We start from the raw sequence: 259,934 nt of genomic DNA, 5'->3' as shown, positions 1-259,934 counted from the left end.
AAGGATTTAAAATTACATATTTAATTTCAAAAAATTGAAAAGTTGAATGATTATGTAATCGGAATTTTCATTAATTGGAATTTTCATGAATCAGAATTTTTAGGCAAAAGTTTATGAATTGGAATTTTCAGGCAAAATTCTATTACAGCTCAAGTTACTTTTTTGTGTTTATATTCTAAATCAAACCAAACGACTAAAAAAGTTTTCTAGGAAGGGACTGAAACCCTTTCTCTCCCTCTTTTAACAAGGCCCAACTGTTAACACTGAGCTGTTTTTTGGAGAGGTAGTCTTGCTCTGTCACCCAGGCTGGAGTACAGTGGTGTGATCTCGGCTCACTACAACCACCGCCTCCCGGGTTCAAGTGATTCTCCTGCCTCAGCCTCCCAAGTAGCTGGGATTAAGGCACCTGCCATCATGCCCGGCTAATTTTTGTATTTTTGTATTTTTGTAGAGACAGAGTTTCATCATGTTGGCCAGGCTGGTCTTGAACTCCTGACCTCAGGTGATCCGCCCATCTCGGCCTCCCAGAGTGCTGGGATTACAGGCATAAGCTACCACGCCTGGCCAACACTGAACTATTAATGCTGAACTCAGCCTGCAGTGTAAACATTCTGTATACATTACTGCCCTTTTGTCAAGGTCAAGAACACGCTACACGCTGTTCAAGGGTGTATCTGTAAAGAAAACGTGCTTATAATTAGTAAAATGAACATTATTTCCTAGGCAAAAATACAAGTGTTTTCTGGTCTAAACTGATATTCAGTGGTCTTGGGTAATGACGCATTTTAGAAGTCTAATAAATCACTCCCAGAACTATGTATCCACTGTAAATCAACAAGTCAACAAGCCTTTCTTTAAAAATTTTAAACACGGCCGGGCGCGGTGGCTCATGCCTGTAATCCTAGCACTTTGGGAGGCCGAGATGGGCGGATCACGAGGTCAGGAGATCGAGACCATCTTGGCTAACACGGTGAAACCCCGTTTCTACTAAAAATACAAAAAATTAGCCGGGCGTGTTGGCGGGCGCCTGTAGTCCCAGCTACTCGGGAGGCTGAGGCAGGAGAATGGCGTGAACCTGGGAGGCGGAGCTTGCAGTGAGCTGAGATCGTGCCACTGCACTCCAACCTGGGGGACACGGCGAGACTCCGTCTCAAAAAAAAAAAAAAAAAAAAAAAAATTTAAACAATTTTAGAGTAGAATAATATACTTCCTTGTAATGTATTCATACTTACACAAAGCCACGGTTATTTGAGGAAATCTCTTGCTCTTTGCAATTCTCCTCTCATACTTCTTTTTATACCAAATTTTTGGAGTGGCTCTGTTCTGACGGATGGATCTCTTACAAACCTATTCTGTTTCCTAACCATTCAGTTCACTAAATAAAGGTTTGAAAAAAATAAATGAATAAAATAAAGGTTTGAACCCCTATTGGTCAACATGCTTTTACCTCCTGTTATAAATACACCAAGTAGTCAGGGCCCTCTCTTTCACAGATGACCATTGTTTCTCACTGACCAGCCCCCAACCTCTGCATCCAGAATTTAGGGCCAACGGTGTCAGAACTGTACTTGCTAGTAGTTACCTAGGTAATTTCAAGATGCCCATCTTTCAGAATGTTTAAAAATGAAAGTTCTTAAGGTGACAGTCTCTCAAATAACAGATAAAGAAATTAGGCAAGATACTGCTGTCTCCATCTCTGTAAAATAAAACCTAGGCACTTTCACTGATAATAGACTGGCACCAACATGCAGTCAGTAACACGGGACACTAAAAACAAGCCATTTGGATCACACAAAGAAGAATATTGACTCGTGCCACTTTAAAGCATGTGATATTATTTGGCATTCACAATTCTTTCCCTATTTGTTGTCTGTATTGAATTTTTCCTTTGACCTAGTGCACTTGCTCATGTATCTTGCCCTCTTTTAAACCTTAGTTGGTGACGGTTCTTTGCACAATTGCGGAGGTCTTTTGCTACTCCAATTGCATAAATAACTGAAGTAAGGCTGCAAAAGTCAACCGAGCTTGGGCATCAAGGACAATGAAGTTGCTGAGTATCTCTTGTGCTTCATTGACTCCTTTCCAGTCAGGAGACGGTAAGTGCTTCGCACTAAGTGATTGTGCTCCAGGAAACTCCAGTGTGTTAGGAGCAGGCCATTGGCTGTGCCATGCGTCACAGCCCTGGGCAATCGCAAAGTCTAGGGCAAACAATATGAATAGCGAGATTGTTGCTCCCCTGTTTTTTATGGGAGAGATAAACCTGAAGTGGCTCAGGCTAGAGAAGCTGCTGAGAATAAGGGGGGTCCCCAGCAGCCATGTTCAGTCACCTCCTGGCTCCTACACATGACAACTTGCGCAGATGCAAAGAAGTGGGTCTGGAGCTTTCCATCACGTCTCAATACCCTAAGACCAAAGATCCTTCCAGGCTAAGGACTCAATACAAATACACAAAGCTGGATGCTGTGCAACATATGCCTCTATTTTGAAATATGGCTATGGAGGGATGGGAATATCATTTATTGTCTATTGTGTCTCAGGCTCTGTGCACATTGCATTTCAAGCTCACAAGAACTCTGTGAGGAGGTACTATCTCTGACAAAAGAAAATTGATGAGACAAACTGAGTTGCAGAGTTAGCTAGCAAGAGTCAGAACTAAGTTCTCACCTAGATCTGTCTGATTGTGAGGCCTTTGCTAGCTTTTTTTCTTTTCTTTTTTTTTTTTTTTTGAGACAGAGTCTGGCTCTGTCACACAGGCTGGAGTGCAGTGGTGTGATCTCGGCTCATTGCAACCTCTGCCTCCCGGGTTCAAGTGATTCTCCTGCCTCAGCCTCCCAAGCAGCTGGGATTACAAACATGTGCCACCACGCCCAGCTAATTTTTGTATTTTAGTAGAGACAGGGTTTCACCATGTTGGCCAGGCTGGTCTCGAACTCCTGACCTCATGTGATCAGCCTGCCTCAGCTTCCCAAAGTGCTGGGATTACAGGCGTGAGCCACCATGCCCGGCTGGCCTTTGCTAGCTTTAATCACTAGGAGCATGACTAGAGTAATGGAAGAGGAAGACTTGCAATGCATGGAGTTTAGCCAGAGCTTCAGTTCCCTTGCTCATCCTCCTCCCTTCATCTCTATCTCCTCCTTCTCCCTCTAGCACTGACAGTGTTCAAACAAGACCTCAAGCTACCTAGGCCTGACTTTCCTCATCTGCAAACTTAGGGGTTGGCCTGGTAACAAGACAGTGGCACCGACCCAAATATGAGCCTGTTGTGACAGAGCCTATGCACAGCCTTGCTGGGTCCGGACAAACTATACACTCCCGCTGTCCCTGTGGCACTGACTTGGGGTTTCTTGTTCTGATTTGATTTCCAGGGACCCTCCCTGGGTCACAAAATCTGTAACCCCTGGAATATTGTGTAATGCAAACTGAACTGGATAGTTGTTTATCTAGCTCTTACCTTGTTTTGAAAAACGTATGGAATTTCTTTCTTTTTAAACAAGTACCATTTTGCTTCAGACCAGTTTGAAGCAGAAGAACGTCCTGATAATGGCATAGAGCCAAAGCGATTCCATCCTCATGAATGAGCTGTGTGGTGTCCCCGTCCTCATACCTATTCCAGAACCACACTGGTCCCTGCCCTCGTCTCCGAACTGTCGGAGGACGGACCTACTTTTGCAAGGACCTGAACTCCCTGTGTTGTTGCTTAAGATTTTTACCCAGGCATGAAAAGGAAATGAATTCTGCCAACTCATCGCCATGTCTGTGGGAACAGAAACTCAGGGCACCTATTCCCTGCAAGAAAAACATCAATTCCCTGTAAGAAAAGTTTCCCACCTGAGACAATGACACAGACCAACATAAATGCTCTTTTGGTTTTATGATTTTTGATATTAGATTTTACTTGATTTTTTTTATTTTTAATTTTTTAAATTTCATTTTGAGAGTTAAAAGGGTTACTTCTTTTATTTCCAGCGGTTCAAGGAATTTCAGCGCAATCTTGGTCCAGAGTTGGTAATAAAGATATTTAAATGAGACAGGAATATTGTCTGTTATGCTGACCAGTACTAAATCTCCCGTAGTTCATTTTTCCTGAGAATAAATGCCTGTCTGATACATCAAGACCTATTTATGCTTAGTAATTGTGTGATTCTACATACTCTAAAGCACCTCCACCTGAAGATCAGTCATTCAGCCAGCCAACATTTGCTTAGCTCTTACTCTGGGCAAATCTTGATGTTCATCATCATGGAGTATACAAAAAATAGAGACCATGATTTCTCCCTAAGAAGCTAAACTTCTTCTTGGGGAAAAAGTGAACAAAACAAGAGCTGACATAGGGAATGTGTCACATATTTAATAATTAACTGCTAGAGGAAAGAGGCAAATAAGTGATTTAGAAGTTCAGAAGAGAGATGGACCCCTAACAGATTTCATTCATTCAAGCACCAATTCCTTCACTCATTCAGCCAGACGGTATTTCTGGACTCCTGTGTTTGGGTGCTAAGGGGATTTCAGGATGAGTAAGAAAGGGACCTGCCCCTGGGACTTATGTAAAGTAGACAAGCTAAGTCATGTCCACAAATAACTATAAATCTAGGTTGTAGGTGATACGTGCCACAGAGAGGTAGAGAGACGTGTGCTTGGACTTCAGGACACAAGGGTAGGACTCAGCTCAGAGACAATCCTGGGAGGCCTCCTCAGGCAGATAGTTAGTCTGGCTTTGAAGAATGGGCAGAATCTGTACCTGTGGGGTTGCTTAAAACCACTTTCATCAATGATGCCCGGACAATTTCTTTTGGGATTGACCATTGGTATTTGGAACATATTTCTCATGGAAACAATATTGTGGTCTTTGGTCTCCTGGTATGCCCACAAATCTACAATGTACCTGAGAACTATTATAAATACATTCTTTCAACTATAGTCATGTGCTGCATATACAACAGTGGTCCCATAAGATTATAATATCGTATTTTTACTGTACCTCTTCTATGTTGAGATATGTTTCAATACACAATTGTGTTACAATTGCCTACAGCTGTAATTCAGGACTGTAACCCGCTGTACAGCTTTGCAGCCTAGCTGCAATAGGCTACACCGAACAGCCCCAGTGTGTATTAGGCTCTGCCATCCAGGTTTGTGTTAGTGCGCTCAATGATGTTCACAGAATGGCAACATCTCCCAGGACACATTTGTTAGAACACATTTCTTAGAATCCCCATCATTAAGTGATGCCTGACTGTACGCATAAATAATGTGTCAGGGTTCCTGTGGGAAAATTCAGGCTGTTTTCTCACGTTTGGAGCCATGCACACAGCTTCCTGCTGCTCAGGCTCAGGGGCAGGGGTCCCCACTCCCCGGGCGGGGGTCCCCACTCCCCAGCTTTCCTCCCTGGCTGCAGCCCCCTTGGGTCTCAGCCAAGGCACAAGGATAGTGAAGGTTTCTGTGATGGGTGAGATTGGCGAGGGAAGATCTGGGTCGTGGGGCCTGTAGCTGACACAAATTGGGGGTGGGGGGGCTTTTCAGAAGAGGAATTGAAAAATCCCTTGCTTTTACCAGTGTTTTTTTTTTTTTTTTTTTTTTTGGGACAAAGTCTTGCTCTGTCGCCCAGGCTGGAGTGCAGTGGTGCGATCTCGGCTCACTGCAACCTCCGCCTCCCGGGTTTAAGGGATTCTCCTGCCTCAGCCTCCCGTGTAGCTGGGACTACAGGCGCCTGCCACCATGCCTGGCTAATTTTTTGTAGCTTTTGCCAGTTTTATAGAAATATAAGTCTGTGTGAACATATTGCTAGGGCTCCTCCCAGGGCCCCACAAAAGTCTCAGCAAGTGAGAGACTCTTGTCAGTTAAGCTTCATTAACTTTCTAGAAAATCCACATCTGGAGCTCCAAAATTTGAAATGCTTGGAGACCAGACATCTATTTATTCTTTGTCCTTCACTAAAATATGATGACTCCCAAGTGTTTTGCATTAGGGAGAAAAGGGACTAGGTTCCGACAGCCAACTCCTTTGCCGTCCCTGGGGTAGAGGGAAAAGGGGAGGAGAGAGGAGGAGGAAGGGAGACTGGGGTGAGCATGAGGCCTGGTGTAGTCAATCATAGCACAGGTGTAGGAGCCAAAGGGACCTGGGCTGGTATTCCAGAATTTTCCAGAATTGATCTAGGACAAGTGACTCCACCTTTTCAAGCCTGGGATTTCTCATTTATAAAAAGTGATAATGCCAACTTCAGGGTGCAGTTTCAATAAAAGAACATGTCTAAAACACCTAGCATAGGCTGGGTGCAGTAGCTCATACCTGTAATCCCAGCACTTTGGGAGGCCAAGGTAGGCGAGGCGGATCACCTGAGGTCAGGAGTTCAAGACCAGCCTGGCCAACATGGTGAAATCCCGTCTCTACTAAAAATACAAAAATTAGCTGAACGTGGTAGTGCATGCCTATAATCCCAGCTGCTCAGGAGGCTGAGGCAGGAGAATCACTTGAACCTGGGAAGTGGAGGTTGCAGTGAGCCAAGATTGTGCCACTGCACTCCAGCCTGGGTGACAGAGTGAGACTCCATCTCCAAAACAATCAAAATAAAATAAAATACCTAGCACAGTCCCCTGCTCCCTGCAAATGTTTAACGATGCGCAGGGACAAGACGTCTGGAGACTGTGATGCTACCTATGGAAAACAGCTTTGCAAAACTTCACTTTCCTGCTTGTAACTTTAGTTCATTTATCTCTACACCCGAAAAGAAGAAGAGACCGCAAGAAATTTTGGTGTTGGAAAGGACATCAAGCATTATGGAGAGGACAGATATAAGTCTGCGTAAGTCTTTTGTTAAGTGGTAAAATTCAATGCAAATGGGAATTCGTGTTGGTGTCAGCTTGACTGTAGAGATGGTGCATAGGTTTTCAGCTGCTAGCCAGGTACAGTGTTTCCAAAGGATAAAGGTAATCAGATTGCTGGAGAACAGGGACTAGGAAAGCAGGTCAGCTGAAATAACTTAGTGTGGGTATTTTTACTAAAAATTGGTCAGATAGAATCCTTTTAGAGACAAATACTGAAATATTTACAGGTGAAGTGATGTGCTGGGATTTGTTTCCCCAGGGGGCAAGTGGTTGAGGGTACTGACAAAAGTGGCCATCTCACTTCTTTGGTATATGTCTGGAATTTTTCAAAGTAAAGTTTTAAAAATGATCAGATAAATAAAATCATTTATTCTATCATCAAGCAAACATCAAGATGCATTCTTTTCTGTGACCCTCACCCACCCTCCTGCGAAACTAACCTCACTGGCATTCCCTAATCCCTCTGACGCAGTCCTGCCTCTGTGCCCTAGGAACGCTGTTGACTCAGCAGGAGGCATCTTGGCTGATGTAGAGGTTCCCTTACTTTGAAGGTGTACTTGTTGGGGTGCCCTTGTCTGCTGTCATTATCCTCTTCTAGTTCCTGCCCCTGCCTTGAGCTTCAGGACTCCTGTATGACCTGGTTCTTTTTTCTTTTTTGAGACAGAGTCTTGCTCTGTTGCCCAGGCTGGAGTGCAGTGGCACGATCTCGGCTCACTGCAACCTCCACCTCCTAGGTTCAAGCAATTCTCCTGCCTTGGCCTCCCCAGTAGCTTGGACTACAGGTGCCCGCCACCACGCCTAGGTAATTTTTTGTATTTTTAGTAGAGACAGGGTTTCACTGTGTTAGCCAGGATGGTCTCGATCTCCTGACCTCGTGATCTGCCCACGTCAGCCTCCCAAGGTGCTGGGATTACAGGCGTGAGCCACCGTGCTGGCCTGACCTGGTTCTTGACTCACAGTCTTCATCCGACCTCCCATATCTGCTTGGCCAGATGCATTGCAGAGGACTTACTACCCATGTGCTTCTGGTCTTCTGACTTCTCCCTTGAATATGGAATCTGGCAATTAAGCAACTCCCAGGTTGAACCCAATTTCATGCTTGGTGCGTAATTCCCATCCTCCCCTGACCAGTCTCCATGATTAACAGGGGCTCACAGTTCACAGTGACTCTGAAGGAAAAAAAAAACAATTGTGCATTTTCAACTCACGAGAATAACGTGCATTTCATTTCTTTGTAGTTTTATTCTGGAATTTTTAATGTACTATTTCTTTTGCTTTGAATGTATCAATTTCCAGTCATCTTAATGAATTCATTATTGTAAATCTCTGAAGCATTTTATTGTATTTCACTTTTAAAAATTTGTATATTTATCCTTTTGTTTGTATTTTTTATTATTATATGTAATCTAGACTCTGACATTAGAATACATGTATCTATTAGTTTCCTATTGCTGCTGTTAAAAATTACCAAAAATATAGTGGCTTAAAGTAAAATGCATTTATCCTCTTACAGTTCTGGAGGCCAGAAGTCTGGAATGGGTCTCTCTGAGCTAAAGCCAAGGTGTGGGCAGGGCTGAGCTCACTCTAGAGGCTCAGGGGAGAATCTGTCTCCCTGCCTTTTTCTGGAGGCCACCTGCATCCCTTGGTTAGTGGTCCCTTCCTCCATCTTCAAAATCAGCAGTGCAGCATCTTCCAGTCTCCCTCTGCCTCTGACCTGTTTCATCCGCCCACCTTCCACTTTAAAAGACTCTTGAGATTCCACTGGGCCAACATAGTCCAGGATAATCTCCTATTTTACAGTCAGCTGATTAGCAACCTTAATTTCGTCTGTGACTTTAATGCTCCCTTGCCATGCAACATACACACAGTTTCCAGGGATTAGCATGTGGACATTTCTGGAGGCCATTATTCTACCTGCCACACACCATATTAGAGATTGAATGTCACTTTTAAGAATATCCAGGGTGAAATATATCCCAAGCATGAAGTGGTTGATTTAATAAGAACCATACAAGGGACTGGATGCTGTTCAGTGAAATTTGTCTAAGCAAACTGGTGACTGAAGCACTCATGCTCTTAGCACTATCAGTTTACAGCCTAGCTTTTCCACAGGCTCCAAATTTCTGGCTACCCAGGAAGCGCTCTTGCTGATCTGGGGTAGACTCCTGATCTTTGTGATGCTGCCTCTCGGGTAACAGACTCAATGTTATACACTTAGAAGTCACTGCTGTTGACCCGGCACAACCCTGGCCTTGTTCTCCACTCAGCCCCAGGGCACCAGCTGTGCCACAGAAGACCATGTGTCCAAGGGACGTGGCCTTAGCGTCCAACACAAACATGGCCACTGGCATTGTGCCAGGTGCAGGAGATGGACAGCAGAGACAAGAATTCTAATGCTGGAAGGGAATTTAGAAATTATCCTTTTTTTTTTGCAGTTTATCTTACAGATGAAGAAAATGAGGCCTCATGATGCTGAGTAATTTTTAAAAGACATATAGGTAGTGTCAGAGACCAGATTGGAAGCAGATTTTTTTTTTTTTTTTGAGACAAGTTTTGGCCCTGTTGCCCAGGCTGGAGTGCAGTGGTGCAATCTTGGCTCAAGTGATTCTGCCACTTCAGCCTCCTGAGTAGCTGGGACTACAGGTGCGCACCACCGCACCTGGCTAATTTTTTTTTTTGTAGAGACGGGGTTTTCACCACGTTGGCCAGGCTGGTCTCAAACTCCTGACCTCAAGTGATTCAACCACCTCGACCTCCCAAAGGGCTGGGATTACCGGTGTGAGCCACTGCACCTGGCTCAGAAGCAGATCTTTGAGGGGCCAAATGGAACCTACCCTGCTTTCTTTCCAAATTGTCACTGGTAACATTTATAATTCTTTTGCAACAATAGTTTTTTGTTTTTTTTTTTCTGAGACTGAGTCTCGCTCCATCGCCCAGGCTGGAGTGCAGTGGTGCGATCTCGGCTCACTGCAACCTCCGCCCCACCGGGTTTAAGCAATTCTCCTGGCTCAGCCTCTGGAGTAGCTGGGATTACAGGCGCATGCCACCACGTCCGGCTAATTTTTGTATTTTTAGTAGAGACGGGGTTTTGCCATGTTGGCCAGGCTGGTCTTGAACTCCTGAACCTTGTGACCCGCCCACCTCAGCCTCCCAAAGTGCTGGGATTACAGGTGTGAGCCATTGTGCCTGGCCAACAGTAGTTGTTTTCAACAAGGTCAGTGTCTCTTACGTGTTGCAAGGCTAGAGCCCCATGATAATAAAGAATGAAAGTCCTTTGTTTCAAAAGTATAAGCAAGATAAGATGTAGTAAAATAAAATAAAGTAACACGGTGAAGATAATGGTTAAGGCTGCATTCAGAATAAACCACTATCCTGTACTCAGCGAAGCTCAGGTAGTGCCATGTCCTAATTGCTCTCAGATAAGGTAGTAGGGGCAAACAGGGGTGCATCCCTCTCCCTAGATCCCAGGATGAGGTACGAAACTCACTGCTTCCAGCCTACCAGTCCCAGAACCCAGTGACATGCAGGCCCCTTGCTTGAGGAAGGACTGTACAAGCACTTTTCCCAGGCCCTTGTTCTTCCCAAATCGCAACAAAAGGGGAAAAAAATGATGTGCTTCCTTTGTGACATTTCTGAAGGAACAATTAGTGTTACAACTCATCTTCTAAAATCTTGTATTTAACTGGGAGGCATTCTCCCTATTGGGGAATGACAGTTTGACTCAGCAACATTTTGTCAGTCGTTTCTCCCATGATCAGACATCTGTGTAAGCTGCACATCATATAAAGAGAAATGTTTCCTGAATAAAGGACATTCAGTTGATTTATGCATTTTTAATTCATAAAAATGATGCCTGGTTGAACAATGATTCATTTTCTGTATTAAATAATACAAAAATGAATTCTGACAAATGGGTGTCAGATGGAGAAATTATGTGGGCTGTTTAATTCAGTTTTACATTGTTTGACCTTGATATTCTAATTCATTGCCACATAACAGGAGCTTTCATGGGAGGTACTGATTTATTACTATTATTTTTCTTCCTATTTCCTCTTTTTTTCCTTTCTTTCTTTATAGAAGTCCTGAAACAATACTAGAGAGTTATTTTTAAAACATAGCTCTTTATGTATGTCTGATCAACAGCAAAGTAATTTAGAATTTTAAATAAAGTAAATTTGAGGGTCCTTATAAACCTCACCATGGAAACCAGAGAGTGAATTGTTGCCATGGAGACATTTGTAAGTCCACTATGCCTGGAGTTATTATTACCATATACAGTTGGCCCTTTGTATCTGTGGGTTCTACATCTGTGAATTCAACCAACCATAGATTGAAAATATTTAAGAAAAATCATCCAAAAATTTCCAGAAAGCAAAACTTGAATTTGCCACACCAAATACTATGTTAACTCCATGAGAATGAAGTGATGTCTAGGCGTTGCATTAGGTATTATAAGTAATCTAGAGATGGCGTAAAGTGTACAGGAGGTTATAAAGTGTACATAGGTTATATGCAAATACTACGACATTTTATATCAGAGACTTGAGCATCCTCAGATTTTGGGTTACCTGCTGGAATCAATCCCCCATGGATACTGAGAGACAATTGTATTCACATACTAGCATGAATCAGGTACGTTATGTAAAGCATTTTAAGTTCCTCACTGAAAGCATGGTGATGAATGAAATTAACATGAAAACCTTCAAAGCACCAACATCTCCTCATCCTTGGTACAGAAGAAGAAGAACCCCACAGTTCCCAGGCTTCATCCCCAGATCCTTGATCCCTGATTCAGTTTGGAGTGGAGGCGGGGTGTCTATATATGTATATATATATATATATATATTTTTTTTTTTTTTTTTTTTTTTTTTTTTTTGAGACAGAGTCTGGCTCTGTCGCCCAGGCTGGAGTGAAGTGGCATGATCTTGGCTCACTGCAACCTCTGCCTCCTAGGTTCAAGATATGAGAATTGAACTTAAATGCTTAAGAAATAACTAGGTTTTTATGAATTTTAATTAATTGCATGTTAATTTTTAAAGTCAAAGGAAATCCCTGACAGATCAACAAGAATTCTGATTTAACCGAGACAAGGCTGGGACACAATTCCTGACAACCAATTGCCCAGAAATTCTTGTTTGTAGGTCAGGGGAGAGACTCACACTGCACAGGCCTCAGAGTCACCTGAGAAGCCCGTTTAAAATATAGACACCCATCCTGGATAACATAGTGAAACCCTGTCTCTACTAAAAATACAAAAAATTGGCTGGGCGTGGTGTCAGGCGCCTGTAGTCCCAGCTACTCGGGAGGCTGAGGCAGGAGAATGGTGTGAACCCGGGAGGCGGAGGTTGCAGTGAGCCGAGATCATGCCACCGCACTCCAGCCTGGGCGACAGAGCAAGACTCCATCTCAAAAAAAAAATATATATATATATATACACACACACATATATATACACATATATACGTATATATGTATATATATATATAGACACCCAGGGCCAGGCACAGGGGCTCACACCTGTAATCCCAGCACTTTGGGAGGCCAAGTCGGGTGGATCTCTTTGAGGCCAGGAGTTCGAGACCAGCCTGGGCAACATGGTGAAACCCCATCTCTACTAAAAAATACAAAAATTAGCCAGGTGTGGTGGCGCACACTTGTAATCCCAGTTACTTGGGAGGCTGAGGCAGGAGAATCACTTGAACCTGGGAGGCGGAGGTCGCTGTGAGTCAAGATCACACCATTGCACTCCAGCCTGGGCGACAAAAATGAGAATCCGTCTGAAAAAAAAAAAAGAAAACATACAACGCGTATGCTTTTGTGTTGGTTTCTTTCACTCCACATAATTCCTGTGAGATGCACTCAAGTTTTTGTGTATTGGCAATTGATTCCCTTTTATTGTTTGTAGTATTCCATTTTGTGAATAGACACAATTTATTTGTCTATTCTTCCATTGGTGGACATATGGATAGTTTCCTGTTTCCATTTTTTTTTTTTATTTTTAAAAAGTAGAGATGGGGTCTCACTATGTTGCCCAGGCTAGTCTTGAACTCATGGACTCAAATGATCCTCCTGCCTTGGCCTCCCAAAGTGCTGGAATTACAGGCGTGAGCCACCACACCTGGCCGTTTCCTGTTTTTATTATTATAAACAAAGCCTCTGTGGACATTCTTTTATATTTATAAAACATGTATTACATATAATACATACATTATATATATTATATTACATATATAACATATTGCATTATATATGTCATATATTACGTATATGACATATATATATATTCCACACACACACACATATATATACACACGCACACACACATCTTTGGCATACGCATGCATGCATTTCCCTTGGGTATAAAGCTGTGGCTGGGATTGCTGGGTCACAGGGTAGCCATATGTTTAGCTTTAGTAGAGACCGCCAAGCTATTTTTCAAGTTGGTTGAGTGAGGCTATACTCTTACCAGCATGCAATGTATGACTTCCAGTTGTCCCACATTGTCACTAATACCAGAGATTATCAGTCTTTCAAACTTTGTCTGCTCTAGTGGATGTTTTGTGGTGTATTTTATTTTATGCACTTAAAAACAGTTTTCTGAGAAGGGATTCATAGGTTTCACTAGACACTGTAAGCAGTTCATGGCACAAAAGGCTCTAAGACCCCTGCGTTAGATCATGGTCTTCACAGGCCTGGTCAAAACTGGGCACTTCCGCTTTCCAACCAAGAGAAGGACAAACAGCAGAAGTCCAGAAGCAATTTCCTTTTAAGCAATAAGACGGAAGTTGTTCATTCCTCAGGCATGCAGCAACTTAGTCACCTGGCCACACCTGGCCTCAAGGGTGTCTGGGAAATGTTGTCTCTTCCTGAGCAGCCCATGTTCAGTTTACACTCTATTAATACAGAAGAAGGGGCAATTGACTGCTAGCAGTCTCCACCACATGAAGCTATTGACCAGGCCTGGTAGATTTTGGGAGGGGAGACTTTCACGGCCCCGTAAGTGGACTGGCACCCAGGGTGAGGAGTGACTGAGTCAGCCAAGCCGATCCCTCTTGCCTTTAGTTGCCCGGGCCTGGGGCAGTTTCCTGCCGTTTGCTCAGCCTGTCCCCCAGGCAAGCACATGAGGTGATCAGGTCTGCGAGGTTTTCCAACAATGGATTTATAGGATAATCCTTTCCATGCTGTCAGTAAATAACTGCACGACCGGAAGGTGAGTAGGGTAGTTTTATTTGGGTCTTGGAGAAGAATGCTGAAGGTATGGGTGTACTGATGGCTGAGTCATGCCTGTATCAAATACTGTGGGTGGCACTTTACTCTTTAACACCACTGCCAATATGGTGCTGAAACTTTTCTAGTAAGTTGCCGTAGTGTTTCAACAAGGCCTCTTTGGTCCCCCATGAACAAGCTTTTCCCCACTTCTCTGACGGGGCATAGCGGCTACCCAAGGACATCTGTAGGCCACAGAGACGGTGCTCCAATTTCTCCGCTCCACACACTTACACGACAGTTAGAGAAGGGAGCAAGCGATGAGGTGGGAAGAAGTGATAACATGTCTCCCAGTAGAATTATGTAGATGGGATCTAAAATATATGGTTGTATTATTCAGGAATTAGAGCATAGTACTTTGGCATGGATCCTACCAACACCCAGTGGTTGGAAGAAGCTTTGTTATGTAACTCAAGGTCAGAGTGGAACTAATGCTCTTTTATAATAGTGAACTCATGCTTCCACCAGCTGGGTTTGGGGTTTTGGGTCCAAATGAAGACTCAATGATAAAGAGATTAAATCTCGAAGTGTGAGCCATGTCTAATTAAAAAATATATGTACTTGAAAGCAACCAAAGAAAAGCAAAACCCTAACTACCTGTGGGGAATGGAGAATCACCGCAAACTCCTTCCTCCCCACCGCTCTCATCTTGGGCGTCTGAGTTTGTACTTCTCTTCCTGGCAGCAGATGTAGGCAGAGAGGAGAAAGAGCCTCGATGTACAGATCAAGGAAGGGGCTGGGAAAATGTCGCCAGAGAAGCTTCGAGACCTACTAACCTTTGGGAGAGAGGGTGATGCGAAGCTTTCAGGACATGGGGGAGGCAGGAACTCTGGGAGAAGAAAAGGAATTAAAAGGACAGATGGTACTGGGGGAGGAAACAGGTGGGGCCCATGTGGAGAAAAGGGGTTTACCCGTGAACTGTTACTGAGGGAAGTTGGGGCAGCAAAGCAGGCTCTCTAGTAGGACACACAGGGGTGCACTTGTGAGAAGAGAAAGCCCAGACCGCTGGCCTCATCACCCTCTCTTAATGCCTCCAACTCATGGGCTGCAGCGCTGGGGACCCTGAGATGAAGAGGTGAGTGTGGCGTGCAGGAGTGCACTCGGGGTCCGGAAGAGCCGGAGTCGGGAAGTGCTTCCACCTTTCTGTCCGCATGCTGGGGGAGACCCCTTCAGAGTGGGCCAAAACAGTACTGTATCCACTCACTGGAGACACTGTAAAGACGAGACCCCACACTCCAGTGCACTGCACCATCAGAGCCCGGAGCCCCAGCCCAGGAGGAGGATGGGCTGCGCAGGCGTGCACGGCTCCTAGAGCATGGAGGAGCTTTGCGGACACCAAGGTCTTTGAGTTTTACGGCCCCTTGCTTGGTTACGCGGGCTGTTCACACCGCACCTAAGGTTTAAATGTGTGAATTCCACCCAAATCTGTTTAAAAATTCTAGTTTGGGAAAAGTTATAAATAGATTTCTCATGTACACTTATGGGGAAAAAATGCGCACATGTAAAGGTACTCATTGGCTAAGGCTGTGAAGACAGACCTGAATAAAAAATTCTTGTTGGCACCAAATACACTGGGAGGTTTTGAAGTAAGCCTCCTGCCTGCCTGGCAAAACGGAAGTGCTGACTGAACTAAGAGTGTATTATTCACACAAAAAGCGTGCTTATTGGACAAGGAAACACTGACCTTAACTTAACACTCTTTTTTTCTATTTTTCATTTATAATATTTGATTTAATTAAGAAGTCTAAGCCAGGCATGGTGGCTCGAGTCTGTAGTCCCAACATTTTGGGAGGCTGAGGCAGCAGGATTGCTTGAGGCCAGGAGTTCGTGACCAGCCTGGGCAGCATAGTGAGGCTTTGTCTCTATAAAAACATTTTTTTAAAAATTAGCCAGGCATGGTGGCACATGCCTGTAGTCCCAGCTACTCAGGAGGCTGAGGTGGGAGGATTGCTGGAGCCTGGAAGGTCAAGGCTGCAGTGAGCCCGTGATTGTGCCAATGCACTCCAGCCTGGGCGACTGAGCAGACCCTGTCTCAAAATAAAAACGAAGGAAGGAAGGAAGGAGAGAAGGAAGGAAGGAAGGAAGGTAGGTAATTGTGAATGTTTTCTTGGCAATTTGGCTATCCATGTGGACATCAATGTTGACTATAAAGATCCATTTGGTATTGGGGACAAAGTTACCAGCTCACTAATGTATGGGCGATTTTCCTAGGAAATCAGTGAGGTTCATTCAGTGTTGGGATCCAGGCTTTGTCTTAAACATGGTGATGTGCTGGGCTGTGCTGACCAGGAAGAGAGGCCAGAGCTTGGCCCAAAGTCTCCACTGCCTGGGCAGGAATATTTGAAAAGCCCACACACATGGAGGAGATTGTGGATAGCTTCAGAAATCATTTCGAAGCAGCGGTTCCTCAGCTGTCTACTTACAGCTGCAGAATATGGTGAGAACATTGCCTCCATTTAATATATAATGAAGGATAGGCATTGCAAATGAACGATGGGAGAGAGACATAGTCAACAAATGGCATTTACTCATTTGCTTCAAATCCTTCACTAAAATGAATTTCATTAGAATTAGAAGCCAATAATAAAATGGCAACAACCATAGAAAAGCCAGAAGAATCTGAGAAAAAAAAAAAGAAAAAGACAAAAACGGAAAGCTAGAAGAGAATACAACTAAGTATTAGTGAAACCGCTGGTATGTGTGTTGGGGGTGGCATCTTTTAAGTTTAGAAGAAATCACATAGAAATAGTATAGATGTGTTTGCATGATATTTTGAAATTCAATATTTGCAAAAAAAAAAAAATGGCTGGGAAGTAATGAAAAGTCAATGAGAAACAAATGATCAATTGTCTGAGATCAGGTTCCCTGGAAACCACCTCAGAGGAAGCTTTGCACACAAGAAGTTTATTAGGGAGGGTTCTAGAAACAGTGTCTGTGAGGCAGTGAGGGCTGCAGGACTGAGCAGAGAGCAAAGCTGGCCTAGGATGCAAGAGTGACTGAGGCTTCAGCTTGTCTTTCAGGATCATTCCAAACTGAGGCAAGGGGGTCGGTGTCCACTGGATGGATCTTTGGGTGGCCCCTGATTGGGAGCCTAACCATGGGCAAGGCAGCACCTTTTCCTGAAGGCATCTGGAAGCAGCTGCAAAAGTCAGCAGCTCATCCTCCTGGCAGCTGTGGGAAGGACAGCATCCATCTTCAAGGGGGGTCTGGGTGGCTTACCCTAGAATTCACTGTAATTATCTAAAGGGCTCATAAAATTAACAGAAAAAATGATGACTGTAGTAATACACACATTAATAAAGGAGGCAAATAGATAATTCTTAATTTATAAATAGGAAAATGCCCAACATCACTAGTAATGAAAGAAGTACAAGTCAAACAAAAATAATGAAATATAATTGTTTGCTAACTCAAATACACAAAACATAATAGGGAGTCCTAGAGACACTGTGGGTCTGCCTGTGCACATTCCTGGTGGGGTCAATAAATAGTTATAACCATTTGGCATTGTGTATTACACCATTAAAAGTGCTCTTGCTCTTTGACCCAGTGATTTCCACCTCAAGAAAGTCTCCCCAGAGAGACAATACATTATTTGAAAAGGTTATATGCATGAAGATACGTGTTATAGCACTATTATTATTATTATTATTGTAAACAACAGAAGTTTATTTCTCACAGTGCTGAACGCTGGACGTCTGTGATCAGGGTGCCAGCATGGTCAGGTTTTGGTGAGAGCCCTCTTTCAGGAGGCAGACAGCTGACTTCTCGTTGTATCCTCATGTGGAGGAAAGAAGAGGGCCAGCTCCAGGTGCGGTGGCTCATGCCTGTAATCCAAGCACTTTGGGAGACTGAGGCAGGCGGATCACCTGAGGTAGGGTGTTCGAGATCAGCTTTGACAACATGGTGAAACCCGTCTCTACTAAACATACAAAAATTAGCTGGGCATGGTGGCAGGTGCCTGTAGTCCCAGCTACTCAGGAAGCTGAGGCATGAGAATTGATTGAACCCGGAAGGTGGAGGTTGCAGTAAGCTGAGATTGTGCCACTACACTCCAGCCTGGGAGACACAGCAAGACTCCATCACAAGAAAGGAAGAAAGGAAGAAAGGAAGAAAGAAAGAAAGAAAGAAAGGAAGGAAGGAAGGAAGGAAAGAAAGAGAAAGAAAGAAAGAGAAAGAAGAGGGTCAGCTCTCTGTCTTCTTCTAATCCTATCATGAGGGCTCCACCCTCATGATCTAAATACTTCCCAAAGGCTCCACTTCCTAGTACCATCCTACTAGGAGTTAAGTTTCAACTTATGAATTTTGGGGGTACACAAATATGCATTATTGTAAAATGGCATGGTACTATTTATAATTGTGAAAAAATGCTACAACTTAAATGTCCAATAATAGAGACAAAATTTAAGTAAATACAATTATGAAGTTATATAGCTATGTAGAAAAAAGTTTTAAATATGCTATTTAAAAGATAATACAGGCCGGGCGCGGTGGCTCACGCCTGTAATCCCAGCACTTTGGGAGGCCGAGGAGAGCGGATCACGAGGTCAGGAGATCGAGACCATCCTGGCTAACACGGTGAAAACCCGTCTCTACTAAAAATACAAAAAATTAGCCAGGCGTGGTGGCGGGCGCCTGTAGTCCCAGCTACTCGGGAGGCTGTGGCAGGAGAATGGCATGAACCCGGGAGGCGGAGATTGCAGTGAGCCGAGATCATGCCACTGCACTCCAGCCTGGGTGACAGAGCAAGACTCCATCTCAAAAAAAAAAAAAAAAAGATAATACAATTCTATATAGACATGGTCACATGTATGTTAATAGATTCCAAGAAAGAAATCGGAACGTAGTAGGAATGTGACCAAAAAAATCTGAAATTCGCAGGAAGAATAAATAGATGCAAATAGTAATGTCAATTCTGAAAAAAACAAAGAAGCAGGACTACTCTAAAACATGTTATAAAGGGTTCTGGCGATTATTGCTGCATAATAAATCACTCCAAATGCAGTAGCGTAAGTAACAATAGTGATTTTACGTCCCATGTCTTATGAATCTGGAGGGTGACTGGGCTGGGCTAGGTGGCTCTTCCTTGAGGTTCTGCATGTGGGGGCAGTGAGGTGGGAGCTGGGCTGGGATGGCTAAAGACTTGCTCCCTCCCAGGCTGGGCAGCTGTGTCCGCTGGGAAGACTCAAACGGCTGAGGCTGGACCTGCTGGGCCCCGGGCCGCCCCTGCCTCTGTGTGGTTCCAACATGGCAGTTTCAGGGCTGCTGCGCTTCTTAAATGTGGCTCCTGCTCAAACGCCCATGTCTCAAGGGAGCCTAGAATAAGCTTTGTGACCTTCTCTAGGCTAGTCTCAAAAGTCACATGAGTCACCTGCACTGCAAAGTACTCCTGAGGCAGTCAAAAGGGCCTGCCCAGTTTGAAGGGGAGGGAACACAGCCTCTCCATCTTTTTGGAGGAATGTGAAGGTTTTAGAAGGCTCATGTGGGATGGGAAATATTATTGCAGCCACTTTTGCAAAAGACAGTCAGCCACATAAAACTAAAATAATTAAATAGCATTATAGTAATGAAAAATGAAGCTGATCAATGACACAAGAAAAGCCAAAAAACTGGACCGAATATATTTACATTTTAATATGTGATTAAAATCACATCAATCTCAACTTAATGAGATAGAAAAATTATTCAATTAATTATGTTATGACAATAGATGCATCAAGGAATTCAATGTTAAAAAAAATAAATCGAGACCAGGTGCAGTGGCTCATGCCTGTAATCCCAGCACTTTGGGAGTCTGAGGTCCAGGAGTTTGAGACCAGCCTGGGTAATGTAGTGAGATCCTGTTGCTACAAAAAATAAAAAATTTAAAAATTTAAAACCATGTAAAAGACTTAAAAAAATTAAAACATGGAGAGGGGTAGGCCACTTCAGAAGCTTAAATGTTGTGGGAGAAATCCTACAGGAATATTTTAAACAATTACATAATTATGATAAATGTTTAAGTCCAAAAAAACCCATATTTTTGAAACAACAAAGGAAATAAATTACAAATTCAGAGCTATATTCTAAGTAAATATGAAAGAAAAATAGTTCATATTTTATTCAGAATTCATTCACATGAAACAAGAATAGACAATTTGCAATAGAGGACATTTTAAAAAGCCTTTTAAAAAATTGTTCTAAAATACATAATACATAAACTACATAATATAAAATTTACCTTTTTAACCATTTCCAAGTGCACAGTTGAATGGCATTATGTACATTGACACTGTTGTGCAACCATCACCACCATCCACCTCCAGAACTTTCTATGTTTCTAAATTGAAACTCTGCACCCATTAAACAATAACTGCCATCCCCTCTGCCCCAGCCCCTGACAACCACCTTCCTACTCTCTGTCTCCGTGAATTTGACTACTCATATACCTCGTATAAGTGGAATCACAAAATATTTGTCCTTTTGATGTCTGGCTGATTTCACTTAGCGTAATGTCTTCAATGTCCATCCACATTGTAGCATGTGTCGGAATTCCCTTCTTTTGAAGGCTGAATAATATTTCTCTGTATACGAATCCACCACATTGAGTTTATCCATGCATCCATCAAAGGACACCTGAGTCGTCTCCACCTTTTGCTACTGTGAATAATGCTGTGGAAAAATAAATGGAATGCTTCCATCGCTATCTTATTGCCAGTGGGAGCTAATTGCTACCCTTTTCCCTTTTTTTAAAGATGTGATTATAGTTTGTCTTTTTTCCTTTCTTCTTTTTGATATTGGATGTGATCTTGTTGGCTGATGTACTAATGTCTCTAAGGTGCAGAACAGTGAAACGGGATCTCAGCAGAGCTGGAGGAGCATGGGCCAGGCCTGTGATCTGGCTTTGGGGGCTATGGCTTCGCGACGTGACTTTCACAGGCAGCTGCCGAGTCTAACTTGCTGTTATGTTTTTTGAGAGAGTGAGGGGTGCATAGGAGTTTAGGTCAGTTGTGTTAGGGGCATATCTAAACAGCTGGAGAAAGGGGTGTGTATGTAAAATATAGAAGGCTCTTTCTCAAGATCTTTCTCCAGGGTCCATGTCTGAACTGATTTTGTATAAACTGGACCAATTAGTCTTTGTTTCTTTTGTAATTTTAAACTTGGAATGAAGAGACCCAGTGTGCAGTGAAGAATGAACCTTACTCAAAGAGAAGACTGGCCTTTGCCCTCAGCTACTGGGAGGTGGTTTCTAGGCCGCTGGAATGTCCTGCCTTTGTCTGGCTGGAGGTTTTCACCACCAGACAGTCTAACAATGTGATTTATGATGGGGGACATGGGCTACATAGGATGGATTCTGTCTCCAGAAGGGACTGGAGACTAAAGTTACCAGACTGATCTCCAGGAGGGGGTAGAGACTACAGGCCAGCCAGTGGTCAGTATTCTATGCTATGGAGCACCAATGGAAACAGTAGGCACCCAGGCTCTGGCGAGCTTCCCTGGTTGGCCATACTCCATGTGCATTATCCCATCATGGCTGGGAGGAGCTCACAGTGCTCATAACAACGCAGAGAGGATGGTCAGAAGCTCCACGGATGGACCCCTTTCTGGACTCCACCCCACGAATCTCTGCCCTTGGCAGATCTTAATCCATTTCCTTTCTCTGTAACAAATCATACCATGAGTATAACAGCTTTTGGTGAGCACTGTGAGTCCTTCTAGCTAGTGAATTATCAAAACTGAGGGTGGTTTTGGGAACACCCCCCCAAACTTTCAACTGGTGTCAGAGTAAGGACAGTCTCTTGTGGGGACTGTCCTCTCTAATTGCAGTGGTTAAGCATACACCCTGCTTCTGGAAGTCAATGTTGTTGAGTTGCACAGAGGTCGACTCTAGGGAGAAGCCCACGAAGCCTGCTGCTGGGGTGCTCAGAGCTGCCCTCACGTCTCCACTTTCTGCTTCTCTCTTCCTTTGATTCTGTACTTATCAAGAGCTTCCCAATAAATTACATGTTTTCTTAAGCTGTCCCAAATTGGGGTCTGTTATCTGCAACTAAAATATCTTTAACTGCTCTGGATACATAAAGGGACAGAAATGATATGTAAACGGACAGCACCAAGCATTTATCCTGCCTCTTTAATTAGCTGTATTTCAGAGTAAACAGTTGATGGGAGAAGTGCTTCTTTTTAAAACAAAATTATTTATGATTTTAATAACAGAGACAGGGTCTCAATATGTTGCTCAGGTTAGTCTTAAACCCTGGGATAAAGCAATCCTCCAGCCTCAGCCTCCCAAAGTACTGGGATTACAGGCGTGAGACACCACACCTGGCCAAAGAAGTTCTTCTTTATAGAAGAATCAAAGTTAATCATTGCAGGGGATGTGAGGCAGATAGAATTTGAAAATTACCACGTTACCTCTGCTAATGAAATAATGGATAGAGGCAATGATGAAGCCCGTCTTCTAAAGCTGGTAGGTGAACAGGCGGTGGGGAACAGGTCAGGCTAACAACAATGAACCACTAATTGTCAGACAGACAAGAAGGCACTTCCTCATGAGATGCAATAGGAACTACAAGCACTATCTTTGAAGTATTTTTGTCCCCAACCAAAATGAACCTGAATAGAGTACCAACAAACCTCTGAATCCAACCATCCATTTCCAGGAAACATGGAGCATATTAAACAATCTACAAGAATATAATCAACCAAATCCCGACTGGGAGAAATTCTACAGAAAAATTGTCCAGATGTCTTCAACAAATGGCAGGTATAAAAAGGAGAGGAGAGGAAAATTGTTAAAGACTACAGGAGTCTTGAGACCATTCATCAGCTGCATTGTCTGGACCCAGTTTGAGTCCTGATTTGAACAAACTGATTAATAAAAGACATTTATAAGACAATCAGGGATATTTACACACTGGCTCTATATTCAATATTATTAAATAACCTCTTTAAAAAGAGAAGACTATGCATGGTGGTTAGGTTTTTTTTTAAAAAGAATTCTTATTTCTTAGAGATACATACCAAAGTATTTCTGATGAAATGCTATGTTTTCTGGCCCGGGACAGTGGCTCATGCCTATAATTCCAGCACTTTGGAAGGCTGAGACAGGCAGATCACTTGAGGTCAGGAGTTTGAGACCAGCCTGGCCAACATGGTGAAACCCCGTCTCAACTAAAAATACAAAATTAGCCAGCGTGGTACTGCGTGTTTGTAATCCCAGCTACTTGGGAGGCTGAGGCAGGAGAATAACTTGAACCCAGGAGGCGGATGTTGCAGTGAGCCGATATTGCGCCACCGCACTCCAGCCTGGACAACAGAGTGAGACTCCGTCTCAAGAAAAAAAAAAGAAAGAAAGAAATGCTATCTTTTCTGGAGTGACTGAAATATTTGAATTGAAGGGGAGGGATGTGCTTGATGGGTGGTATAGATAAAATAAGATTGGTCAAATATTGATGTAATTGTTAAAGCTGAGTGACAAGAAGTCATCATTCTTCTCCACATGCAAAATCTACTTTTGTGTATGTTTGAACATTTTCACAATAAAGAATAGTATTGAGAAGAAAAGGTATATATCTCACCCTATTCTGGGATAAGGAAGCCTTAATTGTAAAAACTGAAACCAGAAAAGGAAGAAACCATGGGAAAATTGTTTTTGTAATTTCTTTTTCTTTTTTTTTTTTGAGACGGAGTTTCACTCTTGTCGCCCAGGCTGGAGTGCAGTGGTGCGATCTCGGCTCACCGCAACCTCCACCTCCTGGATTCAAGTGATTCTCCTGCCTCAGCCTCCCGAGTAGCTGGGATTACGGGCACCTGCATTATGTCCGGCTAATTTTTGTATTTTTAGTAGAGACGGGGTTTCACCATTGTTGCCCAGGCTGGTCTTGAACTCTTGACCTCAGGTGATCCACCCGTCTCAGCCTCCCAAAGTGCTGGTGAGAGGTGAAGCCAGCTGGGCTTCCTGGGTCAAGTGGGGACTTGGAGAACTTTTCTGTCTTACAAGAGGTTTGTAAAACGCACCAATCAGCACTCTGTAGCTAGCTAGAGGTTTGTAAAATGCACCAATCAGTGCTCTGTGAAAACACACCAATCAGTGCTCTGTAGCTAGCTAGAGGTTTGTAAAATGGACCAATCGGCACTCTGTAAAATGGACCATCAGCAGGACATGGGCAGGGACAAATAAGGGAATAAAAGCTGGCCACTCCAGCCAGCTCTGGCAACTCCCTCAGGTCCCATTCCATGCTGTGGAAGTTTTGTTCTTTTGCTCTTCTCAATAAATCTTGCTGCTGTTCATTCTTTGGGTCCATGCCACCTTTAAGAGCTGTAATACTCACCGCAAAGGTCCACGGCTTCATTCTCGAAGTCAGCGAGACCACGAACCCACTGGAAGGATCCAACTCCAGACACACTGGGATTACAGCAATGAGCCACTATGCCTGGCCTGTTTTTGTAATTTCAAACTATGTCAGGGTTCTCTCAGAATGACTGACTTTGTATTAGTCTTCTAACGTAACTATCTTCCATTGGTTAATGTTTTATTAATACTTCACTGCTATCATACATGACAGGTGTCAGTTTACTTTTCTGTGTTTTTGTCAGGTTTTATGTTAGTGTTAGGGTATCTTTTCATGAAATGAATTGTTTCATTTTCCATTTTTTCCTTTTTTTGGGGAGAGTTCTCTTATTAGTCAGGGTTCTCCAGAGAAATGGAACCAATAGAATACGTAGAGCCCAAGAATTGGGTCTTGTGATTATGGAGGTCCTAAATTCCCCTGATCTACCATCTGCAGGCAGAGAACCAGGAAGACCCGTGGTGTATTTCAGGGGAGCCAGTCATGTAAGCCCCAGTCCAACTCTGAAGGCTCAAGAACCATGAGTGCAGATGGCTGAAGGCAGCAGGAGATGGAGGTTCCAGCTCAAACAGGAAGCAAATCCACCTTCCTTCTTCTGCCCTTCTTGTTCTATTCAGGCCTTCAATGGATTGAACAATGCCCCCTCATGCTGGGGAGGGCCAACTGCTCTACTCAGTGTAGTTCACATGGTACCCTCCTCCAGAACACTCTCACAGACACCCAGAAGTCATGTTTCACCAGCTATCCAGGCAACATTCAGCACAGTCAAACTGACGCAGAAAATTAACAGCACATCCTCCAACGACTTGTTCATTTTTGTTTCTAGCAGTGTTGTTGAGGTTTTTTTACCCCGTTTTTCTCGTTTACTACGATGATAAACTGACGAGTTTTTACTCAATATGCTTCAATCTTCTCTTCAAGCTAGTTCCTGTGTCCTTTGGCGTTAACCTTGCAGTCTCAGAGATTTCTTGCTTTCTGATATAAGAGATTCAGGGTTGGGCACAGTGGCTCACATCTGTAATTCCAGCACTTTGGGTGGCTGAGGTAGGAGGATTGCTTCAGCCCAGGAATTTGAGACCAGCCTAGACAAGATGGCAAGACCCTGTCTCTACAAAAAATTTAAAAATTAGCTGAGTGCAGTGGCATGTACCTGTAGTCCTAGCTACTTGGGAGGCTGAGGCTCAAGGGGATCACTTGAGCCCAGAAATTGGAGGTGGCAGTGAACTATGATCATTCCACTGCACCCCAGGCTGGGTGACAAAGTGAGACTCCCATTTCTTTCTTTTCTTTTTCTTTTTTCTTTTTTTTTTTCAGACGGAGTCTCACTCTGTCGCCTAGGCTGGAGTGCAGTGGCACGATCTTGGCTCACTGCAACCTCCACCTCCTGGGTTCAAGCAATTCTCCTGCCTCAGCCTCCCGAGTAGCTGGGATTACAGGTGTGTGCCACCACACCCAGCTGATTTTTGTATTTTTAGTAGGGACGGAGTTTCACCCTGTTGATCAGGCTGGTCTTGAACTACTGACCTCAAGTGATCCACCCACCTCGGCCTCCCGAAGTGCTGGGATTACAGCATGAGCCACTGCGCCTGGCTGAGACCCCCATTTTTAAAAAAAGAAAAAAAAAAGACATTCAATATTTCTGCATGCCTGTAGTCCCAGCACTTTGAGAACAGTCTGGGCAACATAATGAAACTCTGTCTCTACAAAAAATATAAAAATTAAACAGGTGTGGAGGCACAAGCCTGTAGTTCCAGCTACTTGGGAGGCTGAGTGGGGAGGATCGCTTGAGCCTGGGAGGTAGAGGCTGTAGTGAGCCAAGATCGTTCCACTGCAATCCAGCCTGAGTGAAAGAGTGAGACAGTGTCTCAAAATAAAAATAAATAAATAAATAAAAGAGTATTTCTCCAAGAAGCCCTGGTTCCTTTCAATGGAAAATGGTGTTTAGAGACCACAAAATGAATGCTAGGTATACTTACTGCTACAGCATTGTCATGGCTTCTAGGCCTCTCAAGCTTCCAGAGCTGGGAAAAGCCTATTAATGTTTTTTTTTTTCAAAAGAGATATACATCGTGAGTTCATACTTACTTTTTTTTTCTTTTTGAGAGGGAATTTCACTCTTGTCACCCAGGCTGGAGTGCAATGGCACAATATTAGCTCACTGCAACCTCTGCCTCTTGGTTTCAAGTGATTCTCCTGCCTCAGCCTCCTGAGTGGCTGGAAATACAGGCGCCCACCACCATGCCCAGCTAATTTTTTTGTATTTTCAGTAGAGATGGAGTCTTGCTGTGTTGCCAAGGGCTGGTCTCAGACTCCTGGGCTCAAGTGATCCTCCTGCCTTGGTCTCCCACAGTGCTGGGATTGCAAGCATGAGCCACCACACCGAGCCCATACTTACTTTTCAATTCAAATAAAATATCTCATGGTTTTTATTTTGTAATTTTATATTTATATCTTTTTCTTCTTACATCATATAGCTTGGTTTCTAATAAAATTAACTTATTTCATACGTAGAGATAAATAGATTATGTGTGTGTGTTTGTGTGTGAGTACACATGAATGTATATAATGGTGGTTTAATAATACGTCAATTTGGTTAAACAGAACTACATTTTCCAGAATTCCCTTCCTGGTAGACGTTCGGTTAGAGTTGGACACAGGGAAATTTGTGAGATTTGAAAGGTAGCAGTCAAGAAGTAGCAGTGCTCACCCTCTGAATGTTGGGCTGGGCTAGGCTGTGCCCTGTTGGAACTCATGGCATGTGCAGGCCTGCCGGCTCCTCTGTTGTGCAGACAGCGTCCGGAGGCGGAATCCTCCAGGCCCCATGTGATCTCTTCCTGTAGCTTCTCCAAGTTCTGGGCCAGGTGTGAAGACGGGAGAGGTAGCAGTGGGGTGAGGCAAGGGAATTTCTGCTCGGCCCCATTTCACATGCATTTTTCCTTCCGGACCACTTCCTTATGACTTCAGGCTCAGTGTCAGGCATAAAGAGCCAAACGGAGGCTGTCTAGCCAGATCCCACAACTGTGCAAGGTCAAATCCCTTTAGGAATCCTTCATGCTCTATTATTTCTAGCAATTCTGCTTCTCCGATTGCATCCTGGCTAGTATTTATGTATATACATCATACATACAATGTGTATATCTTTCTGTGTGTATGAAATAATTTTAAAATATCAATACTAACATTAGTACTAATATCAACATAATTTAAGATTTCTTTGTGATTCTTTTTGTCTCCAACACAATATATTTAGATAAAACATCTTTCCTCCCTGACTTGAAATGTTGCTTATGTCTTATACTAAATTTCTATATTTCTTTTGGTCTAGTCTGGACATGATGTTCCAGATGATCTTCTTTTTATTCATTTTTTTTTTTAAAGGCAGCATCTCACTCTGTTGCCCAGGTTGGAGTGTGGTAGCACAGTCATGGTTCGCTGCAGCCTTGAACTCCTGGACTCAAGTGATACTCCCTCCTTAGCCTCCCAGGTAGCTGGGACTACAGGTGCATGCCACCGTGTTTGGCTGATTTTTGTATTCAAGTGTCAGTACCACACCATTTTAATCACTGTAGCTTTAAAATATATTAAAATATCTGATAGGGCCACTCTCCTCTTTTAGATTTTGTCTGACCTTTATTGTTTGTTTGTCCTTCCTATGAAATTTAGAATTCATCAGTTTACTTTTAAAAATCCTGTTGATAGTTTTATCGGTAACATCAGTTTTGATCACTTATATTTTCTTAGAAAATTATCTATTCCACACACAGTAAATGTTTTTTTCACCAAAATCTCACTTATTAACTTACTGTTTAACAACAAATGTATGTTGACTCTCCTCTTGTTTTCTTGGTAACATTTGTACACAAATTGTCTATTTTCTTCAGAGAATCAGCTCTTGGATTTGTCTACAAATGTGTTGTTTTATGTTTTCTAATTTATCCATTTTTTGCTCTTGACTTTATTATTTTTTCCCTTTGTTCCTTTTAGGAAAAAATAAATTAGAAGAAAAAAATGATTGTATATAAGAAATACCTGTTTTCAATGTAAATGAAGGGTTTTTTCTTTCATTTATTCACTGAATAATTTTTAAAGCCTCTACGTTCTGAATTTGGTACTAGCCAGTAGGAAAATAAAAAGATCCTTTATATAGGGTAATAGAAATCATTCCAGCATATAAATGCTATCGGAGTCTCAGGAATGCTTTTCTGGAACATTCCAAAGCTGAATTGGCAGGTTCTGGCTTTTCTCTGGCTTGCATCCTCACCACCTGGATGGTTTCCCTAGTTATGATCTCCCTACCCATAATGGAACAAGAGTTCTTAGAACTGGGGTCGGCTGGGCGCAGTGGCTCACGCCTGTAATCCCAGCACTTTGGGTGGCCGAGGCAGGGGGATCATGAGGTCAAGAGATGGAGACCATCCTGGCCAACATGGTGAAACCCCATCTCTACTAAAAATACAAAAATCAGCCAGGCGTGGTGGCACGCGCCTGTAGTTCCAGCTACTTGGGAGGCTGAGGCAGGAGAATTGCTTGAACCCGGGAGGCGAAGGTTGCAGTGAGCCGAGATCGTGCCGCTGCACTTCAGCCTGGTGACAGAGTAAGACTCTGTCTCAAAAAAAAAAAAAAAAAAAGAGCTGGGGTTAATCATTCACGTGCATTGACCTGAGATGCCTTAGTCATAGTTAGTTCTCTCACACTTGTTCTTCAGAAACCTCTGAAACCACACCCTTGTGAGGTAGGAGGCCTTACAGTCAACAAGTCATGCAGTTCTCTAGCTACCAGGGAAACCTGATTAGATACTAATAACAGGAACCTCTTGGCCAGATGGCATCCACTCACCTCTGTGCAGGGGTCAGGCATTTTAGTGTGCACTTCCTCAAACAGTCTAACCATTTCTCTTACGTGTTGCACATGATGTCAACCAGAACGAAAACTTCCTACTCTACAAGTGTATAAGGCAGTAAAAGATGCTGCTTTCACCTGTGAGTTTCTGTAGCACACATGCTTCCTCTTCACGGCTTGATACCAGCACAGTGGATCCCACAAGGGCGCTTTAGCTTAGAGTCACTGCCCTCTAATGTTAGAGGTTAGAAATCACCCAGAGGCTGGTCCAACCTCTTTGCAAAGAGCAGATTGCTCAAGGGCACAGGCATCTGGGAGAAGAGGGTGGTGACACACCCTTATTCCCAACACTTGCCATTCCCGTCATGCCCCATATTCCTCATCTGTCCAAACAGGAAGCATTGGCATTATTGAATACTATTAGTGTGAGTACTAAAGAAGAAAATATATAATGTGCTTAGTGCAGTCACTATACAAAATTTAGGAAGTGTAGGCTTAAAAAATATTTTATTAAAAATGAGGTTTCACTGTGTTGCTCAGGTTGCACTAGAATTTCTGGGCTCAAGGGATCCTCCCACCTCAGCCTCCCACGTAGCTGGGACTCCAGGCACACCACCATGCCCTGCAGTGTAGGCTTACATTTTAAAAAACGTTTAATCTGGGATCTTCAACACTTCAATAGTCATGGTGTCCCTGTGTTCCTAGAACCAGATGGTAAAGAAAATAGAACAGTCTTGGGTTGCAAAAATTTAGGTATTTATCTCAGAAAACCAATGAGCTGGCTACATTTTTTCTACCTAAGAAATATTCAGAGGTAGCAATCTGGCTGTAATCACAGATGTATTTCATAGCAAACTCAGAGTTTTTACTTGGATATCATGTTAACTTACATAGCATCTAAAACAGCACAGATTTTTATTCAATTTGCATTATATTGAGAAAAAGGTCAACTTTCCATACAAAAAATATCATTTTTGTGGATTACTGCTGGGAGGTGCTATGAGGTAACAGGGTAGTTAAAGCCCTCTCAGTGGAATTCTTTTCTTCCACTACTGAACATCTTTGTGGTTTCTCTTAAAACAATTCAAAGCAGCAAACATTTTTAACCAAAGCTTTAAATAAATTAAGCCCTGGGCCATTTTACAACTTATTTTCTACTCTCCCGCCTTCCAACATCAGTTTAACAAGAAAATTTCAGTATCGAGTTCATAGGGTTTTCACCCTGGTGTATCCTCTGGTGATCTTTCAATATTCATCTGACATTAAGCAACTGAAAGCCCTTGTCTGAACCAAGGATCAGTGGACTTTTTGGCACCAGGAGTTTTCCTCTTCAAAAATAATAGATGGGGCCACGGTCTATTGAAGATACATGGGGAAAAATGAAGTCCCCCTAAAAATGAGAACGTTAGATGCTAAAAAGAGATACAAAAACCTATCCAGATATGACAGGAAGTAGAATACTGGCTAAGGAGGACTTGAAATAGCTTTTGACTACCGTCTTCTGCTCCTTAAACTGGTTACCCAGTGTGGCTCACCCCGAAGTCATTTGAATATCCTCTTTTTCCACATAGATGAGACTCCAAAAGAATGTGCAGTGAATGGACAATGCCTGTGCCTCTGCTTATGTCGAGACAATGACCAATCTTGGTTGCTTGTATTTGGAGCACAGTGAGGAGTGGGCAGTGGATTTGGCAGACATAGCGCAATTTGTTTATCCATTCACCTGTTGAATTTGGGTTGTTTCCCATTCGGGGCAATTAGAAATAGGGTGCTCTGAGCATGTGTGTTTGTTTCTCTTGATAAATACCTAGGAGTGTAGTGTCTGTCTCATATGGAAGGTGAATGTTTAAGATTTTAAGAAAATGCCAAACTCTTTTCCAAAAGGGTTGTAGCATTTTACATTCCCACCAGCAGTGTATGAGGGTTCCAGTTGCTCTATATCTTCACCAGTACTTGGAATGATCAGTCGTTTTTTTTTTTGTTTTGTTTTGTTTAGTTTTTGAGATGGAGTTTCGCTCTTGTTGCTCAGGCTGGCGTGTGATGGCGCAATCTCAGCTCACCACAACCTCCGCCTCCCAGGTTCAAGCAATTCTCCTGCTTCAGCCTCCCGAGTAGCCGGGATTACAGGCATGTGCCACCACGCCCGGCTAATTTTGTATTTTTAGTAGAAATGGGGTTTCTCCATGTTGGTCAGGTTGGTCTCGAACTCCCGCCTCAGGTCATCTGCCCGCCTCAGCCTCCCAAAGTGCTGGGATTACAGGCGTGAGCCACCGTGCCCAGCCGGAATGATCAGTCGTGACTTTAGTCATTCTAATAAGTGGGTAGTGGAATCTTACTGGGGTTTTAATTTGCATTACTTTAATGTGTAGTGATGTTGAACATCTTTTCTATTGAATATTTGTTTGCTATTGTTTTTTTTTAGTGAATCTTTGTTCAGATCTTTTGTCCATTTTTAAATGTTTTTTCCTGAGTTCTGAAAGTTTTTATATATTCTGCATACAAGCTATTTGTCAGATATGACTTGCAAATATTTTCTCTGAGTCTGTAGCTTGGCTTTTCATTCACTTAACACTGTCTTTTGAAGAGCAGAAACTTTAAATGTTAATAAAGTCTAATTTATCAGTTTTTTTTTAATAGGTCATGCTTTTGGTGTTGTATCTCAAAATCCTTTGATTAACCCAAGATCAGATAGATTTTCTTCTATTGTTTTTCTAGAAGTTTAATACTTTTAGGTTTTGCATTTACATCTGATTCACTTTGAGTAATGTTTTGATTATGGTGTCAGGTATGGAACAAAATTCTTTTTTTCCCATGTGGATATCCAGTTGTTTCTTAGGGGGAAAGAATTTAGTCTTTCACTATTAAGTATGATGTTAGCTGTCGGTTTTTGAAGATGCCCTTTATCAGGTTGAGGACATTTCCTTCTATTCCTAGTTTGCCAAGAGTTTTTATCAAGAGTGGCCGTGATATATTACTACTTGAAAGTGGACTGTGATGGGTTAAATATGTCAAATTAGTTGATTGTGTTTTTCAAGTATTCTATACACTTACTTTCTGTTTACTTGTTCTCCCAATTATAGAGAGAGGGTTGTAGAAATCTCTAACTATAATTGTAGATTTGTGTATTTCTCCCTGCAATTTTAAAAATATTTTTTGATACAGGGTCTCCCTCTGTTGCCCAGATTGTAGTGCAGTAGTGCAATCTCAGCTTACTGCAACCTCCACCTCCCAGGCTCAAGCGATTCTCCTGCCTCAGCCTCCTGAGTAGCTGGGATTACAGGTGCTCACCACTACTGCCTGGCTAATTTTTGTATTTTTAGTAGAGACAGGGTTTCACCACGTTGGCCAGGCTGGTCTTGAACTCTTGACCTCAGGTGATCCGCCCACCTTGGCCTTCCAAAGTGCTGGGATTACAGGCGTGAGCCACTGTGCCTGGCCCTCCCTGAAATTATCTCAGTTTTCATTTCATATGTTTTTAAGCTCTGTTACTGTGTGCCTAAACATTTAGCATTATTCTGTCCTTTTATGAATTGATGCTTTTATCATTATGAAATGATCTTCTTTTTCCCTGGTAATATTTTCTCTGAAATCTGCTTTATCTGGTACTAATATAGCCAATTCATCTTTCTTTTGACTTTCATGGTGTATCTTTCTCCATTATTTTACTTTTAACTCCTTGTGTTTATATATATAAAGTACTGTCTCTTATAGGCAGCATATAGTTGAATCTTATTTATTTTTTATTTTTTGAGATGGAGTCTTGCTCTGTCACCCAGGCTGGGGTGCAGTAGCTCCATCTCGGCTCACTGCAGCCTCTGCCTCCTGGGTTCAAATGATTCTCCTGCCTCAGCCTCCCCAGAAGCTGGGATTACAGGCATGTGCCACCAAGCCCAGCTAATTTTTGAATTTTTGGTAGAGATGTGGTTTTGCCATGTTGGCCAGGCTGGTCTCGGACTCCCAACCTCAGGTGATCTGCCCACTTCGGCCTCTCAAAATGCTGGGATTACAGGCGTAAGCCATGGTGAAGGGCCCTGAATCTTAGTTTTTAATCCAATCTGAAAATCTTTGCTTTTGATTTAGGGTGTTTAGACCATTTACATTTAAAGTAATTGCTGAAATGATTTTATTAACTCTATCATCTTGCCCTCTGGTATTTGACCCATGTTTCTTTATTCCTTTTTTCTTCTCTTCTGTCTTCCTTTGGTTTAATTGAATACTTTTTATGATTCTATTTTGCCTTCTTTGTTGGCTTATTAGCTATAACTCTTTGTTGTGGTATTTAAGTGATAAACTCTAAATTTTATTTATTTATTTATTTATTTATTTATTTATTGAGACAGGGTCTTACTCTGTCACCCAGGCTGGAGTGCAGTGGCGCTATCTAGGCTCACTGCAACCTCTGTCTCCCAGGCTCAAGCTATTCTCATGCCTCAGCCTCTTGAGTAGCTGGGATTACAGGCACCTACCACTATGCCCGGCTAATTTTTGTATTTTTAGTAAACATGAGGTTTCACCTTGTTGGCCAGGCTCAAACTCCTGACCTCAAGTGATCCACCTGCCTTAGCCTCCCAAAGTACTGGGATTATAGGCCTGTGTCACTGTGCCTGGCCAACTCTAAATGTTAGGGTTTATGGTATACATCTTTAACTTATCACTATCTACCTTTAAGTAATATTATACTATTCATGTATAGTATTACAATAGTATACTTTCATTTCTTCCTTCTTAGGCTTTTTTTTTTTTTTTTTAACTCTGAACTTTTTATTGGCCTTGTGCTCCCCAAAGGGTACCCTGCTGCTGCTGGCTTAATGCCTCAGAACTTTGGTGTCGTTGGTCTCAGACACCACTTTGCCATCCACTATCCGGCGGCTGGTGGTCTTTTGGAAGGTTTGTGTGGAGTTGCAGCTGTCCAGGGCATCACAAAGATTGAAGTCCTCGCCATCTTCCAGCAGGCAGCAGTAGGTGGTGATCTCAGCCTCTAGCTTGCCCTTGATGTTCAGCAGGGCCTCCTACTCCTGGGCCTGGCGCTGTCCCTCTGCCCAGGTCTGTGCCAGCTCTGACTCCAGGTGCAGCAGGATCCCGTTGCGCTGTTCTATCTGTAGGGTGTAACGGGCCTCCACCTCCCTCAGGCTGTTCTCCAAGCTGGCCTTCAGATTTCTCATGGAGTCTAGGTCAATCTCCAAGGACTGGACTGTACGTCTCAGCTCCGTGAGTGTCATCTCAGCAGCTCCAACCTTGGCAGACTGCATGGTGACCACTGTGGTGCTCTCCTCAATCTGCTGAGACCAGTACTTGTCCAACTCCTCTCGGTTCTTCGGAGCCAGCTTGTCATATTGAGCCCGGATGTCTGCCATGATCTTGGCGAAGTCCTGAGATTTGGGGGCATCTACCTCCACGGTCAACCCAGAGCTGGCAATCTGGGCTTGTAGGCCTTTTACTTCCTCTTCATGGTTCTTCTTCATGAAGAGCAGCTCCTCCTTGAGAGCCTCGATCTCTGTTTCCAGCTGCTGATGTCATCAATGACCTTGCAGGGCCCATGGATGTCACTCTCCACAGACTGGCGCATGGCCAGCTCTGTCTCATACTTGACTCTAAAGTCATCAGCAGCAAGACGGGCATTGTCAATCTGCAGAACGATGCAGGCATTGTCTACGGTATTTGCAAAGATCTGAGCCCTCAGGTCCTCGATATTCTTGAAGTAATGGCTCCAGTCTCTTGACCTGGGGTCCCTTCTTCTCCAAGTTCTCCTGGATTTTGCTCTCTAGCCTCTGGTTCTCAGTCTCCAGGCTCCTCACTCTGTCCAGGTAGTAGGCCAGACAGTCGTTCAGGCTTTGCAAGTTCTTCTTCTCGTTCTGGATGCCTCCCATTCCTGCCAGACCCCCGGCCATCCCTGCGGCCAGGCCCCCGGACCCCATGCCACCCCGGAAGCTGGTGGAGCGGGACATGGAGATCTGGGAACCAGAGCCCCCAGCACCTGCATAGACGTTGGTCGTGCCTGGGCAGAGCCCAGAGACTGGTAGTTGGTGGAGATGGTGGAGCAAGTGGTGAAGCTCATGCTGTTCGGGGAGGAGGGTGAGAGGACAGGACTCAGGCTTTGCTGACGACCCCTTCTTAGTCTTAATCTACTATTGTCAAACATTTTGTTTTTATATATGTTATATATAATGCATTTTTAAATAGTCATTTATCTTTAAAATATATTTGTATATATATTAAAATAATAACATATTATAAATTTACTCATTTAATGAACCATACATGGTGGTCTTTATTCCTTTGTGTAGATCTGAATTTCTGCCTGTTATCAGGTTTGTTTTTTTTTTTAAGTCAAAAGAACTTTTTATTATGGAAAATTTCAGAGTAGATAAAAGTAGAGAGAACAGTATAGTGAACCATGTATCTATTACCTGCTTCCAGTGATTACGAATACTTTTGTACTTTTTATATTTTCTGGCATGTGTATGTTTTATATATTAAAATAAATAGAAAAAAATTATGAAAATAAAATACCATGTGCCTAAGCCCTACTGCAGAACTATAGAGATAAATCCTTGGGGTCTGAGCCCAGGAATCTGCATTTTAACAAACTTCTGCTCCAGTTGATATAATTTTACTTCTGCCTGAGGACTTTCTTTAATATTTCTTGTGTTGCATATGTGCTAGTGAAGATGTCTTTCAGCTTTTGTGCATCTGGAAAGTCTTTATTTCATCCTTATTTTAAAAAGATAACTATCACTGTGTATAGAATTTTAGGTTAATACATTTTTAACTTCAATTTGTTAAACATGTTACTCAACTTTCTTCTGGCTTGCATTGTTTATCACAAATAATCTGCTGTTCTTATCTTTGTTGCTCTGTAGACATGTCTTTTTTTTTCCTCTGGCTGTTTTTACCTTTTGCTCTTTATCTCTGGTTCTGATCAATTTTATTATGATGTGCATTGATGGAGAAACCCTAGGTCACAAAGGTTTAGTCCTTTATATTTTCTTCTAAGAGTTTTATAATTTTAACTCTTACATTTTGGTCTATGATATATTTTGAGTACATTTTTGTGTATTATGTGAAGAAAGGTCTAATTTCATCCTTTTGCATATGGATATGCAATTGTCTCAGCACCATTTGTTGAAAAGACTATTCTTTCACCCTTGTGGAAAATCAGTTGACTGTAAATAAGGGTTTATTTTTTGACTTTGAATTCTAATCCATTTATATATATACATGTGTCTATCCCTATGCCAGTGCCACACTGTCTTAATTGTATCATTGTAGTAAGTTTTAAAATAAGGAAGTGAAATTCCTCCAAATTTGTTCTTTTATTCAAGATTGTTTTGGTTATTCTGGGGAACTTTAAATTTCCATATGAATTTTATCACCTTGTCAATTTCTGCAAAGAAGTCAGCTAGGATTTTAATAGAGATTACGTTGAATCTATAGATCAATTTTAAAATATATATTCTATCTTTTTATTTACTTTACATGAGGAGACATTGTCATCATATCTTCCTTCATTTCTTTAGTCATGGTTTTCTTTAGTTTTTAAAATATATTTATAATGGCTGCTTTGAAATCAGTTAAATCTGACACCTGTACCTTCTCAAAGGTAATTTCTGTTGTCTTCCTTTTTTTTACTTGTATATGGTTTATACTTTACTGATGGTTGTTGTTTGGCAAGAGTTACCATTTTTGTTAAAAAAACAAACTTTTGGATATTGTAGCAATTTTGCATACTGATTTTTCCCTTCCCTTCTTCATTCCTAGGCTTGTTGCTATTTGTTTGTTTATTTATTTATTTAGTAAGTTGGCTGTACTATTTTAGTGAAGTCTTTTTCCCTCATAGCATAAAGCTTCTGATGTCATTCTTCAGAGGACACAGACTTGGTCACATGCACAGTCACCCTGGGATGACAGTAGTTTAGCAGGGCACTTTCAACTGTCTTTTTCCTTAATCTTTCTGTTAAGCTATCTGCCTTTGTTTGAATCACAACCAGCTCTTAGGCTGTACTAATTACCAATCGAATTCTTTATTGTGTTCAATAGTACCCTGTGGATTAATTGCTCCACTGGTTGATCCTATTAAATTCAGACACATTTGCAGGGATAGTTTTTGAAGCCAGTCTTTGAGGTTTGTTCTGATTCTAGGAGGGTTCTTCTTAGCTATCTCTTTTTTCAGTCCTCTCTGGTAAACTAGCTGGTCTATAATTTAGCTTGCTGCTCTCATGGAGCTACTGCTTCTTCTTAATTGCTTATCACCAAACTCTCCATTGTTTTTGAGAGTGGTCTTAGGCTTGAACTCCCTGACACTGTGCTCTAAATAAAGTCAGTTTCTTTGGGGAGAGTTTCAGAGTTCTCTGTCCTTATGGCCTGACTCTCCCACTAGGAAAAATCTCTGAGTACCTGCTTCAGACCTAAGGGTAGGGACAATGGGCCACTTTTCTTGGAGTAGCATCCTTGCTTTATGAGTGAGTTGGTGGATATGGGTGGTAGTCTCTGGTCTTCTCACCTTCTCTCTCCCAACTTAAAACTACTACCATGTGAGCAAATGAGGGTCAGGACATTAAGGGGCCCAATATCAGATTGCCATGACTGTGGTAGCACCACCTTCCTATGAATAAGAAGTGATGAAAGAAGAGAGCCTCTAACTTTTTGGGTGGATTAACCTATAATTTAGCCTCTGTAACAAAGAACATGGAGAAAGAGGATGAGAGATGCTGGCAAACTTTCTCTCCCAGAAAGATACCCTAGCCCTTGACTGGGAGCTTTGAGGAAAAGGAGCCTCATCTTTTTGGCCATGCCTACCTAGGGCCAGGCTTCCATCATGCTGGGCTGATGGGAAGGGAGGGAACAGGTTATGCCTGAGTGCCACAGAGTCTTGCTGTCTATAGTGAGATTAGGTAGATTTTCTTGAATGTTTGTTTGTTTGCTGTATGACTTAGGACAAGTTTCAGAGACTTTTAGTGGTCATTGTTTTATAACTTTCACCAGTTTTGGTTGTTTTGCCAGGGGATGAATCCATGGAGTGGTGGCCTCATATCATCATTCTGGGTGTCATCTGACTGTTCATTTTTATGTACTTACTTATTTGAGACAGGGTCTCACTCTGTGATCCAGGCTGGAGTGCAGTGGCAATCATAGCTCACTGTAGCCTCAAATACCTGGGCTTAAGCTATCATCCCATCTCAGCCTCCTAAGTAGCTGGAACTATAGGCACATGCTACCATGCCTGGATTTAAAAAAATTTTTTGTGTTTGGAAATGGGATCTTGCTATGTTGCCCCGGCTGGTTTCAAGTTCCTAGCCTCTAGTGGTCCTCCCACCTCAGCCTCCCAAAGTGCTGGGATTATAAGCAGGAGCCACTGTGCCCAGCCTGTTCATATTTTAAAATTCTCTTGCTCCTCTGGGTTTCATTATTGATAATTCCTATTTTTATGTCTTCAAGTTCAGTGATCTTTTCTTATGTAATGTCTAGCTAGTCTTTATTTTATTTTTTAAATTTGTTTTTATTAGCAGGACCAACCAGGTAATTAATCTGCCTTTAATTCTAGCCAGTGAATTTTTCATATTGAACATTGCAGTTTTCATCTATAGAAGCTTGCTTTGAGTCTTTTTGATATTTTCGTTGTCTCTACTTACCTTTTGAACATATGTAATACAGTTTAGTGCCTTGTCTTCTAATTCTAACATCTGTGTCAGTTATGGATCAAATTTAGTTTGTTTTTCTCATTATAGGTTTTATTCTCAGGGATCTTTGCTTAACTGGTAATTTTTGATTGGATGCCAGACTTTATGAACTTTACTTGGTAGGGTGATGGACATTTTTATGTTTATATAAATATTTGTTCTAGAACACAATTGTGTTACTTGTAAACAATTTGATCTTTTCAGGTCTTTCTTTTTGAATTAGTTCGGCAGGACCGATTAGCACTTAGTCTAATTATTCCCTTTTACTATGTACCATCCTGTTAAAAGGAAAACTTTAGGCAAATTAAATTGAACAGAGTTTAATTGAGCAAAGAATGATTCATGAATTGGGCATCCCCAGAACCAGCAGCGCAACTCCAGGGCCACCATGTGGCCGGATAACATTTATGGACAGTAAAAGGGCAGTGACTTACAGAAAATGGAGGTGAAGCACAGACAGCTGGCTGGCGACGGTTTGGCACTTAGTCAAACATGGTTTCAACAGTTGTCTGCCTTTGAGTGGCCAAAATTCGGCTGCTATAATTCGGCTGAGACTTGACTACTTGTTACAGGAGTGCCTTACAATCTGGTCACATGTTCAGTTAGGTTACAGTTCTCTGTGTATGGAAAAACATTTAGCCTGAACTTAAAATATGTAAGGAGGTAGCTTTAGGCTTAACTTAGTTTAACACTACTAATATCAATGAACTATGAGGTTTTCTGGTCTGGCTGGTGGGAATAAGCACGATTCCTTGCTCTGAGTGAGCACTGTAAACCTCCAATCCTTTCAAGTGGTTCTCTCCCTTGTCTCTGATGACTCCTACGCGTGAAGGTCCTCTGATGAATATTCAAGGATCCTCTGCAGATCTCCCAAGTCCTCTCTTTACGGAGCTCTCTCTTCTCTCGTGCTGATTCCCATGAACTCTAGCTGCCTTGATCTCCCGACTCTCACCTCTGTCTCTGCAAGTCAGGGATCTACCAGGCTCTGCCTCTGTTCTCCACTCTGCACCACAGCCTGGAAACTGTCTCAAGGCCACAAGATGGGGCAGTAGCTTAGGGATCACTCATTGACCTTCGTTGCCTAAATCCATGTTTTGAAACTTTTTTTTTTTAAGTCTCATCTTTTGTTGTTGTTACTGTTTCGGGCAAGAACACAAATCTGGCCCCTGTTACTGCATTTTGGCCAGAGGAAGGAGTCTAGAGTCCCCCTTTCAATGTCTATATTTCTCTCAGAATCCAGTAAATGGAACTACATTAGATCTACATGCTAGTAAGAAAGCAAAAAGCATAGATAGTAAGATTATTTATGTATAAATAAGAAAAGCACTTAGACGAACACATTACTTCAAGATGTCAAAAACCAAGTGCAAATAGCTGCTCTGGATAAATTCTAACTTCTCCTGGTGGGCTGCATTTTCTGGAAAGATCTCCCCAGCTGAAGGAAGAAAAGGGATATAGGAATCACCCAAAACATTCAATAAGAACAGGCACAACTGTCTCAAACTTCCTTTTTATCTGTGGTGTGTCCTTCCTCTCTCTCTCCCTCCTTCTCTCCTAAAATTGCCGAATCTCGAACTGGCTTTCGGGCAACAAGGAAGACTAAAGTGTTTATGTTAGTAGCTGAGAATTCGGTTTTACTTCAAGCGTATCTCTTTCAGTAAAATAATACTATGAAAGCAAAACATATCAGTATTTCAAAATGTTTCTGTTTCAAAACCCAAACAACAATCTTTGAATACTTAACTTTCATAATTCTGTTTTTACCAGATGCTGGAAAACATTGAAACCAAACCAATCCCCCAGAAATGTGTTCCTAACCACAACTCCGTGTAGGCAGACAGACAGAAGTTATGTCAGTTCCTGGAAAAGAAAGGCTTAGGCGCCACATTTAACCATTTCACCTTTTTGGTTCGTTTGTTCTTGGTCTGTCTCTCTTCGGAGGTAGTGAAGTCCAGGTGTTAGACACGTCAGTCCTCTTTCTGCCTCAGTTTGGACTGGGCTTCTGGATTCTTACTGGTCTGCCCTGGGTTTCCTGGAGGCCTTTCTCTGGCTCCTAATCTCTTCTTAGCTGTGCCCAGGAAGAGTGGGTGTCCCTGGGTTCTTTCCATGTTGGCCTGACCCCAGCAGAGCCGGAGGCTTAGCTGCAGTGTGCACTGTGACGTGGTGAAGCACTCCCTTTGTGTCCTGTTTTGAGACTCCTCTCTCATGGTCCCCGGTTCTGGGTGGCCTCTGTTGTAAGTGTCCCACTCCAAGGGACTCCTTCTCTCTGCACGGTCCACATGCACTGCAGGAGATGCCCAGATCCAGCCTCTTCGTTTGCATGTGGCTACAACTGTGGTAGGTAGATCTCAGGAGTGGTGTCCTGGTCAGGTCCTGCAGTGGAGACAGGAGAGGCAGAGAAGGCCAGCCTGTAGACAGAAAGAACAGAAGCGAAAAAGGAGGAGGACTTTGCACTTCTAAAGCAAGCCCCTTCCTGACACCCAGATGTTTCATCTCCTTGACGTTAGGAGATATCATTGAAGCTGCTCGATAACTGTCTCCTCTCAGCTACCATTTTTTTCTGGCCTAATCTAGCTCTCTAGTTGGTTCCTATTACATGGCAGTTATTATTTTTAAAAAATCAATTCTAATTGCTTGGGGGAAGTTAATGAAGTAATATTTTCTAGGTTTTGAAAGTTATGTGCTAGGCCGGGCGGGGTGGCTCACGCCTGTAATCCTAGCACTTTAGGAGGCTGAGGCAGGTGGATCACCTGAGGTCAGGAGTTCAAGACCAGCCTGACAAATATGGTGAAACCCTGTCTCTACTAAAAACACAAAAATTAGCCGGGCATGGTGGTGCAGATCTGGAACTGTAGCTACTCGTGAGGCTGAGGCTGAAGAATCACTTGAACCTGGGGGGCGGAGGTTGCAATGAGCCGAGATCGTGCCACTGCACTCCAGCCTGGGTGACAGAACAAGACTCCGTCTCAAAAAAGAAAAAAAGTTATGTGCTAGAAAAGTGCTGTCCAATAAGAATACAATGTGAATCATATGTTACTTTAAATTATCTAGTAGCCACATTTGAAAAAGTAAAATTAAGCAGGTTAAACTCATCTTAATAATATATTTTACTTAACCCAATATATCCAAGATGAGAAAAGAACATCTGGGCCTTCAAACTGTGTTCTATTATCAGTTCTTTTTTTAGAGACAGTTCTTACTCTCGCCCAGGCTGGAGTGCAGTGGCACAATCACGGCTCACTGTAGCCCCGACCTCCCAGGCTCAATCGATCCTCCCACCTCAGCCTCCTGAGTAGTTGGGATCACAGGCGCCTCTCACTGTGCCTGGCTAGGTTTGTTTGTTTGTTTGTTTTTTTTTTTTTGTAGTGACAGAATCTCCCTATGTTGTCCAGGCTGGTCTCAATTTCCTGGGCTCACATGATTCTCCTGCCGCGGCCTCCCAAAGTGCTGGGATTACTGGTGTGAGCCACCATACAGAGCCCTACAATTAGTTCTTGTCAATGTAAACTTTTGTATCCAAGACACTTAGTTATGACATGCAAATAAAATGATTTATTAGCCTGAACCCTTATTCTGGTTTTTGTAAATACATTGTTGCTGATGAATATTAAAGAAACTCATGAATAGCTCTTAGCAGAACTTTAGGCGATTGCTTAGAAGTGCTGTGATAGTTTCCACCACGGAAATAAGGGTGAAGGAGAAGAGTTGTTCATAGCGGCTGGTGAGTGTCTCACCAGCTCTTTCTTCACTCCCTGGCTAGAAGCCACTAGGTGAATATTAGTGCCTTGAATTATGGAATTGGGGTCAAACAATACAATCCTACACTAGGAAGAAGGAATTTAGTGTAGTAAAAAGAACACCAGAGGCTGGGCACGGTGGCTCGCGTCTGTAACCCCAGCACTTTGGGAGGCCAAGGTAAGCAGAAGTAAGGAGTTCGAGACCAGCCTGGCCAACATGGTGAAACCCCATCTCTACTAAAAATACAAAAATTAGCCGGGTGTGGTGGTGGGCGCCTGTAATCCCAGCTACTCCAGAGGCTGAGGCAGGAGAATTGCTTAAACCTGGGAGGCGGAGGTTGCAGTGAGCCGAGATTGTGCCATTGCACTCCAGCCTGGGCTACAAGAGCGAAACTCTGTCTCAAACAAAACAAAACAAACAAACAAACAACAACAACAAAAAACACCACCAGAATTTTAGTCAGAAGAAATTGTATGCCAGTCCTGTTTCTGTGTGACCAAAGGTAATTACTAATTGCACCCTCGAACTTCTGCGTCCTCAACTAAAACATGTGGATGCCAGACTGGGTAACATGGCAAAACTCCGTCTCTACAAAAAATTACAAAAATTAGCCGGGTGTGGTGGTGCGTGCCTGTAGTCCCAGCTACTCGGGAGGCTGAGGTGGGAGGATCACTTGAGCCCGGGAGGTGGAGGCTGCAGTGAGCAGAGACTGCGCCACTACAGTCCAGTCTGGGTGATAGAGTGAGACCAAGTCTCAAAATAGTACTAATAATAAAAACAAATACAACAAGTGGATGCTTCACTGGCTTGCTGGAGGGGATAATGACCTCACAGATTCAAAAGCAGTTGACATGTAGTGGATGTTCAATAAACATTCTCCTTGTCCCTTTCATAACTGAGACACGAGGATAATACACATTACAATCTACATTTTTCCAGGTATAAATTTTTGTTCACAGAGTTGTTGAATATATAGTATCTTCAATGGCATATTCTAATGAGATGTGATACATCATCGGAGGACCTTGATTCAAATCCTATCTGCCATTTGCAAAATATTTGTCCTTGAATGAGTTCCTTGAGGTATCTGAAATTTGGTTTCTTATCTCCAAACGGCAAGATATTACTAGCTTCCCCACGGGGTTATTGTGAGGGTTAAAAATGATGCACGTGCGCGTCAGGGGCTTCGTTTGCAAGTGAAAAGCTCAACCTCAACAAGCCTAAGCTCCGAGGGGGAATTTATTGGCACGTGCTGAGGCAAGGCAGAGGTGATCTGGTCCTGGGGAACAGCTGCAACCTTGGACTTAGACACTCCATTCCCTCTGTCTCTCGGATCCGTAACCAGGTGTTGGCACTTCTGTTCTGCCGAAACAGTTACCAAGAAAAGGGCCAGACCCGGGGTTCCCCAGACTTAAAACTCTCCCGTATGAATGCTGTCTCCTCTTGAGTTTTCACAGCCCCGACCATGCTCCCTGAAGCAGCTTTCACGCGCATGCGCCATCCCTCTCTCCTCCCATGCGGGATGTGGGTGTGGTCACCACAGACCTTCCCACCTCTCTGAAATGGGGAAACGGAAGCGACACTGAGCTCTCCTGGATTGACTTGGATATATCAATTCTTTCTCTCCTCAGCTGCACTCTTTCTCAACAGATGCGTCGCTGAGAGGCCAACCGGGAGGTTCAGTCCCACTGAGTCATCGACTCAGTGTGTTCAGTCATGCCCTTGCCTTTATGCAGATAAATCCAAGTCAGCCTGTTCAGTTTTTCCTATGCATAAGAGAAAAAAATATACAGTCATGCATTGCTTCCCAATGGGAATATGATCTGGGAAATGTGTCCTTAGGCGATTTTATCATTGTGCGAACATCATAGAGTGTACTTAGGCAAACCTAGATAGTGCTATCTGGTATAGCCTACTGCTCCTAAAGTACAAACCTGCAGCAGATTACTGTCCTGAATACTGTGGGCAGTTGTAACACAATGGTAAGTATTTGTGCATCTAAGCATATCTCAACATAGGAAAAATGCAGTAAAAATACAGTATTATAATTTTGGGAGCACCGTCATTTATGCAGCCCATTGTTGACTAAAATGTTATGCGGTGCATGACTATACACATGCATATGTTTATCTATTATTTATAAATGCATAGTGAATGGTTTTTCTTCTGACTCATTGAAATCCCTGAAACTCATTTTTTAAAAAATTTAACTTCAAGTTCCGGGATACATGTGCAGAACGTGCAGGTTTTTTACATAGGTATACATGTGCCATGGTGGTTTGCTGCACCTATCAACCCGTCACCTAGGTTTTAAGCCCCAAATGCATTAGCTATTTGTCCCGATGCTCTCCCTCCCCTAGGCCCTCCCCCAACAGGCCCCGGTGTGTGCTGTTCCCCTCCTCAAGTCTATGTGTTCTCAATGTTCAGCTCCCACTTATAAGTGAGAACATGCGGTGTTTGGTTTTCTACTCCTGTGTTAGTATGCCAAGGATGATGGCTTCCAGCTTGATCCGTGTCCCTGCAAAGGACATGATCTCATTCCTTTTTATGGCTGCATAGTATTCCTGGCATATATACACCACATTTTCTTTATCCAGTCTATCACTGATGAATCACTGAAATTGTTATTCTTATTAATATTAAATTAAGTTTAGCCTAAAGCTGCCTCCTTATTTATTTTAAGTTAGGCCTGAAGGTTTCTCCATACATAGTGACCTATGAGTAAACAAGACTCTAACCTATTTTGGTAACAATTGGCCAAGTTTCTGCCAATCACAGGCAGCCAACTGTTCAAACTGTGTTCAAATAAAGCAAACTCCAAGCTGGGACCAATCTGCCTATTTCTGTACCTCCCTTCCATTTTCTGTATGTCACCTTGATTTTTCTGTCTATATGTGTTATCCAGTCATGTGGCAGCCCTGGAGTTGCTCTGAGGGTTCTGGGGGCTGCCTGATTCATGAATCATTCTTTGCTCAGTTAAACACTATTCGATTTAATTTGTCTAAAGTTTCTCTTTAAACATTAATTTTTTTTTTTTTTTGAGGCAAGGTCTCATTCTGTCACCCAGGCTGGAGTGCAGTGGTGCAATCTCAACTCACTGCAACCTCTGCCTCCCGGGTTCAAGCGATTCTCCTGCCTCAGCCTCCCCAGTAGCTGGGATTACAGGTGTCCACCACCATGCCTGGCTAATTTTTTGTATTTTTAGTAGAGACGGGGTTTCACCATGTTGGCTAGGCTGGTCTCAAACTCCAGACCTCAGGTGATCCGCCCGCCTCGGCCTCCCAAAGTGCTGGGATTACAGGCGTGAGCTGCTGTGCCTGGTCTTTTTAACATTAATTTTTTTATTCTTTTTTTTTTGAGATGGAGTCTTGCTCTGTTGCCCAGGCTGGAGTCCAATGGTGCAATCTTGGCTCACTGCAACCTCTGCCTCCTGGGTTCAAGCAATTCTCCTGCCTCAGCCTCCCAAGTAGCTGAAACTACAGGCACATGCCACCACGCCTGGCTAATTTTTTGTATTTTAGTAGAGACGAGGTTTCATTGTGTTGCCCAGGCTGGTCGTGAACTCCTTAGCTCAGGCAATCCACCCGCCTCAGCCTCCCAAAGTGCTGAGATTACAGGTATGAGCCACTGTGCCCGGCCTCTATTTTTATTTTTCAAGACAAGGTCTCATTCTGTTGACCAGGCTGGAGTGTGGTGGCACAATCACAGCTCACTGCAGCCTTGACCTCCCTGGGATCAGGTGATCCTCCCACCTCAGCCTCAGCTGGGACCACAGGCCCATGCCACCATGCCCCGCTACTTTTCTGGGTTTTTTTTTTTTTTTTTTTGTAGTGATAGAGTTTCACCATGTTGCCCAGGCCGGATGAATAACTTTGGTTATTTCTTGCATATATCATGGTATTTAAAGTCACAAGCTTTGGATCTAGGACAAACGTGACTTTCAATCCTGGTTTCATTGCTGCCTCACTGACATTTCAGGTTAACCTCTCCCTTCAGGCTTGGTTTCCCTACTGAATTACCTCACATATGATCTGATTTGCTCCTACAGTCCTGTGAAGTATTAATAACCACAATTTATGCAGAGACATCTGGAGCACATATGCTTGCTGATTGGTTTCATTATTTATTTGTATGTTCATTCTGGCCATGACCCCGGTCTTCCAGAAAAGCCAAAATCCCTGACTCCTATAAGAAATCAATAATATGTAAAGGAACAAAGCAAAACAAAGACACCTAAAACTGAATATAAACAGAAACAAATAAATCTAACTGTACATCAAATGATTACATCACCACACAGAAATAATAAATAACTAAATTAGCCTCTGAACCCCGTGCTCTGATTTACAGCCTTGGTAGATAGAAAGAAAAAAAGACTGTGGAGAAATTTTGAATTTACTTGGTAGTTTCATTGTTGGAAGCGGCATTGGTTGAGTGATACTGAAATTATTTTCTGTATATTGAGGAATAGATAAGTTACATATCGTAGGGAGCCAGGGTTCTCCCTGAGGGGAGAGGGAAATACCAGTAGGTCATGGGGAAAGGTGAGAAAGAAGAGCTGTGGTTGTATTAGTGTGGACTCATGATTGTCGTTTCAATCTTATCCATTGAAAGGGCCTATATACCCTCTCCAATATCATCGACATACCTAGCACAAAAATCTTGATGTCTAAATACCATTTCCCATTAAGAGGAATCACAGGTCCTTAGAGAAATAGCTGACAGCTATAGCTGACAGGTAAAGTAAAAGGTGATCTGAAACCTTTTTTTTTTTTTTATTGAGACAGAATCTCAATCTGTCACCCAGGCTGGAGTGCAATGGTGAGATCTTGGCTCATTGCAATCTCCGCCTCCTGGGTTCAAGCGATTCTGCCGCCTCAGCCTCCCAAGTAGCTGGGATTACAGGCACCCACCATCATGCCTGGCTAATTTTTGTATTTTTGCAGAGACAGTTTTTCACCATGTTGGCCAGGCTGGTCTTGAACTCCTGACCTCAGGAGATCCGCCTACCTCAGCCACCCGAAGTGCTGGGATTACAGGTGTGAGCCACCACACCTGGCCCTGAAACCTTTACTATGTCAGATACATATTAAATACCAAGGGAAAAGGGACCTTTACAATGAGAAATCTAGCAGACATACCTTAACCCAGTCAGCTTCACCAACAATGGGATAAATTTACCTCTGTGCTCTCTGCTATGATACAATGGGAAGGATACAATATTACCTTTGCAGTATTCTTGCCAAAATGTTAACCTGAATCTTATTAGAAGGAAACAAGCAGTCAAATACAGATTGTGTGACACTCTATAAGACAACTAGCTCTTTAAACATGTTAAAAATCTTGGACGATAATACAAGCCATGAAATTCTTCAAGATTAAAAGAGATTCAGGCTGGATGCGTTGGCTCAGGCCTGTAATCCCAGCACTTTGGGAGGTCGAGCAGATGGATCACCTGAGGTCAGGAGTTCAAGACCAGCCTGGCCAATATGGAGAAACCCCACCTCTACTAAAAATACAAAAAATTAGCCGGGTGTGGTGGCGGGCTCCTGTAATCCTAGCTACTTGGGAGACTGAGGCAGGAGAATTGCTTGAGCCTGGGAGGTGGAGGTTGCAGTGAGCCGAGATCGTGCCACTGGGCAGCCCAGCACGCTCCAGTCTGGGCGCAACAGAGCGAGACTCTGTCTCAAATAAACAAACAAACAAACAAATACATAAAATGAGATTCAAAGAGACATGATAAATGCTAGATCCTTGATTGGATCTTGGCTCAACCATAACAACAAAAAAAATTTTAAAGACTATTATTTTATTTATTTATTTATTTATTCTTTTTTTATTTTAATTTTTTTATTATTATACTTTAAGTTCTAGGGTACATGTGCACAACGTGCAGGTTAGTTACATACGTATACATGTGCCATGTTGGTGTGCTGCACCCATTAACTCGTCATTTACATTAGGTATATCTCCTAATGCTATCCCTTCCCCCTCCCCCAACCCACAAAAGGCGCCGGTGTGTGATGTCCCCCTTCCTGTGTCCAAGTGTTCTCATTGTTCATTTCCCACCTATGAGTGAGAACATTCGATGTTTGGTTTTTTGTCCTTGCGATAGTTTACTGAGAATGATGGTTTCCAGCTTCATCCATGTCCCTACAAAGGACATGAACTCATCATTTTTATGGCTGCATAGTATTCCATGGTGTATATGTGCCACATTTTCTTAATCCAGTCTATCATTGTTGGACGTTTGGGTTGGTTCCAGGTTTTAAAGACTATTATTAGGATAGATGGAGAAATGTGACTGTAGAGTGTCTATTAGATGACATTAATTAATGTATTAATATCAACGTGAAATATCTTGGGAGTGATAATGTTATTATAGTTTTATAAGAGAATGTTTATGTTTATGGCACATACATGCTGAAGTACTTAGGGGTGAAATGTGATGAGAACTCTAATTTATTTGTAAAAGGTTCAACCAAAAATGTATGTGTGGTTTAGCCATATATCTATATCTATACAGAGAGAAAGAGAAAGCAAAGGTGGCAAATGCGATCAATTGGTGAATGGAAGTGAAGGGTATCTGAATGATTTGTTCTATTTTTTCCATTCCTCTGTAGCTTTGAAAAATTTCAAAATAAAAAGTTGGGGCAAAACTCCAAGGTGACTTGTGGTATAATACTGCCAATACCACCAGTCTCCTTTCTGGCAGCAGCCGCCTGGCTAGAACATTAGAGTGAGTCCAGAGAGCCTCTAGAGAGAAACCATATTGCTTTTCCCTGCTTGTTCACATAAAGTTTTAAGACAGACTGTAAAGTTTGTTGGAAATAAAGTTCATTCCTACAGTCCAGAATCCAGAGTTGGAAAGGGGCTTAAAGTCATATAGTTCAGTGGTTCCAGACTCTTGGATTTTATACACTAATATAAGTTTAAAAGATATGTATATATACACACACAGAACAAAATAAAACAAAAAATGAAGGGACTGACATCAAGTTGCTAATCCATTTTGTCTAGTAATGACTGACATAAAAATTAAAAAAACCCATATATCATTCTGTTTTCATACTTATGTCATTAAAAATGTCATTTTTACCACAAAAAGGCAATCTATTATTCTCAGAGTTAAGTTTTTAAAAAATTGGCAACATTCAGCCCCGTGAACACACACCTTGTCCTTCCTCCCTTCCTTCTTTCCTTCCCTTATTGACAAATAAAAACTGTATATAGTTATGGTGTACAACATGATGTTTTGATATATGTATACATTGTGGAATGGTGAAATCAAGCTAATGTATCCTTTACTTTATATGCCTATCATTTTTGGGGGGTGAGACTATTCAAGATCTATTCCAAGCAGTGTTTAAGCATAAGATCCATTGCTGTTAACTATGTAGTCAGCACGTTGCCCAGCAGGTCTCTAGCTCACTCATGGGTCAGGCTGGACAGGAAAGGGGTGGCAGGCTGCTGAGTCGCCACATAGGTTCTGGGGAGCAGTTCCTCCTATGGGGGTCATGTGGCTGACGTCCTGACAGGTGGCAAGTCGGCCCCTAGAGGAGAAGGACAGCTAACTCTTTTCCCCAGAAGCTCTTCTACCTGGACATCTCTGTCAAGAGTGAGTCGGCTGGGCATGGTGGCTCACACCTGTAATCACAGCACTTTGGGAGGCTGAGGCGGGAGGATCACTTGAGGTCAGGAGTTCAAAACCAGCCTGGACAACATGGTGAAACCCTGTCTCTACTAAAAATATAAAAAATTAGTGGGGCGTGGTGGTGGGCACCTATAATCCCAGCTACTCGGGAGGCTGAGGCAGAAGAATTGCTTGAACCTGAATGGTGGAGGTTGCAGTGAGCTGAGATTGTGCCACTGCACTCCAGCCTGGGCAACGAAGTGAGATTGTCTCAAAAAAAAAAAAAAAAAAAAGAGAGAGAGAGAGTGAGCCACTCCTTTAGATGAGTTGGGATGAGTTGCTCTGTTGCGTCCACACTTTGTTACTCTGCCATATGGAGCATCTCAGAATTTAGAGGCACCTCAATTTTGCTTCCCAAGTAAGGTCAGGTATGAATATGAAAAGAAGTAAGCCAGGAGCTGATCTTTCTCTTCTTTGATGAGTATGCTTGCACTATTTGAAGGTTGCTGTTATGCTTTTCTTAATCCTCTCCAGATGGAACATACCAGTCTTTCAAAGATTCTTCTTAGTCTGGTGACTGGTGATTTGTTACATATTTCTTGGTCAACCACAAGGTGCCAGGACTAGCATGGTGCTAGGCTACCTGTGGGGCCCTGTGGTGTCTCCACGGCATTGTACTGACATGCTCAGTGAAGGGGACCTGTTAGGCATTTCATGGGTGGCTCAGAGATCCTCAGTGAGGGGATGTGGCTGTCTTCACGAGAGGCACCAATGACAGCTGTGTCCTCAGACTCTTGCTCCCACAGGGTCACACATCTGTTTCTCTCTCTGCACATTGGCTCCAGGCCCTCTCTCACCTCATGTCTGAAACCCACCCCACAGCACCTGAGTCTACATCACCTTAGTTCCAGTTGCACATAGAAGCCAAGTGGACCCTCAGGACCTCAGGTCCAAATTCCTGCAAGAGAATTTCACTGGTCTGCCTTGGATCAGACATTTACCCATGCCTACCTGTGGCCAAGCAGTTGGGGTGGTATTAAAGCAGTATCGGCCAGGTCTCCCGCCCCACCCTCCCCCGGTTTTTTTTTCAGAAGGAGCATTCTTCGGAGGAAAGAGTTTTTCTGAACTGGGCAGAGTCTTCATGAAAGCATCTGCTATAAGATTCTTTAACTTATGACTCTGTAAATATAGAAAAAGGAATAAATAGGAAAAATTGGACTCACTTTGGAATGGTACACTCAGCGTATCAAACAATTAAACAGAAACACCACACACAGTCTGTGGCTGGCCCCGACGGCGGCTGGGAGGATGACAGCTGTCCCGCCCTTCCTGCTAAGCCTATCTTTCCTTTTGCTTAATCTCTGGTGGGGTCCCACATGCTGATCTCTGCTGGAATGGGCCCAGGCGTTAGGATTAAAACAAATTTCAGGGATTTCTGCAGACACTTTGTCTGTAAATTCTCAAAAAGCACTCAAAAGTTGTCTCCTTAGTTCTAGTTGGCGCATGTGTGAGTTATGTTGCAAGGCTGGAAGGAAGGAGGTTTGCATGCTTTCAAAATGCCCTGCGTGTGCATGTGGCAGGTCCTCATTATTCCTGTTAGTCCAAACTGCACCATTTTGTAAGCTCCATGCTATTTTGCAGACCTTGGTCAAAATGAAACATTTCACGAGGGTTTGGGCCACAAGAAACATCCTGCCTAACCACCTGACCACAAGGCAGACAGGCAAAGGCCCAACTAAAGAAACACCCCTATCATATTCTGCTGGGAGAAAGGGCAAGGAACACCACATTCTGCCAGAACAAGGGCCAAAACCGCCTCATCATGGGAACATTTTATCAGTATCCTGCCAGGTAGCAAGCCATACTGCCCAGACACCTTCCACCCATACTTATAAGTACCCCCAGCCTGTAAGCAGCGGTGGGCTCTGGTGTTAAGCTGGTCCCCACTTCTGCAGGTGTCTGTTTAAGCTGCCCTCTCCCTCTGTGTGTGTCTTTCTTTCACCCTCGCCTTCCCTTCAAAACCTAACAGTCCCGGTGGTGGGCCTTCTCTGTGCTGTGTTTTCTCTTTTTCTCTGACCTTCTCTGAGCTGTGGCTCTGAGACAGTTTACAACAGGCACCTGCCTCAACCTCCCAAACTGCTGGGATTACAGACGTAAGCTACCGCTGCTGGCCTAGAAAGGACATTTTCATACCCACAAGTAGGAAAGTCATACTCTCAGAATAATATAATTGGATACATTTCCTGCCAAGAAAAGTTTATCACATTACTTGTCCCCCCTCTCATTTTGCTGCAGATTGGTGGCAGTTTGTCATCGGCAACTTGGGAGCCATGTTTTAGGCGTGATGTGCAATGGGAGATAGGAGAAAGGCCAGGCCTGCCCTCCGCGAGCTCATCCCCAGGATCTCAGCTGGAGGCAATCTTGAATGGCATCTTGTCCAAGCTCCTTCTCAGTGTCTAGATGAAAGAAATGACACAGCTGAGGTCTAATAATGGAGCCACAACCATGACACAGTGTAAAATGTGGAAATCCTCTCAAGGAGGAATGGAAATGTCCAATAGGAATACTCTGAACTGGGCAGAGGAAAGAGAAAGCAGGGAGGCTTGAAGAAGCCGCATATAAACTAGACATTGAGGAGTGCTGTGATTTAGGCCAATGCTTCTCCAACTTTACTGTATGTCAGAATTACCTGGAGGGCTTGTGAACACACAGAATCCAGTTTCCAAATCAGTAGTCTAAGGAGGAGCCTGCATATTTGAACTTGTAACCATTTCTCAGCGAGCAGTATGACTTGCTGCCCAGCAGGATATTGATAAAATGTTCCCAAACCATTTCTGCCGAGCCTGGTTTGGAGACTATGCTTTGAGAATCACCAATTTAGATGTCCAGAGATTTGGGACTTCAGCAAAGGTACAGAGGCCAAAAGGTAGGGTGGGTTGGTGCAAGGAAGGTGGGTAGGTGGGATTCTGTAGAATAGTGAATGCTATGCTAAAGAGTTTAGACTTTACTTGGATGGGCAATGGGAAGGTGTACAAGAGTTTTGAACAGAAGAATAGAATTTAAAATCTTCTCTTTTTTTTGAGATGGAGTTTTCCTCTGTAGCCCAGGCTTGAGGGCAGTGGTACAATCTTGGCTCACTGCAACCTCTGCCTCCTGGGTTCAAACAATCCTCCCAAGTAGCTGGCATTACAGGCACACGGCCACCACGTCCAACTAATTTTTGTATTCTTAGTAGAGATGGGGTTTCACCATGTTGGCCAGGCTGGTTTCGAACTCCTGACCTCAAATGATCCACCCACCTTGGCCTCCCAAAGTGCTAGGATTACAGTGTGAGCCATCTCGTCCGACCAAGAGTAGAGTTTAAACCAGTATCACATAAGAAGGAGTGAAGTGTGAGTATATTCTAGAACATAGATGAACCTTGGAAACATTATGTTAAGTGAATGAAACCAGACACAAAAAGACACATATTGTATGATTCCATTCATTTTTCTCAACAAATATTTTCTGAGCATCTAGGGTACATCCTGGTGCAAGCACGTCTTGTTATCGTGGCCAGCTGGGGCTGGTTTAACACACCAGATGCTTATATTGTTTCTTTTTCATTTTCTAGATACACCTGTTTTCTATTCCTGGTCTGAGCTACAGCCCTCCTTCTCAAATCTCTTGGATAGTAAGGAAGTAATGCCTTTTTCATTTCTTTTCTCTGGATCATGCCCTGGGGTTAGGCTAGATAATACAGTCCAGACAAGGACCTGGACGGGTGATAGCACGGTCAGTGAAATCTCCCCAGTGTGTGGCCTTCTCCCCCTCGGGCCCACAGCCCCACTCAGTGGCCTTGCTATTTTGTTCTGAACCATTGTCTTCAGCTCTGACTTAACTCTGCCTCTCCACCGGGCCCTTCTTTCTGGTTCTGCCACTTCATGGACACTAGGTTAACCTTATGGACCACAGCTTTTCTGCTTTGGACCTGGATCTGTCTTCTCACATTTTTATTTTTATTTTTTAATCATTACTGCCCTTTCCTCATAACATTAATGGGACCAAATCCGTGTTTATACACATGAATTCTCACACTGGGGCCACAGCAACAGAAGTCTGGGAAACAGCCTATTTCCTAAAAGGGTCAGGGTGCAGAGGTGAGCTCAGACTGCAGGCTTCCTGAGGCCAGGACTCCTCGATGATCTTTTGCCATCTCTAGCTCCTGGCTGCATGTCTGGCACATAGCAGTACCTAATTCATATTTGGGAGAGCAAAGTCAGAACCAGTATGTGTGCATCCTGAGTGGGGGAGTCAGGACAAAAAATATTAGCTGAATATTATATTAATTGGGGTTCTCTAGAGAAGCATGAACTAATAGGAGATGAATAGATAGATGACAGATAGATAGATAGATAGATAGGTAGATAGATAGATTGATTTTAGGGAATTGGCTCATGCTATTATGGAGGTTGGCAAATCCAAAATCTGCAGGGCAGGCTGCAGGCTGGAAGCTCTTGGGAGAGTTGCTGCTGCAGCTTGAGTCTGAAGGCCCTCCGCTGGCAGAATTCCCTTTTCCTCTAAGGAGGTCAGTCTTTTTCTCTTAAGACCTTCAACTGATAGCCGGGTATGGTGGCAGGCACCTGTAGTCCCAGCTACTCAGGAGGCTGAGGCAGGAGAATGGCGTGAACCTGGGAGGCGGAGCTTGCAGTGAGCTGAGATAGCGCCACTGCACTCCAGCCTCGGTGACAGAGTGAGACTCCGTCTCAAAAAAAAAAAAAAGACTTTCAACTGATTGGATGAGGCCCACCTACATTAGCAGAATACCCTGGTTTACTACAAGTCCACTGATTTAAATGTTAGTCTCATGTAAGCTATCTTCACAGAAGCATTTAGAATAATGTTTGATGAAATGTCTATGGCCTAGCCAAGTTGATACATAAAAGTAACCATCACAGGCTGGGTGCGGTGGCTCACGCCAGTAATCCCAGCACTTTGGGAAGCTGAGGCAGGCAGATCACAAGGTCAAGAGATCGAAACCATCCTGGCCAAAATGGTGAAACCCTGTCTCTACTAAAAAATACAAAAATTAGCTAGGTGTGGTGGCGTGTGCCTGTAGTCCCAGCTACTTGGGAGGCTGAGGCAGGAGAATCCCTTGAACCCGGGAGGCGAAGGTTGCAGTGAGCCAAGATCGTGTCATTGCACTCTGGCCTGGGCAACAGAGCGAGACTCCATCTCTCTCTCTCTCTATATATATATAAAATTGTTGGGTTTACTGTTTACTCTTTAGGTAAGAACTGTACGGCACGAAAAATAACCTAGTTGAGAGGGAAATGTGTTTCACAGACGTGATCTCACATGTTCTACAAATATTTATTATTTTTACTCTTTGGGAGAAATTCCTCAGCCCTGCAGAGAAAATACCAAAATGTATTTTCTGAATCCCCTCCAGTCACCAGGGAGCAATAGGACCAGTGTGTGTGTGATTATGCCAGCCAGCACTGACCCGCTCATCTTTGCAGCTGATTCTCTATGTCAAGCTTTGATATTTTATTTCCCAGTCTGTTCAACATTTTTTTCCTGCATATCCCCACTAAGGCCTCAAGCTAAAAACTGAACGCATGGGATGGTAATTTACATGTTTACTGAAGTGCATGGGCTTAAATCCTGTCTGCAGCCCATCAAGGCAGACCTTTGCAGGGACTCTGCCTCAGTTTCAAGAACAATGGCACCTTCCTTTGGCAGGGGACAGTGACATCACTGACATAAGAAGCCTGGCAGGGCCCATGGGTACCTGGAACCTAGCTAGTAATTAACACTGAGTAAGTGTTGCTGTGGTTACTTGCATCATGCTCCCTTCCAGACGTTCACAGTCAAAAGAGAAGAGTACTCCTAGATAATCCTTAAACCTTCTAAGTTTCCTTTTCTTCCCTTCCTTATCCTCTATATGCAAATATACATTTGGCAACCAGCAGGGAGCTTTCAGATTCCTTATCTCTCACACCCACCAGAACCTAATTTTGTTCATGGAGAGTAAAAAATAAAATAAATATTGCATTGGGGGAAGGACATGTGAAGGCACCCACGTGACAGAGAATGTCTGTAAGGATATGAACATACATAAAGTCAGAAAGTATGATTCTAAAAGAGCAGTTTATTATTGTTTGAGCAGCCTGACCGGGCCTTCTCCTTTCTGTTCCACTCTAACCAGCACGGAGCTCTAGGTTTTACAACTTTGATAAGTTGATAAGTGAAAAATTCTTTTTTTTTTTTTTTTTCGTGACAGAGTCTTGTTCTGTTGCTCAGGCTGGAGTGCAGTGGTGCAATCTCAGCTCACTGCAGTCTCTGCCTCCCAGGTTCAAGCGATTCTCCTGCCTCAGCCTCCCGAGTAGGTGGGATTACAGGCATGCACTACCACGCCCGGCTAATTTTTGTGTTTTTAGTAGAGATGGGGTTTCACCATGTTGGCCAGGCTGGTCTCAAACTCCTGGCTTCAAGTGATCCGCCCACCTTGGCCTCCCAAAGTGCTGGGATTACAGGTGTGAACCACTGCACCCAGCCCAAAATTATTTCTTGATGCTTTAATCTGCATGTTTACTTACTTGTGAAATTGAACACCTTCTTCATACACACATTTCCTACTTGTGAACTCCCTGATTGCATCTGCTCATTTTTCCTAGTGGACCTTGGTGGTTTTGTGAAAAATAATAATGATAAATAATAATCTATTAGTTCTTTCTATATTGATTATTAACCGAGTCATATTTATGCCAAATATTTTCCCAGATTGCAGTTTTAAAAATTGTGTCTATGATATTTCTTCCATTAAGCAAGTGTTAACTTTTACTGAAGTGCATGGGCATGTCAGTCTTTCTCCCTGTGATTTTTGAGAGTAAATCTGCATTTCCTTCTCCCCGCTTCCTCCCCCATTTAGGAGAAATGGAGCCAGGGCCTCTCTGTCCTCGGGCTAACCACAGTAAACCCTCAGCTAATCTTTTTTTTTTTTTTGAGACGGAGTCTCACTCTATCGCCCAAGCTGGAGTGCAATGGCGTGATTTTGGCTCTGTGCAACCTCCGCCTCCTGAGTTCAAGCGATTCTCCTGCCTCAGCCTCCTGAGTAGCTGCGATTACAGATGCCCACCACCACGCCTGGCTAATTTTTGTATTTTTAGTAGAGATGGTGTTTCACCATGTTGCGCAGGCTGGTCTTGAACTCCTGACCTCAGGTGATCTACCCGCCTCTGCCTCCCAAAGTGCTGAGATTACAGGTGTGAGTCACCGCGCCCGGCCTGCCACTGGCTAATCTTGATGCCCCACTTTTGAACATCTGCTGACAGTAGAACCAGGGGAGGTTCCATAGCCTGAAACTCAGGAACCGCATGTGGGCTAGGGGAAGAACCATCTGGAGGAAGGCCAGCTTCCCACAAATCTTTACCCAAGGGAGGGTTCTGCCTTAAAGTCCTTAAAATGCCCTCTACCAGAGCTACTGAGGGTTGATTCTTAGGGTAAGGTTCAGTTCAGTAGAAGAATATGACATTGAACACAAGTGTGCAGGAGGGGGAAGGGCGGGGAGTTAGGAGAGAGCCACAAAAGGGGCTGGGGCCCCACCAGGAGACTGGGAAACCAAGCGCTCTTTTCTTATTTCCTATTTTTGTTCCTTTTTTAGACCCAGTATGTCTTTCAATAAAACAATGGTTATTTAGCTGAAGTTAGAATTTGCACATTTAAGCCTCCCACGTGAACTGAGTATAAGATGGAGAATCATAAGTAATTTAGATGTGCATAGCTATGCATGAAGTAGTTACGCTGTTTTCTAAATCTGGAGTCGTTTTTACATTCAGAAAAACTGAGGAAGGAAGTGAGGATGTTTGGAAGTCAGCACTTCCTTTTTAATGGATAGTAACAACCCAAAACAGTTTTATGGGCTTAGGGAAGGGGACAAGGTGACAACAATTGCAGTTTACATGTGAGTGAAGTTTCCCAGAATGCGGGACAATCAGGGCTAAAACCTGGACAGTCCCATGCAAACTGGGACGTTTTGTCATCTGGACTTGCTGTTCACACACACACACACACACACACACTCTAAACGAATGTGTGTAACCCTCCCCCAAAATAATGCAACAGCCTTTCAATATCCATCTTTGACAGAGGATGGAACTACAGGTTGAAGAGACTCCCTTAAATTCACACAGACTGGGCATAAAGGAGCCTGCATGTAAACCTGGTTCCATCTGATGTCAGAGGGCCCTTTCTGCCCTCCATGCTTGGGATTTATCGGTCGGGTCGGTGAACTCACTCTCTCACCCACCCACTCACCACATATTTTCAGAGTGCAGAATATGTGCTATGCGAAGGATTGGATTATGGATGATTCAGAACAGGCTCTGCTATATTGGTCATTGGGAAAGCCCATGAATAGCAAGGAGAATAGTAGTTCAAGAATAATCTTAAATAAAATTTATGGGAGGACTGAACTCTTACACTAGGCCCAACGGACCAGACCAAACCAGAATGGAGTCACTCCTGCTAGGTGCCAGGCTGTCCGATGGAACTTTGAAAAGGGCAGCTTTCCATAAAAATAGGAGATGCACAGCAGCTAATCAGAAGGGGCCCAGTTTACCTGAGCAGGTTTGATGAGGAAGTCCCCCATGCTTTAACCCTACAAGGGAAGTAACTCTGAAATGCCAATCTGCCTTTCGTTCCCCGTTTCTGCTTCTTCAGCCTTTCCTGCCTATAAAGACAAGTCCTTTGCCTAGCTCATTGGAGCACATTTTCTCAATTTTTGGATGGGATGCTGCCTGATTCATTAATCAGTAATAAAAGCCAATTAAATCTTTAACGTTGTTGAAATTTTGTTTTTTTAACAATAATAACCTCAGTAGAAATAAAATTTGCAAGAGTTCTAATGTAATTGGAGCCTTAAGGCAACTCAGTTAACCATTAAATACTTAGTACAGTAGTTCAGTACTCTTAGTACAGGTTAAGCATCCCTAATTTGAAATCCAAAATGCTCCAAAATTCGAAACTTTTTGACTGCTGACACAATGCTCAAAAGAAATGCTCATTGGAGCATTTTGGATTCGGGATTTTTGGATTAGAGGTGCTCCACTGGTAAGTATAATGCAAATATTCCAAAATCGGAAAAATGCTCCTGGTCCCAAGCATTTTGGATGACAGATACTCAACTTGTACGCAGATATTCTTAGAGGCACTTCAGATTAGGAAGAGTCTGCATTAGGTTCTTCCTCATCTAGGGCAGTCTTGGGAATTCAAACAAAACAAAGATCTATTTTTCCCCCATCACAAACACACACACTCACCTACCAGTTGACTAGGTTCAAACTCCAGCCATCCTGATCATCTTCTCCTTTACTTGGGGGTTGATTTCCATTGAATTTAAGGTTTGGCATCTCTGGAATTTATACCCATTTCTTGAATAAGAAGAGTTACAAAAATGAAGCAACTACACCAAGCCTCAGACATTTCACATCATACAATAGTCTCCTGTGTATATGTTTGTCTCTTTCCTTTATAGCTCGACGTCAATGTGGGTCCTCTTGCTCCATTCTTCCAGTGTCTAGCACAGTGTCTGCTATTTGCCGAATGGGTGGGTAAACAGCTAAACACAGAAATCCCTGCGATATGAGAATCGTTGCCAACATCTAAAATTAAACCAATTTTTAGTTTGATAGCAAATAATATTAAGGTACAAAAAAGTGAAGCACAACTCCTTTTAAGAAAAAGAAATCCTAAACTCCGTGTATTACTCTGAGCTTGCAGGAAAACTTACGTGACTCGCCAGAAGGAACAACCCAAGACAGTCTATGAAACAAAACTGGGGTTGTGGTGACTTTGATCTGCATCATTGTAGTTTAATTTCTCAGTTTTACAAGTAAGCAATGAAAATGAACAGGACTGACTGAACTACATGTTACTTAGGGCTTTCGGGAGGTGGTCACAGCTGAATTAATCCGTTTACCTTCCATGGGAGGTGTTAATATATATCTTATTGCTTATTTTCTTTTAACCCAACACTTTAAGCTCAGCCAGAGATCCAAGGGACAGTGGAGGTTGCTGGGCAGGAGTGTCAGTAAAGAGGCCAGTTGGATGTTGAGGATGGCTTAAGCTGCCCAGTGCTGGCTCTCAGGAATCTGGAAAATTTAAACATTATCACCTGACACCAATCCTTTGTGAGGTCCCAACAGAGCCTTCCTTGTCTTCAGTGAGAGCTGTCTACTTATTCTGGAACACTTCTGAGCACTCCCTTTGAGGCGATGGAGACGAGGAGGAGGCGAGCCCCCACCCTCCCCATCTCCCATCTAAGATGTCACCACACTTTCCACATGAAGACATCTGGAGTTGCAAAGGAGGCTGTGCAGTTTCTATCCGCTTACCTAATAGCCCCTACACCGAGCAGCCACCTTCCTTGGGGTTCTCAGGGACACTCCCTTTCCCACAGACAGGTTCCTTCAGTTTCCCGCCTCCCCCTGCCAGCTACTATCTCCTTTTTCAAGTCTGTGGGTGAATTGTGGGGTCCACTCACCTCTGTTTTTCTAAATCCCTCAAATCCCTTTCCTACCCTGGTATGTCCAGGATTCATCTCCTCAAAATTTGTTTAAAGGGCATGAGTTACAAATAAGGTTAGGTAGCACATGCTATTTAGACAGTTTCAGAAAGAGAACGAAAGAAGGAAGGAAAGAGGGAAGGAAGGAGTTGTTACGTAAATGAGAAATACTAAAAGGCTGTTTAACTGATATTGCAGACACTATAGTTCCATAAAAAAGATAAAATTATGAAAAACAAGGTTTGTAAACATTTTTATTTTTCCTTAATTGGCCCTTGAGCAGACCAGATGACTCAGTACTGGTCTCCAGGGATCAGCCTGCACTCCAGGGTGTTGTAACACATTTATATTGCTTATCCTATTTAACATTTTGAGTCATATTATTTTCACAGAACCTTATTTACTATAAACATCTCTACAAATCTACATAGTATACACATTTCATTTAATATCTAAGTAACATATACTATTGCACACCATTAAATACACCCAGTAAAGACCCCTGGCTTGCTTAATCATTCCTCAAATGTTAAGAGGTTTGAGTTACAATTAATGCAACAATCCTCCCTTTACCTCCATGGATATAATTTTTTTGTTGTTGTTTCTCTAACCCATTTATTTGTTTCTTTGTCTGCATATGTGTTTATATTCAAACAGGCAGCTTTGTTTACTTTTCGTCTTTGTATGTTATTGTTCAAAAAAGGATTTCCTGAATCAAAAAACATGATCAGTTTTATGACTGGCTTTTTCTGTTGGAGACTTTATAGCAGCAGAGAAGTGGAGGTCTGAATTAGCACAATGACCATTTATGTTACAAAATTCTCATAAGAAAAACTTGCATGTTCTATTTCTTAATCTGATAAATTGTCAGTTATGTACCATTGAATTTTTATCCCTGCTGAAGTTACACCAGAACTCCATATTTGCAGAAAATTCCAGAGGAGTCAGGATGGGCCTCATTAGTACAGTAATCATAGAGTGTAACAATAGAGAACATGGCACTTTTTTAAAAAGTCGAGAGCTGCCTCTGACCTGTCACTCTTAAAATATGTCTCCTAGCAGTCATCTTCCTGCCTTCCTGGGCTAGAGCTTTATAGGTTACCTTAGGGTGATCCTGGGGACCTGGTTTTCATGAGGCCATGGTTAAGCTCAGGGGTGACCTGGCTGGGGAGAGGGTATAAACCCATGAACACGAGTCAGTTGACAGACTAGGATTGCCACTTTGTAAAGAAGAGCCCAAGGCCTGATCAGAATGAGACACAAATGAGGTCATTTTTAACAGAACTAGGAGAGGAGAGAAAGACAAATAGACTGGGGCGATTCTCAGGGAGGGAAGGGCTAGATAGGGGACTCTTTTGGGAGAGCCTAGAAACAACACAAGCGTCCCAGACACCCGGGCTAGTGGAGAAGAGAGCAGAATGAGAGCAGTCATGAAAAAGAGTAAGGGAACACAAGAGAAATTCGGTTTGCCTATTTCTGTCTGGACACAGTTCTGCCCTTGGCAATCTAAGGCAACTTCACAAAGCTCCACTCACTGCACAGGATGTAGAACACAGCGGAGGCTTCCATTCTGGTTTGACTGGCTTTTGGGAATCAAGCTGGAAAGCCAAAAGGACACGTTCCAGTGTGGAGATCCAAGTCTTAGTAGGTGCCCTGACGGCCGGCGAAGGCCTTGGGGGAGGTGTCTTTGCAACTGTGTAGGGGTGGTTTTCTGATTAGCAAATCTGAGGGCAGGGAGATATTGTGATCAAGACTGTTTGATTCTGGGCAAGCCTCTTTTTACCCTTCCCACATAGAAGACTCTGCTTTGGATACAAAGTCAAGGACGGATACTGATACAATGGACCTGTAACTTGCCCATGGCTGCCTTTTGAACAATTTAGTCCATTTGAGTAACCTCCACAAGCCTGCACCTCCAGGGCAAAGTTCCTGCTCTTCTGGGGAATTTAACTGTGAATTGTCTGTTTCTGGGCCCATTTTGACTCCAGTATTCCAGGACTTATCTCTTTGGAGGCCTTGATTTGGAATTTCCCATTGGATGGGGCTACTTGCATACTGGGTAGCTTCAACCTGGCTTCTATAAGAACAAAGCCAGATGATCACGGTGGGTGGTCTGCTAGGAGAATGGAAATGCCATTGATTAAAATTGGAAGGTTAGGAGAGAGGCCTGAGAGTTTGGGATAGGAGATGAAGTTTTAAAAAATCAGTTTTTAAAAAAACATTTCCCATCTGAAATGCCAGTGAATTGTTCAGATAGATTACACTGAAAAGGCTGACATTTCTGTAGCAGCAACGAATGAAGTCATCTGAGTGGATGAGGTGCTCTAGGCCATACATGGAGAAGAGAACACAGTTACCCAAGCCTCCCCTGACTGTGTGCGGCCACAGACTCTGCTCATTTCCCAGTTAGGAAGGATGCAGGGGTCTGCTGGGATCTCCATGTTTCTACCTGTACTTCTGAGGACTGGGTTTCTGCCCACACAAGTTGCAGGATTTGCTCTACTGAGAAAAAGAGTTTTGCTCCAGCAAGCAAGTTTCCTGTTTCAGACACGGACAGCGAGTTTTGCTTCTAGAATCATTTTCAGCTACATACAGAAAAATGAACTTGGCTGAGCTGAAGAGCCACACATGTTCAACGGAAGCTCGGGTATTAGGAACGTCGAGAAAGGCAGGCCGAAAAGTTAGCCCCCTTCTCCTCACCCCTGTCCTCACAGCGGCCCCTTCAGTGGCCTGACTTTTTCTGCTTGGGACCCAGAATGTCGCTTGAGGATGGGACGACCCGCAGACCTCCACGCGCTGCCATGCAAACGGCCTCGGCCGAGAGCATCCGCTTTCCAGATGAGAATGGCATCTTCAGGGACCCGCTGGTAGTGGGGCCAGGTCTCCACAGGGCCGGTCCAGTCCTTGCTACCCACCCGGGCCCTGCGGCCAGGCGGGGCCGGGAGGGGCGGATGCCGGAGGGCGCTGGGGGAGGCCGACCCGCGCGGGGCTGGTCCGAGGGCGGAGGCAACCCGCCGGCGACGCCGCAGGTCCCGGGTGGCTGACGCCGTCCGGGGGCGTTCCTGGGAGCTGGGGGCCGGCGAGGCTGGACCCGACGCGCCCGGGAGGAGCCGGCCGGCGGCCACGTGATCCACCGCGGCGGGGCCGGCGGCCCAGAAATAGCAGCGGCGGCGGTTCCGCCCGCGGGCGGCGCGAGCGAGTGGCCGAGGCGGGAGACGCCGGCGGGGCGCGGGCGCGGCGGCCCCGGAGGATGCTGCTGAGCCCCGGCACTGCCTGGCCGCGAGCACATGATGGCGATACGGGAGCTCAAAGTGTGCCTTCTCGGGGTGAGTCCTGGCCGCCACCCGCCGGCGGACCCCGGCCCGCGCTCTCGCTCCGCTTCGCTCCCCTATTCCCTGCGCGCTCAGTCCCCGTGATCCCCTCGCTCTCCGCACCCCTCTCGTAGCCCCCGTCCCCCTCGTCCGTGCGCCCCCTGGTTCCCCGGGTCCCCCTCGCTCGCCTAGTCCGTGCACCCCTCGCTCTCCGCACCCCTCTTGTTCCCCGCCTCCCCCACGTCCGTGCGCCCCTCTGGTCCGCCCCCGCTCTCACCCTGCCGGGGTCCGGGTCCGAGCCTGCCTCGGGCTTTCTCCGCTCTTTCCTCCCGGCCCGCGAGTCCCCGGATCCGCGGCGACCTCGCGGGGACCCCCGGCGGGGACGGGGCAGTGGCGGCGAGTCTGGGGCCCCGAGGGCTTTCTCCTCCGCTTTTGATAGTTTCCTTCCGGCAGAAAGTTTAAGTTGCTCAGCCAAGTCGCTGAGTGCTCTTTTGCCTCCTGGGGGCAATTGATTTATTCACTTAAAACAGAAAAATAAAACCAAAAGCGAACCCAGCCAAGGGGGTGAAAGCCGAGGGCGCGGCCGGGGTGGAAGGTGAGGCAGTGACCTGTGCGGAGCGCGCCCAGCAAACTTCCCTGCTGCGGGTGAAAGAAGCAGCCTGGGAAAGTCCTCCCCACCACCACTCCCCTAAAGTGGGGTTTTCTCCTCCCGAACAAGCCTTAAAGCAGCCAGAAACAAAGAAGCAGTCAATCTGTGCGGCCCGGGGACTGCAGACAGAGGACCCAGCGAGGACGCAGGGACCCGCTGGCGAACCGCCCCTGGGAATTCAGATAAACGTAGGGTCGCTTCCTTTCGGGGGCCCACATCGCATTCCAGAATTCCTTCTTCTAAAAGAAGAGCCGGTTCTAAGGGCGTTTTCAGCAGCCTTTGGCATCTGGTGTACCCGCCCGTGTCATTGGCAAAGGTGGTCTCATGAAAACCATTTCCTAAAAAAGGGCAGCGAAAGGGTCGCATTCTTGTGCGAACTGATCTGTCAAGATGGGGGTACAAGAACTGTAGAAAGAGGAAATGATTTCGGTGAGGACTGAATTGTGCCAGCGTCTCTAGGCTTCCTCTAGGCTCTTCTGGAACCTCCGGCAGGCTCCCATCACCGGCTCCCATCACCGGCCTCTTCCAAAACCATCCCTTACCCTAACTCGATTGTCCGGTTGGCTTATAATTCCAGAGGATCTGGGAAGGCCCTGCCCTCCCTGGTAGCCCCTGGCACAGACCGTACAGATCCCCACCTCCCCCGACTTGCTTAGCCACAGCCAGGATCTAGTCTGGTGTTTCTCTGTTGACTTTTTTGTATGGCAGGAGTGGGTTTTCCTGTTCCCCAGGCCCTCTAATATTTCCAGACATAAATTCCAGGAATCCCATGCTTCCCTCTTGAGGGGCCATTTCAGCCTCAGGAAAGGCCTTCAGAGACTGAGAAGGAATGTCGTGTTCCAAGGAATGAAGCCTTGATGTGCGGTGTTTGTCAAGACTGGCCTTGGGAAAGGTGAAATAGGACATATTTTTGCCTTTTTTTCTTAATCTCTTTCTCTTGACTTTTACTGACGTGGTCCAAGCCCTGCCCTATCGCAGGACCCCTTATTTTCAATTTCGGTGTTTAGGGACAGGTCTCTATATCCTCCTACCAGGACACTGATCAGGTGGCAAGAACCCTGTGTCAAGAGGCAGGAAACCTAGGCTCTCATTCTTCCCCACCAACGAGCTGTGTCGTTTTAGCAAAGCAACTCAGTGGCCTCATCTATGAAATGGGCATAATAACATGTTCCCCCTTAAGGCAGAGGACTATACCAGATGATCTCTTAAGATACATGTTACCATTTCCTGCTAATGTATGAGTTCAGGGTGCCAATTAGCAAACTTGGGAGAGGAGGAAGCTGGAGGAAATCTCTTCTTTTATCTCCAAGAATGACACACACTCTTTGAGTGGCTTCCTGCAGACAGTGCTTTACCTTTGCCAATTCTGTGTGTAGGAATTTGAACTTGGAGTTGGAAGAACCATGCCAAAGCAGAGAAGGAAGAGGTTTCTGGGCAGACAGAGGCTTTGAAACATCAATCGTGGCCGGTCGCGGTGGCTCACACCTGTCATCCCAGCACTTTGGGAGGCTGAGGCGGGGGGATCATTTGAGGTCAGGAGTTCAAGACCAGCCTGGCCAACATGGTGAAACCCCGTCTCTACTAAAAATACAAAAAAAAGTTAGCTAGGCGGTAGCAGCGCATGCTTGTAATCCCAGCTACTCGGGAGGCTGAGGCAGGAGAATCACTTGAGCCTGGGAGGTGGAGGTTGCAGTGAGCTGAAATCACGCCACTGCACTCCAGTCCGGGCAACAGAGTGAGACTCTATCTCAAAAAAAAAAAAAAGAAAAGAAAAGAAAAGAAACATCGATCATATCACACCACATCTGTGGCTTCCCTTTTTTTTTTTTTTTTTTTTTGAGGGTGGCTGTAAGTTTCAGTTTTATTGAAATCAGAGGACATTTTATTTGAAAGACCAAATGACCTTATTGTCCACACTGAGTAAGATTTGCCACATCCCCTCGTTTGGCTGGCTCTTTCCTGGGTGAGATGTGTGCAGCAGGCTGTGTTTTAGCTGCTCATCCAATTAGGCTGATTCTCTGGGTGGGATAACATTTGAGGGAGATCAAAACCATTTGACTGTCTTCGGTTTACTCTCTTCTGTCTCTCTCTCTCTCTTTTGTTTTGAGACAAGGTCACGTTCTGTCATCCAGGCTGGAGTGCAGTGGTGCCATCATAGCTCACCGCACCCTCCAACTCCTGGGCTCAGTGGATCCTTCTGCATCAGCCTAGGCTTATTCTCTTGATTTGAGAGACCCTGTGGATCAGCCAGTGCTAAGTCCAAAAGTCCTTTAAAAAAATATACATTTTTGAGATAGGGTCTCACTCTGTCACCCAGGCTGGAGTGCAATGGTGCCATCATGGCTCACTGCAGCCTCAGCCTCCCAAGCTTAGGTGATCCTCCCACCTCAGCCTGCCGAGTAGCTGGGACCACAGGTGTGCACCACCCAGCCCAGCTAATACTTTTTATTATTTTTGTAGAGATGGGGTCTCCCTATGTTGCCCAGCCTCTTTCAACATTTTAACAGGAACCTTGGGCTCATTTGTGCTTTGCGTAGGGAGGTCTGTCTTTTCTGGGTGAAGTTTTGTGTGTGGCTGGCACTCAGCTTCCTGTTTTTTAGCCATGAGACACCTCCCTGAAGTCTTGGTATGACCAAGACCCTGACAGCCACACCTTCTTTCTCCCTGTTACAATCACTTTCTGTTGGGTTTCCCTTATAAGGTGATAGAGAACATAGACTTCATAACAAAATCTCACTCTCACTGGGAAGGCTGAGGGGTTGGTCTTTTTGTGCCTGGTCCTGTGCTCAGTGAGGACTTGGGGACATGCTTCCCATTTAAGGTATAGGTTGTTTTAGGCATGGGCAGTAGGCACTTTCAGCACAGGCTCCCTGCTGGTCACTCTTTGCTGTAGTTTCCTGCTCCATCCATGGGGTCGGAGGTCTTACCTCCTGACGTTAGAGTCATTTGCAGCAGGTGGGAGTGAAAGTGGGCCGGGTGCCAGGTCTTCTTTACCTGAACTTCTCCTGTCCTCCTGGCATGTTAGGAATGTCCAAGCTTATTTCTTTGGTGAATGCTCCCACATGGGATGGACAATGGCCTGTGGAACATTCTCTGAATGCTTTGTGTTCTTGGAAACCAAGGACTGAAGAGCACTGGGTTTGTTTAGGTTACCTGTTATAAATTCTTGGCTCACATTTCATATGTGGACTTTCTTGGGTTTATTCCACATGGGGACAGCCCAGCAAGCCTTTGTGAACGCCCTTTCCTGGCCTGAGCCGAGTCACCTGTGGAAGTCAGCCATGCAGGAGGGTGTGCTTGATGGGGGGAAGCACCCTGGGCAGGACCCCGTGAGTTTCCTTCTTACCAGGAAAGTGTCATTCGTCCCACTTTGTGATCTGAACTGGTATTATGAAACATGAAGCTTAAAGGCAACAAAGTACGTTAACAACAACAACAACAAAAAAACTTAACAAAAACAACACTGAGGCAGCAGCTGCTTCAGCCCCAAAGGTGGAAAAGTTTCCCAGTATGCATTTTTAACAAACATCACCATGTGGCAAGAAGCAAGAGGAAGGGAGAGAGTGGGGAGGAGGAGAAAGAGAAGGAGGGGACCTTTGTTTTGTTATTTCCTTGGGGTATTTGTGTGCGTGCACTTAAAAACTGCTTCCTGATGGAATCCCAAAGAGATTTATATTTGGACTTTGGTTGTCTTGACAACAATTTAGAAATTCCTACCACTTCCTCAATAGCTGAGTGATCAGTTAGAAGAGCCGATGGCTTCCCTGCTTCTGGTAAGGAGCTTGTTGAAGCGTCTTTGTTGGGATCTATAGGGTGGCTCATCAAAGAGCAGTCAAATACCTGGGATTTGGTGAGACATCTGGGTAATGGGGACTTCACCTGTGTCCAGGGCCTTCGCCTGGAAGGCCTCTTGTCTCCCCAGAGACACTAGGACGCAAGAGTAGAACAGATTTATACTCACAGTAAGGCAGATCATCAGAACTGTGCAACCTCACATGAGCTGCTTTGAGCACTGTATGACAGAGTATCCAATAAGGTGATAAGAATTTGTTAGTGTTATTGTGGAAGGAAGTAATGCATAGGATAGTGGGTTGGGCTAGGTAATGATCACATTTGCTTTCCAAGTCTGAGATTCTAGTAACTTACTATTTTTTGCCCCCCGAGACTGGCATTTCTTGGGGAAAGGGGATGGTGGGGAGGGTTGAGTGGCTAGGCACAGCATTTATTTCTTGGCACAACTGATTCCTCTACTAAATTGAACCATTTGTGGAAAGTATGTTCAGCATTGGTGACTCTGGGTACCTTCTATGTTACACGAGAATAAATATGATATAGTGGGCTATCTTCCCAGCAGTGCCTGGCATGTGGTAACACTGTGTCTTATGCACCCATCCCAGGCTGATGGAATCCATCAGGGTCCCTTTGTTCCTCTTTTGTTCAGGGTCAACATTGCTGCTTTCATTCTCCCTCAGCTTTCAGAGCTCAGTGCATCTCTGGAGTGTGTATCAGAATCATTTGAGGAGCATTTTCAAGCTTCTCATGGTCCCTTCCCCCATCCCTTATGCCTTAATTTGAGCTGCTGTCACAAAAATACCATAGGCTGGAGGGTTTAAACAATAGACATTTAATTCTCACAGTTCTGGAGGTTGGGAAGTCTAAGACCAAGGTGCTGGCAGATCTAGTGCCTGGTGAGGGCTCGATTTCTGGTTTGCAGACAGCTGCCTTCTTGCTGTAACTTCACATGAACGAGAGAGTACTCGGTCTCTTTCTCTTCTTATAAGGACGCCAACCCCATTCATGAAGGCTCTACCCTCACAACCTAAGCACCTCCCAAAGGCCCACCTCCTAATATCCTCACATTGGAGGTTAGGCTTCAAAATGTGAATTTTGTTGGAGGGACACAAATATTAATTCCATAGTACCTTGTCAATAGTTTCAGGCATGTGGCCTCTATTTTTGCCCTGGCCCAATGACGCTGTTTTAGTGAGTGTGATATATCCCTTAGGTCTGCTCTAAGGCCATGGCCATGAGAAAATAGGAAACTTTACATTTTAAGATGCTAGGACAGTGGTCCCCAACCTTTTTGGCACCAGGGATCAGTTTCATGGAAGACGATTTTTCCACAGATGGGAGCAGAAGGCGGGAGATGGTTTTAGGATGAAACTGTTCCACGTCAGATCATCAGGCATTAGTTAGATTCTCACAAGGAGCATGCAACCTAGATCCCTCACATGCGCAGTTCACAACAGGGTTTGCGCTCCTGTGAGAATCTAATGCCACCATTGATTTGACAGGAGGCAGAGTTCAGCTGGTAATGCTCACTCACTGTTCACCTCCCGCTGTGCAACCTGGTTCCTAACAAGCCATGGGTCAGTACCGCCCCAGGGGTTGGGGACCTCTGTGCTAGAACGCAAAAGATTTTGAGTTCACTAATTGGAAAAGACCTTTAAAATTTAATTAAGCCTGGTAGATAACACTTATTTGGTGTTTGCATGCCTGTGCAGATTTTACACTTTCATTTATCTTAGTTTTTATCATTTATGACATGTGTTTGAAAATGGAATAGGTATTCATTCATTCAGCCATTCACCATTTGTGGAGTGTTTCTTTTATGCTGGGAGCTGTAGGTGGCTGCGTGTAGACAGGATGGCAGTGATTGCTGCCTTCCCAAGGACACGAACACACCAGCAGTGAGCTCTGTGGCACTGACTGGATTCTTATTATGGTGCTTACCATGGCCCACCATGCAGAACAGAAGTAGTGTGTGTGATGATGAGAAATACTGACTGTCATCCCGCTTAGTAGACTTGATGGCATGGGAGGGACAGAAAGTTCTTGCTCCAGGTCTGTCTTGGGTACCTGCTGTTGCACAGTGCTGTGCTAACTCTGCTAGAGACAGAAAGTAGGTCAGGCAGGGATCTGGTCCCTGCCTGGGATGGAGAGGGCTTCTGGTTGGTTCCTGTGCCACACACACAGGAACACGGCCCTTGCTGATGGGTGTGATGCAGGAGGTGTTGCATGTACAGTGGGATATGGTGGGAGTCATATACAGTGGGGGCTGTGAAGTGGGGAGCTGGGAAGGTTTCTTGGAGTAGGAAGGATTTGAACAGTGCCTAAATGGACAGGGAAGGAAAGGTGGGTGTGCACTCCAGGCCCTGGCAGGGGGCTTGGATCTCACTGTATTTTCTGGCACAGTCCCTCCTCTCCCAGCCTGCCCACTCTTCCATTGACACCCCCTACTCCCTGTCTCTGTAGCACTGGGTCTTTTATTTTTAATTCCCTTTGCCCCATTTTTTTTTTTAAATTTAAGACTTAGACAACAGTTGAAAGGACTATGAATGTCCCCTAGATTCAGCAGGAATAACATTTTATCACTTGTCCTTTGTCTCTCTCTCTCTTTTTTTTTTGACATGGAGTCTCACTCTGTCAACCATCCTGGGGTGCAGTGGCACAATCTCGGCTCACTGCAACCTCCACCTCCTGGGTTCAAGCAATTCTCTTGCCTCAGTCTCCTGAGCAGCTGGGATCACAAGTGTGCAACACCATGCCCAGCTAATTTTTGTATTTTTTTTAGTAGAGATGGCGTTTCACCATGTTGGCCAGCTGGTCTCGAACTCCTGGCCTCAAGCAATCTGCCTGCCTTGACCTCCCAAAGTGTTGGGATTACAGGCGTGAGCCACCGCGCCCAGCCTGTCTTTCTGTTTATAAATAATACTAAATATTTTTTTTGAACCATTTAAAAGTAAGTTGCAGACATGATGGCACTTTACCCCCAAATACTTCGGTATGTGTCTTTTAGGAAAAAGGGCATTCTCCTATGTAACCACAATACTATGCTCCCATCCCCTAAATTGAACACAGGTACAATAATAGTATCAAACATATGGTCCATGTTCGGATGTTTCCAGTTGCCCCCAAATGTCCTTTCCAGCTGTTTAAAGGGTCCAGTTAGAGATCATGTATTTCATTTGGTTGTCCTGTCTCTTTAGTCACTGTGCATCTAAAACAGTTCCCCTTCTTTTTTCCCCATGACTCTGGCATTTTTGAGGAATCCAGGCCAGTTGTCTTGTAGGCGGTCCCAAGATCTGGAAGTGTCTGATTGTTTCCTCATTACTTCTTTCAGGTTCATTGTTTTGGTGAGAATACAACGCAGGCGATCTTGAGTGGTCTTATTTTTTAACGTGATCATGTATAATATTAAAATACTTTTTCCCACTTATCTCTGTGGCATTTATTTAAAAAAATTTCTTAGCTTCTGCAAGTGTCAGGCACTGGTGTGTCTGACACAGGACTTTGACCTCTTGGAGCCTACATTTTAGTAGGAAAGTGGGGAAAATAAATCATATAGTCTGTTAGGAGGTGGTATGTGCTTTATGGGAAAAGAAGGCAAGAGGTGGGAGTGGGCTGGCGGGGGTGACAATTGAGTGTGCTCAGTGTCTTCAGAGCCCAGGGTGGAGGCTTCTGCCTCTTGTTTACCCGGAGATTGACGCTGGTCCTACAGCTTCCTCCTGTGGTAAGCTGCTGAGCTGTGGAGAGGAGAGTATGTCCTAAGGAGCCAGAGTGGTCTTTCTTGTTGCCTAACTTTGTCAGCAGAAATGAGGAAAAGAAAAGTGGAATTTTTGAGACGGAGTCTTGCTCTGTCACCCAGGCTGGAATGCAGTGGTGTGATCGTAACTCATTATAGCCTTGAACTCCTGGGCTCAAGTGATCCTCCTGCCTCAGCTTCCTGAGTAGCTGGGACTACAGGCGTGCCACCACACTTGGCTGATTTTCTTTCTTTCTTTCTTTCTTTTCTTTCTTTTCTTTCTTTCTTTTTTTTTTGGTAGAGATGGGGTCTTGCTGTGTTGTCCAGGCTAGTCTTGAATTCATGGGCTCAAGCAATCCTCCCACCTCAGCCTCCCCCAAAATATTGGGATTACAGGTGTGAGTCACTTTGCCCAGCCAAAAAGTGGGCTTCTTTTTTGTTTTTATTTTTGAGACAGGATCTCACTCTGTCACCCAGGCTGGAGTGCAATGGTACAATCACAGCTCACTGCAGCCTCAACCTCCCAGTCTCAAGTGATCCTCCTGCTTCCGAAAAGTGGGATTTAACATCAGGTCACCAAATGGGTTTTTCACTGTGGGATCTTTTGATGAGTTTTTTTCGAATACATTTCTTTGGTTTAGATGTCTCAGACCTGCTTGAATTCTCTAGAAGTCATGAATGTGGCTTCTGTTTGCACCATATTTAACCCAGAAGATCTCTTAGGCTACTTTCAGTTCCCCCAGACGTGCCTAGGAGACTCGAGTTATCAGAAAATTGAAGGGGCCTGCAGGACAGCAAACAGAACACAGGGAGGTCGTTTCCCTTCTATTTTCTCTTCTTTGAACAGGATGTCACAGAGAGTTAGATGCCTTTATATCAATGTATTTTTTTTGAAGAAAAAGATACTTGCATTCTCCAGGACTACTCTCTGCCCTCATGGAATCACTTTCCTAACTAGGATCTGCAAATATAATGTGTAGCTCTGGGAGGGAAGGACAGAGGGAGAAAGTGGGAGAGACGAAGAGAGAAAGAAGAGAAACGAAGGAGAAAGACAGACGCGCATGTACACATACAGACACACGCACACACAGTATGTGGAGTATCACATAAAATTTGCCCTCTGCTGGCAAGGAGAAAGAGCAAGGTGTTCTTGTTTGTTTGTTTGTTTGTTTTTTAAATAATCAGATTATTGGCCAGAGCATTTACATTTATGGTAAAGTTAATTAAGAAAGTTTTATTTATTTACTTTTTATTTATTTTATTTACTTTTTTTGAGACAGGGTCTTGCCCAGGCTGGAGTGCAGTGGTGCAATCACAGCTCACTGCAGCCTCGACCTCCCGGGTTCAAGCAATCCTCCTACCTCAGCCTCCCGAGTAGCTGGGACTATAGGTGCCCACCACCACACTTGGATAATTTTTTTGGTTTCTTTTGTAGAGACGGGGCTTGCCACGTTGCCCAGGCTGGTCTTGAACTCCTGGGCTCAAGTGATCCACCTGCCTCAGCCTCCCAAAGTGCTGGGATTAGAAAGTGTTTTTTAAAGTTCATCTCATGGCATAAATACTACATAGTTAATTTATACTTCATTTTAGCAGCTAAAATATTTTCTGAATTTTTTTTTTGTTTGAGATGGAGTTTTGCTTTTGTTACCAAGGCTGGAGTGCAATGGTGTGATCTCGACTCACTGCAACCTCTGCCTCCTGGGTTCAAGCAGTTCTCTTGCGTCAGCCTCCCAGGTAGCTGGGATTACAGGCATGCGCCACCATGCCTGGCTAATTTTGTATTTTTAGTAGAGATGGGGTTTCACTGTGTTGGTCAGGCTGGTCTTGAACTCCTGACCTCAGGTGACCCACCTGCCTCAGCCTCCCAAAGTGCTGGGATTACAGGCATGAGCCACTGCAACCAGCCTTATTTTCTGAACTTTCATAATAAACTTCTAAAGAGCTAATTTTTTAAATTATCAAGTAGTTTAGTCTTTTTGGGCTGTTATAGTAAAGCACCATAGACTGGGGGCTGAAAAACAAGAGAAGTGTATTTCCTGCAGTTCTGGAGGCTGGAAGTCCACCATCAGGGTGCCAATACGGGCAGGTTCTGATGAGGGCTCTCTAAGGGGTTGCAGACTGAGTCTTCCCTTTGGGTAAGGGAGCTCCCTGGGGCCTCTTCCATAAGGGCACTAATCCCATTCACGAGAGCTCTAGCCTTCTGACCTAATCACCTTCCAAAGGCTCTACCTCCTAGTATTATCACTTTGGAGGTCAGGATTTCAACATACGAATTTTGGGGACCACAAATATTCAGACCATAACATAAAGTGATGCATGCTGATTACAATTTGAAGGCCAGGCATGGTGACTCACCTGTAATGCCAGCACTTTGGAAAGCCAAGGATGGTGGATCACTTGAGGTCAGGAGTTCAAGACCAGCCTGGCCAACATGGTGAAACCCACTCTCTGCTAAAAATATAAAAATTAGCTGAGCGTGGTGGCGTGTGCCTATAATCCCAGCTACTAGGGAGGCTGGAGCATGAGAATCGCTTGAACCTAGGAGGTGGAGGTTGCAGGGAGCCGAGATTGTGCCACTGTACTCCAGCCCGGGCGACAGAGCAAGACTCTGTCTCAAAAAAAAAAAAAAAAAAAAAAATATATATATATATATAAAATAAAATTTGATCTAATTACGAGGGAGGGGAATGAGCAAGTAGTGAAATGATACGTGCTGATTGTAGTTTTAGACTGCAGAGGTGAGGAATACAGGATGATGGCTTTAATCCCATTTCTTAATAATGACACATCATTGTACTAGCTGGCAATATCCTATTTGTTCTCCTCTTTAGTTTGTTTGCAATCCCACAGCCAAAGAGAAGTCATCCTGCTTGCCCTCCTTTTCTGTAACACTCACCTCCTCATTTAACTTCTTTTTTTTCTGTCTTTTGTTTCATGTTCAGAGGAAGGTTTTATATTTTAGGACCAATGTCAACCTCACCATCCTGCCCTGTATTTCTTCTGTTATGTCGCTGCTTTTTTCTGCCCCTGCGGGATCATTTTCTTCCATCATTTTAATTTATTTTCTTATTCTCTCCACTTCACACGATGAGTCATCAGCCCGACCTCTTTGAAAGAGGCATCCAAGGCTTCGCTTTTACAGGAAAGTGTTTATAACCCTGCTTTTCACTTGCTCCCACCCTTTCAGTGGGAGTGTGCCAAACTCCTTCCCGCCGTGCCACAGCAGGCACTCAGCAAGCCGCGGGGCACAGCAGGGTGCTGCCAGGGTTGCCGTCAAGCCTGGTCAGGCTCACCTTTTTTTTTTAGATGGAGTCTTGCTCTGTCACCCAGGCTGGAGTGCGGTGGCACAGTCTCGGCTCACTGCAACTTCTGCCTCCTGGGTTCAAGCAATTCTCATGCCTCAGCCTCCCAAGTAGTTGGAATTACAGGCATGCACCACCATGCCCTGCTAATTTTTCTGTTTTTAGTAGAGATGGGGTTTCGCCATGTTGGCCAGGCTGGTCTCGAACTCCTGACTTCAAGTGATCCGCCCGCCTCGACCTCCCAAAGTGCTAGGATTACAGGCGTGAGCCACCACACCCAGCCTGAAATCTTTAGTTATCAGAGTTGTATTACATGGGTGCTATGCGGTAATTTCTGTCCTTGAGGTTTACAGTCTAGCAATGCCCTTGGCCTGCTAGGGTGTACATGGGAAAAGTTAGGTAACAACACCAGATATCCCAGTGGGATATTGCCAGATGCTTAGTTGCCAGATGTTCAGAAGGTGAGGGCTGGTGGAGTTTGGGGTGACCAGGGAGAGCGTATGGTGTCTGCTAATGAACCAGAAGAAGGGCTGATGTCAGGTGAGGTGCGGAAGGGGCGTGTCTGGGAGCCAGTGGGAGTGGCTTCACTTACATGAGACATACACACACAGGGAGAAGGTTCCCCAAGACTTGGTGTCAGAGTGGTTACCTGCCTGGTGCGGGGGGTAGATTTGGGCCTATAAGTAATTTGTTCTTTTTTTTTTTTTTTTTTTTTTGTGCTTCTCTGTATTGGTTTATTTAGTGAGCATGTATTACTTTGTGTAATTACGTTAAAACCTGCAAAATGTGTTGCAGGGGACAAGGAGATGCTTGACAGGGCGAGATCCCTTTGGTTCTTACTGGAAATAAGTGGTACACTGGTAATGAAATTGGAAAGTAACTCTGGGTCCGATTATAAAGGGGCCTTGCAGTTTGAGTTTATAGCTTCGGTGAAATGACAGGTCTGGCATCAACAGGATGCAGATTTGGCTTATCAGGTAGTGCTGTGCTTTCACTTGTGCAGGCCATTCTCTGGGGTCCGTGGTCCATCGTGGGAGGGCAGCCACCTCCTTTTGGGGAATGGTGACCTCTTCATGGGGTGATATTTGGGCTTTTTCACCATTCTCTAATTTCCTATTCCTCAAAATGGGGTCTAGGAAAGTTATGAGCCTATCTGTTCTTAGGGTTCTACAGGTTTTCTGTGTGTGGCATATCTGTTTTCTGTGTGCTGTTATTTGAAAAATAAATAAAATTATATCCTGGATCTTCCAGGTCATCATCCTGTCACAGAACTCTGTGTGACAACGTTAACGTCATTAATACTGGCTAAGGAGAAAATAACCGATGTAGAGTTAGTATAGAAATAACTAGGGTCGACTGGGGACAGTGGCTCATGCCTGTAGTAATCCCAGCACTTCGGGAGGCCAAGGCAGGCAGATCACCTGAGGTCAGGAGTTCCAGACCAGCCTGGCCAACATGGTGAAACCCTATCTCTACCAAAAAATATAAAAAATTAGCTGGGTGTGGTGGTGCATGCTTGTAATCCCAGCTACTCAGGAGGCTGAGGCAGGAGAATTGTTTTAACATGGGAGGTGGAGGTTGCAGTGAGCTGAGATTGCACCACTGCACTCCAACCTGGCTGACAGAGCGAGACTCCATCTAAAAAAAAAAAAAAAAAAAAAAAAGAAATAACTGGGGCCATGTGAAGACCATGTGATTCTGCAGCACATGCAGCAGGTGTTTACTGAGTGCCTGCTGTATACCAGGCAGTTTCTAGGGGTTGGGGGAATAGCAGGTAACAACATGGACTGTCCCTGACCTCATGGAGCTGATATTCTAGTAGGGGTGACAGGCGGCGCACAAATACCGAGTGTGGCAGATGGTGAGGGGTGCTATGGAGAAAAGGAAAGTGAGGAAGGGCCCTGGGCATGCTGGTTGGGAGGAGTGTGGTTTCAGGTAGGGGCTTGAGAAGGCATCTCTGAAAGGAGGCATCTGAGTGAAGACTAAAGTGACAGTACTCAGGGCAGCCATGTGTGCCACCAGACAGAGGGGTCTGTGAGGCTGGAGTAGGGTGGGTGTGCCTGGTGAGTCTGAGGAACAGCAGGTGAGCAGTGTGACTGGGGCAGGAAAGAGAAGAGAGGGAGAGGAGGGTGTAGAAGGGGGTTAGGTCAGGGAGGTTTGGGGCCGGATCAGGTGGGGTCTTGCAGGCTGGTGTAGGAACTTTGGCATTTCCTTGGAATCAAGTGAGAGAGCTTGCTAAGGTTTTGGTACAGGGCAAGGACATGATCTGACTTAGCTTTTATGAGATTGCCCTGGTAGCTGTGTGAGGGCTGACCACAGGAGGATGCAGAAGAAACATGGGAGACGGTGGTGACTTCCAGAGTGTAGCAGCAAGGTGGTGCACATGATCCCATGTGAGCTGTGTTTTGAAGGTAGAGCTGACAAACGTTGCTGATGGACTGTGTATGGAGCACAAGGGAATTAAACCATGACATGGTGCATGATGCGTACCTCGGAATCCAGCCACAGTGGAGCAACACTGTCCATCATGTGAAACTAATGTCAAGTGGAAGGTCATTGGCTTTATAGTTTCATTTGTATTTAATCAATGTATCTGTGTCTATTTTGTAGTTTCAGAATAGCACAGTTTATGTGTACCCTTATTGTTTGTGTATATTTACACAGTGTAGAATAGTTAATGACTACCTCAGGGTTCATGAGATTGTGTTTCCCCTTATGAAAGTATGTGGAATCTTAAAGGGGCCTGAGAAATCCTGCTCTAACCACTGCGATTAGCCAGGGACTGATGGAACCGATCTGTTCCCTTACGAAGTGTCACAGTATTGGCAGGACTCTGGACAAGGACAAGGAAGGCTGCGTTCCTGCGGCACCACCAGGTGGAAGATGGAGGTATGTTCTCAGGTATGGCCAGTGTCTGCCGAGATGCTATTCCTCAGCTCTACAGTTTTACTACTTTTTCTGGTATGACACAACTAATAGATAACCTTGCAAATCCTAGCTACTCCCATGACTAGATGCAGATACTATTGAAACCTCAGAAGTCTGTGTTGCAAAATAAAGCAAAGAATGCATTAGGCTTTGTTCATAAAAGCATTTTTTTTGAGACCAAGTCTCGTTCTGCCACCCAGGCTGGAGTGCAGTGGTGTGGTCTTGGCTCACTGCAACCTCTGCCTCCCAGGTTCAAGCAATTCTCATGCCTCATCCTCCCGAGTAGCTGGGATTACAGGCGTGCGGCACCACGCCCGGCTGATTTTTGTGTTTTTGGTAGAGATGGGGTTTCACCATGTTGGCCAGGCTGGTCTCAAACTCCTGACCTCAGGTGATCTCCCTGCCTCAGCCTCCCAAAGTGCTGGGATTACAGGCGTGAGCCACCGTGCCTGGCCCGTAAAAGCATTTTTATGAGCATGTGAATAATGAACTCAGTCATTTCAAGATCTTCCAAAACAATTCATTTGTTAGGGAATTGTTAGTAAATATGGCAAATAAAAAATTTTTTAAATACCTCTATTTAAAAAGATGAGTTATATATATTATTTTTCATAGATTAATCTTAGCAAGACAGTTTTCTTAGTCCATTTTGTGTTTGGTAACAGAACACCTGTGACTGGGTAATATATAAAGAAATTGGCTCACGATTCTGGTGGCTGGAAAGTCCAGGATTGGGCAGCTGCATCTGGTGAGAGCCTCAGACTGCTTCCACTCATGGCAGAAAGTGGAAGCGAACTGGGTGTGTGCAAAGAGATCACATGGTGAGAGAGGATACAAGAGAGCAAAACCAAATAAGCCAGACTCTTTTTACCAACCAATTGTTTCTGGAACTAATCCATTCCTGCTAGAGTCAGAACTCACCCACCCCAGTGGAACGGCATTAGTGTATTCATAATGATCCATCCCTATAACCCAAACACCTCCCACTAGGCCCACCTCCCAACACTGTTACACTGGTGATCAAATTTCAACACGAGTTTTGATGGGGACAAACAGACTACATCTAAAGCATAGCAAGAACCTAGTGTGTAATATTGTATAATCAAAATATAAGTAAAAAACATTATTGAAATGATACTTCACATGATGTACTGATTTACACATGTTGCTACTGTTAATGAGAATTGCATGACTGGATACTTCACTTGCATCAGCGCTTTGCTTCTGACTTGTTAATCTTAACTGTTGTGTCACAAATAACCAGATAAGCACATTCTTATTTGTGCTTATGAACAAAGTAGTTACACTCTACTTGTGCCTTCTTTATATGCCCTTGGCTTCTTCCTTATTAAAAATATCCATGGGTGAAAGAAAAACAGTAATTGTAGACTCACAGGCACTATAATAATTTGTAATTGCTTCTGCTGTGAATCTCGGCAACATCAGGAATGGTTGAGAAGGATTGGTACATAGCCCTGGAATGCACGCCTTTCTTTTAAGGAAGCGCTTCAGAATGCCTTTGATTAAGAAGGATGTCATTATGCAGATGAGCTTGTAATTGTTCTAGTGTTTGAAAAAGGTAATAGCCCCATAATCCTAAGCACGTAGACTTGTACTGAGTATAACTCATGTGCCAGGGACTGTGCTCAGTGTTTGCTACCTATTGCCGCATAACAAACTGCCCCAACCTCAGTGGCTCCAAATAACAACTTGTTAATATTTCTCACAGTTCTGTGGGTTGACTGGGCTCAGATGAGCAGTTGTTAGTTATCTGAAGGCTTTGTCGCTTACCCGTCTGGTGAGTGGGCCGGGCAGGCTGGGTCAGTTGGGTGCTAATCAAGCATCTCTCTCCAAGCGGCCCCTCTACCTGGGTAGCTTGGGCTTCCTCATAGCATGGAGTCTCAGGGTGGCCAGTCTTGTCACATGGTGGCTGGCTGAGTTCACAGCAAGTGTTCCAGAGCCTTGGGAGGTGGGTGCTAAAAGACTTCTTCTGACCTAGCCTCACAGATCCCAGAATGCCATTTCTACCACATTTTATTGATCAAGCATTTTACCAAGGTCAGCCCAGAAGCAAAGAGAGGAGAATTAGACTCCACCTCTTGACGGGAGGAATAGCAAGAATTTGTGGTCATCCTTAATCTACCCTACTGAATAAGTGCTTTACATACATTATGACATTAATAGGCTTATAAGGGCAAGTTCTATTCTTATCTTTATCTTGCTAATGAGGAGACTGCAGCGCAGGGATTTAAGTAACATGCTCAAGGACTGACTGCTAATAAATGATGCTTCCAGCAATAGAACTAGCTTTGTATGATTCTAAATCCCAATGCACATCATGACTTAACTGTGCCACAAACCAGTTATTATTGTTATTGTTATATGTTACAAATTATTTGTTCAAAACTGGCATGTAGTAGGGAGAGCACCACTGGTCTGATAGAACGGACTTTTTAAAAATAAGGGGTCTTGTATTAAAAACATAATTTAATAATTTTATTGAATAATTTGAACCAGGTTTGAAGCATTTCCATGGAAGGAAAACATGCAAATTCCCACAATGTTAGGGTCCTGGTCAGGTTCTTTGGAGTTACAGATAACTGTTTGTCATTTCTGGGAATGTATGAGATGTGCAGAGGCAAAGTCCAGTATCAGAGATGGTCTCACCTTGATGGCAGTAAAAGGCTCAAATGTATTTATAATAACACCAACAGCAGCAGTGACAACAACCTGTTTGTTTAGCACTTTACAGTTTACAGTGAACTGTCCTCATGTTATTTCATTTAGTCCTCAAATAACTCTATGTGGTTGGCTTTTTGTCTTCGATCTGCAGGTGTGAAGTACAGAGGCTTAGTCATGTGAAATGTTTTTGCTCAATGTCATAAAGGCCATGCGGGAAGTGGACCCTAAGCCAGGCAGTGTGACTGCTCCAGGGTTCCCAGCTCCAGAGTGCAGGAGGCAACCGTTTCCAGTTCTTTTCTTCCTTTACTTTCTCATAGGATACTTTTTAAGCACTATAAATTGGGTTCAGGAATTGTCAGTTTGTGAAATGTGATCAATCCAGAAGGCCAACCTGCTGGACTGCAGGGGCCTGTTAGATATCAGAGGGTCCCAGGTCAGCTATTACAGCTGTTGGGTCACTGTGCAAGCGCTGCTGCCAGGGTGGCACAGTGGAGGGTAGATGAGCCCTGGCAGCAGGTGCACTTGGGCACGTATTCGCTGTGGCAAATCATGTAATCTCTGGGGCTCAGTTTTCTCATTGCAAAATACTGACAGTTTGCGTAGATAACGCCTCTAACAGGGAACCTTGCCTGGCATGTCATATTCAAAATATTAACCTTACCAGCCTCTTCTCCCAGATTGTTTTACATCCTCATAACTTTAAGGCTTAAGGGAGTTTAAGTAGATTCTTTCCACAAGAGGAGCTCTGGCTGAGCTGTTTTCTTTATGTACTTTGCTACGGGGTCTGGCAAGTAAAAGGTGCTGAGTAATAGCTTTCAATTCACCAAATGAATACTGTAGAACATCATTATTTTCATTCATTTGACTAAATTTATAACATCCTCTAAATTTTTATATTGAAGTATAACATACAAAGTGCACTAATCTTCAGTTTAATGCATGATGGACTTTCACAAATGGAACAGACCTATGTAAACACCTGGGGCAAGAAATAATATTACCAGCTGTCCAGAAGCCCACCCTGTTCCCCCTTCCAAGCATTACCTTAAAAAAAAAAGTAACTAGTTGTCTTGACTTCTAACACTGTAACATTTATTTTTGCTTGTTTTTAAGTTGTAGCATATGCTTACTGTAGGATCTTTGTTTTTTTTAGGTACTTATACTGAGATGGCATTAATAGACGTTCTTAGGACAGAAGTTTCCCCGCCAAAGGGCTGGGGCAGAATGTGCTGCCATTGGGCCACAAGTGTGCAGAGACACGGATGCTGGCCTGGGGAGATGGGCTGGGTAGGCTGGGGCCTCTTGGCTTCTTCCAGCTGTAGCCACGTGTGCCCATATGCCCTGGTGCTATGTAGATAATAGCACTTTCTCTCTTTGCTGGGATGTGAATAAGGTTGGAAAGCAGTGTCTTCAGAGGCCTTGTAAAATCAATTAAAATGAGAAGCGTATTACTTTTATTTTGTTTTGTTTTGTTTAGAGACAGGGTCTGTCTCTGTCATCTAGGCAAGGGTGCAGTGGTGTAATCATAGCTCACTGCAGTCTCGAACTCCTGGGCTCACACGATCCTCCTACCTCAGTGTCCTGAGCAGCTGGGACCACAGGTCCTCCAGCACGCTTGGCTAATTTTTAAATTTTTTGTAGAGACAGTGTTCTCGCTATGTTGTCGAGGCTGGTCTCGAACTCCTGGCCTCAAGGGATCCTTTTGCCTTGGCCTCCCAAAGTGCTGGGATTATAGGCATGAACCACTGTGTCCAGCCTGAGAAGCATGTTAATTGTGTATAATTAAGCCATTTTAAAGTGCTCAAGGGTGTTTGAAAACAGTTCTCTCAAATATTAAAAAGTATTGTTTCCATTTTTAATGAACAAAACCTTTCTATGAAGAAAATCTTTGCTAAGATTAGTCTTTCCTTTTACCCCAGCTTTACTGAGGTATAGTTGACAAGTAAAAATTGAATGTCCACTTTTAAGGTGTGCAATATGATGTTTTGATTGTATACATTATGAAATGATTACCACAGTTAAGCTAATTAACACATTCATTCTCTCACATAGTTATCTTTTTTGTGGTAAGAATACTTCGAGATCTACTCTCTTAGTAAATAGATCCGTCTTTTTAAAGTTGTTTTTAATGACTAGAGTTAATGTATACTTGTAAAGAATAAAAAAGGTACACATAGGTGTAAAATGAAAAGTAAAAAAGACCACCTTTCTCTACTAATGTCTTCTATTTCTTGTGTATTTTTTAAGCTGTGGTCTATGCATATGCAAACATTATTTTCTTGCCTTTTTCCTCTAAAGGTAAACCTTGGCACCATGTATAGAGCACTCCCATTTATTTTAAAAGTCACATAGTGTTCTGTCACCACAGTATATCATGATTTACTTAACTGGTGCCCTAATGATAAATGTTGAGGTAGTTTTCATTTTTTGGCTTTACAAACAATTCTGCAATAAAAATCTTTGTACCTGAATCTTAATGTACATGAATGAAATGTATTTCTGAGATTTTCTAGAAATAGAACGCTGGGTCAGAGAATAGGAGATTGATATCTAAAAAGATATTGCAAAACCAACCTCAAATATTGCACCAATTTACACTCCCTTTAAATGTTTGATATGATTTCCTACATCCTTACAACACAGAATATAACCTAATTTTTTGTTTGTTTGTTTGTTTGTTTGTTTTGAGACAGGGGCTCATTCCATCACCTAGGCAGGGGTGCAGTGGTGCAATCTCGGCTCACTACAACCTCCGCCTCCCAGGTTCTAGCGATTCTCATGCCTCAGCCTACCGAGTAGCTGGGATTACAGGCGTTTGCCACCACACCTGGCTAATTTTTGTATTTTTAGTAGAAATGGGGTTTCACCATGTTGGCCAGGCTGGTCTCGAACTCCTGGCCTCACGTGATCCACCCGCCTTGGCCTCCCTAAGTGCTGGGATTACAGGCGTGAGCCGCCCCGCCTGGCCATGAATATAATCAAATTTTTTATTTTTGCTAATATTGTAGATTAAAAATGATAATCTATTTTAATTTGCAGTTCTTTATAATGACAATGGATATTTAAAAAATTTGTTTATTGACTGACTATATTTTTCTGTTACCTGCCTCTTCACATCGTTTACCCATTTTCAATTGGGTTGTTTTTGTTACTGATTTGTGAGAAATCTTTGTATATTAAGAAGCTAAACTCTCTTGTTATTCGTATTGCATATGTTTTTCCTCAGTTTGTTGTTTCGTGTTTCACTTTGTTTACTGTCTTTTAAAAAAATCATACCGATATTTAGAAATCTTCATTTAGTTAACTATATCAGTCTTTTGTGATTTTGATGTTTTATGTCTTGCTTAGAAAATCCTTTTCCACTCTAATATTATAAAAGTATTTAGTGGCGGGGTGTGAAGGCTCATGTCTGTAATCCCAGCACTTTGGAAGTTTGAGGTGGGTGGATCACGAGGTCAGGAGATCGAGACCATCCTGTCTAACATGGTGAAACCTCGTCTCTACTAAAAATACAAAAAATTAGCTAGGCATGGTGGCGGGCACCTGTAGTCCCAGCTACTTGGGAGGCTGAGGCAGGAGAATGGCGTGAACCAGGGAGGTGGAGCTTTCAGCGAGCCGAGATCGCACCACTGCACTCCAGCCTGGACGACACACACACACACACAAAAAGTATTTAGCTGTATTTTGTCCTAGTACTTTCATATTTTCTTTTTTACATTTTAAATTATTTGAGCACGTGGATTTTGGGATAAAGAACCAGCTAGGGATTTAGTCTCCCCTCCCCCATCCCCCTCTAAATGCCTAGCTGGTTGTTTTAATACCATGTATTGATTAATTCATAATCATCATCTACTGGTCTGACATGTTATCTTTGTCATAAATGAAATTTCCATGTGTATGTGCGTCTGTTTTTGGACTCTATGTTCTATTAAAATTTTAATTAATTTCTGAATTTAAGAAAAATCAGAGCCAGTACTTTCTGAATTATGAATTTACCCCTGGTTGTTTTTTCACTCGTCTCTTGACGTACTTCTCATACAGTGCATTCTGTTGCATGAAAGGAATAACATGGTGTTGAATGACAGATCTAAAGATGGGCATTTGTCTATGTGGTAAATATGTGGTAGATTCTGGGTGATTTTTCATATGCTTCACATAAAAAATGATCGTACATAAAATAACTTTTTTGGAAGGAACATAATCTGAGCCATTCAGATGCACCGAAATCCAGCTCCTCTCTACAGCATCGCTGTGGGTGTAGCTAAAATATGAGATTTTAAGTTTAAAAACAACTTCTGCATGTTATTTGGAAATATTTTTTACTAATTTCTCATGCAGCCCAAAACTTAATGGGCAAATTTAAAATACGCATTTAGTGTCTTAGTATTTTACAAAGTCCTTTGAACCTCCCCTTATTTATTTATTTATTTTTTTTGACACGGAGTCTTGCTCTGTTGCCCAGGCTGGAGTGCAGTGGCATGATCTTGGCTCACTGCAGCCTCTGCCTCTCGGGCTCAGACAATTCTCCCGCCTCAGCCTCCCAGGTAGCTGGAATTACAGGCATGTGCCACCATGCCCAGCTAATTTTTGTATTTTTTTTAGTAGAGACAGGGTTTCACCATGTTAGCCACGCTGGTCTTGTACTCCTGACCTCACGTGTTCCCCCACGTTGGCCTCCCAAAGTGCTGGGATTACAGGCATGAGCCACCACACCCGGCCCTCACTGTATTTTTGAAAACATGGTTACAGAGTTAGTTGCATGTGGAGAAGCTGAAATGCTATATGTAAATCCTGTTTCCTGATTACCAGCGTTCTCCTAATGCAAAGTGTATGAAGTGACAGCAGAGAAGATGTCAAAGGGTTTGGTGCTCAGGACATTCTGTTTTGTCAATGTGAGATGCCCAGTGAGATGGAAGTTCTGCACAGAGTGGCTGCGCGGCAGGCATTCATTTCCATAAGCCTCTCTCTTTCCTCCTGTATGGTATGTGATGAGTTTGGGGGAAGGCACCTGCATTTAAGCTCTGTTCTGGTGGAGAGAGGGAAGAGGTCTCAGTGTTTATCATCTCCCATGAGTTGAATGTGCAGGATCTGTAGCCAACAACTCTGAGTTTTGAGAGTTCCATGTGAGCCTCACTAGATACTAAGTCAGAACCACAGGGTGAGCGAATGCTCTTTCTCCACTCCATCTGGCTTCTGTCTTCTTAACAGCATATCTGCTGTTTCACATAGCTGCATATCAAGCCAGTTTTTTGTTTTTGAGATGGGGGTTCTCACTGTGTTGATCAGGCTGTTCTCGAACTCCTGGACTCAAGTGATCCTCCCGCCTTAGCTTCCCGAGTAGTTGGGACTACAGATATGTGCCACTGTGCCCAGCTACAAGCTGGCTCTTTTGTTTTTGGGGCAGTTTAACCACTTGGCATTGTCAGGTCTTCCCTAAGCTTCCCTTGGTCTTTTCTTCCATTTTGCTGTTTTTTTGGACGTTAAATAATTTATTACCTCTACCAGGTGCTTGGACAGAATAAAGTAAAAGAGAGAATCATTATGTTAGAAAATTAACTTGTGCAAGGTGACGTGAAATTCTCTCTGCTGTTGATTCATCCAGTGGTCATGAGGGTAACTAGTGATTCAACTGTATGGGAGGGAATCTGCCCTTTCTGAGTGGATCTCACAAGGTGTTCCTGTGTGATGATATAAAGATGAGAACCTTTCTGGGAATTTGCTTTTTTTTTTTTGAGGCAGAGTCTTGCTCTGTCACCCTGGCTGGAGTGCAGTGGTGTGATCTTGGCTCACTGCAGCCTCTGCCTTCCGGATTCACAATTCTCCTGCCTCAGCCTCCTGAGTAGCTGGGATTACAGGCGTGTGGCATCACGCCCAGCTGATTTTTGTATTTTTAGTAGAGACAGGGTTTTGCCATGTTGGCCAGGCTGGTCTCGAACTCCTGGCCTCAAGTGATCTGCCTGCCTCAGCTCCCAAAGTGCTGGGATTACAGGCAGGAGCCACCATACCTGGCCTAAATTTGCTTTTTAATCTATGATACTAAGCTCCTCCCCCAAACAGATGGGAATTGAACTCAGACAAATTTTAATGTGCACACATTTGCAAAGGTAGGCTTGCATTTTTCATTCACTTTCTCTTTTATATATTTACGTGCGCAGAGGACAAAATGCAGAAGACACACAGGATGAGCAGCGAGAAACAATGCCCTGCCTCCATCTCCCTCAGCTCTGCCACTCCTCTCCCCAGGAGCACCAGTCACTAGTAATGCCCTCAGAGCTCTTGGGTTCATCCAGCATGGGCTCTGCCCTGCCTATGCAGGTACCAGACCATCTGCGTTCAGGGGGACGTGGAGCCACATACATGCAGGCAACAAGGAGAGGGCTGGTCACTGGATGAGGCTGGGCCCCTGGGGCAGGGGTTTCATCAGAGCCCTCGGTCTGCTCTGTCTCCAGAGAAACCTCCCTAGTGGCAGAGGCCCAAGTCCTGCACCCACTGCAGCAGGGCAGGGCTGCAGCCAGGTGAGCAGAGGGCAGAATCCTCTCCTGGAATACATTAGACCCAGTGGTGACATTAGTTCATGCTCAGTGCTCTGTTCACAGTCTCTGGTCCTCACAACGGCCCTGTTAGCGGGTTAGGTGCGGGCATGCAGTGAGAAGGTGGGTCCTGGAACTTGTACCCAGGCTTGTCTGACACCAGAGCCCATGCTCTCCACCACAGCCGTGTCTCCAACTTCTCCCTATTTCCATGCTGTAAATCTTTATTTTTTCCACTTTGGTGTGAGTGGGATCACTTCCATTGGAGCTAATCCAGAAATTGCTAAGTCAGTGGGAATTGTGAGTCTACAAGTTAGGAATAAATTGAGCTTAACATGCAATATATTGGAAATGATCCTAGATCCTGGATCCTTCCTCTTTCCAAACAGTGAGCTGTGAGGGAGTCACTCCTCCCACCAGGTTAGAACCATCCGACGTGTGCAGATGTGGCACATATGGTGTATGCTCTGAGGGACAAAATGACGACCCCTGACTGCAGTGTGGCTCCAGCATTGCTTGCTGCCAGGCCGACCAGGGGCAGGTGTCCTGGAAGATGGCTCTTCCTGTTCCCAGAGCTGTCCCACCCTTCAGTGTCCACAGGCATTCTGGAAGCCCAGGTTCTCCTTCATTCTGCTTAATAGCTCGGCCTAGAATTCTCATTCCTATTCTGTGCCTGGAGACCCAGTCCAAACTCCAAGCCTCATTCCATTTTCCTGGGCTCTGGTTCCCTCCAGGATTCGGTCCACAGGTGGGTGTGGACAAGACTGCTGGGACCACAGCCTTGGTTCCCTGCTCTGTTGATGAGGTTCTTGGGCTCAGACACCATCTGCAGCCCTTCTGCAGCCAGCCTCTCCGTTGCCTGCAAACCCTTGCTCATCCTTCCCTCAAGACTCCCTCAGAGACATTGTACCATTGTTTTCTAGTGATCCTTGAAATTTGAGGCAGTAGCTGTTAGAAAGAAGAGACTAGAAAAAAATAGGAGGCATGGTTACTGGGGGGGGGGGGGTTGGTTGGTAAAAATAAGTGAATTTTGCTGGCGTGGGTCAAATTCCTCCTAACTAAAAAGAGGGGAGTATCTATTAATACAAATGTAAAGGGGGGAGAAAATGTGTTCTGTTATATGGGAGAGGCATGCCCTGTAGTCAGGAATCTGTGCCCAGTTATGTGAGATGGAAGCTGGGGGGCAGGGTGGCAGGGAGGAGGGAGGGAGGGAGGGAGGAAGGAAGGAAGGAAGGCTAAACTAAGGTCATGCACTCAGGTCCTCAGGTACATAAGAGCTAGTATCTATCGCACTCTATATACTGACACTGGATGAACTCCTTCCCTGCACTGTCACAGCCCTGTGAGGTGTTGCTCTTCCTGTCACTATTGTGCAATTGAGACGGAAGCCTGGAGAAGTGAAATACTTGCTCAGGGCCCCGCAGCCAGTAAGTGGCAGGACCTGTGCTTACCTCCTGGCCTGCGGACTCCAGCAATTGTGTTGTGAAGCCACCACACCCGCTGCCTTTCCTCAACACGGACAGGAAGTGTTACATACCTAACGAGGAGAACATGGGCAAAAACTTGCGAGTTTAAGTTGTGAGTGAGCTAAGGGTGAGCCGAGAGGATGATTGTAGCCAAGGCTGGCAGCCTGGGGAGCCTATCTGCAGGTGTGGAGGGGTGAATTGTCAGTGAAGGTGAGGAACAGCAGAAAGGAAAGGCAGGAAGGGTGCAGAAAGGACCCCGGATACAATGAACAAAGCGGGGCCCAAGCCCCTGCGGGGAAGCAGTGGGGTGGGGAAGGACTCGAGTCTCTGGCGCCTCAGCACTGTGTGCCAGATGAGAGACAAGTTGTGTGTGGTTTGATTCTCTCCATATCCATTTCTTTTTGTTTTGTTTTGTTTTTAAAAAGTATTTAGCATTTAATTAACCTCCTTCCATGCGGCTTCAAGCCACCGGGACACAGGCCCCCCAGCATTCTTAATCTTCTCATCTCATCAGAATTGGGCCTTCACGATGACAGACTGCTTTGGGAGCTTTCCCTTTCCCAGAACTTTATAGTAAACCAGTTGCCCCACAGCAGTGATGGGAGTAGCCTCTTGGTGGTGGCGGTGGTTTTTTTTTGTTGTTGTTGTTGTTTTGTTTTTTTTTGAGATGGAGTCTCGCTCTGTCGCCCAGGCTGGAGTGCAGTGGCGCGATCTCGGCTCACTGCAACCTCTGCCTCCTGGGTTCAAGTGATTCTTCTGCCTCAGCCTCTCAAGTAGCTGGGATTATAGGCGCCTGCCACCATGCCTGCCTAATATTTGTATTTTTAGTAGAGACATAGTTTCACCATGTTGGCCAGGCTGGTCTCGAACTCCTGACCTCAAGTGATCCGCCTGCCTTGGCCTCCCAAAGTGTAGGGATTATAGGTGTAAGCCACCGCACCCGGCCCTCAGTCTTGTTTTTAGCAGCATTTACCTGTGTCTGCTCACGGATCATAGTCCACAGTTGGTCAAAGTTGACAGTTGGGCTGAAGCTCTGTTTCCTCTTTAAGTGGTAATGCCTCACACCAAGTTTCCCACATAACCTGGGTGACATTTGTCAAAGTTGATCCTGTGGTGATGCACACCACCTGCGTTACCACAGCCTCCACGGTGCTTCCGCACTTGGTGATGTGGCCATGGCCGTGGCTCGCGTGGCCCTGAAGTTTCCGGCTCTTCCTCAGTCTGGATGGCATGCCAGACGAAAGAGGAAGGTTTCTACAAAGTCTCTTAAGGTATTGATCACCTATTTCTCCTTTTAAAAACGGGCAAGCTGAGCACAGTTGTGCATGCCCATAATCCCAGCTACTTGGGAGGCTGAGGTGGGAGGATCGCTTGAGCCCAGGAGTTTGAGATCAGCTTGGGCAAAGGGCAATTTTTCTTTCATTATCATTTTGATGTAGAAAATCAGTAACATCTTCTTTGCCAATATGAAAACATGTTTTTCTTTAAGCAGAGTCTTGCTGTCAGCCAGATTGGAGTGCAGTGGTGAGATCATAGCTTACGGCAGCCTTGAACTCCTGAGCGCAAGGGATCCTCCTGCCTCATCCTCCTGAGTAGGTGGGACTACAGACATGCACCACCAAGCCTGGCTAATTTTTAAAATTTTTGCAGAGGTGGGGTCTCACTAGGTTGTCCCAGCTGGTCTGGAACTCCTGGGCTCACACAACCCTCATGCCTCAGCCTCCTGAGTAGTTGGGATCACAGGTGCACACCACCATGCCTGGCTAATTTTTTATTAAAAAATTTTTTCAGAGGGTCTTTCTAGGTTGCCCAGACTGGTCTTGAACTACTTGCCTCAAGTGATCCTCTCCCCTCAGCTTCCCAAAGTGATGGGATTACAGATGTGAACCACCATGCCTAGCCTGAAAACATTTCCTTTTGATTCTAGCATTTAGGTCCTAAACCTAAAACTGTTGCCCTAGAATTGCACTGCCCACTTTTGCTGCTAACCTTATTCCCTGTCCAGACCTTTGAGGACCAGAGTTGGCTGGGCCTCCCTCACAGATGATGCTCAGGATGCTGGATGCTGGAACGCAGGGACTTTCTCTGGTGACTGTGGGGAAGCCCCTGCCCTCCCACCTCCCCTTTTTTTCATTTGTTGATTGGCAGAGCTGAGATTTCCCAGTGTATGTGAATTTGGTTTTGTTCATTTGTAAACCCCTTGACAACTCTGTACATCAAAATAATGGCATTCCTCTTGGGAGTATTTTGTAATTATTTGCTCAGTGTGTAATATCACATTAAATATCCAAAGTCAATTCAGCAAATGTTTATTAATAATAAGATTTGCCAAAAGCAAGAGAAGTCTTAAGTGGGTTATGCCTACAGTTTCTAAAAAGCCTTCAGATTGTGGTGGTAAAAAAACTTGCTTTGTAAATTTTGTGTGATTTGTATTAGAAGATGCTAATTTATTTTAAAAGCACAGTACTCTTTTGTGGTAAATTTCCAAGTTTGCCCCTGTCATTTGAAAAGCTTTTGGTGCGAGTGTTCTCAGATGTTATTGGGTGGTAGGGGCAAGGACTCATTATTTTTGTTTTCAGATATGTATTATCTCTTTCAAATAGCTATTAAAATTTATTATGTATTTGCACTTATAAATGTTTTATGTACCAATTTAAAAAATGGATCAATAGATTTCTGTGTCTAGCAGAGAATCGGTTAATGAGTTTGGAATAGCGTGCCAAGGTGACTCAGCTTTATGACTTTCCATGGATGACAGATTCTGCCCCTGCGACAAGGTCAAGCCCATAAAAATTCCAATCAGATAACATAAAAAGCACAGTTTCATAGGTCAGCTTAATTCTATAGCAGTCTTTTTTGTCAGCATAGCTGGCGACTCCATCTGTTTTAATTTAAGATTCACTCACCCCAGCCATGCCTCTGTAGCAGGTGACACGCACACACACGTGCACACACATGTGCACACACACCCACACCCACTCACAGTTTCCTTATGTAACATACATGATGTAAATATGTAATATAAATATATAGTTATATAGAATATAAATATATTTACATTGTAGTAGAGGCTGAGTCGGTGGTATAATAGAGCATCTGCAATTCAATATTTACAGTATAAAGCTGTTTTTCCTTTGTGAAACCATTTGTTTTCCATACACTGCTTGGTTTTGGGTGGGGAAATAATGCAGTTACTTATCTGCTACACTAATGAGCAGATGACTGTCCTCCTCTCCTGCAGCTCTTCTGCAGAAATGAGTCGCCACAGTGAATTGCTTGTGTTTATTATTCTGGTCATGGGTTAGCACCAGGTGTCACAGTGAATCAATCTTGGATTGGTAATAGGTTGTCACGAAGGCAGAAAATTGCAGGCTAGAGCAAATTGTCCTATGCCCATTATAGAATCTCAAGTAATGATGGTTGGTTTTGCACGGAGGGGCTGAAATAGTCCATAGCATAAGGAAACCAAGCAGGGGTCTCTAAATAGGTCAGAGGGTTCTAACAGATACCCCACCCCCTTCTGCTTCTTTTAAAAGCTCTTGTTACTGAATGGTCATAAAGAGAGTTTTGTCTGCCCCCCACGCTAACCAACAAGACAGGCTTACCAACAACGTGGTCCTGGCAGGCAGCCAGCCGGCCGGCATTTAAATGATGCTTGCTGCTGTGGCAACCCCACGGGCCTTTAATGGGTGAGCGTGGATGCAGCAGCTGAAGGCCAAGTGCAACATGGAAGGCAGCGGTGCAAGCACAGCCCTGGTTCCGATGACTTAACGCCGCCTGGGCCACTGCAAGACCAGCGTGGCAGACAGACCCCCTGGCGAGGGGCTAACTGTGGGGTGTGTGGTGGGATATTGTGAAGTGTATATTTGGTCTTCGTCCCTGTTTCCTAAAACCCTTAGAATCTCTGGAGTGAGAGCATTTTTTGCCTGCCCATGACTGACTGATAGCTGGCAGCCCCCAGGTAGCTTTAGGATGGGGCTGGTTACAGGAAAGACCAAGGCAAGATGGGAGGGTTGGGACTTTTAGCCCCACCACCAACCTCCAGGAAGAGACCTCCAGGGAAGGGAAGGGGCTAAAGGTTGAGTTGATCACCAGTGGCCATTGGTTTAATCAGGCATGCCTGCATGATGAAGTTTCCATAAAAACCCAAAAGGGTGAGTTTGGAGAGCTTCTGGATAGCTGAACATGTGGAGGCTCCTGGAGGGTGGTGCAGGGGCACACTGGGGAGGGCAGGGAAGTCCCACACCCCTTCCCACATGCCTTGCCCTACAAGTCTCTTCATCTGCATCCTGTGTAACATCCTTTATAATAAACTGGTGAATGTCAGTAAGCGTTTCCCGGGGTTCCGTGAGCCACTCTAGCAAATTAATCAAACCTGAGGAAGGGGTCATGGGAACCCTGATTTGCAGCTGATCAGTCAGAAGCACAGGACACCTTCCTCCTTGTGCTAGGCCTCTGGAGTAGGAGGAGGCAGCCTTGTAGGACTCAGCCTCCCGCTGTGGGATATGACATTATCTCCAGGTAGGTAGCTTCACAATTGAGTTGAACTAGAGAACACTCAGAGAACTAGAGAACGCTGGTGTCCGCTGAAGAATCAGTGGCTTGCTCGGTGTGTGGGGAAAACCTCCTGTACATTTGGTCACAGAAGCATTTTGTGTTGTCAGAGTAGAGTAGGAGAAAAAACATTTTGTTTTTCTACTCAGGTGGCATGTTCCAAATAAAAACACTGGAAAGAATATGAGTTTAAAGAAACGGATTGTAATGCATGATATGGTTGCATACTATATTAATAAATCTCATAAATTTGGATTTCACTGCCTTAGAATTTGTAAGAATTCGGCCGGGCGCGGTGGCTCACACCTGTAATCCCAGCACTTTGGGAGGCCAAGGCAGGCGGATCATGAGGTCAGGAGATCGAGACCATCCTGGCTAACACAGTGAAACTCCGTCTCTACTAAAAATAAAAAATTAGCTGGGTGTGGTGGCGGGCACCTGTAGTTCCAGCTACTCAGGAGGCTGAAGCAGGAGAATGGTGTGAACCCGGGAGGCAGAGCTTGCAGTGGGCTGAGATCGTGCCACTGCACTCCAGCCTTGGCAACAGAGGGAGACTCCGTCTCAAAAAAAAGAATTTGTAAGAATTCAGACTCGGGGTACAGGATGAATTTACTGCTTAGGAAGATGTAATGTGCTAAAAAAAAAAAAAGAAAGTAAATCAAACAAACTATTCAGATGATTCTTAGCTTATGGAGAGTAAAGCACAGGTTTTTAAGTTTCTTAGACACACTGTATTGATGAGGATACAGACTAAGCTGCTGAAACAGGAGATCCCAGATTACAGTGGCTTCAGCTTTTTCAGTCCTCCTGGTGGCTGGTTCAGGTCTTGTTTGGCGGCTTATGGGGTCATCACATTGTATACTCTCCTGTCCTGTGTGCCAGCACCTGGTCACATGGCCACCCCTGACTGCAAGGAGGATGGGAAAATGTCATCGTTAGCTAGGTAACCAAGGGCCCAGCTAAAACTCAGCGTTCTTTTTCTAATAGTTGAAAGGGACAGTGAGTATCACAGAGCCCCAGCAGTTTCTCTCCTAAGCATCTTTTATTTTCCAATGAAGACACTGCCAGGCCAGTTGTGTCTTCCTTGGCTAGAGCTTTGATCTGCAAACTTGGAGCTGATTCTGACCTCAGACCCTGGGGTGACGAGAGGAGCTCTATGATTCTAGTTAGACCAGCCTAATGGATGAATCCTGACTCCCTCACTTGCTGTTTGTGTGGCCTTCAGTTGGGCTGTTGAGCCTCTCTGACATTCCGATTCACTGGTAATGATAACTGTCTCACACAGTCATTGTAACAAGTATTTTGAGAACATCCAGGATAATGCCAGTTATATGATGAGTTTTCAGTAAAAGTTCCTTTGTTCCTTCCTCTATAGGATGAATCATAGAAATCATCTACTTACCTAACGCTTCCAGTGAGACAGGTTAATTTGCTCAGAACCTGATTTAATTTGCATTATTGCATCAGGATGACACCTCTTTACAGTAAAGTTATTTATACTTCTCCAAATGCAAAATTTAAAATTATTTTGGCTGGATGTGGTGGCTCACGCCTGTAATCCCAGCACTTTGGGAGGCCGAAGAGGGCGGATCACTTGAGGTCAGGAGTTCGAGACCAGCCTGGCAACATGGTGAAACCCTGTCTCTACTAAAAATGCAAAAATTAGCTGGGCGTGGTGGCACACACCTGTAATCCCAGCTACTCAGGAGGCTGAGGCAGGAGAATTGCTTGAATCTGGGAGGTGGAGGTTGCAGTGAGCCGAGATTGCACCACTGCACTCCAGCCTGGGCAACAGAGTGAGACTCCGTCTCAAAAAACAAAAAAAATTCTTTTGGTGGGTTGATGTTACCCAGAAGCAGATCATACTGTGCTCACACATCTTCTGTCCACATCATACCAATGCTAGAATAAAGGGGGTAAACAGAAAAACAGGTTTTCTTGGAAAATGACATATGGAAGTTGCTGCATAGGGGTCTCTAATGGCAGAGGTGCCTCCAGGGGGCTTTGATATGGTCAGCAGTAGCAGCACACACTGCAGTGCCTTCTTTGCTTGTAGTAAGTGGCCTCTGGGTTCTTAAAACAAGACCCTATTGTGTAAGATGCTGGACTTGGGAAAACCTCTGGCAGGGGCTGCATTGAGGCTGGTGACTCCTGCGGGGGCATTGTGTGCTGCACAGTGTAAGAGGCAGCCGCTCTAGGCTCAGCATGGTGGCTCACGCCTGTAATCCCAGCACTTTGGAAGGCCGAGGTGGGCGGATCACTTGAGGTCAGGAGTTCGAGACCAGCCCGGCCAACATGGTGAAACTCCGTCTCCACTAAAAGCACAAAAATTAGCCGGGTGTGGTGGCGGGCGCCTGTAATCCCGTCTATTCGGGAGGCTGAGGCAGGAGAATTGCTTGAACCTGGTGGGGCAGAGGTTGCAGTGAGCCGAGATAACGCTACTGCACTCCAGCCTGGGCAACAGAGTAAAACCCCGTCTCAAAAAAAAAAAAAAAAAAAAAAGAGGCAGCTGCTCTGGGCACCCCTGGATTGTGGCAAACTTCAGAATTGGGTGTCAGTGCTAAGTGACCAAGACAAAACCACCGTGGATGGATCACAAGGGCTGGAGTTGCAGAGTCAGAGCTGATGGAGCTTTCCTGCCAGCCATGCACCGTCTGTCCAGTGGGAAGTCCTTTCTGTGCTGGGAGGAAGGGGCCGGCAGGACCCCTTGTCCTGCGCCAGTGCCAGCCTCTCTCAGCCTGTGTGCAGCACGTACATGTCCATGGCAGCCCTCGGCTGGATCTCAGGGCTGTGGGCAGGGGTGGAGGCCACTGCTAGGCTGTGCTGCTGCTCCAGCAGCCCCCTCAGGGGCACTTGACTTTTCCCATGAACCCAGGCCTGCCATCGAGGGTGGAGATTTCATTTGGAAATGCTCGCCTCACTTCCCATGCGGTTCCTCTGTCTCCTTTATGAGCGGGACATACCCCTCATCCACTGCCTCATCCAGGTTTCCTGGTGTGGCAGGGTCCCCAGGGACCTAGAGGGAGCCAGGGAATGTGAGTCAGTGGCTTCCCAAAGTGGCTGCCTGGCCTGTGGTGTCATAGGGCTGCTGCTGTCTGCCTTTTGTCCTGTCTCACGCTGTCCCCAGCCCTCCCAGCACAGGCCGTTGAGAAGACAGAGTTGAGTTGACTGTCACTGTGGTCTCGGGGAAGACCACCCGGCAAAGCACTGACAGGTCTCAAAGTGGGAAGGCAAGGTCAGACTGGATTGAGAGTTGCAACTTTGATTGAAGGTGGTCTTTCAAAGCAGGCTCTTGGTGAGGATTGGGTAAGAATTGTGATACTGCAGCACAGAGTTGGTGGAAATAGCAAGCAAGGGTTTCGAGGACTTCAAAGACTCCTGGGGGCAAACTTCTACTGCTTACCACTGAAGAGTGGATGGGCCTTCAGGGAAGTTCCTGGCAGGAACAGTCCTCCCATTTGTCTGGGCGGATGGTCCGGAAGAGCAAAGACATGCTAATGAGACAGAGGAATAGCAAGTCCCGTTCAAGCCCACAGGAAGGGGCCTCAGTTCTCAGCGCCAGCCTGAGTGTGGGGGCTGCTTGGCTCGGCCTGTTTCCACGCTAGGGATGTTCTACGTGTTTTCTTCTTCATGGCTTTTTATTTTCTAATAAAAGATGTTTCTATTCATAAGTGTTGTAGATGAAGATAATGTCTATTTGTTTTATTTTGGAGGGCAGGGATGGGGAAGGCTGAGGAAGGGGGCAGTCTGATTGCTGGCTCATGCCCAATTACAGTTTATTTCCTCCCTGAGTGCCCTCTTTGATGTGGGAAGGAAAGGGAATGAAATCCGTCTCTTTTACTCATGAGCAGTGCAGACGGCCTTCTCCGGACAGTTTGGCTTGACCTGTGCAGAGTGCTTTTTCCCCAGCGAAATGGAACAGGAAAGCTCATGGCAGCAAGTGGCAGAGGGGTGGAGCCACAACTTGGCTCTTTTTCCTTCTTCTTTTTTAAAAAAAGTCCAGTCCACTAAAGCATGAATGTTTTTCAGAGTCGCAAATGAAATATAGTAGGATTTTAAAAAACCAAAGCTGTCTTTCAACATGTTGATATTCTCGGACTGTAGCAAACAAGGTTTGGACTTATCCATTTAGAAAGCAGTGTAAACAGGCTCTGAAATGCCATTGTACCAAGGGAAATGAGGACATGTGGCAAAGCTTTAAGAATTCAGCCCCTAGACCTACTTTTGATAGAAATAGTTTTGCTTGAAATCATTTATTTTCCTTGAGTTTTTTGATTTTTATTTCTTCAGTTCTGTCTGGTCACCTTCCCTGTATAGGCATGACCAGCACCTGAGGAAGAATGATTAACAGATGTACAAATAACTTAAATGTACTTGAAAACTATAAAACAATATGTGTGTTACTGAAAATAAGCAGATAGTGTAATACCTGGATTATAAACATCTTGATCCCTTGAAAATAAAGTATTGCCTTAATTCAAATAATAATACCTCAATGTTTATATAGTGCCTATCTGAAAAGTATTTAAAGTTACTGTTATTTTCTAGATTTCCTAGCGGGTTGATTCACTGGAGGGCTAGTTGGTTAGGGAGGTAGCACCCGAGCTGCCACCCTCTCACAGCTCCCAGATGGACATGGAGTTGGGCGCTGGGTGGGTTTGGGAAAGCTCCTGGGTCTGGCCCTCCCAGATATGCTTCCTGCCCCAGGGCTTCAGGGGATCTGTGTTCTCAGGCCACATGCAAAACCAGTTGTTAGTCATCCCTGACACACTCTGAGTCACCACCACCCTCTGGGAAGCCACAGGGAGACCTTGGCTGAAGCCACCGCAGCACCATGTTTCGCCATCTTGCAGCCAAGTCTGTTTATTTGTCTGCCTTTGGCACCTCCAGGACCTCTCTCTTTTGATTGTTGGTCTCAGTTTGCAGACAGATCTAACTGTGGACTCCCGGGTGCGGTCTGTGCCTGTTGGGAAGGTGGGCAGCTGACTCACTTCACTGCCATCCCCTCACCCATCTTCTGTGGTCCCAGGCTCCACTTACCTCCTCTATATGACCCTGTAGGCGCAGTGGGTGCTTTAATCATGGTGCACAGTGAGTGCATTAGTCTTTCCTCATTTTAGTTTGCATTTTTATTTAGCGGTGGAGTTGCCTCCATGAATTTGTTTTCTCAGCCACACCTTTAGTTTTTCTCTTTTTATTTTCCATGTCATAGTAGGAGGAAATTTGGAATTAGCAGAAAACATTACTGAATATTTCCAGTGGAAAACTATGCATTGTGTAGAGCATACCCTTCCAAGGTATCTGATTGTAGCCTTTGATCCATTTCATACCTCTGTAAGTTGTAGATAATTGGTAGCAATGCAAAACAACTATTGCCTGTAGACATGCAAAAATGTCTGTTGGCATGGCTAAAATGACCCCCTCCAAGCCGTAGGAAAAGCCAAGTTCATATTTGTAAATTCATTTCAACATTCCTTTACTCCATATATACTTATGCTTCTCTGACTTCTCCTTTTAACTGGTTGTAACATCTTATTAATTCCCTAATTAACAGTGAAGTCAATAAAATCTTTAACATGTTCATTTTGTATCTGTATGAGAGTTGATTTTACCTTTGATCATTATTTTTAACGTAATATTTTATGGTCCCTATTAAAAATAACAAAGGTACTGTGCTTCCTGGTTAACCAGTGACAAGAATGGGCCCTAACAAGAGGAACTTGGATGCAAAAAGCAGAATGAATTAATCCTGAGGGCTTAAGACATTGGAAGTTTTTCTCTTAATATTGTAAAAACGAGTAGACTCATAAACAACCAATAGTCAAAGAAGAAATTACAATGGAAATTGGAAATTAACCTTGAGATGAATGAAGACAAAAGCACAACATTCCAAAACTTCAGAGCAGTGCTCAGAGGGAAACTTAACAGCCATAAACACCTACATTAAAAAAAGAGAAAGACTTCAAATCAATAACCCAGTTTTACAACATAGGGAACTAGAAGAAGAAGAGCAAAATAAACTCAAAGTTACAAATGGTAGGAAATACAGAGTGAAGAGAAATGAAGTACAGAATAGAAAAATAATAGGGAAAATCAGTGAAACCAAAAGTTGGTTCTTTGAAGATCAACAAAATCAACATATCTTAAAGCTATATTACTAAGAAAAAAAGAGAAAAGAAGTAAATCACTAAAATTAAAAAAATGGGACATTACTACTGACCTTACAGAAATGAAAAAGATTTTAAGAGAATACTATGATCACTTGTAAGCCAACAGGTTAGATAACCTAGAAGAAATAGACAAATTCCTAGACACACAACTACCAAACTGTCTCAAGAAGAAACAGAAAATCTGAATAGACTTAAAACAAGTAAGGAGAATCAGTAATCAAAAACCTCCCAAAAGAAAGGCTCAGGACCAGATCACTCTACTGGTAAATTCTACCAAACATTTAAAGAAGCATAACGTCAGTCGCTCTTAATCTCTTCCAAATATAGAAGAGGAGGGAATACATCTAATTTATTTTATGAGGCCAGCATTATACTGATTAAGCCTGACAAAGATATTACAAGAACACTATAGACTAATATCCATTACGATATAGAAGCAAAAATCCTGAATGAAATACTGGCAAACTGAACCCAGAAGTATATTAAAAGGATTATACACCATGACCAGATGGGGTTTATCCCAGGAGTGCAGGGTGGTTTGACATACTAAAATGGATCAGTGTAATACACCATATTAATAGAATGAGGGAAAAACACCACCTGATCCTTTCAATTGATGCTGAAAAAGTATTGACACATTCCAACACTCTTTCATGATAAAACCACTCAGGAAACTAGAGAAAGAGGGGAACTGCCTCAACATGTTAAAGGACATTTGTGAAAAACCCACAGCTAGCATCCTGTTCAATGGCAAAAGACTTGAAAGCATTTCCTCAAAGATCAGGAACAAGACAAGGATGCCCACTTTCACCATGGCTATTCAACATAGGAAGTCTTAGCCAGAGCAATTACGCAGGTAAAAGAAGTAAATGGCATCTGAATAGAGAAGAAAGAAGTAAAACTATCTCTGTTGCAGGTGATATGGTCCTAGATATAGAAAATTTCAAAGAATTCACGAAAAACAACTACTAGAACTAATACATTCAGTGAAGTCACAGGATACAAGTTAAACATGCAAAAATAAGTTGTATGTTTTTACACCAGCAATGAACAATTTGAAATTACCAAAATGATTCCATTTATAATAGCAATTAGAAGAATAACATACCTAGGAATACATTTAACCAAAGAGGTGAAAAACATATACAATGAAAACTAAAAAACATTTCGCATTGCTGAAAGAAATCAAAGAAGACATAAGTAAATTGAAATAAATCCCTATTCATGGATTGGAAGACTTCTTATGGGTAAGATGGCAATACTACCCAAAGCGATCAACAGATTCAATGCAATATCTATCAAAATTCCAAATGGGTTTCTTGCAGAAATGGAAATGCTGACTCTCAAATACATTCAGAATTGCAAACGGCCCCAAATAGCCAAAACAATCTTGATAAAGAACAAAGTTGAAGGACTCAACACTTCCTGATTTCAAAACTTACTACAAAACTATGGTAATCAAAATAGTGTGGTACTGACATAAAGATAAGCCATACAGACCAAGGAAATAGAATTGAGATTTCAGAAATAAATTCATACGTTTATGGCGACTGATTTTCAATAAGAGTACTAAGATCAGTCAATAGGGAAAAAATAGTCTGTTCAACCAATGGTGTTGGGACAACCAGATATCCACATGTTTAAGTTTAATCCCTACTTACACATTTGCATACCCTTTATACAAAAATCAATTCAAAATGCTCAATGACCTAAATATAGGAGCTAAGTCTATAAAACTTCTAATGGAAAACATAGAGTGAAATCTCCATGACTTTGTTTTTGACAATGGATTCTTAGACATGAAAGCAAAAGCATAAGTAACAAAAGAAAATGCATAAATTGGACTTCATCAAAATTAAAAACGTGCATCAAAGGACAGTATTAAGAAAGTGAAAAGACAGCCTACAGAATGGGAGAAAATATTTACAAGTCAAATATCTGTTAAGGGCCTACTATCCAGATATAAAGTACTTTTACAATTCAACATAAAAAGAAAAACTACTCAGTTAAGCAATGAGCAAAGGATTTGAATAGACCTTCTCCAGAGAAGACATACAGATGGCCAAGAAGCACATGAAAAGCTGCTTAACATCATTAGTCATTAGGTAAATGCAGATTAAAACCACAGTAAAATATCACTTTATAACCACCAGGATGGCTATTTAAAAAAATGTTGGTGAGGATGTGCAGAGATTGGAACACTGGTGGGGATGTAAAATGGTCCAGTCTCTGTGGAAAACAGTGCTTTGGTGGTTCCTCAAGAAGTTAAACATAGAGTTACTATATGACCCAGCAATTCTACTCCTAGGTATATGCCACGAAGAACTGAAAAGAGGTACTCAAATACTTGTACATTCATAATAGCCAAAAGGTGGTAGCAACCCAAATGTCTGTGATGAATGGATGAGCAAATTGTGATATATACATACAATGAAAAATTATTCAGCTATAAAAATGAATAAAATACCGACACACGGTACAATGTGGATGAACCTTGAAAACATTATACTAAATGAAAGAAACCAGACACAAAAGGTCACATATTGTGTGATTCCATTCATAGGGCTTGTGCAGGGTAAGTCAGTACATGGAGATTAAGTAGATTTGTGATTGCCAGGGGTGGAGAAGGGGCAATGGGGAATAACTGCTTAATGAATATGGAGTGATTTGGGGATGAAGAAAGCGTTTTGGAGTTAGATAAGGGTGGCGGTTGCCACCATTGTGGATGTACTAAATGCCACTGAGTTGTTCACTTTAAAATGGTAAATTTTATGTTATGTGAATTGCAGCACATACAAAAATTGATATGGTTTATATGTGAGTAATTAGTTCCTAGCAGGAAGAGGGTTTAGATCAACAGTATTAAATAAATACTCTCCCACTGAAAACACATGGCACATATAACACCTACAGTCAACGGCATCCACACAGGAAACATAGTCCCAGGAACTCCCAGGATTATGCACAATTTCCATGAGTTTCCTGAATACCACTTTGTTATGTTAACTCTGTTTAATTACAAGTTACTGGTGGCGTATCTCGAAGAAGCAAGGTGAGGTGATTAGGTGATGGTCATTCTAACTTTTGATAATTTTGAGGGACAGCAGTGTGGGGAGAAAATACTAGTGTAAAACGTTACATTTATCTGGGTGCAGTGGCTCAAGCCTGTAATCTCAGCACCTTAGGAGGCCAAAGCAGGAGGATCGCTTGAGCACAGGAGTTTGAGACCAGCCTGGACAACACAGTGAGACCCTATCTCTACCCCCTACCCCAAAATAATAATAATTACCCAGGCGTGGAGGCATGCACCGGTAGTCCCAGCTACTCAGGAGGCTGAGGTGGGAGGAATGCTTGCTTGAGCCCAGAAGGTTGAGGCTACAGTAAGCCATGATTGCACCACTGCACTCCAGCCTAGGTGACAGAGCAAGACCCTGTCTCAAAAACAAAAAACTATATTTATATAGATTAGCCTAAAGAACATAAAATTTGTACCCTAATTCCTCTACTTAGATCACATCTGTTGACATTTAAAAATAAATATAAGGGGGCCAGATGCGGTGGCTCATGCCTGTAATCCCAGCACTTTGGGAGGTCGAGGCGGGTGGATCACGAGGTCAGGAGTTAGAGACCAGTCTGGCCAATATGGTGAAACCCCGTTTTTAATAAAAATACAAAAATTAGCTGGGTGTGGTGGCATGCACCTGTAATCCCAGCTACTCAGGAGGCTGAGGCAAGAGAATCACTTGAACCCGGGAGGTGGAGGTTGCAGTGAGCCGAGATTGCACCATTGCACTCCAGCCTGGGCGACAGAGTGAGACTCTGTCTCAAACAAATAATAATAATAAAAATAAATATAAGAAATATATTGTATAGAATTACAAGATTCAAATAGTATAGAAAGGTACAGACTGGAAAGTGAAGGCTTCTCTACTTAGTACAGTTGCTGTTAATGTGTTCTTGTGATTTCTGTTTGTTTTCTTCAAAGAACCATTTTATGGTTATGTGCATATGCTTACATAATTAAAAAAAATAGAGGCGTCATTACATATTTGCCTACGGCTTTTTTCACTTGATATACCTTGAAGCCTTTTCCACACGTATCAGCACCTAAGGATGTACTTTATTCATTTAAGTGGCTGCATCATCACGATAATAATCAGGGCTTATTGAACATTTGCTATGTGCCAGCACTGTTTTAAGTGCTGTGGACACATCGTTGTCGTTAATCTTCACCACAGCCCTCTAAGGGAGGTGCTACCATTGCCCCATTTTACGGAACGGAGGGAACAGAAGTGCAGGGACACCCAGGAAGAGATTTAAGTTCTGTGCGTCTGATTCCAGAGCCCAGGCTCTCATCAACACAAAATTCTACTCCTCTACACAGTTAGTTTGTGGCAGAGCTGGGATTTATTGTAATTTATAGTTTACACAGCTTCTATGTTTTGCTGTTTTCTGGCCCAGTTCCCTAAGGTGTGTGTGCCCTAGGTTTCACATTTCAGTCTCCCAGGGGCTCTACGTTACTGGGTTTTCTTGATTTTGTCTTCCTTAAATTAGAAAAGAAAAGGAAGAACCAAGAAGACTAAAACAGTTATGATTGAGGTTTGCAGAATTGTTCCCAAGAATGGCTACTAGCTCTTGATATATTAGTCCAGAGCACAGAAAATCTATACTTGTAATAGCTTGGACTGCACACAACAGTAAGTCTTTATAGACGGTTCTGTCCTGTAGGGGAGAAAAGTCCTCGTTGTTCCTCTGGGATGCAACATGAAAGAGCAGCACACTGAGGCTTTATGGGTGGCCCTGCCACGAGTGAACAGGTCCCAGCGTGAAAGTGGGGACAAGAAAGTTGAGCTTGTGACCTCCGTCCAGTGGGCCCTTTGGTTCATTCTTTCTTTTCTTCTCACTGTGTCATCACATCTCCCTGAACTCAGCTCCAGATTGAAACGTAGCTGTTACCCCAGCTAACAAACAGGCTTCCCTTGAACAGGTCGAAAGGTACAGGGTGAGTCTATTTTGTGACTCTGTGGAGGCGTGGGCAGCGAGATGGTTGTCTACCGGGATCTGTGTTCTGGCTTTTGTGAATAAGGGAAGAAATGGGAAACACGCTGGTGCCAGCCTTGCTGCGACTGGTTTGCGGGAGTGTAAACAACTAGCTGGTTTGGATCTAGGATCAAGATGAAGCGTAATAGAAAACCTGGGCTGCCTTTATCCTTAGGTCAGCAAAACGGCAGGATACTGCTGTCTGCGTCCCGGCTGACCCTGGTGTTCTTGGCCACTGCCAATACAGTTTGCCATTTAGATCCATTTAGCAGAAAAGGACATTCGTCTAGAAGGATCCTGCCTTGTAAAAATGCAGGCTTGGCATGCACTGGGGCCCTGGGAAGTCATTCTTAAATATATGAATCCTTTTCTGGGGGAGAGGTGCCGGCAGTTGCATGCAAAACTGGGCACTGCTCTGGCGGATTGGCCAGTGCATTCTTACGTGTGGCGGGCACTGTGGAAAGGCGCCTTTGTGCCAGTTTGGATAAGACAACAGATTCATGGGTAGGAAACCAGTGTTTGAAATTAGGTGCTGAGGTTGTAGAGTCAGATCACAGCAGAGCAGAAGTTGAAGCTATGAGTTCGGAGAAGGTCTGCAATATTTTTCCTGACCTCTGAAGTTGTCCAAACCACTAAGTGAAGAAACATACTTCCTTTGGTTCATCTGACCAAATTGTCATCTGCAAACTTTTGGCCTTGTTGCCTCAATCTAACTGCAATCTTCCTGCCTGCTTGAGAGAGAACTGGGTGTCAGGGGAGTGGGGGCAATGTACTGTTGCTCCCCAGGGTCAAAACGTGAACAGACCAAAGTGTCCAGATGGAAACCAGAATGACTTCACTCCTGGAACGAGGCATCATCTTTCCTAGCACATGTATTTTTCTTTCATGCCTCTTTTCTTTTTTCGTTTTTTAATTTTAGTCTTTTTGAGTCTCGCATGGTCCCCCGGGCTGGAGTGCAGTGGTGTGATCATAGCTCACTGCAACCTTGAACTTCTGGCTCAAGTAGTCCTCCTGCCTCAGCCTCCCAAGTAGCTGGGACTATAGGCATGCACCACCATGCCCGTCTAATTTATTTATTTTTTATTTTTTGTAGTGATGAGGTCTTGCTGTGTTGCCCAGGCTGGCCTTGAATTCCTGGGCCTAAGTGATCCTCCCGCCTCAGCCCTGCAAGTTCATTTTTCTTTTTAAAATAAAGTCAGTCAGTTATGAAGCTCGAATGTAAAAACAAACATTTTCTGATGGATTAGAGGATACACACAGCTTTCTGTAACTGAAATGCTGAGTGCATGTGCAACAGTGCCTTTAAACAATGACCTTGGCCCGCGGTGCAGATTTGATACACTGAGCACAACCGTGGCTGAATGAGTGCTCCTGGTGCTTCGGCTAGAGGCAGGACTTGGATGTTGGCAAGGCCCTGACATCGGGCCACAGCGATCTTTCCCAGACTCTGCATGTCCATGTTTTTCTAGGTAGCAGACATCATTCTTTTGATGTATTGCTCTCCAACCGCAATGGTAGAGCAGCACATGATTACGTCATGGTTAGACATATAAACAATACTTGTAGCAGAAACTTGAGCTGGTGCACGTAAAAGAGTGGTTCATTTAATGATGTAATGGCAAAGTGAAGGGACCAAATGGAAAGGGGTGTGCCCAGGGCTCATCTACAAAATCTTTGGGACATTTCCTCCTGGGGGTCAAGCTTTAGATGCCTGCTTCCCAGCCACGAGAGAACATCAGAGGGTCACAGCATACCCCCAGGTTCCATTAACAGAGCAAAACAGCATCCCTTGCAACCCAAAGGCAGGAACACAGCTGGGCCCCAGGAAGACAGAGATTGTACTAGAATCCCTTGCAGTCCTGAGAGTGCTGTCTTCTGGCTGCTTGGCTTAGCTCCTCTCTGCACCCCACCTTCCTCTCGCCTTGCCGACTCTCCTGTAGGGAGTAAAAGAGGCTGCCTCCAGCTTCCACTCACACAGCTTTGTTTCTGCGTGTTTCCCAGCCTCTGCGTGGAAGGACATGCTGAGAGCCCTTTCTCCACCGTGCTTGCATTGACTGATTACATGTCTGCCTGTGACACCAGCTTGGCCGTTTTATTTTTTATTTTTTATTTTTTTTTTGAGACGGAGTCTTGCTCTGTCGCACAGGCTGGAGTGCAGTGGTGTGATCTTGGCTCAATACAACCTGTGCCTCCCGGGATCAAGTGATTCTCCTGTCTCAGCCTCCTGAGTAGCTGGGATAACAGGTGCCTGCCACCACGCCTGGCTAAGTTTTGTATTTTTAGTAGGGACGGGGTTTCGCCATGTTGGCCAGGCTGGTCTCGAACTTATGACCTCAGGTGATCTACCCGCCTCGGCCACCCAAAGTGCTGGGATTACAGGCGTGAGCCACCGCACCTGGCCCAGCTCGGCCCTTTAAATGGACAAAACGGTGCAACCTGGAGGTCTGAGGGCAGCTGCAGCTTTCATCAGCTCCAGCATCCCATTGACATCTGTGTCGGGTGGCTCAGTATTGAGCAGATCCTGACCGATATAACATCATTCTTCTAAAGTTTCTATTTCTGTATGTTTTATATATTCTATGACACTTTAGTAGTACATGTATGCAATTTATAAATGAATACACACATATTTGAGGATGCACACAAACCCTTTTACAACTAGGGATGTGCAATCAAAGAAGTTTGGAGACTTTTACTTTATGAAATGTCTACACTACGTATAGGATGTTTATCCAGAATATCTGTGGGAATATGCAGTGGTTCATACAAGGGACAGATCATATCTTGATAAACACATACTACACATTTTCTTTCTTGACTCCAAAAAAACTTAAAGACATTTGTGTCCGTAGATCTTCAGATATGTACAGTGGAATTTCATGTTTCAAACATTTACTGATATTCTCACATTATCATGAGAAAGAAGGCTGGGATTGTGCTGTGGAATTGTTATTAAGTTGTCTATACTTATTTGCATAAAATGATTTTTAATATAAAATTAACCAAAGTTGCTCAATTGTAAGAAATGAGTGGCTTTATTTGTGATACTGCTATGATTTGAATGTTTGTCCCCTCTAAAACTCACGTTGAAACTTAATTCCCAGTATATTGAGAAGTGGGGCCTGTAGGAGGTAATTGGGTCATGAGGGCTCTACTGTCATGAATGGGTTAATCTGTGACAGGAGTGGTATTAATGGGATTAATGGGTTATCACAGGAGTGGCATTAATGGCTTTATAAGGGGAGAAAGAAAGACCTGAGCTAACTTATCCCCTTTGCCATGTGATGCCCTGCTCCACCTTAGGACTCTACAGAGTCCTCACCAGCAGGAAGGCCCTCACCAGATGCAGCTCCTCAACCTTGGACTCTCAGTCTCCATAGCCGTAAGAAATAAATTACTTTTCTTTATAAATTACTCAGTTTCAGGTATTATAAATAACAGAAAATGGATGGAGACAGATACCTTGGCTCTGAACTTTTTTCTTCCTTGGCTTTTGAAGGCCTCTCCTGGTCCTGTGTGGATTCTATAAAGCTTTTTTGACTTCTTTAAGACTCAAGAGCTGGAATGAAGGTCTTTTAGCATTGAAGAAAGTATGTACTAGGAGAGGAAGGCATGGGAATTGGCTCTAACCCCATTTCTACAAGTAGCGTGACTGTGAATTGTGGTGGGGCTCAAGTTCTCAATGTGTAAAATGGGAACAATGATACCTCCCAGCGTCATCATGAAGATCAAATACAACCATGAACGTGTTTGTGCTCTATGAGCTGTAATTCCTAAAAGATAGGTAGCTTAAGATGAAGAAAAGCCATTGTTGAGTTTCTCATGAACTTCTGATGCAGGGCGTGTTCTAGTGTATCATGCGTAAGGAATCCTTTCCAAGCCCGAGAAAAACTATGCAGTGCCAAGTGCATCACCACTGGCCATGAGCAGTCCCACCCAAGACCGGAGGGGCACAGGGCTCCTGCCTCTCTGCATCATGAAGAGGAATTGAAAACAAAACTCCATCCCATTGAAACCTTGAGGTCTAGCAATATATCTTGTCCCTGTTTGTGCATCTTACGTGCTTATGCGATAAGGTACTCTCAGCCCTCAGTATCTGTGGGTTCCATGTTTGTGGACTTAACAACCTTGGATTTAAAATACTGGGAAAAAAATTGTGTCTGTACTGAACAAGTACAGACTTTTTTCTTTTTTTTTGAGATGGAGTCTCACTCTGTTGCCCAGGCTGGAGTGCAATGGTGCTATCTTGGCTCACTGCAACCTCTGCCTCCTGGGTTCAAGAGATTCTCCTGCCTTAGCCTCCTGAGTAGCTGGGATTACAGGTGCCCGCCACCACGCCCGGCTAATTTTTGTATTTTTAGTAGAGACGGGGTTTCACCATGTTGGTCAGGCTGGTCTCGAACTTCTGACCTCAAGTGATCCACCTGCCTAGGCCTCCCAAAGTGCTGAGATTACAGGTGTGAGTCACTGCACCCAGCCCAGACTTTTTTCTTGTCATTATTCCTTAAGCAATATGGCATAACAACTATTTACATAGCATTTATGTTGTATAGGTATTATAAGTAATCCAGAGATGATTTAAAGTGTACAGGAGGAGGCGCATGGGTTATATGCAAATACTGTAACATTTTATATCAGGACTTGAACATTCTCAGATTTTGGTATCTGCAGGAGGTCCTGGAACCAATGCTCCAGGGATACCAAGGGACATCTGTATGTACTGTTGAACCTCCATTGTCTAACACAGTGCCTGGTGTGGCCTAGACATGGAATATGTGTTTAGTGAGTGGAAGAATTACCATACCTGCTTGTCTCTCTGGCACTTGTCACAGGATTGCAAACCCAGTTGGTGTTTGTGAAGAGGCAGGAGTAGGTACAGTATGGAGGTCTAGAGCTTGGGTTTCTGAGGCACAGACCAGATTCAATTGTATCACCTCCCTAAGCCTGTTTTCCCAACTGTAAGGCGTCACACTAGTACGTCTGTCATAGAATTGGATTGAAGATTAAATGAGGTGATGCAAATTAACAGAGTCTAGCATACAGGAAAGCTTAACAGAATGTTAACTATCATCACCATCATTACTAATAACATGATTAATGGTCTTAATAATTCATAGATATTCATGATGTGGAACTTGGAATCTCATTAGCTCCATTTTGTCTTGATATCTGTGACTGCCTTCTCTTGAATTTTCCCTTAGTCACCATCTTTTACTGCATTTTCAACCCAACCGGCCACATGTACCTGCTTTGTAGTCCAGGTTCCCATCAGTGCCCTTGGCCTTACCCTCTGTGAGCAGGAGCTTCCTACTCTCTAGCAAGGTTTCAGATTAGTTTTCTGTGCTGGAGGAGTTGGAGGCATTTTTGGTAAGCTAGGGCTGTACTTGAGGACTAATGACACGCTGTCAATTTTAGCTCATTGCTGTGATATCCAGCATAGCAGTAAGGAGCTGATCTGCAGTCACTTGCTCTCCTCTTTGAGCTTCAGCTCTTCTTGGGCTGGGGAACAGTTGAGGACACTGTCCAGGAACCAGAGACTGAATTTCCATGGCCTCATGGCAGCAGTCCGTGGATTTAGGTTGTTATCAGGAGGTTTGTCCACATCTGAGGCTGTCTCTGTTTTCATTGTCAGTCCCAGCCATCACACCCCCTCTCTCCTTTGAATGAATGAAAGACGCTAGCGTGCCTCATCTCTGACCTCAGGAGGCCTGGACAATAGAAGAGGAAGTGGGGGCTTTTGCTGCCCTCTGCTCAGAGGCTGCAATGTGGCATGGATTCTTCTGGCAGCTGTGGTTTAGGCTGCCTTGTGTTTCCTGGTAAAATTTCTTAAACTAAGAGTAATATTTTAGCACTTTTCTCCAAAGAGCATAGATGGAAGATGAGGGCTTAGTAATTTCCCTTGAGTTGGAAATTCATTGATGACTTTTATTTATATTTTGTAATGTCTGTTAAATACTTGCAGAAGTGCTGGATGATTGGAGAAGCTTTAAACCATGAGAAAGTCATATGAGCACGGTAGTTGTGGGGATGCGGTAGACAGGGAGTGAGGGTTTTCTCAAACTCCGTACTCCCTCCCTTGCTTCCACATTCCTTTCCTCATGCAGTGTGATCAAGTCTAGACCCTGATATAGTTAACCTTCATAAGTATAAGACAATTCCTAATACATCGTGGGTCAAAAACCATTATTATTTAACTAGAACAGTGATAGAGTCAGGAAAGCAGGTAAGTTGTGGGCAGACTGTAATATCCCCAGCTTATAAATAATGTGGAAGTGTATTGACTGCTTGCTCTTCTCTGTACGGTTTGCAAGTATGCATATATCTCATTTGATTAAATCACATCTGCTGTAATCTAGTGCCCTGATTAAGGGATTACGGCAGTTAACTGTATTGCACAGGACCTTGGCTTGGCAGTCGGCAAAGCCTTGAGCATTAATTCATATTTGTGAGTGGTCTGAGGATGCTGACTTTTCAGATTTATTATGGTTGGGATTTATGAACTGTTTCTTTTGTCTGCTCTATAGAAGTGAGCGTGGAATGTAGGCCAAGCTGTCACTGTAGAGTCTTAGCGTTGATACTATAGACTCTGGTACTTTAAATCAGGCCACTGTCATCTGTGATAATGCTTGGCACATAGTAGGTGCTCAATAAAAATGCAGCAAATGAGTGAACAGCTCCTGAATGGCCTGTTTCCAGTTTTGCTTTCCTCTTAAAATTCCACCACTGTGTGGTCTCATTGGCTCCCATTGCCCTCAGAACAAAGTCCAAACTCCCTAACGAAGTGACCGATGGTGCCCTCGGCTCCAGTTGTGTAAGTTTAGGAGTCTGTTCTGATTGATTGGTGCCTTTCTGCGCTATGGGTTTAGCTGACATGCTCCTACCAGAGTTTACGTCTTAGCCTGCAGCACATTCAGGCTACCCTCTGACATGCTCCTACCAGAGTTTACGTCTTAGCCTGCAGCACATTCATTCCTCTCTTGTTTCTGGGTTATTTCTCCTTGGTGGGCATGTCGGTATGAGTTGGGGTTCAGTCAGGAAGCAGAGCTACTCTGAGTGTTATGGGAAAAGGAATTTATTACAGTAATCCCACTTGATACCAGTGTGGGTGGCTGGGGAAGGGGATGCCTGGGAGTCAGAGCCGGAAGATCAGAGAAACATCTCAAAACAGCAGCAGCCGGCATGGTGGACGGTTGTGGCTCTCAAGGAAGCTCTGAGAAGCCAGAGGTGCCCAGCAGGGAAGCTGGCCTGCAGTGGGGACATGGAGCAGGTGCCTGCGGGCAGCCACTGCTCTGTGTAGCTCCTGCCTCTACACCCTACATTGGGAGGGCCGCTGTTGGGAGAAGAGTCAGACACAGAAGAGAGGAGTGGGAACAAGTGGGGCTCTGCTGGGAACCTCGTCATCTCTGTGTGCTAAAGACCTTCAGAGAATAATGCCCAGTCTTTACTTCCTGCAAATTCCTTTTTTGGTCAACTCTAGTCCAGAACTCTATGGAGAAGGGGCTTCTGGGAAGTGAGTGGTGTTCCTAGCTTTAGCCACATTGAACCTAGGATGATCCAGGACATTGCATGCTGGGTCTGTGTAACAGTGTCTCTATGGGCTGTGTGGGCATGTGTGTGCACATGTATGCATGTGCATGTATGTGTGTGTTCATGTGTGTGCTTCAGATCCCCTTTGGGGAATGTGCAGGAATGTCAGAAGTAGGGAGGTAGAGCCACTGGGTTAGGGCAGAGGGTGAGAGGCCCTCTTTGAGGCCACCTGTGTGGGGCTAAGATGACTCCATCCTGGATGCTAATCCATCATGTCGGCTTCTGATTAACTCCAGTTCTGGCAATGCCTCCAAGATTTCTATTTCATCCTGTTCGTTGTGTAAGAGCATGTACTTACCATAAATCTTGTCCTTAGGTCAAAACAACCTTGATGTTATCGTACTTACCGTAAATCTTGCTGTAAAGCAATTGTTCCGCATATCCCTTCTGAAGCACGGACACTGTCCCCCTGTGGTGCATAAGCCCTGGGCCTGGGGATGGTAGCGCAGGGATCCCCCATTTCATCTGTGGGCCACCCGAGACGCGGCTCCTGTTCATACGTCCCATTAAATGTTGCTCTCTGAGAAACTGGATTTGTTGCCTCTTTCTTCGACCTCTCAGTTTCCTTGGCTTTTGGCAGTAGGTTTGCAAAATGACCTGCTCACCACGGAACCAGCTCATTCCAGTCAGAGTGGGATCGGCAGGATGGGGGAGTGGAAAGCATAACCCAGGCCCCTCCATCCACATGTTCATGGGGAGGTGCTGGCTTCTTTGCCTCCTGGGGGGAAAAGCTTCAAATGTCTGACCACGCTGACTCACTCGGACAGCCTTCCTTCTCTGTGGCCTCTGCTTGTGTTCTCCTCCCTCCTCCTCCCTTCTCCATTCACCAGTCCTGCCTGTCTCTTTGCTTGGCTAGTGCATCCTTTTGGTTTCAGATTTAGCGCCCCTGCCTCCATGAAGCCTTTCCTGATTGTCAAATGTGGGCAGGTGTCCCTGTGCATCCCCATCACAGCACTTGTCATAGTTGATGCCACTTCCCAGTTTACTTGTCTGTGTTCCTCACTGAACCAGGAGCCTGTGAGGGTAGACACATGGGATCTTACTGGGACTTACAGCAATAGCCGTGTGCTTCCCTTCCCAATGTCACACAAGTGAGACATGGTCTGGTGCATCTGATTCTGAGTCTCAGCTGTGTGCGAGTGTGGCATGACCTTTCATCCATCCCCCTCTCTATCTCCCCATGAGGACAAAAGCAAGGGTGACTACAAAAATGACCACCGCTGCTGAGGCCTTTGCTCTGAAAGTGCAGCACGGTGGGTGGGACCGCAAGACAGTGTAACCGATGACGTCTGCAGAATTCAACCAGTGTGCTCTGTCGGGTGGGACAGGAAGTAGGGCAGTAGAAGATTAGACAGAATTGATAATCTTTGAGATCAAGCAGTGTGCGGCTTTGAGATGGAGAAGCAGTAGTAGCTTTGTCCTTCCCAGCGTTTGAACCCAGGGCTGCCTTGGGAATAGACGTTCAGACATGAGGAAGGTGGCCTGAAACATGGCGGCTCGGCTATGTAGAGTGGAGGGCACTTAGAGGACATTTATCTATCCAGCGGGTCTTTTTGTTTTTGTCTTTGTTTTTGTTTGAGACAAAGTCTTGTTCTGTCACTAAGGCTTGAGTGTAGTGCAGCCTCAACCTCCTGGGCTCAAGCAATCCTCCTGTCTCAGCCTCCCATGTACCTTGGACACCAGGCACACGCCACCATGCCTGGCTAATTTTTTGATTTTTCGTAAAGACAGTGTCTCACTATGTTGTCCAGGCTGTTCTCAACCTCCTGGCTTCAAGTAAAGCTCCCACCTCAGCCTCCCAAAGTATTGGGATTATAAGAGTAAGCCACAGCACCTGTCCTATCTAGCAGATCTTAAAACTATTTAGGTCATAGATTGCTTTGCGAATCTCATGAGGGACCCTCTCACCAAAAAAAAAATTACCTGCTCACAAAGGTTTCCATATGATTTAGGGGGATATTAGATGTCTGAGGTCTATGATCTGTTTCTAAGCCTCATCCCAGAGGTGTGGTGATGAGGACCAACAAGGCATATGCTTGCCTGAGGTCAAGACGGAGACAAGGAGGGGTGACAAGGGCAAGGCTATCTCGAGACCTGTTTCCATACATGGTCGGGCCTCTCAACTTGAATGGAAAGTTTAATTTTGCCTCAGTAAGGTGGTAGAAATAGTGTCAGTGACATCAAGTTTTTATAAGGGGAAAGCACCACAGAGGATCCTGGGGTGCTGGGGGATCTGACAGATGATGCATGAGTTATCAGGATTGTGTCCGCTTCAGAGGGGACAACATGGTGAGAAAAGGGGGCACCAGACTAAGGTGGTCCCCGTGAGCACATTCTCGGGAAGTGTGAGGGTGGGTAAATGGTCCCTGTTTCTTGCCTTGCATTGAAGACTTTGCTATTCCACATTTCCATTTTTTTAAAAAAAGATTATTTTAATTTTATTTTTTTAACCTGGGTTAAAAATATGCATCTTCCACATTTTCTCTGGTGCTTTAGAATTCATTTAATGAAATGAGCTTTTTCTTTCTTTCTTTCTTTCTTTTTTTTTGTTTTTGTTTTTGAGATAAAGTCTCACTCTGTCACCCAGGCTGGAGTGTAATGGCACAATCACAGCTCACTGCAGCCACGACCTCCCAGCCTCAAGCGATCCTCCTACCCCAGCCTCCCAAGTAGCTGGGACTACAGGCGTGCACCAGCTAATTTTTTATTTTTTGTAGAGACAAGGTCTTGCCATGTAGTGCAGGCTGGTCTCGAACTTCTGAGCTCAAGCAGTCCTCCCACGTAAGCCTCCCAAAGTGCTGGGATTACAGACCTGAAGCCACCATGCTGGGCCATCAGCTGTTCTTCAGAACAATTTTTTTTTCATTCTTTTTAAAGAAATTCTTTTTTCATTTAATCTTCCCTGCATTTCAAATAGAACGATCTTATGAGAAGGGTCAGTAGGATTATTTAAAGTCGAGAGATGAGGCAGTGAGCTCCGGGAGGTGTTCATGCTTCCCTTCTCCCTCTGTCTGTTGGGTCCCAGGACTAAGGATCCTGGCTGTGGGCAATCTGCAGGGTGGAAGAACAATCCTGTTTCCCCTAACATGTCTTGTCACAGTTCCCAAGGCCCCCACTAAGGACACGTGGAATGGGGAGGTGAGATGGGAGGAACTGAAACAGCCCCATCCTGGTGTTAGGTTCCCTGTTGAGTCACAGTGTGTGGAAATGATATCAAATGAAGGAGAGTTTTTCTACTGAGATGAAAAGGCACTTAATAAAATGACATAACACTTCACAGGGAGCTGTTTTAATGGTTACTGAAAGCAACTCTGAAATGTCTATAATGAGATCCTAAAAGCAAGTTCTGAAATCCCCAATTCTCTTCTTTCTGATCTTGGATGCTGTGATATCTTCCCCAGAGATTTACTCTTAGACGGAATGACTGTATTTCATGGTAGCTCTGTAGCCATGCTAACTTCATTCGCTGATTGCAGCTTTATCACTAGTGCTTAAATCACTCTAAATAGGTTTTGTCAGTTAAAGCGATGTCATATCTGTCCTTTCTTACAGCCCAGAGAGTACACTCCTGTAGGAATATTGGAATATTCAGAATCACTACTTGCAGAGCAGAACCTCGTAATGCTCTCATCAACCCCTCACACTGCTGACCTACCCTAAACCTTAATGTCCTGATTTGCAAAATGAGGATAACCCTACCTCAGTAGGGTTGTTGAAAGATTAAACATGTAACAAGCCTGGAGAGTCAGTGCTTACTAAACGCCTTCCATTATGTCTGTATTAGTTGCCCATTGCTGTTGTCCCAAAACCTAACAGCTTAAAACAACATGCACTGATTATGTCATGGTTTTTGTGGGTCAGGAATTGGGCATGGCTTAGTAGGTCCTCGGGCTGGGGGATCTCTTACAAGGCTACAACAGGTGTTAGCTGGGGCTGCAGTCATCTCATGATGGAACCGGGGCAAGGTCTGCTTTCAAGCTCCCTTGGTGGTTGTCACCAGGATGCAGTTCCTGGTGCCCTGAGGCCTCTCTCAGCTCCCTGCCTTGCATCCTCTTCATGCATGGCAGCTTGCAAGAGCAAGCAGACAAGAGGGAGAGAGGGGGTATGAAAAAAGAGGGCCGCAAGCATCTTTCATTTGTTTATTTATTTATTTATTTAAGACAGAGTCTCGCTCTGTTGCCCAGGCTGGAGTGCAGTGGTGTGATCTTGGCTCACTGCAACCTCTGCCTCTTGGGTTCAAAAGATTCTCGTGCCTCAGCCTCCCAAGTAGCTAGGATTACAGGTGCACACCACCATGCCTGGTTAATTTTTAATATTTTTAGTAGAGATGGGGTTTCACCATGTTGGCCAGGGTGGTCTCAAACTCCTGAGCTCGGGTGATCCACCTGCCTCGGCCTCCAAAAGTGCTAGGATTACACGTGTGAGCCACCGTGCCCGGCCACCAGTACCTTTTATAACCTCCCCCTTGGAAGTGACATCTGCCGCTTTTGCTGCATTCCATTTCTTAGGAGCAAGTCATTGGGTCCAGGCCATAAGGGAGTGAATACTGGGAGGTGGGGATTATTGGGAGCCATTTTAGAAGCTGCCTACTGCAATTGTCATGACTCTTCATCCTTTTTTGCTAGATATGCAACTCAGGAACAGTAAAGATTGTCCTGTAAAAAATTGCAGAATGTAGCAATAAAAAATCCAAAGTTTGGAGCGTGGTGCCTTGCTTGGTAAGCCAGGTTATTCCATATGATCTGCGAATGCTCCCTCCAGGAGGTGGGTGCCTGTATCACTCATCAGTGACCCATCTTGCCCAGTGAGGAGCTCACACATGTGTTGCTTGTGAAGAAAGGTGGCAAAAAACCAGGTGTTTCTATGGATAGGAAGTATGATTTAAGTGAGAAACTGTGTTAATTATTATTTTTTTAACAGTTAAGGCCACATTCTCTATTTCTGCTTAGCTGCACAGAGTTTGTACATCGGGACAAACTGCTTTCTGGAAACGCCAAGAAGCAGTGGGGCTATTATAAGAAAAACGGAACTGAAGGAGTTATGGAACTTGCTCTTCTTCTCCATTTAAAAGTCGTCTTCCTTCTTTAACTGATCTGAAGAGTAGGGGAGGAGGAGAGAGTGGTGGTGCAGTCTTCCTTAAGAGCTGGGCTAGAAGAGACATGGAGCCTCTGGCACTTTGGTTTTTCGCTCCTGATAACGTCAGTGGCCTGGCTTTCCTAGAACTTGGCAGCAGGAATTTCCTTTGTCACCAGCAGGGGAGGGGAGCTACCACCATTGAGGCCAGAACGCTCAGTGGCTGAAAGATTGCTGAACTTGGGAATCCACCAAATAGGCCAGCTCTGCGAGAATGAGAGAAAAATAAATTTAACAATAGCAGAAAGGGACAGTATTTTTAAATATTACAAATATTTTCTTATTAGGAACAGTTTCTTTAGGGTGGATGAGGTCCCAGCACCAAGACCATCTGTTCTTTTTAAACCTTCATCTCAGAGTCTGAAAAGATCTGGAAAGTGTCCTGGCCTTAACATGTGTCTTGGACAAGTTGCTTTAATTTCTTCCTTTAAACTTATGCTAAGGCCTAATCAAACATGATCAGAGAGATGAGGAGACAAGGCAACTCAAACGAAAACCTTTCAACAGACAATAGAAGCAGACCCACAGAGAATCTAAAGAATGAGATTATCAGACATGGACTTTAAAAGATGAATGTTTAATATGTTCAAGGAAATAAAAATCAAGATTTAAAAATTCATCAAGGAATTGAAAACTAGAAAATGAATAAAACGAAATATTTATAACTGAAAACTATAATAATTGATATTAGGAAATCAATAAATAGGGTTATCATATATGATACATCTGTAGAAAGAACTGGAAGAAAATCTCCAAACTCAGAGAAACTCAGAGAGATCGAAAATAAAGAAAAAAAATTATATATATATATATATATATATATATATGGTGAAAAAGTTTAACGTAGGCATAATTGGAGTTCCAGTAGGATAGAAGAGACTTAATGGAGCAGAAACAATATCTAACATTGTTAGATCGGATAATAGCTGATACTTTTCTATAGGAAGTGCTTAGCTTGGTGCCTAGAACTTTTTATATGGTTAGTAAATGTCAGCTTTTCTCATCATCAATATTATTATTTTGCTCATCTTTGCTCCTGTGGAAGATTTACACTGATGGCAGTTTTATGAGAGTCCAAATCCACTAGGCCTTTTGTTCACCAAAGGTCTTACAGTCCTGGAGCTTCTGCTTCTACTAAAGGCCTGGAGTTGGGGTCACACTGGTTGAAATCTGATATGAAATTAGAATAAGTTTTCCTATGGAAACAATGTTGTCAGTGAATGTGGGTGTCCACTGTAGAGTGCTGTAGCTCAGCAGCAAGCTTGGGAAATAATCATTCTTTATTTACAGCATCAGTTCAATGGAAAAACGCATATTTCAGTTTCACATGTGTAGCCAACAAATGCTCACTTGGAACTCAGCCATCAGCAATCCAGTTGATGGAGTGGGGATTGCCTGTACAATTAGTTCGGTCACTGTCACCCTAACCTCCTGCCTTTGATTCCTTTGTAAAGTTTAAGTCTCATTTGTAAGCGTCCTCACTGCAGGAATCAGGACATAATCTTTTTATCCCCTGTCCTTGGGTACTGCTGACTGCACGGACGGTGAATCAGTGGATGAATTCGTGCATGCATTTGTGTGTGCCTCCTGGAGAGATGGTTTGGCTGGTGAACAGTGCACTGCATATGGGGAATGGGAAGTCTGAGTCTTGACTCTGCCCTTGCTAGTTACAGGCCCACTAGGAGAAATCCATGTTTTCCTTATGCAGGAATTGAGGATGAAGCCATCTCTCCTCCCCTTGACAAAGGGCTGCTGTGAGGACCAAGTGAGATAAGTGTGTGAACATGGGTGCACGGGCTCCCATTTGCACCATCGAATCATCTTGTTTTTGTGGCTTCCATGCCTTTCCTTTCTGCTTATTTTTTCATATTCTCTGGTAGGATGTTTTACCTCTCTCCTGGCCATTTTTTTGTATCTCAAATGTGGCACCTTATTCTCTGTATGTGGGCTTCTGATTCTTTCATGGAGGGAACTGTGGACATTTCCAAGCTATGCTCATTAATGTCCACGGGACATTAATCTAAATACTTGAGTTCACTTATGCCATGTATTAGTTTAAATTTACTTCTGTAAGGAATATTTTCCCTCATGAGGTAGATAGATAAAACGAAGTCTAGTGACTCAGACCCAGTGCAGAACCCACCTTTTTCTTTCTTTCTTTCTTTTTTTTGGAGACAGAGTCTCACTCCGTTACCCAGGCTGGAGTGCAATGCCGATCTTGGCTCACTGCAACCTACGCCTCCTGGGTTCAAGCAATTCTCTTGCCTCAGCCTCCCATGTAGCTGGGATTACAGGCTCTCGCCACCAAGCCTGGCTAATTTTTGTATTTTTAGTAGAGACAGGGTTTCGCCATGTAGGCCAGGCTGGTCTTGAACTCCTGGCCTCAAATGATCTGACCCCCTTGGTCTCCTAAAGTGCTGGGAATTACAGGTGTGAGCCACTACACCTGGCTGCCCAGAGCTTTTTATTGATACTGTGTTTTCCTCAAATAATTTTGTGGCATGGTTTTCTCACTACAGTAACAGGCCTGGAGTTGCATTTTCTTGCAGTGCTAGCTCAGTTTTTCCTAGAACAGAGTGTGAAGACTGAGATTTACTCTGCTTGAGTGAGATCTGCTCTCTCCACCACCAAAAGGAATCTTATAGAATGGGTGGTAATAACAACAGCACAGGATGGACTTGAGTTTCATAATGTTTTCTGCTTTTATGGTACCTTATTTTTGGTAGTGGTTACTGTGACTTGTAAAAATCAGACCTTTTTCTCTTCAGTGCATAATTGTCCCTCTGGTGAAAAGTGCTTGAGGTGAAGAGGAATTATTTTATACCACCATCATAGTATTTAGGGCCCAGAGCAAACAGGCCCAGTAAGTCCGTAATCTGATAAGCCCTGGAATGGGATCCAGGTGCAAAGTACTTCTGTTCTCTTTGACGCAAAGGGAGGCCTAGACACAGACTCAAGTGAGGAATGAACTGGAACTCTCCAGGGAGTTTACTGGTAGTTTTAGGAGTGATGTTCATTGTTCTAACCTCCAGTCTTTGGTCCAGTCAACTGATAGAATACTTCACTTTGGGGACCTGAGACTCTTGTTGGATATATACGACTGGGGTTTTCTGTTGATTGCTTTGTAACAAACCTAGTGCAGGGGGCTGGGTGTAGGGGGTAGGGGAGAGTGGGTGGGAGGAGTATATTCTCTTCCCCTTAGGCAAAGCTTCAAAATAGTGCTTTGTGAGTTAATATGGAATTTGTGCCATACTTCTGTGGGGTTTCTTTGAAATCAAAAAGGGCAGGTCCAGCGCTTCCTGGATTGAGCTTCCTGAGCCGGTTTGTCTTCTGCTCTGAGTTGACCCTGGTTTTGGGGCTGTAGAAAGGGAAGGAGTAGCCATCCAGTAACCCTGGCCTGGATTGCTAAGGCCGGGGCCCAGGAGCTGGGCTCTCACTCTTTCCAGACAGGGCTGAGGCACCCTCCTGCTCCAAGATGTGGAGGCGCCTTCCTGCATGACCTCATCTCTGCATCTGCGAGCTCCATCTGCCCCCGCAGTGGGTGAGCCAGGCAAGCGTGGCACTGCCCTCATTACTCTGCACTGCCTTTGCTTGCAGGCATCTCCACACAAGGCCACCTGCCTGGCAGGCGGGGCAGGCTGAGGCGGGGCGGGTGGGGTGTGTATGCTGGTGTCCAAGGTGCCTGATGGGACCTTTACTTCTTTTGGTCACCTTTGGAGTCAGAACAATCCAAACTGTTAACCATGCAAACTTCTGCCTGTTTCTCTCTTTATGTTATTTCTTTATGCCCACAAGGTCTGCTGCCCTGTACAGGTCTCCTGAATTCCCTAACTTAACTCCTTGTCAATGCTGAAGATGCTGAAGACGTTTTAGAAGCATGTGGCTGGGCGCATGGCTCACGCTGGTAATCTCAGCACTTTGGGAGGCTGAGGTGGGGATCGCTTGAGGCCAGGAGTTTGAGACCAGCCTGGGCAATATAGTGAGACCTCATCTCTACCAAAATAAAAATGAAAAATTAGCCTAGCATGGTGGTGTGCACCTGTAGTCTTAGCTACTTGGGAGGCTGAGACAGGAGGATTTCTTGAGCCTGGAACCAGTAGGTTGCAGTGAGCCGATGTTGTGCCACTGTACTCCAGCCTGGGTGACAGAGTGAGATCTTATCTCAAAACAAACAAAACCCCAAGCCAAAACAAACAAAAAGAAGTATGTAAGCCTTAAAGTCTAAACATTCAACTAAATGGATGACTGAATAAGATAAAAATGCAAAAATCCTTGTCATACAGATTATCTCTGATTCCAAGACCAGAAAGAGATGCTGGAATTATCAGTGACCCCCCAATGGGATGTGACGCACAGGGTCAGTTCTGTAGTGTACATTATAGGCAAATCATATTCTCTCTCTTTCTGAACATTCTGAGAAGAATGAACTCAAGGTTTGAAAGACTATCATGTATGCCATAATTTTTGTGCTTAGTTTTTTTTCTTATTTAACTACATTCTGAGGAATGGAATCCCTGAGTTTATGGGTCTTGTTCGTTGTTATTTCCTGTCCATAAGAATCACGTTGATTTATAATGTTATCAGCAATGTATATTCCTTACCAGTTTACTAAAACACCTCATCACCTGAAGATTTCTGAAAGTCTGCGGAGCAGTGCTTAGTGAGTTTGTAGTAAAGGAGTCAGTAGGAGTATGGTGGATGTCGTGAAGAGAGACCAGCGAGGACAGCCTTTTCTTCTCAGTGCCCACTTTGATCGAGTCACAATTATTCCCTGCAGGGCTGGGTTGAAAAGATTTTAAGGCCCTTTTCAGGTTCAATAAGATAATGTGTCTTGAATTGATTACTGATGTCTGCCATGAGAGCAGGATTAAGTAGTCACGATCTATTTGCCTGGGAGGTATCATTCTTTTTTTAAATTATTATTTTTATTATTATTATTATACTTTAAGTTCTGGGACACATGTGCAGAACGTGCAGGTTTGTTGCATAGGTATACACGTGCCATGGTGGTTTGCCGCACCCATCAATCCGTCATCTACATTAGGTATTTCTCCTAATGCTATCCCTCCCCTAGCCCCCCACCCTCCAACAGGCCCCAGTGTGTGATGCTCCCCTCCCTGTGTCTATGTGTTCTCATTGTTCAAATCCCATTTATGAGTGACAACATGCAGTGTTTGGTTTTCTGTTCCTGTGTTAGTTTGCTGAGAATGATGGTTTCCAGCTTCATCGGTGTCCCTGCAAAGGACATGAACTCATCCTTTTTTATGGCTTCATAGTATTCCATGGTGTATATGTGCCACATTTTCTTTATCAAGTCTATCATTGATGGGCAAGTCTTTGCTATTGTGAACAGTGCTGCAATAAACATACGTGTGCATTTGTCTTTATAGTAGAATGATTTATAATCCTTTGTGTATATACCCAGTCATGGGATTGCTGGATCAAATGGTATTTCTGGTTCTAGATCCTTTAGGAATCGCCACACTGTCTTCCACAATGTTTGAACTTACACTCCCACCAACAGTGTAAAAGTGTTCCTATTTCTCCACATGCTCTTCAGCATCTGTTGTTTCCTGACTTTTTAATGATCGCATTCTAACTGGTGTGAGATGGCAATTCATTGTGGTTTTGATTTGCATTTCTCTAATGACCAGTGATAATGAACTGTTTTTCATATGTTTTTTGGCCACATAAATGTCTTTTTTTTGAGAAGTGTCTGTTCATATCCTTTGCCCACTTTTTGATGGGGTTGTTTTTTTCTTTTTTTTATCATTGTTTTATTACCAACATCACTTATGATTGATTTAAGTAACATTAATTACTGATATCATTATTTTATGATTAATAGTGATATTGCTATTAATTATTAATAGTAATCATTAACATTTTTACATTAACATTTTAGATTAACAACCTAAAAAAAATTATGACTCCTAATAAACATCAGTCTTATTAATAATTATCAGTGGTGATATTAATTAATAGTATAACCTTATTAATCATTAATAATTTTTTAAAGATATGATTCTGCATGATTAAAATTAATTATTACTATTAATGTCATTTTTAATAATATTAGTTATTAATTTTTTTTTATTATTATACTTTAAGTTTTAGGTTACATGTGCACAACGTGCAGGTTAGTTACATATGTATACATGTGCCATGCTGGTGTGCTGCACCCATTAACTCGCCATTTAGCATTAGGTATGTCTCCTAATGCTATCCCTCCCCCCTCCCCCCACCCCACAACAGTCCCCAGAGTGTGATGTTCCCCTTCCTGTGTCCATGTGTTCTCATTGTTCAATTCCCACCTATGAGTGAGAACATGTGGTGTTTGGTTTTTTGTCCTTGTGATAGTTTACTGAGAATGATGATTTCCAATTTCATCCATGTCCCTACAAAGGACATGAACTCATCCTTTTTTATGGCTGCATAGTATTCCATGGTGTATATGTGCCACATTTTCTTAATCCAGTCTATCATTGTTGGACATTTGGGTTGGTTCCAAGTCTTTGCTATTGTGAATAGTGCCACAATAAACATACCTGTGCATGTGTCTTTATAGCAGCATGATTTACAGTCCTTTGGGTATATACCCAGTAATGGGATGGCCGGGTCAAATGGTATTTCTAGTTCTAGATCCCTGAGGAATCGCCACACTGACTTCCACAATGGTTGAACTAGTTTACAGTCCCACCAACAGTGTAAAAGTGTTCCTATTTCTCCACATCCTCTCCAGCACCTGTTGTTTCCTGACTTTTTAATGATTGCCATTCTAACTGGTGTGAAATGGTATCTCATTGTGGTTTTGATTTGCATTTCTCTGATGACCAGTGATGATGAGCATTTTTTCATGTGTCTTTTGGCTGCATAAATGTCTTCTTTTGAGAAGTGTCTGTTCATATCCTTTGCCCACTTTTTGATGGGGTTGTTTGTTTTTTTCTTGTAAATTTGTTTGAGTTCATTGTAGATTCTGGATATTAGCCCTTTGTCAGATGAGTAGGTTGCGAAAATTTTCTTCCATTCTGTAGGTTGCCTGTTCACTCTGATGGTAGTTTATTTTGCTGTGCAGAAGCTCTTTAGTTTAATTAGATCCCATTTGTCAATTTTGGCTTTTGTTACCATTGCTTTTGGTGTTTTAGACATGAAGTCCTTGCCCATGCCCATGTCCTGAATGGTAATGCCTAGGTTTTCTTCTAGGGTTTTTATGGTTTTAGGTCTAACATTTAAGTCTTTAATCCATCTTGAATTAATTTTTGTATAAGGTGTAAGGAAGGGATTCAGTTTCAGCTTTCTACATATGTCTAGCCAGTTTTCCCAGCACCATTTATTAAATAGGGAATCCTTTCCCCATTGCTTGTTTTTCTCTGGTTTGTCAAAGATCAGATAGTTGTAGATGTGTGGCATTATTTCTGAGGCCTCTGTTCTGTTCCATTGGTCTATATATCTGTTTTCATACCAGTACCATACTGTTTTGGTTACTGTAGCCTTGTAGTATAGTTTGAAGTCAGGTAGCGTGATGCCTCCAGCTTTGTTCCTTTTGCTTAGGATTGTCTTGGCTATACGGGCCCTTTTTTTGTTCCATATGAAATTTAAAGTAGTTTTTTCTAATTCTGTGAAGAAAGTCATTGGTAGCTTGATGGGGATGGCATTGAATCTATAAATTACTTTGGGCAGTATGGCCATTTTCACGATATTGATTCTTCCTATCCATGAGCATGGAATGTTTTTCCATTTGTATGTGTCCTCTCTTATTTTGTTGAGTGGTGGTTTGTAGTTCTCTTTGAAGAGGTCCTTCACATCCCTTGTAAGTTGTATTTCTAGGTATTTTATTCTCTTTGGAGCAATTGTGAATGGGAGTTCACTCATGATTTGGCTGTTTGTTTATTATTGGTGTATAAAAATGCTTGTGATTTTTGCACACTGATTTTGTATCCTGAGACTTTGCTGAAGTTGCTTATCAGCTTAAGGAGATTTTGGGCTGAGACAATGGGGTTTTCTAAATATGCAATCATGTCATCTGCAAACAGAGACAATTTGACTTCCTCTTTTCCTAATTGAATACCCTTTATTTCTTTCTCTTGCCTGGTTGCCCTGGCTAGAACTTCCAATACTATGTTGAATAGGAGTGGTGAGAGAGGGCATCCTTGTCTTGTGCCAGTTTTCAAAGGGAATGCTTCCAGCTTTTGCCCATTCAGTGTGATACTGGCTGTGGGTTTGTCATAAATAGCTCTTATTATTTTGAGATACATTCCATCAATACCTAGTTTATTGAGAGTTTTTAGCATGAAGTCGTGTTGAATTTTATTGAAGGCCTTTTCTGCATCTATTGAGATAATCATATCATGTAGTTTTGGTGATTGGTTCTGTTTATGTGATGGATTACGATTATTGATTTGCATATGTTGAACCAGCCTTGCGTCCCGGGGATAAAGCCGACTTGATTGTGGTGGATAAGCTTTTTGATATGCTGCTGGATACAGTTTGCCAGTATTTTATTGAGGATTTTTGCATTGGTGTTCATCAGGGATATGGGCCTGAAATTTTCTTTTTTTGTTGTGTCTCTGCCAGGTTTTGGTATCAGGATGATGCTGGCCTCATAAAATGAGTTAGGGAGGAGTCCCTCTTTTTCTGTTGTTTGGAATAGTTTCAAAAGGAATGTTAGCAGCTCCTCTTTGTACTGGGAGGTATCATTCTTAATCCGGAGGGGTAGGAAGCTTGAAGGCCATTGTAGGAGTCCAGGAATGAATCAAGTATTAGTGCTTGGTTTTCACGGATTGGTGGTGCCTAGCGTTTTGTGTGGCAGCAGCCAAACGTTTGTGGTTCCTGATTTCATAATTATAGATTTACATGTGATTAATAAGTGTGACAATTCCAACAGCAGAGGTTGTCATTTCACAATAAGTGGTTGCTCTCAGAGAGGAATCTCACATGAGGGATCCATTTCCCAGGAAGTAGATGGAACTAATTGCTGGCCATGAGCACCTCTCTGATATCAACTATACAAATGAATATACAATGAAACACTATTAGGCCCACAGGTAGGGTTTTACTGTACTTTATTTCAGGTTCTGGAGTCAGAATCGGGTTTATTCTAATGTCTCCCCAGCAGTCAATAATTTGAGCCCCTTTCATTACTGTTAAGGCTGCAGCGGCTATCTTCAGAGCCTGTCAGGCTATGAGTAACTTGAGCTATGCAACGTGAAACCAGAAAGCACTAATAAAGTACTTGTGAGTTCTAGAAGTTTGACCTTTTTTTTTTTTTTTGAGAAATTTAGGCCGGTGTGGTGACTCAAGCCTGTAATTGCAGCACTTTGGGAGGCTGAGGCCGGAGGATCATTTGAGCCTGGGAGTTTGCGTTAGCCTGGCCCACATAGCAAGACCTTGTCTCTGCAAAAAAACCCCTAACATTTAAAAATAGCTGGGTGTGGTGGTGCACACCTGTAGTCTCGGCTACCGGAGAGGCTGAAGCGAGAGGATCACTTGAGCTCAGGAGTTCGAGGCTGCAGTGAGCTATTGCACCACTGCATTCCAGCCTGGGTGACAGAGCAAGACCCTCTCTCTTAAAAAAATAAAGGAAAAATGTACACTTAGCAGGGAAGTTGATTTAACCTAGTAAGAGCCTTAAGAGGTTTTGACTAGGACCCAAAAGAGTTTAGTTCTGACTCTAAGAACCAGCTACGTGACCTTGAGGAAGTCACACTGTTTCCTCTTTACCAAAACGAGGGGACTGGACAAGATGGCCTGTGGTATTCTCAGAATCTTATGAAATGGAAAAATATATACATAGATGGGTTTCCATCAATGTGGCCCTAAAGACAGGCCTCTCTGGTTCTGTCTCTCTCTTCCAAGGCTCCTTCTTCACCCAGTAGGCTTCATTCTCTTTTCTGAGTCCTACCTCTGTGTCTTCACATGCGACAGCCACTATTCCCCTGGCACTTTCCTTGTGTGTGTGTCACAGCCCTAGCGAGGTTCCTGCGGGGAAGGGCAGTCCCAGCGCGGAGTGACTCCTTAGCCTGGCTCCTGGCTTGTCCTCAGCAAACCGCGGGTAGGGTGTGCCCCTGGTGGCCAGCCGAGGAACAGCAGTCGCCCCTGGAGGTCGGGAACTGCGTCCACTTGAGCGGTCCCAAGCCACGGGTCAGAGAGGATTCGATGGTGTTGTTCTTTGCAGAAATGTTTCCCTTTCTGAGACAAACTAAAACTTTGTCTATCCTTTCGTCCTGTTATTTCTTTCCTATCAAGTGTGTAAGAGTGTACCTTTGACAGTGTGTTATAAAAGAGGTGAGGGTTAAAATGTTTTAAAATAAAGAAACAGTGACTTGGTTGTTTGAAAAATCAGTGCTTATATCTAAATTTGAGCAGACTTGCTGCTGTAACTCTTCAGACAAGTTGGCGTTGACGCTTGAGCCCTTTGTAGAGGATGATGAGTAGAGCTGAACATTGAGCATTGTCAAGCGACTTTTTCCTTTTCCACCTTCAAGGGCATTTTGGGGCTGGCCTTGCAGGATTTGTTTGTTGGCTGCTTTGAGACTTGTGTCCATTGTTTTGAGCACATCCCTTGGGAGAGTAAATGATAGATTCCAAAGGGATGCTTTCCAGACCAGTGCCCCCACCGAGAAGATGTACCCTCAGCCCTGTGCCCCAAGGGCACGTGAGGGAACTGAGCAAGCACCTGCAGCCTAAGGAGGAAGGCCCCGGGGCAGAGAGAAACCAGGCGAGGTTTCTCGCTGGGTGATAGGGTGAGCCTGGGTATCAAGGAAGGAACAAAGGAGCAAATCGAGGAGTTGTCTCCTGAGCTCAGAGGGGCCACAGGTGGGGCAGCCCCATCACCACTGTGTGCTGGTCCTCCTGCCGTGTGCCTGGCCCTGCTTAAGAACTCCTGGAGGCCAGGGAGGGTGGAATGGTATCTCCCCGCCAATGGGGTCTAACCTGCTGTTGGCATGGGAAAGGGAGGGTTTGGGGAATGCCTGTTGGGCGAGTGAAGAATGAGTGAATGAACGAATGAATGGAAGAGCCCTGAGAAAGAGAATTCCTCAACTGTGATGGAGAAAGGTAGAAATGAGCGTGGTCGGTGTTGGGGAGAGGTCCCCACCCTGCCTCCTTGGCAGTTTGTAGGAATCAGTTGGCCTCATGAAAGTGTGCTGCCTGCTGCAAGGGGCATTTTCCTAATCTTCAAGGGCAGGGCAGGGCAGGCCGTCACAGTTCCTCAGTGTCCAGTTTCTTGGGGGCTACGTGGGCTAAAGTCTGGCAAGGATTTGCTCCTCCACAGGGGGTCTTAAGAACAATTGAGATGAGAAGAGTTGTGGTTTGGGGGACTGCGAGGGAACATGAGCCAGAATCCATACTTGAGGTGCAGCTCAGAAATAGCAGCGGCATCGATTGGCATCTCAGGAGCTGCTGTTTTGATTCTGCCGTCACCTCTTTGAACTCTATGCATTGATTTGCACGATGCAGATAAACAGCAGCTTTGGTGCTGTGTTTGTTAGGGCTCAGAGTCAGTGCAGGCTGCTCTCCTTGGGAGGCGAGACCTTCTGGAGGGGGGTTTTCTGATGAGTATTAAAAGCCAAGTCCCCTGTTGCCCCAGGTTTGCTGGAATTGTCCCCCAAACACAGGGCTGAGAAGGAGTAAAAATAATTCAGATTGCCAACTGGTATTTCAAATCCCACTTCATATTTCAGTGTCTGAAGAAAACCACATTTCTCTGAATTTCAACATTTCATCCTTGATCTTTTGGCTTTAAATTTATACCTTTAATGTAAGAGAACCGAATCAACTATTTTTTCATTCTGTCGATAAATCACTTGTTCCCGTTTTGTTTATAGTTTTCAGAACGCCTCCATGATCCTTTCAGTAGGAACATGTTGGCGATGGCGATCTGTGTTGATAAAGCCTCGGATCCTGTGTCCTCTGCCCTTCCTGCCTCTCTCAGAACAGCAGCAATTAGCAACTGAGGGCAGATTTTTTTTCTACTTTCTTCTACTTTTTGGGCAACTTCCTGACTTTATTTTCTAACTCCTCCATGAAATTTTAATTTCTACCGTCGTATTTTTAATATATATATTTTTTGAGACAGAATCTCACTCTGTCACCCAGGCTGAGTGCAGTGGCACAATCATAGCTCACTGCACCCTTGAACTCCCGGGCTCAAGCCATCTTCCTGCCTCAGCCTCCCAAGTAGCTGGGACTACAGGCCCATGTCGCCACACCCGGCTAATTTTTACATTTTTTTGTAGAGTCAGGGGTCTTGCTATGTTGCCCAGGCTGGTCTTGAACTCCTGGCCTCAAGTGTTCAACCTGCTTTGGCCTCCCAAAGTGCTGGGATTACTGGTGTGAGCCACTACTCCTAGCCATATTTTAAATTTCTAAGAGGTTGGTTGTATTCTCTGAACGATCTTTTAAAATAACATCCTGCTGTTTTGTGTGGGTGTGTGTGTGTGGAGGGGAGCATATAAATGTCTGGTATTTCTTAGTGAGTGTTTATATTGAAAAAGTTAAAAATGTAAGTTGAAAGCTCTGTTTGTATTGGGGCTTGTCAACTGCTGCACACATGGCCTTTAGTTAGGGGATCCCAAATATCAGGAACTCTGGAGCTTTTTTTCCTCTTACCTAAAGGGGAGTCTTCACTGCTTCTGTGTGGGCTTATCCAGCTTAGGGTGAACAGCACCTGGCCCCTCACCTGTGCCTGATGTCCCCAAGCCCAGCTCCGTCTGATGCAGGCTTCCTGGAGAGTAAAGCTCTGAGTAAAGGTTATGTGGCCTGGGGTTCCAAGGTTATGTTGTTGTGTGGCCTTTCAACTGATCTGTTTTCAGCCATACCCTCCAATGCTTGATGTTTTCTGAGATTCTGCGGCATGAATTGACTTGCTTCTTTATTGGCTTGTCTCCCTGCCAGCAGTTTGGTTTCAGCTTCTTCATTCTCAGGGACTGCTTGTCCTCCTGGATTTTGTTGATATCACTTGTCTGGTGTTGTCTCTTCTCCTATCTCTTTGACCTTGTGAATTTGTGTCTTTTATTTCTTAAACCACTTTACAAGGGCTTTGGAAGGGAGTGGATATAAATGTGTGCATTGAATTCCCAGTGTGTAACTGGACCCTCGTCCTAATCAGCTTTAAAGATTTATTTAAGAGAGAAAGAACTAAGACAAGACCATTATATAATTAAGCAAAATTTGGAAGTTATTACCCAACCATCAGATTCTAAAGAGAAAATGCTAGAAACATACAAACTAGAATTAATGGTTCTTAAAGGGTGACACCTAGGGAAACAGATTACGTGTCTTTTGAATGCAAGGTTTTGAACAGAATGAATTCTGTTTGTGCCCAAACAATGTGATATGTTCACATACTTCTTCTCTAGATCCCTCCCAAGATTTCAAAATTTCTGAAAATACATCCATAGTGAACATGTTCATTTTTGGTTAAATATTATATACATGTCAGACATGTTTCTGAAACTTATTTTTACCATACTTCTTTTATTTCTGTGAAAGCAATACAATTTTATTATAGAAAATATTGGTAAGAAATAGAAGAAAATATCCCCCCACTCCCTCTCCCAGTCTCATCAACCGGAAATAGCCAGTCTTGTCCTCCGGTTATCTGTGAGGTCAGAGTTGCCGCCCTTCATCTTCATGGTTGTATCCTCATTCTTTCCTAGGACACTGGGGTTGGGAAATCAAGCATCGTGTGTCGATTTGTCCAGGATCACTTTGACCACAACATCAGCCCTACTATTGGGTAAGTTCCTATATGTCGTTCTCCTTCGCGTTGCTTCCTTTCACAGCATCAGAATGGCCACTCTGTCTGTGCCTGAGCCTTCAGGCAGGGCCACAGTTTTCATCCCAGCCCGTGAGAATCAATCCTAGCTGTAGACCGACAGAAATTCAGGGGCTTCTGAGTATGTGTCCAGGCTTACTGTCCCTGTCAGTCATTTTTTTTTCCTAGTCATCCTTCCTCATGCTACCTCCTAAGGTCATTTCCTTGATCTCTGAGAGCATTATTCTGCAAATCTTGGCATTATTTCAAGATGGAAGACGATACGCAGAGCAAATCCCAATAGTTCTGCTCTAAGTTGCCTGCTAGTAAACCCTGAAAATGCCATCCACCCGTACCTCAGCACTGTCTGCAAAGTCTGTGGAGCAGATTGACTTTCCTTTTCTGGAATTATCTTTTTTTTTTTTTTTCTTGAGACTGAGTGTTGCTCTGTCATGTTGCCCAGGCTGGAGCGCAGTGGGGTGATCTTGGCTCACTGCAACCTCCACCTCCGGGGTGGATTCTCTTGCCTCAGCCTCCTGAGTAGCTGGGATTACAGGTGCACGCCACCACACCTGGCTATTTTTTTTGTATTTTTAGTAGAGATGGGGTTTCACCATGTTGGTCAGGCTGGTCTTGAATTTCTGACTGAAAGTAGTCCACCTGCCTCAGCTTCCCAAAGTGTTGAAATTACAGGCATGGGTCACTGCGCCCGGCCCCTTTTCTGGAATTATCTAATGCCAGCGTTTCCACTGTCATGTGTGGGGAGGGGTGGAAGTGCATTGTTCAATTCTCCTGAGCTTGGGATGCAAAATTCTTTTCCTGTTCATCTCCCCTTTCCAGTGGGCTCCTTGGCCGCGTGTGCTTTGGCTCTGCTGTTCGGGAAGTGCCTGCTTTTTCACTCTTAGAACTTGGCCTCTGCTTACTTTTCACCCTGAAGATTTCAAGTTTTTGTAGGCGATGTATGTCTTTGTCTGTATGTTTTGGGAAACCTGTAAGATTGTTGAGAATGGGAGACTGTATCAGAAGTGGAGAAAAATCATGGCGGGGAATAAATAGATGCTCAAGAGTACTTGGCTGATAGGCCAGGGGTTGGAACTGTGTAGCTGAGAAAACCCACATTTTGTAGTTTAAAAATGACTTAAAGAAACATACTCATGAAAATCTCAAGAATTAGGAAAGGTCTGAGATTTTACCCTAATTGCAGCCTGCAACTTGTTAACAAGTTAGCAGTTGTGACTTGTCAGCCTGACTCAGTTTCAGGGATGCTGGCAGAAGACAGAAGACCCCCGAGTCAGAGACAGAGGCAATAGCAATAGCCAGAGTATTCGCAAAATAGGGTCACATTAGAGTCAGACACCTCACATGCAGGGGGCTGTGTTACGGGAGCGGAACCCCAAGCTGAGGGAACGCAAGTCTTCTACATGGGGCAGTGAGTATGTCTGTCCTCGGCTACAGAGAGAGACTCCCCCCTCCAAGGATGCTTGCTGTGCAGGTTGAGCATCCCTAATCCAAAAACCTGAAATCCAGAATGCTCCCAAATCTGAAACTTTTGAGTGCCAACGTGACGCTCAAAGGTAATACTCAAAATGCTCATTGGGATATTTCAGATTTTGGAATTTCAGCTTTGGGATGCTCAACTGGGTAAGTATAATGCAATTACTGCAAAATTAAAAAAAATGTATATCCAGCGGTGGTTCACGCCTGTAATTCTAGCTCTTTGGGAGGCTTAGGTGGGCAGATCACATGAGGTCAGGAGTTCAAACCAGCCTGGCCAACATGGTGAAACCCCGTCTCTACTAAAATTATAAAAATTAACCAGATGTGGTGGCACGCGCCTATAGTCCCAGCTACTCGGGAGGCTGAGGCAAGAGAAGGTGATGGTTGCAGTGAGCTGAGATTGTATCACTGCACTCCAGCCTGGGCAACAGAGCAAAACTCCATCTCAAATAAATAAATAAATCCAAAATTCGAAATACTTGTGGTACCAGACATTTTGGATAAGGGATACTCAACATGTACAGGCATCCTTGAAAACGCTATCCAGAAAAAAGTGTTTACTTGCAAGATGTGCACGTTGTGAGAGACCATAAAGAATTGGCTCCCAACATAGGCACTTGTATGATAGGTATACTTTTTATGGAAGAAATTGGTTTCACTCTGCTCTGGAATGTACTCTTTTCTCTCTTATTTTTCACTTTGTGTGTGTTTTTTATAATAAAGAGCAGAACTGATAAGAGTGATTAACTGTGAAGTACGGTTCCAGAAGATGGAGGAGAGATTTGTGCTTTCTACTTTCTAAACTTTTGTTTAAAAAATTTTTTAAAATAAATTCCTTTTGTAATGAGCTTTTTTTTTTTTTTTTTTTTTTCTGAGATGGCGTCTCGCTCTGTCGCCCAGGCTGGAGTGCAATGGCGCGATCTCAGCTCACTGTAACCTCCGCCTCCCGGGTTCAAGCGATTCTCCTGCCTCAGCCTCCCGAGTAGCTGGGACTACAGGTGCCCGCCACCACGCCCAGCTAATTTTTATACTTTTAATAGAGACAGGGTTTCACCATGTTGGCCAGGATGGTCTCAATCTCTTGACCTTGTGATCCACCCGCCTCAGCCTCCCAAAGTGCTGGGAGCCACCGCGCCCGGCCTGTAATGACCTTTTTTAAAGTAAAAAGACAGTGCATACTTATACCACAAATTATGGGCAGTCCATAAAAATGACAAGCGTAAGTGTTAAGCATAGGTATAGGCATCATAAATAGGGTAGTTACATAATTTTGGTCACAATCTGTTGGTCAAAGAAAGTTGCTGTGCCAGCCCAGATTAAAGGGGGAGGAGACACAGGCTGCCTTGTGGTGGGAGGAGCCGTGTGTGCGTGGACTGAGGGTCGGGGATGGGTTGCTGGTACCATTTTGGAGACAAACACAGTTGACAGTGTTTTGTCTAGTAAATGCATTTCGGTGGTTTGGAGTTTTAAAAACTTATGTATTACAATTGACCCTTGAACAACTCAGGGATTAAGGGTGCTGACCCCCGAACGGTTGAAAAACCACCTGTAACTTTTTTTTTTTGAAACAGTACTTGGCTCAAAAGTCTTGCTCTGTCACTCAGGCTGGAGTGCAGTGCCAAGGTCTCAGCTCACTGCAACCTCCGCCTCCCGAGTTCAAGCGATTCTCCTGCCTCAGCCTCACAGGTAGCTGGGATTACAGGTGCATGCCACCATGCCCAGCTAATTTTTGTATTTTTAGTAGGGACAGGGTTTCACCATGTTGGCCAGGCTGGTCTTGAACTCCTGACCTCAGGTGATCCACCCGCCTTGGCCTCCCAAAGTGCTGGGATTATAGACGTGAGCCACTGTGCCCGGCCCCACGTATAACTTTTGACTCTCTCAGAACTTACCTGCTAATACCTGACCATTGACCTGAAGCCTTATGGAGAGCATAGTCAATTCACACATATTTTGTAAGTGATGTGTATTATATACTGTATTCTTACAATAAAGTAAGCTAGATAAAAGAAAACATTACTAAGAACATCATAAGGAAGAGAAAATGTATTTACTATTCATTACGTGGAAATGGACCATCATAGAGGTCTTCATCCTCATTGTCTTCACATTGAGTAGGCGGAGGAGGAGCAGGAAGAGGAGGAGTTGGTCTTGCTGTCTTGAGGGTGGGAGAGGCAGAAGAGATCGAATTAGAAGTGGGCCCGTGCCATTCAAACCCATGTTCAAGGGTCAACGGTCTATGGAAACTCTCTGCACTTTCTTCTCAGTTTTTCCTGTAAACTAAAAGTGCTCTAAAAAACTGTTATTAGTTTAAAAATTATGTCTTAGTTTTTAAAATTATGAAAAAATTTATACTATGCAGCAATATATAAAATAAAAAGTGACGTCAGAGGATTTTGCTAGCTCTTCAATCCCATATTCTTCAATTTACATATTTAGAGTCCAAAGTGCATGTTTAACATATTTCTTATAAGTACTTTCTGTGGACATGCAGGTATACAAGCTAAAAATGAAAACGTATCACACTTTACCTAACAAGCCACAACATACATTCCCAGCCCATTTAGGTCCTCCTTATTCTTTTTCACTGCTGGTTGCCAGCCTCTGGGAAACTGAGTCAGGCTGCCAAGTGATGACTGTTAACTTGTTATTAAGTTGCAGGCTGCAATTAGGATATAATACAAGTATGCCCCGTGCAATATTTGGGACATGTGTATACTAAAAATTTATTAGTTCTTTATCTGAAATTCAAATTGAACTAGCATCCTGTATTTGTATTTGCTGAATGTCACAACCCTTACCTCACCCCTCCTTTGGCTTAAGCCAAGCTGGTTGTAATAGAAGCAGGCAGTTGTGCAATAGGGGCTTAGACAGGTGACTCAACTTTAATTGTGACACAGGCAAGATTAAAGTCTAATTGTTTTGATTATAAAAGTTCATGTTCGACTGGGCGTGGTGGCTCCTGCCTATAATCCCAGCACTGTGGGAGGCTGAGGCAGGTCGATCATTTGAGCCCAGGAGTTTGAGACCAGCCTGGGCAACAGGGCGAAACTTGGTCTCTACAAAAAAATACAAAAATTAACTGGGTGTAGTGGCATGTGCCTGGAGTCCTAGCTACTTGGGAGGCTGAGGTAGGAGGATCACCTGAGACCTGGAGGTTGAGGCTGCAGTGAGCTATGATTGTGCCACTCTACTCCAGCCAGGGCAATAGAGTGAAATACTGTTCCAAAAAAAAAAAAAGTTCGTGTTCACTCTAAAAAAACCCAAAGAACACAGAATTCGTGAAACTAGGAATCTTAGTGTACATACAGTTTTTTTTTTTACTCTGTGTTTTCTACTTAATATATTTTGAACATTTTTTACAGTGGCACATAATCTTCAAAAACATGTTGAAAGTATTTTTTCTGATTATAAAAGTATTATATACTCATCACAAACAACTGAAAATGAAAAAAAATCATGAGGAAAAATATGTTAAAAACCCATAATCTACCTCTTAGAGGTAATTACTGTAAACATTTTGTTATTTTCTTCCAGTCCTTTTCCTGTATAAGTGTGTGTATGTGTTATTTATTCAACATCATTTTGTGAATTTCATGCCATTAAATAGTCTTTAAAAACAATTTTTAATGGTTGTATTTTTCACTTCAGGCATTTAGGTTGTTTAAACACTTTTGTACTTTTATAAATAATGTTATGAGGCTAGACACGGTGGCTCACGCCTGTAATCCCAGCACTTTGGGAGGCCAAGGCAAATGGATCACCTGAAGTCAGGAGTTCAAGACCAGCCTGGCCAACATGGTGAAACCCCATCTCTACTAAAAATGCAAAATTAGCCAGGCATGGTGGTGTACGCCTGTAATCCCAGCTATCTTGGGAGGCTGAGGCAAGAGAATCGCTTGAACCCGGGAGGCAAAGGTTGCAGTGAGACGAGATTGTGCCACCGCACTCCAGCCTGGGTGACAGAGTGAGACTCTTGTCTCAAAAAACAAAACAAAACATAAATAAATAATGTTACGATGTACCTCGTTGGGCATAGATACCCGTGTATACTGCTGATTATTTCTTTAGGGTAAACTCTTAGCAATGGAATAGAGAATAAAAATATATTTAAGGCTCTCAATGGATATTGCCAAATTGTTTTTCAGAAAGGTTATCTCTGTACCAGCTTTAGGTATATATATATATTTTTTTTACAATTTTTAACTTTATAAAATTGTAAAAGTTTGTATGATTTTGAATTCTATTCTTTTCCTCTAACTTCAAATGTTCGCATTTTCTCATGGCTTAATGTTTCTTTGTTAACACAATTTTACATGATGGCAGCATGGTATTGTGTGCTGTTCTTTTTTCTTTTTTTTTCTTTTTTTTGAGACAGAGTCTTCTCTGTTGCCCATGCTGGAGCACAGTGACGCGATCTTGGCTCACTGCAACCTTTACCTCCCAGGTTCAAGCAATTCTCATGCCTCGGCCTCCCAAGTAGCTGGGATTACAGGCACGTGCCACCACACCTGGCTGATGTATTTTTAGTAGAGACAGGGTTTCACCATGTTGGCCAGGCTGGTCTCGAGCTCCTTACCTCAGGTGATCCGCCCACCTCGGCCTCCCAAAGGAGTTTACAGGCGTGAGCCACCGCGCCCGGCCCTGTTCGCTTTCTAGCTCGTCCCTTGCTTTTTCTCTGGAGTCAATGTTAGGCTCAGCCCTTCCACCCTTATGTATTGTCTTCTTGATATAATTTAACTTCTTGATTTAAAAATTGATGAAAATTTTCCCTCTGAAATTTTGAGAAAATGTTTTCAAACACCAGTTACAGAAAAATAAAGCTAGTGGGAACACTTTCTAAGTGACACATGCAGTTTTCCTGGAAGGTGGCATAAATGGAACACTTTTAAAACATTTGAGTGATTTTCCAAAAGCTGGTAGATTCGGTGGGCTGAGGAACTGGCTTATATTAATATATTTGTTTTGTTCAGCCTTCACAGTGCTGTAAAGACTTTAAGCCAATAGAGAATCAGGAGACTTGCGCGTAATAAACTTGCATTCCTGGTTTCTCTTGAAAAATCAGTGGATTTGCAGCCCTGGTGCCCATTCCTGTGTGGTGGGAGCCAGCAGGTGCCGCTCCGCATGGGTGGCCAGGCCTCTCGGCTTCATGCCATTCCCGCTAGGTATTGTTACTATTATGTTCATCAGTATTAACGTTCACACCTAGCCCGCTTCACTCATTTATATGTCCTGCCTGGTCCGTAGACATTTTAGTTCCTGGCCCTGGCACTGCCTTCTTGGCGGTAACCCTGCTGGCCGCCCCCAGGCCCAGGGCGGTTAGGGGACTTGCCTAGGTGCATGCAGCCCGTGAGCAGCCCACTCATGGCTCACACCAGTGAGTCCACTCTCAAAGCCCACCCTTGTTCTTCCCACTGGAATCACACGACCATTGGTAAAATGCCATGGGCTGTAAAATGCCATTGCTTCAGCATTAAAAGAGTTAATTCTTATGGCCTGTCTGACTCACACTGAAAAACCTTGGCTCTGCTATTCAAGCAGATTGCATTAACATCTTGAGTGTGTGTGTATGTGTGTGTCTCCCTTTTTATTTCAACTTTTGTAAGGAAATTATGTAACTTCTCTGCCAGATTTTGGTTTCCACAGATAATGAAGTCAGTTTAGTAGGGCCAGTGCGCCTCCTCCACCACTTCGGAGGGTGATCTACACAGAAGAAAAGATGCCTGAGGTTCTTATTTGTTTTGTTTGTTTGAGACAGGGTCTTGCTGTGTCACCCAGGCTGGAGTGCAGTGGCGCAATCATGACTCACTGCAGCCTCCACCTCCCAGGCTCAAGCGATCCTCCCACCTTAGCCTCCTGAGTAGCTGGGACCACAGGTGTGAGCCACCACACCTGGCTATTTTTAAATTTTTGTTTTTAATTAAATCTTTTTATTTTTGTGGAGATGAGGTCTCACTGTGTTGTTGCCTAGGCTGGATAAGGTTCTTAAGATCAAAAGCTAGCAAAGACTTAAAAACCAACAACAAATCTCAGTCAACCAAACAAAGCAATGCCTTCCTACTATTACTAAAGTTCCTCCTCACAGCTCACTGTGAACCAAGGGGAATTTCACAGGTATCCATTTCCCTACTTGTCCCTACAAACACCTTCTGTTTAATGCAGAGTAGGTATTGGCCCCATTTCACAGAACAGGAAACCAAGGGGCTTTACGGGCTGTTTAATTGAGTCTGGCAGCGAGGGCCTCTGCCTCCTCTTCCTGGTTAGGCCACTACACTCTTCTTTCACCAGGAACCAGGCAGTCTTCTGGGATTTGGGTTTTCCCCCCCTTACCTGCCCTGTGGAGGGGTTGGACTGGATATTTTATATTTTTTCCAAGATTTTAAAGGCATGAACTTTGTTTTCTAACCCTGAGGAGAACTTTTTAAGGGTAGTAGGGTTGCTGTATTATTTATCCCAGCACCTAGAGTATACTGAAGAATAAATGAAAATCTGACTAACATCAAAAGTGAAAACAAAAACAAAATTTTGATAGAGTTGTCTAATAAAATTTTTAAATGAGTTTATGGAAAAAAATCTAGAACAAAGTTAAAGGGCAAATGTTAAACTGGAAAAATATTTAAAATATACTACTACAAAAGTTTAGTGGAAAATACTCAAAAAACGAGTAAGAAAAGGATGAATACCTCAGTTGAAAAGTGGGCCACGGTCATGAACTCGAGAAAAATTCCTTTACAAAGAAAAATGCAAGTGAACAACAAATGTTAAAATGATGTTTAAGCTTGCGATAAGCATAATGAATATAAGAATAAGATATTTTCTACCTAATACATTGAAAGAGATTTGAAAGATTAATAATGGTTGAGGAAAAGGCCATCTCATACACCACTAGGGACATGTAGGTTGGTACAAACTAAGTTTGGCACATGTAGCGAAAGTGGAGTGTATCTATTTTTGTTTTATTTGTTTATTTATATATTTTTATATATTTATATATTTTTAGAGACAGAGCATTGCTGTGTCACCCAAGCTGGAGTGCAGTGGCACAATCATGCCTCACTGTACCCTTGACCTCCTGGGCTCAAGGGATCCTCCTGCATCAGCTTCCTGAGTAGCTGGGACTACATGCACAAGCCACTGTGCCTGGCTGTTTTTTTTTTTCTTTTGTAGAGCCAGGGGTCTTGCTATGTTGCCAAGGCTGGTCTTGAACTCCTGGCCTCAAGTGATCCTGCCACCTTGGCCTCCCAAAGTGCTGGGATTACAGGTGTCAGCCACCATGCTCGGCTCTACTTTCTAAAAATTAAGTCTAAGGATATAGTTGTACAGGGACACAAAGATGTAATTATAAGGATATTCACTGAATCATTGTCGTAATAGTGAACAATAGATAACCAAAATGTCCATCGTTAGGGTATTGAATAATTCCATAACATAATGTATGATCTTCAGTCATTTTAGATGATATTGATGTATATTCATAGAAATGGAAAGATTTTAGGTGATTTTTTTTTTTTTTTTGAGACAGAGTCTTGCTCTGTCACCCAGGCTGGAGTGTAGTGGTGTGATCTTAGCTCACTGCAACCTCGGACTCCTAGGCTCAAGTGATTCTCCTGCCTCAGTCCCCGACGTAGCTGGGATTACAGGCACACGCCACCACACCTGGGTAATTTTTGTATTTTTAGTAGAGACGTGGTTTTGCCATGTTGGCCAGGCTGGTTTCGAACTCCTGACCTCAAGTGATCCGCCCCCATCAACCTCCCAAAGTGCTGGGATTACAGGTGTGAGCCACTGCGCCCAGCCGATTTTAGATGATATTGATCTATATTCATAGAAAAGGAAAGATTTCCAGGATATATAAAGTTGAGGAAAAGCAAAATTCAGATAGAGTATGATCAATTTTCAGAGCAAAACTTATGTTAAAATAGAGCGTCCTGCAAACTCGGAAGCAGATCACAAGGGGTGGTCACACTGCATGCAGTGTGATTGACATAAAGACTGATGTTACTTGGGAAGAAGCCTGGAAGAGGAGGAAGAGGAAAGAAAAAGAGTCGGGAACAGCTCTTACTCAGGGATGCTGGACTTTCAGGGATGTGGCTGTAAAATGCTCTGAGGATGAGTGGGAATGCTTGGACCCTGCACAGCATCGTCTATATAGGGACCTGATGTTGGAGAGCTGCAGGAACCTGGTCTCCATGGCAGGAAATTCTCTTCCTGACCCGAATATTATCTTCATGGTGGAGCAAGGGAAAGACCACTGGTCAGTGGAGAGTCACGTGAAAATAGCAAGAAAGCCAAAAGAATGGGAACATATCAAAGGTGTGATCAGAGTGGTGCTGCGGCTCAAACAGAAACACATGCAAAGATCTTATCATGGTGGACAGCTTTCATCTGGTAGGGTGTCATGATACATATATCATATTTGCATATATATAGGTTTTCACCTACGGTTCCTGGCTCCTAACTCCCAAACCCTTGTTATAATCTTGGGGCACTTTAGGCCTCAGAAAACAGAATCACTATCTGACCTTCTCCTGTCCTCCTTTTACCTGCCCAAGGCAGGACTCTAATCTGATCGCAGGTCCTTCCAGAGAGAGTCCTGCCCCATCTTCTAGAGGAAGGATGCTACTCAGAGAGGCCAAGAAGAACCTGAACACACAGGCCTTGCTGGGTTTTGATCATGCACTTTTTGTCCAATCACATTTTTACAAGATGGTTAAGAATGCTTGTGTAGGTCGGGCACAGTGGCTCACGCCTGTTATCCCATCACTTTGGGAGGCCGAGGTGGGTGGATCACCTGAAGTCAGGGGTTCGAGGCCAGCCTGACCAACATGGTGAAACCCCTTCTCTACTAAAATTACAAAAATTAGCCAGGTGTGGTGGTGCATCCCTGTAATCCCAGCTACTCAGGAGGCTGAGGCAGGAGAATTGCTTGAACCCAGTTGCAGTGAGCCGAAATCATGTGACTGCACTCTAGCCTGGGTGACAGAGTCAGACTCTGAGAAAGAAAGAAAGAAAGAGAGAAAGAGAGAAAAGAAAGAAAAGAGAATGCCTGTGTAATGAAGCCTCTGTCAAAAAAAGAAAAGGAAAGAAAGAAAGAAAGAGAAAGAAAAGAAAGAAAAGAGAATGCCTATGTAATGAAGCCTCCATAAAAACTTAAAAGAAAAGTGTTCAGGGCGCTTCTGGAGAGCTGAGGTTCCTGGAGAGTGGCGTCCAGGGAGGTCGTGGCAGCTCTGTGCCTCTGTCTGCTTACCTTGCCCTAAGCGTCTCTTCGTCTGAATCCTTTGCAGTATCCTTTATGAGAAACTGGTCAGTATAAGTAAGTGTTTCCTTGGGTTCTGTGAGCCGCTGTAGCAAATTAATCGAACCCAAAGAGGGGTCGGTGGGAACCCCAACCTGAAGCCTGTCGATCAGAAGTTCTAGAGGCCCGGACTTGGGACTGGTGTCTGTGGAGGAGCACTCTTGGGTACTGAGCCCTCAACCTGTGAGACCTGACAGCATCTCCAGGGAGAGAGTGTCAGAATTGAATTGGAGGACACCTAGCTGGTATCTGCTGCTGGTGGTGGGAGAACCCCCAACAGATTTGGTCATAGAAGTTCTCTTCTGTGTTGATGGTTGTGGTGTGAGAGCAGAGGAAAAACATGATTCTAGAGAGTTATCCCCTACACATCTGGCTTCTGGGAACTCTGCTTCCTTCTCTCGGAGGGATATCTTTCCTGTATGTGCAATCAAGGAATTATCCCCCAAAGGGAAAAGTAATACAGGAGAAATATTCCACACAGTGTCATTGGAAAGACGTGAAGCCATGAAGTTGAAGACTTGCTTCAGGGAAATCCGGAAAAATAGACACTACTTTGAGTGTCAGTGGAGAAGTGATGAAAGCAGTTACGAGAGTGCCTCAAAAAAAATCTCACTGTTAGAAGAGACCGACATGATAGAAGGGATGCAGGCAACAAGCCTATTAAAAATCAGCTTGGATTAAGTTTTCAGTCATATCTGCCTGAACTACAGCTATTTCAAGCTAAAGGGAAAATTTATGAATGTCATCAAGTTGAAAAGTCTATCAGCAATGGTTCCTCAGTTTCACCACCCCAAATAATTCCTTCTAAGCCCAAATCCATATTTCTAACAAGTATGGGGCTTACTTAATCTATTCTTCCTTACACAAAACAGAAAGCACACATTAGGGAAAAACCTTACAAATGAAATGAGTGTGGCAAAACCTTTAATCATGACTCACTCTATGCTGTATATTAGATAATCCATCCCAGAGAGAAATGACATAAATGTGATTTTTGTAGCAGGGTTATTAGTCAAAAGTAAAACCTTGCACATCATTGGAGAGAGTTTATACTGGAGAGAAACTCTACAAATGTAATGAATGTGACAAGGTTTTCTGTCGCAATTCACAACTTGCAAGACATTGGAGAATTCACACTGGAGAAGAACCTTACAAGTGTAATGAGTGTGGCAAAGCCTTCAGTGTGCAGTCAGCACTTACCATCAGGTGGTCTGTACTGGAGAGAAGCCTTCCAAATGAAATGAGTGTGGCAAAGGTCTTCATGCACAATTCACTTCTCCCACAGCATCCAATAATTCATTCTTGGGAGAATCCTTACAAACACAATGATTATGGCAAACCCTTCATCGTGAGTTCAAGCATTAATTGACATCAGAGAGTCCATACTAAAGAAAAACCATAGAACCATAATGTATGTAGGAGAGGCTTTATCCAGATTTCACACTCACTAGACATCGAAATAAGCATTTTTGATGAAACCACAGAAATGTAATGTGCCTGCTGAGGCTGTCGCCCAAAGATCAAAACTGTAGAACAACAGAGGAGTCAGATGAGGAATGACTCAGTCTTTAGTTCTCCAAGATTAACTTTCGACATTCCATACTGCAGAACAATTACAAGTCAAAATGTGTTAAAACTCATGACATGATATCTATCAAAGGTACCAGGATGTTGGGCAGTGGCCAGTTACCTTCAGGTTATAAAATATTTTATTCAATTATTTGAAGATTCTTGAAAGGCTACTTTACTACTTATGACTTTCAACTTGAACTTTGAAATAAAAGGGACAAAAATCCAGAATATACAAGCAACTCAACTCAACAGCAAAGAAAACCCAAATAAAATGATTTAAATTGGGCAAGGAATCTGAGTAGACATTTCTAAAAAGAAGACATACAAATGGCCAACAAGTTTATGGAAAAATGCTCAACATCACTATCATCAGGGAAATGCAAATTAAAAACCACAGGAAGATATCATCTCTCTCCAGTTAGAATGGCTATCATTAAAAATACAAAAAATAACGAATGCTAGCAAGGGTGAAGAGAAAAGGGAATTCTTGTACTCTGTTGGTAAATTAAGCACTGTGTACGTTAGTACAGACATTATAGAAGACAGCATGGAGGTTTCTCAAAAAAGCTAAAAATAGAACTGCCATACAATCCAGCAGTTCTACTACTGGGTATTTATGCAAAGGAGAGTGAATCAGTATATCAAAGGGATACCTGCACTCACAGATTTATTGCTGCACTATCCACAACAGCCAAGCTATGAAATCAACCCAAGTGTCCATCAACAAATGAATGGAGGCTGGCGTGGTGGCTCACACCTGTAATCCCAGCACTTTGGGAGGCCAAGGAGGGTGAGGTCAGGAGTTTGAGACCAGCCTGGCCAACATGGTGAAACCCTATCTCTACTAAAGTAAATTACAAAAATTAGCTGGGCATGGTGGCACATGCCTGTAATCCCAGCTACTTGGGAGGCTGGGGCAGGAGAATCACGTGAACCTGGGATACGGAGGTTGCAGTGAGCTGAGACTGCGCCACTGCACTCCAGCCTGGTTGGCAGAGTAAGACCCCATCTCAAAAAAACAAAACAAAGTAAAATGAATTAATGGGTAAAGAAAATGTGGTATATATACACACCGGAATACTATTCAGCCATAAAAAAGAATGAAATCCTGTCGTTCATGGCAACATGGATGAACCTGGTGGACATTTCGTTAAGTGAAATAATCCAGACACAGAAAGAGAAATACTACATGTTCTCACTCATATGCGAGAGCTAAAAAAAGAGCTCATAGAAGTAGAGTAGAATTGTAGTTATTAGAAGCTGGGAAGGGTTGGGGGAAGGAAGGGTAGGGAGAGGTTGGTCAACAGTCACAAAGTTATAGCTAGATGGGAGGAAAATATTCTAGTGTCCTGTAGCACTGTAGGATGAATAAGGCTAACAATAATTTAGTGTATATTTTCGAAAAGCTTGAAGAGAGAATTTTGGATGTTCACAACACCAAGAAATGATAAATGTTCAAGATGATGAATATGCCAATTACCCTGATTTGATAATTACACATTGCATACATGTATGTACTTATCACTCTGTATCCCATAAGATGCATAATTATTGTGTATCAGCTAAAAATAAAAGGAAACAAAGAACTGAATGGATAATCCCATTTTAAAAGTCATATACAAATAATTGGGGAGGACATATACCAATTTATTAGCAGTGACTATGGCTGGGTGGTGAAATACGATTGGTTTTGATTTCCTTTTTGTTTTTTTGAATTTCTTTTTTATGAAATACATATGTTGCTTTTAAAATGGGAAAAGTAATAAAGATATTAACATTTTTGGAATATATTAGGTCTTCCCAGTAGTCTGAATATACATTTTAAACACTTTTAAAGAAATAAAAGAATAGATGTGATTTTGATAATACTGGATTTGTCACTTAGAATACTTAGAATTTTCATTTAGTGCAATTGTAGGTTGGTAATTAGAACTCTCTAACTATTATTAGCCTTTGGTTTTTGTGGAGATAGTGTGGGAATTGCAGTAGACTTTTCTACTTGGGACTTCTGTAATTGGCTCTTATTCTTAGAAGATTTAGAGGCTGAGGAAATATTACTATGATGAATGCTAGTGGACCAGGCTGGACTATATGAAAGTAAGGTAAAGAACCCCTGACTCTTTACCCCGAAAACCCCAGGGTCCATCTCCTAATAAGAACATAATGAGGACACCATGATCATACCTACAAAATTAATTTGAATCAGTGATAATATCTTGCATATAGTGTGAATTTAAAATTTTTGAGTTGTTTTTAAAATATCTTCTTGTGGGGGTTAGGGGGTACAGGGTCTCACTATGTCATCTAGACTGCAGTGCACTAGGGCAATCTTGGCGCTTCACTACCAGCCTCAAACTCCTGGGTTCAAGCTGTCCTTCTGCCTCAGTCTTCCGAGCTGCCAGAACTACAGGCTGTGCCATAATGCTCAGCCGATTTAAAAAAAATTTTTTTTTTTTTGTAAAGAAGGAGTCTTACTCTGTTGCCCAAGCTGGTCTCGAAATCCTGGCCTCAAGCCATCCTCCTGCTTCAGCTTCCCAAAGGGGTAGGATTACAGAAAAAAGAGCCACCACACCTGGCCAAATATATTTTAAAGCTGTTTTCCCCCTAATCTGGGATCCAGCCAAGATTCATATATTGCATTTGGTTGTTTTGTCTCTTTCCTCTCAATCTAGATTCTAGAAGAATCTCCCTGTATTTTTCTGGTTTGCTTCTCATGACATTGACTTATTTGAAGCATTCAGGCCAGCTTGTCTTACAGAATGTTTCACATTCTACATTTGCCTGATTGTTTTCTTACAATTAAATTCAGACTAAACATTTGTGGCCAGAATGCTGTATAGGTGATGTATCTACTTCTTATTCCATCACTTCAGGAGGCTCTCATACCAGGTTGTCCCACTACTGGGGATGCTTGCTATTTTTTAATGAATAGGAAACTTTCTGTCATAAAAGTCAAGGCTGTTGAACATTCCTGGTATTTTTATACCGTTCATGAGCACAAAGAAAATGCTTTTTAAAAGGAAATATGCAAAAAATAAAATAGTGTTTCATGATCTACTGAGGCTTTAAAATCCTTTCTTTTTGGACTTAAAAGGGAGGAAAAAAGAATCCTTCCTTTTTTATAGAGAAAACATAAATATGTGTTAAGCTGCCAATCTTCGTCCTTGCATTTATGCAAGCAGGTTGGGACTTAGATGTAGTATTCTATTAGTTGCTACTAGTGTTGGATTCATATTAGCATAGTAAATATGTAAGGCAACTTTTTCTTTATGCCATTGTAAGACCAAAAACATTACATGCCAACATACCAGCTGCCATTTTCACTCTTAATTATTTTAAGTTTTTAAAATCCGAGGTTGTATTCTTTCCTGAGATCTGGGGGTATTTTAATAATTGAAGCTAACTGGTTTTAGAAACATGATCTTTTTTTTTTTTTGAGATGGAGTCTTGCTCTGTCACCCAGGCTGGAGTGCAGTGGTGCGATTTTGGCTCACTGCAGCCTCTGCCTCCCGGGTTCAAGTGATTCTCCTACCTCAGCCTCCCAAGTAGCTGGGACTACAGGCACCCACCACCATGCCCGGCTAGTTTTTGTATTATTTTTATTTTATTTTATTATTATATACATATTTTTTGAGATGAAGTCTCATACTGTCACCTAGGCTGGAGTGCCATGGTGCGATCTTGGCTCACTGCAAGGGACTGCAGGTGCCTGCCACCACTGCAAGGGACTGCAGGTGCCTGCCACCACGCCGCCACCAGGCCTGGCTAATTTTTTGTATTTTTAGTAGAGATGGGGTTTCACCATATTGGCCAGGCTGGTCTTGAACTCCTGACCTTGTAATCTGCTCACCTTGGCCTCCCAAAGTGCTGGGATTACAGGCATGAACCACCGCGCCCGGCCGGAAACAGTCTTTTGAATGCCTCCTTTGTTTTGTTTTGTTTTGTTTCAAAACCCCCAGTTGAACTAACAGAAAATGAGAAATATTTTCTTTTGGGTGTCATGAGTCTTCTAGCCCTTTTCTCGTCTTAGTGGTTCCCAAGGACCAGGGCTTTTTGGGGTCCTGCTGAGGTGTAGCATTTAACTTGTTTGATTTGTGAATCTTTGTGAAGAAACAATGCAGTAATGTGGAGATGCTGACTCTCTTTTTTCAGGGCATCTTTTATGACCAAAACTGTGCCTTGTGGAAATGAACTTCACAAGTTCCTCATCTGGGACACTGCTGGTCAGGAACGGGTGAGTATATGCTGTTTTTTGGTGAAAACAAGATCCAGTGAAAATAAGATCAGCTTCTGAAGGTTTGTTTGCATTAGACAAGACTCTTGGTTGCAGGTGGCAGAAACCTAGCTTGAAATGATGTAAGCAAAAAGAAAATGTACTCATTAGCTATGTGAAAAGTCTAAGTGGGTACCTAGGGTGAGGCGGGGCTGAGTTCAGGTCCCCAAACGTGTTGTGAGAGGAGCCCATCTCTCTTTATTTCTGTTTCTTTCCATTTAGTGCAATTGTGGTTGCACTGTCGATTTGGTTCATTTTTAGGCAGACTCACCCTCCCTCCTTACCTCAAGGGTGGTAAGGATGGCCCCAAAAGCATCTCTACACCTACCTTCAGCCTTTTTAGCAACTACTGGGTGAGCATGCACCTCTTCTGCAAGTGGGAACATACATCTTAATGCCTCTGAGTTCTCATTGGCCTGCCTTAGGCCCCGTGCTCACTCCTGAACTTCAGGTGGTACCTTGTTCTGGAGGGTTTGGTGCCCCTACTGGTGGGACCCGGCAGTACATTGACCCCTAGAGGCAAGGGCTGGTGTCAGCCCCACCTGAACCACGTTGTCTGGAAGTCAGGTAGGCTTAGCGCCCCAAGGAAAATCTGAGGTCTCTTACTGGAAAAATGGGTCAATTAAAACAGCTGGGTTATCAAAACAGTGGATGACTTCTCTTTTACTCCTAATTCTCTTTATTTGCTGAAAATACTTATGGAGAAGACTATATATTTTAGAAGGTCATGGCTTTAGATTCAGAAAAGGGAAATGACGAATACTAACACAGTGTCTATTGCTGGATACTTGCATAATAACTAGAGCGTATATTATAAAAGTTGCTGTGTCTTGCTGTGTCTCCCAAGCCAGAGTGCAGTGGCACAATCATGGCTCACTGCACGCTTGACCTCCTGGGCTCAAGAGACCCTCCTGCCTCAGCTTCCTGAGTAGCTGGGCTACAGGCACAAGCCACTGCACCTGGCTGATTTTTTTTTTCTTTTGTAGAGCCGGGGGTCTCGCTATGTTGCCCAAGCTGGTCTTGAACTCCTGGCCTCAAGTAATCCTCCCACCTTGGCCTCCCAAAGTGCTGGGATTGCAGGTGTCAGTCATAATATAAAAGTTGAGGCCGGACGCGGTGGCTCACGCCTGTAATCCCAACACTTTGGGAGGCCAAGGTGGGCAGATCATGAGGTCAGGAAATCGAGACCATTCTGGCTAACACAGTGAAACCCCGTCTCTACTAAAAATACAAAAAATTAGCCGGGTGTGGTGGTGGGCGTCTGTAGTCCCAGCTACTCGGGAGGCTGAGGCAGGAGAATGGCGTGAACCCAGGAGGCGGAGGTTGCAGTGAGCCAAGATCACGCCACTGCACTCCAGCCTGGGCGACAGAGCGAGATTCCAGCTCAAAAAAAAAAAAAAGTTGAAACGGATAGCCAAGCAGAGATAACCAATACCTTGTCTTAGCCAAGAGCTGTTAGCTTGATTGAAATTATCAGAGTTGATGACTATGGAGTAAATTGGTAGAATTTTCCCTTGTCTGATCCAAACTCAAATGTCACCTTCTCTACCTCCCTGTTTAAAATGTCACCACCTCATTTTCTTGCCCTACTCCACTCACTTCCTGCTTCATTTTTCTCCACAGTTCTTATCATCTTCCAATATATTATTTAATTCACTTTATTTTGAGACAGGGTCTTGCTCTGTCACCCAGGCTGGAGTGCAGTGGTGCAATCACAGCTCACCTCAGCCTCCCGAGTAGCAGGGACCACAGGTGCTCACCACCACTCTAGGGTAATTTTTAAATTTTTTTTGTAGAGACAAGGTCTTGCTGTGTTGCCCAGGCTGGTCTTGAATTCCTGGGCTCAAGCAGTCCTCCTGCCTTGGCCTTCCAAAGTGCTGGAATTACAGGTGTGAGCTACTGTTTGGGGCCTTAATTCAATTATTGATCTGTTTATTGTCTTTCTAAAAGGAAGAATCCAGGATTCAGGATAATCTATAATTTTCATTATCATCTCCTAACTAATCAAGTGGTAATTTATATAATTTTCATTTTACCTAAATTCCCTTTTAAAACAAAAGTTCCCATATTTGTAGATTAAAACATTTTTAAAACACTGCTGAAAGAAATCATAGACATAGACACGAACAAATGGAAACACATCCTATGCTCATGGATGATTAGAATCAATATTGTGAAAATGATCATACTGCCAAGAGCAATCTACAAATTCAGTGCAATTCCCATCAAAATACCACCATCATTCAGGCCGGGCGCGGTGGCTCATGCCTGTACTCCCAGCACTTTGGGAGGCCAACGGGAGTGGATCATGAGGTCAGGAGTTCGAGACCAGCCTGGCCAATATGGTGAAACCTTGTCTCTACTAAAAATACAAAAATCAGTCGGGTGTGGTGGCATGCGCCTGTAGTCCCAACTACTTGGGAGGCTGAGGCAGAAGAATCACTTGAACCCGGGAGGCGGAGGTTGCAGTGAGCTGAGATCATGCCACTGCACTCCAGCCTGGGTGACAGAGAGAGACTCTGTCTCAAAAAAAACAAAAAACAAAAAAACAAAAAAAGCAACCACCGTCATTCTTCACAGAACCAGAAAAAAAAATCCTAAAATTCATATGGAACCAAAGAAGAGCCTGCATAGCCAAAGCAAGACTAAGCAAAAAGAACAAATCTGGAGGCATCACATTACCTGACCTCAAACTATACTATTACGGCATAGTCATCAAAACAGCATGGTACTGGTATAAAAATAGGCATATAGACAAATGGAACAGAATAGAGAACCCAGAAATAAGCCAAATGCTTACAGTCAACTGATCTTTGACAAAACAAACAAAAACATAAAGTGGGAAATGGACATCCTATTCAACAAATGGTGCTGGGATAATTGGCAAGCCACATGTAGAAGAATGAAACTGGATTCTCATCTCCCACCCTATGCAAAAATCAGTGCAAGATGGATCAAAGACTTAAATCTAAGGCCTGAAGTCATAAAATTCTAGAAGATAACATTGGAGAAGCCCTTCAAGACATTGACTTAGGCAAAGGAATCATGACCAAAAACCCAAAAGTGAATGCAACAAAGAAAAAGATAAATAGATGGGACTTAATTAAACTAAAAAGCTTCTGCACAGCGAAAGAAATAATCTGCAGAGTAAACAGACAATCCAGAGTGGGAGAAAATCTTCACAATCCATACATGTGACAAAGTACTAATATCCAGATCTACATGGAACTCAACAAAATCAGCAAGAACAAAACAAACAATCCCATCAAAATGTGGTATAAGGACATGAATAGACATTTCTCAAAAGAATTTATACAAATGACCAATGAACATGAAAAAATGCTCAACATCACTAATTATCAGGGAAATGAAAATCAAAACCACAATACGATATGGCCTTACTCTTGCGAGAATGACCATAATCATAAAATCAAAATATAATAGATGTTGGCATGGATGTGGTGAAAAGGGAACAGTTTTACACTCTTGATGGGATTGTAAACTAGTATAACCACTGTGGAAAACAGTATGGAGATTCCTTAAAGAACTAAAAGTAGATCTACCATTTGATTCAGTAACCCCACTCCTGCGTATCAACACAGAGGAAAAGAAGTCATTACACAGAAAAGATACTTGCACATGCATGTTTATTGCAGCACAATCTGCAATTGTAAAAATATGGAACCAGCCCAAATGCCCATCAATCAATGAGTGAATAAAGAAAATGTGGTGTATATACATATATATATACACACACACCATACAATACTACTGAATACTACTCAGCCATAAAAAGGAACTAAATAATGACATTCACAGCAACCTGGATGCGACTGGAGACCATTATTCTAAATGAAGTAACTGAGGAATAGAAAACTAAACATCGTATGTTCTCACTCATAAGTGGGAGCTAAGCTATGAGGATGCAGTAGCCTAAGAATGATGCAATGGACTTCGGTGACTTGCAGGAAAGGGTGGGAGTGGGGGTGAGGGATAAAAACTACACACTGGGTACAGTGTACACTGCTTGGGTGATGGGTGCACCAAAATCTCAGAAATTACCACTAGAGAATTTACTCTTGTAAGCAAACACCACCTGTTCCCCAAAAACCTACTGAAATTTAAAAAATAATAATAAAATAAAGCTAAAAGAAGCGTGCTAAAATAAGCACCTAATCTTAATCTAAAATTATAGATGTGGAATTGCTAGTTCAGAGTCTCTGATACATACTGTAAAATCCACCTGTTATTTGGACCCACAGTGTTTCACTGTTATGTTCTTTCACTTGTACCCAAACTAAGTATTATATTAAAATGAGAAAGAAAAAATAATCCTTTAAAAAATATATATTTGCTTTCTAATGACTTTAAACTTTTTTCATATTTTTTAGCCATTTCATTTCTTATCTTAATAATTGAATGATTATAGCTTTACCCACTTTTTTCTTGGGTAATTTGTAAGAATCTCTTAACATTAAATTATATATAATGTCTCCATTTGTTATTTATATTTTAATTTCTATTTTAGGTTTCTAATGGTCAAACTTGTTTTTTAGGGTCAAATCAATAATCTTGTCTTTTATGAATTCTGCTTTAGAATACATGCTTTAAAACACCTTCAGAATGCTAAAGTAAATGTTAATTAAAGTTATATTAAATATTTAAATCAAACACATTTTCTTAAAAAATACATTTTAAACAGTTTTAAGAAATAAATTAGGATGAATATTCTGGCCTACAAATGCTAACCTCATTAGAAAGTCTTCTATTTTTCTGCTAAATTGAGAACACAGACTTCTGTGCACGGGAAGCAGCTGCCTGGGGCACCTCTTTAACTCCATCAGCTGTGCCTGCCTATTCCTCAAATGAGGTGACCCATTCAAGGAAAAATGTCGACTTAAGAGACCTCACTTCTTGATATACGTGTGTGTTACTTGTAGTTGATCTGCTGGTTTTTTGTTTGTATTGTTATGTAAACTTAAGAAGAGAGAGTTTCTTGATTCCCTTTTTACCTCTGGCTATGAAATAGTTGCTTTTGCAGCTGCCTTTAATGAACACAATAAGTCAATTTTGCTAATCGCTGGCTTAATGTCAGCGATGCTTCTGCTTCTCCTCCTGGCTGATGTTCCCTGATGACTTGCTGTGTTCCATGTACTGTTCTGAGTGCCTGTGTGTACTGATGCATTCAGCCCTCCTTGCAAAAGCACTTTGAGGTAGAAACTGTCGTTATTCCCATTTGCAGGTGAGGTCATTGAGACACAGAGACATCAAGTAACTTGCACAATGTCGCAGAGCTAATAAGGTGTAAAGCTGAAAATTGAATCCAGCAGTCTGGGTCCTGAGCTTTGTAGTTTTATTTTGATTGAAAAATCACACAAAAAACCATATGGTTGAAAGTAAAACTATCCAAACTCCCACTACCCAGATATTTCCACTATGGATATTAGATGATCATTCTTCAGATATCTGTACGTGATTGATAATTTTATATCAATGGGATTGTGATTCTTTATAACCTGCTGTTTTCATTTGATATTACAGTGTCACAAAGGAAAGATTTCTGTGTGATCAAAACAGAATGTTTAACACTTATCTCTAACAGGCTATTCAGGGAATAGTCTTTTGATGAAACTTGAAATCTGCGAAAATGACTATTGCAGTTTGTAGTTTGTTCCATTTACCATCACAAAGAAAAATACCAGTGGGAAGTTTTCAGATGACGATATTTCTAATTATTGTGATTGCTTTTCCTAAAATTTGACTTTTAGAGGTTGTAGACATCTGACTCCATTGATACATCCGTAATTTTAAAGAAACCACTAGTATTATACGTGCAAGGCATGACTCCACAGTAGGGATATTCTTTCTCTATACTTCGAGGAAGACGGATTTAGTTTGGGATAACGATTTCAAAGTGAACATTTTTAGAGTCTAGATTTGTGGAGAGTGTGTGACTGATATCCATATGGCTATGTGGTCATCTGATCTCCCCAGCCCTCGACGGCCTGATTTCGTTATCCTTGGGCTGTCCTTGTCTGGTGTCCCCTGGTGGAGTCTTGCATCTCTCCAGTAATGGCAATTTTTCAATTGTTTTGGCAGCTTGTTGCTGGCTTTAATTGTGCTTGTAATGATGTTGCCTAATGTTTGAGCTAAAAATAAATTCCCTGCTGTTGCTTGTGCCTATTGCTATTTGTTCTGTCTCATTAATTATTGGAGTCCAGTGAATTTTATTACCCCTCTTTATCATCATAGAAATGTTATTGTTCTTTTAGTTTTCATAATTTTAAACAAACAATCACTTTGGGTTTATGATTTGACAATATAAAGACAGATTTCTTTTTTTCTTTCTTATTTTATTTTATTTTATCTTTTTAAGACAGGGTCACACTCTGTCACCCAGGCTGGAGTACAGTGATGCAATCATAGCTCACTGCAACCTCAAACTCCCAGGCCTAGTCAATCCTCCTGCTCCAGCCTCCTGAGTAGCTGAGACTACCAGTGTATGCCACCATGCGCAGCTAATTTAAAAAAAAAACAACAAAAACTTGGGCCAGGCACGGTTGCTCACGCCTGTAATCCCAGCACTTTGGGAGTCCGAGGCGGGCAGATCACGAGGTCAGGAGTACGAGAGCCTGGCCAACATGGTGAAACCCCATTTCTACTAAAAATAGAAAAAGTAGCTGGGCGTGGTGGCACATGTAGTCCCAGTTACTTGGGAGGCTGAGGTGAGAGAATCACTTGAACCCAGAAGGTGAAGGTTGCAGTGAGCTGAGATTACACCACTGTACCCCAATCTGGGTGAAAGAGCAAGACTCCATCTCAAAAAAAAAATTTGGTAGAGATGAGGTCTTGCTATGTTGTGCAGGCTGGTCTTGAACTCCTGGCCTCAAGCAATCCATTTCACTTGGCTTCCCAAAGTGTTGGGATTATAGGCGTGAGCCACCAAGCCTGGCCAAAGACATAGATTTCTGTGTCCTTAAAGGAAGAAAGCTCCACTCAGTGCTTTGCTTGTGTTCATGATTCAATATTTATTTATTTGTGGAATGATTGCACCAAGTTCTGCCTAACATACACAGAATTCTGGTTAATGCCCTACTTACTGCCCAGTAATAATTCTGTCTTATATTTGTGGTACAAATTTGTACTCTTGGAAAATTGTTTTTTCTTCTCCTGAGCACGGGAATCTCAAAGGATCCTCCTTCTCTTTGTATAAGAGAGTATTCGTTCTATTTATTTTTATTTATTTATTTTAGAGACAGGGTCTCACTCTGTCACCCAGGCTGGAGTGCCATGGCATGGTCATAGCTCACTGTAGTCTTGAATTCCTAGGCTCAAGCGATTCTCCTGCCTCAGCCTCCAGAGTAGCTGGGACTACAGGCACGCCACCGTGCCCAGCCTATTCATTCTTGATACTCTGTCTGAATGTTGCTTTTTAAATCCAACTGTGTGTCATGGGCATCCTATCTCATTCATTCAGTGGCGATATGGTAATTCATAGGGTGCGTCTATTAACAAAAATGTTTTTTGAAAAATTTAACCATTTCCCAGTTGAATCCCATTTGTTGGAAGCTTGACATTAGTAAGATTTGTGCATGGTGTGTTGGTACCACCAAAGGCTATGAAGAGGGGAAGAGTGCCATTGGGCTCCCTCTGTTGTACCATCAGTGTAGCCTTTGGGAAGTTTTTATCCTGTCCTCTTGGAATGGGTTATTGTGCTGGTTTCTGCTTCACACCAAGCTGTGAACAGTACAGAGTAGCAGGTCAGCAGGCACCTTTGCAAGGATGTACACAGGAGCCGTGCCTAGAGCGGTCCACAGCCGACAGAAGGTAATTTACCTGCCCAGCTCCCTGCAGGAGCCTAGAGTCAACACATAGAGTGGCTTTTAGCGAGAGGAACTGAAAAGCAACATTGGCATAAATAAGGCATGGGTTCATGGAGAGGTAAAGAGCTGGGGATAATACTTTAATCTGCCAGAGGCCCCTCCTGGGTTCTCTTTCTCTATATACCGTGGAGGACTGACTTCTTCCAACCTGAAACTTTCTTTAGCCATCTCCCTTCCATTTTTTTGCACCGTGCTATACTTTTACATAGTTCATGACATTCCAACACAAATTTCCCATTAAAAAACCTGAAGCTGTAGAGCTAATGTTTGACTTTCCATGGCTCTGAAGATATATTTATTCCTTCCTCTGGGCTCAGACGGCCCCTCCCCATGTTGGAAAATGGTTTCTAAAAAGAGCCCAGTGAAGCAGCAGTAGTGGAATTCTCTGTACTTTTTCCTTGGCAGGGAGTTCTTTCCCTGACCCCCTTCTTACCTGTTCTAGACCCACTCAAGCTTCTGTCTCTGTGCTTTCTGTCCTCATTCTCTGTCGGCCTTGGAAGCAGATGAGCCAACTTTCATCTTTTCTGGATAACCCACTCTGGAGCTTTAGCAGTTAGAAATCACATTCACTGAAAATTGCTTTTGTCCACATTTGTTTCTGTGTTGACTATCAGTATGTGGAGTATTACCAGCCTCTTTTCTTTATTTAAAAACAGCTTTACTGAGATCTGATTCACGTACCATACAATTCATCCATCTAAAGTACGCACCTTGGTGGGTTCTGATGTGTTCCGAATTGTTCAACCATCAGCACAATCCATTTTAGAGCATTTTTATCAGTCCAGAAAGAAATGCTTATGAATTAGCAGTCACTCCCAGTTCTCCCTCTACATCCCCCAGCCCTGGGATACTTTCTGTCTCTAGATTTGCCTAATCTGGACATTTCATACAAATGGAATCATACAACCTGTGGTTGTTTGTGACTGGATCCTTTCACTTAGGATAAGATTATCAAGGTTCACATTGTGGTGTGGGTCATAAAAGTATTTCCTTTTTATGGCAGAATAATATTCCATTGTATGGATAGACCACATTTTGTTTAGCCACTCATCAGTTGATGGATATCCACTTTCCCCCAACTTTTTGGCTACTATGAATAGCTGTGAACATTCATGTACAATTCTTTGTGTAGATGTATTTTTTTTTTTTTTCTGAGATGGAGTCTTCTCTGTCGCCTAGGCTGGAGTACAGTGGCATGATCTTGGCTCACTGCATCCTCCACCTCCTGCTTTCAAGCGATTCTCCTGCCTCAGCCTCCCCAGTAGCTGGGATTACAGCCAGCTGCCACCATGCCCGGCTAATTTTTTGTATTTTTAGTAGAGACAGGGTTTTACCATGTTGGCCAGACTGGTCTCAAACTCCTGACCTCAGGTGGTCCACCTGCCTCGGCCTCCCAAAGTGTTGGGATTACAGGCGTAAGCCACCGTGCCCGTCCAGATGTATGTTTTTAAAAATCTCTTAGGTATGTATCTAGAAGTGAAATTGATGGGTCATATGGTAACTCTATGATTAGCATTTAGAGGAACTGCCAAACTGTTTTCCAAAGTGGAAAACCAGCTGTGTATAACGCTTTAGTTTCTCCATATTCTCACCAACACTTGTCTTAGCCTAACCTAAGGTCGTAAAGGTTTACTCCTGCATTTTCTTCTGAGAGTTTTATAGTCTTAGCTCTCACTTTTATCCCTGTGATGCATTTGGAGTTAATTTCTGTGCATGTTGTAAGGACAGGATCCAGCTTCATTCCTTGCAGGCAGCTGTCCAGTTGTCCCAACACAGTTTATTGAAAAGACTATTCTTCGCCCGATTGTCTTGGCACCTTTATTGAAAATCACCTGACCATAAATTTGAGGCTCTGATTCTGGACTCCTAGTTCTATTCCTTTGATATACATTTTTTCTCCTTATGCCAATACCACATTGTCTTGATTACTGTAGCTTTGTAGTAAGCTTTCAAATTGGAAAATGTGAGTTCTCCAAATTTGTTCTTTTTCAAAATTGTTTTAGCTATTCTGTGTATGTTGCATTTCCAAATGAATTTTAGGATCAGCTTGTAAATATTTATCAAAAGAATCCAACTGGGATTTTGGTCAGGATTATGTTGACTTTGTAGATGACTTTGGGGTTACCTGCTCCTTAAACCTGTAAATTATCAACGATAAGCAAGTTGCCAGCTGTCTTTCAACTCTTTGGAATTTACATGTAGGTTAGAAATGCTGACCTCAGAGAAAAAATTTTGAATAAAGAGTTAGGTCAGGCACAGTGAATCATACCTTTAATCCCAGTACATTGGGAGGCCAAGGTAGAAGGACAGCTTGAGCCCAGGAGTTCAAGATAAGCCTGGGCAGCATAGTGAGACCCTCTCTCTACAAAAAATAAAAAACTACCTGGGTGTGGTGGTGCATGCCTGTAAGAGGGAGCCACACTCACATCCTCCAGGAGCCCACGGCTTAATGCATGCAGTCAGGAGATCTGGCCACCCCAGGCTGTTCAGCCATACCACTTGTTCACCTCCTTCAGATTAATTTTGCAAGTGACTGCCAGTCTGCATGGTTTGAAAGGTTAGGTGTTTGGAGATCATGTGCCCAGAGGGCTGGGATGCACTGGCGCAAAGCTGTGTGGAATCGCTGGGTCTGAATGGGTCCTTGAGAAAGCAAAGGAACTGGAAGCAGCAGATAGCTGAGGTCAAATTCAGGCTTTACAGACATCCAAAGAAACTCTTTTGCTGTCTTTCCTGCTTTCTTCAGGGCCCCAGCATCTATGGTCAAAAAAGTGGTTCACTATTCATAGGCCATTAGTAAAGTCAGAGGAAATTTTGACCTTTGGAAGTTCTTGAAGAATGGAGCCTCTCACAAGCTCAGAATGAGCAGCTCCTTTCTTTCTCCTGCAGGCATTGGAAATACAGTCCCAGCTGCAACACCAGCCAGCAGCACAGCCCGGAATCCTGCTCCTGACCTGCACCATCCCCACCAGCCTACGATAGAACGTTTTTGTAGGCATTCCTCCTCATGGGAGAGGATAGAGTATATACGAGTTTTTGCTCTCCTCCCACCCCTTTCACAAGAGCACTGTGCTTTCTTTTCTTCTCTTTTTCCTTTCATTTTTTTTTTTTTTTTTTTTTTTTAAGACAGGGTCTTGCTGTGTCACCCAGGCTGGAATGCAGTGGTACGATCATAGCTCACTGCAGCCTTGACCTCCTGGACTCAAGCAATCCTCCTGCCTTAACCTCCCGAGTAGCTGGGACTATAGGCACCAGCCACTATGCCTGGCTAATATTTTTTGCTTGTTTTTTGTTCAGAGACGAGGTCTCACTATACTGTCCAGGCTGGGATGACTGTGCTTTCAACCAATGCAAACTGAGATCCCGGCATTGGAAATATTCCCTTCCTCCATGCCCCTAGTAACTCTCTTGAAAGAGAAAACTGAGTGACGATTGTGTGGGGAGGAGGCAGGCCTGGAGCTTGAAGATAGGGTTTATGCTGTTAAAGTGAGATAAACAGCTGTGGTGAGGGCCATGCCTGCTGAGCTCCTTTAAGGAGAAGCCCCAGGAATCCTTCATTAAGCGCTTTACAGCTGAAGAGTTTCATTGATATTTGAAAATTGGTGCTGGAAACTACAAAAGCGAAGTATGAGCAGAGGTATTGGAGAGGGGCATGAGGGGACCCTGACGGCAGCTGTGCAGGTGGAGCAGGGACTGCCTCGGTCCACAGACGTGGCCCCCAGAACTGTCGTGCCATTTGTGGGGGTTGTGTCCTGTAAGAAAATAGGAATCTAGGTGCAGAACAGCCCTCCTGGGTGTCAGAATGCCAGTGACAGGAGAGAAGGAGGAAGGACATGTTCATATACGAAGATATCTTTCGGGAGTTCTTAGGGAAACACTGTAAACAACTCTGCCCTGAGCCCGGGAGGTGGCCATGCTGGCAGTGAGGGATGTGGCCATACTGGCAGTGAGGGATGTGGCCATGCTGGCAGTGAGGGAGTTGGCCATGCTGGCAGTGAGGGAGGTGGCCTGGGCTGTGGGGACACAGAGGTGGGCAGAGGGGAAAGCCTCAGAGCTGCGTGGACAGGCTTCTTCTGCTTACACACAGGCTCCCGCCCTGCTCTTGCCCCTCGGGGGTTCTTTTGTCACTGGAGACCCTGCTGTTGCCCTTTACTCTCCAGTGCGTGTCCCCTTCTTCCATATGCCCCCTCCTTGGTGGGGACAGGCTGCTCTGGGAGGTACAGTGACTGCGCTAGATGAACACCCTCCCAGGTCAGGCAATGACATTTTGCTGGCGTGTGTTTTAGTCTGGGATGCCCCGAGTAGCTTCTAATTATGAGGCACTGTCTGTGCCTCTTGGGTGGAGGCCAAGTTTCCGTTCTGCCAACTCTCAGAGGACGTGGGGCCAAGACACAGCACCGCTGAGACAGGAGTTTCAGGGGGTCCGGAGGTGGATTTGCCGAGAATCTAAGAAGCACTTCAACTAATTTTGTTTCCTCTCCTCCCTTCCCCTCCCTTTCCCTTCTGTCCTCTTCTTTTCTTTTACGGAGCTAATTTCCTAAGTCTGGCTAAAATACAGTAGAAAAGCCCCATAAAGCCTATGAGCGTCATTCTTGAATAGGAAATTAGCAAATAGACTTTGGTAACAGAAGAACCTGCTTCTGAGGCGCTGACAGCCTGTCCTAACAGAGGCAGCTGGGCTGCAGTGAGCACGGACCTGCTGTAGGAAGACCTCTGCATCCAGAGTGGCCCCGTGGAAGGTGCCAGACTCCCCCTCACTCCAAGAAAAGAGGACGCTTTTTGAGGGCAGGGACCTTGTTACCGTCTTCACTTTCTCTTTTTGTTTCCAGTTGTTGCTGTAACAGATTGCCACACACTCGGTGGCTTAAAACAACACAGATAGACTCCCTTAGAGCTATGAAGGTCGGAAGTCAGAAGTGGGTCTCATGCCTGTGGTCCCAGCTACTTGGAGGCTGAGATGGGAGGATCACTTGAGCCCAGGAGTTCAAGACCAGCCTGGGCAACATAATGAGACTCCCATCTCTACAAAAAGTTTTTTAAAAATTAGCCAGGTGTGGTGACATGCAGCTGTAGTCCCAGCTACTCAGGAGACCGAGACAGGAGGATCACTGGAGCCCAGGAGGTTGAGGCTGCAGTGAGCTGAGATTGCACCACTGCACTCCAGCCTGGGCAACAGAATGAGACCTTGTCTCAAAACAAAAACAAAAACATAAAAAGATTGAAAAAAAAAGAAATAGGTATCACTGGAATAAGATTAAAATATCTGCAGGCCTTAATCCTTCCTGGAGATACAAGGGCAGAATCTTGTTTCCTTGCCTTTTTCAGAGAACACTCGCATTCCTTGGCTTGTAGCCCCTTCCTTTGTCTTCAGAGCCAGCAGAGTAGCATTTTAAATCTCTCTCCCACTCCCCTGCCTCTCTCTTTCACTGTTGAGGAGCCTTGTGAGGACACTGGGCCCACCCAAAGAATGCAAGATAATGTCCTCATATGAAGGTCAGCTGATGAGCCCTATTCCCCTTCCCATGTACCCTAACATAGTCACAGGTGATGGGGATTAGGACATGGACCTCTTTGGGGGACACTATTCTGCCCACCACACTCCAGTTTCTCTGCTGCTCAGAACAGTGCCTGCCACCTACTGAGTGTTCAAACAGCAAGATACTGTTTGTTGAATGAATGAATACATTTGATGTAAACCTGTGTCTTAATTATATCAACTGAAGCAATGTTTCATTTCAGAGAAGCAACACAGGAATGGAAAATGCGTGGAATTTGGAGTCAAGACCCGTGTTCAAAGTCTTTTCCACCATTTAAGAGCTGTGTGTCGACTGGGCACGGTGGCTCACGCCTGTAATCCCAGCACTTTGGGAGGCCAAGGCGGGCAGATCACGAGGTCAGGAGACTGGGACCATCCTGGCTAACACGGTGAAACCCCATCTCTACTAAAAAAATATAAAAAAAGTAGCCAGGCGTGGTGGCAGGTGTCTGTAGTCCCAGCTACTTGGGAGGCTGAGGCAGGAGAACGGCGTGAACCTGGGAGGCGGAGCTTGCAGTGAGCCCAGATCACGCCACTGCACTCCAGCCTGGGCAACACAGAGAGACTCCAACTCAAAAAAAAAAAAAAAAAAAAAAAGAGCTGTGTGTCTTTGGGCAATTCATTTAACCATGCTGAGCCTCAGTTTTCTCATCTGAATAACAGGAACAACTCTGTCTTCTCTCCCTGGTTTCACAGGGTTATTGACTTTTATTACATGCATTCAGTCATTAAATATTTGTTGAGTCCTTGCTATGGTCCAGATAGGGATTCAGGGAAGGATTCTCAGGGAAGGTGGCAGTTGATTAAAGGTGTTACAGAAGTGAGGGAGGGGCCTTCAGGATGCTGGTGGAGGAGGGTCCAGGCTGCTAGAAGGCATCAGGGAAGGTGCGGAGGCTCGGTGGGCCTGCCCCTGTGTTTAGGGAGCAGCAAGAAGGCAGGGGCTGGAGACAAGCGGTGGGGGCCCGAGAAGGGACCAAGGCCCACCCAAGACGCTACAGAATGGAGCTTGGCTTTTATACTAAGTTTGAAGGATTCTGAACAGGGAAGTGAAACAATTGGATTTCTGTAGGAAGAAATCAATCACTCTGATGTTCAGTTAACATAAGATGATGTCAAGTATTTGCTTCAAAAGACTCCAGGGGTAGGAATGGAGCGGGAGGTGAGACGAGGTGGAAAGGAAGCCAGTGGTCCATGTGTTATTGGTGATCTTGAAGTCAGGGAATGAGAAGATGGAAGTCCATTATTCTAGTCTCTCTGCTTGTGGATATGCTTGAAAATTTCCACAGTGAAAGTTAAAAATAAATACATTCTGTGGTCAGTGTAAATAAATATCGTAATCCAGCACTTCAAAACAGGATCTCTCTGGTGGCTGTGTGGCCAGTTTGGAGCTCACTGGATATCTGAAGGCTCTTGTGGAAACTTTGGACGTCCAGTCAAGGCAAGACGAACTTTGCTTGGACAGGAGGGAGGTGCGGCTGCGTGAGAGCTGGGGCTGGGTCTGAAGGCCGTGCTAGCTAGCCTGGGTTGGCACACAGCAAAGTGCAGAGTCTGGGGCTCTAGGCACATTGGGGTAGATGACACTGTATGTTTTTGAGTGCATCTGGTGTGATGGGGCCTGTTTGGAGGCCTCCTCAGGGCTGTGCAGCGAAGATACTGTCCCACACAGTGGGGTCTTGTCTTGAACATGGTACGCTTACTGTGACCCTGAGGCTAAGGATGGGAGAGACCAAACCAACCTGGGCAGAGCGGAGAGAAGGCAAGATGAGACTAACTTTCTATGATCGTCGTGGCCATCCTGGCTTTCGCCGCAAATGCATAGCATGGTAGCTGTGTATGATGTGAATAGACATACCTAGGAGTGGGTTGGGGCATAGTTCTGGAGTTTTAGGGAATTCCACTTGTTTGCCAACATGCAGGTATATGAGCTGAGATTCACTGCCCTTGGACAATTTCATGGGTGGGAAAAAATGCATTTCTACAGCATATTAAATCATTGATTTCTTTTTTATACATTATTCTAGGGATTGGAATATTCCAGTTCATTACATTATCTTTTAAAAAAACACTAATCCAGCGGGGTGCAGTGGCTCATGCCTTTAATTCCAGCACTTTGGGAGGCCAAGGCAAAAAGATCACTTGAGCCTCGGAGTTTGAAGCCAGCCTGGGCAACATAGCGTGAACTTGTCTCTATAAAAACTTTTTAAAAAAATTAACTGGATATGGTGGCACACACCTGTAGTCTCAGGTACCTGAGATGAGAGGATTACTTGAGCCCAGGAGGTTGAGGCTGCAGTGAGCCGTAGTGGCACCACTGCACTCCATCCTGGATGACAGAGCGAGACCCTGTCCCAGTCAATCAATAAAAGTAATCCATGCCTTCCTCCCAACATCATTTTTGTGGAAAGATGTTTGGATTTGTGTTGTGTCATTTTCTGCTAAATAAGGCTTGCAGCACATTTGTCAGAAAGGAGTCAGGTGCTCATCAGGTCTCTTCTAAAACCCAGCTTCCTCCTGATACTGTTGCTTCAACCCTTGGATCTCTGAATGCTGAGAAGGCTTTTTGGCTCTAACAACACATTCAAAGAAAAATGAAAGAAAGGGAAAAAAAGAAAAAGATAACCCTGTCATTGCAGAAGTAATGTATCATGATATAATAGAAACGTTTTTTGAATAATTCAGAAACAGCAAAGCAAGAGGTGGTTTGTCTGTACTGCCATTATTTAGAGAGAACATCTTAACAGTTCGATGTATTGTCTCCCAGTCCCGTTTCATTCAACTCTGCATACACTCGGGTTTTAGGACATCTGAGTAGGCATATTAACTAGGCCTCTGCTTTTCTGTGGAGAGAGAGGGTCTATGTAAAAGTCGGAAGCGTTCTTCTGAATGGCACAGAAAGAACATTCAGTAATGTGTTTTTCCATTCAACTTTTGCCAGCTGAGAATGTTGAGAATTTCAGGAATTTTCTTCTACCCCTTCTCTCTTTGTTTGAATCCCAGTGGACCTTGGGCTCTTTTTGGCATCTGCCCTTGACTCTCCCTTATGGTGGCCTTGCACCTGACCCGCCACAGAGCAGCATAGGCGCCCAGGCTGAGCCTGAGCGACTCAACAGGGACAGAGCGTCCTCTGGAAATCATAATACAAAGCCCATCACTCCGAGTTCCTGGACCTGATGCCAGAGCATTCTGGCTTGGATAATTCTCATCTGGAAGGCAGAGCCCAGCTGGAGCTGTGCTTGTTGGGAAACTTCATGTATTTTCCACCACTGCTCATTCCCACCTTGCAGGATTTTGCTGCTGTAGAATTTATGATGCCACAAACCTGCATTTAAGGAATGTTGCGTTTGGCAGAGTAGGTGGCCTAAAGGATTAGGAGATTTCCTGGAATAAGACTTTCCACTGTGCTGCTGAGGTGTATGTGTGTGTGTGTGTGTGTGTGCGTGCGCGCGCACACATAGGGCAGTACAGGATGGGAAAACAAGAGGTGTGCGCTACAGGGAAGGCGAGAGCCTCCATCCTGAGCCTGTTTTCACCTTGGCCGTGAACTCTGGAGGGTTGTCACAGAGCTGGAAAAACCTCAGCTTTGTCTCTGACCCCACCCACTGCACCAGTTTCACAAAATAAGAAAAGTAGGATAGAGCCAAGCCAAGCCTCAGGACTCTCTTTGAGTCCAGTTCTCTTCACTTCCCCTAAGGTGATTCTTGATCACGCTTAGTCCCTAGATGTTAATAAATACTACTTGAAAAAGAGATTTTAAAAATGAGTGGGAATTCTGAACTAAAACCAAAATAAATAGGTTTCTTTACTGTAGAAAATTTTCAGAGCCTTTAAGGCACTAATTATGCTTTGTAAACCTCCAGGGAAGCATTATTATATGTGGTGTTTCTCAAACTTATTTGGCCAGGAAACCTTTTTTCCTAGCCACCTCTACGTGGCCTAGTGCTCTGCAGAAGACCCTCAGGAAAATACCACACTAGGCTGTCTTGCCTCATGTGCCATTTAATATTTTACAAACACCTAAGTCTAATTGCTGCTGGATATTCCATCATATGGCTAAGCCAAAATTTATGTGTCCATTCCTTAATTGTCAAACATTGAGATTGCTTACAATTTTTCAGCATCATTGATAATTCTCAAATGAATTCTGGTTACTTTGTAACCATCTCTGATTATTCCCTTAAGAGATGGAATTGTCAAATCAAAGTATCTGAACATTTGCAAGATTCTTGAAACACATTGTCCAGCCGCTTTCCAGAAAGGTCATGCTCGTTTATTTTCTACCAGCTGCGGGCAGGGTTAATGTCCATCTGTGAAAGCTGAGCAGCCTGAGAAGCTCCAAGAGCCTGAAGAAGGCCATTCCCGTCTCCCCTACCACAGGGACCTCCAGCAATTAGAAAACAAATAATCACACACACTAAGGACATAAACAGCTATTTCTTTTGAGGAGACACACTGGGTTTTCACAGTTCCCTGTGCCGTGTCTAAATAATTGAATGACATCTGAAAAATTTCTCAACATTTTAATTTGGTCTTCTAGATGTTTTTCTGGGTAGTCAGAGAAGAAGGGATTTTGAATTGGCATCTGGTGTGCTAATTTTCAAATAACCTCTCAAGGTAAGATGTAAAAATAAAGTTTTATCAGCCTCCCGTGACTGTAAACTTTATTTCTAGAAGAATCTTTTTATGTGAGCATTCCATCAGTCTTAATTCTGACCCCACAGGAATTGAATTATGTCATGTAGAGGACTGAGGCTGATTGTGGTGCTTTTGTTTTCTATTTGTAAGGGGGAAAAGCATAAACGTTGTAGACTAGAAGTGATTTATCTTTTTGTCCTCCACGAAGATCACCCTTTGTTCAATGCATTATTGGGTTTGGAACTGAGATGTGAACTTCTAACTCATTAAAACCGTCAAGTCCCCAGCAATAAAGTCATTTAAGTGGCTTCACCAACAGAGATTTATTTCAAAGTGATTCCATTTGGAGGAAGGAAAGAATGAGTAATGCATTATATACCAAGATCTCTTCAATAATTCATGAGACCTCCACGCCAGTGACCATTTTAGATTCAGTTCATGGTGTTTTAGCCTAAAATGAACTCTCTCTGTCTTAGAAGACACCCGCAGTTTGCTCCTCTTTGAGCTTGAGTCCATGAATATCTTTACTTTTGGGAAATAAAGTTTGTATTGACTGCTACTTTGTGTGTTTACGTGAACCACTCTTATATGGAGGCTATTTTGAAAAAAATGGGCATTTTGTATAATTGGGGTAAAAGGAGACTTTATCTGCGGTCCTTACCCTTTGAAAAGTAGGAATGTTTCAAAAAAATTATTGCTTTTTCCTTCCTTTGGAAAGGAATTCTGATTTTGTTTTTTAAGTGTAAGGAGTAGATTGCCAAATGGTGGGTTAAAAATAGATTTATGGATGCCTAATAATTATGCCAAACACAGTGTTGGGCAGTCAGTGAGTACGGAAAGGCATGCATGCCAAATGTCGCTGTCCCCAAGTGTGTTCTGGAATGGGGGCAGTGGGTGGCGCCGGCCCTTCAGCATCTTCGGCCACTGCACAGTTCAGCTGTGAACTCCTTGGTTCACCCTGAGCTTTGTCCAACCTTCTCCCTTTTCTGAAACCCGCAGAGGCTCCAGAGTCCTTTCTCTTCAGGATGGAGACCTGCATGGAGGGACTGGAGGCAGGGAGGGTGGCCCACTTCCTTTCCACACTGTCGTGAGTGCCTCACTGGCATTCCTCAGTGCAGTAACAGGGAAACCTGGGGACTCAGATTTCCAAATACCATCATTTCAGTTTGGCAAGCATTGATCCAATGATGAGTATCGTGGGAAAGAAAATAATGAGTTAGGGTTTTGTCGCTTGCCAGAAAAGCTTCAGGATCCACTTCTCCTTCCTCCCTGCTCTCTCCCCGCTGCCCAATAAAAACAGCTGCTTTGTTCAAAACTTAAAAACCATATTATTTAAAACTCATTGTAAAAATTTATGCTATACAGATGCTTATAAGGAAAATGTAAAAATCGCTGGAAATCCCACGTGTTACGATTTAGAGGAACCTCCTGTTATTCCTGCTCACAGAGACACACTCCCACATACATTTTACCGTACATTATATTATCATATAATGATAAATTAACCACATAATAAATGATAAATTATATGCTATATGTGCTGTTTTGAGACTATTTTTCATCTAACGGTATGTCAAAGATCTCTTTTCCTATAAATAAAAATCATCATTTTAATGGCTATAGAATATCATTACATACATATATGTATTAATCTGTGCACAAAATAACATAGACTGGGTGGCTTAAACAACACACGTTGATTTCTTACCATTTGGGAGCTGGGAAGTCCAAGATCAAGGTGCTGGCAGATTCAGTGCCTGTGAAGGCCCCCTTTCTGGTATGCAGATGCTCGCCTTCTTGCTGTATCTCCCATAAGGGCAGGGCAGGGAGAGAAGAGAGATCTGGTCTCCTTCTCTCCTTATAAGGGACTAATCCCATCTGTGACCTCATCTAACCCTAATTACCTCCTAAAGGCCCCACCTCCTAATACCACCACGTTGGGAGTTAGGGTTTCAATACATGGATTTTAGGGGAGACACAAACATTCAGTTCATAACATTATACCATGAGTCAATTCCCGTTTGCTCCCATAAACAGCACAGGGATGTGTCTTCCTGTGTGTGATGGTCACTCCAGTATATATTCCTCTAAGTGGAATTGCTGGGTCAAATGGGACGCACATTTCAACTTTTGATTATATTACCAACAGTTGCTTTGAAAGAAGATATTCAGCACATTCCATGTAGAGTATGTGTGCCTCCCTTCCCAAACCTACACCAACACTGAACAGCACAAATCTTTTTACAATTTAATAATTTATAAGTGTCTCCTCATTTTTATTGGTGTTCTTCCAATTCTAATTGAACATGTTTTAAAATATTTGTTGGCAATTTATATGTCTTCTGTGATTTACCTTTATATATATCTTTGTCCATTTTTCTATTAAGCCATCTTTTTCTTATTGACTTTCAAAACCCCTCCAGGATACTATTTTTTTTTTTTTTTTTTTTTTGAGATGGAGTCTCACTCTGTCTTCCAGGCAGGAGTGCAGTTTTGCAATCTTAGCTCACTGCAACCTCTGCCTCCCGGGTTCTAGCGTTTCTCCTGCCTCAGCCTCCCGAGTAGCTGGGATTACAGGCGCCTGCCACCATGCGCAGCTAATTTTTGTATTTTTAGTAGAGACGGGTGTCACCATATTGGCCAGGCTGTTCTCAAACTCCTGACCTCAGGTGATCCTGCCTGCCTCAGCCTCCCAAGTGTTGGGATTACAGGCGTGAGCCACCACACTCGGCCCCTCCAGGATACTTTTTAATTTAAAAAAGTATGCAGATTAAGACTGGACCCTTCTCCAAAATATACATAAAATGTATGCGTTCTGAGACTAATGAGCTCTCCTGTCTGGGGATGAACGATGCTAGTGACCAGCGGCACTTGCTTTGTTGACATTTTGGAATGGAGCTCCTCTGCTGTCTTGTCATTTGTGGACCTTAGGTAGGTGAGGAAGCCCCGCATTGGAGAGGTGGCAGCCCCTCCAGACCTGAGGCAGCTGCTGCCAAGGCTGCCCTTGCTGACTGGTCCTCATTAATGGCTCAGCAAGGGTCCTGTGATCTTTGCCAGTGTTCCCTTTCCCTCTCCTTGCCATACATCTCTCCTTTACTGCTGCATAATTCTAATGAGATTGCCCTGGGTCGGTCAGTCATATTAGAGAAATGATGAGCAGCAGAGAAAAGAAAATTCACAAGATGGTAACATTTAAAATAAAATTTGTTTTTGGCCTTTACCCAAGAGTAGATTTCATGGTCAATAAACCACAAGCATATATATGTGTTGATGAGGAGGAAAATTTATTATTTAATATGAACTCTGGGGCTGGGTGCAGTGGCTCACACCTGTAATACCAGCACTTTGGGAGGCTGAGGCAGGTGGATCACCTGAGGTCAGGAGTTTGAGACCAGCCTAGCCAGCATGGTGAAACTCTGTCTCTAATAAAAATGCAAAAATGATCCAGATGTGGTGGTGCATGCCTGTAATCCTGGCTACTCAGGAAGCCAAGGCATGAGAATCGCTTGAACCCAGGAGGTGGAGGTTGCAGTGAGCCAAGATTATGCCATTGCACTCTAGCCTGGGTGACAAGAGTGAAACTCCATCTCAAATAAATAAATAAATAAATAAATAAATAATATGAACCATGGAAAAATTTTATAGGGAAGGAATTTAGGGATCCTATAAGGATGATGTAGGATAAAACGTTTATGTTTAATTTGGGATTGAATAAAGTCTGTTCACTTTGGCCTAAAACTGTTCATTGTTCTTAAACAGTTTCATTCATTGGCTCCCATGTACTATCGAGGCTCAGCTGCAGCTGTTATCGTGTATGATATTACCAAGCAGGTAAGAATGTCTCCTTCAGAATTTAGATGTCATTTATGGTGGTTCTCTCACTTAGAGAGACTGGAGCAGAGACGTCACTGCTTGCATCTTGCCAGTAGCGTGCCACTATATATTGAGTTTATTTTATGTATATGTAACAAAGCATCCCATATTTATCTGCTAAATTAAACAATAATGACCATTCATTCTTAAAATTGACTGTAGAGGCAAAGTCATGCCTGCTAGTACTATTCTGCAGAATGTCAGCTTTTAAAGAAAAGGAAAATCATTTTTAATTTCTGCATGCTTTATAATTACAGAATACTTATTTTTGTTACTGTTTCAATCATACTACATACTTAAAATGCCAAGCATAACATTCGTGTGTATGTAAGTAAATCTGTGTGTGTGTATATATAATATAAGTATATTTTTAGTTATCACGTTGAAGGTCTTAGACTTCCATCAACAAATAACTGCAGTAGTTTGATGACATTTTTTCCCACTCCTGCAAATTGAATTATTTACTTTTTTTCTCTGGAGTGTTGACTCAGCACATAAGACTGTTAGTTTAATGACCCATCACTGTTACTTTCCACAAGTTCCTGACCACTTCTACCTCAATGTGGTGTGTTGCCCTTGGCCTGTTTTCTAGAGGACAATTGTGAGTGAAGGGCCAACAAGAAGACAGGACTCTAAATATATATGTTTCTTTCTTGGTGTAAGCATGAGCATTTACTTAGTCCTGTTATTCTTATTCATGTGGAGCCCAGGCTATCATTTTAAATTAATGTTATTTATAGGAGAAAAATCACTGATATGATTTTCTTAACTAGATCGTTTTAATTTTAGAAAACTTTATATGGTCTATTTAAGTATATTTCAGCTAACATTAACTTTTGTGCCTAGGCAGAGGTAGTATGTTAATCTGCATGAGTCACCTAAAAATATTTTTTTCCATTAAATTGTACTGGGCTTGTATTTCTGCTTAGTTGAAATATTATATTGAGGGGTCTTTCTAATGATTCGTGTATACTGTTGGTTTAGGATTCATTTTATACCTTGAAGAAATGGGTCAAGGAGCTGAAAGAACATGGTCCAGAAAACATTGTAATGGCCATCGCTGGAAACAAGTGCGACCTCTCAGATATTAGGTAAGATGCATTTAAATCTCTTTTGTGTAGATATTATCCTCCATCCCTGAATGTCATCCCTGAGTGTACAAAGGTATCACGCCTTTGTTGTGTCTGCCCTCAGTGTAATAACTTAATTAATGGCCTTTCACTTGTGGTAGTCAATGTGGCATTGATTCAACCAGAGAAGAAATAAGGGAAAATGATAGGGAAATACAGATCTGATGTATCATACAATGATAAATGTTAAAATTATAACTCCTGTACATAACACAGTTACATCCCTGACTCTACATATCTTTAGGCTAGATGGTTTTATTATTTCTGTTGTTACTTTTTCCATTATTATTATCATTATGACTACTAGCTCAATTTTAGTAACACTTTCCTATGGTAATGACCATTAGAATTCTTAATATTTTTCATAGCATACCTGTTTGTTTTAGTTCTAGATTTTATCTTAAGGATAGAGTCAAGTACATAATCTCACTATTTCGTTCTAAAATCAGAATACGACACATTGTATGTGAGTACCTTGACTTCCCCCAGTGGTATTGGGTTATTGAACTTCTTGTATCTGGAAGGAGGTTGTGGGGATCCAGTACACATGAATTAAGAGATTTGATGATAGCTTTACCTAGCCTGGTAAGCTAGCTGTTTTACTAAATAAATACATTATTTAAAAAAGGAAATAGTGAATTTGTGGTATCTCCATTCCCTTGGTTAATTTAATTCTCAGGAATTCTAGTAGTTGATTTTCATAAAGACAACTACATCATGCTTCTGGTTTTGCTAATCAAAATGTGATTAAACCAAAGCAAAATAAATAATGGATGGAAGTGGATCTTGCAAAAGCTCTTAACGTAGCATTTAACAAATTGTTCTGTTTCTTTAGGATTTCAAAAGTTTATATCAACTTGCATCTGGTTGGTTTATAATAACAGCCATAAACACCACTTAATCGTTTGTTTTTCTGGGATTTGGACAAATCTTCAAACTTCCCAGACTTAGTTCAGATATCTCCCTTCTTTACTGTAATTCTCAAACAGCTTACTCATCTAGTGTTCCCAGCAGAATCACCTTAACCTTTGTCATGGGAAGGGTGAGGTGGGTGGGTAGAGACGACCTTTGCTGAGAGAAGGTGCTATCTCTAAAACCCCCTAATTATGGGACTAATGTGCGCCTCTAAGGAGAACCAAGTCTTATGTATTGTGGGAATGCTGGTGGACTAGAATTTAAGCAGAAAACGCTTTAAACTTGAATAGTATCACTTAGGATTCTTGGTTATGTGGAACCAAAGCACAACTGAAATTCAGAAGAAAGGGGAATTTATTGGAAGGTACTGGTATCCACATGGTAAAAACAGAACTGCCCTCAGCTCTGGCATTTGACATGTTCCAGAGTTAGTCTCTGGAGAGATACTGGCCTGGCATTCTCTTCGTTTCCAGTCTAAAATGCCAGGGAGGAATTCCCCACGTTAAGAACAGGCGTGTGTGGCCAAGAGGGGATTGGTAGTACGAGATGATATTTCCCAACATTACTATTAGAATGGGAAGGCAGGTGGTCTTGAAGAGGGACAGTTCCTAGAAAAGTGTAGCCTGGCCAGATAAAACATATCTGTGACATATAGATGTGGCTACCAGCACCCAAAGATATGCTGTGTTTCGGGGTGGAATTTGCCTTTTATGCACAGGTACGGCATTCTTCTTGATGGGTGTCCTGATTTGTGCTCAGCTGATTCTTATATGTGCAATTTTCATAGTGCCCCAGCTAACACAATCTATTCATCTCACTTCCAACTGTGAATTTACTCACAGCCTCTCTATCCCCAGTGGGAGAAAATGCAGGGCCATCCAGCTGCTACCTCTAGTGGTAGTGTCATGGGGCCACTGTCCCATATGCATCCAGCCTCCCTGGTAGTATCTTTTCTCCTCTTGTTTGGCCTTGGTGAGGTCTGAATGTGGCTCCTCAAGATCCTGCAGTTGTGTTTTAAAGTGTGGCATGTGTATCTTTTGTTATACACAGTTATTTTAGATGGTACTTGTTATTGAATCAGGCAACTAGAAGCTGACTGCCTTTAAAACTCTGATTAGGTCAATGAGGAAGACTAGTTGTACACTAATTCATTTTTAATTTTTAAACATTTAATATGTTGTATTGAGGTAAATTACAAAACATCACGATCACCTGTTTTAAGTGTATACAGTTCAACGACTGTTAGTATATTTTTAGAGTTGTACAATCATCTCATATCTAATTTTAGAACATTTCTATCACTCTGTGAAGAACATCTGCCCATTTATACTTGCTCTCAATTTCCACCTCCTTCCAGCCCTGGTAGTCACTAATCTACCTTTTTTTTCCTCTAAATTTGCTTTTTCTGGACATTTTGCATAAATGGAATCGTACAATATGTGGTCTTTTGTGACCATCTTCTTTCAGTTAAGCAAATGTCAGTGATGCATTCATTTTTATGGCTGAATAATATTTCATTGTATGGATATGCCACATTTTATTTATTCATTAACACATTAACATTTGAATTATTTCTACTTTTTTCTATTATGAAAAATGTTCCTATGAACAATCATGTACAAATTTTGTGTGGATGTATGTTTTCATCTCTCTAGGATATGTACTTAGGAGTGGAATTTCTGTGTCATATGATAACTCTTTTTAATAATTTTGGGAACTCACAGACTGTTTTCCAAAGTAACTGCAAGATATCTACATCCTCACCAACATTTATTGCCTGTCTTTTTGATTATAGGCATCCTAGTGGGTGTGAGATTGTGTCATTGTGGTTTTCCTAATGACTAATGATGTTAATAAATATCTTTTCATATGTTTATTGGCCATTTGTATATCTTCTTTGGAGAAATGTCTCTTCAAATCTTTTGCCTAATTTTTAGTTGGATTGTCTTTTTATTATCGAGTTTTAAGAGTTCTTTATGTATTCTGAATAAAAGTCTCTTATCAAACATATAATTCGCAAATATTTCCTCTCATTCTGTGGATTATCTTTTCACAATTTTTACCGTGTGCAAAAGTTTATGTCCAGCTTATCATGCTTTTCTTTTATCTCTTGTTCACAAGTGATTGGCTAATTGAACATCACAAATATTTATTAATGTTTTCTTAGTGCTTACATTTAGGTCTGCCATCCATTTTGAGTTACTTTTTGTATGTAATGTAAGATACGGGTCCAAATTCATCTTTTTCCATGTGGATATCTAATTACCCCTGCACCAGTTGTTGAAGAGATGGTTTCTTTCCCATTGAATCTTTTGGGGGCACTTTTGCCCAAAAGTAGTCAACCATAAATGGGGTCTTATTTTTGTGCTCTTAACTTTATTAGTTGATCTACACGTCTGTCCTGACACCAGTGTTATACTATTTTGATTGCTGTAGCTTTGTAGTAAGTTTGAAATTTAAAATTGTGAGTCCTTCAACTTTGTTCTTTTTTTCAAGATTGTTTGACTATTCTGGACCCTTAACATTTTCATATGAATTTTAGGATCTATTTCTTAATTTCTGAAAAACAAAAGGCAACTTTGATTTTAATAGAAATTGTGTTGAATCTTTAGGCCAATTCAGGTATTATTCCCATCTTAACAATTTTAAGTCTTCCGATCCATCAATGTGAAATGTCTTTTCATTTTATTAGGTCTTCTTTAATTTCTTTTAGCAATGTTTTATAGCTTTCAGTTTACAAGTCTTGCATTTGTTTTATTTATTCTTCAGTATTTGATTTTTTTGATGGTATTGTGAATGGGATTGTTTTCTTATTTATGGCATTGCTTGTTGTTAGTGTGTAGAAATGCAATTGACTTTTGTATGTTTATCTTGTATCCTATAACTTTCCTGAACTCATTTATTAGTTGATCTACACATCTGTCCTGACACCAGTGTTATACTATTAGTTGTTTTTTAGTAAATTATCCGGAGTTTTCTATATACAAAATTATATTATCTGAGAATAAAGACTATTTTACTTCTTCCTTTCCAATATGGGTGCCTTTTAGTTCTTTTTCTTGACGAATTTCTCTGGCTGGAATCTCTAAAACAGCCTGGAATAAAAGTAATGAGAGTGCACATTCTTGTTTCTTCCTGATCTTAAGGATAAAGCATTTAGTCTTGCTCCAGTAAATATCACACTAACTGGTTTTACATATATCCTTTTTATTCTGTTGAAGAAGTTCCCTTCTGCTCCTAGTTTGTTGAAGGTTTTTTGTCATGACCGAATGTTGGATTTTTTCAAAAAAATTTTTGCATATGTAATTATATGTTAATTGATTTTTGGATGTTAAACTAGTCTTGCATTGCTGGGATAAATCACAGTTGGTCATGATGCATAATCCTTTTTATACATTGCTGGGTTTAGTTTGCTAGTGTTTTGTTAAGGATTTTTATGTCTATATTCATAAAGGGTATTAGTCTGTAGTTTCCATTTCTTAGAATATCTTTGTCTGGCATTGGTATCAGGGCAATAACAGTCTTGTAGAATGAGTTGGTAAGTGTTCCCACCTCCTCTGTTTTCTAGAAGAGTTTGTGAAGGATTGGTGTGATTTCTCTTTGTTTTTCTACGTCAACTTGATCTCCATGATGTCAGTTCTATAAGTGTTATCTAATTTGCTGTGTAGTTCATAGTATTATCTTATAATCTTTTTTTCTTAATCCCATGACCAATTAAATAATACTTCTAATTTGTGTAAGGTCAGTAGTGATGTCTCCTTTTCCATTCCTAATTTTAGAAATTTGAAACTTTTCTCTTTTTTCTCATTCAGTCTAGTCGATAGTTTGTCAGTTTTGCTGACCTTTTCAAAGAACCAGTGTTTTTGGTTTATTTCTTTTCATTGTTTTTCTCTTTCATTTATTTATCCTCTAATTGTTATTTCCTTCCTCCTGTTTGCTTTGGATTTGCTTTGTTCCTCTTTTTCTAATTCGCTAAGGAGAAAGGTTAGCATATTTATTCGAGATCTCTTTAAATGTAGGCATTTATAATTATAAATTTTCCTGTAAGCACTGCTCTAGCTGCATCTCCTAGGTTTTGATATGTTGTTTTTAACTAGCCTCAAAATATTTTCTAATTTGTGTTCTAACCGATTATTTATTTAATAGCATATGCAATTCCCAAATTTTGACTTTTGATCATTTCTAATTTAATTCCATTGTAATCTGAAACATACTTTGTATGATTTTAATTATTTTACATTTATTGAGGCTTGTTGTATGGCTTAGTATATGGTCTGTCTGGGGAATGTTCCAAGTGAGCCCGATGACACTAAGTTTTTAACACCTATTTTTATACTTGCTATTCTCCCTTAGAGAGAGAGAAAGTCTAAGGTTGAGGGCCCTCTGCAGACAACTGTATCTAACTAGAGTTTAATTATATTTTGTCTTTGTCATATTTATTTTTTAGGATTACGTTCTTTTTATGATAGTTGACACTAGTGTTGCATTTATGACAGTGATATCAAATTTCTTTTAAAATGTTAAAAAAGTTGATTTATGCACATGACATGATTATCTACACAGAAAAGCCCAAAGAATATACCAAAAAAGTTCTAAAAATACCAAGTGGGTTCAGCAAAGTTGTGGGATACAAAAGCAACGTGGAAAAATCAATCAGATATCTATATATTAATACTAACAATAAATATGCAGAAACTGAAATTTAAAACACAATATTCTTTACAATTGCTCCAAAGAAAATGAAATACTTGGGCATATATTTAACAAAACATATATAGGAGCTGTATGCTGAAAAGTACAAAATGTTCGTGAAAGAAGTCATGTAAGAGTTGAATAAATGGAGAGACATATTATGTTTATGAATTGAAAGTCTCAACATAGTAAAGATGTTCATTCTCTTCAAATTGAATTATAGGTTTAAATGAAATTTTTGTCAGATCTTAGCAAGGTTTTTTGTAAACATAAATAAGCCTATTGTAAAATTTATATGGAAAATCACAGACACTGAATAGCTAAAACGATATTGACAAAGAAGAATATAATGGAAAGAATCACTCTGTTCTATATGAAGGCTTACTATATAGCTACAGTAATCGAGACAGTATGGTATTGGCAGTGAGATGGGTGCATACATAGATCAATGGAACAGAATAGAGAACCCAGAAATAAATCTACACAAATATGCTCAATTGATTTTTTGACAGAGATGCAAAGGTAGTTCAACGGAAGAAGCAATTCAACCAATGACCTTTTCAACAAAGAGAGTAATCGGACATCAATAGGCAAAACAAAAACAAACCTCAACCTTATATAAAATTAGTCTAAAATGAATCACAGGCTTTAATGTAAAATGTTAACCCATAAAACTTTTAGAAAAACTTTTAAAAGAAAATAAATTTAAAGATCTGGGGTTAGGCAAAGAGTTCTTAGACTTATCATTAAAAGCACGATTCATATAAGGAAATACTGATAAATTGGACACCCTTAAAATTTAAAAACTTAAAAATATTTGCTCTGTGAAATATTGATGTGTGAAGAGGATGAAAGACAAGCTACAGACTAGGAGGAAATATTTGCAAACTATATATCTATAAGGGACTAGTATGCAGACTATATAAAGAACTCACAAAATTTACATGAAAAAAATTTGAAAATGGCAAAAGACATAAACAGACATTTCACCTGAGAGAATAGGAAGATGGTGAGGAAGGATATAAAACGACATTCAATATCATCATCAAACCTATCAGAATGGCTAAAATAAAAATCAGCGACAACACCTAATGCTGGTGAGGATATAGAAAAACTGAGTCATCCATACGTTGCCGGTGTGAATGCAAAATGGCACAGCCGCTCTGGAAAACAGTTTGGCAGTTTCTTATAAAACTAAACATGCAGTTACCATATGGCCTAGCAATCACATTCACGGGCATTTATCCTGGAGAAATGAAAACTTGTGTTCACACAAAACCTGCACATGAATATTCATAGACACGTTATTTGTAATGGTCCTAAACTGGGATCAGCCCAGATGTCCTTCAGCTACGAATGGCTAAACAAACTGTGGTGCACCCATACCGTGGACTACTACTCAGCGCTAAAAGGAAGCACAGCTCGGATGCATCTTCAGGGGAATCATGCTGAGTGAATGAAGCCAGTCCCAAAGGTTTCACATTGCATGGTTCCATTTATATAACATTTTAGAAATAGAGGATAGATTACTGATTGCCAGGGCCTATCGTAAGGGGAAGTAGGGGTGGGGGACGGGGAGGAAAGTGAGCATGGATTTGAAAGAGCAACATAAGGGACCCTGTGGTGTCGGCACTGCTTGGTATCTTCTCTGTGGTGGTGGACACAGGAACCTACACAGGTGATAAAATTGTATAGAGCTTAACTCACATGCATAAGTGCATACAAGTAAAACTGGAGAAATCTGAATAAGATAGAATGCATCAATGACAATGTCCTCTTTGTGATATTATACTATAGTTTTTCAAGATGTGACCATTTAGGGAAACTGGGCGAAGTGTATGAGGAGTCGCTTGGTACCGTTTCTTACAACTGCATGTAAACGAATCTACGGTTATCTCAGTAAAAAATCTGATTAACAAAAAGTTGATTTAGATAAAAATAATAAATATTAGAACAGTGAGGTGAGGGTATGTGTAATATATATGCATTATATATATTATATACATATGGCAAAAATTACCAAGGGGGATGTATTTGACAAAAGTTTTGTAAACACACTGGGCCAAATGATTAAATTAACCATCTCCAGCACACCCAAGGTACAAAAGATAAACAGGGTAACAGCATTAAAAATTCCCATTTAGGAAAGAGGGAAAGGGAAGCCTGCTGCCTGGGTCTCTGCCCAGAGTGTCTGTCTCCTGTGAGACAGGAATAGTCGGTAAGTGATAGGGCCTGGGAACCTAGTGGGCACTGGCTTGTTGACACGTTTTTATGGTGGGGGAATTGGTTCTTGGTCAGCAATCTGGCTGCTCCAGATTCTGCCTGCTGATAAAATTTTTCTGGGGAGTTAGCCAAACCTCTAAACCCCAGACCTTATTCAGAGCTTGACCTTCTTTTACTCTAATCCCAAAGTACTTTGCTCGCCTGTAATTCCCAGAAAACTGTATTTGATTTTTAACTGGTTAACTGGGGGTTGTAGCAGGACAGTATGTAGATATGTGTGTGTAGATATGTGTGGGTGTAGATGTATGTGTATGTGAGTGTGTGTATGTGTGTGTGTAGATGTATGTGTGTATGAGTGTGTGTGTAGATGTATGTGTGTATGAGTGTGTGTGTAGATGTGTATGTGTGTATGTAGATGTGTGTGTATGTGTGTGTGTAGATGTGTATGTGTGTGTAGATGTGTGTGTGTATGAATGTGTGTGTAGATGTGTGTGTGTGTAGATGTATGTGTGTATGAGTGTGTGTGTAGGTGTGTGTGTATGAGTGTGTGTGTAGGGGTGTGTGTGTGTTGGTGGAACTGATCTCATCCAACACACTTTGGTTGTGTAAGCTTGTCAATTCTTGGAAGGAGCTCTGCCTGGCCTATTTTGAGAATGTGCTGGATGGAAATGGAATTAGCCCTCCAACCTTGGCTCAGCCCACTTAAGGCATTTGAGTGCAGAAGTACTTGGCATAGATGCCTGTTCAGTGTGTTTCATCTTCTTGCATGTTCCAGAAGATGGTATAAAGGTCCGCCCCACTCCCAGAGTGGAAGGCATTCAGAGGCATCCGGTCAGGTACACTCAGGATTTTTAGCTTGGATTTTTTTCTAGGTTCCTGATCTTGGTGAGAGATTTTCCTGTCTTGAACAACCCTAAACAAAATCTCCCTCTGCTCAAATTATTGTGAAACTGAAGTAATGTATGGTCCCTCTGAATTCAAGGCATGAAAGCAAAGTGGAATGTGAGAAGACTGTCCTGGACTTGCACAGAGTAGGTGCTCAGGGGTGTAACCCCCCATCCTTCCTGCCGCTCTTCTCCCTCCCCATGAATGTTCTGGTCACAGCTCCCAGGGGTGGAGACTGTGCAGTTCCTGATGGGGCAGGCCATTCTGTTCTCTCCACCATCTGCTGATGCTGGAGTTAGGCTTGCAAAGTTGGGGACATTTAAGGGATTGACAGAGTTGCAAGAAAATAAGAACCTCAAATGGATTGAATCCACAGGATCTGGGGTACCAGCTGACTTGCCTGGTCAAGATGGCAGGAGAACCTAGTCTGTGTGCTGAGCTGGGGCTGGCAGCAAGTTTCTGAACAAGTAGCACATGGCATGGGGCTAATTCAAGGTCTGTGCTATTCTAGGAGAGCAGATTGGCCTAGGGTCTAAATAGAAAAGAAAGCTTTGTCTCAGAAAGTCTGGGGAGCCCAGCAGGACACTGCACAGCCTTTTCCTGGGTCTGGCGGAAAAAACAGGGCAGTTGAGTCTTGCAAAGAAAAAAAGAGAAATAGGTTGTAACCTTGCCTCAGTGGTTTTAAAAGTTTCATGAATTCAAGAAACCATAGTGCACTTGTTAAAAATTCCAGTTCTAGGAACCAGGTCCAGAGATTCTGATTCAATAGGAAGAGGGAGGCGAGGGTATGTGCATTTTAAAAAGTGATCCTTTTACAAGTGGTCCAAGGGTCATTCTCGGAAAAGCATTGCTTTCAGCAGTAGGAGTTTATGGTAGAGAAGAATGAGGAAGTCCCAGAATCTATCCTGGCATCTGTCCAGGTCTCTAACTGCAGGCTGCACTGTTTGGGCTTCTCTCTTGCCCTTCAGGCCTCCTGGAGAATGAAAACAATGACTCATCATCTTTCAGGATTCAAAAGTGTCACCCATTATCCTAAGCAAATTAATCCAGGAACAGAAAATCAAATACTGTATGTTCTTACTTATAAGGGGAAGTAAGCATTGGGCACTCATGGACATAAAGATGGGAACAGACACTGGGGGCTTCAGAGGCAGGAAGGAGTGGGGGACGGTTGCAAAACTTCCTCTTGTGCTCAGTACGTGGGTGACAGAATCAATTGTACCCCAAACCTCAGCGTCACCCAACATACCCATGTAACAAACCTGCACACGTACCCCTCTGAATCTAAAATAAAAGTCGAAATTATTGGCTGGGCAGGGTGGCTCACACCTATAATCCCAAAATGTTGGGAGGCTGAGGTGGGCAGCTTACTTGAGGTTGGGAGTTACGGACCAGCCTGGCCAACATGGCAAAACCCCCTCTCTACTAAAAATACAAAAATTAGCCGGGTGTGGTGGCACATGCCTGTAATCCCAGCTACTTGGGAGGCTGACACAAGAATTGCTTGAACCCAGGAGGCAGAGGTTGCAGTGAGCTGAGATCGCACCACTGCATTCCAGCCTGGGTGACAGAGCGAGACTCTGTCTCAAAATACAAACAAACAAACAAACAAAAAAGTTGAAATTATTTAAAAAAACAAACACACAAAACACAAAAGTGACACCATTGGCCCTTCGTTTTTAATCTCTTCCAAACATTTCTAGGGCTTCTCTGCCCCGACCTCTTCACACCACACATTCATAATCACCAGGAGAAGAGATGTGATTGGGTTCAAATTAATATGAGGCTACCCTATTTAGCTTGGATCTTTTTCTAGGTTCCTGATCTTGGTGAAAGATTTTCCTATTTTGAACAACCCTAAACAAAATCTTCCTCTACTCAAATTATTGTGAAACTGAAGTAATGTATGATCCCCCTTCTGGATGGTTCGACTCCCTTATATCCAGCCTGTGCTTGGTTGCCTTTGGCTTGGGTAAGGGGTTAAGGTCACCTGGCTTTGGCACCTCTGTGAGAGGACCTGCAGGTATTTCAGGAGCCATCTGCTTTAGGGCCATGTGGCCAGGATCCTCCGAGAAGGAGGGAAGGTCAGAGGAATAAGAGCATATCCTATCCCACCCTGGCCCTTAAGCAAGAATCACTCCCTCACACTTCCTCTGACAAGCATGGGCAACCTATAGCTGCCATAATAAGTCATTTCTTGGGAGAAATTACTCCAACCCCATACATTCCACATAGCAGGTTCTAGTTCTACATTTCTTCTGCTTGATCTTGTTTTCCTGATTTTGAATTCTTGGCTCTACACAAATCCCCTTTGACTCTTCCCAATTTGAAACTCTTTCAGGCTTTCCTGGTCATTTTTGGACATTGGCCTTCATTTCATGGCTTCTGATGGAACTGCTTTTCAAGCTCAGGAGTCTCCTGTTGGCATTTCCTTGAAATTCCACCTCTCACTGGTGTATTTAGGGCCACGAATGAATCAGAAGGATGAGGGAGGGATCAGGAAGTGCCGATGGGAGAAGACCCCTCAGACCTAGTTTATTTTATCTTACAAGTGGTAGCAGTGGGAAGTTACCCAACAATAGTGACGACGGGGGCTGGGTTGGGAAGTGGGAGAACTTTCTTCTCATAGGTGGTGGATAATGACCTTGAGATGGCTCTGCTGTCACTGGCTGCCTCTGCCCAAGATTCCTCCTACCCTCCCCATAAATATAACCCAGGAGATGATCAGGGGCTGTTCTCATGCACTCTCGCCTCTTCTGAGGGATGGAATCATGGTCTCTAACATCTTACGGAAGCACTCTTCTGAGGGATGGAATCGTGGTCTCTAACATCTTACGGAAGCACTCTGGTGCCTCTTACAGAAACACTGGGAGGGATGGGTGGGACTGCTGCCAGGGAGTCCAGAATTCCTTCCTGGAGTAGAGGTTGTACACCAAGACAAAGGGCATCTAGGGTTAGAAGTGAAAATAGAGTAGGGTAGGAGGAAGGAAATTAGTCCTATCAGCTCTCAGTCATTCGATTAGCAAATACGTTTTGATGGTTCTTTTGTGGCAGCAAAGTGCTGTGAGAATAGAAAAGAGACAATCTTTTCCTTTGAGCTATTAATGTTTACTTCTATTTGGGCAGCCAAGAAAGGGGGTGGGGAAATATCTGATGAGCAATATAAGACTGTATTTAATGAAGTTCCAGTTGGTCTGATGCAGTCCAGAAAGGACAGAGGAGTTCAGGAAAGGGAGAGGTCAGAATCATCTGTTGTGACTAGGAAAGGCATGGAATGACATGTGTCCCAGGTGAGGTATGTGCCACAGGCAGTTACGGATGTGTTGGAGGAGGAAATTCCAGGAAGGGGGAAGATCTGGGACAAAGGCCTGGAGGTGGGAGTAAGCTTGGCACGTGTTGGCAGGGAGGGGCCTTCAAGAATATCTACCCTGTGCCTGCCCTGGGGAATAGTGGGAAAGACGGAGGGATGGTGTGGGTCTCAAAAGCATGCAGAGTGGGTGGGCTTGATGTGCTGGCCAGGATGGCGCCTGCCTCGGCTTCCCCGTTGCCAGGCAGTCAGAACACTGTTTTCTTCTGAGCCTGTTGTGGCCCCAGGCTCCTCCTTAATGCAATGCCTCAGGTAGCCACTACCAGTTAAAGAGATCAAACCTATTGGCCATCCTCCAGGGAGGCTGTGGGAGCTGTTCTAGTGCCTTGAGTAAGTGCTTGATTCATGCAATTTCCTGTGCAATCTATAGCTGGAAACCAGGGCGGGCCTGTACTTCCACAGTGTACAAAGTCAAGTTAGAAACACCACCAGCCATCTCCTCACTTGTTTTACATTTTTGGATAAAGTTGTGGTTTTTAGCAGATTAAAAATATATTTGGAAATAAATACTTTTTACTAAGAATAATAAATTACATTGCTTTCATCTCTTACATGTGACTCTCAAACTCATTCCAGTCCTGATAGTGAGCCGCAGTTGAGTAGGGGAGTTTCTTAGAAATTATACAAACCAAATAACAGAATTTGAAATGCTGGACCTTAAAAATCCAATTTATTCCAAATACTGAAAGCACTAAAGCCAGTGAACATCAAAAGGCCTAAAAAATCATGGCAAGTGTTAAATGCACAATGCGTTTTCCTTATGTGAGATAACGAGGAAGAATAGAGTCTGTGCTGTTAAAATGTGTGTGCTCTGAGATGTGCTTGTCCGTGTTCTGCGACTGATGTGGTGCGGGTGGCCCCGCCCATTTACCTGCTACTATCACAGGAGGAGGGAGGGAGCTGAAGACTCAGCTGCCCAGAGAGCCCATCAAAGGCATCTGGAATCTCTCTTTCTTAATTAAAAACATTCTTAAAGAAGAATATATAAAACATGCATATCGTAAGGAATATTGTGGTAATAAAATGAACAGCCGTGTAACTGTGCCACAGAGCACCCTTCCCCAATCATATCCCCTTTTCTCCACCCAGAAGTAACCACCCTGCTGACTTTGGTGATAACCACTTGTTTTTGTTATGCTTTACACCTACGTTTGCATTTCCCAAGCAGTAGATTTGCCCGTTTTTGAACTTTGTAAGCGGAATGAGACTGTATGTGTCATGTGATGACGTGTCTTTCACTCAGCATGCCTGTCAGATTCACCTGATAGGGGTTAGCTGTGGTTTCTACATATTCATTGCTGTCTACTGTTCTGTTTTATGAGTGGAACACAGTTTATCTATTCATTCTATTGGTCGATATTTGAGTTATTTCTGGCATGGTGTTATTATGAACATTGCTGCTTGAACGTTCTTGCACGTGTGTAAGCATTTCTCTGGACTGGGGTAGGTAAGAGTTGAATTGCTGAGTTACAGGGTGTGCACACCCTCAGTCTTACTAGGAAATGCCAATGTCTTTCACGGTGGCATGGAATATGCCAATCGTTTGTGAGACTTCTGTGGCTCTGCACCCTTGCCAGGCTTCAGAATTGTGATCCTTCAGGGCATATAGTGCTATCTGACAGTCATTTCAATGTGCATTTTCCTAATTACCTATAAAGTTGTCATCTTTTTATATATTTATTGGCCATTTAAGTTTCCTCTTCTGTGAAGTGCCTGCTCAAATCTTTGCCATTTTTTTCTATTGGATTGTTTACTGTAATGTTGTTTATTTTTAGGATTTTTAAAAATATATACTTGATGCTATTTTTTGTTATCTCTATGTGTTGAAGCTATCATCTTCAAATTTAGGTCTTATCTTTTCATTTTCTTTATGTTGTCTTTTGCTTTTAAAAAATATTATTATTATCATTATTATTTTAGAGATAGGGTCTTACGTAGTTGCCCAGCTGGACTGCATAGCTCACTGCAGCCTTGAACTCCTGGGCTCAAGCGATCCTCCTGCCTCAGCCTCTCAAGTAGCTAGGACTATAGGTGTGCACCACCATACCCAGCCAATTTTTTAAAAAAATTTTATGTGTTTGTAGAGATGGGGATGTTGCTATGTTGCCAAGGCTGGTCTCAAACTTCTGGCCTCAAGGGATCCTCGCACCTTGACCTCCTAAAGCTCTGGGATTATAGGCATGAACCACTGCACTCAGTTCTTTTTTTCATTTTTTAAGAGATAGGGTCTTGCCATGTTGCCCAGGCTGGAGTGCAGTGGCTATTCACAGGCCTAATCCCACCACTGATCAGCACTGAAGTTTCGACCTTCTCTATTTCCTACCTGGGCCAGTTCACCCCTCCTTAGGCAACCTGATTGTCCATCACCGCTTGGAGGTCACTATATTGCCATGAAACTTAGTGCAGACACCCAATTGACATAGTGCACTACAGCCCAGAACTCTAAGGCTAAGTGATTCTCCTGCCTCAGCCTCCCGAGTAGCTAAGACTACGGGTGCATGCCACCATGCCTGGCTGTGTTGTTTTTTCATCATCAGAAGTCCTTAATTTTTATGTAACATGATTTATCAGTTTTTTTCTTTATGGTTTATTTTGGGGGGAAGAGCCTAATTTTAAGAAATCTTATTTTAAAAATATTTCCATACCTCCAAGATCAGGAAGTTATTCCCCTAATATTAACTTACTCCCCTAATATTAACTATCTTTCATAAGCTTTACAGTTTTGGTTTTCCTATCTGTCTTCAAATCACTTGAAATGGATTTTGATATGTATGCTGCTTAATTTTTCCCATGTAGACACCCAGTTGTCTCAGTATTATTGGATGTGAAGTCCACTGTTTTCCTACTGACCTGTAGTATTAGCTGTCGTACGTCGCGTGTCATGTGCACAGTGTTTCTTGGGCTGTCTCTTCGTTTCCATCGGCTGACTTAGCCATCCTTAAATCAACACTGCACTAACTTAATTATGACACCTTTATTGTGAGTCTTGATAAACAGTCTGGACTTACGCTCTGGGATCTTTAATCAATACTTGTGGGCCCCAGAAAAGATTTTATGAGCACATAGAAGTGTGGGTGTGGACATGTTATGGTCTGGTGGAGACTGGGCTTATGTTGTACTTTGGGTTATGACGCAGAACTATGTTATCTATTTCATTGCTCAAATGGTTCCAACTTTGGCCACTGGGGTTTCTTTCTGTTGGCTCGTCTGTTCCTTTGACATATGCCTATCATTTTGGTTTTTGAGCACTTCCTTACTTTCTGCCACAACAAGCTGTTTCAGATTTATCTTGAATATTTTTGGCTCTGGCCCTATAGTCAGCCTGACTCCTTTTCCCTAATTAGGACTCCACAGGAAACACAGTCCCTTCTTCAAGGAGCTCAGCCTAGCAGTAGACAGCTTCTTTGTAGGCAGGACCAGGCTTCCCTGCAGCAGAAGGGAACTTGAAATCAGGGTAATGAGCCTCAGCAGGGACGGGCCACCACGCTGCCCTGAGAGGATCGTGTGTGGGCACAGCGCTGTGGCATGGCCCTGCTTTGACCCTCTAGCTATGCTGTAGGGCCAGGTGGAGCCTGGAGTGGCCTGAGCTGGGGACTGCCGTGAACTCTTTTCACTCCCCAGGGCATTGCATAAGTAATGTCACTTTCTACTTGCACAGCAAAATCAGGGACACAGTTTTCTAGAACACGGGGTGCCTCCCCTCCCTGCAGCCCATGATGGTCTACCCTGGGTGGTGGGCCCTTGTTTGTGTTAGAGACAGAACGCTCTGCAGGATTCTGAGTGGTCAGTTGTGGCCCACAGTCCACTGGCAAGTGGAGGCAGAGCTGTGGAGCCCTCAGGAGCCATAGAGGGCCTGCCATCCGTCACAAAATGCCTACTCTGCTGTTACTGGCCCCCTGTGGACAGCAGTGCTAGTGATGTACAGAATCCTGGGACTAGTGCCAATGACTCTATGGATACGCTGACTGATCTAGGTGTGCACTGCTGTGGTGGCCTTTATGGTCAGGAGGCGACATGCGGTGAGAAGAAGGGAAGAACTGGCCCAAAGGGATTCAGCCCAGGGTGAGGTCCACGGAAAGGCCAGGGCCAAGATGCAGCCAGCACCCCAGGCCGGTGGTGGCCTCACATCACCTATGCCAGAGGTCAGTCCTCGATTGCTCCAAACCCTCTGCTCAAGGGTTCAAAAGGAAATGAGCAGGTCTTCCCATCAGGGCCCAGATGAGCTTCTGAAAAAAAGCATGACAAAACAACCTCCCGAACATCCTGGAATGACCGATGCAAAGTACACCCCACACGGTTCACAGCACAAAGATCATCGGGGCAAACCGCGGACGATCTGATTGATGGCACGGACCGTCAGCCACCTGCAGAGCTGCCTGGCCAAGAAATTACCAGACGGAAGCAACGCTTGCAGGCAAAGGAGAAAAAGAAGGAAAGGCCGGAGCAGGCAGGGGCAGGAGTGGAACAGGCCGCAAATGTTAGAGTGAAGTGCAGACCTTCCTGGCCCACACCCCTCCGAACATCTGCTCGAGGGCAGTAGGGACCACATGGAGGACAAGGACTTGGCAATGGTGGGGAACAGGGAATCAGGACATGGCAGTCCCTCAGCATCCCGGCCAGAAGTCCCTCTGAAGAGTGAATGATGATGGTGACTTAGGTGTGTCTTTTGAATATCCTGAGGGGGAGATCGGAAAAGCAGACATGCAATCCTGGGAAGAAATCCAAAGGTGTAAAGAACTCACAGCGGAAGTCCAAAGTCTGCCCAGCGGGCAGGCCTCTCTGCAGGGCACAAGGGCTCTGCTGGAGAGGGAGCTCCCAAAACCGCAGCTGAGGGTTCCTGCTGCCTACACTGCACCGAGAACCCATGGTGGGGTCTCACGGAAGTCCACGGAGGAGGACGCCTACTGCCTGGACCTCGATCAGAGACTTCGAAAGGTGCACGAAAACGTGAACCGCGCGTGTCAGACTTGCAACCACTGCAAGAAGATGGCCCAAGACTTGGCCCAGGAATCAAAAAAAGACACTTCCAATTTTCAGAGGGAGATCTTCTTCTGTGAGAAAATGGCCTAGGAAAGCTGGATGGTCGCTGTGTCCACTGAGACACCGCTCCAGGCGCTCTGGGAAGAAAACGACCACAGCAGGCAGAAGCCGGCTGATTTTGAGGCCAAGTTCCAGCCTCTCTGGGGTGGTGCTTTGGCTCCTGGGGTTCTGCACGCAGCCCACAAGGGCCCAGAAGTGTCAGGGGGACCATGGGCCGACAGGGCCTCCAGAAGGGAGGCAGGTCACAATGTGAGGGTTTGGGTCCAGAGTACCTGCTGGTTTGATTCTGTTTTCCCTGTAACCAGGTCCTGAACGCCCAGAGCCTCAGCAGAACATCAGCCAGTGCTGCTCCCTTTAAGGCACTTTTGATTGATCTCTTGTTAGTTTAGTTCATTGGTTGATGCTGAAGTTGCTTATATTGATGTTTGATAGATGGCATTAGGATTGTAAGGTACTATTTTTCAGATAAAGATTGTTTAATATAATTCTTGCCAATACACAATTTCCACATCTCTGGACCCTCCATAAGTACGCAGGATAAGTATTTCATTTTCATTTAGAAAAAGGGCCTCTTTTACCTCAACATCATTGTGTTTGTTATGGATAGGAAGACATAGGCCATATCTGATCTATGAGCTGTTATTAGAAAATAGTACAGTAAATTGGCTGGAATAAACTTTGGTTTTAAAACAGTGCCAAAAGTGTCATAAAATTCTTTGTCTCTGACCCAGAATTCTTGGGTCTTCTGTCAGCATCCATTGACTATATCAGATGATTTTATTGACTTATAAATAGGGTAAAGTCAATCCTTTCATGCTTTTTATGAGACAGATGGGATACTGATAGAGATATGACCGTCTGGAATAGAGCCAATTAATGAGGTTTAAGGGAAGTTCTTGAGATTCAGTGGTAGATACGTTGAACAAATAATATAGTCTTTTGTCCAACAAATAGTTCTCCACTATGCAGCCTTTTTTTTTTTTTTTTTGAGATGTAGTTTCACTCTTGTTGCCCAGGCTAGAGTACAATGGTGTAATCTTGGCTCACTGCAACCTGCGCCTCCCAAGTTCAAGCAAAACTCTTGCCTCAGCCTCCCTAGTAGCTGGGACTACAGGCGCCCGCCACCACGCCTAGCTAATTTTTGTATTTTTAGTAGAGATGGGGTTTTGCCATGTTGGCCAGGCTGGTCTTGAACTCCTGACCTCAGGTGATCCACCCACCTCAGCCTCCCAAAGTGCTGGGATTACAGGTTTGAGCCACTGTGCCCAGCCCACTATGCAGCCTTTTAATAAGGGGACAAACCTGAACAGCAGGTGGTAGGCTCAAAAACACCTTTCCTATAGTCATGTGGATGTCCTCACTAATTCAGCTGTCAGTCCTATTGTGACAATTAGCAATAAATTTCTTCTGGGGTTGAAGGGGAAGCTTCTACCAACTTCAGACAATATTTACAGAGACATAAAAAAAGCAGTCATAAAGAAATATTCAAAGTTCAAAAAAAGAATGAACATAAGTTCTTATTGATGCCTCTAACTCTAATCCAGAATCACAGGCCCTATTCTAACCTTCTTTGGCGGTGGGGAAAGGATGTTAAAAGCCATCAACTACTGAATCATTAAACAGAATGGTAAGCTTCTGTTCCTGGGGATTTTCTTCCAAGACAGAGTAATCTCTTTTGCCTTCACTTCACATACTGCCCGGAAGTTTCAGCATTTCATAATGTAACTTATATTAAGATTAAGAACTACAACTATCTTAGTGATTACTTTCAAATGGCACAATTTTTACTTATAGTTGATCTGTCTCCTGTTTACTTAGGAAGTGGGTTGTAAACAAGTTAATTATTATCACTGCCAACCCTAACTGAGTGCCTACTGTGTACATGTGTGTAGTTCATGTCAATCCTCCCATCCCATGAAGTTACTATCCTTTTCCTATCTTATCAGTAAGGAAACCGAGACACAGGTGGGTCAAGGAGTCCATCCTAGGTCCTGTAGCTAAGATGGTGTAGGGTCCAGCTTCTGACGTAAGTGGTCTATCCCAGAGCCTGTGTTCTTGACCGTCATGTTATCTTGCATCTGCTGAGAAGTACAAACAGGACCCACAGTACAAACAGGAACACTCCCAAACTGCCCCAAGAGAAAACGGCAGCTGATGTGATCCTGCTCAGAGGATTTGGAGCCGACAACTCTTTCCAGTGGTTCTTTCTCTGGCCTCTTCAGGACTAGGCTGAATTTCGGGAGAAGGGGATTAAGAGGCAAAGGAATGACCAAGTCCCGTAGAGAACCTGTTTTCTGCCCAGTCCCTGTTGGATTCCAAATTCTGATATGTTTTCCATGAGAAACAACCCATTTAAATCTGTGGCGAGAACCTGACACTGCTCGTTTGAACTTGACACCAGGAATTTAGCCCCAGGTGAATAGCAGTTAAGGACATGTGTTATTAAGTAGGTGAGGCCCCTTGGGAGCAGAAATTCTTCCCAGGTACACGGTTGTCAAGTGCTTTAGCTGTAAGTGCTTAGATCATTGCAATGTGTTATTGTCTCAGATATTTGCTGTGAAGGGAGTGGCTATTCTTTGTTTTTTTCAAAGAAGTTTATTTTCTTTCAAAGAAGTTTTTTCCATCTCACAGGTAAAAATCCAAGTGTCTGTAACAACTAGCATTTTAAACAGAGATTTTACTGCTTTAATTATTGTTAAAATGGTTGCCTCATCTGTGTGTTACATAGACATCTTGGGTATTTAGAGAAAATATGAGCTAGGGGGAGCATAACAAACTCTGATTATTCGTTTCAGTGGGTGCTTGCCGGAACGGGGCCTGCTGTGAGAATGCGTCAGAGCACACACAGCCCTGCAGCCCTCCTCTGCTTGATTTTGATGAAATGTTGTGAATGATTTCCCTTGCTTTTGGCTGCAATACCTTAAACATGTGGGATGGTTTTGACAGAAAATAATTCTATCACACAGTTAACAGCCATCTCCCGCTCACCGCTGCTGTGCTGCTCGTGGCCGGCTTAGTTGGTCTTTTATGCTTGACCTTGGAAGGGGGCTGTGGATCGGGTACAGAGTAAAAAGATAATGCAAAAAAAATTTAATGAGATGTTAAATGTTACATTCCAGGAGTCTGGCAGAATATAACATACTTAGTTTTTTCTGTTACAGTATTTTAGAACTATAATATGCATGCTGGAACACATATGAACCACCAGAGAATTTGTTTTAGGAAGCGCTAATGAGTCCACTCTTCTTTTTATTTTTATTTTTATTTTTTAACTGTAAAATGGTGCCTGAGCAGTGTATATTTTATTGTGTCCTAGGTATAGTCATCTTGATACAGATTTCCAAACTACTGGCTTCATAGTGTCAGATTATGAATTGGATAGAGTGAAAAAATATCAGACTTGAATTTTATAGTCCCCCCTACAAGAATTGTTCTCCATCTTTAGCAGGCTTGAGAGCTGTTGGGAGGCTTGCTACAATGTAGATTTCTGGGGCTTGCCCAGTAGACATTCCGATTCTGTAGGTCTGGGGAGATTTAGTATATGAAGAATGGAGTGGAACACATGGGGAGAGTCAGTGTGTGAGGAACGGGGTGAAACACAACGGGAGACTCTGTGTGAGAAATGGAGTGAAACACACGGGAAGAGTCAGTGTGTGAGGAACGGGGTGAAACACACGGGGAGAGTCAGTGTGTGAGGAACGGGGTGAAACATGGGGAGATTCAGTCTGTGAGAAATGGGGTGAGACACACAGGGAGAGTCAGTGTGAGGAACGGTGAAGCACATGGGTAGAGTCAGTGTGTGAGGAACGGGGTGCAATAGATGGGGAGAGTCAGTGTGAGGAACGGGGTGAAACACAACGGGAGACTCTGTGTGAGAAATGGAGTGAAACACACGGGAAGAGTCAGTGTGTGAGGAACAGGGTGAAACATGGGGAGATTCAGTGTGTGAGGAACGGGGTGAAACACACGGGGAGAGTCAGTGTGTGAGGAACGGGGTGAACACACGGGGAGAGTCAGTGTGTGAGGAACGGGGTGAAACACACGGGGAGAGTCAGTGTGTGAGGAACGGGGTGAAACACACGGGGAGAGTCAGTGTGTGAGGAACGGGGTGAAACACACGGGGAGAGTCAGTGTGTGAGGAACGGGGTGAAACACACGGGGAGAGTCAGTGTGTGAGGAACGGGGTGAAACACACGGGGAGAGTCAGTGTGTGAGGAACGGGGTGAAGCACATGGGGAGAGTCAGCAGGAGGAATGGGGTGAAATAGACGGGAAGAGTCAGTGTGTGAGGAACAGGGTGAAACATGGGGAGATTCAGTGTGTGAGGAACGGGGTGAAACACACGGGGAGAGTCAGTGTGTGAGGAACAGGGTGAAACATGGGGAGATTCAGTGTGTGAGGAGCGGGGGGAAACACAGGGAGAGTCAGTGTGTGAGGAACAGGGTGAAGCATGGGGAGATTCAGTGTGTGAGGAACGGGGTGAAACACATGGGGAGAGTCAGCAGGAGGAATGGGGTGAAATAGACGGGAAGAGTCAGTGTGTGAGGAACGGGGTGAAACACGAAGTGGAGAGTCTGTGTGTGGAATGGGGTGAAACACATGGGGAGATTCAGTGTGTGAGGAACAGGGGGAAACATGGGGAAGATTCAGTGTGTGAGAAACGGGGTGAGACACACGGGGAGAGTCAGTGTGAGGAATGGGGTGAGACACCTGTGGAGAGTCAGTGTGAGGAACGGGGTGAGACACACAGGGAGATTCAGTATGTGAGGAACGGGGAAAACATGAAGAGAGTCAGTTTGAGGAACGGTGTGAAATACATAGGGAGATTTAGTGTATATAAAAATATTTGAAATCTGTGCAAAAAAGAGGTAATTCAGTAAATAGTGGTGGAATAAATACAAGAAGGAAAAATAAGAGAAGATAAATTCAAAATGGAACAAGGATTTAAATGTAAAACAATGAAATCATGAGACTTACAGAAGATGAATAATTTTTTAAATAATCTTCAAAATGGAATGAATTATTTAATCATGATACAAAACTCAGAAGCCATGGCTGAAAATGATGAATAAGCCTGACTATATGAAAACTTCTGAGTGGCATAAATGCCATAAACAGGAATCAAATACAAATAGCAGGTTGAAAAAAATTCGGAAAATGTATTACAAGGGGCTAGGTTCCATAATATGCAAAGAACAGTTACAAATAAATAAGAGGAAAAAACCCTCAAATAATCCAAAACCAACCTGGGCAGAGAACATGTACAAGAATGTCATGGAACAAGAAACACTCATGGCTTCTAAAAAGTTATTCACCATCCTTGAATAAAAGTTTCTCAGGATTAATGTCAGATTTTTTTCATTGAGAAAGGACTTCAAAGTACGATGCAGTTCTACTCTTGGGGTGACTTATGAACATTAATATACTTGTCAAGTTGGCTGATCTGGCCTGTGCTCCCCTCATGCTTCTGTGGAATGTTGATAATTGGACTGGGAGCTCTCCTGGGCATAAAATGAAGGGATTGAGTCGGATAACACTATGAAGGGCCTTTACTTGTTTCTTCTACTCGCATCATTTCCTCAGTCTTTTTGGCATTCTGTAAGAAAATAGTGCCATGCTGTCATCCTCGCTGAGACGGCTTTGCAAAGATTCATTTAAGAAACATTGATATAACACTTATGGTGTGCCCGGCATTATTCTGAGCACTTTATAATATCAACCTCCTTTTCCCTTACGTAAACACTGAGCATTGCTGTAAAATGTCCACCCAGCCTCGTGGAATGCATGGATGACATAGACCTGAGGGAGGTGAGCACTGAAGGGTATTTACTGGTGGAGACGATCGCTTTCTTTCTGTGAGCAGTGCACTTGGGCTGCCGCCTGTATTTACCCTCTCATGTGAGGTGCTCATCTGGGCCACCTGGGAACGACTCTGAGCCAAAACCCACGGCCAGGATGCCTGAGTGTACTCAGGCAGATGGGAGTGGAGGTGGAGCTCATCTCTCTCCAAAGGAACCTTCCCAGCAAACCTCCATAGAGAAAAGCATTCTTCTACCCTTAGCCTGTGGATTTGATTCCCTTCCCTCACAGGCAGGGCTTCAGGATTCCTTCTGGTGTACCTGTCTTCCTTTCCCCCAGCCATCAGTGAAGGAGGACCACAAAGAATTTAACCAGCCCTGAAATTAGATCGAGGCAGCTGCCATGTTGCCAGGTTACTTCCACAAACAACAAAACAAGCACCCCTATTGGGTAGCACAGGCCTGTTGGAAATGCTGGAGCCCACAAGAATGTTGTTTCCTGATCCCCTCCCCTGCTGAGAAGCCTCTGAGTGCCAGGGACCAGCTCAGGGCTCCTCCTGTGTCCAAGAGACACGACAGGGCACTGCCTGGACCTCGCTGGAATACAGGCTGGTTAACATCAGAGCCTGGGACTTGGAGGAGGCTTCCTTTCATGTTGTTTTCACCCTTGAAGCCTCCCTCTCAGCCCACTTGGAAGGCTGGGTGAGCCTCTAGTGCCTCTAGTCCCAGATCTTTTCCAGTTTACTGTCTCAGCACTCACCACACTTCCCACTAAGTCCATAGGTCCCTCCACTACCCACTCCTCTTTTCTGCTGAAGGCGACTTGGGGTGATTTTTGTCATCTAGTCGTTCAGCAGATGCTTACTGATTGCCTCCCGAGAGCCAGGTAGTGAGGATCCCTGGACGTGAAAACAAAAGCCATGGTCCTGGTCCGAAGACATCCACAGCCTGTTTGAACAGAGAGACAGCTTCACAAGGAGATGGTATGATGATAGGAGTATGACAGGAAGAGGGGAAGAGCATCTAGCCTGGTGGAGGGGTTGCCAGACTGAGCTCTCTAGGAGGCTGTGTGAGATGTTGCCACCTGAACAGGGAGAAGTGGGTGCAAGAACCCAAAGTTCCACCACCAGCAGCTGATTTAAAATGGCTGTGGCTTCGGGGGTGAACAGGGGAAGAGTAAGGCATGAAGCCCCGTCCTGCTAAGGCGTTGGTTTGATTCTCCAGCAATCAGAAGATGTTGGAGAATCCTATTCATAGGAATACTTGGTAGATTCGCAGTTTGAAGAGTCCCCACCGTGGGCACATGGATTGCGGGAGGCTAGAGGACCAGGAAAGGCAACTGCGGGAGTCCCTGTGAGAAGCGAAGAGGGGGTGACTGCAGCAGAGGCAGCAGGTTGGCAGTGAGGCTGGAGGGAGGATAAGCAGGCTTTATCACAGAGCACTGAGGTGTTCTAGAGGAGAAGCTGTGCGGGGGAACTCAGTGGTTTCTGGCCTGGGAAGCAGCAGGTTTGCGAGAAGAGTGGCAGATCCGTGGGTGAGAGGTGGTTGGTGCGGCTTTGACAAGTTGCATTTGTGAAGTCCATTTGCCATGAGCAGCAGCTAGCTAGCTCAATGGGCAGATGTGTCCAGACGTGGAAGAGAAAGGGTGGAGTCTGTGGCCCCCAAGCCTGTAACCACACAGCATGAACAGCAGGTCCCTAAGATGCTCTGCAGGACAGTGTCCACCGTGGGAGGCAGTCACCCATCCTTCATCCTGACTCAGTGCTTTCATCCCCATCACCTGAGCCTGATTGGTCTCTTTTGTGGTCCCGCAGCTGTTCCTGCGGTCTCCAGCTTTCCCAGTTCTCCCGCTCACCCCATCCTGCAGTGGCTCAGGAGGGACTCCAGCTGGGTTCTGGACTCCACCCTCCATCCTGACCACTCGGCCTGCCTGGAGCTGGCCGCCGCTGCTGCTTTGGGATGGGGGTGGGCTTCAGATAGTCAGGGAGTTTCGAAACCCTGAGTAATGCTGATATTGATGGGCCACGCAGACTATGATCAGCTCCGGGAATGTCTGTGAAGGAGCAGCCAGGGGCCGGGGCTGGCCTGAGGGGATCTGCATCCACACTTCCCGCAGTCGCAGTAATTCTCAGTGATTTCTGCATATAGGTTGGTCTAGAAAGTCTAAAAATAGTCTTTACCGTCAAAACTAACTCTCTGCGTGTTTATATCTTGGCTTGGGTGAACTCGTTTCAGTTTACCTCTTTCAACGCCTAGCACAATGCCCAGCATATAGTAAACACTATACACCTGTTGAAAAAAAAAATAAACAAAAGTCACTGGATGCCGTACCCTCCCATAATCGTAATGACAGGAGGCCTGTGGTGGCAGTCTTTCTGCCTCATGGGTCTGTGCAGTGGCCTCTCCCGAAGTGCAGCTGGAGTTCTCAAGTGTTCCTGGTTTTACATGTTTGCAAGACATTCTGGGAAGTGAATTCTCACCTTCACAAAACTCCCCTCACAGATTGTAGTCACACCACTTGTTCCGACAGCAATTTATCTGACACTAACTGGATGTCCTACTATTCAGTTCAATTCAGACACTGACTACCTGGAGTTAGTGTAGACCCTGCGAGTTAAGAGCTCAATACTGCAAGACTGCCTCCCATTTCAGACTAGAGCTGCAAGTTTCCAGTATCCCCAAGTTATCTGCATTTCTGCCCAACAGACTACAAATTTGGGGTCTCCTATGACCTCCCCTCAAATTCAGTAATTCACTAGAATGGACTCACAGAACTCAGGAAAGCAGTGTACTGTCAAAGGAAGGAATTATGATTACTGTCAAAGGAAGGAATTACAATAAATTTATTTTTAAATATGAATGAGACAGTATCTCACTCTGTCACCCAAGCTAGAGTGCAGTGGTACAATCATAGCTCACTGCAGCCCCAAACTCACCAGGCTCAAGCAATCTTCCCATCTCAGTAGCTCCTGAGTAGCTGAGTCCACAAGCACACACCATCACACCTGGCTAATTTTTCCTATTTTTTGTAGAGATGGGGCCTTGCTATGCTGCTGAGGCTGGTCATGAACTCCTGCTCTGGAGTGATGCTCCTGCCTTGACCTCCCAAAGTGCTGGGATTACAAGCAGGAGCCACTGTGCATGGCCCAAATTTAGTTTAAAGATCTCAATTGGGCCAGGCGCAGTGGCTCACACCTGTAATCCCAGCACTTTGGGAGGCCGAGGTGGGTGGATCACGAGGTCAGGAGATCAAGACCATCCTGACTAACACGGTGAAACCCCGTCTCTACTAAAAATACAAAAAATTAGCCGAGCGTGGTGGCAGGTGCCTGTAGTCCCAGCTATTTGGGAGGCTGAGGCAGGAGAATGGCGTGAACCTGGGAGGCAGAGCTTGCAGTGAGCCGAGATCGCGCCACTGCATTCCAGCCTGGGCGACACAGCGAGACTCTGTCTCAAAAAAAAAAAAAATATATCAATTGGCTTTATTCATGATTCTAGAATTGGCAATGAATCATTCCATAAAATAGAATAAGTGTTCCCATGGGCTAAGCAGAGGGGCTTTATAGACAGAGAAGGGCTGAAGAAAGCAGGAACAAGGAACAGTAGCCTGCTAGTCGTTTCAAAGATACTTTTCTTGGGGGACAGGCAGAGGGAGGGACAGGGAAACAGAACAGTGGAATATCAGATTAGTTAACATTTTATGTAAGGATTAAAACGAAGGGAACTTCATTCCATGGCTACTGAAGATTTCAGCTGGCCTATTTGGGAAATTGGCTGTTACCTCTTGTGACTTCTCAGAAGGTCAGGTAACTACTTAGTTTGGGTTTGGTGAAGGGGAACTTAAGCATGGGTGACTGCTTTTATTTTCAGTCTGGTCTCGTGGGGCCTAATGCAGGAGCTTAGTCCGAAGCAAAGGCCTCCTATAATATTAATTTGACATACAGTTCTGTTGTTATGAACACAACTCAGGAGTAGCTAAATGGAAGAGACAGCGAGGGCGAGGGGTGGGAGTGGGACAAGGAGTTTCCAGCCTCTCGGGGGTACCACTCCCAGCTCACCAGTGTGCTCAGCAGCCCGGACCCTCTCAAGCCTTGTGTTCAATAGTTCGTATTGAGGCTTCCTTACTTAGATGACTAATGAAGATTGATTAAATCTCCAGCCCCAGAGGCCGGGGTTGGGGCTGAAAGGTTCAACCCTCTAACCATGTGGTTGATTCCTCCAGCAATCAGGCTCATCCTGAAGAGGCCACAGGATGGTCTAGGGCCACACCCTATCAAACTCAGGCATGGTTGAAGGGGCTTTTCAAGGATACCAGAAGACACTCCTATCACGCAGGAAACTCTGAGGGTTTGGGGAGAACTGTGCTGGGAACCAGGGCAAAGACCGAATCTGTATTTTTTATTATGCCACAGTAATGGGGACATATTTTGGCAGACTCAAGAGTGGTTGGTCCTTCTAATCTTAGTTCACATTAGAGGGACTTTCACTGGCCCTCCAGATTCTTCCTGTAAGCACCTGTTCTTTAGGAGGATGGAGTAGGCTCCTGCCCCACTCCACCCCAACTCCAGTGCATATGACAGTTTGAAACATTTTGAGCCCCGCATGTGTCTATCAAGATGGAAATAACAGCCTCTGGCATGTGGTGCCGGTGGGTGCTTGTGCCATTGCAGCCCCATGAGAGTGAGGTGGACAGATTGACGGGTTTGGGTTAAGCCCTGTCTCACCTCTCATTAGGCTTGTCACTTTGGCAGGCCGATGATTTAATGAGACCCACCTCTAGTCGTGGAAGGAGTCTGAGGGTGTGCTTTTCTTATCTTCCCATCTCCATATCTATGTTGTAGACTGTGAAGGAATTAGCCTGTTGGCCATGGTCATCCTCAGGATGGAGATGATGGGCTGTGGTACATGATAACTGCTCTCTTGTAAGCCTGGTGAACCTGTGCCGCTCCTCCTTGTCCTGCAGTTGGACTGATTAGAGGGGCTGAGGAAGTGCTTCACCTGTGAATGTGATTTCCTCTCACCTGCAGGCCCAGAGGCATCCTTGCTTGCCAGGTGCTCCTCACCCCACCCCCAGTAGGGTAGTAGGTGACATCTCCTCCTGCACCACATTGTGGGCAGAGATGAGCCCCACCCTTTATCTGTGCTTTGATAAAGACTTCAGGAAGAGACTGGGTGCAGTGGCGCAAGCCTGTAATCCCAGCACTTTGGGAGGCTGAGGCAGGCGGATTACTTGAGGCCAAGAGTTCAAGACCAGACTGGGCAACGTGGCGAAACCCCGTCTTTACCAAAAAATACAAAAATTAGCCAGGCGTGGTGGTGCACACCTGTAATCCCACCTACTCAGGAGGCTGAGGCACGAGAATTGCTTGAACCCAGGAGGCGGAGGTTGCAGTGAGCCGAGATCATGCCACTGCACTCCAGCCTGGGCGACAGAGCAAGACACTGTCAAAAAAAAAAAAAAAAACTTCAGGAGGAAGTAAAAAAAAAGATATCATGCCAAACTGCACAGAGAAAAGCACTTTTCTGTAATCTTTCAAATATAAAAGTTCTGTTGCCAGAAAAACTCAAGCATAATCCCTGTGACAGGCCTAGGACTTGTCTGTTACAAACAAGAGAGTGAATGTTGGGGTGTACTTTTCCCTGCAGTTTGAAAGCACAGGTATCCGCTGACTTGGCTCCAGGGACATATTTCCTTTGGCTGAGAGGCCGGGGCCATCGCCTTTAACATGGTAGACCCTAGTTAGGTGCTTTTCCAGCTAGGACTGAAGGGTCTTCCCTGCATATGATTTGAGTCCCATAGGAATTTGAATGCCAAAGTAGAATTTCCTTGGTAACTTTAAACCTCTTGAAGCCATTTACAGGCTCTGAGGCAGGTAGAGGAAGGGGCGGGGAGGTGGGCACTGTCCCATCACTCTCTGTCTCTGTTTTGATTTTGTGTCCTCCTTCTTCTCTTTTCCAATAGCCATCCTTCTGGTCGAGGATTGTGTTACCTCTTGCCTGCAGCATTAGAGGAGCTTCCAGATTCTTCTCCTCACCTGCATCCATTCTATGCACCATTTTTTCCTAGACTGTGGAGCTGACCCTGTTACTTCCTGTCCTTCAGTGGCCTCTGGGTATAGACAGACATGGTGTGCCTCCCTCTCTCAGCTCCAACCACTCTGACATTCTCTCCAATCGGGCCCGTGTCATTCATTTGCAAATCCACCATAACACCCCCAGCAGTGCTGGGTGCAGAATCAACTTTTAATAATCTCCGGGAATGTGTGTACTCTCCTGTCTCTGGGCTTCTGCTCAGGCTGTCCCATCCCAGATTCTGACCTGCGTTTGCCTAGCCTTCATGGCCACACTTAAGGTGACCACCTCTGGGCATCTTCCTGGGGTCCATTGAACAGAACACATCACTTTCTCCCCCTCTGCTCCTGAAGCACTTTATGTGGCAGTGTTGTGGATTAGAGTGCCCCTGGATGAGCCCTGTTTGTCTGTGTTCTAAAGCACAGGTGCCAGAAGGCAGAACCTGTGTTTTCCCTGGCCCCTGGGAGAGGGACTGGCATGCAGCAGCTGCTGGAGAATAGGAACTGCATCTTTTTTATCTTTGGATCCACCACAGCATTTTCACATTGAAAAGAGGTCAATAGATTTTTTTTAGGGTGGTATGGCCGTAGACCCTATCCAAGTACTAGCCAGGCCTGACCCTGCCTAGCTTCCAAGATCAGATGAAATCGGGTGCATTCAGGGTGAGTTTTGTTTTGTTTTGGTTTGGTTTTTTTGAGACGGAGTCTTGCTTGTTGCCCAGGCTGGAGTGCAGTGGTGCAATCTCGGCTCACTGCAAGCTCCGCTTCCCGGGTTCACGCCATTCTCCTGCCTCAGCCTCCCGAGGAGATTTTTTTTTAATTGTTCATTTAAATAGAGTTCATGCCCTAAAACCTTTGCGAGAACATCCTTTTACAGATGAAAGTCCAGATATGCCATCCTGTATTGTAGCCATGGTCGGTATAACTATGCTCGTTTCTAAACTGTCACAGCACATTACATATTTTCTCTGATTTGTGAAAGATAAGATGTAAAAAGTTTCACAAAAGCATGTGTGCACAAACATACTAACAGAGGTCTGGTGTTTTTTAATATTGAGTCAGGTAATGGGGAAAAAAGTTGAAATCAGCTGTAGCTCTGAAAGCTGAAATGTGTACTGCCATATTCATCGTGGTTTTCCCTGCTGTTCTGGAATTCTTCTGAGGGAGCAGGAACACTATTTTATATATGCATGTCTTTTCTTCATGGATGCCAGAGACTGGGTTTCAAACTTTAAAAAGTCTCACTCATACTAGGTGTCCATTCGATCACCATACTAGGTGATTGAATTATTATTCTACAAGAAGATAAGGGAGCTGTTGCCGCACAAGCTGTTTGGTCTTTTGGGTGATTTGTATTTTACGAAAAAAGCATTCATTTCCTGTCTATATTTGACCTCTTTTCCAGGGAGGTTCCCCTGAAGGATGCTAAGGAATACGCTGAATCCATAGGTGCCATCGTGGTTGAGACAAGTGCAAAAAATGCTATTAATATCGAAGAGCTCTTTCAAGGAATCAGTAAGTACCTGAAATTGGGTTTTCAGCCCAACTTGCATTTTTATGCTTCTGGGAGTCAAAGGATAACATTTTAGAACTCTGAAGTGAACTTTTCCTCGGTGTGAATTTATCGGATGCCATGGATACAAAATATACAGCTGTGCAGTTGTTAATACCCACTTCTATTATCCTCTCGATTCTAGATTTCCATGATTCTGTACTGGAACCTGTTCACTCTGAGTTCTGTAAATTAAAATGAAGTAATCCTGTTGCAAAAATAAAATTTATTTTAATTGAAAATTATGCATTCTGTAGCATTTTATGTTAGGAGGAGAGAGAAAATAGACAAGGCATAGAACTCAAGGTCACCCATTAGATGGGATGACTCTAGGTAAACTGAGGGAACCTTCCAGTAACTTTTTTTGCCTGATAATCTCCTACAAAAAGTAATGTTTCCATCCTGTGCGACCTGAAATTGGGAATTGGATACAGGATTGGTGTGTACAGGTACCCCTTGTGTCTGGTGAGCTAATTAGGGAGGGTGATAGCCTCCTTCCAGGTCCCAGTGCTGGGTCCTGTTATGCTCACTGTATGCCGGCTCCCCGGCAATAACCTTATCAACCAGAGCTGGTTCCCAGCTAGTGGCCCTGCCAACACATCTATCTGCAGCTGTGAGGCTTCCAGCTTAACAGATTTAACCTTCATAAGTTCTCTGGTTGTGTCATTCTGTTCTGGATTCTGCCAGAGAAGTCCCTGCTGACAGCCATCTGGGAAAAGTGCTCTGAGACACCGTCAGGAAAGTTCGACCGGAGCATTATCAGGGACATTGGGAGAAGTACAGGTGTTTGATGAAATGCTAGCCTTGAAGTTCCTGGAATATCCACCTTAGGAGAAGTTGAACCCCAAAACAGTAATTGTCCTCAAATATCTTAGCTCCAGACAACTCCAGAAGGGAAACTGATGGTTTGATCTCTTTCCTGCCTGAGATCCTTTTTGGCAGAGCTCTCAAAGTCAGAGAAGCCGTGGCTTCCCAGAACAGTTTTGATTTCTGTTTAACTGGTTTGAGTGCTTTGCTTTAGGCTCCAAGAACCCACAGGAGGGAATCTTTTGTTTATGTTGACTTGATGGAGAATTCACTGGAGATGGGGAATTCTGACTGCCTTACCTACACTATGCAGAGATATGCAAAAGAAATGTGCAAAAGAAATGTGCAAAAGAATGGCTTGGAGCCTCCCCTCTCCAGCCGCTGGCCCTTTCCTTCACTGGTTTCCTCACCCCCTTCCCCTCTTTCCACCTTCCCTTTCTTTCCTCCTTTGATTTCTTACTCTCAACAGAATGGTTTCAGGCTCCTTGCCCTGAATGGCTGAACTCTAGCAGGCTGGGGCTGGAATTTCATGTGGGAAACCCCATGTCCCCACATTCCTCTCCCTTCTCCATCATGGTCAGTGGGTGCAGGTGCTCTCTGGAGTTGTGTCACTCTGGGTGACATCTAAGTTTGGGCTCAAACTCATTACATTAGCCTCACATTTCCTCAGATTAAACTCATTCTCTTCTGGTGGCGTGAGGCTCTTCTGCTATGTTCAGCTGTGAAACATTTTATTTTTACAGGTGGTTTTAACGAATGAAGCTAGATAGCTCCTGAGGACGATTGCCTTAGCACCTTCCGTCCTTACAGCCCCACGTATTCCGCAGAGCCCCCTCCTCTTCCTTAGCTCCCTGGCCTTGGAAGACCCCCAGCACAGATAGCAGTGGTCAGCCAGGGGAGCCTGGTGCCTTGTATGACCTGAACTTCAGCTTGAGGTCTCTGCACCAGCTGGGAGTCTTTCTGAAGTTTATGAAAGTCATTATTAAAATTTAAAAATATCAAATAAGGACCCGAAGGAAAAGAAGCCTGAGTAGGAAGTACTGTACTAATATCTTTTTTCTTTTTTTTTCTGAGACAGAGTCTTTGTTGCTCAGGCTGGAGTGCAGTGGTGCAATCATAGCTCACTGCAGCCTCCACCTCCTGGGCTCAAGCGATCCTCCCACCTCAGCCACCTGGGTAGCTGGGACTACAGGTGTGCACCACCACACCCAGCCAAATTTTTGGATTTTTAGTAGAATCAAGGTCTCGCCATGTTGCCTAGGTTGGTCTCAAACTCCTGAGCTCAAGCAGTCTTCCCCCATCGGCCTCCCAAAGTGCCAGGATTACAGGTGTGAGCCACCACACATGGCTTGTAGTAATAACTTAAAAGACATTTATCCAGTATAAATCCCTTCTTGTGTGTGACAGGGACTTTGAACAGATTAATTCCTCAGATCCTGGTGGTCTACTTTATGAAAAAACAAGTGCTTTGCTTAAACATGGGTAATTATGGTTTCAAAGTAATTAATTCCTATATAAGCCATCAAATACCCATATCACCTCATCTTTCATGTCACATAAGCAATTGTTTGTTTCTGTTTTATTATACTTTGGTTGTAACTGCCTTGACAAAGAAAGCTTGTAAATACACAGCCATGGCAAAACCTCAGTCTGTCCATCTGTCTGGCTATCCATCTTTCCATCCGTCTGTCCATCTGTCCATTTGTCTATCTGTCCATCTGCCCGTTTGTCTCTGTCTGTGCTTCTGTCCATCTGTGTGTATATCCATCTCTCTAGCTGTCCATCTGTCTATCCATCTGTCCGTCTATCTATCTATTCATCTGTACATCTGTCTATTCATCTGTCTATCTATCCATCCGTCTGTCTGTCCATCTGTCCATCTGTCCGCCTGTCTGTCTGCATGTGTAAGCACTGGTGCCTATCTTTTGCCTCTTTTCTCCTTCAGGTGAATTTCTTCAGAATGGGGTTCTGTAGCCTAATTGCAGGTTAATTTAAAAGACAATTCCAAGTACACCTAAATATATTGCGCAGAATTTTCATTTATTTTTCTTTTCCCTGTTCCTACTTATATTACATGTGCCCCTCCCTGAGCTTAAAATAGAACTACATATTGCTGACACCTAACCTCCCCAAAGCAATGTTCCACAGTCGCCTATGCCTGGGGAAAAGATGCAATAAAAAGTTAAGGAGCTGTGAAAATAAAAGCCCTTTAAAAAGGTGTGCTTAAACAAAATTAATTCACATTGACTCGGATGAAGAGATGAATGTTTCTCTTTTACAGTCCCATAGTGTTCATAAACCAGAAATGAGACAACTGTGTTTTCTGAACATTGGCAAATACAGTGTCTAACCAGAGACTGCTTACAAAAATATGTTATCTTTTTAAAGATTGAAGCTACCCTGTAAAGGATTCAGGTGCTTCTCTGTTTGGGGTGATCTGTGCAGTTTGTCCTCCTCATATAATATATTGTCGTCTGATTGGTATTCCTCCAGACACCCTTTTCTAAATCACATTTTTAGACCTACTTTATCTGCCTGCATGTGGCTAATTCTCTTCCATGCATTTCTACCCAGGGTTTGTTTATTTTTTTTTCCTTGGGTTCTTACACCCAAGGAAGAAAAGTAAAAACTTGAGGTTACTTTTGGTTTGTTCTGCCATTTTGACACTTAAACATATTCTATCTTTAAATGATTCTCCAAGCGTTTAGGTATGTGTCTGTTCTTCTAGGGAGACTGCAAGTTCTTTGGGAGCTTGTCTTTTGTATTACCTATAAAGCTGAGACTAATAAATGGAATGGTGCTAAATTCGGGGCTTTGAATTTGGATCTCCGTCCTCATCTCATGATATAAAGTGAAATGTATTCACTTTTCTCTGGGAATTTAAGGTTGAAGAACAGCAAATTAGACAAGCCTACTTACTCTTGTTTCGTTTATTCACAAATATATACTGTACTCTTTTATGGGTAGGTGCCATGCTAGACCCTGGGGACAGCACGGTGACAAAGCACAGTGACAGTGGAGAGGGGGAGACAGCTGTGGGCACAGTCAGATCGGTGTCTGGTGACTCTTGGTAATCAGTGCTGCCCGGCGAAGGAGCGGACTGTGAGAGGTTACTGTGGGGCGAGGGAGTGGCTTTAGATTGGGTGGGGAAGGCCTCCCTGAGGAAATGATTTTAAGCTGGACCTGAAAAACGAGAAAAGGCCAGTGGGCAAAGAGCTATCAGGCAGAGCAAACTGCAGGAGCCAAGTCCCAAGGCAGGAAATGGCGTGGTGCTTTTGAGGAAGAGCAAGGAGTGCCGTGGGAAGTTGTGGTTACAGACTCAGCAGGGCCTTGCCGTGGGTGTCAGGGTGATACTCTGAAACAATTGGAAGCCCCTCAAGCTTTTAAAGCAGGAGTGCAGAGTGTCCAATTTACATTTACAAAAAAGATCACACTTAGAAGGAGGAAAGTCTCCACGTCTCAATCAGTTGGCATGCGATTGTCATAATCAAGGAGAGAAGTGGCTTGGACGAGGGTGGAGGAAGTGGAGCTGGATTTCAGAAATCTTCTGGAAGAATAACCAATAACACTGGAAGGAGATGGGGAATGAGGAAGACAGCGTTACCAAGAGTCATCCCCGGGTTCTGTTTCCCAGAATGAGGAGGATTGGCATAGGAACAAGTGCTCTGGGCTGGATTTGGTTATGAGCCTAGCATATAGGATTCTGGATGTGGTGAACCCACGTTTTGGTTTGTAGATTATTATTATTTTTTTATTTTTAGAGATGAGGTCTCGCTGTATTGTCCAGGCTGGTCTTGAACTCCTGGGCTCAAGTGGTCCTCCCGCCTTGGCTTCCCAAAGTGCTGGGATTACAGGTGTGTGCCACCATGGCCAGCTGGTTTGTGGATTTTAATTACTCAACTCAAATATTTCTTTAGAAGTGTTTTAACTTTTCCTGACGGCAAAGAGAGTCCCGTGGAGCTACAGGCTCAGCAGAAAAATGTCTGGATTGGGGTGGAACCCAGCAAAATAGCTATGCATTTTGCTCCAGTTAATTTAAATGTTGACTGTGGCAGAGAAAGCAGGACTTTCTCCTGAAAATTACACTTGGAGACACTAGAGACATTAGACTAGGTTTTATATTTGTTGTTAGTTTGAGAGCAAGGTGAGAAACATTTGTTTTATTAAGGTGAATATATGGGCATGGTGGTGTGCACCTGTAGTCCCAGCTACTCTGGAGACTGAGGCAGGAGGATCACTTGGGCCCAGGAGTTTGAGGCTGCAGTGAGCTATGACTGTGCCACCGCCCTGCAGCCTGGGCAACAGAACGAGATCCTATCTCTAAAATAAATAAATAAATAAGGTAAATATATTTAGAGGTACAAGCATATTGGCTTGGAAAATTGGAATAGGGTGTTAATATGAAAGACAACAAGTTAAGACTTGTGGGTAGCGATCATGTCTTGTTCTGGAAACATTTGTTCACAAGAGTGTTGTGCTCTAGGCATCTTTGGTTAATAGCAGGTTAAAGAAATTTTAAAGCAAAGCAAAAGGTTTGCAGATTTTATAATAGTACAGCAAGCTGTCAGGTGAAGGTAAGTTTAGCAGTTGAGGGACAAGGAAAGGACAAAGACAAAGTTTGTCCACTTTCTTACCCCAAAAAAGGTTAATTTACCAAATGCAATCCACTTAAGAAAATGGACAGACTTTCTTACCCCAAAAAAGTTAATTTAGTGAATGTAAAATAATGTCATTTCAGCATATGGGCAAGTTGGGTCTCAAAAGGCATGTCTTTTATTCCAGCAATTCTAAAGAAGAAATTGTTCAGATGTGCAAGCATAATAACAAGGTTTAATATGTATGGAGCTCTGATTCTGTGCTTTTGTTGCAATTGCTGAAATGTATACTCAGCTCATTAATGCACCCTTGATCCTATGAAGTAGGCACTGCTATCATCCCTATTTTACAGGTGAGGAAATTGAGGCCTGGAGAGGCTTGTAACTTTCCCCAGGGCACACAGCTAATAAGTGAGAGGCAGGCAGGCTCTGGGGCACATGCTCTTAGCTTGTCTATATCATGTCTCATTGCACAGCGTGGTTTATTGTAACATTATTCATGATAGCAGAAAACAGGAAATTACTGAACTGTCCAAAAGTTAGGAAATAGTTTTTAAGAAATCGTGGTACACTCATATAAACAAGTGATTCAAAAGGATGACATAAATCTTTGTTTACTGACATAAAAAGATCAGTCATTGAGTGTGAAATGGAAGTTACAGAGCAGTTCATATAATATCCTTATTTCATAATATATTTCATATTTCATAATATTTCATCATCTATTTCAATATATTTCATATATTTCATAATATATGAAATATATGTAATGATAAATATTATTCCAAGAATATATCCTTCTTGGAAGGACACATATCAAAATGTTAACAGTGGTTGTTTCATGATGGTCAGATTCCAGGGAACTTAAAAACACTTTATTATGTAAAATTTCAAACATATACACAAGTACACTGAATAATATAGTGAACCATTGTATACTCGAAACCAAGCTTGTGTCATCTGTATCCCATCCTGTGCTCACCACCTGTATTATTTTGAAGAGAATCTCAGACATCTAATTTAATCTGTAAATATTTTGTCCATAATTTTTTTAAACAATGACAACTATGTTATCATATTAATAACCAGAATGCTGTTATCATATTAATTACTATCATCAAATAAACAGTTGGTGGTCAAATTTCCGAAAAGCTCATAGTTGTCATAAATGGTTTCTTTGTTTGCATGTTACCATTTGTTTACATCAGAATGGAAATAATCTCCACATGCTGGAATTAGTTGGTGTGTCTTTTAGGCCTCTCTTAAGCAATAGCTTTCCATTCCATCTTTCTTTTTTTCCCCTTATGCAATTTGTTTATCCAAGAAATTAGATCAGTTTTCCTGCAGAGTTTAAGACAATATGGATTTTGCTGAGTTCCTTTTTTTTTTTTTTCCTGAATAGTATTCCATTGCATGCATAAACCACAATTTGTTAATCTATTCACCTAACATTTGGATTGTTTTCAGTTTTGGGTGATAACCAGTAAGGGTGCTATGAGTATTCATGTACAAGTCTTTGTGTGTATAAGTACTAAGGAATGGAATGGCTGGTTTATCTGGTAGGTGTGTTTTTAACTTTCTAAGATTAGAATGCCAAACTGTCTTCCAAGTGGTTTTACTACAGTATGTTACCACCACCAATGTGTGGGAGTTCCAGTTGCTCCAAGTCCTTGTCAACACTTGGTACTGTCGGTTTGTAAAATATTAACCATTCAAAAGGAAGTATAGTGGTATCTCATTGTGATTTTTGTTTGCATTTTCCTAATGACTAGTAATGTTGAGTGTCTTTTCATGAGCTTGTTTTCAATTTGTATAACTTGGTGAAGAGCCTCTTCAAATTTTACCCATTTTGTAATGGGTCGTTTGTCTTCTTATTGTTGAGTTCTAAAGGTTACTTATATATTTTGGATACATATTTTTTATCAGATATTTGTTTTTCAATTATTTTCTCCCAGGCTGTGGCTTGTCTTCATTTTCTTGACAGTGTTGTTTGGAGAAAAGAGGTTAATTATTGATGAAGTGTAGTTTGTCAGATTTTTTCCCTTTTGATTTGTGCTTTTTCTGTCTTATAATTTCTAAGTGTTAAAAAAATAAAGGGATACATCCATATAATGGAATATTATAAGGAATAAAAAGAAAATGAGCTATCAAACCATAAAAAATGTGGAAGAACCTTAAATGCATATTGCTGAGTGAAAGGAGCCAATCTGAAAAGGCTACATACTGTGTGACTCTAACTACATGACACTCTGGAGGAGACAAAATTGTGGAGTCAGTGAAAAGATCAGTGGTTGCTGTGGGTTGTTGGGGGAGGGATGAATTGGTAGGTCACAGGATTTTTGGGGCAGTGAAACTGTTCTGTCTGATACTATAAAGGAGGATACATATTATTATACGTTTATCAAAACCCATAAAATATACAGTGCCAAAAGTGAACCCTCCTGTGAACTATAGACTATCCTTAATAGTAATGTCTTCAGCAAATGTTTGTTCATCAGTTGTTACAAATGTTCCACTAAAGCAAGATGTTAAAAATGGGAGAAATTGAAGATGAGGAGAGGAAGGTATATGCCAACTCTCTATTTTTCACTCAATTTTTTTCTGTAAACCAAAAACTGCTCAAAAAATAAATAAATAAAGTTTATCAATTAAAAAGAGAAAGGGAAAGGTGCCTTTGAGTGGTAGGGAAGCCTAATGATTTTTTTAAAGGTTTTCTTTTTTTCTTTTCTTTTCTTTTTTTTTTTTTTAACTTTAAATTCCAGGATACATGTGCAGAACATGCAGGTTTGTTACACAGGTATACATATGCCATAGTGGTTTGCTGCACGTATCAACCCATCATCTAGGTTTTAAGCCCTGCATGCATTAGGTATTTGTCCTAATACTCTCGCTCCCCTCGCCCCCAACCCCTCGACAGGTCCTGGTGTGTGATGTTCCCCTCCCTGTGTCCATGTGTTCTCATTGTTCAACTCCCACTTATGAGTGAGAACACGTGGTGTTTGGTTTTCTGTTCCTGTGTTAGTTTGCTGAGAATGAGGGGGGAAGCCTAATGATTTTAAAGTAGCTTAAGTCCCTCTGTGTTGGACACCTCAGCATTTTGGAGCAATCGTGGCCTCCCCTGTTTCCCCTCGTGCAGGTGCATCACCACTTCTTTACCTCCCTAGACTTTTAACTTCAGGTTTTTTGGTCTCTGTCTTGACTCTCCCGCCTCCAGGCAGTTGTCACCTCCTGCCAAGCATCTTCCACAGTGTCCCTTTCCATCTGTGCTTCCTGCTTCCCCGTGGCACACTTAAGGCTCACCTAACCCCTGACCTGGGCTTTCCAGGCCTCCTGACCCAATGAGCTTCCCACCTGAGAATCCATTCCGGTCCTTTATAGCAGGTAGCGCGTTCCTCTTTATCCTAATATTCAGGGCCTTCTAGTAATCCTAATATTGGCTTCTTTATGGCAGCAAGAGGAGAGTGATAGGGAATAACTTCAAGTAGCATGTGTGTGTCCCCCTGTTCTACGTTATTAGGGCAATGTTCCATGATTGTGAGTCATTGTTGTGTTCCAGAGACCCCCTCTCTACATGGCTAGAGGCTAGAGGCTAGAGGTCATTATCAAGAGTGAGTACTGCCAAGTCCTAGCAAACTTGGTCAAGTTACTCATCTGGATGAGTCAGAAAATCAGATCAAGAAATGGATGTTACACAGCAACTGCCAGCATTGCTAACACCAAACAAAAGACAACCAAGCCAGGTAAATACTGGAACTGGAATGAAAGGAGAGAAGAATTACATACAGTGGAATGGTTAGCGGGAGAATCAGCGCTCGTGCAGGAAATGGCTGGTCCACAGGGAAAGGGAACAGCCCCAGCTAAGCTTGCTGTTTTATTTTTGTTGTGTGTAAATGCATGACAGCCCAGTTCAGAGCCAGGATAAAACTTACAGGCTAGGAATTTGTTTTCACATACTGTGTTCCTGTGGAATCATTTCTAAAACCTGCGTTTCCTCTAGACTGTCAACTTTCAGGAAAACTGAACTTCAAAAAAAAAAGTCTTTTAAACTTCTCCTAGACAGCATCTTACAAAATCCAAACCCTATTAAAATAAACACTCTGGCCTCAAATTGGTGCTCAAGGACAACTTGTTCTGGAGGCTGACTACTTAGAGCACATTTTGTAAGAGTGGAAACCTACAGACGAGGCTCAGAGCCTTTTCAGATGTTTGTGTATATATTTTTGTCCTGCTCTACGCCTGTGTAAATAATACTGATTCAACAGTGTTCCAAGGTGATCACCTTGGTACAGAATGCCATGGCCATTTTCCAAAACCATGTCTTTGTGTAAGTGCCTTGAACCTTCCGGTAAGTTCTGAATACCTTAGGCCCTAAGATCGGGGTTTGCTTTCTGGTTTTGCGTTCTGGTTTCCTGGTGCAGGCTCCCTTCTCCTTTTAAAGGTGCCGGCCTCATTGTTATGATCTGGCTTTTCTCTTTCTCTGTGTGGAAGCATTTCCTTCTCCCTGTGTTTGAGGTTGGCATGTGTGTGACTCATCCCAGGCTGAGAGTTTTGTAGATGAGCAGGGTGGGTCCCGGTCCACTAACTGAACCCTGAGAATTGACCGTGACCATGAATCACACAGCATTTCTCCCCGCCATGCAAAACCCATGAGCCATGCCCAGAAGCCCTCAACTGCTGGGAACTCCCTCCATCATCATTGGTTCCTCCCCTTTTAGTGACGGCTGTGTGTGTTCCTTTCCCACATTCGTTCTATAGGTGAGGAAAGGAAGGCTCGGAGGTTTTAAATAACTGGTCCAAGTTCATTGAACTGGAATGCTGACTCTCTCACATCTCAAAACTCTTTCTACCAAAGGAGAAAAATGAAGTTTGAGAAATATTTTACTCTAATAAGTGAAATTTTGAATATTCTGAAGATAAAAGAACGTGGCACTCCTAAGAAGCCATGTTCAACAGCTGATTCAGGAGTGCTGCTAAGAGTTCACAACATGCAGGAGGGGAGTCTCCTTGAGACAGAGCCAAGCCTTCCTCAATATGCATTCTATGCATCAGTGCTCATTGTTGACTGGGGAGAGAAATGAGAAGAGCAAAGTGGAAGGAGGTGGTGGAAAGCGAGGAAAGGTGTGGACAGACCTTCCTGGCATCCTACTTTGCTATCTGTACGCTCTTTGTTTCTAGATTTTCACTATAGTTTTGTCACTTTAATAACTGTCTTACATATAAACTTTTTCTTTAATTTGTGTACTTTCCAAAGCAAAAAACTTATGAAAACAAGACATGAGGGAAGTAAAGTCATGGAGAGCTAAAAAGCTAATGCTGTTTTGCTAACATTAGAGTTAGCATAAGGACACCACAAAGTTGACGTTAACATAGGATGTTGATTTTGATACAGTAGAAAATGCTAAAATGTCAACTCCTTTTACTGATAAGTAAACAGCTCTTGGCTAACTAGGGCAACAGCTGGACCCATGAGAATTATAGTACTGTCCAAAATTATTTCAGGTGCAAAAGCAAAAGTCCTGATTGCAGTGTATAACACACTCAGGAGGCTCCTGAAATATTACTAACTTCAATAATGATGTAACTCGACACTGTCACCCCTTTCTCTTCAGGAGTAAGTAACTTTATTGGCAAGATCTGACTTGGCTAGATCTTTAAAGAGTACTGGTAGTCATTGGAGACTTCCTTCTCTATTTATCACTTAAGGTTGACCAAGTAGAAGAGGCATTTTGTTTACTCCCTTTTAATTGTGATAAATTTAAAAGAATAGCATGTCCAGAAAAGGAAAATTCATACTTACGGTCTCCTTTGCTCCTGGATTAGGACTGAAGTGTTTTGGGGATGGCCTGCAAAAACTCTGTAGATCTCTGTTGGCTACACAAAATGGCAAAAGCCACAGCTGCAGAAATTGTTGCAAACTTTTCATTTGCTTCATCATCAAATGAAGATCTCTACTATTACTTTTGAGTTTGGAGTTAAATGCTGGTGACCTTAATCTTTATGCTTAAGCTTTGGTGACTGTCTATACCATCTGATCTACACAATGTATTATTACCTTTGAAATCAACTCTTTTTGTCCATTGTGGAAATGCACCTCTGCTGGGGTGTTTTGGCGCTCTATATGGTCATTAGGTAACATCCACTTGCATTAAAAGACTTTGTTAGGGCCCAACACATAGTCAGTATTCCGTGCTTTCAGTGTGTGTTCAGATTCTCCTCTTACTGGTTTTCTTAGACTGTACTGTTCTCTAAGCAAATGCCCATGTGTGATTTTTAAGATGTGCTGGGGAAAAATAAATAGATACCACAACTAAAAAAAAAAAAGACTTTGTCTTTAGAACCAATTTCCCTTCCACTTCTAATTACTGGTTCCTTAGCAAATGAACACACTAACTAGCCAATAACAAAATATATAGATAGATAGATAGATAGATAGATAGATAGATAGATAGATAGATATAGATATTCATTTTAGCCTAGGCCTGGTGGCTCATACCTGTAATCTCAGCACTTTAGGAGACCAAGGTGAGAGGATCACTTGAGGCCAGGAGTTTGAGACCAGCCTGGGCAACATAGCAAGACCCTATCTCTACCAAAAAAAAAAAAAATGTATCGGGGCATGGTGGCGCACGCCTATAGTCCCAGATATTCATAAGGTTGAGGTGGGAGGATCCCTTTAGCCCCAGAATTTGAGGTTGCAGTAAGCCATGATCAAGCCACTGTACTTCAGCCTGGGTGACAGAGTGAGACGCTGTCTCAAGAATAAAACAAAATCCTCATTTTAGAGCTAGTGTTTCATGCCTTTTTCAAGGGGGATAGAAAAGTAGCAGAGAGAGCTAATGTGGTTCAGTGGGAAGAGCACAGGCCTTGGGACCCATCAGGAAGTCAAGGCGTAGATTATAATCAAAGCACCAGCTGTGCTACTGCCTGTTATTGATGGGACCTTCAGCAAAGCGCTCAAGTTCTCGAGTCACGGTGAAATGGTGATAATAACGACCATTACATCAAATTCACAGGGGGAGGTGAGGATGGTGTTTGTGAAAATCTTTGAAAACTGGGAGCTACTAAGGTTATTTCCAGATTCCATTGCCTTTTTTCAGAAAACAACTTTATTGAGATAAAATTCACATACCATACATTTCACCCATTTCAAGTGTACAATTCGGTGGTGTTTGGTATATTCACAGATCTCTGCAGCCATCAGCACAGTCAATTTTAGAAAAATCACCTCATAAAGAAACCCATACCCTTTAGCTATCATCTCCCTGGCCCCTTCCATTGCCTGTTTAATTTTTATTTCGTGTTTATTTATAGAGACTCTCTGATAATTTTTAAAATTAAATTAAGTAAAAATAAGATTACTTGTTGATGACATTAAAATACTGTTTCCTATGAAAGGTGTCTCTATAGGGCTTTCCAGTTAATGATCTAAATGCATTGGCAGGATGAGGGATGATGGGCTAAGTGTTAATAAATGACACTGCTAGGAAGATTACAATTCAAATCTATTTCTATTTTGAGAAGCAGAAAAGATGGATGAGTACTCACTGTTACTGTTGGAGTCACGGTACCATGAAAGCCGCTCATTAAATCAGGATGGGTCTCTGGGAAGGCAGGGAGGGAAGAGTGCGCTGATGAGCGGAGGCTGGATGGGAACTGCCCCCAGGAGTGCATCTTCCTAGCCCAGAAATTCCACACCATCAGGAAACTGCTGGACTGTTCCTTACCTGAACTTCCTAAGCCCATGAATTGGGCTTCATGCAGCAGAACTAGGGAGGAAAGAATAGGAAGAAGGAAGGGAGGGAGGAAAGGAAGGAAGGAGAAAGGACCCCCTCCGGGAACACCTTTATTTTCTGCACAGCCCAAATATTAAGCAGGAGTGTTGAAGCAGGGTGAAAATCTGTGTGTGCAGTGTTGGCTGTAAGAAAGGGAACTCACCTTTGGCCTCCTTTTTGTTCCAGGCCGCCAGATCCCACCCTTGGACCCCCATGAAAATGGAAACAATGGAATAATCAAAGTTGAGAAGCCAACCACTCAAGCCAGCCGCCGGTGCTGTTGACCCAAGGGCCGTGGTCCATGGTACTTGAAGAAGCCAGAGCCCACATCCTGTGCGCTGCTGAAGGACCCTACGCTCAGTGGCCTGGCACCTCACTTTGAGAAGAGTGAGCACACTGGCTTTGCATCCTGGAAGACCTGCAGGGGGCGGGACAGGAAATGTTCCTGAGAAGGATTTTAGAAAACCCTGGGAAAACCCACCACACCACCACAAAATGGCCTTTAGTGTGTGAAATGCACATGGAAGGGATGTAGTTGCATTTTTGCTTAAAAAAATACCTTTAAAAATTCTTGGATGTGTACAAAAGTCTTACTACCTTATTATGTGTATGAGATTCTAAAGTGGCATTCCACTCGGATTTCCTGTGCTACCTATCCAAATTCCAGTAACTACTTCAGTGTCATTGCCTTTGTTACCTAACCAACCTTCACTGAAAGGCAAATTTAGTTCAGGAGATTAGTTTTTAGCTAGCTTTGGAAGTAAGCCTTTATTTATTACTTTTTGGAAGGAAATCAGAGAAGTGTCAATGGACCATCACGCAGACTGAGACTTGAGCTATTACAGAAGCCAGGAAAAGTGTATTAGAAACTGTGGTCTACACCACTTTTAATTGGTGAACATTTTTCTAAGTTATGGTCATATATACCCAAACAAACCAAATCGAACTAAATTATTCCATATAATTTTAGGATTGGGTGGCCTAGTTTGAAAGAGTGATTTAAGTAATCACTATGTAAGTGGTGAGAGATGCAGGATATACACATTATTCAAGAGACCACCTGACATGCATCTCCTCCGCAGGAATACATTCCTCCTGTCTTAGAGAAGTTTAATGCACCTAGTATTATTTTACTAAGAGAATATCTCTTGGTGTCATATCTAGGGGAAGAGAATGAACTAGAATTAAATTTAATGTTTGAATCTAAATCATTGGGCAAACTTCTAATAATAGCAATTAATAATAGGTTACAGGAAAGTCAGCCAGAGGAAGTATCAGCACTTTAAAATTCTAGACCCAAAAAAACTACAAAATCAGAAAAAGTATTTTTATATTTCTAGCTTGAGGAGAAGGGTTTTAGGGCTAACCAGAGGTCCGACCCTGGAATGCCAAGGAACTGAGAATGGGCTCCGATGAAAACCTTCCTTTTCAGATTCCCTGTCTGCTCAATTAATTAAAGATGTTTGAAGCCAAAGGAAGTCAAGGAAGAAAAAGCGTGGGAAGGAAGAGAACTGATTCCTACTGAAAATTCAAATTCTCTTACCATTCTAACTTTCACAAAAAGTTGAGATCAAGAAGCAGTTGATTTCCTGCCAGGGCTTATATTAGGGGGTGATTCTTAAAGGACATTAGGATTGGTGCTCAGAAATGGTTAATCATGCTGTGTGCTAACCAGGGCCAGTTGGTACCTTCTTTGCCATGAGCATTCAAGGGACAGCTAACCTTTATTGACAATCTATATTGCGAAAGTCAGGAAAGAGGTCGTGAGCTGATTGGATTAAAGACCTGGCACTTCAGTAACTCAGCACGCTTCCACTTCACTCAACTTAAGAGAGTTCATTGACAGTGTTAGGATGTGAAGGCTGGGAAACATTTATTTTGCTTCAAGAGTTCCACTTGGCTCTCCCAAATAGGTACCTCAAAAACTGTTAGCAAGTGGCATTTGGATGTTTTGACAGGGCCTTTGCAGGGATTTTTAGGGTTTTTTCCACATTGTCCACATTAATGGTTGGCATGATTGTGCTTGCAGGCCAAGAAATGATCATACCCCTTGCCAAAGGTAAAAAAAAAAAAAAAAAAAAAAAATGAGTTGAAAATTGAAGTGACCTCTTTCCAGCTGACGTGCAGGCTTATTTTGTAACATTTCCTCATCCAGTTTTCCCTGAGAACCTGGGTTTATCCCTAGACAGCTGTTCAGGTTTTTTAGCTGAGGGGTAAGTATCCTAGCTGAGAGTTTTGCATCTTTGGGCTGGGTTTGCAGTGGTTGTGTTTTGCATAAAATGTCTAGTCTTAGCCACACATAGTGAGCTACCCACTAATAAGCCCATGGTTTTATTTCAAAAGCACATGAGGGTGTGAAACCACTGTGTTACCTTTCTGTATTGCCTTAGCTATTCAAGCCAGTCAGAGGATAATATATATATTCTCATCAGCACTCAGAGTAGTCAGTGAAGAGAGCAGATCACACTTGGGCACACCAGGATTCACATAAACATTGTATCTTCTCTGTGGATGCTCAGGCCTTGTCTACAACGAGGCTTTACAACCTTCCTTTGTTTTGGCTCGGGATTACTTCCTGGCTGTCTAATAATTGAACCATAACCATGTAATATTATGTAAAGGCCTGGAAATTACTGTTGCTAAAAAAATTCAGGTAGTTTCATGTGATGTAGCATCCTTGGCATCATTTTCCAAAATTTGTTCCTTCTCCCTTTTTTTTTCTTTCATGTGTGGCATGAGTGTGTATCTGTGTAAATATGATTGTATATGTGTTACTCCGACATGTAATCCATTTCACTGGCTGAGTTCGGCCCCTAGCCATGTGTTAATATAAGGTAGGCATGGCTTCTCAGAGGGATGGCTTCCCAATGGAAATCTCTGAGAATGGCAGTGGAGTTGTCCAAGCATTTTACATCGCCACATAATTGACTTGCCATTTTATGGTTAAAAATGGCACATTAGGCTGTTGAATATGACGTTACCTTGAAGATTAAAAGGTTGAAGACCCGAAACTAACTTTTAGCTAACAATAAGGGCTGTGCCCCAATGGGAACTAAGTTCATTTTCTGAGAAAGGTTTGGATGAGTGAAATATCTCCTCTACAGTCAAGGACCTTGGCATGTGGTGGCTGAAACTGAGCTTTTTTGTGTGGGCTCTAGTTCTCACTGTTCTGCAATGCTCATGGCAAGTTGAATGGTGAGCTAGCTTATACACTAAAGAGCTCTGAACTGTATTCAGACCGACTGGATATCTAGCTTACTGTTTTAACATTATTGTTGAAACCAGACCCCGTAATCCAGTGGCGCTGCCCTGTTGTGCAAACTGCTCCCTTTTCTCGTGTTTTTGTAAAGAGCTTCCGTCTGGGCTGGACCCAGTTCTTGCACATACAAGACACCGCTGCAGTCAGCTAGGACCTTTCCACCATGTATTCTATTCTGTAGTAAAGCATTTCCATCAACAATGCCCAATTGTATGTTATTTTTTGTTTAACACACACTGATTCATACTAATAAATATTTTAAGTTTTATCGTTTGTCTTTTTCTTATTACACTGTTCAGTAGAATCATTTTTTAAAAATCACAGTTAATTCAAACAGAGAATGATGATTCCCCAGGGAAATGTGTGCACCTGCACATATGCAGACATGCATGCATAAGGATGTTCCCTGAAACACTGTTTGCAGTAGCAAAATGTTGCCTTCCACTAAGGAAGTGGAAAAATGAAATGCGGCCCAGCCACATGATGAAAGTTATCAGGTAATGAAAATGAACTCACTATCATGCATCAACATGGATCTCAAAAACAGAGTTTGGAGTGCAGGCTGCCATCCTGCACATCCCCAAGGGAGCCATCGTAGTGGCCTGTATGAATGCAACCCTCAGGAACTGTGCAGTGCATCGCCTGGGCAACCAACCTGTGGCCCTGGCTGAGTGAATACAGCAAGCTGAATAAGTACCAATGCATGTCAACTCACACAGAACAATAATTCACACATTGTTTATGAATGTGTTTGTGTGCTAAAAGAATTAGAAAGTAAAACACGAACTTCATCATGGTCCTTACCTGAGGGGAGGGAGAGAAGTGAACAGGATCAGGGAGAACAAAGGAGATGTAACTATCTGTCATTTGTATTTACTTCATGATAGAAAAATCTGAAGCCAATACAACAAAAGGATAACATTTGGTTATTTCAAGGTGTGTGTTTTATTAGCCTTTATATTTTTCTGTGTGTTTTGTTTTTCAAAGAGGAAGGGGAATGGAGACAAGAAAAATAATAAAGGATGAGGGTGACTTCTTTAATATGCAAGAAAGACATCATAAGTGTATTTGCCAAGTCAGTTACTTTGATGAGGTATACTCACTCCCATCCCGTCTCCTCCATTGTCTCAGCCCCCACTACCTGACACCAACAAACACACACACACACACTTTCACATTCACGCCCTTGTGGGGTTTATGTTTTCTCTGCAGAGCTTCATTCGACATCTCGAAGACTGGGAAAGTGGGAGGTGAAGAGGAGAGAAGCAGCACCTTCATGTTCTCAGCATTGGAGACGCTGTCTGAGGCCCCTGCTAGGAAATGCTTCCAATATGTAATCAAAGTAGAAACACCCACCATCACCAACAAGAGACCCAATTTTATGAGAAAACATGCCTTTCTTTTGCATTTACTAAGAAGCAGTTACCTGTGTATAGCAACTTTGGGAGATGTTTTTGGAAATAATCCCGTGATTGGATTCAGATGGCAGATTTTGTGCAACCCAGACTTCTATGTCAATAGCACTCTGCACACGGTTTCTACCACCCCCTCCCGCACGACTGTTTTGTCCCACCTCAAGGTGTATTTAATAGAACCAGTGTCTGAGGAGTTATGCCCTGAGGCTGGGAGGCCTTCATGGCAACTTGCACATTTTTACAAAACAACTCTGGTGGATTGAGGGCGCCCTGGAGAGCAAGGACAAGGAGCTCAGGCTGTGTTCAGCTGGACTCCAGCATTCCCTGTGGTTGCTCTAAATAGTTCCTGTTCCTTCAAATAGTTCCTGTTCTGGCAGGTATTGTCCAGAGAGCAAGATTTGCAGGTTGGAAGAGGAGAGAGACTTCATCCCAATTTCATGAGCATTCATCTCCAAGAGTGTCTCCTCTCAAGTTTCTAGACACAACTGCAGCAACTGGCTTTTTGTACATATGTGAAGCCATCTTCTCCCTTCCGTTCCAGTGTTCTATTAAAAAACTGAAAAGATAACACCAAGTGTTGCCTGATATCCTGAAAATAGGCAGTCCCATATATGCTGGTCAGAGTATAAATTGGTGTAATCTTTCTAGAAAGCAGCTTGGCAATGTATGTCAAAAACATTTGAAATTATCATATCCTATAAGCCACTAATTCTATTTTTCTTTCTTTTTTTTTTTTTTTTTTTTTGAGACAGAGTCTCATGCTGTTGTCCAGGCTGGAGTGCAGTGGCGCGATCTCCACTCACTGCAAGCTCTGCCTCCCGGGTTCAGGCCATTCTCCTGCCTCAGCCTCCCGAGTAGCTGGGACTACAGGTGCCCACCACCACACCCGGCTAATCTTTTGTATTTTTATTAGAGATGGGGTTTCACCGTGTTAGCCAGGATGGTCTCAGTCTCCTGACCTCGTGATCCGCCCGCCTCGGCCTCCCAACACTAATTCTACTTTTCTATTTCTGGAAATTAATTTTACCTTTATGTGTGTCTGTATAACAGAAATATTATCTATTACTGCAAAACACATTTGTTTTGCCCCAAACTTAAATTGGCATAAAACAATAAACAATTATTATCTTACAGTTTCTGAGGGGCGGAAGTTGAAAATGGCTTAGCTAAGTGTTCTGGCTAGGGGTCTTCAGATGTCATCTGGGGCTACAGTCATCTGAAGGCTGAACTGGGGCTGGGATTCTGCTGCTGAAGTGGCTCACTCACTGGCTGTTGGCAGGAAGCCTCCATTCCTCACCAGGTGGGCCTCTCCATGTGCTGCTTCATGGCCTCGTGATGTGGCATGAGCCCCATTCTGTCTGATGCAGAAAGCTGAAGGTAGTCTTCCAGCTGTTCACAGTGGCTTCTATTGTCTTAGGCTTCAACTTGTTGTCAGGATTTAACCCTCTGCTCTTTCTTCCAGGATGACTGAATGGGAAAGAAGGATGTGTTGAAGCTTCCGGAGGGCTTATTGCACCCACAGGGAGGGGATGTATCTAATTGCTGCCCCTCATTGGCACCTCTTGCCTTCTGTGAAGGTCTGACTCATCCAGCCTGGTCTCTGGTGATCAGCCCCATGCCCACTCTCACCTCTGGTCACAGGGTCCACAGTGGTCTCTCTTCTGTCCCCCCATCTTACACATTTGGCTCCCTAGGTTCACTTCCATGCCCCATTTAGAGTACCTGGGAGATACTGGGTGGGAGTGTGAACATTTGGCTCCACATTACTTATGCAAATTTCTGCAGCCAGCTTGGACTTCTCCTCAGAAAATGGGATTTTCTTTTCTATCACATTGCCAGGCTGCAAATTTTCTAAACTTTTATGCTCTGCTTCCCTTATAAAACCAAATGCCTTTAACAGCACCCAAGTCACCTCTTGAATGCTTTTCTGCTTAGAAATTTCTTCTGCCAGATACCCTAAATTATCTCTCTCAAGTTGAAAATTCCAGAAATCTCTAGGGCAAGGGCAAAATGCTGCCAGTCTCTTTGCTAAAACATAACAAGAGTCACCTTTGCTCCAGTTGCCAACAAGTTCCTCATCTCCATCTAAGACCACCTCTGCCTGGACTTTATTGTCCATATTGCTATCAGCATTTTGGGCAAAGCCATTCAACAAGTCTCTAGGAAGTTCCAGACTTTCCCACATTTTCCCTTCCTCTTCTGAGCCCTCCAAGCTGTTCCAGTCTCTGCTATTATCCAGTTCCAAAGTCACTTCCACATTTTTGGGTACCTTTTCAGCAGCACCCCACTCCTGGTACCAATTCTTTGCATTAGTCCATTTTCATGCTGCTGATAAAGACATATCCGAGACTAGGCAATTTACAAAAGAAAGAGGTTTAATGGACTTACAGTTCCACATGGCTGGGGAGGCCTCACAATCATGGTGGAAGGCAAGGAGCAAGTCACATTTTATGTGGATGGCAAAGAGACAGCTTGTGCAAAGAAACTCCCACTTTAAAACCATCAGCTCTTATGAGACCAACTCACCATCATGAAAACAACACAGGAAACATCTGCCCCCATAATTCAGTCAGGTCCCACTGGGTTCCTCCCATGACACATGGGAATTGTGGAAGTTACAATTCAAGAGGAGATTTGGGTGAGGACAAAGCCAAACCATATCAGCTGGAGATGTAGGTCTCCTTCCAGGAGGTGGCAGAGGGCTGGAGATGGGTCCCCTGCAGGAGGTGGCAGAGAGCTGGAGATGGATCGCTTCCAGGAGGTGGTGGAGAGCTGGAGATGCATCCCTTCCAGGGGGTGGTGGAAAGCTGGAGATGGGTCCCCTTCCAGGAGGTGGTGGGGAGCTGGAGATGGGTCACCTTCCAGGAGGTGGTGGAGAACTGGAGATGGGTCACCTTCCAAGGGGTGGTGGAGAGCTGGAGATGGGCTCCCTTCCAGGAGGTGGTGAAAAGCTGGGGCTGGATCCCTTTCCAGGAGGTGGTGGAGAACTGGAGATGGGCCCCTTTCCAGGAGGTGGTGGAGAGCTAGAGATGGGCCCCGTTCCAGGAGGTGGTGGAGAGCTGGGACTGGATCCCTTTTGAAGAGCTGGGGCTGGGCCTGCCTTCCAGGGCCTCACCTAGATGGCGTCTTGAGTGTCAGCTGCCTGGGCCTCTCCAGTGCTTTTCTTGCTGCAGCCAGTGGGAGGAGGGTGGTGGGTGGAGTATGTCTTTACAGCAACTTCACCCAGTCTTGCTCTTTTAGGTTCCTGAATCTTCTGTTTAGTTTCAGACTCTTTCCCTAGTCTGGGGCACTTTAGAGAGTGAAAAGGGCTGCTGGGACAGCAAGTGCAAAGGGTAGTTCTGAGCATACTGGGATGTGGGATAATTCTGGTCTAACCTTCTACACATCTGGCAATGGGGGAGGGTGTGTTGGGGGACAGAAAACTCATGAGTTCCTGGGTAAGCACCTTATCACCTATCTTTGTAAAATTGTCCATCCATCCATCCATCCAACAAGTGTTTATTGGGTGCTACTATGAGTTGGCTGGTGAACTAATTTTTCATGCTCCATGAGATTTCTGCAATTACCAAGCTTACAAAGGAGGGAAGGAAGAGAAGAGAAAAGACAAGACAACTGAGAATGGCAAGAATGAGGCGTTCATTCAACTGCAGACAGGGCAGCATGACTGGAGGAGGCACTCTGACCACATGGGTAGGAACCAGGGACTGGGGAGTCAGCCCCACCCCTTATTCATCAAATGATTCTGAGCAAGTTACTTGTTTCTCTGAACCTCAGTTACCTCTTATAAAATGGGAATAGTATCCACATCACGGGTTAATGTCAACGTGAAGTGAAATCATTGTTTGCAAGACACTTACGACAGGGAACTGAGTGGCTATGATGATGTCCTAGGTTTCAGCCTTTGCCCTGAAGCTGAGAAGTGTTCTTTTTCCCTGTCCTCTTAGTTGCTACATTCTTTCTTTTCTTTTCTTTCTTTCTTTCTTTTTTTTTTTTTTTTAATACTTTAAGTTCCAGGATACATGTGCAGGATGTGCAGGTTTGTTACATAGGTGTACATGTGCCATGGTGGTTTGCTGTACCTATCAACCCATCATCTAGGTTTTAAGCCCCGCATGCACTAGGTATTTGTCCTAATGCTGACCCTCCCCTTTCCCCCCACCCCACAACAAGCCCTGGTGTGTGTTGTACCCCTCCCTGGTCTATGTGTTCTCATTGTTCAACTCCCACTCATGAGTGAGAATACGTAGTGTTTGATTTTCTGTTCCTGTGTTAGTTTGCTGAGAATGATGGCTTCCAGTTTCATCCATGTCCCTGAAAAGGACATGAACTCATTCTTTTTTATGGCTGCATAGTATTCCACGGTGTGTATGTGCCACATTTTCTTTTTCTTTTTTTTTTTTTTAGACAGAGTCTCTCTCTGTCGCCCAGGCTGGAGTGCAGTGGCACAATCTCAGCTCACTGCAAGCTCTGCCTCCTTGGTTCACACCATTCTCCTGCCTCAGCCTCCCGAGCAGCTGGGACTAGAGATGCCCACTACCACGCCTGACTAATTTTTTATTTTTGCATTTTTAGTAGAGACAGGGTTTCACTGCGCTAGCCAGGATTGTCTCGATCGCCTGACCTCGTGATCCGCCCGCCTCGGCCTCCCAAAGTGCTGGGATTACAGGTGTGGGCCACCGCGCCCAGCCGCATTTGGGTTGGTTCCAAGTCTTTGCTATTGTAAATAGTGCTGCAATAAACATAGGGGTGTGTGTGCCTTTATAGTAGAATGATTTATAATCCTTTGGGTATATACTCAGCAATGGGATTGCTGAGTCAAATGGTATTTCTGGTTCTAGATTCTTGAGGAATCGTCCCACTCTATTCCACAATGGTTGAAGTAATTTACACTCTCGTCAACAGTGTAAAAGCATTCCTATTTCTCCACAGCCTCGCCAGCATCTATTGTTTCCTGACTTTTGAATAACCACCATTCTGACTGGCGTGAGATGTTATCTCATTGTGGTTTTTAGTTGCTATATTCTTTTTTGTTCTCTTCCTTTTTCTTTTATTGGGAGGCAATGCATTGTGCAGAGTAAGACATCTAGAGTCAGACCACCCATGTCTGACTCCCAGCTCTGTAATCTGCTGTCAGTGAGACTGCTGGCAGACTGGTCCCTCTAAGCCTCAGTTTCCTCATATGCAAAATGCAGGTAGTAATTCTTATGCACACACATACACACTTCTAGAATCCAAAAGCTTTGTAAACAGATTTTTTTTCCTGGGTTTGACATGGACTCATTTGGCAGCAGGACCAAACCTGAACTGACGTGATGCTATTTATAATCATTATTTATCCAACCAGGAGTGAGTATTTGTATATCTAGCTGCAGAAATACTACTGTGTTTGATGATAGGATCCTCCCGCTGACTGCTGGAATGTTCTGTGATAGATATACTATGTTACTTTGTAAAATCCAAAGTTCTGAGTTCTGAAAACATCTGCCCTCAAAGTATAAAGTATTGTCAGCCTGTGGTATTTACCCTCAGGTGTGTCCTGAGGACCGAGTGAGAGGGTGCGTGTGATGAGGCTTTCACACGGGGAGCCCCAGGCAGCTCTTGGGAATGCTATTCACATGGAAGGTGACACACTCATGGTGCCTCCCAAGTGGAGCCATGGGGTTTATGCTACAGAAGAATTGTTATGGCCCTGGCACCAAGCAAGCGCTCAAAAACAGTAACAGCCAACATGAATACAGGGGCTTGCTATGTGCCAGACACAGTTCTAGGGGCTTTACATCATATTATCTCTTTTTATCTTTACAACAGCCTTTATGAGGCAGACACTATTATCTCCACTTTACAAGTGAGGAAACCCAGACACAGAAGGTTAAGTAAATTACCCAAGACTTTCTGATCAAGAGAGACAGAAGTTGAAGATTAGCTACTACTGTTTTCTCCTTTCTTTCCTCTCATTATAAGTGCTGCACATAATAAAAGAATGAAGAAAAGGAGATCCATGATTAATGAAAATTTCTCTGGAGCTACTTTCAAACTGTATCTCATTTTATCCGCAAAACAAATCTGAGATAGATGTGAAACTGTTCTCCTTTTACAGAAGGAGCATGGAGAGCTTAAGAGACGTAACGAGGGCAAGTGCATTCATGCCGAGGTCCGTCCTATGTCCTATTCCAAAACCCATTCTTGCATCTCAAGAGGAAGTTTTGACAGGGGAGTTAAGGGTTAACCAGCTCAGGCTGGAAGTGCTGAATCACCCAATTAAAGGAGACGCTGCTTTGATGGGAAGGTCTGATCCAAAACTGCTGGGGTGACTCTCCTTGACCCTACTGCTTGGCCAGCTTGATTTATCTTTTCTGTATCCCTGACCTTGATGTTGAAACCATTACTCAACCCTCAGTGAAGTTCTTAACTGGCTTTTTTGAAATGACTCATGCATCAAGGTCCAGCCATCTTGACTTTGTAGGGCCTGATGCCCTGAATTAGCTTCTGAGAACCCAGTGCCCAAACTGGTGTCCCCAGGTGGGCCTGGCAGACCATAGGTGGCAGCTTTCTCGGTTCTCCTTCACTTCACTTCTCTCTGGATGTATGCGTACTTTTTCTCTCATTGCTAAGGCATGCCCCAAGCCTTTTGTTTATTTGTTTTTATTTTCATCTTAAAATCACCCATGCACTGTTTTACCCCTCCCATCAACCTACCTATATGCATAAATCTTCTCTAGTTTTGATCAGTTGTCTTTTTTTCCTCCTCCAAGCTACCCTCTCTTCCCGTCTCACTAAAGAAATTCTTAAATGAGAATCATGATGTACTCGATCATCTAGTCACTGCTCCCCTGAATTCAGTCCCTCCCCCAGCTCTGCACTTTCAAAGCCTATCCCCTCTTTCCACTCTCCACTCCCAGAAGGCAGGTGAAGCTGTGGGCCCCTCCCTCCCTCCTGGACACTCCTTCTCCAGTCCAGAAGCTGGCTCTGTGGTTTCTGCACTTCTTTTAATGCCCTTTTCATTTTCCTTTGCTGGCTCTTCTTAGAGCTTAAATGCAGGTACTTCCTGCAAATGTGTGTTCCTATTCCTCCTCAGTACACCACCTTCCTTCTGATTTCATCCAACTTTATGGCTTCAACTATTGCCTCTGGGTGTCTGGCTTCTAAACTGTTGTCTAGCCTGACTGCTTTCCAGAGATCAGAGCTTGATTTCCAGCTGCGGAATGGGTGTACTGAAGTCCCCTCTTGCATGCAAATAGTGTTGCACCTTGTTAACAATGCCATTCCTGCCCTGCAGTCTCTCAGAGGCTCAGGCTTCAAATTTGAGAGCCAGTTTCAGCTCCTTTCAAGCACTGACCAAACCATGGAAATTCTATTTCTGAATTTCTCAAACGTTTTCACCTTCTTTCCACTGTCCTAGCACAGGCTTTTAATATGTTCCATCTTGATTATAGTGATAGTTTCTCAATAGATCTCTTTGAATGTTATCTTTGGCTCTCAGAGCTAGCATAGAATATGCTAGCAGTGAGTGATATAGGTACAGAGCAAATCATACCATTTCCTGAAAACTTTCCGTGAGACTCTTATTGCAAATTAAGTAAAATTGCAACTCTGTAACCTGTGGTGAAATGCCCCTTTCATTTAGCTCAGCCTCCATCCTGGCCCCATCGCTGCCCAGGGTCCCTGCTCCTGCCCGTGTCACACCCTGGTTGCTTTCTCCTAACTGGAAGCCCATCCCCCTTTGCTCCTCTCTGCCTGGCAATATACCACCCTGTGTCGGAGGCTGGGAAGCAATTTTAGGAGGCTTTCCTGGATCTCCCCAGGAGGAATCATAGTCACATAGAATTAGGGGCAGCAGGTTAGCCTATAAATTAGGGTCAAATCGTGTTCACCAGAGATAGTGCATTTTTTGCACTAAACATCATGAGTCTAGTATTAAAATAGACATTAAAATGTCATTTTTCTTCTCTACATTCAGTGTTGTAACAGGAGACCAGGAAGTTAATTGTGATTACCTTCGTGAGTCAAAAAAGAGAAACTCACAAGATATGGGCACTTTGATCCTATCGTGCAAGTTTTCATTGAGTGTCTGGGTTATTCCACACTGGGCTGTAAAGACTGCAGATACCAAGGCATATCTTACCCTCAAGAAGCCTATATTTGGACTGGGAAAGAGAGATTTGTACCATATAACATCATTTCATGAAATGTGTGGTGCTGACAGGACTGTGTTAATCTGTGACATTTTACTCTTTTTTTGGTTAAAACATTTGTTTTTCAGTATTATGATTTTAAACTTTGGATGTATTGGAAACATGGGAATAGTGCCTTTCACCTCTCTCCAATTTCCTTTATTTTTTAAAATTAACGCCTAATAATTGCACAAATTTTTGGGGTACATAGTGATGTTTTGATACATACAATATACAGTGATTCTCCTTTTTCTTTACTCAGAGGCTAAGGTGGAGATGGTGGTCTGCCAGATGTTCATAAAGATCATTTCAGCAAAAATATTTTTTAAATTAAGTGTTTTAGTATAAACCTTCTTCAACTGTTTTCCATTATACGAGCTGTAATCCATCCACGCCTTTATTCATTCATGCATTAAGGGCCCACTGAATGCCACATTCACTTACGGCGAGAATGAGCTTGGACCCTTCCCAGGAAGGAAGGTATTGACCATCTGTCTGAATATCTAAACATTGTCTGAACGTTGAAGCTACAATACACTAAAAGATGATTACTGGGACCTGCTGCTTTGCTTCTTTCTACCTGCTCCACCCCACTGTGGCGCCATTTGTTCTGAAGGCAGGTGTAGCCTTTAGTAGTCTGCTCACTTGTCTGGCTTCTTTAGAAGGTGGGCGTTGGTATTCAAAGAACAGCATGCAGACAGCAACGTCTTTACACCATGAACTATGGTGCATTTGATAAGTCTTTTTAGTAGCATATTTGTATTAAAACATCAACAAACTTACACCTACCCTGAATCTTACCAAAGCAGCTCCAAACGGAATTTTTCGGTAAATACTCACACCAGAGAACTTTAAACATTATACTAGAAAGTCAGAAGTGGTCAGAGTAGGACCACTGCTCACAGCTCTATCTTGGCAGGGTACCCATGGATCCTCAGTTAGATTTTCAGACTCTTTAGAGTGGAATCTAGAAGAGGAATCTTTCTTCTGCTAATACTGCTCACCTCTTGTAATAGACATTGCAGGTACCCTCTCCAAGCACAGTTTCTTAGCACTGGCCTCTATTCTCAGATGACTGCTCACTGCAAACACCTGTGGTTCTTTCAGGGTGGTTGTGGGGACATGCAGGGCCTGTGCCTAGGGCAAACAGAGGTGCCAGGCTTACTGCCCCTAGACAAAATGTTCCAATGAAGGCTAGAGAGTTGGCATTACTCCCTCCCAGCTTGCCTTGGGTGTGAGCTTCAGTTGTGCACAGTGGCAACTGACTTGATCACCTCCCAACTCCCCCTCCAATGTCTCCTGGGATTATCTCCCAAATAAACCACTTGCACTCAAATTTTTGTCTTAGGATCTGCTTTTCAGAGTTTAACTAAAGTGGATAATTTTTTATTCAGTGATGAAATAAACAATACACAAAACAACATGGGAATGCCATAAATGCGTATTGCTAAGTGAAAGAAGTCAATCTGAGAAGGTTGCATACTATATGATTCCATTTTTTGACATTCTGGAAAGACAAAACTATAGAGACAATGAGCAAATCAGTGGTTGCTGTGGGTTTGCAGAAGGATGAGGGTTGACTAGGTGAAGCACATATTTTTTTAGGGCCATGAAACTATTCTGTATGGTACTGTAGTGGTGGTGAAGAATACCATCTATTGGCTGGGAGCAGTGGCTCAGGCCTGTAATCCCAGCACTTTGGGAGGCCAAGGTGGGCAGATCACAAGGTCAGGAGTTCGAGACCAGCCTGGCCAACATGGTGAAACCCTGTCTCTACTAAAAACACAAAAAATTAGCTGGGCGTGGTGGCAGACGCCTGTAATCCCAGCTGCTCAAGAGGCTGAGGCAGGAGAATCGCTTGAACCTGGGAGGTGGAGGTTGCAGTGAGCCAAGATCATGCCACTGCACTCCAGCCTGGGCAACAGGAGTGAAACTCCAACAAAAAAACCCACAAAAAACAAAAAACAAACAAACAAACAAAAAACCATCCATTTGTCAAAACCCAAAGGACTCCACAGCACAAAATAATATATGCAAATTTGAAAAAAATCAACCAACAGAACAGGATTCTAGGATGAAATGAAGATTGTGACAAAAGAATATACAGTCATAGCCTGGGTAACATAGCGATACCCTGTCTCTACAAAAAAAATACAAAAATTAGCCAGGCATAGTGGTGCACAACTGTAGTCCCAGCTACTTGGGGGACTGAGGTGGCAGGATTGCTTGAGCTTGGGAGGTTGAGGCTACAGTGAGCCTGTGTTCACACCACTGCACTCCAGACTGGGCAACAAAGTAAGACCCTGTCTCAAAAAAAGAAAACAAAAAAGAATATACAGTCATGCATCACTTAATGACAGGGATACATTCTGAAAAATGTGTCATTAGGTGATTTCATCATAGCGTGAACATCATAGAGTGAACTTACACAAACGTAGACAGTAGAGCCTATTGCTCCTAGGCTATAAACCCCTAGAGCATGTTACCATACTGAATACTGTAGGCAATTATAACTTAATGGTATTTGTGTGCCTAACCCATATGTAAACATAGAAAATATGCAGTAAAAATATGCTATAAAAGATTGAAATGGCCGGGCGTGGTGGCTCACTCCTGTAATCCCAGCACTTTGGGAGGCAGAGTCGGGCAGATCACCTGAGGTCAGGAGTTCAAGAACAGCCTGGCCAACATGGTGAAACTCTGTCTCTACTGAAAATACAAAAATAGCCAGGTGTGATGGTGGGCGTCTGTAATCCCAGCTACTTGGGAGGCTGAGGCAGAAGAATCAGTTGAACCTGGGAGGTGGAGGTTGCAGTGAGCCAAGATCGTGCCGTTGCACTCCAGCCTGGATGCCAAGAGCGAAACTCCATCTCAAAAAAATAAATAAATAAATAAAATGGCACACCTTCATAGGGCACTTTCCGTACATAGGAAGTTGCTCTGGGTGAGTCGGTGAGTGAGTAGTGAACATAAAAGCCTGAGACATGCCTGTACATTATTGTGTACTTTATAAACACTGTACCTTTAGTCTACACCAAATTTATTTTAAAAATAATTTTGCCATGACATTAGGGCAGCCATGATGCCACTGGCTAATAGGAATTTTTCAGTTCTGTAATAATCTTATGGGACCACTGTTGTATGTGCGGTCCATCACTGACCAAATGTCATTATGTGGTGCATGACTTTAACTATATTACAAATGTGTGATATAACTTCACTAAAGGTGTCGGGAGAAAGAAATGCTGACGTTAAGTAACTTTGGAAATGCTGGAAACTATAAAACTAAAGATAAAAGGAACTATATATACAAGTACTGTGCTCTAGTTGATAAAGTTGCTAACCGTGGAGGTATAGGTTAACTATTCTGAAACCTTTCTACATGCATACTGGGATTGGGCAAATAGGTAAATGGTTGGTGGATGGTGGGAACCAAGTCACTTTTGGAGTAGAAGGTTACAGACAAGCAAGAGAGAAAGGCTGAAAGAAGCCACGTGGTACTGAATTAGACTTGAGGACATCGTATGAACTCATGTTTGGCTTAATATAGATACTGATAGGCAGATATAGAAGTAATTATAATTTGTGTGTATGCAAGGGTTACTATATATACATATATATACACATACACATATGTATATACTTCCTAATCATGTTCACTGGGAGGGTCTAGAGACAACGATACCCAGCATCAATGAACACACCTAGCCTAGGTCTTGGTTTCTAAATACTATTCTCCAGTTTTAGAAAACCTAGAAATGGATGATTCTATGGCTGGGGCAGTGAATATACAGGATGAACCAGGAGTATCCTGCAGAGCCAGAAAGTAAGGAAGTGCTTACAAAGCAAATCAGCAGGTATATATCAAATAAGACATAGAAGCCATCAGAAAGAGCTCTCAATGACCAAAGCTGACAATTTGAGCAGAAAATAAAAACATAGTATTGGATTATAACCCAAAGTACAAAATAAACATCCATAATCGGCCGGGCACGGTGGCTCATGCCTGTAATCCCAGCACTTTGGGAGGCCGAGGCGGGCGGATCACAAGGTCAGGAGATTGAGACCATCCTGGCTAACACAGTGAAACCCCATCTCTACTAAAAGTACAAAAAATTAGCCGGGCGTGGTGGTAGGCACCTGTAATCCCAGCTACTCGGGAGGCTGAGGCAGGAGAATTGCTTGAACCCGGGAGGTGGAGCTTGCAGTGAGCTGAGATTGTGCCACTGCACTCCAGCCTGGGCGACAGAGTGAGACTCTGTCTCAAATAAATAAATAAATAAATACCCATAATCCACACTGATATTAATATATAATCGAATTAATAAATTGTTGGGGGGAGGCAAATCTCCCAAACAGAAGAATTCCAAATCATTTCTGTGGCTACTCCTGCCTCGAAGAAGTAGAGCATAATCTCCACCCTTGGGCATGGGCTGTGCATGGTGATTTCCTTCCAAAGGGTACATACTGTAAGGAAACGGTAAAATTATTCACAGTAAAATCATTCACTCTGGAGAAACCTGACAAACACCACCTCAGTCAAGTGGTCAAGGTCAACATCATCAGTGATAAGTCATGTTGATAGTATCAACCCTTGATATGTTTAATTTATGATGGAGTTGATGAAAATGACACTTTACCTCTGTGGTCTTCCTTCTAAAAACATGTAACCCTGGTCTAACCATGAGAAACGCACCAGACAAACCCCAGTTGAGGGACATTTTTCAAACTATCTGACCAGTACTTCTGAAAACTGTCAAGACAATCAAAAAAGGAAAGTCTGAGAAGCTGTCACAGCTGAGAGAAGCCTAAGGAAACATGACAATGAAATATAACTTGGTATCTTGGATGGGGTCCTGGATGGGGTCCTGGATGGGGTCCTGGAACAAAGGAAAAAAGGATGTTAGGGAAAAACTGATGGAATCCAAATAAAGTACGGGTTTTACTGAATACTAATATGTCAGCGTTGGTTCCTTAGTTGTGACAAACATACCATAGTAATCTAAGATGTTAACAATGGAGAAAATTGGATGTGGGGTGTATGGGAACTCTGTACTACCCTTGAAACTTTTCTATGAACATGTGTATTCTAAAATTAAAAGTTTATGTAAAAACACATTATTATGCCCAAAGGGCTGCCTCTCTCTGGAGTAAAGATTGGAAGGAATGTCAGAGGTAAGGGACAGCTGCCTGTGTGCCCCAGTTAGTACTGTAACTAGGATAGAGAGCTTGGGGTTAAAACTGCCCCCAGAGAGTTAAAGAAACAATGACTAACAGAAATTCTTGGGCTTACAGGATAGCAGATAAGAAAAGAAACAAAGTTTAAACTGAAACTACGCCCCAAAGAGTAAGAAACCAGTGACTAACAGAAATTCTTGAGTTTGCAGGATGGCAGATAAAAGAAACCATTTGTTGAAATGCTGAAACTCCCTCAGCTTGTGAGATTTCAAAACTGGCTGAAGTCGGTTGGAACCAAAATGGCCAACTGGATTTTGCACAGAACAAGCTTGCTGATGTCACAGCCCATGTTTCCACCACGTGTTTCCTACTAACTCCCCCTGAAATTTATACATGCAACTCGTGAGGTGGCAGTTATCAAGAGATAACTGTGCATGTCCGAGGAGTTTCCAGACCTCCCCTTTCCTTCCACCAATTATCTACTAATCCCGGAATCCACCCCCTAATCCTTTCCTAATAAGATTACTGCCTTGAAGCCAGCACAGGGAGACAAATTTGAGCTGGGTTGGTCTCTTTGCTAGTTGACTTGCAATAAAAAGCTTTGCTTTTTCATAGTACTGCCTTCTAGCGCATCAGACATTACTCTTTTTTACTTGATAATAGGGTTAAGATTCTTTTACCTCCAAATCTTAATTTGGAGATATGATTTCTAGCAGGGCTCTTTTCTTACAAAATTCCACAAAATGCACCCACTTTGCATCTTACTGTGTTGATTAGTGGTGATCCATATTAAATTTCCCCCTCCCCATTGCCTATCCATTAGGCTAAATAACCAAGAGTCTGAATCTTTATAGGGAGAATATTTTTATTATTCCACAGTAAATTGGTGGGCACTGGAGTATATGCAGTACTAAAAAAAAAAAGCCCTTAATGTATAAACATGCTCTCTTTAACTCTCTGAGATGGTTGAATTTTTAATAAGTTAGCAAAAGGAGTGAATTGTAGACTAACTTCACTTTAAACCATTTCCTCGTAATAGAATTCTCATTGAATTAAATCCTCCAAAGTTTTAGTACTATTATTTTTATTGTTGTTACTATTATTACTGGTTTGGGGCTGTAAAGGAGGCAGTCTCAGAATCAAAAGTTCAGAAGTTTATATTTAAATATATCACCAGGAGAAATCAGAAAAAATTGATAGATTTGACTACACAAAAATGGAAGCATCTATGTATTGTTCCCAAAATATCATCAACGAAATTAAAAGGGAAACTGAGAAAAAAACTATGACAATGACTGGTAAAAGGAAATTATATATAATTACATATATTAAGAAAATTAATATATATGGATATGCCTTCCCTTCAAGAAATATTAAGCAAAGGCCATGATATAGCAATTTGTAAAGAAAGAAATGGAAATTGATGATAAATATTTTTAAAATTTCAATAAAGAAATGCAAATTGTTACTAATACTAATGTTCAATCAAGAAATGCAAATTGTTAATAATGACGACTTTTTTGTCCATCACTTGCACTTTAATACCTTGCTGATAGAACAGCTTTTCTTAAGAATATTTTGGCAATATCTATCAAAAAGTCTCTGGAATGTCTGCCAGTTGATCTAGGGATTCCATTTTTATAATTTTTCTAAGAAGAAAATTAGTATGTGGAAAGACTTCTTCATAAATATGTTTATTACTATATTGTTTATAATAGTAAAGAATCAAAACCAACTTTTACCCAACAATAGAAAATTATTTAAATAAACTATAATTCATCCATTCAAAAGAACACTTATCAGCCATTAAAAATGGTTATATAGGTCAGGGGTTGGCAAACTATGGCCCATTGGTCAGCTGCCCTTTTTTGTAAATAAAGTTTTATTGGGACACAGCCGTGCCCATCCATTTATGTACTGTGTGTGGCTTCTATATTTGCTGCTAGTTTGCTAGGGCCGCTGTAACAAACCACCACAAATGGGGTGGCTTCAACAACAGAAATGGATTGTCTCACAGTTCTGGAGGCTAGAAATCCAATGAAGGTGTTCTGAGAGCTGTGAGTGAAGGATCTGTTCCAGGCCTCTCTCCTCGGCTTGTAGATGGCTGTCTTCTCCCCATGCCTCTTCACATTGTCTTCTCACTGTGTATGTCTGCGTCCACATTTCCCCCTCTTTATAAGGATATCAGTCATACTGGATGAGGGGCCCCACTCTACTCTTCTATAACTTCATCTTAACTAGTTATATCTGCAATCACCCTATTTCCAAAAACAAGGTCACATTCTGAGGTACTGGGGATTAAGACTCCAGTATATGAATTTTGGGGAGACACGCTGAACCCATATTAGCTGCTTTTGTGCTACTGTTTCATGTGTTCGTACTCAACAGCAGAGTTGAGTAGTTCTGACAGAAGTGTGGTCTGTGAAGTCTGAAATAGTTACCTGCTCCTTACGGAAAAAGTTGCTGACTCCTGCTATAGGTGAGCATGTTTTGACATGAAAAATACTCAAAATCTGTTCTAAAGAACATTTATTTATTTACTTATTTATAGACAGGATCTTGCTATGTTGCCTAGGCTGGACTCCAATTCCTGGGCTCAAGCAATCCTCCTGCCTCAGCCTCCAGCATAGCTGAGACTACAGGCATGTGCTATCCTGCTGGGCCAAAAACATTCATTTTTATGGTAATATAATATTTCACTTATTCTGTTCATTATTAACTAATATTTGAGAACATTTACAATATTAATGAGACTTAATCTAGGAGAAGTTCAAATTAATTTTTTTTTCTTTGAGGTAGAGTCTTGCTCTGTCGCCCAGGCTGGAATGCAGTGGTGTGATCTCGGCTTACTGCAACCTGCACCTCCTGGGTTCAGGCGCTTCTTCTGCCTCGGCCTCCTGAGTAGCTGGGACTATAGGTGCCTGCCACCATGCCTGGCTAATTTTTGTATTTTTAGGCTGATGCTTGTAATCCCCACACTTTGGGAGGCCAAGGCGGGTGGATCACCTGAGGTCAGGAGTTTGAGACCAGCCTGGCCAACATGGTGGAACCCTGCCTTTACTAAAAATAGAAAAATTAACGGAGTGTGGTGGCATGTGCCTGTAATCCCAGCTGCTTGGGAGGCTGAGGCAGGAGAATCACTTGAACCCAGGAGGTGGAGGTTGCAGTGAGTCGAGATCACGCCCCTGCACTCCAGCCTGGGTGATACAGTGAGACTCTGTCTCAAAAAAAGAAAAAAAAAAAAGTTATTTGGCTGCAAGAAAGAACATTTGGTTTACTTTGATGATAAGGGTATCTCTTAATACTGGGATGGCCTCTTCCTGGTATTTCTTCCATTGTTGATTTTTAGTTCAGTAATCTGTGATTGCATGAATGGAGTTGAGTGGAGAGGGACTCATCATGTTAATTCCAAACACATTGGCCAGTTCCTGGACAATGACTAAAATAAGTAATAAGGAGGGAGACACATAACACAACTGCCCAGTGTTTTTGACGCCAATAGGTTAAGCCTAAGGATTTTCGCCAAAATTCAGAAATAACATCTCATAATAAAATAAGCACTGTGTTCTCTGCACAAGCATAGACCGAAGGACTCAAGGTACAAGGGAGGAAAAATTGAGGAAAGGCCCAAGGCCCTGAGGTGCCCTCCCCATTCCCTGCCCTACCGGCATGCAGGCGCCCGGTGACCTTCACTGGAGGAAACATGGAAACACATTCTTAAGCGAAAATGATTACAAAATAGTATCTTTTCTGGAAAATTATCTCATCTGAAAATATCAGCCAGGTGCGGTGGCTCATACATGTAATCTAAGCACTTTGGGAGGTCAAGGCAGGAGGACTGCTTGAACCCAGAGTTTGAGACCAGCCTGGGCAACATAGTGAGACCCTGTATCTATAAAATTTTTTTAAAACAACAACAACAACAGCAACAACAACAAAACAGGCTGGGCACGGTGGCTTACGCCTGTAATCCCAGCACTTTGGGAAGCTGAGGCTGTCAGATCACTTGAGGTCAGGAGTTCAAGACCAGCCTGGCCAACATGGTGAAACCCCATCTCTACTAAAAATACAAAAATGAGCCAGGAATGGTGGCATGTGCCTGTAATCCCAGCTACTCAGGAGGCAGAGGTGAGAGAATCGCTCGAACTCGGGAGGCAGAGGTTGCAATTGCGCCATTGCCTTCCAGCCCGGGGCAACAGAGTGAGACTCCGTCTCAAAACAAACAAACAAACAAAAAACAATTTGCTGGACATGATGGTCCTCACCTATAGTCCCAGGTACTTGGGAGGCTGAGGCAGGAAGATTGCTGGAGCCCAAGAGTTTGAGGCTGCAGTGACTAATGATGGCACCACTGCACTGCAGCCTGGGTGACACAGTGAGCCCTACCTCTTAAAAAAAAAAAAAAAAAAAACTACATGTGAATAGACAAAAGACAAAGAATGTACATCACACTATTATAGCAATGATTCCTGAGGTATGAAGCACTATGAGTAATTTTTATTCTCTTTTTACTTATCTGTTTTCTAATTTTTATATTATGAACACATTATTTTTGTAATTATAAACCAAAAATGTATGCCAGCAAAAGATATAAAAAATTCATACATAGGCTGGGCACAGTGGCTCAGGCCTGTAATCCTAGCACTTTGGGAGGCTGAGCTGGGCAGATCACCTGAAGTCTGCAGTTCAAGACCAGCCTGGCCAATGTGGTGAAACCCCGTCTCTACTAAAAATACAAAAATTGGCCTGGCGTGGTGGCGGGCGCCTGTTATCCTGGCTACTGGGGAGACTGAGGCAGGAGAATTGCTTGAACCCGGGAGGCAGAGGTTGCAGTGAGCCGAGACTGCACTATTGCACTCCAGCCTGGGCGACAAGAGTGAAATTCCATCTCAAAAAACAAAAATTTTTGTGCATAATATTGTCCTTGTAAGGGTGTGGTAGAAATGGCTTTACATGCGGTGTTTATTCCAACTTCCTTCTGGTGTCCTTCTTTGTTCCTTCTGGGAACAAAAAGTCACGTTTTCTTGACTCCCTTGCAGCTGAGTCGCTGGGTATGAATTAGCATCCACCAGTAGATTAACCTTCTTGAGAAGGAGGCCACAATATCAGCTCTGCCTCTGTCTGCACGGGCTCAGTGGGGGTTGGAACAGATCACCAGAACTCATCTCCGTCTCTGGGCTCAGAGGGAGTTGGGGCTGGGGCAGACTCACCCCTGGATGGTGGCTGTAGCAGAAGGTTATTAAAGCTAACAGTTTGGGTGGTGGCCTTCTAATTCCGTATCTTCCTGATATCCTGGAGGTTGTAGTGATCCTGGCAAGCCTGTTCTGTATCACTGCTCAGTGTTCTGGGAATCATTCTGGGATATCTAGCCTAAACAGGCAGCCTCGCCAGCAGTTTTATAATTGCCCAAATCATTCTAGGCCTAAAATAGCTGGTTGTTTCTGTTTCCTGAGACACAACCTGACTGACATAAGGGCTCATGAGCTATTTGGGAATGAGCTTCTGCTGAAGGAAAACATACATTTTATGACAAGTCAATGGAAGAATTAATATTTCAAGTTGCTTGGAATTCATCTGAATTGCAGAAGGAAGAGTAAAAATATCAGGAACAAGTTCCAAACCTAAAACACAACGAAGATCTCCAAGTATAAATGTAACAGGATCACAGATTTCCTCTCTTTTACTAAGACATTCAAGTACAATATCACTTATACATTTCTCTAGAATGGCTCATTCTTCCCATGAGCCTTATCTCAATGGATTTTGGGGTGGGATGGTGAGGAGCAGGGAAACCGAATTAAGTTTGCCTGTTTGTGGAATTTTGGCTCAAAGAACCCTTTTCCATGGTGTAGCGGTGCAATCTTTCAGAGTTCTCAGTTTCTCCATAGTGTCTGGATGCCCAGGGCTATGTGGATAAATGTACCAGGTGCTCTCGTCCCGTGCTGGTTTCCCATGTGAATTGGCTGGTCTGGCCTGGTCCCCACCCTGAGATCTCTTGAAGGACTCACTGATTCCATTTAGGACAGGGGCATCGTGATGTTACTCACTGCTGGAGTCTGTGATTCCAGTCCTTGCCTCTGATCACAGATCCTCCTCCTCTATGTCTTCTTCCTCTAGGCCTCTATCTTTCACCAGTCTCAGAGTACTCCCAGCCACTCTCTAGGGTGTACATGATTGCTAGATCCTTAACCTCCTCCCTGCAGGCTGTGGGGCCTGCCCCAGGTCCACACATCCATTCTTACCCTCTACTAGGGGCCATGCTGCACGAGGACAGTGCTGTGTTGGATGTGGAGTCCATGTGGGCTCATCCTAGCCTTCCAGGTGGAGCAGGAGGCAGATGCCCCTCTGCTTTCAGCTGCAAGTCTTTTTTTCTCTTTTTTTTTTTTGAGACAGTCTTGCTCTGTTGCTCAGGCTAGAATGCAGTGGCACCATCTCGGCTCACTGCAACCTCTGCCTCCCAGGTTCAAGCGATTCTCCTGCCTCAGCCTCCTGAGTAGCTGAGATTACAGACATTCATCACCATGTCCGGCTAACTTTTGTATTTTTAGTAGAGATAGCGTTCCGCCATGTTGTCCAGGCTGGTCTTGAACTCCTGACCTCAGGTGAGCTGCCTGCCTCGGCCTCCCAAAGTGCTGGGATGACAGATGTGAGCCACTGCGCCTGGCTGCACATCTGATCAGCATCTGTGCTGGCAATCAACCTGGAGAAAGGAGGCCGGGACACAGGCATCTGTCCCCTTGCCTCCACATCTACTGGGATGGCAGGGGTGATGTTTTCATTTCTGCCTCTCAGTGATGGAATTCCTCTGTGTCCTCATCCACTCCCTTCCAAACAGCAGGGACTCTGTACAAGATACGGTCCCAGGAAGTAAATTAACTTACCAATGAGCAAGGGCCAAAGATGCTGCCCACTTTGTGCTAATAAAATCTGCTCATGATGATTTCTGCAAATGATGCCCATCCTCCCTGCTTCACCTCCTTTCTCCTAACACTTACTAAGAAAGAAGACGTTACCCGGATAAGTGCCCGATGTTTATTTTCATCCTCTGCTTTAAAATAGGGCACAATGAAAAAGAGTCGTGTCAGCTGTGGAAGCTGTTGGCATTGGAGAGTGAAGACAATCTCCCGTCCTTTAAAGTATCACGTAAGAAAGTCCCCAAGTCTCCCAGTGAGAGAGGGAAGAGCTTTCTTTGGCAGTATCTGAGGAAACAGAGTGGAAGAATGAGCTCTTCCTGGAATAGGATTCATGTCATCAAGAACTATGGATTTGCTGGGCCAGGCATGGTGGCTCACGCCCATAATTTCAGCAATTTGGGAGGCTGAGGCAGGTGGATCATTTGAGGTCAGGAGTTAGAGACCAGCCTTGCTAACATGGTGAAACCCTGTCTCGACTAAAAAAATACAAAAATTAGCCGGGTGTGGTGGTGAATGCCTGTAATCCCAGCTACTCGAGAGGGTGAGGCAAGAGAATTGCTTGAACCTGGGAAGCAGAGGTTGCAGTGAGTCGAGATTGTGCCACTGCACTCCAGCCTGGGTGACAGGGCAAGACTGTCTCAAAGAAAAAAAAAGGAACTATGGATTTGCTAAGGCCAATAGTCTCTCTACCCCTTAGTAAAATGTGTTTTGGTATAAAAATCCAGATAATTGAACCATTGCCATTAGATGTTTCGAGGTTTCTATTGACAATGTGGAGGTCTTATCATTTAGATTTCAACACTTTTATTTTTAGTTTTTAGAGACGGGGCTTTGCTCTGTTGCCCAGGCTGGAGTACAATGTAGTGATCATGGCTCACTGCAGCCTTGAACTCACTGGCTCAAGCAAGCCTCCCACCTCAGCTTCCCGAGTAGCTGGGACGGGTGTGCGCCACTGTGCCTGGCTAGGTTTTGTATTTTTTCTAGAGATGGGGTCTTGCTATGTTGCCCAGGCTGATCTCGAACTCCTGGGCTCAAGAAATCCTCCCACCATGGCCTCCCAAAGTACTGAGTTTACAGGTGTGAGCCACCGTGCCTGACCACCTTCAACACTTATATTGTTGGGGTGAAACTGAAACATATGAGGATTTGTTCAAAGTATATGTAGAGAAGGCAAAATTCCACACTGATTCTTCCCGCCTTGGACTGGATGTGTTGTGCAGAGTGAGGGTGGAAAATGAGCCAGTGGTCCTGAACTAATAAAATAAGTCTCCCTGAGGGACAGGTATATGGCTTCCCATTCCACAGGATGGGGTAGATATGGCTTATGGAACCAGGATTATTCACAAAGAGGTTGTTCTCCTGTATGTAAAGGCTGGAAGAGCCGTGAACTTGGATGTGTCTGCATGGGGGAGGGCACAGGCTGGGCTGGTGGGCCTGGGAGGTGGGGAAAGAAGCTGTCTGGCAGGAGCTGAACATTTGACATTGTGGGACACTTTGCAGAGGAGGTTAACATGGTTTCGAGGAGATACTTAGGAGCTGGTCACAATGGGTGAGTCATAAAGAGAAAGTTGGAGCTGGGGGATCCTGGAGAGAGATGATAAGAAGGTTGATTCACAGAACCCAGGCTGGACGGGACTTGTGGCGAGCAGTCCAGCACAGCCTCACAGTGCAGAGCATGAGCTTTGGAGACTGCCCCCATCCTAGCTTTGTCACCTTAAGTGAGCTACATAGCTTCTCATGTGTAAACTACTCATCATAATGGTTCTGACCTCAGTGGTTTGTTGTGTTCTAGGAAATGATGCCAGTGAATGCGTAGTCCCAGCCTCAGCACAGAGCAGCCACCTTGAAGCTCTCAAATATCACTGTTGTGAATACAGAGAGTGAAAACGAACTGTAACGTGCTACCCAAATGTAAGTTTTACTCATATTTTGATGTTAGGATGGATAGCTTGGAAAAAGTTGGAGGGTACGGCCTTTACTATGAGGCATCTATGAAGGATCAGGAATGGATGTAGACAAGGAACTAGTAATGGAAAGTGTTAATGCTGGAGCCTCTGGAAAACCAGAAATGAGGCTGGGCACTCAGGAAGAAACAAATGAAGGTGATGCTAATGGTAAGTAGGGGAGGAAAGAGGGTTGCCTTAAAGACCTATGCAGTTAGGGAGCGGGCAGGGTGTTGAACGAAGAAGGGAAAGTTGTAGCTTAAGAACATGTATACAGAAGATACGTGTAACCACACGCTGTTTGCCCTCCTGCTGAATGAGTTATTCAGATTAATACATCATTCATCAGACTTCATTCGTGATCTCGAAGAGTGACGTCAGTCTTCCTTGGAATATGAAGAAAATTTCTTTGGTTCTTCTTTTGCATTTCTATTTGATTTATTTTATTTTATTTTATGTTTTTTGGTACAGAAAGTTCATTACAAGTCCTGTCCAGCAACGTGCCTCTCCTGGCCCTAGAGTTCTTGGACACAGCCCAGGCCAAAGAGAAGGCCTTTCTCCCCATGGTCAGCCACACGTTCCACATGCGCACAGAGGAGTCTGATGCCCCACAGGAGGGTGATGACCTACCCAAGTCCTCAGCAAACACCAGCCATCCCAAGCAGGGTGACATTCCCAAGTCCCCAGAAGAAACCATCCAGCCCAAGGAGGGTGACATCCGCAAGTCCCCAGAAGAAACCATCCAATCCAAGAAGGAGGACCTCCCCAAGTCCTCAGAAGAAGCCATCCAGCCCAAAGAGGGTGACATCCCCAAGTCCTCAGCACAACTCATCCAGCCCAAGCTGGGCAATATTCCCAAGACCTCAGTGAAGCCCAGCCAGCCCAAGGAGGGTGATATCCCCAAGTCCCCAGAAGAAACCATCCAGCCCAAGGAGGGTGACATCCCCAAGTCCTCAGCAAAGCCCATCCAGCCCAAGCTGGGCAATATTCCCAAGGCCTCAGTGAAGCCCAGCCAGCCCAAGGAGGGTGACATCTCCAAGTCCCCAGAAGAAGCCATCCAGCCCAAGGAGGGTGACATCCCCAAGTCCCCAGAAGAAGCCATCCAGCCCAAGGAGGGTGACATCCCCAAGTCCCCAGAAGAAGCTATCCAGCCCAAGAAGGGTGACATCCCCAAGTCCCTAGAGGAAGCCATCCAGCCTAAGAAGGGTGACATCCCCAAGTCCCCAGAAGAAACCATCCAGCCCAAGGAGGGTGACATCCCCAAGTCCCCAGAAGAAGCCATCCAGCCCAAGGAAGGTGACATCCGCAAGTCCCTAGAGGAAGCCATCCCACCCAAGGAGGTTGACATCCCAAATTCCCCAGAAGAAACCATCCAGCCCAAGGAGGATGACGGCCCCAAGTCCCTAGAAGAAGCCACCCCACCCAAGGAGGGTGACATCCTAAAGCCTGAAGAAGAAACAACGGAGTTCCTGGAGGGGGACAAGGTGAAAGTGATCCTGAGCAAGGAGGACTTTGAGGCATCACTGAAGGAGGCCGGGGAGAGGCTGGTGGCTGTGGACTTCTCGGCCATGTGGTGTGGGCCTTGCAGGACCATCAGACCATTCTTCCATGCGCTGTCTGTGAAGCATGAGGACGTGGTGTTCCTGGAGGTGGACGCTGACAACTGTGAGGAGGTGGTGAGAGACTGCGCTATCATGTGTGTCCCAACCTTTCAGTTTTATAAAAAAGAAGAAAAGGTGGATGAGCTTTGCGGCGCCCTTAAGGAAAAACTTGAAGCAGTCATTGCAGAATTAAAGTAAACATGTATTCTGAAAACATTGCAGACAGTCAGATGTTTATAGCTTTTGAGTTCTCTTTTATTATTTACACAAAGTGATCAGGTATAACAAAAGTGTATGTCCAAATGGCACTGCTTGTACATGATAATATTAACTCTACCCTTTTCAAAAAACAGTCCAAGCATTAAAGTACATTGTGACTGTGTTTCTGTTGGTGGGAGAGTATAACATTAGAAATTCCTCTGGTGAAGATTGCTAAGTCCCATGGTCTCCTATTTTTCAATCTTGATATGTATTTCTTTTTCACTTGTCTTTGAAAATTCCACGCATTTAGTGTTTGCAGCAAGACTGAAAATTTAGATAATTTTTCTATAGAGGGAGATGACTGAAAGGCGAATGGTTCTTTTCTCATGCTCACGTATCTTTGGGGATTCTGATAAGATATGTTTGGAAATAAGGAATTTGAAAGATTCACGTCTTAGCTAACCTCCTTCTTGTGCCGGAAGTGCTATGGAGGCCTTGGGAAATTCAGTGGGTTTTCCAAGACCTGATTTGTTGGTGACAGAAGTGAGATCAAGGCTGCTTCCAGATTTCAAGTCCAGGGCTCTACCTACTGTAATCTACGCTCACAAAATCTCAGACAAGAGCTCAGAACTTCAGGTTTCTCGGAGGTTGAAGTCCTCTGGATCTTTGCTGCCTTTATGACATCAGTGCCCTGATGGCAGAGTTCCTGGTTCGTCTCCCTGGTAACTGGGTTCCTAATACCTAGACCTTCCTCTGACTTTTTTACTTAAATTTGTTCTTATTTTCAATATTGAACAAGCCAGCCTTTAACATGACTCTACCAGCTTAGACATATAAGCCTAGACTTTAATGAATTAACCTAATCACAGTGCTACCAGAGTCTTGTTTGGACAACTTAGTGAGCCCCAGGTGTCTATGAGCCCAAAGTCCCAGGTCTGAACCATAGATGGAGGCTTAGTCCAGAGTGGGTTTTTAAAAATGAATAAAACGAGCTTCATTAGGTATAATTGATATACAAAGAACTGCATATATTTAATGGAGGGAGTTGGATGAGTTTGGACGTGTTGCATATGCCCTTGATTGCCATCTCCACCATCAAAGTAATTAACACCTTCATTGCTTCCAGAAGTTTCCTTGTGTCGCTGTGCTTTATTGTTATTACTATCATGGTAAAAGCACTTAACAGATCTGCTCTCCTAACACATTTTTAAGTGCCCAGTACTGTACTGTTAACTAGGGGCATGATGCCGCACAGCAGATCCGTGGAACTTACTCATCCGTGTGGCTGAAATTTAACACCCATCGAACAACTCCCCGTTGCCCCTTCCCCCACCCTCTCACAGTCACCATTCTACTTTTTGCTGGTCCAGAGTGTTTTTAAAAATTTGAATTTGTTGCCAACATTTCAAACATCAGGATTTTTTAAAAAAAAATCTAGATGTCTAGCTTTTCTTGAAAAATTGTAAGATCTGGCAATCCAGGCTTGCCTTACCTCAAGAAAACCAATCTAACCTTGGGGTCTGAGCGGCAGCTGCCTCCATCTGATAGGGCGCACTCTCTCCAGTCTTCTGCTGCAGAACCTGGCTGGCTTCTTCACTTAGCCAGCTGAGTTGCAATCCCTATCTTAAGTTCAAGACTGGGACTGGGCGCGGTGGCTCACACCTGTAATCCCAGCACTTTGGGAGGCCAAGGTGGATGGATCACCTGAGGTCAGGAGTTCGAGACCAACCTGGCCAACATGGTGAAACCCTGTCTCTACTAAAAATACAAAAGTTAGCCAGGTGTGGTGGGGGGTACCTGTAATCCTAGCTACTCAGGAGGCTGAGGAGGCAGGAGAATCGCTTGAACCGGGGAGGCAGAGGTTGCAGTGAGCCGAGATCGTGCCCCTGCACTCCAGCCTGGGCGATAGAGTGACACTGTGTCTCAAAAAAAAAAAAAAAAAAAAAGGACCGAGACTGCCCCATCTCCTTCCATCATGTGCCTATTGTGACTCTCCTTAGTGGTACCTCAGTTATAGGCTTCATTTGCACCCTTAACAATGGCCTAACAACTGCAAACAAAATGAAATACGCTATATGCTTGGCCTTTTTTCCAAAAAAGATTTGGAATTGCCTACAAAAGGATTAATGATGAAGCTAACGAACCAGAAAGAGGAATCAGAGCCACGAAGTGAGTAACGTGTCAACTCTGTGGGCTCGTATCATGGCTCTGATAGAGCAGCAAATTTTGTTCTGAACTCTTGTCAAGTGAGAGAGAAAAGATAAATTCAATAATACCCAGATGTCATCACCAAAAATAAGCAGGCTTTGGAATTTGCAAAAGAGTCAAAGCTTTTCCTTAACTAAATTCCTGAATGACATTTCTCGTCTGGAATCCTAAGTTTGAGACTTTGATGATGAATGAAGTTCTTGACAAGATTTTTCTGTAATAAATTCAGGACAGTTTTTCATGTGGATATTCTTGGTAAGACTCTTTAGTAAAAGCTGAAGCCATAATGGCAAAGGGCTTCTCAACGAGAGGATTGTAGATTCAAGTGTACTGCATTTTCATAGAAATGGGCTTTTAGTGACAGTGCATATATCCACCTGTTATTTCCCTCTGATAGAGAGACCTTCTTCTGACTTTTTCAATCAAATTTGTTCTTATTTTCCATAATGAACAAGGTTAGCTTCAACATGACTCTACCAGCCTAGACATATAGGCCTAGACTTTAACCAGTTAACCCAAACATTGTGCTACCAGAGTCCTGTTTGGATAACTTAGTGAGCCTCACAACACTTTTAATTTAAATTTAATTTTGAGACATATTCTCACTCTGTTGCCCAGGCTGGAGTGCAGTGGCATGACCATAGTTCACTATGGTCTTAGGCTCAAGTGATCCTCCTGCCTCAGCCTCCCAAGTAGCTGAGACTACAGATAAAGCCACCACACTTGGTTAATTTAAAAATACATATATTCTAGTAGAGATGGCATCTTGCCATGTTGCCCAGGCTGGTCTCAGACTCCTAATCTCAAGAGATCCTCCCACCCAGACCTCCCAAAGTGCTGAGATTACAGGCATGAGCCACTGTACCCAGCCTCCCACGACACTTTAGACTGTGCAATTTTAAGGACCAGGGCCCCTGAAATCTAACATCAGTGACTTATACTAACTGCTTTTTCTGGTACCATAATATTAAAGACATTTCTGTCGAAGGTCCCTTTTTATATTTAGGTTACTAAGTGATGTCATTGACAATGAGCTCAAAATATCCTTAAAAATTATTGTGATAGTAGATTCTTAAGATGATTTAATAGTATTCTTAACATAAGTCAAAGGAGGAGGCAAAGCACAATTCTATGAAGGCATTCTGTAGGGCCAAGAAAAAGCAACGCAAGTGTGTGGCTCTCTGATGATCTAGTTTGATCCAGGGATAAAATCTAAACTAGCAGATAATCAATTTGTGCCCTTCAAATTACCCATTGTGAGAACCACTTCTTTTGACTGTTTGGATAATAGTTGAACAGCAGCCAGGTCAAAGTTATGTTCTCTGGCAGAAGGCTTGCATATGGACATTTTCTTTTGCTGAGTAAGAAAGATGCACGCACTTAATAAAAAATCAACCAAGCGGGGAGTGGTGACTCACGCCTGTAATCTCAGCACTTTGGGAAGCCAAGGCAGGTGGATCACCTGAGGTCAGGAGTTTGAGACCAGCCTGGCCAACATGGTGAAACCCAATCTCTACTAAAAATACAAAAAAATTAGCCGGGCATGGTGGCAGGCGCCTATAATCCCAGCTATTCAAGAGGCTAAGGCAGGAGAATCGCTTGAACCCGGGAGGCGGAGGTTGCAGTGAACCAAGATCAAGTCACTTGCACTCCAGCCTGGGCAATGAGAGCAAAACTCCATCTCAAAAAAAAAAAAAAAATCAACCAAGCAATTGTTTTCATCTCTGATATTTAACATGAAGGACAAATAAGAAGCAGTTCTAATGAGAAGATCCCAGATAATCGTATGAGCTGTGAACAATGATAATCTAACCAGAGCCTTAAGAATCAATGGAAAATCTGTTAGAATTAACAAGAAAACTCAACAAAGTGGCAGTAATTGGAGTAATATCTAAAAATCAACAGCTTCCATGTGATTCTGTGGCAAATAATTGGGAATCTGTGAAAAAAAAGTCTTATTCACAATAGCAACAAAATAAAATGTCTAGCAATAGTCCTAATGAGAAGTAAGGATGATTAAGAGTAAATTAAAACATTCTGAGATGTATATAAGTAGGTTTGAATAAAGTGAGACAGTCCATTTTTCTCATTGGAGAAAAGACTGAAAGACAGTGATGCTTTCCACTTAATTAGTAGACAATGTAATTCCAACCAATATCTCAATGGGATATTTGATAGAACTTGACAAAATATTTAAAACTTCACTGAGAATAATAGACAAGAATAGGTAGGAAAAGTCTCAAATGAGAAGTAATGAAGAGATATGTGCCCTATCAGAGAGTTACATGTGTAGTTGGTACATTAATTATAAAACAATATTAATGAAGGGAAAAGAGAGCAATGAAACATAATAGTAAGCAAGAACCACACATTGGCATGTAAGTAGTAATATATGACAAGGAAACATTTCAATTTGATGGACGGTGAGTGGATTTCTTTCAAAAAATTGGCAAAATTTTAATATTTGAGGGGAAAAATCAATTTATATTCCAATCCCACACCAGACACTAAAATAAATATAAGCTGAATTAAATGGTAAAAAACAAAATATGGAATGATTAAAAAATAGAAGAAAATTTAGTTGAAGTTTTTTTGTTTTGTTTTGTTTTTGTTTTTGTTTTTTTTGAGACGGAGTCTCGCTCTGTCACCCAGGCTGGACTGCAGTGGCGCCATCTCGGCTCACTGCAAGCTCCACCTCCTGGGTTCGGCCATTCTCCTGCCTCAGCCTCCAGAGTAGCTGGGACTACAGGTGCCCACCACCACGCCCGGCTAATTTTTTGTATTTTAAATAGAGACAGGGTTTCACCGTGTTAGCCAGGATGGCCTTGATCTCCTGACCTCATGATCCGTCCACCTCAGCCTCCCAAAGTGCTGGTATTATAGGCATGAGCCACCGCGCCCGGCCAGTTGAAGTTTTTAAAAATGTTTTTGAGACAGGGTCTCCCTCTGTTGCCCAGACTGGAGTGCAGAGGCATGATCACAGCTCACTGCAGCCTTGAGTTCCTGGGCTCAGGTGATCCTCCCAACTCAGCCTCCCAGGTAGCTGGGACTACAGGCTTGTAACACCATGCCTAGTTAATGTTTAATTTAAAAAATTTTTTTGTACAGATGGGGTCTCACTGTTGCCCAGGCTGGTCTTGAACTCCTGGCCTCATGCAGTTCTCCCACCTTGGCCTCCCAGAGCACTGGGATTACAGGCATGAACCACCGCACCTGGCCAAACATGTATGTGATTCATGGATGGAGAAAGGATTTTTCTAGACACAATTGCAATTAAAGAAGTAGATTTGAACATATAAAACAATTCAACTTTTTTTTTTTTTTGAGATGGAGTCTTGCTCTGTTGCCCAGGCTGGAGTGCAATGGCGCGATCTTGGCTCTCTGCAACCTCTGCCTCCTGGGTTCAAGCGATTCTCCTGCCTACTCCCGAGTAGCTGGGATTACAGGCAGCCGCCACCATGCCCGGCTAATTTTTGTATTTTTTAGTAGAGACGGGGTTTCACCGTGTCAGTCAGGCTGGTCTTGAACTCCTGATCTCAGGTGATCCACCTGCCTCAGCCTCCCAAAATGCTGGGATTACAGGCGTGAGCCACTGCGCCCGACCCCAACAATTCAATTTTTTAAATAACAAAATATAAACAAAATTAACAGGAAACAGAAAAAGGAAATAATATTTGCCAAATGTACAACATTGGATTTAATACATGTACTATAAAAGTACTCTTACAAATCAGTAAGAAAAATAGAATATTCTCATAAAAATAGGCAAAAGACATAGTTCACATTAGAATAAAAACAAGTTTGTAATAAAAATAAAAATAAAGCCGGGCATGGCAACAGCTCAGGTCTGTAATCCCAGCACTTTGGGAGGCCGAGGCGGGTAGATCACTTGAGGTTAGGAGTTCGAGGCCAACATGGCGAAACCCCTTCTCTACTAAAAATATAAAACTTAGCTGGGAGTGGTGGAGCATGGCTGTAATCCCAGCTACTCCAGAGGCTGAGGCATGAGAATCACTTGAACCCAGGAGGCAGAGATTTCAGTGAGCTGAGATCATGCCACTGCACTCCAGCCTGGGTGACAGAGTGAGCTCCTGTCCCAAATATAAAAATAAAAAATCTTCACTAATAGGGAATAAATAGGAAAATGTAAACAGAAGTCAATGAGATTTTGACAGTAGGGATGTAGGGAAACAGTTACTCATGTACTGCCAATGAGAGTTAAGACTGCTACCAGCCCTTCTGGAACATAGCGGTATGTTATGGGGTAGAAAGATGCAGAACTTTGCAAACTAGCTTGTGTATTTGTCTGCTCAGGCTGCCATAGCAAAATACCACAGAAAGGATGGCTTAAACAGCAGACATTTACTTCTCACAGTTCCAGGGCCTAGAAGTCTGAGATCAAGGTGTTGGCCGTTTTTACTTCCTGTGAGGTGTCATCAGCAGCACAAGATCAGACATAGCCAGGTCTACACAGGCTTGTGTTTTCCCACAAGGTCACTTTATTGATGCTTACTCAATTAGAAAAGCCATGAGCCGGGCGTAATGCTGAGATGCCTGTAATCTCAGGAACTCGGGAGGCAGAGGTGGGAGGATCACTTGAGGCCTGGACAACATAGTGAGATTCTCGTTTCTAAAAGAAAATAAAACAGCCAGGCACGGTGGCTCACGCCTGTAATCCCAGCTACTTGGGACACTGAAGTAGGAAGTTCACTTGAGCCCAAGAGTTTGAGGTAGTGGTGAGCCATGGTCTTGCCACTGCCCTCCAGCCTGGGTGACAGGCAAGACTCTGACTCTAATAAGAATAATAGTAATAATAATAATAATAAAATGGTTTCCTATGTGCTGCACCCTAGGAGAAGTCCTCAGTCCAGCCTGTGAGCCTCATCTTAAGCAGTTATGGGTTGAATTGTGTCCCCCTGAAATTCATATATTGAAGCCTCAATCCCCACTGTGTGGGGCCACACAGTCTGTGCAGTCCAAGTTCCATCCGAGTCCAAGTTCCAAGCTAGGCTTGGGTGGGTCCATCTCTGTTGAGATCTCTCCACTAGTATGAATTGTGGCTATGCCTTTGTATTTTTCTGATGATCCAGAGCATAACTATCAGAAGAAATACACACATGTCTATGACAGAATCATTTCTCAGTGACTGAGTTGCTCAGCCCCATAAGGTGCTTCCTCCTGCAGGCGCACCTTCCCACTGCCCCCGTCGTCTGCAGGCTGCTTTTCCAGCGCTAGGACTACTTCAGATTATTGTGTGCAGCGTCCTCACTTCATTCGTCTTCTCTCAACTTGTCCCAGCAGGCCTACCAGGGATAAGAAAATGGACTCATTGCTGAGTCATTTCCAGGCCTCCAGCCTGCTGAATTCTAGTGAGTGGTGCCTCCCAAATGGGAGATACGGGGGTTACCTGTTACCCTCCTCTCGAGGGGCTGGCCAGAGTTCTGAATTTCATTTGCTGTACGGAGCGCCTTCCTCCTTCGTGTCAGTGGCTAGCTCCTCCAAATTCACTGTGAAAAGGCCGGATGCAGTGGCTCACCCCTGTAATCCTAGCACTTTGGGAGGCGGAGGCGTGTGGATCACCCGAGGTCAGCAGTTCCAGACCAGCCTGGCCAACATGGTGAAACCCTGTCTTTACTAAAAATACAAAAATTAGCTGGGCCTGGTGGCACATGCTTGTAATCCCAGCTACTCGAGAGACTAAGGCAGGAAAATCACTTGAACCTTGGAGGCAGAGGTTGCAGTGAGCTGAGATAGCGTCACTGCACTCTAGCCTGGGCAACAGGGAGAGAATCTGTGTTTAAAAAAAAAAAAAAAATTCACTGAGAAATGAAAAGAAAACAAAAAGCAGGTCAAAATACTGAAAACAGAATTTTCTCTTTTATTTTAACTGGACAAAAGGCACAATATGTTGCCATTGGCTATCTCTGTGTGAGGATTTTTTTTTTTTTTTTTTTTTTTTTTTTGAGACGGAGTCTCACTCGTTGCCCAGGCTGGAATGCAGTGGTGCAATCTCGGCTCACTGCAAGCTCCGCCTCCCGGGTTCACGCCATTCTCCTGCCTCAGGCTCCCGAGTAGCTGGGACTACAGGCGCCCGCCACGACGCCCGGCTAACTTTTTGTATTTTTAGTAGAGACGGGGTTTCACTGTGTTAGCCAGGATGGTCTCGATTTCCTGACCTCGTGATCCGCCCGCCTCGGCCTCCCAAAATGCTGGGATTACAGGCGTGAGCCACCACGACTGGCCTGTGTGAGGATATTTTTTTTACCTTCATTCTCATTTCGTTTTTTTCCTGATTACTTCATATAACAAAAAGAAAAACAATCAATTGAATATTTTGAAGACTCCAACTGTTTAGATACTGCCAGGGAACCCAAACAACTACTAGAAAATACAAAATCTGGGAAGCCTGAGCAATGGGGAATAGGTGAATGGCCCAAGCTCAAGAGTGTTCTGGCAGAGCCTCCGAAAGCTGGCCTTATGCAGATGTTCTGTATTCTAGTTGTGCATGTTGGGCCTTCCAGGCTTCAGATTACAAATGGCCTAAGAACAGACCAAATCAGAAGTTCTTCTGTTTGGAGGTGAACTGCCTAAGTGATCATGGGTGTTATGGGATAGGTGATATATTCATTTTTTCGGTGCAACTGACAAAAGGCCAACTCAAATCTGCTCCAGCAGAAATGGAGAGGGTATTGGATCTTGAAAATGGAAATTCTAAGGAGATCAACTATTTTAGGCAGATTCAGGGATTCAAACAACACCAGAACATGGTTTTCTACCCCTTAGCTCTGCTGTTCATCTTGATTTTATCATCAGTTGCTTCCGTGGCTCATAATCACAGATAAAAACGTGAGTTTGTTTCCTAATAACCCCAACAAAAGTCCCAGGAATGACTCTGATTGGCTTTATCATGTGCCAATCCCTGAACCTCTCTGTGTATTTGGAAGAGTTGAAGGACTCTGGTTGGTCAGGCTTGGTCACTTGTGCACACTTGAAGCAGGGTCAGACCCATCAAGCCTTAGGAGCTGAGTGGATTACCGTGGAAAGTGGGAGGAAGGAAGAGCTGCCTGCAGTCAGGCACATAGATTGCAAGGGATGGCATTTGAGCACTCAACATTAGACCAAGAGTCCACATTAAGAATATGGAGAATACGGTCAGAATCACCCTTATCCCACTTATAAATCCCCATGAAATACCAAACCCAATAAGAAAAGGTTGTACTTTTATCAAGTTCCTTTTAAACACACTTTCTCGTTTCACTTTCATCCTGATTTCACATTCAATCTGATTTCCTTGAATCTGTAACTGTCCGGCCTTAAAACTAAATAGTTATCTGTGCCTTATTCAAATGACAAATTATCTTATAATAGTCACTTTTGCTAACGTTGGCATATGGGATATAAATCAAAAGAGAATATGAAACCTGATGAGTGAATGCTTAGAAAGATCCAAAGGATGGCTGGGCACAGTGGCTCACTCCTGTAATCCCAGGACTTTGGGAGGCTGAGGCAGGCAGATCACGAGGTCAGGAGTTCGAGACTAGCTTGGCCAAGAGACTAGCCTGACCAACATGGTGAAACTCTGTCTCTACTAAAAATACAAAAATTAGCCGGGCGTGGTGGCAGGCACCTGTAATCCCAGCTACTCAGGAGGTGGAGGCACAAGAATTGCTTGAACCTGGGAGGCCAAGGTTGCAATGAGCTGAGATCGTGCCATTGCACTCCAGCCTGGGCGACAGAATGAGACTTGGTCTCAGAAAAAAAAAAAAAAAAAAGAAAAGAAAGAAAGATGCAAAGGATGTAAACAGGGTGAGTCAGTTCTGGGGTCTGTTCTTCTAAGTGATGCTTTTGAAACATGTTTTTCTCTAAATATGAACAATCTGGTTCTTCATAGACTATGCCTTCAGTGTTCAACACTTGTGTCTTTTTGAGACTCGAATGGTATTTCGAATAAATTATATTCAGCAAATACTAGAAAGTTATGGTATGTTGTTACTTATCTTTCTATCGTGATTTTTGGCAGATTTTTAAGTTTCCCAGAACTTGTAAGGGAACTGTGCAATGCTACACTCTATGGAGATAAAAGTTAACTAAAAAACAAAGCAAACCAAGAGATAAAAGGAAAAGTTAGGCTGCAAGTTTTGAAATAATAATGGCACTTGAACCATGAGATCCTTTAATACCCACAATGAAAATAGACACCCAGTGCAACAATGACAAATATTTGGATGTAGATACCACAGAGTCAGATAAAACCCAAGGCTGTAGCTTAAAGATTTAAGGAAATAAAAAATTTCAGATTCCAGGATGGAAAAAAGATAATTTATATGAAAATGAAGAAGTTGATGATAGAAAATGGTAGATAGGAAGAAGTTAGGGCCAGTAACGACAGGCAGTAGTTGAAATGAAGAAATGTGGATTGTGAAAACAAAAAGAAAATGTGATCGTTCTGTCACGTATTGATTTGAAGTGTAAATTACTTTTACACACACAAGTTGAGGGTCATCTTTGTTTAGGTTAAGATGGTAGTTTCAAGTAAGAGGGAGATACGGCATGGGGAAGGACAGGGAAGAGTAAGGTTGTCCCTGTACATTACGTTTCTGCTGACCTTAATGCTGTTTTCATGAATTCCTGGTTTAGAAAACTAAAAGTTCTCTGATCTCTGGAGAGGCACCTTTCTGGTAGGTCTTGAGAAAAGGTGGAAAAAAAAAAAAATGCTGTTTCTCTCTCCCTGCCCTATGAAAGCCACAAAACATTGGTGTTTAAAAGACAAAGCTAAATGCAACTCTAATGACTCATAGATCAATATCTTTCACTGACCTTAGGAAGATACATGAGGAAGTCACCAGTTAGCTAATGATTCTCAGTTTAGAAAGGGCAGAGGAGGCTAGCCGCCTCCCAGAGAAGGCTTTAAGGAAGACTTCCTTTAAGTCATACCAGTTAACATGGCTAGACTGTAATATATTGTCATGCTATCAGAAGCAGCTATATAACTGGAATTTGAGAGCATTCAACCTTAATGGATTTTTTTTTTTTTTTTTGACAGGGTCTTGCTCTGTCACCCAGGCTGGAGTGTAGTGGCATGATCATAGCTCACTGCAGCCTCAATCACCTGGGCTCCAGCCCCGGCCTCTCCAGTAGCTGGGACTATAGGTGCATACCACCATATATGGCGAATTTTTAAAAATTTTTAGTGGAGATGAGGTCTTACTATGTTGCTCAGGCTGGTCTCAAACCCTTGAGATAAAATGATCCTCCTGCATTGGCCTCCCAAAGTGCTGGGATTATAAACATCAGCCACCACACCAGTCTGAATTTTTTTTTAAGACAGGGTCTCACTGTGTTGCCCAGGCTGAAGTGCAGTGGCATGATCATGGCTCATTGCAGCCTCAGCCTCCCAGACTCAAGTGATCCTCTTGCCTCAGCCTCTCAAGTAGCGGGGACTACAGGTGCGTGCCAGTATGCCTGGCTATTTTCTTTTTTTTTTAAAGATGAGGTCTCACTATGTTTTTGAGGCTAGTCTCAAACTCCTGGGTTCAAGTGATCCTCCACCTTAGCCTCCCAAAGTGCTGGGATTACAGGTGTGAGTCACCTTAACCAGCCCCGTAATGGATATTGATGATTCCCACCCTATGTTCATTCCCCTAATTACTTTGATTTCTTACTGTGAGGTTAAAATTACTCGTAATTACTTTCAAATAATCTCCATTTGTTTTGGCATTTGAAGATTTTTTAAAAAGTATTTATAAGTCCAGATTATAATCCTATTTCACTTTGGATTGCTATTTTTGTGTATGTCAGACATAAACATGCTAAAATAACATTGGTAGTTATATAAATTGGATACCGGTGGTCATCATTCAGCCTCTTCAGGCCCACCTACGGCACTTAATTCTTTCCTTATGTGCTTAAAAAATGAAAGACCAAGATTTATTATGTGTGGTTCAGATGCTACTCGTGTTTATTCTTGATACTCAGGTTGAAGACAGAAAGATCAATGCATATCAGGGAATCGACTGCCACAGCAACGAGCCCTATTTGTAGCCCATAGACAAACGGTTTCAAATGCAATAAATATTCAGAGTTCCCAGGTGTGCTCTAGGAAATCTGTTTGCAGGTGAATACAAAACTGAAAACTCCTCTATTTTGAATTAAAACTAAGAAATTATCATCTAATTCTTGGGATTCTTCTATGCTTTATTGACTTGCTTAAATATGAGGTCTTGATAACCCTAGTTTTATCTCCATGAATGAAGATTACATTCCTTTTTAACAATTCAAGTGAAACACATCCAAATATCCCCTCTCCAGGAAGAACAGTGGTTGAGCTGAATAGCAAAGGAATGGGGGAGTTCCTTAAGGTCAGGGGGCTGAGAGTAGGGGTCCCTGTCATCCCAGGCAGCAAAGGAAGCAAAAGAAACGGAGAATGAAGTAGTGAGGTCAAGGCGCAAGAAACCATGAGGGGACTTCAGAAGTTGCCAGAACCATAGGGGTATCAGTGGGTTTGAGTCAGAATCTGGTTGCTGGGTATGGAGATGAGATGGGCGGGTGTGAGATGACATAGGGAAGATATGGGAAGTAGAGGAGGTGTGACCTGGGACCACCACAGATGAATGGGCTGAGGAGCGGTGCAGAGGTGGGTCATCCTGGCTTCAAGGGCCTCGTTGGACCAGATCTGCTCCTCCCCATATCTGAGCATGTGCATGTCACCTAGCAACACACTTGCTACTTCTTTTCTAAGCAGATCATTGAACTTCACCACACATCTAAAGTAGTATTGCTTATGAAATTTTCAGAAACTGGATAGCTGTCACTAGATCATACTTACCAATATCATTGTAAATTAGGTAATATGATGGGTGGCAAAAAGTCCATCTGAAATACAGGCTTTTTAATCCCATAATGGGGCTTGCCGTTGCTTAAGACAAAAACAAAGTTTACTAATGAGTGGGAAAATATTGAGCATTTGGATCTGAGCCTGCCTTTGGCATCCTTTGCACTTAAATTTTGATACTTTTCTACCCTATTATTTTGTATACAAAAAGGGAGAAATGCAAACTCAAGTATCTAGGGATGAAATACCATGTCATCCAGAATTTGTTTTAAAAATAGTGAGGCAGGCTGGGCACAGTGGCTCATGTCTGTAATTTCAGCTCTCTGGGAGGCCAAAGTGGGAGGATGGCTTGAGGCCAAGGAGTTCAAGCCTGCAGTGAGCTATGATTGCACTGCTGCACTCCATCCTGGGTGACAGAGCTGAGCCAGTCTCTCTCTAAAAAAAAAAAAGATACCTAGAGTTGCACAGTAATCACTGGGAAATTTATGCACAATTTAGGCAGAATATTATTTTTCACCATGTCTCATTTTTATAAGAGAATTAGAAACAGGAAATAATTTTCACTTTATATAAAACAACCTGTTGACTGAATTTTTTTAATATTTTCAACTAGTGGTAGTTCTATCACATAGGTACTTTTTTTGAATTTTATTTTTATTTTATTTTTTTTTTGTGAGATGGAGTTTCGCTCTTGTCACTCAGGTTGGAGTGCAGCACAATCTCGGTTCATTGCAACCTCCCCTTCCCGGGTTCAAGCAATTCTCCTGCCTCAGCCTCCTGAGTAGCTGGGATTACAGCTACCCACCACCATGCCCAGGTAATTTGTTGGGTATTTTTAGTAGAGACGGGTTTTCGCCATGTTAGCCAGGCTGGTCTCGAACCCCTGACCTCAGGTGATCCGCCCACCTTGGCCTCACAAAGTGCTGGGATTACAGGCATGAGCCACTGAACCTGGCTAGAAATGTTATTTTAAAAGTACCTAGGCCGGATGGCAGAAATGTTATTTAAAAAGTACCTAGGCAGGGCTTGGTGGCTCATGCCTGTAATCCCAGCACTTTGGGAGGCCGAGGCGGATGAATCGCCTTAGGTCAGGAGTTCGAGATCAGCCTGGCTAACATGGCGAAACCCCATCTCTACTAAAAATACCAAAAGCTGGGCGTGGTGGCAGGCTCCTGTAATCCCAGCTACTCGGGAGACTAAGGCAGGTGAATCGCTTGGACCAGGGAGGCGGAGGTTGCAGTGAGCCCAGATCGCACCATTGCACTCCAGCCTGGGCAACAAGAGCGAAACTCTGTCTCTCACACACACACAAATAGCTGGGCCTGTGGCACGAGCCTGTAATCCCAGCTACTCAGGAAGCTGAGGCAGGAGAATGGTTTGAGCCCGGGAGGCAGAGGTTGTGGTGAGCTGAGATCGAGCCATTGCACTCTAGTCTGGTCAACAGAGTGAGACCATGTCTCATAAATAAATAAATAAATAAATAAATAACATTTCTGTGCCTTAGGTTCTTTGTCAGAGATAATTTTAACCAAGTCATTAAACTGATGTGAAGATTATTAATACCAACTGTAGAGGGTTGAATGGTAGCCCCAAAGACATCAGTGTCTAATAAACCTGTAGATGTTACTTCATTTGGAAAAGAGCCTTTGCAGATGTGATTAAGTTAAGGCTCTTGAGACAAGGAGATAATCCTGGATTATCCGGGTGATCCCCAAATGCCATCACAAGTGTCCATAGACAAGAGACATAGGAGATTCAACACACGCGAAGAAGAAGGCAGCGTGAAGACGGAAGCAGCAGCTGAAGCAGTGCGGCCACAAATCAAGGCTCCGTGCCAGCAGCCGCCAGAGGTGAAGAACAGATTCTCCCCTGGAGCTTCCCAAGGGATCACGGCTCTGTCAACACCTTGATTTTGGACTTCCGGCCTTCAGAGCTGTGAGAAAATATCTGTTGTTTTAAGCCACCCAGTTTGTGATAATTCGTTACGGCAGCCATTAAAAAATGAATACACCAGTGAATAAGTATTTTTGCAAAAGGTGTTTAAATGCAAGATAGCGATGAGGAATCAGCATTAGGATATATTTAAAGGAAATGTGTTCCTGCGTATGGAATAAGCATTTCTAGTATGTTTTCTTCTTCTTCTTCTTTTCTTTTCTTTTTTTTTTTACATCAAGCCTTCTTTTTTTCTTTTTAATTATTTTTAATTGACAAATGATAATTGTGAGATGCCATTTCACGCCAGTCAGGATGGTGATTATTAAAAAGTCAAGAAACAATAGATGCTGGTGAGCCTGTGGAGAGATAGGAACGTTTTTACACTGTTAATGGGAATGTAAATTAGTTCAACCATTGTGGAAGACAGTGTGGCGATTCCTCAAGGATCTAGAACTAGAAATACCATTTGACCCAGCAATCCCATTACTGGGTGGTATATACCCAAAGGATTATAAATCATTCTACTATAAAGACACATGCACATGTATGTTTATTGCAGCACTATTTACAATAGCAAAGACATAGAACCAACCCAAATGCCCATCAATGATAGGCTGGATAAGGAAAATGTGGCACATATACACCATGGAATACTATGCAGCCATAAAAAGGAATGGAATTGTATCCTTTTCAGGGACATGGATGAAGCTGGAAGCCATCATTCTCAGCAAACTAACACGGGAACAGAAAACCAAACACTGCATGTTCTCACTCGTAAGTGGGAGTTGAACAATGAGAACACATGGACACAGTGAGGGGAACAACACACATGGGGCCTGTTGGGGGTGGAGGCGAGGGAAGGGAGAACATCAGGACAAATAGCTAATGCATGCAGGGCTTAAAACATAGATGACGGGTAGGTAGGTGCAGCAAGCCACCATGGCACATTTATACTTATGTAACAAACCAACACGTTCTGTGCATGTATCCCAGAACTTAAAGTAAAAAAAAAAAAAAAAAAAAAAAATTTACATTCCCACCAGCAGTGTACAATGGTTCCATTTTTTCCACATCCTCACCAGCATTTGTTATTGCTTGTCTTGTGGCTATAAGTCATTTTAACTGTGGTGGAAAAAAAAAAATGATCAAACCTTTTTTTTCTTTTTAAACTATTATTATTTTTTGAGAGACAGAGTCTCACTCTTGTTGCCCAAGCTGGAGTGCAGTGGCATGATCTCTGCTCACTGCAACCTCTGCCTCCTAGGTTCAAGCAATTCTCCTGACTCAGTTTCTCCAGTAGCTGGGATTACAGGCGTGTGACACCATGCCTAGCTAATTTTCGTATTTTTAGTAGAGATGAGGTTTCCCCATGTTGGCCAGGCTGGTCTTAAAC

The 259,934-nt window shown here is 43.4% G+C and overlaps 2 protein-coding genes, 1 long non-coding RNA gene and 2 pseudogenes across 6 annotated transcripts; 2 read left to right on the top strand and 3 right to left on the bottom strand.

Moving 5' to 3' along the window:
* Positions 1 to 34,059: 34,059 nt before the first annotated feature.
* Positions 34,060 to 35,309, bottom strand: LOC129019088 (keratin, type I cytoskeletal 18-like; annotated as a pseudogene).
* Positions 35,310 to 52,510: 17,201 nt separating this feature from the next.
* LOC129018823 (uncharacterized) lies at positions 52,511 to 73,787 on the bottom strand. Of its 2 annotated transcripts, XR_010124212.1 has the most exons (4): positions 64,437 to 73,787; positions 62,384 to 62,572; positions 59,605 to 59,715; positions 52,511 to 52,758 (listed from the first exon to the last, which is right to left on the bottom strand). It is a non-coding gene; the product is annotated as an uncharacterized LOC129018823 (long non-coding RNA). The 2 variants fall into 2 exon arrangements; XR_008495431.2 differs by lacking the exon at positions 64,437 to 73,787 and having other exon boundaries at positions 59,609 to 59,715; positions 62,384 to 63,856.
* Positions 64,031 to 218,412, top strand: RAB31 (RAB31, member RAS oncogene family). The gene is made up of 7 exons (XM_054460787.2): positions 64,031 to 64,174; positions 131,384 to 131,463; positions 147,998 to 148,079; positions 169,926 to 169,997; positions 171,024 to 171,130; positions 201,565 to 201,674; positions 215,072 to 218,412. Exons 1-7 carry the CDS (start codon positions 64,136 to 64,138, stop codon positions 215,167 to 215,169), a joined length of 588 nt encoding a protein of 195 aa, XP_054316762.1. The 5' UTR covers positions 64,031 to 64,135; the 3' UTR covers positions 215,170 to 218,412.
* LOC129019149 (large ribosomal subunit protein uL15-like) lies at positions 87,464 to 90,473 on the bottom strand (annotated as a pseudogene).
* Positions 218,413 to 239,998: 21,586 nt separating the features above from the next.
* TXNDC2 (thioredoxin domain containing 2) lies at positions 239,999 to 243,582 on the top strand. 3 transcript variants are annotated; one of them, XM_054460263.2, is made up of 3 exons: positions 239,999 to 240,051; positions 241,615 to 241,936; positions 242,237 to 243,582. In XM_054460263.2, exons 2-3 carry the CDS (start codon positions 241,828 to 241,830, stop codon positions 243,562 to 243,564), a joined length of 1,437 nt encoding a protein of 478 aa, XP_054316238.2. In that variant the 5' UTR covers positions 239,999 to 240,051; positions 241,615 to 241,827; the 3' UTR covers positions 243,565 to 243,582. The 3 variants fall into 3 exon arrangements, with proteins under 3 accessions (XP_054316238.2, XP_063509960.1, XP_063509959.1); XM_063653889.1 differs by lacking the exon at positions 239,999 to 240,051 and adding an exon at positions 241,451 to 241,540; XM_063653890.1 differs by lacking the exon at positions 239,999 to 240,051 and having other exon boundaries at positions 241,414 to 241,733.
* The last annotated feature ends 16,352 nt before the right edge of the window (positions 243,583 to 259,934 follow it).

The sequence above is a fragment of the Pongo pygmaeus genome, chromosome 17 (genome assembly GCF_028885625.2).
Source record: "Pongo pygmaeus isolate AG05252 chromosome 17, NHGRI_mPonPyg2-v2.0_pri, whole genome shotgun sequence".
NCBI lineage: Eukaryota > Metazoa > Chordata > Mammalia > Primates > Hominidae > Pongo > Pongo pygmaeus.
The sequence above is the reverse complement of the archived record's forward strand: the minus strand, read 5'-3'. Positions and strand labels throughout refer to the sequence as shown.

Excerpts from the sequence above, each read along its gene's own strand:
- RAB31 (XM_054460787.2), top strand. The coding sequence starts at position 64,136 with ATGATGGCGATACGGGAGCTCAAAGTGTGCCTTCTCGGG. Across the intron at positions 64,175-131,383 it reads TCAAAGTGTGCCTTCTCGGG|GACACTGGGGTTGGGAAATC; the intron begins GTGAGTCCTGGC and ends ATTCTTTCCTAG. Across the intron at positions 171,131-201,564 it reads TGCGACCTCTCAGATATTAG|GGAGGTTCCCCTGAAGGATG; the intron begins GTAAGATGCATT and ends CCTCTTTTCCAG.
- TXNDC2 (XM_054460263.2), top strand. The coding sequence starts at position 241,828 with ATGGATGTAGACAAGGAACTAGTAATGGAAAGTGTTAATGCTGGAGCC. Across the intron at positions 241,937-242,236 it reads AAATGAAGGTGATGCTAATG|AAAGTTCATTACAAGTCCTG; the intron begins GTAAGTAGGGGA and ends TTTTTGGTACAG.